Below are 288,358 nucleotides of genomic sequence, written 5' to 3' on the forward strand. Positions count from 1 at the left end.
AGCCATCCTGTCATTCTCCAATAGCTGTTGCTATTTTTCTCAACCAGCTAGGGACACAATAGAGTGGAATACCAATCTACAAACCGTGAAATTACAAAATTCTGGTAAAGTCTTTATGGACCTCTTCTGAGGTCGCAAATAGCTTCACTTCTAAAGGCTGGTCTATACTGCAATCTACCTTATGCAACTTCAGCTACACGAATAAAGGAACTGAAGTCAACATACTTACTGTGGTGTCTTCACTGCAGTCTGTTGGCTGAAGATGTTGTCCCTTTGACTCCCATTGCACTCCTTATAGAGGTGGAGTACCAAAGTTGATGGGAGAGCAATTGAAAGTCAATTTATTGTGTCAATACTAGACCCGATAAATCAACCTCCACTGAATTGCTTGCTGCGCCATCAATCTGGCCCATAGTGAACACATCGCCTAAGAACCTCTTGATTTATATAAGTTGCATATATCTTCAGAAACTTTTGTAAACCTGGGCATAGGGGTCTGATGTGTGACAAGTGTGCATCTTCGCATCCTCAGAATTTCCAGTAAGCATTTATAGACTGTGTTGAAAAGCTGTAATTGACCATGATGTATTCCTACTTTGTTATGATGAGAAAAGAGCTACATCATAAGCATAATGTAGTGGTTTTCAGACTATGGGTTATGACTCAGAACTGGTTTGTGGAATGTCAGGCACTGGGTCTCATTGCTGCAGGGTGACCAGTGATGGTGACCAGTGAGGGTGCTAAGGCAGATTAGCTGCCTGTCCTGGCACTGCAGACTGTGCTGCACCTCAGAAGCGGCTGCTTCTGAGGGTGGGGGAAGAGTGCACAAGACTCTGTGCACTGCCCCTGCCCTGAGCGCTAGCTCTACAATCCCATTGGCTGGGAACCTTCTGCTGGCTGCTTCTGGGGTGCAATATGGTCTGCAATGCTAGGAGAGGCTGGAAGCCTGCATTAGAATCCCTGCTGTACTGCTAACTGGAAGCCACTCAAAGTAGGCCCCTTCTGCCACAGTCCTGACACCCCTAAAGCCAGAGCCTGCTCCTATACCCCAGAGCTCTCATCCTCAGCCCCACTCTGGAGCCAAACGCTAGACCAAGGCTACTCAACACATGGCCCATGAGCTGCATGTGGCCTGTGGCCCCTTTGCAAGCAACCCACGGCACCTTGAGCTGCTTCCCAGGCTGCCTGTCTGCCTCATGGATGGGGCTTTGAGACAAACTGCCTTTGCAGGAGCTGCTGGCCGGTGGGGGGAAGGGAAGGCTGCACAAGGCGGCAGCAGAGCACACCTGCTGCGTCTGCCACAGCAGCAGCACCTCCCCAAGCCAGGACACATCAGTATGTGCACAGGAGCTGCTGGGGGCGGCAAGAGGCAGTGGGGAAGTTGGGCAGCAAGGCATGTGGCAAGGCAGTGGCAGAGCAGGGCAGCAAGAGAGCGAGGTGGCGGTGGAGCCAGGCATCGAGGCCAAGGTGAGAAACATCTGTGCTGGAGTTGAGGTAAGGTTACCATACGTCCGGTTTTTCCTAGACATGTCCTTGTTTTCACCTGTTAAATCACCATCTGGACAGGTTTTTTGAAAGGCAAAAAAATGTCTTGGATTTTTTGCCTTGCAAAGGGGATCGGGAAGAGCATGGTAGCACATGCCTTCAATGGAACGTTCAGAGCTGCACGCCTGGACCATTCACAGCTGTTCTGCGCACGGGCCCCAGTGCCTTGAGGGAAAAGGACATGGCTCCGTTGAGACCCAGGGTGTTACCCTCCACCCCACTAGATTTATGTACTCTGTTCTGAGGGAGGAAAAGGGCATTGAGTTAGAGTAGGGAGGCTAGGGGTGCCTGGCTCTGGGGGAGAGGAGGAGCATTGGATTGGAGCAGGAGGCTTGAGGGTGCCTGGTTCTGGGGAAGGGCTGGGGCACTGGGTTAGAGCAGGGAACTAGGTGTTAAAACTTCTGGCTTCTTTCCTTTTCTGTATTTGGGCAGTAGGTCTATTGGTTAGATTTGTGGGTTCCAGTCTCTGCTCTATGAGCAGTGTGGGAGCTGGTGCTTGGTAGGGTGGACAGGGGAAAGGAAGGGCTTCTGGGAATCAGGATTCCTGAGTTCCTTTTCTAGCTATGCCACTTCTCTGCTCAGTGCCTTCAACTTCACATTGATTGTACTTATATTTCAGTAAATATTGTATTGGCAGTTTTTGTTTGATTTGTTAAAATTGTGAAGCCAAAACAAAAAAGTAGTCAATAGAATTGTCTTCTGTTGATATGTGTTTTAGTAGTTAAATTCCTAGACTGTCATTGCTCATTAAAAGTGCTGTCATATGGGTGGAAATCGGGTAAATATTGCATTTTATTAATATCAGCAGAACTGATTTAAATGGGGCCTGCATATGTCTTACCTTAATCTTTGTATTCATGCCCGTCAGTATGAAAGAAGTTATTTGAATATATTTGCAACCACGCTTAAGTTGTGGCCCTCGGCATGTGCTGTGGTATCGTTGTGGCCCCTGGGGCTTCCAAAGTTGAGTAGCCCTGTGCTAGTCAAACTATATTGGGTTGCAGGCATCAACTATTTTCCTCAACTGGGTCATGAGAAAAAATGCTGTTTCTGAGTTAATATGACACAGCATGAGTAAGCTTTTGCATGGTGCATATGGTATAGATAAGTTTTACTTACTTGCTTAACTGACTACCTTCTTAGGAATGTATAATGTGACACATCTGTATTATTTTGGCTCAGAAATTTTCCACATGGATTAAACATGTTCAAACACACAGAAAAAGAGAATATTTAGTGTGTACTTCACTTGTAACAAAGGTTGAGAGGTTTTTTTTAATGCGGATGAAGAAAGGTATTTTTTCTATTTAAGACCATTTCAAAACAAGAATAAATTATTCTTGGATGAGAGATGACTTGTTTACCTGCAAAGCATATTAATTTTCAGTAGAATTGAATGAGATCTTAATGTAGGTAAACAAATCCCTTAGACTTGTTTGGGTAAGACAGAAAACTCACTGTTGGTTCACCCATTAATTTCCTGGTAAAGAGAGAACCTAAAAGATGAGAATACTGATATATTTGCCAATGGTGTTTAAATTATCTTATCTGAAGCCATGAAAATAAGTATGCATGGAGGAAGTGGTTCAATAAGTGTCAAACAGAAAAAGCACATTCCAGAAACAGACCCAAGATGCACTCTCACCATAGTCTCCAGAGGGCTCTGTCTGATTACATAGCGAAGCTCTCCAATAATGCAAGTATTAATAATTCAAACATTTTACTGCACACTACTTGTAAGTATGTAAGGCACACTGGATATGCTGGATATGCTGTAGTAAAAAAAGCAATTCAGGGAGCTTTTTTTTTTTTTTAACATGTGTTCACTTTTGTGTTTAAAAAAAGCTTGTCATTTTCTGGTGTGGCTCTATGGGTTTTTGAAGCAAATGTATCTTTCAGCTGACTGTTTTTGTTACACATAGTTACAGGTTTTAATAGGGTTGCTTTGCAGTTCAAAGGTATTTTTGTGCTGAAGGATGAAAATGATAAAATAGTACAACTTAGAGCTCATTCTACAGTATAGATGGAAATGTACAATTGTACCAGGAAAGGCACTGAATTTCTAGGAAAATTACTAGAGATATTATGAAGATTCTAAAAAATGTCTGAGTTAGTCTAGATTGAAGCTCAAAGGGATGCTGGCTTTATATAAGCATTCTGCTAAAAAACATAAACTACCTTTTAGAAAGACCTTTTTGTGAATGGTATTAAGTGCCCATAATTCCCATTAAGAATGATCCTTAAAATAGTAAAGAGAAAAACAGGAATTTGTAATTGTGGGGGGTTTGTTTTGATGCAGTAGATTTGGTCAGGAAATTTTGATGGAAGCAGTTTTTAATGGAAAATGTTGATTTGTCCAAACTGAAACTTCTCATAGCAATCATAGAATCATAGAATCATAGGACTGGAAGGGACCTCAAGAGGTCATCGAGTCCAGCCCCCCGCCCTCAAGGCAGGACCAAGCTCCACCTACACCATCCCTGACAGATGTCTATCTAACCTGTTCTTAAATATCTCCAGAGAGGGAGATTCCACCACCTCCCTTGGCAATTTATTCCAATATTTGACCACCCTGACAGTTAGGAATTTTTTCCTAATGTCCAATCTAAACCTCCCCTGCTGCACTTTAAGCCCATTACTCCTTGTCCTGTCCTCAGAAACCAAGAGGAACAAATTTTCTCCTTCCTCCTTGTGACACCCTTTTAGATATTTGAAAACCGCTATCACGTCCCCCCTTAATCTTCTTTTTTCCAAACTAAACAAGCCCAGTTCATGAAGCCTGGCTTCATAGGTCATGTTCTCTAGACCTTTAATCATTCTTGTCGCTCTTCTCTGTACCCTTTCCAATTTCTCCACATCTTTCTTGAAATGTGGCGCCCAGAACTGGACACAGTACTCCACCTGAGGCCTAACTAGTGCAGAGTAGAGAGGCAGAATGACTTCACGAGTTTTGCTTACAACACACCTGTTGATACAACCTAGAATCATATTTGCTTTTTTGGCAACAGCATCACACTGTTGACTCATATTCAACTTGTGGTCCACTATGACCCCTAGATCCCTTTCTGCCATGCTCCTTCCTAGACAGGTTAAACCTCTCTGGTCAGGGACTCTCTAGTCCTGCAACATCCATAGTCCAGCAGACAAAGAGCCTGGTGGCCACGGCTGGTCCTGGAGCTGAGAGCTTGGCAGAGCCAGAGACTGCGGAGCCTGGGGGTAGCAGAGTCTGCTGGCTATCTATGGTCTTCAAAAATGTTAAGTGATGTTATTAAAAGAGGACAGTGATCAACTGTTATCTCCGTCCGCTGAAGATAGAACAAGTAGTAACAGGCTTAATTTTCAGAGGCTGTTGGCTCCCCTGCTGGTGTACAAACTGTTAGAACTAAATTTACTGGCAATAAATATTGCAGTGACTGGTACGCTAGAGAGACAACCTCAGAAGTTTAATCAGGTTGTTCTCTGAGTCACTGTACTGGTAACTTGGCACCTGAAGCTGATCATATGTGCGTATCTCCTGCTCTTTTCCCATTCCAGTCACTGTGCTGGCACTGATTCCTTTGGCCAGTGTCCATGTGATGCCTCAGTACTTGCATCAGATTTAGCAGTAGTCTGGGGGTCATTGGCAATAGTGGGAGTATAAGCATCAGCCTGTGGATTTAGTGAGCTGGTTGGCATAGGTTGACTGTCCTCCATATATTGTTCACTAGTGCTAACAGGCATGGTTTTATTCTGGCTTTGAGGATTAAGGAACTAGCTGAATCTGTATGGAATCATCTGAACTGACAGAGGAGTCCTGTTCTTAGGAAATGCATATCTATTTATGCTTTTCCTTGTTTTCTTTTGTTGTCGTACTGTCAGTAGGCTAGTAATCATTGGGCAGTCGTAGATTATGATTTTATACTCTGGCTTTTCCCTGCTGACTGTTGGAAAGCACTTCATAAACTGCATTATACCTCCCATCATTTTTTTTTAATAATGTGAACCTGCTTTTCCCAATAGGTTTTTAGTTTTAAATGTTCTCTGTGACAAATTTTGGACAAGTTTGTAATCTCCTGATGAGGGAGAAGTACTGTGAACTGTGTGATCCCTTGTTACTGTTTGTTTTGTTTCTAAATTTTCATTGCCAAAATCAAAAGCTCTTCTCATCTGTGCTTTCTACTTTTGCACGTAATTACCACAGTTCTCCAGTAATTACTGATTCCTTGTTAAATCATATATAAGCTTGATTGGCAAGAAGGGTGTACAAAAAGGTAAAAAGGAGAAAATCCTGTTTCATTATGTGTTCATTGATAAGCATATGTGAGCTTGTTTAAAGACTCTTTCCAACTAGATTTCTGGTCTTCCAGGACAGTTCTTAACATGCCCAGTTTTTATTAAATCAGTCAGCTTTCCCATTTCCCTGGGGATAGATGGGTTTAATCTCTGCTCCACACGCTGGCAATATCGACATACTATGGATAGTGATTAATTTGTAATGAAAGATGTGCCAGGGCTCAAGCAATAAGATACCAGAGCTCAAAGATGTATTTAACTTCCATAACTGAGACAAAAAGTTCAGAGGTGCTGGGCTATGAATTGTCAAGCCTGGAGATGTCAGGATTCAATCCTGCCACAGATTAAGCATTGCTGATTGAGCAGCTGGTTTTCAAATTCAACACCTTGATCATAATGAATTCACTTAGGTAATCCAAATTTTAAAACAAAATAAGCAAAAATGTTGTCAGATACAGCTGTCTTAGATTTGTTCCTTGTGAGATTAGCCTTTGCATGCGGGGTAAAGTAGTCCATATATTCAGAACCTTGAATGCTTTTCTCAAGATGAAAAACATAAACTGAGATTTAATTCAAATGGGTTTGGTGTGTTGGGTCAGTCTCCTCCCTTTCTGGCACTGACGGAACTGAGTTACAGAGGTCTCACTATCCTCTTAATATTGAACAAATGGAAATTATCTCTAGCAAAGCCAATACCTATGCACCTATGTAATGAACATTTTTGTGTTACTCTGCATAGACTAACCATTGGCACTTTTCAGATACTATCAGTTGATTGCAAGATGTTGCTGTGTAGACGTACCCACAAGGGCCTTGTCACTTTTGAAAAATCTTCGATGCACTGTAATAATTTACATTAATTTAGCAAGCACAATATTTTTTACAATTTATTCATGCTGTAATGTGTGTTGTTTTTTTCTTTCAATGTTTTTACTGCAAACGTGTCAGTTGGGTCTATTTTATATTTCTTAGTTGTTACCATAGTACCCAGGAATCAGACCTACTTTTAAATAAGTCACAAGCTCCACATATTCTTTGAAAGTTCTACTATAGACCAGGGTATCATACAAATACTGGACACAACTTTTCTCTCTCAGAAACCTCAAAGCATGCTCCGTACTGCTGGCAGGAGCATTCATAAGCTCAAATGGGGTATGATATAATAAAAACTCTCATGAACCCTTGATGGTAGGCCTTGCCCTATCTAGAACTGAGAACCATGACTTCCCATCCAGGACATCTCATACTTCCTATATATAGGGAAGGGCTTGACAGTCTTGTAGAATTTTTGATACACCTCTTCATAGACATATGAGCCGTAAACTATCATTCTCCTTCTATAAAGATAACTGGTAGAGAGAGTAGGGAGAAATAGACATAGTGACTAACACATGATCCCAAACACCTTGTTAATATATTTTTACTTCGGGTAGGGGGAGTAGAGGACTGCTAGATAACCATTCTCCATGGAGTGGGAACCATGGAGCTTTATGTGCATTTCGAAACTCTCAGCCTGGCTTCTTTTATGACTTTTCTTTGAAAAAGGCCTAACTCTTTTCATAAGATCCATTGGATGGCTGTCTGCTTCTCTTTACTAATATGAGCAAGGTTAACTAGTAGTATCCAGTCTAACACTTTATGACAAGGATGTTAATTACCACCAAGAACAGGGTCACATCTAACTCTCTTCACTCTTTGACCCTCTTCTGGTTCAGGGATAGGCCTGTGGAATTGCTGTTTGGGTCATGTGTAACCATTCTGCTTTTGTGTGCAGTAAAGTGTAAAATCATGTTGGGTTGAACTACAAATGGGAATGTTGTCTTTGTGATAACCCCCGAATGTAAGTACTGATTCTTCAGATGATCCAGGGCCAGAGCATTGACAGGAAAACATTAGCAGGTGCTTATCACCTACTAGCAGCCATATCCCCTTCCCTCACAATGTCTCAATCAGCTGTTCTGTGGCATTTAGGAGTCTCTGGAGGGGAGAAACAGGGATGGGGAATGCTCAGGGGAAGGCTGTAGAATGGGTGGAATGAGTTCAGTTGGGGGTAGGGAGGAGGCAGGCCTGATACTGAATGGGAGTTGAACACCTTGGGCAAAGGAAAAAAGCTGGCACATATACCTCTGTGGAATTTTTAGAATGGTCTCCCCTATCTTAAAGCCTTTTGGCCATTGACCAAGGCTCAGAAATGGCTGATGTTCCAGAAGAAACAATTTGAGTCTAACATTTCAAATGTATCTTGTCCCCTTTAAAAAAAAAATGATTCCACATTTTCTTACTCACACTGTACTGAGGTCACCAAACTTAGTTTTTAGAAAGTGTACCAACACATTCATATCTCCCCTCCCCCACTCCCCATTGAACATAGAGAAAAGCCATAAACAAATGGCCGTGGTAGTTTATGGTTATCATCTGGCCATTCCTGACAATACTGTTTAATGAATGACCTCTGCAGTAGCATGATCACCAATGATAGAAAGTTCTGTCTCAAGAGTTTTGACCAACATGTGGATTGTCAATGATTTCCCACCATTTAACAGCTGAAACTATATTTCAGGCCACCATCATAGGGTATGTCTATGCTACAGTGTTATTTCAAAATATTTTATTTCGAAATAATGCATCTAGACACAAAATGCATTTTGAAATAGAGTTTTGCTATTTTGAAATAGCGCATCCACACTGATTGGACGCTGAATCGCATTTAAGGCTGGCTGGAACCGGTTCTGGCAGGGAAGCAGGTCAGGAGTTACCTTGGGTGGCTGCTGCCTGAGGCTATCTGAGACCTGTGCTTAAAGGGACCCTCCTGGACAGACAGTTCTCAGGTTTCCCTGCTTGCTTGCCTACCTCGCTGAGGGACAGCAAAACATTTTTTTCTCTGCGTGCTCTGGTTGCCCTCACTCAGGATATCACAGCACTCTGCAGCATGGAACAGAGTGTTTCCACCCTAACATCCTGGTGTGGCAGATGAGACCATAATGGGAGAATCTGAAAACAGTGTTTTCAAGAATCTCCTGACTTGCCTCCAAGGAACCACATCCAGTTTTGCTTTATATTTAATTTATTTTAGCTGAAGTTGGGATTTCATGGTAGCTGTCAATAAAAGAAAATGTTCACAGTAAAGGCAGCATTTTATAATTGCAAGTTGAAGATTATTAACCTGAACCTGGAAAGATTTACACATGTTCTTTAAAATTACACAAATTTGTAAGTCTTCGCAGGAATTCATCTTAGGACTTTGGCATGCATAAATTCTTATGCAAATATCATGACTGAAACACATTATAGTTCTAACAGTTGGTCTTCACCTCTAGGAAAAAGATCACCTCTTAATTCCTTGAAGATAAATTGGAACATATTACACCTCATATTATTTTACAAGTTCCCAGGTTCTGAAGAGTTTGGCTCACTTTATCTTTTTCTGTTTTTCCAAGCCAGGCTTATAAATCTTTGACTTCGTCCTTGAATCTTGTAGTTCCTAAATATTTGTATTTATTCTTAGTACCAAACCCTAGATGTGTTATATCTGGGTATGCAAATAAAGAGATTGGATATTGGGCAATTTTATTTTAAGAATTGGAGCTGAAATAAATTATAGACTTTGTAAAATTTGATATTTTGTCCTGATTCTCACCCACTTTCTCTCCATTATGAGCGTAAAAGATTCCTTTGACCTAAATTTTTATTAATTTATATATTGACAATGTGAGAAGCATTTCACCACTGAAGATGGGATAGCATTCTAAATTCTTCTGCAAATGGAAGCAATATGTTTCACCGTGGAGCTTAATGGCACTTAATGCACAATCAAAGAGAGCAAAATAGAATTAAACATTAAGAGTGGAGTTCAAAAATCATGAGTTGTACATCAGAGTCATGAGACTGGCTCCAAAATAATGATTTTTTAAAAGATTATATTCTGTTTTGTGTTTGTCTTTGGATTTGGAATCCTCTCTGTCCACCCCAATAAGTATTTTGGCAGGTAGTGTTGTCAGCTATCCAAATTTTAGACTAAGATGACTTTTGGCTCCCATTTCAGGAACAGGCTGGAACTAAGCTCCCAGTTTTTTCCCAGACCCAAATATTCTAATGAATTAATGATATGCCCTAGTAGCCTGATATCTCCCTATCTCCCAGCTCCACAATGAATGATATATTCCTCTAGCCCCACACCTGCCCATCCCACAACCCAACAATTATTTATGTATGAGCCTACTGAACTATATTATTATTGGCTGCTTTTCTCCAAGAGGTGAGGAAGTAGAAAAAGCCTCCAATCGGAATGTTGTTTTCCCAGGCCAGGCTTAACATTGTGTGAAGGCTGAGGCTTCTCAAAATGTTGTCATTACAAGCCAAAACTGCCTTATAGGTTGAGCCTCCCAATCTGAGACTCTCTGGTCCATCAACATCTATGGTCCACCAGGGCCACGGATGTTACTGGACCAAAGATCCTTGGAGGTGGAAGTAGGAGCCAGCCAGAGAACGCAGGGCTGGGGAGCCCTGGCTGGGCCTGAAGTGGCTGGGCCAGCTGGCAGTTGGGGAGCCCCAGCCCAGTTGGAGAAATCCCAGCATCAGTGGGGCCATGTGGAGGTGAGGAGACCCGCCTTGGCTGGAGAACCCCTGACATCAGTGGGACCAATTATCTGGGCCAGGCTTAGGGTTATCTGGGCCTGGGAACCCTCGGCATTAAAGGGGCTAGGTGGGTACCCCGGTGGCAGTCAGGCAGGGGTGACTGGATGCTCCCAACCAGAGAACCCCCGCTGGCAGCAGGGCCAGGAAGCAGCAGGGGACTGATCATTTAGTAGGGTCAGCTCCAATGGCAGAGGGATTGTGCAGCTTGTTGCCTGCCTGGACTGACACACATATAACCTGTACAGTGTTGTCTCTACTCCAGCTGCAGATCTTCAAGCATGCTCATGCAAGCATTGGGACTCTGAGATCCAGAGGAGGGCACACTCTGGGGTGGTATAAATCGTGGCAGTGTAAATGCCAGTTAGATAAGTTTCATTTATTTCTGTGTACCTTAAAATGGAATAAAATGAAGTAACAGTCTGTTAAACTCTGTTTCTTTAAGTTGTTAAGTAAAGATGTGTTAATTCTAATTTTATCATTAATCATCTAATTTTAGATTAATATGATTTATAATGGTTGTTTTGGAGTTAGAGCCATATAATTACTGAAATAAGTTGATTCCTGGAGGCTCGCATGGAACAACAATAAGTGTGTACCAGGGCCAGCCAGGTGGAGGCACTGTCATTGTATAGTTCTTTAGAAGCAAAGGCCTGCAGCAAAGGGGTAGATAGGAGATCCCCAACTATCCAATATCACCACTGGGGTACTCAGGATCTCTTTAATATTAAGAACATCAGACACCCAAGCACACAGGTGGGCACTATCTGCTCCCGAGTAACCTAGGGAGAGAAGAGGGGGTTACAGGGGTTTATCTAAACTATGTCTGGAAACACAGACTCCGGTTGAAGTATGCATGCTACCTGTATTTGAGCTAACACACTAAAAATAGCAGTGTCTTAGCAGCAGCTCAGGCTAGTCACCCATATACAATCCCATCTGAGATCCTAGATGCGAACTCAGATGGCTAACCTGAGCCTCTATCCATTCCACCACAGCTGAACAGCTATTTTTAGTGTACTGTCTGTGTCAAAAGTTGCACATGTATGTCTACTTGAGTTGGAAATTATCTCTAGGTGTACTATAGAGATACCATGAGTATCAGAAAGGAGGAAAGGCATGGGGGAGTGGGACAGGTATTTTTCTATATACTGAAATATAAGGCCAAAAATGTTGCTCAGAAAAATAGAAATTCAGGAAGTATAATGTTATCTATATTTTCCTGCTGATGCATGTGAAATATTCTGACCAGCTTCTGTGGGAATAGAATCAAACGTAAAGGAAGCACTGTATAGACCGTCAGGAAGGAAAAAGATATGATCTAAAAAGAAGCCTAGCTTACCATCTTCCTCTGCAACATTTGCTCAGCAGTGCAGGATAAAAGATGAGCAATTTGCAATGCTGAAGAAACAGTGAGCTGCAAAGGGAGCCAAAAGGGTAGTTTTATGTCCAGCTAAGGTCCGTGTGGCTCTGTATACCATGGTTTAGCTTTTCCATGCTGGGAGTCTAGGTCAACAAAAGCCTCCTGGGGTATGTCTAGACTGCAGGCTTCTTTTGAAAAAGCTTCTTTTGAAAGAGAGCATCCACACCTCAAAATTGGATCGAAAAAGCGATTTTTTTTCGAAAGAGAGTGTCCACATTGCATGGATGCTCTCTCGAAAGAAAGCCCTGATTGTTATTCATAGAAGGGCCACTAGGGCACTTGTGCTTTTTTCGATTGCCTTTTCTTTTGAAAAATGTCTTTGTTCTGCATCCACACACACCTTTTTTCGTAAGAGCTCTTTCGAAAAAGGCATTCTTCCTTGTAATTTGAGGTTTACCAATGTCGAAAACCCGCCTGCGTTCTTTTGATTTAATTTCGAAAGAACACAATTGCAGTGTGGACACGGGTGAAGTTTTTTTTTTTTTTTTAAAGGGCAGTTTTTTCAAAAAAACAATGTAGTCTAGACATGCCCCTGGAGAAAAGCGAAAGTGGACATCAATTTGAGCAACATACAAAAAGAAGCCACAGATCTGAAGAAGGATGGAACTTTTGAACTTTAATTTAGCTTATGTTTCACTACAAGAGAATCTTATTATTTAAGAGGACTAATGTTTACCTTATTTGGTCCTATGGAACAGTTGAAACAGTAAATGCTGTGGGTTAACAGTTATCATAAGGATAACATCATTTTACTTTCACTTTATACACAAAGCTGGATAGCAAAATAATGTAACATTTTAAGGCACTGATCTTCAATCTTTTTAAGCACAATATCACCCAGATAGCCTTGCCCTGCCTCCTTTTGTGCCTCTTCTTTGAGGCCTTCCCCAGCTCACTACATTTACCCTTCCCTCCCAAATCCTCACTCACTTTCACCAGGCTGGGATAGAGGGTTGAGGTGCAGTGGGGTGCAGGCTTTGGTCTTGGGACAAGAGATGGAGTGTGGGAGGGGCTCTGGGCTGAGTCTGGGATGGGGGATTTGGGTACAGTAGGGAATTTAGGATGCAGTCTCTGAGGTGGAGTTTGGGTGCAGGAGGGTGACAAGGCTCGGGCAGGGCTACAGGATGTAGGCTCAGTCTAGGCACTGCTTACCTGAGGTGGCTCCCAGGCAGTGGCACAGTGTGGCTTAGGCAAACTCACTTCCACTCTGGCCCTGCACCACTCCTGAAAGCTGCCTGTATGTCTAGCACTGGCTCCTGGGTGTGTGGGGCAGGTGGATCCTGGCACTGCTCCCCCATCTGCAGGCACCACCCCAACACCTCTCATTACCTGTGAGGTTCATTGGCTCATTGGCCCCATTCTTGGCCAATGGAAGCTGCAGGAGTGGTGTCTGTAGGCAAGGCAGCATGTGGAGACCCTCTAACCCATCTCTCCTGGATGTGCCAGCTGCTGCCACAAATGAGGAGCTTGTATATGGTCATAACGAAACTTATTCATTCAGGTTAAGATGTATGGAAGATAAATACCTGAGTGGGTTATGTAATTGCAGCTCCACCCACATAGCAGAGTTTAAGCAGGGAGTGGAATGAGGGAAATTGAGTTGGGTTTTTGCTTGCTTTTCTATACAGAGCTTGGAAGCTTTTTTTTTTTTTTTCCTTTTCAATGGGCTGTTTGATACAGAGCACTTGAAAGTCCTTCACACACTTGTGAGAAACATCCATACAGAAGCAAGGTGGAAAGGTCACTTACTGATACCAACTCCTATCTTTGGCTCTATATGAAATATAAACTAGTCTCCTTTGGGATTATGTATACAGAAAGCCAGTTTTGCTTTTAGTTTGTTTAACGTGTTCTGTTTCCCTATACGCAAATGGCAAAATGTGTATTTGTTACTTTAGAAGACAGTTATTTATCATGAAAGAAACACTCCCCCCAAAAAAACAAATATAAAGGTTTGTTTATAAAGGAATGCAATATAAATTAAATTAAATGGTTGTTTATAAAGTTTTAGAACACAGAAAGTCTCTCCTTTCAGTAACATAAGTAAATACAACAAAATGTATGGAAAAATGTAAAAAAGGATGACATTTTGTTTGAGAATATGTGTAACTAAATTACAGCAGGCAGGACAGATGAGAACACTTGAAGTGAGAGCATGCTTTTGGAAGTGCAAGGAAACCCTGAATCTAGATGCATTGCATGAGGCTAAAAATCTTCAGGGTTATTCATAACTGTTCTCTTTGTCACACTATCCATTTTCTGCAAAGTTGACAGTCTTGCCAGGCTCTGGTCTACACTAGGGAATTCATTTTGAAATAACCTCCCCTATTTTGAAATAATAAGCATAGAGTCCTCACTACCAAGCCCATTATTTTGAAATCTGGGCTGGTTATTTGGAAATTTGTCCTGGTTATTTTGAAATCTGTACTCCTGCTTTCCTTGGGATTAATGCTAATTATGAAATAGTTATTCTGAAATAGCTTTAGCATGGATTCTCCACTGCTGCTATTTTGAAATAACTACTCCTCAGAGTAATTTGAAGTAATTACTCCCCAGTGCTTCCAGGGGCTCTAAGTTGAGGTAGCGTGACCACAGTAATGGAGCCTGCCTCAGATGAATTTTGAGGCTCCCCCGTAATGGGTACATGCTATTTTGATTTTGTTATTTCAGGAGTTATTATTTTGAATTTAGGTATTTCAAAATAATGTCCTAGTGTAGACATGTTCTAGGAAAGGTCGGGGGGGGGGAGGGGTTCTGTTCCCTGTCCCCAGAAGGAGCAGGACCTTGAGCAGAAGAGGCAAGCTTTTCTCCTCAATTATGGGTACTAAAAAGTTACTTTATTTTTCATTTTTAATAAAACCTGATACTCTTTTAATCATACAGCTTCAGGATCTGAGACCAAGCAGTAAATACCATGAGGCTTGCAATATTACTGAGAGAGCTGACAATGCTGAGGCTACTCATGTAAGGGCCTTTAAGACTGTTTCTTTAATTAACTTGATATTAGCTCTCATAATAAGCAAATACAAGTTATTTCACTGACTTATATAAAAAGTAGAAAATTATTTAGTGAGAAGGGGTGTAAAATATAGGTCTTGTATTAATACTTTGGAGTAAAAAAGATGTAATGCAACTTTTTACCCAGAATCCATATCAAAATGGAAGTGTGGCGTCTGCAAAATATCTGGGCATGTTTCAGTCTGTATGATCCATTAGGTTTATTGAGTGTTACTATGCTTTGATGGTAACGTAAGTCTTTCATAGGTGACATTGGTCATCAGCAATCGCATTATATCTTCATAACCTGTGTTGTAAAGTAACAGAGCTCAAGTACTGAAGAGGCAATGTGCCACAGATAGAATGATGGAGATGTCAGATTTTGTCATTTGACTTTGCAGTCTGAGAAATATGAGAAGGTTATTTTTAGAATCCAGTTTCACTGATGCAGAGTTGGGAGAGTTCTGGACAAATTTTCCTTGGTGAGCAAGTTCTCTCTTTGTGTAGAATGATCTCCAAACTGACCCACTACAAAGCCAAATTAAACATGAGAGATGGAGGTGGAATTAAACACAATAAATGTGTTTTGATTTTATTTGATAATCTTTCTTTCCTTCTTCCCAGCTTGCTCTTCAACAACCTTATAGTCTCTATTCTTATACTCCTGCCACCAGCAGTTTTGGTGTTTGGAGGTGGGGTGGTGGAGGTGATGGTAGTGAAGACCTCCACCAAAAATACAATATTGGATGCTGTACGTCTGTTTTTTTCATCCCAAACTTAACAGCAATTAGTTTGCAAGATTCTCAGAATAAACTTGAAGGTTTAAACTGTTACTGTTTTAATCTGTAGTAAGTAATTTGCTGAATCTCTTTACTGAAGCTGAATTGCACAGAGAGAAAAGATAATTGACAGTAATATGAACCACTGCAGAAAAATATGCCATAATGGCAAAATGAGTGTCCTATAGCCATGAGATTTAATGTCTCCCCTTATCTCAACTGTGAACAGGGGCAGATGACCGTTTTGCGGGGCCCTGGGCAGCATAATTCCACGGGGCCCCCCTTTGCCACGGCGCATGCGCAGTGACACCATGCGCATGTGCAGCGGCGCCACGGCGCATGCGTGGGGCTTTCTGAAGCGCAGGGTCCGGGGCGGCCGCCCCGTTCGCCCTGCCGTATATCCGCCCCTGACTGTGAACAACTATTAATATTATTTTAAATAACAGAGTGTTGTTATACCTACTTCACACCATCCTTAAGAAATGAGGAGGCATTAGTATTTTTCTTATGTTTTTAGGAGAGTATCTTATATGAAACAAAGCAGGTCTTCACCATAGAGTTTTAGAAACCACCTTCAGGATACAGATTGAATTTTTGCTTTTGTGGACACTTTTTAGAGGCCATAGTGCTAGGCTTTATAGTATTTAAATCCCTTGGAATCAGAGACGTCATGTGACAAATTTGGCTTTTCATCCTTATAATGTAAGTTTGTTGGGAACACTTTTTTGTCAGTGTTTGTGTATTGCTTAACAAAATAAGATCCAGATTCAGGTCCATGACTGCAGCCCACACTCACTTCCACAATGTAAATAATAATAATCCTCCCAGAGTCCATAATTAAGCATCCATGAAGAGCAATCACAATCTCAGTTTGGAAGGTTGTAGCTTCCCAGCGGGGTGGGTTAGCGCTGTCTTTCTGATGAAGCCTAACAACTGAAATGGTTTTTGTTCTTCATGGAAAATTAAGTACTAAATTTTATGGAAATATACTTTTTCATAGAAATGTGACTGGTTTCATATATTAGAGAAATCTGTGTGGCTCTTCATGATGGAAGTTTTCAGAAGAGGAAAAATAGGTGATGGTCCAGTTGAAAAGAACTATTTAAAAAGAGATTAACATAATCTTTGAAAATTGAAGATTAGAGAGTAGGGCCTTTTAGTAAATGTTGGGGTGAACGTATTTTATATGTATACACTAGGACATTGTATGTTTATAAAATAAAATAACCTGTTGGAAATAAAAATGCTAACATCTTTGATATGGAATGTAGATGAATGAGCTGTAATGTCTTTGACGCCATGGGCACGTCTACAAAGCAGTGTTATTTCAAAATAACTAGCATTGTTTCGAAATAACTTAGTGAGCATATAAACAGCAAGCCCATTATTTCAAAATAATGGGGGTCTTATTTTGAGTTCTGTAACCCTCATTTTATGAGGAATAATACTTATTCTTAAATAGCTATTTCAGAACAGGGCATGTGTAGGTGGCGCAGTTGTGGTTATTTTGAAATAAGTGGCCTCCAGAGATTCTCACAGGTGTCCTTCTGGCCACACTCATCAGAACTCTACAGTTCCCCTTCTCCTGCAGCCCTTAAAGCTGCAGCCACAGGGGAAAAGGCTTGTGGCAAAACACAGACCTTGACAGCCCTGTGCCACATTGTAGCAGCCATCACAACTGTCCCTGCTGCCATGAGTGACCCCCATGCTCCATCCGAACCCTCCATGGCTGCAGCCGAGCAGGCAGCCAGCTCCCAGGATCCTGCCTGGCAACAAAAGAAGCATGTATCTTCCTGGTGTGGAGATCCTGGACCTCACTGAGGTCTGGGGAGATAAGGCAAACCTCCAGGATCTCTGCACCTAGTGCAGGAATGTGGATGTCTATGGCCAGATGCCTGACAGCCTGGGCCACTAAGGCCACTTGTGCTCCCAGGAGCAGGTGTGCACGAAGATCAAGGAGTTCAGGCAAGCCTATGCCAAGGCCAGGAGCATAGCTCTTGCTCCAGGACAGCACCACAGGCCTGCCCTTAGTATGACCAGCTCCACTGCATCCTGTGGGGGTCAACCACTTCTCGCCATCCCCAGTTGTGGACTCTGGACTGGAGATGCCCATCGGGGGGCAGAGTCAGTGCAGAGGAGGAGGAGCCAGACAAGGCCAGCGCCATCTCAATTCCTGCCAGCCAGGAGGTCATGCTTGCCCTGGAGCAAATAGCCCCCCACCCAGGATGTCTCCCAGGTTTCGACTGAAGCTGTGGAAGGCCCATCAGGTAGGTGCTAACTCCTGACACCAGGGCAGGGGGTGGGACACCCTGCCACCACAAGCCACCACTATAAGGAGGCTGGGGACATGGAGACAACCTCTTTCCTTCGCGCCCTCCACTTTCCCCCACAGCAGTGCCTCTAAAATCTGGGACACTCTACTTTGACAGCATCTTTCCGGACCATGATATTGCTGGACCAGAGAGTCCCAGCTGGCCAGGTCCAGGGGCTGGGCTGGTTGTGGGAAGCACTGCCCCTGAGGTAGCAGGATCACTGCATTGGGGTGCACAACCCCACCCTGGATCACAACTCCAGCAGCCCTAACTGACAAGAGTCAGGAGGGCTGGACGGAGCATAGCCCCGCCAGGCCATGGGCAGCAGGGTGCACACCCATGACACTGGAGCCTGGGAGTGAAGCCCTGGCCAGGAGTGAGAGCACATCACTAGTTGCAGTCAGCACACTGGGGAGTGTAGCCCTAGTTCTGGGCGGGAAGCACATCCCCATTTGGGCTTGGGGCAGCAGGCCTGTGGCAGGGAATAGGACCAATAGCCATGAGGGAAGCTTTGGCCTCCCCTGGTCTGGAAAACTCTGTTGTTCAGGACTGCTCAAGTCCCTAGGGCAATGGTCTCCAACCTTTTTAAACACAAGTTCACTTTTTGAATTTAAGTGCAATCCAGGATCTAGCTCAAACCCAAACACCCTTGCCCTGCCTCCTTCCCACCCCTTCTCTGAGACCCCGCCCCTCTCACCCCATCCTTCCTCCGTCCCCCATCCTCATTCACTTTTATCAGGCAGTGGCCAGAGTGCCTGATAAAAGTGGGGTGAAGGGAGGGGGATGCAAGCTCTGATCTTGGGCTAAAGGATTTGGAGTGTGGGAGGGACTCTGAGCTGAGCCTGGGGCAGGAAGTTGAGGTGCAGGAAGGGGGTTCAGGGTGCAGGCTCTGTGTGAGAGTTTGGGTGCAGGAGGACTCAGAGCTAGGACAGGGGTTTGAGGTGCAGGAGAGGTTCAGGACTGGTGCCAGTGTTCAGAACGCAGGCTGCAGCTGGTCACTGCTTACCACAGGTGGCTTCTGGATGGTGGTGCAGTGGTGCTAAGTCAGGCTCACCCCTATCCTAGCTCTTCACCAGTCCCAAAAGCAATCAGCAAACTCTCTTCATCCCTGTCCCCATTCTGCTCTGTGATGGGATACAGAGATAGCAGCATCCCCTGCTCTTCCCCATGTCCTGCACAGCGAGCAGGAGGCTCCCAGGGAGGTGGGAGGCAGCTCCAAGGCAAAGGTCAGGGCCAGCATTGCAGTGCTGAGAGTGGCAGATAAAGTGCCAGCCACCTGGCCAAACCTGTCAGGATCACCTGTCAAAGGCTCCAAGATCTACCAGTAGCTCTCGATCTACTGGTTGGTGACTACTGATCTAGGAGTACATCTACACTGCACACTTATTTTGAAATAAGCTATTCCAGAATAGTATTCTGAAGTAACTTATTTCAAAAATAGCATGTTTACACTGCAAGGAAGCCTCAAAATTCGTCTGAGGCAGGCTTCCCTAATGTAGATGTGCTATCTCCATTTAGAGCTCCAGGAGGCACTGGGGAGGAATAACTTAGGATGGCCTGGTGAGGGGCTATTTTGAAATAGCAGGAGTGGAGAGTCTGCACACGCCTTATTTTGAAATAGCTATTTCGGAATAGGCATTGTTCCTCATAGAATGAAGTTTACAAATTTCAGAATAAACTATCCATTATTTCAAAATTATTTTGAAATAATGAAATGGCTGTGTAGATGCTCACATTGTTATTTTGAAATAATACAAGTTCTCTTGAAATTACAGTGCAGTGTAGACGCACCCTAGGGTACCAGACCAGGGAGGTCCCACCTGCAGCACAATCACAAAGACAGCAATTTGTGCAAATCAAAAGTGCAAAGGGGCCTTAAAACAGCAATTTGACCCACAGTCTCCTTCCAGAAGTATGGGGAAATGATACTATTAGTGACAGAAGTAGAAAAGTTGAAAAGGAAATCAACTTTAGTTGTATTTTGCAAAATGAAATGCATACTAACCAATGGGTTGTAATTACTCCCCTAGCAGAGTTGCAGAGACTGTAAAGGCACATCCCCTAACACAATGTAAAGATAAATAAGTTTTTGTTCTTCTTTTGAAAGTTTTCTGAAGGTTCATTGGATGTCTGTTTGCATAGCCTACACAATTATTACGTTCAGACATCCCAACAAGCTGTCTCAGCCGCCTCAAAATAAAACTGGGCTACAAATTCCATAATATTCTTTCCACTTGAATATTTTACCCATTTGCTTTTTGTGTCCATGTAGAGCATGTTCCAGTTCCCCATCAAACCTCCTAAATTCAGCTCAATGGTACAAGGGAGAAATCTTTAACAGAGCTTAACTTTGAAATCAAACATGGTAAAAATGACAACAATTAAAATACAGGGAGCAGGCCACACAATGACTCCATATAAATTCTAGTCTAGGAGACTCAATCCTTTGGTTCTTCAGCCAAATATAAATAACAGACAACCGCTGTTGCTACTGCTGCTTCTCTGTTAACTGTCACCAGGGTTACATTAATCAAACTAACACCTCAGAAAAACATCAGCAGTGTGTCCATTCTAGCTGCCAACCTGAAAGAAACCAGCCACTCTATTGAACCACTCCCTTTACTTAACAAACCATTACAAACCCTAAGTTTGTTGCCGAGATAATATGTAGCAGGCTACTTGCAGTAAGGACAGAGAACATTACAAGATATGTGTGTATATAATTCAAACTAAAAAAACACTCCCTTGTCAGATTGTGAGGAACATAGGGAAGGCCATGATATTCCTGACCATAGGTCAGTAGAGAGAAGTATGGTAAGGATCTAAAATAGCAATATAAAATCCTGTTTAATCAGTTAATTGGTTAAATGTTATGTTTAATCAGCCCATGAGGGTGGGGTAACGGTAACTGGTAAGCATCACCTGGTAAGGATGATGCTTTCCGGTTAACTGCTTAGCCATTCACATCCCTAGATCTAATCAGTGAGCTGAGACGAGAGCAGTGGTAAAAATATATAATTAGGAAATGAGCTCTCTTTAGGTGTGGGGGTTGCTAATTATGCTAAAGGGACACAAGGTGTGACAAGAGCCAGTTACTGCAGACCAAGATCACTCCAAAAAGTCAGTGCAGACTTCTGCTTCCCTGGAATACAAAAGAGTGAAGCACCTAGCAGGCTTTTATTTTTTTTATTTTATTGTTGTGGTTTTTTTACTCTAATCCTATGAAAGATGCTTGTCTGACAAATATTAGGGTTCCTTCATTATTACACTGTGTAGCAGACCATTTGTAGCATTTGTGGCACAAGTGTCAATTGAAAGAAACAGAGACATTTTAATGAGGTGATTAGGAACACTGAGCAGAGTGAATGTGTGTATGACTCCTGAGCCTAGGAAGCTTATCTCATTTTCTTCCAGTGAGTTTCATAGCCTACACAATTATTAGCAAATGCACAGTTAAGGCTGGGAATTGAATCTTGACAGGACTGATCCTTGATTCCTTTTTGAGACAAACTCCCACTGAAGTCAAGAAGAGGTTTTTAGGAGTAAGAATTACAAAGTCTGGTCACAAAAAGTCAGGGATTCTCAATGAAGGTGCATGCAAAGTCATGACTTAATTATTCTGTGTTATGTGTGTGTGAGATGCTATAAGGTCATTATTTATATCCTCACAACATACCTACAAGAGAATGATACCAAAATATTGTGTGTCTGAACTTAAGAATGTGTTTTTATGTTGCTTTATAATTACTTTTTTTCTGTCATCTAGGGATGGGGGAGCTGTATTTTCTGCATATAAAGCTGATGGTTTAAAACTTGTCAGTTTAAATTAGCAAATATTATTTGGAGATTTGGTGTACTACACCAAATCTGTCCTAGCCAGATTTGCTCTTGTTTCAAGGCAGCAAGGGTCATAGTGCTTTTGCTAAGACTGCCATGACAAGGGAGTACTTCAGGAGCACAGGATTGGCTGGATATAGTTAACATCTTTTTTTTTTTAAAGCACCTTTTTGCTTCTCTCCTCTCCCCCAACATGACTCCCATTTTTGACTTTCACCACCCTTGTGTTGAAATAAAAGGACTGGTTGTTTAGGTGTGTTACGTGAACTGGGAATGTATGTTTGCTAATGTTGATGACACTTTATTTTCTGTATGGCGAAGTTGGTGATGTAAGATGTCTCTTATTATTTGTTCTAGTTTACAACTTAGTGTTTGTGGGATAGTTCCTACAAAGGAAATTTGCAAGCTCAATGAGCAATTAAATTTGGGTCAGGTATTTTTTTGAGGCAGATACTTTACTTGATGTCAGTGAAGCTATGATAATTCAAAATAGCCCTTTGTCCTTCTGGCATTTGGGAGATTGGAACTGTGTTGTCTTAGGACAGTGAAACCTATGAATGACTCCCTATTCTAGACTTTATCATAATTAATATGTTCTTGCTTGTGGTTTCAACTAGGGATGTGAATGGTTAACCAGAAAGACTCATCCTTAATGGGTGAGCCTTACTAGTTACGGTTAATTGATGGGAGCCTGCTATAGGCAGGGGGCACTCCAGCCCGGCTGGGACAGCCTCCACCTATCCCCATTTAAATCAGTTAATTAGTTAAGGCTGTAAAATCCTATTTAATTAGTTAACTGGTTAAATTTTGTGTTAGTCTGGACCAAGTTACTTTTTAGGCTACATGGCTAAGTTCATAAGTTCTTCTGCTGGAGGGAAAAAGCTTTGCAGTCTCGTTATTATCATGTGGTCCTGTGATCAGCTACAGTAACACCTGCCTGTCAAAATATTCTGCATTTTCCCATGTATATTATTATTGTGTTAAAAAATGTTATGACCTACTGGTCACTCTTTTTCAGTCTGTGTGAGAATTAGCCTTGTGGTATCTGTGGCAAATCTAGGGAATACTGTAAGTAGTAAGATAAATTTGTCAAGGCAAACTCGAAAAGATTTTAAGCCCAGTCAGTGAACATTATTTAACTTTAAAGTATTAAAATTATGCCATTTAAAGAGAGGCGGACATTTTGTGAAAAATTAGGTTGCTTATGTTCGTATTTTACCAGTGACTTTAAAGGTAGGAATATAATTAATGTGTATGTATTATGTAAGTCCACACAGCTGTGGTGATCAAAGATGCATTTCATTTCATTTTGTTTTTGCAGTTTGTCCCTATTTCTAATTTTGGGCTTCATACATTTTTGGTATTTAGAAGCAAATTTCTTGCAGTCCAATCAAATATTTATTTGCAAATCTGCTGTTGCTGTTTACATAGTCCAGAATATCAGGAGAACTTTTCTGTGTTATTGTTTATCACTACAGTCTTATTCTTCAGCTACAAATATATTGCATAACTAACACAATACAGTACATAGTGTGTCCATACCAAGCAATGAGTTAACTGAAATTAAGAAATGGGTTATTGTATTTGGGGGTACAAATAAGTGGATATTTTCATATTAGTCTATATTTATTTACAAATATACAGTTTATGTACATAGGCCTTGAAGAAAATTTGATCTAAGCAGGACAATATTTACAAGGCTTTTGACATATCACGAGATTCTTCAACTCTTTCCTTTTCTACAGTTTTACAGATCTCACTGTAGAGGTTCTGGTCAAAGTTTTCAAAGACTGATGCTTAAAGTACTGCTACTAAATCCATAAGGATGTCCTGCTTTTGAAATATACAAAGGAACCCCAGCTTCCAATTGAGTCAATGTGACTTGATCTGTGTTCAGCACTTTTAGAAAATCAGCCATTTAAACAATATAAATATGGTGCCCCAATTTTGGAAAATATGGTCCTAGAATCTTATTCTGTGTTCATCTCTGCAGTATTTGAGCACCTCCATGTAATAGCTAAGCCCTTGTTGTTAGGAGGGGTAACAAGGTGAGTGCAGTGATGGGAAGCCTGTTTACTAAATAGTGAAAGCAATGCGCCAAAGCAATGCGCCAAATCCTTTTCTCAATGGGCTATGATGAGCCATCTAAGCCATAGCCTACTTGGGCACTAGAGAGCAGATTGTATTATAAAGAGCAGTTTAATAAATGTTTCTTGGAAGAGAAGTTTGCAGAAAGACATTCATGTGCAATATACAATTGTTCCCAATCCTCTTCTTGAATGATTTCCCTGCATTTGCATCCATCACCAGGGATCCTGGAAATCCATTTCCCATTGAAAAACACAATATTTGCATTTTTATAGAGAGTCTTTTGTCTTTTACATTTTGTGAAAAAATAAAAATGGTTACAGTAGGACCCTGTTTATCTGAGCCTCCATTATCTGGCTTTCTATTTTAACCAGACAGAGGCTGTTGGCCTGGCATGGCACAGCTGACAGACAGAAATATTTGGTATAGATAAGAAATACAAATTGCAATTCTCTTATTTTTATTTTGTTACAATGATTAATGGCCTGGTAGGCTTCTAACTTGTTTAAAAGTGTAAATATATCAATAATATATATGCTGGGGCTAGAAAACATAAAAATAAGCATATTTTAATCACAGGAAAAAAACAGATTTTTATGTTTGTTTTTTAAAATCTTACACTTCTCTTTTTTTTTAATCACGGAAAACAAGAAACCTTGGTTATCTCATCAGCGAATCAAAAACCAGAGTTTCCTCTCTCTTTGAAATGTACCATAAGTATTTAATTTTACAGACTTTTCTTTGTGTATTCATTTAAAATAAGAGGAATGTTTTTCTCATCTTTTTTGTTCTGTTTTGTTTCCTAAAATATAAAAAGAACTGCAATCACTGCAACAAGATTTCAGTGATGTAAACTTTCTCCCCTGTGTATGGAGAAAACAGAAACTTAAATGAGTCATATGTGCTGTGCATTATCTGATAAACATATACCAATACCAAGGTAATATTTAGCTCAGACAGAAACATTCAGTCACTGCTTCTAGAGAGTGTTGATATTTTAAAATTCTCTATTCAATTTTATTTTTGTTCCTAATTTCCAGCAGAAAACTAAGTTTTGGGATATGCACTTCTGTATGCACACATGCGCACACACGCACGTGCACACACCCACACACACTCTAGTCAACTCCCAAAGTGTTAATGTTCTTCACACACAAATTATTTAAACTTTTTCAGCATTTTAAAACAAATAACTAATGTTTCAGAATTATTTGCCCAAGATCACGTGAAAATACAATAAAGGAACTGCTGTGTAATGTGGATGAAGGTTTTTAGTAATGGTCATAACAAGCCCAGCAACTCATTTCAACAGTTGCATTAAACTTCTTATCTAGAAATTACTTACAGTCTCTGGGCCAAACTTTGATCTGTTGCAGGAAATGCCATCTAAATAATCCTAACATTGATTTTTAATATACTCTCTATCATTAAAACCACATAAGCCAGGCAACTCAAAATTCTGAGTTTGGCTTTAAAATCATGAGATTTTAAAATAATAAATACAAATAACTCCTGGGGAGTTTAATTGTCTTCTCATTTTTTAGCTTTTAGCATTCATGTTTTCAAGCTTTTTCTCTGCAACCACAAGGTCTAGAAACTTTTTAACGAAAGCTGAGATTTTTCACATGACTCCACGGGTTGGGACTTTAAGAACAACACTAAATACCATAAAATTGCAAGAATTGATAACACTGTAACAACCTTGTTAAGCAATACTCACATCCTGTAGTTTGGAATATCAGTGTTCTTAATCCATATAAAACCTCTATTTGGACTAGGATGAAGAGTGTTGTTGGAAAATGAGCATTCTGCAGCTTACATAAGAATGGCCGTACTGGGTCAGACCAAAGGTCCATCTAGCCCAGTATCCTGTCTACCGACAGTGGCCAGCACCAGGTGCCCCAGAGAGGGTGGACCGAAGACAATGATCAAGCGATTTGTCTCCTGCCATCCCTCTCCAGCCTCTGACAAACAGAGGCCAAGGACACCATTTTATCCCCTGGCTAATAGCCTTTTATGGACCTAACCTCCATGAATTTATCCAGCTTCTATTTAAACTCTATTATAATCCTAGCCTTCACAGCCTCCTCTGGCAAGGAGTTCCACAGGTTGACTACACGCTGTGTGAAGAAGAACTTTCTTTTATTAGTTTTAAACCTGCTACCATTAATTTAATTTGGTGTCCTCTAGTTCTTCTATTATGGGAACTAATAAATAACTTTTCTTTATCAGCCCTCTTCACACCGCTCATGATTTTATAGACCTCTATCATATCCCCCCTCAGTCTCCTCTTTTCTAAACTGAAAAGTCCCAGTCGCTTTAACCTCTTGTCATATGGGACCCGTTCCAAACCCCTAATCATTTTAGTTGCCCTTTTCTGAACCCTTTCCAAGGCCAAAATATCTTTTTTGAGGTGAGGAAACCACATCTGTACACAGTATTCAAGATGTGGGCGTACCATAGTTTTATACAGGGGCAGTAAGATATTCTGGGTCTTATTTTCTATCCCTTTCCTAATAATTCCTAGCATCCTATTTGCCTTTTTGACCGCCGCTGCACTCTGTGTGGAAGTTTTCAGAGAACTGTCCACGATAACTCCAAGATCTCTTTCCTGATTTGTCGTAGCCAAATTAGCCCCCATCATACTGTATGTATAGTTGGGGTTATTTTTCCCGATGTGCATTACTTTACACTTATCCACATTAAATTTCATTTGCCATTTTGTTGCCCAATCACTCAGTTTGGTGAGATCTTCTTGGAGTCCCTCACAATCTGCTTATGTCTTGACTGTCCTAAACAGTTTGGTATCATCTGCAAACTTTACTACCTCACTGCTTACCCCTTTCTCCAGATCATTTATGAATAAGTTGAAAAGGATTGGTCCCAGGACTGACCCTTGGGGTACACCACTAGTTACCCCTCTCCAATCTGAAAATTTACCATTTATTCCTACCCTTTGTTTCCTGTCTTTTAACCAGTTCTCAATCCAAGAAAGACTTCCCTCTTATCCCATGGCCATGTAATTTACACAAGAGCCTTTGGTGAGGGACCTTGTCAAAGGCTTTCTGAAAATCCAAGTATACTATATCTACTGGACCCCCCTTGTCCGCATGTTTGTTAACCCCTTCAAAGAACTCTAACAGATTAGTAAGACAGGATTTCCCTTTACAGAAACCATGTTGACTTTTGTCCAACAAATTATGTTCTTCTACATGCTTCACAATTTTATTCTTTACTATTGTTTCGACTAATTTTCCCGGTACTGAAGTTAGTTAGCTTGATTTAAAAAAACTCTAATAATATCTTTAAAGTTCCCAGCTAGTGAACGTAATAGTACTCCAGAACTTTATTTTAGCAAGCTTAATTTTTACTGTTGGGCATACTACATAAATTATTTATTGAATACGGTACAGGTTGGAACTCCAGACCACGGATGTTCCCGGGCCAGGGAGTCCTGGCTGAGAGCCACAGTGGCAAGAAGGCTGGCAGCTCAGAGCCCAGAGTACTGGGGCTGGGACCGGAGCTTATAGATCATAAATTCATAGAAGATTAGGGATGGAAGAGACCTCCACAGGTCATCTAGTCCAACCCCCAGCTCAAAACAGGACCAACCTCAACTAAATCGTCCCAGCCAGGGCTTTGTCAAGCCTGGTCTCAAAAACTTCTTAAGAATGGAGATTTCCCCCCACCTTCCTACGTATCGCAATGCTTCACCATCCTCCTAGTGAAATAGTTTTTCATAATATCCAAACTAGACCTCTCCCACAGCAACTTGATTCCATTGTTCCTTGTTCTGTCATCTCCCACCACTTAGAATAGCGTAACTCCATCCTCTGTGGAGCCCATTTCCCTCAGCCTCCGTGAACAGTACTGCTCCTTTAGTATAAAAGGGCTGTAAATATACATCGTTATCACTAACACTAGATGTTAAATAGAGTAGTATGTTACCTTAGTTGAACCCCAAGAAGCACTGTTTATAAGTAGCATTGTGTTTTGCCAGAAGCCATGCGCATGTGACTGTGTGTAATGGATGAGTCTTTTAAGCTTGTTTGCTTCATGAATTCCTTTCAGAATGTGCCACATTTCTTCTCATCCTATGCTGTCTTCAGCAGTCATTTAACTACTTCAGGCTAATATGAAATTTGCTGTCTAGCCAAAATTTCAGGCCCCCTGTCCTGATTTTGTAACCTCATTATTAATCCTAAATTGTAACCTCATTATTAATCCTAAATTGTATCTGTTAGTTTTGTTTCCAGGCCCACTGAATTCACCATAAAGCCACATGCTTTATCCTTTAAGTTTTTCACATAACTTAAGGCATTTGGGAATGCAGGCTAATCTTGCGAGACGCCACCTCAAAAATTGTTAGACATAGCTATATTTAATGTTGATTTATTGTCAAGCCACATAGGTAGTGATTTCCTTCAGATTTTTCACACCAAAAGTATTGTTTTTATACTTATCCTATCTACTCATGTTTGCTGTCCTTTAATTGTCTCCATAATATTTTTAACTGTAATAGTAGTCTCATACCTAAATAGGCTCAGTATCATATTGGAAACCTATATATGTTTGCATAATATAATATCTGCCAGATTGCAGTGAGCCTATTTGTAAGTACAAGGCATATTGTTGTTTTTAGCAATTACACACATGTATATTTAAATATTTTAATGTTCTATAATGCTAAAATGGAATAAACTGAGATTTCATACTAAGCTTCAATGAGAATTACTTGAAGAAAATCCTTAGATTAATTTCAGCTTTCTGACTACAGTATTAATAACCAACTGGTACATATCTGTAAATAAACTGTTCAAAAGTGCAAACAAAATCTCTTAATTTGTCAAGCACTTTGTTGTTTTGTTTTGTTTTGTTTTGTTTTGTTTTGTTTTGTTTTGTTGTGATGCACAGAATAACTATGCTACTTACTAAACTACCTGCCTGTACTGTAACCAGTTGAAATTCTCCCCACAAGTTTAAAAATAGCAACTGGTAAATAATTGAAGAATTATTTGCATGCCTGTACCTCTTTTCTGGGTATTACAAATATATATATATATAATACAGGCAGTCGCCGGGTTACGTACAAGATAGGGACTGTAGGTTTGTTCTTAAGTTGAATCTGTATGTAAGTCGGAACTGGCATCAGCCACTCCTGAAACTGATCAGTTTCAACAGCCGCTGAATCTGGACACCAGTTCCACTTACATACAGATTCAAGGTAAGAACACCAGGCGTCCCCAAGTCAGCTGCTGTTGAAACTGATCAGCAGCTGATTCCAGGAAGCCCAGGGCAGAGCAACTCTGCCTCGGGCTTCCTGTAGTCAGCCGCTGGTCAGTTTCAGCAGCGGCTGACTTTGGGACGCCTGGGGCAGAGCAGCTCGGGTGCTGCTGGCTTGGTCCAGTAGCGCGGCCGCTCCTCGGAGCTACTGGACCAACCCAGCAGCACCCCAGCTTCTCTGCCCCAGGCATCCTGATTCAGCCACTGCTGAAACTGATCAGCAGCTGAATCAGGACGCCTGGGGCAGGGCAGCTGGGGTGCTGCCGGGTTGGTCCAGTAGCGCCAAGGAGCGGTGCTGCGGGACCAACCGGCAGTGCCCCACCTGCTCTACCACAGGCCCCCGGCTTTGCTCCACGTCTCCCTGGTCTGCTGGGGGGGCACTAGCTGCGTCCCCTCCTCCCCCAGCAGATCAGGGAGACGTGGAGCAGCTTTTCTCGCCCCGGAGAAGGCGGGTGGCGGGACCCGGCGTCCCGCTGCTCTAGTTCTCCGGGGCGAGAAATCCCCGTTCGTAACTGCGGATCCGACATAAGTCGGATCAGCGTAACTCGGGGACTGCCTGTATGTATGTATGTGTGTGTGTGTATATGTGTGTGTGTGTGTGTGTGTGTATATATATATATATATACTTTTTAAAAGTTCTAGATTGTACATCTGTAATTCAGTCTGTATAAAGGGCAGTAGTTTGCTGAGCTTTCCCAGCAAACAAGGCAGCAATTCAATTGTCATGTTTCTCTTTTGCTCCTAGTTAGTGTGTACTTCATCTGTCAGTCATTTTGGTGATGCAGATTGCATCTCCCTCAGCATCAGCTCCAGAACACTTGCAATGGGGGAATGGACTGGATCCAAGGGTCCACCCAGTTCCTCACCCATTGACGAGAAACTCCAGAAAAGCTTTATCATGGATCCATGAGTGGGAATAAAGTGGCTCCTTAAATTTTCATTCCTCAGCACAAGTGGATACCAGGTTTTACTCCTAAACTGTAGAGAAATACAGTGACACGAACCAATAGGTATTTGGGTTGCATTAGCCAAGGCATTTGCTCAGACACTAATTATATGGTAGTCTACAGAGAGTGCTCTTTAAAAGGTGGATCCTTGAAAAATGTATGTATATAAGCAGGAGGGGGTGCGTAGATCAGGAAACAGCAAATAATAATTGAGAGAATTGATCTATACAGAGAAATTAAATGGAAACAGCTTCATCTAAGATGTAAATGAAGCGATTAACAGTGTTGCATGTTTAAAGTATCAATGGCTGAACCCTAATTTCTTAATCTAGCAAGGTCAACCTAGGTACCTGCACAAAATAAATTTCAGGATCTAAATTTCCACAGCTTCATTAAACAACTACTGAGCAGGATTTGTTAATAATCTGGAAGTGTATGAAGTGCCAAACACTAAAGAGAGAAAAATGAGAGATGTTTCAGGTAGCTATAACTAGGGAAAGATGTCCTGTAGGGCTGTGGGGGGAAAGTGAGTGGCATGTGGGAAAGTACTTGTGTTCCACCAAACCTGGAAAACCTTTAAGATTCTGAATATGTAATTGCATTTCTCTCCTCTCTACCCTATTCCTGTGTTCTGTCTGTCACAGGAAACATTATAAATTCCTTCCGACCTTCGCAGACTATAGAGAATGAAATAGTGTGGGGATAATTTTCTCCAGATTGAACTCAAACATCAAAAGAGAAATATCATTAGCTCTTTTGTTTTGAATTACTTCGACTTTTCAAAGCCAATTAACAGGAAATGTTAGGTAGAATTTTTCACAAAGTGCGCTAATAGACTATGGAATTATCTTCCAAGGAATGTGGGACAAATCATATTTGTTAACTAATTTAAAACTAGACTAGCCAAAACACATAAACATACACTATAGGGAACAAATGTTCTCTGAGAGCTGGAAATTGTTACTGTTGCATTCAATATGAATAAGGACTTATACTTGGTATACAAAGATTATTTTGAATATTGTGGTAATGTTGTTTAGTTTTAACAAGGAACGTGAAACAACTTTAAAAATGTTTCCCTCTTCCCTTCTTTACTTCCCAGTATGTTCAACTAATAGCTTTATCAAACCACTCCAGGAGTGAGATGATTTCTGGCCTGCTTTGTATCTCCTAGGATGTTTGGGACCCAGAATTTTCATGCATTCTGTGGAAGAATGGACAACAAGATAGGCCTGCTGTTGAAAGATCCATTCAGCCTTACTGCAACTGTCTTTGTATTACATAGCAGTGCTATAGAGTATGGTAGTCCTACGGGGACTCTTTTTGCTCAGGATGAGACAAAGGTCAGACTTATTTCATTGGTTCTCCCAAAACCAAGATGAAATGAGAACAAAATAGTCAACTTTCCTTAAGCAGTGAAGTACAAGATAGAGTCAAACAGAATAAGATTGAAGTGATAAGGCCCTAGGAAATTATACAAGAGTGTGAATATAAAGTTGGTGGTTCTGATGAGAGTTTTGCTATCCTTCTCACTTGGGCTAGTGGAGGAAGAAGCAGTGTGTAACTAAGGGTGTGTCTACGCAGCAGGGCTTAACTCAAAATAAGCTACGCAAATTGAGCTACATCAATTGCGTAGCTTATTTTGAAATCGCTTATTTCGAAGTAGGGAGCATCTGCACAGCACTTATTTTGAAACAGAGCACTCTTAGGCTGTGTCTGGACTACATGGCTCCATCGACGGAGCCATGTAGATGAGGGTTGTAGGCAAAGGGAAATGAAGCGATGATTTAAATAATCGCCGCTTCATTTAAATTTACATGGCTGCCGCGCTGAGCCGGCAAACAGCTGATCAGCTGTTTGTCGGCTCAGCGCGCTAGTCTGGACACTCCCCTGCCGACATCAAAGCCCTTTGTCGGCAGCCCCGTTATTCCTCATGGGATGAGGTTTACCGGGGCTGCCGACAAAGGGTTTTGATGTCGGCAGGGGAGTGTCCAGACTAGCGCGCTGAGCCGACAAACAGCTGATCAGCTGTTTGTCGGCTCAGCGCAGCAGCCATGTAAATTTAAATGAAGCGACGATTATTTAAATCGTCGCTTCATTTCCCTTTGCCCAATAAACAAATCTACATGTCTCCGTCGACGGAGCCATGTAGTGTAGACATACCCACACTCTGACTTTCCTAATTCCTCATACAATGAGTCTTTCAGGATTCGGAGTAAGAAGTCCTCCAGCTTGGCAATTTTTTGACACTATTTTGAAATAACTGCCTGCTGTGTAGATGTGGACTAAGTTATTTCAGAATAGCACTAGTTATTTCAAAATAGTGTTGTAGTGTAGATGTACCCTTAAAGAGTGAAGTGAAGTTTTTGTTTTACACTCTTAACTCATCCCCTGTGGCTACTAGGTGGGCTTTTCCTTTACTTATTTGGCCCAGGGAAATGAATAAGGACTATATGTGGCTTGGATTTACCATCTTTGTATATGGTCATGTCCTCTTCTGCGCCACATGCATTCTGGTGATCAGAATACTAACAGGTGTTTTTCTTCTACCCTTCTGAGAGAGGGCTAATACTTGCAGTGTTGCAAAGCAGAGAGGAGAGTAGACAGCTGAATTGGAAAATGCTGCATATTCACTTAAATTATTATTATAATGTCAAAGATTATTAATAGCATATAAATGGCACAGTCTGAAAATGCATTCTTAATCTATTCTTAATAAACAGTATACCAGTTGGGTGAGTGCAATATTACTCTTGTGCTTACTAATTCATGCCTGAGGAGATGGACTCTATTAGTTATAGCCCTTACTTCAAATGCAAGTTCCAACAGTTACATACATATTAAATTAACTCACTCTCAGTGAAGGATGGTGCCCTTTAGAAAGGCATGCATGTTCAGAACACTGCAACATGATGAACATACTATTCAAATTTCATGTAGGATGTCAGGCTCTGTAGAATGTAAAATACTAGTGATTAATTAGATATTACTTTTTGGAGTGTTATGCTAGAGTCAACACAAGTGTATAATCTTTCACTGGAGAAATTTGCATTTGAATTTCATTTTCTTAAATCTCAATCTCCTCTAGTTGGAGTGCTTTTTCTCTTGTCCTGGAAGTGGACTTTTCATTACAACTTCTGAAGTAGAAAGTAAAATAGAATCATAGCAATCATGAACAGACTAACTGAAGTACACTGACTAGTCTGCCTATTTTTTTTCCCATTTCAAGTTCATTTGGTTAGCCTTATTTGCAGCTTTTGAATTTGTTTAAAAGTGTCAATATGTTCATAACACTTGCAGCTCTGTATTAAGACATAGACTATAATCAATTTTAACTCACATCCCTGGCTTCCCCCATTCCTTGTCTGTGTCCACTCCCTTTGACCAGTTAGCTCACAGGTAGGATAGAGGAAATGGACCCGCTGCACCAAAGATCTGGTTTGTCCTGATACAGTCAATGTAGTGGATTGGCTCAGATGGACGGGGCAAATCCTTATTCCCCACCACCCATTCTTGTGTGCCTGTGCTAGGGCTTGGGACAATCCTGTCCCTTGTCTCTACACTTCAGATGTTTGTTGTCCTGTGAAATGGCCAGTGCTTTGAGACAGGAATTGAGTCTTAATAAATGTCTGGAAAGCACCTGGCACACTGTTTGTACTATCCGTTGCCAAATTATAATATTCTGCAGTGATGGAAGCATTCTACCTGACTGAAAGACAGTTTTCTGGAGCCTAGCATAGTAACCAGTGGAAAAGTACCTGGAGAACAAAATGCAATAATTTACAGCCCAGTTGTTTTGTTTAATACTAGAATGTAAAGTGTAATTATTTTGGAAAGCAGTATATTGAGCTTAGAGTCAGAGAAATGTACTTACGGTTTTTGGTTTTAGTTGTGTCTAGCAGCTGGGTTTTGAATTGCTTGCAGTCCACTAATCAGCTTTTCTAATAGACCTGCTCAGAGAGCATTATAGCTATCCAGTGAAGACATGAGAGAGAAATGCATGGATTAGCTTTTTGAATCAATTTTGGATCTATGTTGTATGGTTCTACGAGCAACGTTTCTTACATGGTGACAAGCAGATTAAACAGTGCCAGTAATGAGTTACTGAAAAATGAGCTAAGTCAGAGTCATTTTCCCTTTTATTCTTTAAGATCTGCAGCTCAAAATTTCTAATTTTCATTGCATATGATGTGCAAATGGAATATTGTAACATTCTGTTCTCTGATATTGATATATTTAATCTGTATAGGTCTGAGCATTAATGTTTTTGAAAATTTAATCCCCATGCATATAAGTGACATAGGAACCTGAGTCCTACTATCAAAAGTTGACTTAGACCCTAAGTTTAATTGAAAGTTAATGGGAATTAGATCTTGTTCTGCACACTGGGGCGATGCAGAACCATGGATCACCCTTCTCTCTGTTTCTGTTGGGGCTTTAGAAACTTTAGGGGAGAATAGGGGACATATTATTTTGTTCCTTGAGTGTAAGGATGGCTGCTGTCACTGGTTTCATACAAGCCATGCAGGGAGAGGGACAGTTCCACCAACTCGTAGAGTTGCCAGGTGTCCGGTATTGACCTGGACAGTCAAGTATTTTCGTCTCCTGTCCAGTAAAAAAAAAAAAAATCAGAAAATACCAGACACCTAAAATGTCTGGTATATTCTGATTTTTTTTCCCCCCTGCCAGGAGGTAAAAATACCAGATACCTGGCAACCCTACAGAAACTCAGCAACTGGGCCTAGCCCCCTCCTGGATCTCCCGCTCTGCCCCCCCACCCTCCCAGATCCCTCCTCCACCCCGCTTACCTGGTTCCGCAGGGGAGCTCTCTTCGGCTGTGTCCAGACTCAGGGTTTTTTTTGAAAAAAGTAGCCTTTTTTCGAAAAAACTTCACCTACGTCTAGACTACAGCCGCGTTCTTTCGAAATTAAATCAAAAGAACACGGCTTTTCTTTCGACGGTGGTAAACCTCATTTCACGAGGAAGAATGCCTTTTTTCGAAAGTGCTCTTTCAAAAAAAGGCGTTCTTGAATGCCAACAGGGCTTTTTAGAAAGAGAGCATCCAGACTCACTCGCTGCTTTCTTTCGAAAAAGCGGCTTGCTTTTTCGAAAGTTCCGCTTGCAGTCTAGACGCTCTTTTTCGAAAGAGGCTTTCGAAAGTATCTTTCGAAAAAGCTTCTTTCGAAAGAGTCTTGCGGTCTAGACATAGCTTTTCTGCATGGAGTAAGAAAAGATGGCTGTCAGCAAAATAAAAGCTCCAGAGCTCTTAAAAGGGGCCATGCTGGGTGTGTGTGTGTGTGTGTGTGTGTGTGTGTGTGTGTGTGTGTGTGTGTGTGTGTGTGTGTGCTCAACAATTTTGGTCTCCCCCTTTTTTCCTCAACAGTATTTTTTTTTGGGGGGGGGGAGGGTGGAGAGTGTTCTGCATTTTTGGTTAAACAACCTGGCAACTCTACCAACCCGTTCTTCCCACTTTGTACTTGTGGACAGTCTGGCCCTCCGTGATGCTATCAATATTTAGCCAAAACCAGGTACTGTATTAGAATTTTCATTTTTGGCCTGTTTACAGAGGTAGTGTCAGAGTGTGGCCAAGGGAAACTTGCAAAAGTTCCAGTTAGGGGCAGCAGCTCAGTTCTTAAAGACGGAGATGCAGGACATGGGAAAAGAAACTGGAGAGCATCTGAGCCCAACCAACAGATAGTTCCCTAGTTCACATACCCTTACATCTCAGCAAGGTCCATGAGCCAGCAGGCATCTCCTGAGAGCATGTTCCAGGCCTAAGGTGTTCTCCATTGTTACTGATAGACAGCTTGACCCGTAGCTTGAAATGGCCTGGAGAAAGAATGGAGGAGGGATTGAATTTTTTCCCAAGCATGTATCCATCTAGGGATCAAGACTATTACTCTGGGATAAAATATGCTTGCTGCCACATGATTCTCCTTCTTAAAGCCATATCCAAATACTTGCATATTTCATTCCCTGTAGTTCACATTATAGCCCTCCAAACTCCATTTGATCCTTCCTCTCCAGATTCACACACATGGTTTGGTTTCATGTTGATCTGCAGGCTCCATGCATTAGTTTTGCTATGATCTCTGCCAGTTGTTAATTTCTACTGGATTTTCAACTCATGGGAAGTGACATGCAACAGCTTTTACATAGGAACAATCCAGAGTTTTTAACAAATTTTCCCTTTTGCCTATCTTTGCCATTTTGTCTTAAATGTTGTATATGATCACTGCCATAGGGACCTAATGAAAGGTGGTAATAAAAAGAGGTTGGTCAAGTAGTTAAGAGAAACAGGAGGCAGGAAAGTGGTAGTGGGGGTTGCAAGGATTAGTACAGGATTAGGGATGTTATTTTTAATCTTCATTAAAGCTCCGGAAAAAAGAGCGAACATCATATTAGTCAGATTCACACAGAATAGGATATTCAATTGAGAGCTGTTGCATATATGCCAACACAGGTCAGGAAATAATACATTGTCTTAATTTTTAAAATACGTTCAATAAGTAAAATGAAACTCTTTTTGGAAAATAGGGAAGCTAGGAAATCAACAGGAAAATAATTAGAAACTTGGATATTTGATGAGAGGGAGAAACCTGGAAAGAAATAATGTCAATAGAAATTGACTCATTTGGTTCAACAGGCCATTAGTGTTATTCACTCAGCTTAGCAAACCAGAATCCTATTGTGTGATCAAACACAGTGCTATTTGACATTTATTTGTGTGCATTTTTTGTATTTATGTTTTCAATAAATAGCACATCTCCCCCACTCCCCATTGCCCTATACATGAAAGAATATTGTAGAAGCACATAAAGCCTTATAAACTGCTGCAGTAAAAGATTAGGTGCATTTGAAATAAAATACAGCAATAAAACTACAAATACTTAGTTGGATTGCATCAAGTGGGTTTCACATCATGGAACAGCAAAATGATAGCTCCTCTTTTCATGACACTCTGTTGAGTTGACATTCAGAGAAGAGGAACAAAAATAATTAAGGGGTTGATTTATGACATAAGATTTAATGAGTTCTCCACTAGGATACAGCAGGGCCAGCTAATTCTCCTTCTGACATGTTAACCTGCATCTTAACAGATGTTGTGATGGCTTTTCAATCAAGTTAAGCTAACTCTCTTGACCTAACATTGAAAACTCCCCTTTTTTTTGCCATCAGGGTCAATAGGATTACATACATGCTTAAAATAAGGCACATGCTTAAGTGCTAACTTGAACTAGAACTGGAATAGTTAGTAGTTTGCAGGATTGGGCCCATATTCAGTATGTGAAAAATCCAATGTTGTTAGGATAGTCGTTTGACTAGGATGCTTTTTGTTTCTTAATGGGGTCCTGATTTATTGGATTTTACTGTAGCATGCTGATGCACTTGAGCACTTAATATATAATGAAGACTCCTGCAGATTGTTCCATAGTATGTTTATATTGACATTTGCACTTAAAACAGGACTAAATCCTTCTGCCTCACAGTTTAATGACTGTTATGCATATTTTAAGGTAAAATAATAGCTAACATTAAACATTTGCTGAATAGTTTGCTGAAGATAGCAGAACCCAATAAATGTGAGGATAATAGAGACTAACTAAACAAGTCTGCATAAACTCAGAGGGTATATATTTTGGGGGAAGGTGTGTTTAGATGGAAAGGAGGAAGTGGAGAGAGAGAAGGGTAATTGATATGTGGATTGAAGATACAGTGTTAATCAACTTACCTACTTATTTCCTTTTTAGTACACATTCCACTGATGGGCTATGAAGTCTTTAGGGTTGCCAGGTGTCCGTTACTAAACCGGATAGTCCGTTCTTTTCACCTCCTGTCTGGTTAAAAAAAAAAAAAAAAAAATCCCATCCCCGCCATCCTCCAAGCCAGCCCTGCTCTCCCCTTGCCTCGCCCCACCCCCCAGATCAAGTGTGTCTGGTATTTTTTCTGAAGCTACCTGGTAACCCTAGTAGCCAATCACACACTTGGAGTGAGGGATTAACCTGCATGTTCCCTCTCCTAGATAAGTTTTCATATCCCTTTTGACTAACATAAACCAACTCATAGATATTAGAAGAATTCAAACCTACAGTCCCAGTGCCACTAAATTGTATAGGAACCTTTCCATTTAAGTGATCATTAGCTGGACTGGCAGGACAAAAATGGTGAAAGTATGTGCATCTGAGGATTGGCTGGGAGTATAGAAGAGCCCTGATTGTAGCAGATCTGTTCTCAAAGTCAGCTGCTCTGTATGGACAAGATTCTGTGTTAAGAGTAGGAAAATCTGCTAGCAAACTACTATTGGGCTGTGTTTAGATTGGCAAGATTTTGCGCAAATTCTTTTAACGGAAAAGTTTTTCCGTTAAAAGTATTTGCGCAAGAGAGTGTCTACACTGGCACGGATGCTTTTGCGCGAAAGCATGCGTGCTAGTGTAGACGCTCTCTTGAACAAGAAAGCACCAATGGCCATTTTAGCCATCGGGATTTCTTGCGCAAGAAATTAATTTGTCTGTCTACACTGGCCCTCTTGCGCAAGTGTTCTTGCTCAAGAGGGCTTATCCCTGAGCGGGAGCGTTGGAGTATTTGCACAACAACCACTGATTTTGTACAGTACAAAGTCAGTGTTCTTGTGCAAATACTTGCGGCCAGTGTAGACAGGCGGCAAGATTTTGCACAAAAGTGGCCACTTTTGTGCAAAATCTTGCCAGTCTAGATGCAGCCTTGGTGTTTCAACATCTAATTTAAAGTGGATGTGCCACCACTTTTATGAAACAAGAAGTCTTCCAACATAATAAATCACTAGAAACGTAATTCAACCAAAGGAAGGGGTTTAAAACAAGATATCACACCACACATGTCCTATGAAAGTGAAAATTGTTAGATAAAAGTGTGTGAAAGTAGACATTAAAATTGGCTTACTTTGCAGTGATTATCAAGTTGATAAAGAATACATAAAACCTCAGTGGTTGTGGTTCCTGGAAATACCTGATTAGATTAATTTTCTTTGTTTTTCATTATTTCAGTGGGCTTGATTCCTCGTTATATATTTCTTTTGAATGTGTGCCAGTCATTTTGGGGATTTTCTGTATGTCTATATTTTAAAATGTATTGAGTAAAACTTGGCATTATTTTGTGCAATATTATTAGAGTAATAATATGGTGTTAAATAAATCTCCTCCAACATAGATTTGCTTCCTGAGATTATAGTTAAGAAAATCAAAAGTAATTCATAGTACTTGATCTCGCATTCCAAATTTACAAATTAGTGTGTACCCCTAGGTGGCACTATATACTTTTTTGTATAAAAATAAATTAAACAATGTATCTCAAAATAAAAGGGAATTCAGAACAACTTAATACACCTGATACACTCTTAAATGTCAACTGTAAAATACATTTTGCATTTTTCCCATTAAAAGATTCCATCGTGTCCTTTCCTTGTATATTAAACAAGACTGTTGATAGTCTTAATTCTATATGGCAGACCATTTTAGGACTCATAGCAAAAAGATTATGGTTGTTGTATATCCAGGGGTAATTGCTGGGCAAATATGAAATGCCACTATCTTTTAATATCTAGTTGTTATTCTTAGCTTAAGTGGAGAAAATAGTTAAGATTAAAAGATGCCTTTGAATTGCACTGATTTCTGTTTTACTTTTAAAAACGTCTTTTAAATAAAATATTTTAAACCTAATTCAAATGGTAGATAGATGTGACTATCTTTCTTTATTTTGTTAAAGTTACCGAAGAAATAATGTTTTTCTTGAATTAAAATGTCAAGTTATTTCTGTACCATTTATCTACATCAGGGGTCATGAACCTCCGTCTTATGGGCCACACACATTAGTCAGGGTTAGTCACTTCTGGGCTACCAGATGATGTGTTTGCCTGAGAATTTGCAGGTCCAGTGCTTGCAACTCCCAGTGGCCATGGTTCACCGTTCCTGGCCAATGAGAACTACGAGAAGCGGTGCAGGAAAAGCCACCAATTCCTGCAGCTCCCATTGGCTCGAACAGCAAACCGCAGCCAGTAGGAGCTGCGGTGCTCCATGCCTACAGACACTTAGGTAAACAAACCTGCACGTAAGCAGCTAATACTGACATACCACAGGTTCCCCACACCAACCTACATGCTTAATTTTACACTGTTTTAATATCTGTTTTTCAGTTTGAAGGTGACTGACGAGAACTGATACACATAGCAGTCTTACTAACTTCACAGTTCATTCATTTAATTCTTAAGTTCAGGTATAATCAATCAAAATGAAGGTAGGAGGTATTCAGTGTAAAGCTGACTTAGGAAAATTGACATATCAAAAGTGAAAGGAAGAGACATGTAAGAGTATGAAATAAAATGTGTACTTTTTTACACATACTGAAAATATTACCCTCCCTTTTTTATGCTCTGGAATAAACAAATATTGCTTTGTTATGAGGAAACACTCATGTAGTGTTCATTTGGACACTTTTCATAGTTTGTTTAAACAAAGTTCTATGTTTATAATGAAATTTTGAAATTGTTATAATGTAAACTTTAATTAAGCAAAGGATGGAGAATACACTGCAATTATTCTAAAACTCTTCTATAAGTTGATAGTACCCCTTCACTAGTGTCTAACTCTGTTCAGCCCATCTCACAAAGGAGAGCACAAATAGAGGTTCAGGAACTCCTACAAAAATTATTAGAAGCCTGAAAAACTTACATATGCAGAAAGATTAAAAATATTAGATGTAATCTGAGAGGAGAGAAATAAAAGCTGACAAGATAGAGATATGAAATATAACGAATGGGTTAAGGCAGGGGTCCTCAAACTTTGTGATACCGCGACCCCCCCCCCCAAGTTGCTACAACCTCCAGGGGGTCAGGACCCACAGTTTGAGAAACGCGGGGTTAAGGGTTAGTTTTACCCCTAAAAACAAGAAGTGGACAAAAAAATGAAATTTAAGTGTAACAAATGTAAAACTGTTACAAGAAATATTTTTGTTATAGAACACACAGGGGCTATAACTACACTCACTGCTTCTTGTGCAAGAACATCTTGCGCAAGGGTTCCTGTGCAATAAGTCTTGCGCAAGAAAATGTCCATACTGCCATGTGCGAGCTGTGCTTTTGCGCAAGAGCGCCCGTGGCAGTGTGGATGCTCTCTTGCGCAAGAAAGCTCTGGTGGCCATTTTAGCCACAGGGCTTTCTTGCGCAAGAAATCCTCGCCGAGTGTCCACACTGCCCGCTTGCTCAAGAGCTCCTGCGCAAGAGGGCTTATATCTGTTAAAAAAGAGCATAGCTCTTGTGCAAGAAGACCTCTCTTGCCATGCCGTTCTGTAAATTTCCTTGCGCAAGAGCAGGCAGGCAGTGTGGATGCTCTGCAGATTCTTGCGCAAGAATGGCCATACTTACGCAAGAAGCCGCGAGTGTAGACATAGCCAGGCTGTGGAACTCATGGCCATAAGATAGTAATGAGTCAGGGTATATCTACACAGAAACATTATTTTGAAATAACTAGCTTTATTTCAAAATAATTTAGTCCGTGTCCATACAGCAGGCAGTTATTTCAAAATAATGTTGAAATACTGTCAAGCTGGAGGAGTTCTTACTCCAACTGCTGTAACCCTCATTGTATGAGGAGTAAGAGTGCTCTGTTTCAAAATAAGTGCTGTGTTGGCGCTCCCAATTTCAAAATAAGTTATTTTGAAAAAAGTTATGCAATTGACATAGCTCAAATTGTGTAGCTTATTTCAAGTTAGTCTGCTGTGAAGAAGCACCCTCTAAAAGAAAACTGAAAGAAAGATTACATTAGTATAAATAATTATGGGACTATCTACAATTACACGAGATAAAGTAATTCATTAGAGGTAAAAAGCCTTGTTGTTTTTTAACTGAATAATTGTCCATTACAGAGGTTTTGAAACTTTCCTCTGAACCATCTGTCTAAGACAGAGCAGAAGAATAGAATTATTCTTCATTCTGATCAGAAATGCCAATTCCTACGTGTCTGCATTTAATATTTTGAGTCCATTGATTTTCAATGAGGAGTTATGTTCAGAAATCAATGGCACATTATGCCCCCTCTGTGTGAATGCCCTGCTCTGATCATCTGAACCAGATTACCCTATGGGGATTGCATGTAGAAGGATACCTCTCTGTCTGGGTCAGCCTCTGCTCCTGATTTGGGGGGGGGGGAGTGATCAAACTACCTCTGCTGTAAGGCAAAGGGTCTATGTGTTTGAAGAGACTCAATAGAGTGGTATGGTTCCTCCCTGCACCTTCCAGAGCCAATGGAAATGCTTTTGCAAGTTAGTAAAGTTTGAGCATCTATGTTTAAGTGGAATGAAACCCTTTGCAATACAGAACCTACACGTTAGGGTTCGGGAAGTGCCAGAGGCCTAGGGCACGCTGTTGAATTAGGAGAGGTGCCATGGTGTAATGGAGCTCTGTAATGCTGTAGTTTGTGTAGACTGGTTTTGTTTTGTTTTGTTTTTTGGAATGGGTAAAGAGGGCAAACCTAGCCGCCTTGTGGAAAAAACTGCAGGGCAATGTGACAAGGGAAACCTCCGAGACTTCCTTCCCCCAATGTACCTGCCAAACGTTGGGTAGCATCATATGATACTTTAAGCAAATGTGCAAATATATAAGCTAGCATATTAAATATGTAAATAATTCTGTGTAATTTTATAAAAATGTGAATTTCTTTCCCTGAGTCAGTATACTCTGACCTCATTATGAAAGACTATCTAGAAGTGAGTATCTAGGAATGGGACTCAGTTGCTGAGATATGGGGGAATGGGGCCAGTATTGGATCCCCTCACTTCTATCCTATTACCTGCTGCTGACACCCTTTCCTCAGCCCCGCTGCTTGGATGCTCAGATGTTCCTTCCTTTTTCGTCAGATCTAGCAGCAAGATAGTGACTCCTTTATTATTTGTGCAACCAGTTTCATAGCAGTTTCTCCTAGCTAAAGCAACAGCAGCCTAGGTAAATGCATGACACGCAGAATGGGCATGGATCAACATTCATATTGCACTTCCCATCAGTAACTGGCCTGGGCCAGGAAAGATAATGACTTGACCCGTGGAGCAAATTCAGTGATGAATCTTGGTGACATGCTAACTGAGGCATCTAGTGCATACTAAGTCTGGGTTACAGGAATGTGCAAGGGTTGGCTTGCATGTCACTCAAGATACACCACATTTAGTTCATTTACAAATTTGACACTATCAACTTAGTCTTAAATGAAGATATTAGTGCACCTTAAAGGCAATTTCTGTCACTTTTGATATTTGCATTTCCACAATAAAAACTATGAATGGGACACATCCAGCTTGACTTAATTAGCTTAATTAACACTGGTCCTACAATTGACAGGTAACTACTTTCGCTGTTATATATAACCCTGGATTTTGTGATTTCCACTTCTACGCCTCTGAAGTGGGATTTATCCACAAAAGCTCATGATTTAATATATTTGTTAGTCTCTAAAGTACCACAGGACTGCTAGTTGTTTGTAACGCTTAGTAGGTCTGTCCTGTCTATGGATGCTAGACAATAATCAATTAACTGTTAACTGATCAGAAGCAGCAGCGCAGGGGTAGGCGGAGGCAGACAGAAGCCAATATGTGCAGGGAGCACTCCCTGAACACGGGCTTCTGCCTCCCCCTTACTGCCTTTATGGGAAGCAGCGAGCACGGGCAGGCAGCTCTGTGGGAACCAGCACACGTGAGGAGCCAGCTTAAAAGCTGGCTTCCCACAGGCACTGTCTCCCATTTCCCCTTTCTCTCCTTGCTGCCTCTGATATAGATTAATCATTTAAACCAGGGATTTCCCCCCCCTGAATTTCCCCAACACCCCCCCGGTTTTGTGAACTATGGTGCCATACCGCCTCATCGGCCCTGACTCCCTCCCCCCCTGTAAATTCAAACACCCCTCCCCCCAACTTCAATTCCTGGGGAGGCTACTGATTTAAGCAACTATACGCTAACATCCCTAGTGTGAAGGAGGAAATAATCCTCCCTAAAGTTGCTCAGTAGGATTACGGTGGTTCCATTTACCAAGCAGGTTATCTGTTCCCATTTTCCTAAGCAGAAAGATACCAATTACGGAGAGACTGGGGATGTCATCGGGAAGAGTGGAATAGTCTGCAACTGGGCCTTTAGGAGGAAGTAGGGATTGTATGTACCTGAAGCATATACCATAGGGTCTTGTATACACACTTTAATAATGGTGGCTTATATGTATAGTGCCTTTTGTAGTTCAGAAGAAAGACAATAATTATTTAAAAGGGAAAACAAGGAAAGGTTAATAGTGAATATTCTTGTAAACTAGGAAACTGAAACCAGCTAATATCTTTAATGTGGATGAATGAAAATGTTATTGGCTGTCCTTTAAAAATATAGACATGCATATTTCAATTAGTGTGGAGGATCATCCAGGCATATTTTCTTTGGGGTTCTCATAATTTATGTTGTGTCTCAGAAAACCTCATTTTCTGTTTCTTCTGAAATATCTTTGGGGTCAAGTTATGGAGAAAGTGTTTCCAGCATCTGTGCACTAGCATTTAGTTTTTGCTAATCTTTAATTCTGTGACTGTCTGAGTGGAGAACACACCCTGCACAGGTCACTCAAGCCTCTTTGGCTACACATTAATAATACTGCAATAATACTTGGTTAGGAACCAAGATGAAAAGTTTATCTAACTCTTTCGCTTCTGTTGTTACCCTGAGCCACCTATTCAGGAATGTGCCGACTTTCCTTTTTTAGTCATGCCTGGGTTGGGTATGTGGGTACAAGCCTAAGAACTCTTTGTGGATGTTGTTAAGGTGCATTCAGATTACTGTCAGCCCCATGCAAAGATCACAGCCAGCATCCTCACCAACATTCTATGCATTTATCATAATATTAGAAGTTCTGTTCCTTATCCAGTATAAAATGCTTTCAAATCCTGGGTGTTTTATCTCTGGCCCTTTGCCATCCAGGGCTCTGGACAATATCATAGTTCCTCAAGCGCCACATTTTACTGAGAATGAGTTTTTTCATGTTGTCTGAAATGTGATTGGTGTTTCATATCAAGATACTGTTATCTGAACCTTTTCATGAATTGTCCTTTATTTGTATATCGTTTCTTGGCAGTGATCTTGTTCTGAACATTTCCGTACTTTTTAGTAGTGCTCTTTTTTACCACTTCAATTGATAATCTGAACACAACACCTCCTATAGGAGCCTTTCATGCTTAGCACTTTGCTGCTATAAAACTGGATTTCTCTACATAGGATAAACCGACAACATAACATCCTTTTATCTTATATTGATGTAATCATGTGAGGACTTAATTTAGGATCAGAGCATACATAAAGTCATATTAGTTATTATCTGAGTGGTCATGAGATGGAAGACATAGTAGAAACAATAATTAAAACAGTTTCTGCATGAAGAGAAAATGATTAAAAGTATTTGTATGTACACTAATCATACTATCTAAGAAGCAAAATCAAATGAATATTCCCTGAACTTGCTACTTTCTCTGAAAGTGACTACTCACTGACCTCATTCTTCAGCAAAGGATGGGAAACATTAGGTGAAATCTTGACCTCATTGAAGTTAATAGGAGTTTTGCCATTTCAGGAGTCTCAAGATTTCACCAATCACATCTTCATATCTTAGATATTTAAAGATATTCTTTTTTAAACAAGAAGAAAAGTATAAGTAGTCCTCAAAAATAACAATGTACATTCCTGTGTAACTACTTTTTTAAGAGGAGTAGCTCCTTGTGAGGTGTAGTCTCACAGAAATTTGGGCTTTTGGTAGATTTAGACTAGAGCTTTACACACTTAAAGGTCTGATATTGCATCCAGTAGATTAAATTGTCACACATATGCATTACCTAGTACATTATGTGCACTTTTGGAGCAGCACACAAATTATGGAATCATTTAAACTTTAGAAATTACTATTACACAATAAGTGAAGATCAAATAGATTACTAATGGAATGGCATTTATACACTTTTGTTGTTATTCTAAGGGAATACTTAAGGATACCAGATAATTGTTTTACAAATCTTCTTCCTACGGGAGAGAATCAATAAGTGCTAAAGAGAGAAATCAATTGAAGGGAAAATTAAGAAGTTTGAAAGGAGAACTTCAGAGAGATCACAATTGAACTTGAATGTTTAGATTGTATACAGGCAGTCCCCGGGTTACGTGGATCTGACACTTTGGATCCCTACTTACAAACGGGGCTTTTCTCACTGCGGAGGACGTGGGCGGCAGGACCGCCCACACACGCCGTGGTCCCGCTGCCCCCGTCCTCCGTGGCGAGAAAAGCCTGGTCTGCTGGGGGAGGGAGGAACTAGTGCGCGGACCAGGCTTTTCTCGCCGCTGGTCAGTTTCAGCAGCGGCTGAATCAGGATGCCTGGGGTAGAGCAGCTGGGGGGCTGCCAGGTTGGTCCCCGCAGCGCCGAGGTGCGATGCTGCGGGACCAACAGAGCAGCACCCCAGCTGCTCTGCCCCAGGTGTCCCCAAGTCAGCTGCTGCTGAAACTGATCAGCGGCTGATTCCAGGAAGCCCGGGGCAAAGCAGCTCTGCCTCGGGCTTCCTGTAGTCAGCCGCTAGTCAGTTTCAGCAGCGGCTGAATCGGGGACACCTGGGGTACATATGTACCAGTTCCGACTTACATACAAATTCAACTTAAGAACAAACCTACAGTCCCTATCTTGTACATAACCTGGGGACTGCCTGTATAGCAAATTAGGAGAGAGTTCCTTTCCATTACTTGAAAAATAACCAAATATTTAGTTGGTTCTTTATTTATTCATCTTAACCTCAGGATTTGCACTGCTTTTGTAGTTACCTTGATGCCATTAGTTATGTGTTGTTTCTGTCTGTCTGTCTGTCTCTTTATTTGAGGATGTAAGCAAGGGGCTATTTATTCCTTTTTAGTATAAATATTATTTTATTTTGTTTCTTTCTTAAGACCACCAATACTACTTGAGGATTGTAAAAAAATTGAGTGCTAATATTCCTTTTTTTTTTAATGATTAATGGGGTTGAGCATTTGATGCATTTATAGTACGGTTAGATTTTTAAAGGAATGAGTTCAGTCATAGCTTTGGCACAAGTCTAGTGTATGGAGTAGCTTAATCTCATACTGTCCCAGGCAGCAGATTGTGACTGAGCCCTACATCTGGAGCTGCATATGCCCCAGGCATATGCCCATACCAATGCAGGCTTGACGCATTCCCTGCCTGTTCCTGCTCTCTTATATCAATATGCCCAAGGAAGGACATAATGGCCTATTCTCTCCCCATCACACAGCTGTTTTTAGCATGAGTAGCTGAGGCAGGCACCCCTTTACTCCCCAGGCACAAGTCCACAATCATTGTTGAACTTTTGCCAGGAATATGCCCCTGGACCTCTAGAATTGCTATATCAGTTCTGAATCTGAAAAAATTGCACGAGGTCTGGCACCTCTTTCATTACAAATTAAGCATTGTCCATAATTTGGCCAAATATTATTTATTCAATGTCTTTTTATAGACTAATAATTAATACCAATTAATAATTTGAAAATGTAAAGTATAAGTGAGGGTCCAAAATTTCACTCTACCACTTTAAGAATAGCATTAACCTTTGAACTGAAGGTGTGAGAGACTCAACTTTAAAAAGTCTTTTAGGCAATCTCTGTGTGTATTTTTAAAGCTTTATTTCCTTAAAAAACAAGGAATACATGGAAGGGTTTGGTACAATATAAAGGTTTTATCCAACATAATTAGGGATGGTTTCATTACTAGAGAGCAGCAAAGTTTATAATCATGGCATTTTAATATCTAGAAAAACTCTGGCTGGTCTCGGACTGATTTTTTGCTTGCCCTGGGCGTCAGACAGGGAAAATTTAGGAGGAAGACTCTTTAGTAGCTTGTAGCTACTGAGGGCTTTGGAATGTTAGAACATGTCCCAAGGAGATGGAGTAGTAGACATAGGAGGGATCTAAGTATTTGATAAATTGTTCATGCAGCTTGTCTCCAGAGTCATTTCACCATTGCATTGCATGATGCTACTCCACATAGAGTGCAGCCTTGCAGAACTGGCTAGTTTCCACGAAAGCTCATGATACCATCTACATGTTTTGTTAGTCTATAAAGTGCTACCAGACTATTTACTGTTTTTAAGTTTATTCTGTACAGCCATGGTCACGAATCCGTCGATCGCAATCGGCTGGTCGATTGGGAGGGCTCAACCAGTCTATCGCGAGGCGTTCGCCCCCCCCCCCCATTTCTCCCCACCCACAGGAAGCCCCACTACCTACCTCCAGTGACAAAGGAAGTAGTGTCGGCTTCCTGCGGGGTGGATGGAAGTCCCACAGCTGCATGCCACTTCTGGGGTTTCAGGAAGTGCGCTGGCTGCTCCCCTCCCCCAAACAGCCAACGCGTTACCTAAAAGGCCAGGTGTGTGGCATGCTGGGGACCTCCTGGGGGTGGGGGGAAGAGTTAGGAGTCCCCAGAAGAGGCACGCTCCGGGGTTTGCTTTGCAGGGAGGAGGGTAGGAGTCTCCAGAGAGGCGCACGCCGGGGCGTCCCTCCTCTGTGGGGGTTGGGGAGAGGTTAGGAGTCCTCAGAGGAGGTGCGCTCCAGGGCTTCCTTCCTCTGTGGGGAGGAGTCCCCGGAGGAGGCGTGTACAGGGGATTCCCTGCCCCCACGCCCCCTCTGGCACCCTGCCCCCACCCTAGCACTCTGTCCCCTGCTCCCACTGGTACCCTGATCTCACCCCAGCACCCTGTCCCATGTCCCCTGCAGCAGCACCCACTGGCAACCTGTTCTCCCCCCAGCACCCACTAACACCTTTTGCCAGTACCACATCCCCTGCTTCCACCAGCGCAGTTGGGGCCACATTAGTGAGGCTTGTGTGGTTTTGGAGGAGTTATTTTTTTGCATCTCACTTGTGTGGCCCCAACTGACTTTTCTGTCGGTCAGTAACCCCTGTCTCAAAACATGTTCTCCGCCCTTCTCGTAAATAAAGACAATGCAGAAACTTTTTTGTGTTTGACATAGTATTTTATTTAAAAATGAAGCCTGGCCAACAAACCCCTAATTGGGGCCAGACCCCCATCTGGTACATAACACTCCTTTACTGCCCTCCCCCCCAACCACAAATCTGACCCTATCATACACTGGAACCACCTGTCCTGAGCCTCTCTCATCCCCAAACTCTTGCACCCACACATCCTCAGTCTTCTGCCACAACACTTCGACACCCTCTATACACTGCAAAACTGTGTCCTGAGCTCATCATACTCCCAACCTCCCTGTCCTGAGCCCCTCACAAGTCCCAACCCAAACTCCTGTACCCTCACATCCCCAAGCCTGTGGCTTGCTCGGCACTCCAACCCTCCACCTGACCCCAGTACTCCTCAGCCAGGAATCCCCTCCCCAACCCAGCATCCCCTTCTCTACCTTCTCCTGCACCCAAATTCCCTCCCAGAGCTTGCACCTCTCACCCCATCCCATACCAAAATCCCTCATTCCCACCCTAAAGCCTGCACCTCCTATGTCAACCCAGTGAGGGTCCAGGGATGCGTTTGTTCCTCCGCTTTTTTTAGCAGAAGAGCAAACATGCTCTTTCGGCAACCCCTGTATTCCTCGTTTCTAAGAAATAAGGGGGCTTCCAAAAGAAGAGATTTTACTAACATTTGGCCCAGTCTAGACAGGCCAAATGTTGGGAAGACCTCTTCCTATAGAAAAATCGAAAAAACAGCAGTGTAGCTGTACCCTGGAAGTGTATATGGGCTGTGGATAGCAAGTGATGGAGAGGAGGAGAACAGAGAGGGAAGGGGTGGGGTCTTGGGGGAAGGATGGGGCTGTAGATCTTGGCTTGTTCTGACGTTTAAAAAGTTATATTGGGCGTAAAAAGTTTGGAGACCACTGCTGTACAGACTAACTCGGCTACCCCCTGAAGCTTCCGTTCACAGCATGTGTGCATCAGACAAAGACTGTGGGAATTAGACAGGAATGGGTGTCAGTTCAGGGCAGCTTCACCACCTTCAGTGTTTTAGCAAAGGCACCATTCTCAGGCTCCCCAGCCATTGGATTTCTTAGGTTGAGACCCATGTTTTCTTCCTTTTCAAATGGGATATTTTCACATAGCAGAGTTCCCTGCTTTCATTGCTATTCCCAGGACAGACAGGCCTGCCAAAGCTTGTTTTCTGTTCAGAGACAGCTAATTGCAAGACTGCCCACAGTTGTAGCTACCACATAGTTCTTTTTGTACACACCTATTTTATTCTTTTAAGGTAAAAAACTACCAAGAGATTATATTAAAAACAATAAAAGAACCTTCCCTGCTTGCTAATAAGCTTAGCAGAGATCATCCCCTTCATTTTGATGAGGGTGTAGATTAGTGGTTAGTCCTTTAGTTCTTCCAATGTCTCCCTAGGGATTGGGGCCTGCCTTGGATCAGAGGTGATCTCAGTTGCTGCTTCAGATAGGTGGCACTAAGCCAGTTTAAAACAAGGCTATTGGTCCAAAGAATCCTCTCTTTGTCTGTTGGTGCCTGGAAAATACGGCTTGAACTAGTGTATGTGGATCTTTCCTTGGACATGTCCTTCATATTTTGGGATATTATCAGTCACAAATAGGTTTAACAAGACTCAAGGATCACTTCTCCCCACACTATAAGGTCAAAAAATCTATGAAATGGGGAGTAGTAAAATAATACTTCAGACTGAGAGATGGAGTAACTTCCAGGGTATAGCTGTGCTTCAAACAAAGCCCAGGTTCTAACTCAGGTTTGAGTCCAAACCTATCATCTACACACAAATCTGTCTCACTTGGGTAAATAGTAAGTATCAGAACCCTGACCCTAAGATCCTGCTATGATTGGTGGGTCAGAGCCCCTCGGATTCACAGAGCCCTGCAAATGTGGATGCAGATACAAATTTTTATATTCAGGAAGGGCTCTATGGATCCAAACCCCATCATTTTGCAGTCTGGATGTAGGTCAAGCTACAGAAGGTCTGTGCAGTGCAGTAGGGATGCGATACTGTGAGGCTACGTCTATACTGCAGAGTTTTTTTGCAAAAAACTTGTGGAGCGTCCACACTACAAGTGCGTTCTTGCTCAAGAAAAAATACAGTAAATAGTAAGAACACAAGGCTTTTTGCACAAGAGTTATCCCTCTTTCTATGAGGAATAAGCCTTTTTGAGCAAGAGCTCTTGTGCAAAAAGGCATGTGTGGTCAGGCAACAGGGTTTCTTGCACAAGAAACCCCTATGGCTAAAGTGGCCATCAGAGCTTTCTTGCGCAAGAGAGTGTTCACCCTGCCATGGATGCTCTTGTGCAAAAGCACATGGCAGTGTGGACACGCTTTTGCACAAGAACTTATTGTGCAAAAACTCCTGCAAAAAGTTCTAGCGCAAGAAGCCTGCAGTGTAGACGTAGCCACACTGTAAAATCCAGGTTCAGCAATGCAGAGTGGATAATGAAGTGCAGGCAAGTCCACAAGGTTCCACGGGCCCAGGTTTACAATACTGTGTAGATATACCCCCAGGGTGCATCTAGACTGGCAAGATTTTGTGCAAAAGCGGCCGCTTTAGACTCCTGAACTAAAATTTATGGTTTTCTTAGGTACACCATTCGTCGTGGTCTGGACGCCATTTTTGTGTGCAAACGGAATACAGCAGCAACCATTATCACGTACATTGGGAATTTTAAAAAGGCAGTGCTGATGATGGGGGCGGGGGGCAAAGGGGACAGTTGCCGCAGAACCCAGTGATGTAAAAGAGCCTGGGGCTCTGAGACCATAAAATCACTGCCAGAGCTCAGTGCAGCATTGTCCAGGCAGCTCTGAGAGCTGACGGGGAAGCACAGTCCATATGGGGTATGTCTACACTACCCCGCTAGTTCGAACTAGGAGGGTAATGTAGGCATACCGCACTTGCAAATGAAGCCCGGGATTTGAATTTCCCGGGCTTCATTTGCATAAGCGGGGAGCCGCCATTTTTAAAACCCCGCTGGTTCGAACCCCGTACAGCGCGGCTACAAGGGGCACGAACTAGGTAGTTCGAACTAGGCTTCCTAGTTCGAACTACCATTACTCCTCGTGAAATGAGGGGTAATGGTGGTTCGAACTAGGAAGCCTAGTTCGAACTGCCTAGTTCGTGCCCCGTGTAGCCGCGCTGCATGGGGTTCGAACCAGCGGGGTTTTAAAAATGGCGGCTCCCCGCTTATGCAAATGAAGCCCGGGAAATTCAAATCCCGGGCTTCATTTGCAAGTGCGGTATGCCTACATTACCCTCCTAGTTCGAACTTGGAGGGTAGTGTAGACATACCCTATAGCACCGAGAATGGCTTCCGCTAGCCCCGCCCATTCTGCCCTTTCCAGGGGGCCCACAACTAAATCCACTACCACATTGCCTAGGACTGGGTGAAGTCTGTCTCCATCCCTGTATAAGGGGCACTTTTTCAAAGCTTAACTGAATGTGAATATAATGTTAAGGTGAGAAATGTTATGTTTTTGTTTTATGTTGGCTGATAATAGCAGTTGTTGATAAATTTATAAAGGACAGGTCCATCACTGGCAATTGGTTTTGTCAGAAGCTGAGAGTGGCTGACAGAGGATGGATTGGTAGATATTCTTTTTCCTTTGGGGGCACTCAGCATTGTGCCACTGTCAGGAGACAGAATACTGGGCTAGATGGACCTTTGGTTTAATGCAATATTGCCATTCTCATGCTCATGCTCTTGTGTTCTGTATCAAACTTGTATTCTTGGATTTCACTTTCATACCCAGCTTTGTTTGGATTTTAAAACAAAGCAAAATACCCAGCTTGTGTTTATATGGAACTAATAGGCACAGATTAGATGGTTTAAAAACCTGTATCACTGTCAATCTCATAATTCAGTTGTTAATGTAACCATATTGATTAGTGGTGCTATTTAAACTAGCCTACAACTAGTTCAACACTATTAAATATTTTCATCAACAAAATTGATGATGTAAAATTGGTACTGGAAAAAAATTGCAGATGATACAAAGATAGTTGGGGTAGTAAATAATGAGGAGGACAGGCTGTGGTTAGAGTGATTTGAATTGGTTAAATGCCCCAAATCCAACAAAATGTGTTTTAATGTAACCCCATGCACAGTTATACATCAGTGAGCCAAGAATACACGTTACATTTACAGGATAGGACTCTGTCTTAGAAAGCACTGACTCAGAGAAGAATTCAGCAGTCACTGAATTGAATTGCCTCAACACGAGCTCTCAGTGAAATGCTATGTCAAAGGGGGCAAATGGGATCCTTTGTTGAAAAAGGAGAATATTAAGCAGAGGAAGGGAAGAGATCAGTTCTCTATACACAGCATTAGTAAGACAACTACTAGATGACTGTGTCCCGTTCTGGTATCTACACTTAAAGAAGGATGTGGAAATACTGAAGAGAATTCAAAGGTGACACACAAGAAAGATCCTGCCAACTCTGAGCGAAGCTGAGATTTTTTTTTTCCATCTTGATGTAATCTCATTTTCTTAAACTATCCTATTAAAATCGCTAGGATTGCTTTCAGTAGTTGCCGGGAGAGGCATGCCAATTCTAGGAGACTGAGATTCCAGGGTCAATCCTCAAAGGTTGGCAACCGTTTCCAGAGGGGAGCAGGGTCCAAGTGGAAGCCTCTGCAACCAACATCAAGGCCGAGCATTCAGGAGCACCATGGGCCAAGAGGGGTCACTGCTTCTCCTCACACCTTCCCCCCCATCACAGCGCAGAAGTCTGTGACCACAAGAAAAGCGCCTGGTGGCTGCATGCAGCCATGGTGGTCACAAGTGAGAAATACTGATCTAGAGAGTGTTTCTGTTTTAGTGCTATGGGGTTGTTTGTGTTTGCTGGATGTAAAACAGTATTTCTTATATCAGTGGTTTCAAAATTGTTAGACTTTGTGGAAGAAGTTAGTTAATTCACACGGCATTGATTAATTTGCTGCATAAAATATATATGGCATTAAGCTTGCTTTCTGAGCTCTACTAGACCTTTCCAACACCTGCCCAATTCCTTTTCTAGAAAATTAGTTGTGTTCTATTTTGCATGTTTAATCAAGACTTAGAGCCTTTCCCGCATTTATATGTGGTGGTGTAGTTCCTTTTGCTACTCACAAATTGGCTTCCATTTCTGTATGCCTTGAAGTGGAATAAATGTGGCCTGTGTAATAAAATTGAATGTCAGAGTGACGAGATCTAGAAAAGGATTTTAAAAGGTTACTTAAAAGATGCTGCCCTCAACTCTTTTTTTTCAGACATGTTTGATTAAAAATAGTTTGTTCTGTTTGTTAAAACTCTGGTGCTTTCCCTCTAGGGTTAGCTAAAATGAATGCAGATTGTTGTACTTGTCAGCATTTCAAAATTATAACTATAACTAGATGAAATAGTGTTGTATACCTTTCCCCGCTATGTAATTATTAGCTATAAAATATGTATGATAAAATTAACTACATATATCAAGATGCAGTTGACTACACAAAGCTACCATTTAGGCGTATCCAAGCATCCCAATCAGTAGGTGTTTACAGGATACTTTTCGAAACATACTTTAAGTTTAGCATTTTGTAATGTTAGAAAATATATAGACCTCTCAGGCCAGATTTGTCTTCCACTGAGGTCAACTGAAAAGACTGTTGTGACAGTTGGTTCGGGATTATCGGTGTCTCACTGATCTTTACAGAGAATTCTCTTGGTCATCAGTATCTGTGGGTATGTCTACGCTACAAAGTTAGTTCGAACTAACGGACGTTAGTTCGAACTAACTTTAATAGGCGCTACACTAGCGCTCCGCTAGTTCGAATTTAAATTGAACTAGCAGAGTGCTTAGTTCTAACTAGGAAAACCTCATTTTACGAGGATTAAGCCTAGTTCGAACTAGCTAGTTCTTATTAAGGGGTGTGTAGCCCCTTAATTCGAACTAGTGGGAGGCTAGCCCTCTCCAGGTTTCCCTGGTGGCCACTCTGGCCAACACCAGGGAAACTCGTCTGCCCCCCTCCCGGCCCCGGACCCCTTAAAGGGGCACGGGCTGGCTACGATGCCCGTGCCAGGTGCAAGCCTGCCAGCACCCAGCCAGCAGACCCTGCACCTGGCACGGATCGAGCCACCCACCCGATGCCCCCCAGCCCTCCCCCTCTTCCTGGGACCAGGCTGGCGGCTCTCGGGAGCTTGCCCGGGACCGCAAGAGGCGGGCACCCGCCTGGGCTAGTGCGGACATCGTGGACCTCGTCCACGACCTCCGCACTAGGCACAGGAAAGTGGCCGTCTAGGGCAGGAGAGCTGCCAGCCTGGCCACCCAGGAGCAGGTGTGCATGAAAATCAAGGTGGTCCACTGAGACCCCCGACCCTGAGTCATGAGCTTACAATGGCCATCCTGGGTCAGACCAAAGGTCCATCTAGCCCAGTAGCCTGTCTGCCGACAGCGGCCAACCCTAGGGACCCTGGAGGGGATGGACCGAAGACAGTGACCAAGCCATTTGTCTCGTGCCATCCCTCTCCAGACTGCCACAAATCTTGGTCAGGGACACCACTCCTACCCCTGGCTAATAGCACTCCATGGACCCAACCTCCATCACTTGATCTCACTTCCCTTTAAACTCTGTTCTAGTTCTAGCCTTCACAGCCTCCTGCAGCAAGGAGTTCCATAGGTTGACTCTTTGCTTTGTGAAGAACAACTTTCTGTTACTAGTTTGAAGCCTGCTACCCATTCCTTTCCTTTGGTGTCCTCTAGTCCTTCTATTATGGGAACTAATGAAGAACTTTTCTGTTTGCACCCTCTCCACCCAACTCCTGCTTTTAGAGACCTCTATCCTGTCCCCCCCCCCCCCCGTCTCCTCTTTTCTAAGCTGAAAAGTCCCAGTCTCTTTAGCCTCTCTTCATATGGGACCTGTTCCCAACCCCTGATCATTTTAGTTGCCCTCCCCTCTCCCAGCCTCTCTCTTCCCCTCTCTCACCTCCTTTTCCCAGTCTCTCCCAGTTTTGTTCAATAAAGACAGAATCCATTTTTGAACACAATTGTCCTTTATTTTGTACATCAAGAAAAGGGGCTAGGGAAGGGTAAGTGGAAGGAGCTGAGGGAGGAATGGGGTACGCACCCCCGATGGGGAGGACTGAGCTGGCTCTGCAGGCTTCTGGGGGTGGAAGCTCTCCTGTAGTCCCCCAATTGCCCCCTCTCCCCAGATGGCAGCCTGCGGCAAGTGCAGCCGGTCTGATGGCCGAGTGCTGTGATGTGCCCAGTGTGGGTACTCCGGGCAATCCAAGCCAGGACTGCTTTGCAAGTGGGACACCCTGAGAACTGTCTGTCCGGGGTGGGGGTCGGGACCCTTTAAGCACAGCCCTCGGCTAGCCTGAGACAGCATCTCCACGCTCTAAGTCCTCCTCTGATGCCCTGCCGGCACTGCTTCCGGCCATCCTTAAGCCCTGTTCAGGGTCCACTTAATGTGGACATGCTAGTTCGAATTAGCAAAACACTAATTCGAACTAGTTTTTAGTTCTAGATGCGTTAGTTCGAATTAGCTTAGTTCGAATTAACTAATTCGAACTAAGTTAGTTCGAATTAGCGCTGTAGTGTAGACGTACCCTGAATTACATATTGTAGAGGGTATGAAATATCAATGTAGAGAATGCCAAAGAGCTCTCACTGATTTGAATGGACCCCTTCAAGCCTGTATAAAGGATGTCCAAAAATGGTTTCAATCTCTCTCCCTCTTTAAATTATTTTATTTCTTGTGGAGCTTTCCCACTGAATATCATCTTGCTGGAGACCAAATAAAAACTAAGCTCAGACAAGAGATCTGGGTGTTATAACTTTTAGTCTGTCACCATTTGCTGCTCTAAATGGTAAAACCAGTAATTTCAGGTGGATACAGAGAAGGAAGCAGAAAGACTGTAATTTTTATTACCAATATTCATTCCATGGAGTCTGTTTTCATGTTCTATTGTTGAACTTGCAATTTGATTTCAGAAAAATCTCAGGAATTACTGTCCACAAGCAATTTGTGGGAGAAGTCTAGGTTGAATATTAAGAAAAACTATTTTACTAAGAGGGTGATGAAGCACCGAAATGGGTTAGCTCCAGAAGCTGTGGATTTAGTTGGGGTTGGTCCTGCTTTGGGCATGACCTCTTGAGGTCTCTTCCAAATCTGTGATTCTATGACCTTTTCTGATGTGCCCATAGTAGCTATTTAATATTTCAGGCTCTGTGCATAGTTTCCTTTAGTTTAAGTGTCATGTCATATTTTGCCTGCAACTTGAGGGATAAATCTTGATCTGAGGATTAAAAGAAAGATATAGTTGCCAATTGTACCAGCCTTTCAATATTGAGCACCTTTGGTACCAAGGTAGTTTTATAGAGTGGTGGTGGAGAAAAGAGATCTCTGCAGTGGAGCAAGTAAACAAACATTCTTACTTGTATGAGAGGAGAGGCCATGTGACCTCCCCATATGACCCTCTATATGACACTGTCCTACCTCCAGCCCAGGTCGTCCCTTCCCCTAGCTATCCCATATTATCTGGGAGGGTTGGGGGTGATCTGGCAGCCAGAGGAACTACTGGCTGTTCTGCTTCTTTTCCACTGACCCTCCCGATGGGGAAAGGAGCAAAACTCCCAGCCCACAGAGCTGCCACACCTGTGTACAGTGCTGGTGGGGAAGTCTGGGAGTATTGCTCCTTTCCCCATTGGGAGGGGCAGTGGAGAAAGGAGTAAAACTGTCTGCCCTCCCCACCCAGACCTATACACAGACATGGCAGCTTTCTGTTATGGGGTATCAGACTGGAACCAGTCTCCTTGTGCCACTGAGTAGGTGAACAAATTTCATGCCATCACAGTGTGTAACACATTTTCCAGTCACTCCTTGGATTTTTGCCTTTCCCTGAGAGTTAATGGACATTTACCCTAAACAACCTAAAAATCAACGTAGAGTAGCAGGGATTAACTGACTGCATTCCTTGACATGGAGTTCAGTAGAGTTTATAGTCTTTTAGTGAGAATATATACACACTATTAACTTAATATGACAGCTCTTCAGTGTCATTAAGGAAGTGAGCTGGTAGTTAGGATTGCAAAAGTTCTTTGTCTTATCTCAAAAATCAGAGCTTGCAGAATTTCTGTACTTTGAAGTATGCACTGCATTGTAAATATGGGAAGGCAGGAGTCTGCTTTCTCCTTCGCATGTGGGAGTGAAAAGAGTCATTAATAAAGTGTGAGTGAAAGCTGAGATAATCATGAAAGCTCTTTGACTCTTAGAGCAAATTTCTATTCTTAACAAGCAGGTGTTGGTAAAACATTCATAGTTGAACTCACCCAAGGGTTACATTTCAGCCATGTTAAATTAAAGGGTCCTTGTCTGTGTAGGTTAGGAAGAAAACTTCAGGTTTAAATGTTGCGGAAAGAAATTATAAAATTAATATAAAATTATTAGTTTTTCCAAACCATAAATGTTAACATTGGTAATTCATAAAGGCCAGATAGCAAAATTGACAAATTCTAGGAAGAAGTAATATCTTCATCTAATCAAAGATAAATACAGATTGTAATAAAAATAAAAAAGGACAGAAAAACAGTGTAAAATACACTTGACTTAGATTTTATTTCTCCCTTGATTTAGTAATTTGTTAGTGTTAGTAAAAATCCCAAATAAAAGTGGTCTGATTTTCAAAGGTGTTGATACCTGCAGCTCTGAGCGACTTAAACAGGATTTGTAGGTGCAGTGCACTTATGAAAATGAGGCCACTTATATTTAGATGTCCAAGCATGGATTTAGTAACCTAACTTTAGGCACAAATGTTTGAAGGTTTTAGCTATTACTTATATCTTGACAGTGTCTCTTTTACCATTAAAGGATCTGGCTTAAACTCTTGGTCCCACAGAATAAGAGTCAGGTTTCCCGAGTCCTATTTCTGGCTCTCTTATGGCTGCTTTGCTGCTGTTTGGCCATGTAACTAATGGTTAAAATCAGGAGGACTGTAGATTTCTCTTATCCTTTCGGTGCCTCTGTTACTATGTAGGTACATTTTATTGTCCCATTATAAACGCCTTATAGAGGACAGTTTTGATGAGGCTTAATTCATTGATTGTTTGTAAAGTACTTTCTGATACCTTGTATGTATACTAGTGCCAGTACATCTTCTAGTAAGTATTGTTATGGCTTTTAATTTACTTCCATATATGACAATTGTTCTACTATGCAATTGGAAAATATTACCTGATGGAGAGAATTGGATTTCCACGTTAGATTGCCTACCCTGTAAATGAAAAATATATCAACAGGATATTTATTAATGCTGTGACTGAATGTAGTGGAGTTCAAGCCAGTCGACACATTGGAATCAAATGGGCTCAACACATACATACATTTTTTTAATTTCATTTGTATCTGTAGTTTGTTTACAAGTTCAAACCATGGTTCTGGTGATGTTCTATAAAATTCTAAGTAGTTTGGGATCCTGGTATTTTGAGAATTCACATCTCACTACCTGCTATACTTTGATACTTGATATGCTTTGGGTTGCACAGGGTTATAATGCCAATGTATAGATGAGAAGGGCTTGGTAGAAAGTTGTTTGTAGTGATGATGTACAAATGTGAATTTTAGTGTTAAGATATGTTGTGAAACTTGTCTATTTAATTGGATCTTTTCAGGAAGTTTAACTTCTTTCCGGAAATCAAAATATAATGTTGGGGAGGAAAGTTTTGAAAACTTTTCTATTTAAACTTTTTCTTTAAACTTTCTAGGAAACCAATGTATTTTTCAACAAAAGACTGAAAACCAGGTTTTTTTCCTTCCACCTGCTTTTTTACTGCTGTCACCACCCCCCTTTTTTTTAACCTGTTTCCATATTGCCACTTAGAAATGGAGGGAAAAAGGAAAAGTAGAGGAGGGTTAGCTAAATCTCAACATATCTTAATTGCCAGCTTCTGACAAAAACCAAAACACAGAAAACTTCAAAAGAAACAAACATTGTTTATGATTGATTTTTTTGTAAATTAAAATTATTTTCATTGAATATGTATTCAAATATGTGCACTGGTTTATCGGAGTATTTTTATTATTTTTGTGTTATTCTTTAGATAATTCTGTACACTACAAAGATATTGTAATTAGCAATATAGAACATTACAATATGTAAACACTAAATGTATCAATAAGAGTGATAAAAATAGGATGGATAAAGAGTATAGGTGAAATGCTGATTTTAATATACCACAGTAAGCTACCTACATAACATTCAGAACCCAAAAAGCCATCTGTAATACTGATCCTGAATGCTAAGAAGCACAGAAGTCATTCCTTGAGTGAAAATTTTCACAAAGAATGAAACATTGCAGTGACTTACACTGACTATTCATTCCTCTTACGGAGTGTGTAGTCACTTAACATTTTCAATGCATGTTATTGCTTTTATAAATGTATGATCATTGCTGTAAAGGCACACCACTGATGAAGGGACAGACTCACTTGTATGGTGCCAAAAGGACACAACTTTATTTAGTCTGGCCATTGTTACAGGATAGACATTGGGATAGTCCTTGCCAAATCCAGCCAATCTAATGGTTTCTCAGTTTGCACACACATCTCAAGACCCAGGCACTACGGCCCAAAGATTTGAACACAGTGCCCCAACTAATAGGCTTAAATTTTAGCTTGCCTCTGTGATAACAGGATTATACTAATCTTTGTGATTTATAGCAGCCACATTAGGCTAACAAGCAGTTTAACCGGGCAACCAGGGTTTGATGCAGCCTTATGCTTCTTTTGTTATTGCATGCAGGCGCCATGTAAGTATCCCATAGGAGGGTTCATATAAATTTCCCTGGTAGTGCCATCACTCATTGGCTTTGTTATGCATCCTTCTATGCATTTCCCACATCATCTCAATGAGTAATATCTAGTTCAAAGGATCTAAAATAAAAATGAACCAAGCCTACACAAATTAACTTCTCCAAATTCTGGGAAAGCAAAAAGCCAAGATATGAGCTTTGCTTGTCAGGCCTTTCCCTAGCCCACAACTATGCCAAAGGTGGAACCTACAAGTGGAATGACTCTAATCATTTTTATGCACTCATGTCAGTTGGGTATCTGCACAACTGTTTTGGTGGCCTCAAATAGTGCTTGCAATAGAGCCATGGGAGTTGGAAGATCTGTGTTCTTGTCCTTGCTTCATCAATGTAATGCTGTGTGAAGGCCAGAGCTCCAAATACTCAGCACCATCAATGAGAACAATATTTTCAGAAGAGCTGTTCTCCCATTTAGGCACCTAAGAAAGAGGAAGATTTTAACCTTAATAATCAACACTCCTAACATCATGCTTCTGACCAAATTTTCAGAAAATGTATCATCTAGTGTATTGAATTTTTTAAATGAAAATCTTGCCTCTGATTTGCTGTCTAAATGAAAGCCATGCTCCTTTTAAAAACGTGTCCAAATTGTGGAAGCTGACAGAGCTCTTCTAAATATCTAACCTTTAATCTTTTGCTTTTGTGTCTCCAGCTGTAAAACAGCGATGTTACTGTGTATTTTAGTACAATAATTTAAGAATCTGGGTTACAAAGTCTGTAGAAATCATGTATTAATAACTAAATTTTCCAATTTTGTTCATCACAGCTCAAACAGGCACTCTGACTGAAATCATGGCTCCACTGGCATTAGTGGCCATCCTCCTACTTCAATTAGGCTGGGATTTCACCTTCAAGCGTATTTGATTGCTGTAAAAGTATCTTGATATCAATTCAGACAGTTGCCAATTGCAGCTTGGGGCATTCTGCAACAGTACAGCATTATTTGCTGTCAACTATTTTAAGTAAAGTTATTTCCTGACTAATCTTGAGTTGCATTCCATGCAATAAAAAACCCACAACTTTTTAATCAAAGCACAAGAATTATGGCTCTATTTAAAATTCCTGAAGAGCAAAATCTAGCAGCACTATTCATTTCCATTTGCAGTAGTTTCTCGTGAACTCTCAGTACCAGTTTGAGTTTTGACAGGAATAAAATGGTATTGGGGTAACACATGACATTTTGAATAATATTATTAAGGATGTGTCACACATTTCAAATCAAAATTGGGACTTGGAACAAATATTTTAACAAATACCTGGCTTGGGGAAAAAGTCTTTATATATAGTTTTAGTATCTAGAGAAGCAATTGAGTGTCCCATTTAGGTAATTTTTAATTTCAGATTGAAGAATACACTATCTTTTTTCAGTTTTAAAGTGGAACACACTCTATCTAACAGAAAATATCAGCAGTGTTTTGGAAGATGCCTCTGAAGGTGTTTTGGAAAATTTCATTTTCACTCTTTTACACCTGCAAATAATATAAACTATTTATTCAGTTTAGATATTTAATGGTTTACCAACACAAATTTCCATTTCCACATGTAAAACATGTAAAACTGCATGTGCAAGTATGAAGGTAGTTTTTGAAATAATAGTCTTTTGTTTCTAAATTTAATTGATTCACAGATTTTAAGGCCAGAAGGGATCAAGGAACCATTATGATCATGTAGTCTGCCCAGTTTCTATGCCAAGTAGGAGGTTCTTATTGCATCATGACAAAGAAGCTTATATTTGGAAGGCTACAGGGTCTTCCCTCTTCCTGTTTCCTCTCCAAGTCTTGACAGCAATTCAATCCTGTGTCTTTTTACTTCTTTTCCTTTGCTACCCTCTATCTCCATCTGCAGGAAAGTTCATTCTGTGAGGATGTGGAAAACTGTTTCCCATTTTCAGCAGCAATGTTTCCTACCTCAGTTTGAGATGGGATATATATTCTATTTACAAGTCCCATCAAATTTTGGTAGGATAATGCATTCTTCACCTTCTTTCCTGAAATGTTAGGTGATGTTGATGTACACTGTTAAATAGTGGCACATTTTACCCTTGAGTGAGCTGCATTTCACAAGCAATTAAATTCAAATAAAAGATTAATTGTTTGGAAAATGTTTAAAGATAGTTTTTATTGTATGTTTCTTTCTAAATATAAGACCTAATTCTTACTTTGTATGTGGTCAACAAAGTGTCTGCTTCTGAACATGCTAATTATATCCAGCAAAATTGCCCTAAAAAAGTTATTGAATATATGTGGTGTGTCAGTAGCTGCACATTCTCGCTTGTGTGTGTGTGTGTGTGTGTGTGTGTGTGTGTGTGTGTGTGTGTGTGTGTAGATTTTCTTCATTGTATGGACATTGCAGATGTTCGTCCAATGAAGGCATTAACAGAACACACTAATTAACAGGGCTTGTCAAACCGCTGTTTCTACTCACCCGTAGCTAGTAGATTTCAGCCGGTCGCTCCGTGTGCCCCATTCACCAACACTGCGCGCATGCGCAGTGTCGGTCTAGCACATGCACGGTGTGGGGCTGGCGAGTAGCTCTCACCACAGTTTGTTGAACCCTGCTAATTAAAATGTGGTGGCCCAAGTGTTTTGGAAATTGCAATACATTAGGAAATTAATAGTGTTTAACAGTCATGGCCAAGTCTACACTAGGAAAGTCTTTCAAAATTATTAAATTCAGCTTAATAACTCCTGATGTAACACATTCGAACTAATGTGTGTACACCATGGAAAAGCCTCAAAATTAGTCCAAGGCAGTCTCTGTTAATGTGGACACACTACCTCAGACTTGGAGCCCCAGGAAGCACTGGGGAATAATTAGTCTGAATTACTCTGGGGAGTAATTATTTCAAAATAGTGGCACCAAAGTGTCCACGATGCCATTATTTTGAAATACCTATTTTGGAATTAGCATTATTCCTGATGAAAAGTAGGAGCACAGATTTTGCATTTCATGGTCTGTTATTTTGAAATAATGGGCTTGGTAGTATGGACACTCCACTTAAAAATTAGACTTTGGGGGGTTATTTTGAAATCCTAGTGTCATAAAATCTACACTTCCATCTGTATGATTGTGGTATGGTGGATCAGGTGTTTTGTGTACTGAATTGGTAAATAAACAATGATTATTGAGAATGTGACTGCAATATGATTAAAGGCTATTTCTTACTCTTCATTTTCTTCATTTTAATATTTAGCACATTTTGAGAAAGGACAGAACACACACATATATTAACATAAAGCAACAATGAAAACTGAGGGGAAAATGTGAAAATTTCTCATTTGAAGATTCTTAAATATTACAGTGAGAGGTACCTTAATACAGATTAAATAATATGTTAAATTAAATAGACATAACAAAGATATAAAGCTAGTTTTTTAGATCTAGTCATCTCCTTCACTGCATAATGTACCATATAGGTAGGTTAACATTTTGGGAATTATGCTGTTGTAGTAGTCTATTGTCAGAAAAGAATAACAGAGCAGAACAGTGTCGTTGCTCATTTAGCATTTTGGGTGCCTTTGTCTGTCTATCTATAAGATGGAAATAGCAATTAACTACTTTCACTGGTAAGGAATAATTAATATTTGTTAAGCAATTTAAGATCTGCAGGTAAAGTCTTTAAATCATGATTTGAGGATTTCAGTAACTCAGCCAGAGGTTATGTGTTTGTTACAGGAATGTGCAGGAGATCAGAATAGATGATCATGATGGAACCTTCTGGTGCTAAAGTCTTTGAGTCTGTGAAAGGCACAAAATAATGACTTTGGGTGTGTCTAGACTACTGAGTTTTGTCGACAAAAGTGGACTTTTGTCGACAAAACTATACCAGCGTCTACACTACTGCTGAGTTCTGTCGACATAACGTCGACAGAACTCAGCAGTTTTGTCGACGCTGGTATACCTCATTTTACGAGGCATAACACCTTCTGTCGACAGAGTTCTGTCGACAGAAGGTGTTATTGCCTGTAGGGTTGCGTCTAGACTACAGGGTTCTGTCGACAAAGCAGCTTGCTTTGTCGACAGAACTCAATGTGTCTGGATGCTCTTTGTCGACAGAAGTTTTGTCGACAGATACTGTCGACAAAACTTCTGTCGACAAAACACGGTAGTCTAGACGTACCCATAGTGTCAAACATTGACGCTATATGGGAAATAGTGTTGTGGTTTTATATGATGAATTAAATCCAAGAAAATCTCAGTGTTGCTTGCTTCTCTTTAGTTTGCTTGGATGAAAGAAATCTCATGTTGTATTACCTGAATTTAATCACCCAAATAATCTGTCATTTTTATCTCCAGATTTTCCACATGACATATGATCTGGCCAGTGCTGTGGTGAGAATCTTTAATCTAATTGGAATGATGCTACTGCTTTGCCACTGGGATGGTTGTCTTCAGTTCTTAGTACCTTTACTTCAGGATTTCCCACCAGATTGCTGGGTGTCCCTAAATGGTATGGTTGTAAGTATTGTTCATTTTTCATTGTGTTTTTCAAACATTCTTTCTAAGTTATCTGTGAACTGCTAGTTTAAATTTGTAATGAAAAAGTATATAGTAATTACATTGCACTACAAGTTAACATGTAACCTTGCCTCTTTCTTTTTTTGGTTGACTAACTACATACTTCCTTGTAACCCGAGCTACCTAATCACAGCTAAAACTAGTTGTTTTCCATGACTGACCTAAATCATATGATACTTTGGTTTTAAGATAATTTTCAATCAATCACCTCTTTCTCAAGAAACAACCTAGAATAATATAGGATAAGATTTATTATTAACTTTAAAAAAGGATAATAGATAGGGCTGGCCAGAAAACTTTTCCAAATTTCACAAACATGAAAATTTGGTTTTGTTCCCATGCGACAAAAGAGAAGGTTAGAAACAGCATGTCTAATTCTGAGATAAGACTTGATTCTGGGTTTTCTATAGGGATGTGAAATATTAACTGGTTAACTGGTAACCCTTAATGGTGATCACCTTTCCTTCTCCCCTGAATCAATTAATTAGTTTAACATTATGTTTTACCAGTTAACCAATTAAGTGGGATTTTACATCCCTAGTGTTCTACTGACCTTAGATGTGGGAGACTCAAGCTCAGATTTCTGCTTGAATTAAGCATAGCAGGCATAGGATCTCTGACATCCCATCTAAGTGTCCAACCAACCAGATGTTCTAGGCTCTTCCATTCTATTTTTCACTGACCAGAAATGGCAACTTTGGCCTGAGAAATCTTAACTATCAACATTTTGTCAAAAAAGAATACATTTTTCAACAGGAAAAAGTTTTGGATTTGTTTCCACCAGGTTGATTCAAAAGGCATTTTATCTATGTGTTATTAGTCCAATTTTGCCTTCAGTTACATGATTGCAACATCCTGTGAGCCAAATCCTGAAGTTGTTGCCCAGCTTCTTCCAAACATTTACTCAGGCCAAATGTCCATGGGAATTTTTCCAAACAATGAGGTAAAATTTAGGGGGGGAGGAGGAGGGGGGAGGGAGAGAGAGAGGGAGAGAGACTCACACACACACTAGTTCAAGAGCAGAATTTGGCTGCATTTGTATAACTTCTCATCTGTTGTGAGAAAAATGGAACCACCGAGCTTTGGCAACTATCTTGAAGGCTGGCAGCTTCAAAGAGCAAGGTGGTATTGTATTGAAGACTTCAGATGATGAAGAATAGTTGATACACTAGGGAATTTGTTAAAAAGATAGTAAAATGAAATATTTCCACCGTGTACTATATTCCACCATTAGGCCGCCTTATTATATGGGATAACATAATACTGTGTATATGGAAGAAAATGTGATGAAGAAAAAAATAAAAGGAAAAATTAACCCCCTCCCCATTTAGAAACAGATAAGCCAAACATCACAGAAACTAGGGACATTATCAAGTGACTAAAAGAACAATTTTTGGCAATATCTGTATCAGGTTGTTATGGTACAGGCAACAGCAAGGAAGTTTTAAGCAAGGAATCTCTGTTAGGATTTAAACCAAGGAGCCTCTGATCTACTTAATGCAAAAAAAAAAACCCCACCTTTTGTTGTCAGCAGTGGCAGCACTTATATCATGTTTCATACTTTTTGTTAAAATACATCATTACAGGCAATCACAATAACAGTGAGTAATACTTGGCCTTATTTTCAACTAACAAAAGCCATGCACATTTGAAATGGGGCTGTTCTGAGACTGTTTTCAAGCTCATCTGTTCCTTGAGTTAAACATTATATGCATTTAAACGGCTTTCGTGAATCACCCCGTGTACTGAGCACTTTCTTCTATAAAAGGCAGAGAAAGACAGAACAGACAGGTAAACAATTGTGTAGGCATGAATATTTGTCTCATTCAGCAGCAGAAGTTGGTCCAATAAAAGATAGTATCTCACCTAATTTGTTGGACGCTACATGGGATCATCATGTCTACAACAACAACCTGTCCTATCAAAAGAAACCCTGTCATTTCTAGAATTTAAGAGCTACAGGAGACATTCTTAATCAAAGAAAAATATTTCATACAGGTATATTTGTGTTTGTATGAAGTATCCAAAGGGCCAAATCATCATTTTTCAAATCAGATAAATAATTTTTGACAGTCTTTTACTTAATGGTAAGTACAATTTTGGACCGCAAAAATAAATTGCAGTAATAAAGGGTGGAAATAATTTTGCTGAATAAAAGAATGGCAACAAAATATTTACAAAATTCCTGTAAGAAGTAGAGAGGTTAAAATGTGTTTAATCAGGTAAACATGTAACTACTGAGAATTTCAGTGGTTACATGGTTACTATACAAAAGGCTGGGGGACAAATGGCTCCCTAGGAGCCCATTGTGTGAAGGGAGCTGGCTTTTAAAGGAACAGGACTGCTCAAATCAAAATTGCAGTGTCATAATGACTTGTCATGAACTGGAAAAAAAATCCAAGAATAACACAACTACTATTGTCAGAAAGGGAATGCATTAAATAACCATTTCTGTTTTGCCAATATCAGGTCCCGGTTCTTCAAACTTGACTCATGTTAAGCCAGATCTAACACATATTGGAATCAATAGATCGATTCCCATCTTCATCAAAGGGCATGGGATCAGGTCAATTATGTGAATAATATGTATGTGCTTCACAATGTCCTAAAATTACATTTACTCGAAAGATTCTTTATTACCACTCAGTCCTTAAAGATGGCTTGAATTATGTGTATGCCCATTTTAAGAGTAGCAGTGTGTTGCAAAGAGTCCTTACTGTCAATGAGAATCAGATCCAGTATGACTGGGACCAAAGGATGGGAAATGCTGAGCTATTGGGTGTTTCAAAATTTAGGTGAAGCATTTTTTTGATCACACACTTTTGTTCATAGTTGGGAGATAGGAGATGAAGTCAGTGATAATGAAAGAATGAATAATAACACATTTGCAGGTTAATAGGCACGAAGAGTCCTGTAGCATGGCTGCTGGCTACGTGCAATGTTTGATGAACTCCCATTTTTAGCATGGACTAGTCTCTCTTAAGTCAGATTTGGATATAGGTGATATTTTTAGATGCGAAGCAATCCAGAATTGTTGGCTTCCCAGCTTTTTGGAACAGAGCAATTGCCATTTTGAACTCAGTCCTGGGCTTAAGCCAATTTTTAAGGACAAGCACAGATATTACTCCACCTCTCCCTTTTATGGGGTTTCTTGCACCTCCATCTGAATTATCTGGCCACTATCAAATGCAGAACCCTGGACTAGATGTACCAAAGGTATAATTTGGTATGTCAGTTTGTTTGTTCTTATCTTTGTTTATGACGAAGGTGTTATTCTTACTCAAACAAATATTTCCACATTTAATTTTAGCTATTTGTCTCAAAAATATTTCCTTAACCTCCTTGATAGCACTTGGAGAATGGTCACAGTTGTCTGGGAGAGAGACCACATCACTTCACTACAAGACCTTTGGAAGAGCACAGTTCTGGAGAGAATTAACACTGGGGCTTCCACTACTTAGCAAAGTAGAGTAGTCAAAAACCTCAGAGCCTAGGCCCTCAGGCAGAGCAGAGCACTAAACAGAGAATTCTGGACTGCAGTCATGGTAGAGCAGTAATGAGACTAGGCACCCAGGCTCTCTGACAGGATCAGAGAGAATCCATTCACCAAGTGCATGCCACTTCCCTTGCAGCTCCTGCCACCACAGGGAGTTTGGGGTAGGGGAGTGAAGGGGAAGAGAGGGCGCCGCTGCTGTTGTGCTGTACCAAGCCCCCCAGGAATCCCAGAAGCCATGTCCTCTGGGATGGGGTGCCATGGCGCAGGAGAGTGAAGCGATGGTGGGAAGGGGTGGGACTTGGGGACTAGTAATGTGCTTAAAGTAACCACCACCCCAGCCTGCCAGGAGTCCTGGGACAAATTGCACAATCACTCCGGATGGAGATGACCTGTGGGCCAGAAGTTTGAGACCCCTTCACTAGACATTTTGTCATACAATTAGTATTACACTGAAACCAAAGCAGCAATAAAATAACTGTTCAAAAGAAATCTGCCAGCCTTCCACCTGCGAAAAAGCATTCGTTCTACCCTTCCTCCTTCCGGAGAATATACCATATCAAACAAAGGGTTTTGTAGCCTGCTTAGTCCCAAATCAGTTTGATCAAATATATATTATTGCAGAAGTACAATATTTGTTGTTTTTGTGATAGGAATATTATACAGATTATTATTGTAAGAGTCTTTCACCTTAAGACAAATGTTTGCAGCTATCAAGTAATATCTTTAATGATAATCCGCACATTTGCTGACATTGCCTTTAGCAGCTTTCCTGACAAAATAGTGACATATCTTCAAATATGTAATTACTATAGTAAAAATAGGTCATCAGGATGCTGACGTGCATGTCTTTGCATTCTATATTCTGCTTGGTAACATCTTTTCCACATTTTCTACTTGTCTGCCAAAAAGGTAGCAGAGTGTATAGTGCGTGGGGGGAGGGGGAGGGGAGGGAAGGGGTGTTGTTTTAATGCTCACTTTTTTAACAATCAGCTAGCGAGAGGAAAAGAAAATATACCTCGTGCCATTCTTGCTTAAAGTGGGATGGGGTAACATATAATAACTAAGGCTTTTGACTTGAATCCATCCCTATTTCTTAGTTTGTAAAACAGAAAAGAGATTCCCCGTAGCCACACTTTTCTCAGAGGGCCATACACTCCCACTGGTATACACTCAACTCTGTAGTAAGCCAGTATTCCATCTGGTTGAAGAGAAACAGACACAACAAACTTGCTATGTATTGCTATGTAGTCAGCTGGTGTTATCGCTTCTGAAGGAAACATTTGGACAGGCTGAAGAATATTGTCTTTCTTCAAAAAATTCTCTACCCTAATACTATATAGCTTCCTATACCATGCTCATCCCTGTAGTATCTGCATGCCTTCCAATAGTGGCTAATGTCAGTCATGTGATTTTTGTTCACTTGTGATATCCCCAGAGGGAGAAGCATGTTCAATGTGTCTTGTTCTAATAACATTTTAAGGGGAAGTTATTTCATTTTTGTTTAAATGTTCTAGTCTTGGTCCTCCAGTATTTTAGTTTTACTATCTTAGAGCAGCTGGCATCTTTCCACATATGGTATGTAAATTTGTGTAATCTACAAGGATTCACGCCTATATATTCTGTTTCAGGGAAGTCAAATACTGTTCATATGCGCCATCTAAAGTCAATTTTTGAGAGACCTAAAAACAAAGGTCTTGTGCCCATCAAATAATCCCTGTTCTGACATGACAAAAGAAGTCATGTGAATTAAGCAATTTTCTCCTTGCATTCATATATTATAATGGGGCAGTAGCACCAGAGTTATGATGAAGACTAGCTTACTATTTAATAGCTAGTTTTTCCAAGCGTTCTAAAATCCACATGCTTACTTTCATTGTCTTGAAAAGTGCTGTGTCTCATGGAGGTTTGAGGTAGGATTAATAGTTCAAGTTTGTCATTATTTGAGAAATGGATTCCTAAGACAACCCCATTACAATAATGTGATATCAGCATTTCATTGCCAAGGGAAATAACATTAATTAAATAGCGGGAAAATGAAAAACTGTCACAAACATCAGCATTAGGGTAATGAAATCATTCTTTTCCTGAGCAATGGGATTTAGAGTGAACAAAGAAAAGCAAATAGTTGTGACTTTCATCAGTATTGCCAAGATCAGAGGGATTGCTGAGCACCAGGAAACACCGATATAGACATCCCCATTGTGAGGGCTGGTGTAAGTTCAGCATTGGTAAGGCAGTGCCTGAATACTATCATAAATGAGAATCATTTGTTTATTATGAAAAACAATTATAAATTTAATACAATAATGTATCCAATCCAGCTGAATGCAGGGTTAACACTTTTTGGTTTCACTCCTCAAAGTGCTGTAGTTTCTTTGAGAAAAGAGATCTGATGTGTAAATGTCAGACACTAGAAAAGGTATTTGGCCCTTTTTTAGAACAGTTATATCGAACCTCAAATTATATTTCCCTCCACAAATTGTTCAAGAAAAATCAAAGTGCCCAAGCTACAGTAAATATTTTTTTTTAAAAAATGAGTAGTCCTATGGCCCCTTAAAGACTACGAGATTTATTTGTGCATAAACTTTTGTGGGTAAAACCCATTTTATCAGCTGAATTGTGTTTTACTCATGAAAACTTGTGCCCAAATAAATCTGTTTTTAAGGTGCCACAGAACTTCTTGTTGTTTTTGCAGATACAAACTAACATGGCTACTCCTCTGTGACTAAACATTTAAAGAGATGCTCTTATAACAACAAATCACCTGTTAAAATGGTGCCCCTAATTTGCCCCACTAATTCTTCCATTCCTCTAATTTAACACAACATGCTTGTACAAATTAGACCAACTTGACTAAGGTGTTTCTCAGATACAGTCCTCATCCCTCTCAATAAAGATTTGATTGAAATAATTAAAGTGCTGTAACAATCATATTCATAGGGAAACTCTTCTGAAAGTTGGTATGCTCACACAGCTTCCCAGGGTGCAAATCTGAGGTCTTTTGTGTTACCAGATTTGCCCAATACTCTGGAGTATGCTCATTTATTAGGGTTACTCTTATGGGACTGGGGGAAGGTTAACAATTCTAACAGTGTGCTGCTTGTGCTTACTTGTGCTCTCATATGGAGCTGAATTATCCCTGCTGCCAATTCCCCCTCCCACTGGAGCTCTCCTGCAGGAACTAGGTTGCTCAGGATGGGGTCCTTACCACCTTAGCAACACACACAGACACACCCACTAACAGAGGACGTCTGAGTGGACTGGGTAATCAGCACTCACAAGCTGACCCCCTCATATGTCCCTGGACTCAGCTGGCTGGGTTTAACAGCAATGCCACACTGTACCCTTTGGACTCAATAGGCTGAATGAAACAGCACTTTAAGCTGCCATCATATGCCCCCAGGTTCAACACTTCCCTATCCCCACTTTCACAGCAGAATCATTTACTAGTAAACCACATGATGAGCAAACCCCACAGGGCACTACAGGGCTCTTTAGCTTGAGTACAAGAAGCATTGTTGCAGAGCGAATGGGGAAGCCAAAACAACACGCCTTGAGGAAGAGTGAGCAAAAGAGAAAGAAAGAGAGAGAGAAGCTACCAGCTTAATAATGAAAGTTATTTATTTCTGAGTAGTGAATAGATATCAAACAGTTACAATATTAAATCTAAATTGAAACTGATTACAAATGTTAGGTAACCATATAACAGTTTACATAGGGCAGGGTCAGGAGGCTATGCTTAGAGAGGTAGTTGATGGGGGGAGAGGAGGAAGAGAGAGAGAGAGAAAGACCGAAACCTCACCACTCCATGGAGCTTGAACTGATTGGGGTTCCCAGATGATGATGGTAGCCGGGGGTCCAGAGGGCAGGAGACAAGCAGAGCAGAGCCCCCAGCACAATCAGACAGGAGATGAAGAAGTCTCAGTGGAACAGGTGCAGTTTAAATCCAGGTATCAGAACAGTTTTTCTTGGGGCAAGGATAGGAGTTTTTATAGGGATAGGACAATAGTTCAAAGAGAAAGAGGTGAGACAATAGAGACTGATCACCCCTGGTTATGGGTGATGTTCCTTGAACGAGCTCACAATGCAACTAGGCAGTTTCAGTGTTTTAGATGTCAATAGGATTGTTACTAGAATTGGTCTGATAATGACTAATTTGGGTGTGAGCAGGCCTGGGTTCATTAGCATCTGGAGTAGAGATTTCCCATCAGGCAGTGCTTCTCTGCTTTCGGTATCCTATAGTTCACTGCCGTTCCTGCCTTGGAAGAGCTGGTCATTCTGTATGTTAATTAGTTCTAGCTTCAATGCAGGTGAGGCTGGGGTGTTTCCTTAATTAGTTTAGGTGTGCCTTCCCTGGCCTTTTCATTGCTTTTTGTCTGATTCTAGCAAAGGTTTAGGAGAAGGGCAGGAGGATGGTTTTCCATGAATGTCACTCCTTGGCTCCCAAGAGCACAGGGTTGGTAGAAGCGACGAAGAGTCCTGTGGCACCTTATAGACTAACTGAAGTGTGGAGCATAAGCTTTCGTGGGCAAGACCCACTTCGTCAGATGCATGTGACGGTAGGGTTGGTAGGTAACATTTGATCAAGAGAACCCAAATATTCAGTCTCCCACATTACAATGTTCCATATCTGGTATGCCGTGATAAGGTAGTGTCACATATTTTGGTGTGAAGTTGAAGCAATTTGGATAGCGGGTTCCTTGGACACAGCTCCAGCCAATAAGGAGTGATTTTTGTATTCCAACTAAAAATATAGCAAAATGGTTGCCTAGTACTGGTTTTGAAGATTGGGCTAGAGTAGACTTGGGAGACTTATGAGAGTGAGTCAACTGACACCTCGCAGAACTATTGTTATATTAGACTGTACTCATTTCTGGGCATGTTCTGTTTCATCTGAGAATATACCATTAAGATCAGAAGGCCAATTCATGATCCTCCTGCACTGCAGATGGTTGTTCAGTCACCTACATAGACTGGGATGCTTATCAAGTCTCACGTCTGATGTACTCACAACCTACCAGTTCCTTCCTCCCTACAGGCCTTCCATATTCCTGTTAAGTCTGAAAGGACTGGGGAGGGCCAGGAGAACTGGTGGCTGAGTGGGTGAGGTGTTCCATGAGAGCCTCCAATTGTGTTCTTTTCCTACCACTATTTCTCCCCAAAGAAGGGAAATTCACCACTCCAAATTGTCATTAATACAGAGTTATGGCTGACCAGAACCTCATACCTTCCAAAGTCCACCAATACCTAACTTCGAGTGCACTTGTACTTAAACCTCAGAAAACTAGGAAGTGCAAATTTAAGACACTCAAGTTCTGCCCCAGTTGGCAGATATCAGAGCCCTATATCTTTCCAGGTGACACGCAGTACTGATTCTATTAATTTTCTCTTTGATTGTTGGTTGGTAGCAGGTTACAGGGTAAAAGTAAAGGTCAAGTTTGTCAATGATATCTCAGGTTTTTTCCAAGGAGGTAGGTATTACATCACTCCCTAAAAATAGTAAGACTCTCGATTTGCCTGATCTCCCTTGAAATGTGTTCTATAATTGCATGCCCTCAGTTTGAGAGTGCTTTTTCTACAACGTCTCATGCACTTCATCCTGGCCTTATGTTTTGCATTGTCTGTGAGGAGCACAGATACACTGTGGTTCACAGGTCAAAATTTTGTCTTTAATATATCTTGGAATTTGATCCATACATTGCTTTGAAAATTAGAGTCAAAACTCTCAGCTGTCATTGGGAGCTGACTGGGAGCCAGTGGGGAAGGATTTCAACATAGACTTAATGAGTTTATAGCAGCCACATTCTGTCCCAGCTGGACCATGTGCACTTGCCTTCGCCTTCAGCTTCAGATACAGTGAATTACATTAATCCATAAGTTACTGTGGCCATCTCCCTGTCTGGGCTGCGTCTACACTACAGAGGTGTGGTGTGTACGAGATATTATACACTGCAGTGAAAAGCAGTGTGTGTTCACAATGCAGGGTGTGGTTACACAACAGTGAAAGGCTCTGGCAGAGGGGAAACAGCAGGGAAAGGATTTCGGCAATGACCTGCTGCCAGTCTTCTGTTGCAGGGGAGGGCTCCAACAGCAGGAAGCTGGCAAAGCCTTTCTCGGCTGCCTCCTCCTTGCCAGAGCCTTCCTCTCTAGGACGGGTTCCCAACCTCCTACGTACCCCAGGTTGGGAACCCCTGCTCTAGGAGGAGTCTTTACCTGTGTGGAGGAAAGGCTCCATCATCCAGGAGGCAGCAGGTTGCTACACTGCTACAAGCAACAGTGTTGATGGGGAGACATGGACTTGGGGGAGAAGAGAAAGTACTTGTATACATATTTGCACCTATCACTTGCTGTCTCACTATCTACGCTGTTTTATATACCATGCTCATGTGGCTATTGAGTATGTGCTCTAGGCACCACACACAAAAAAAAAAGCTTGCAGTGTCACTGTAGCCTGAGAGGAAAGAACAGCTTCCTAGCAAACTTGAGATGATCACTTGATGATCATCTGTTCTTTGCATTCCATCTGAAGAACCTGGCATTGACCACTGCTGGATGACAGGGTACTGGGATAGATGGCCAGATTCTGTATGGCAATTCCTATGTACCTATATTTTTAAGAAAACATTTTCAGACACTGTTGCTATCTGGTGATCCAAGCATTTGTGCTTCGAATATGCAGAAAGCATTTCCCCTTACAGCTGTCATTGCTGGATTTTGAAAGGTTTTACTTTTGCCTTTGATACTGTACCATGACAGCAAACTACCACAACACTACAAAGACAAGCCATCTCTTGAAGTGATGCCATCTGAAGATTAATAACCTATGTTTGCCAGTCAATTTGTTTGTAATGGCTGTCAATTATATGTTGATTGTATGATTGCATGGCTACCAAAAAAGTATGGTCTTTGAAGCAAATGCAGTTGTCTGTAATGAGCCATATCTCCCATGTTATTGGTCCAATAAAAGATATTGCCCCACCACTTGGATGCAATGTCCTGGGAACAACATGGCTGCTGCAACTTTGCATACCATACCTTCCATGTCTTTCACATATATTATTCTCTTGTTCAGATAAATCTCAAACAGGGAACTATGGAATTTAACCTGTAGCTTGAATTAGAAAAGCTAAAAGGGCTTATCAGGCATTTGGGTTTTGCAAGCTGAGGGTTGTTTTGCAAGTATGTTTGATGCCATTTGCTAAAATTCAGTGACTGCTGAAATATTGGTCCTTGTATATAACCTCTCCTCCCTCATCTCTGAAAATGCCTCCATTAGAATGGGGAAGGAGTTTGGTTGGGGATCACATACAGGTTTTCAAGAATGAATAGATGAATATAGTGATAGTGATATCTGAAAATGCACAAGATGGCTTATATAATACGGTGTTTCATTTATTGTCAAATGAAAAAACAAACAAACAAACCTATGTCAGATGAACATTATTAAGGGTGCAAAATCAGGCACTCAAAGTTAATTCACTTCCTTATGATTCACCAAAGGAATTTTTAAATACATGATCGCATGCTGTTTTTTTCTACAGGATCCCATGGCATTCTGTGTACAGGTTGCATACTGCTCACTTCAAAATGTTGTTTGTTTCAGTGTGGGTATGTCTGGACTACCTTTCTCCATTGACGGAGCCATGTAAACTAGTTTACCTGGCATAGGCAAAGAAACGGGGATTTAAATAATCCCTGCTTCATTAAAATAAACATAGCCTCCACGCTGTGCCGACGATCAGCTGATCTGGCACAGTGCGGAGGTCTAGACGTGGATCTGTCGGCTGGGGAAGCCTTTGCCGACCGATCCCTTATGCTTTGTGAAACGAGATTTACAGGATCAGTCAGCAAAGGCTTCCCCAGCCGACAGATCCACGTCTAGACTTCTGCGCTGTGCCGGATCAGCTGATCGTCAGCGGGGCTCGGTGGCAATGTTTATTTTAATGAAGCAGAGATTATTTAAATCCCCACTTCTTTGCCTATGCCAGGTAAACTAGTTTACATGGCTCCGTCAACGGAGCCATGTAGTCTAGACATACCCTGTGCAATCTTAACCCCTATTACTGCACGCAACTCAAACCCTGTCCTGAAGACAAAATTATTTATTTTCTCATGTTCCTCCTCTACCACCTCCTTTTGGTGCTCATCTTTGCAATATCTGAATGCTTCACAAACATTAAATTATTTTCTAAACAAAACTCTGAGGTATGTGGCTGTTATCATATCTGCTTTACAAATGAGAAACTGAACACAGAAAATTAAGGTCAAAAGTATCCTTAGTTTTAGAAGCCTGATTTGAGATTCCTAAAACCTGATTTTTCAGACCAGCTCATTTAATACTGCAGTTTGTATGTTCAAAGCACAGCTGCCACTGACTTTAGGAGTGCTCAGCAGCTTTGCAAATCAGACCCCAGGGTCTCAAGCTGGCCCACAGCACAATTAGTGTAGCTGTGAATGCTTAGTGTAACATCACATTCAGGGCATTGGACTAAGTCCCAATTCTAGTGGCCTGCAGCAAAGGACAGACAAACTTCTTGCTCTTAGCTCTGGTGTCCAATCCCAGCCTTGCCTTCAGTGAGTAAGAAGTGTAACTGCAGGGAACATCCTTCTCAGCTGGAGCATGCCACATGAAGATGCAGTATTTGGGGAAACTAGTCATGAAGCTCTGACAATTTTTCCAGAGCATGTGCGAACTCTTTATTTTTTAAAAATATTTATAAGTTGGCCAAATCTGGGCAGATTTTTATGGGGACAAGAAAAGGCACAATCCTGGCCAAAAGCCAGTCCTCTGTCAAATTTTCATGTCCTTGGTCCAAGCATGGAGGAGTTCCAGATTTTTAAAATAAAATTTTAACATGGACAAACAATAGCAAGTTTAAAACAAACAAAAGGAAATTTTTCTTCATGTAGCGCACAGTCAACCTGTGGAACTCCTTACCAGAGGATGTTGTGAAGAAGAAGACTTTAAGAGGGTTCAAAAAAGACCTAGATAAATTCATGGAGGTTAGGTCCATCAATACTTACTAGCCAGGATGGGTAGGATTGGTGTCCCTAGCCTTTGTCAGAGGCTAGAAATGGATGACAGGAGAGGAATCATATGATGAAGACCTATTCTGTTCACTCCCTCTTGGGAACCTGGCATTGGCCACTGTCAAAAGACAGGGTACTAGGCTAGATGGACCTTTTTTCTGACATGGCATAGCTGATCTTATGTAACATTGTATTTTTTCCCTAGCATTGTTTTTGGCTGAAATTGCCCACAACAATTTGGCATGAAGCATATATCTATTATGGAAATATTAGAGTTGAAATGGTGAATGTCTGAAAAGGTCAAACTGAAAACAGGACATGAAAATGAGAAGTGTTAGGAAATGTTAATGATAGGCTGAGTCACCTGTGCATCTATAATAGTAATAGGCCTGATGGCTTTTGTGCAATATAACATACCTGAGAAGTAGAAATATTTCCTGTAAATATTATTTTGGTACACTTTATGAATTTTCAGATCAAATACAAATGTAGTTACAGCAAGGATAGCTAGCAACAGACAAGTGATCGTGCTTCCTGTCTGAGATTATCTATTAGTAAAACAGAAATAGCACCTTTTTCATTCAAACAAACAGCACTAATGTAAAATCATACAATTGGGAAGATAATATATGAATGGCTTTGGAATGAGATTTTAAGGGTCGAAATATTTACATTTTGGGGACCTATACAAGATGACAGTATCCCTTTAATGATATACAACTACAGATATTGATTTGTTCAGTGTTCCTTTCTCTTCATATTACTAAGTCATGTGTCAACATCCAAATATATACAGCTTTTAAAGCAGTTGTGGTTTGCAATCTGACCTAAGGGATGAGGAATCAAGCTGTAGGCCTCGAAATATTATAGTGCAAGTATGCTAACACTTGTAGCATGCTACGTGAGCATGCTGTGGCACCGTGTGATTAGATACAGTATATGTTTGGCATGTTATGATTAAAGGAAGACACTGAAATCCTGAAGTTTTAGCTTGCAAGTACTGGTGGAATGGGGTGACTGAGGACACTGTTGATTTAACTTAATGTGTCATGATCAATGAAGAGGAAAACAAAACAAGTGCTCATTTTGCAACATTTGTTCAAGCTTTAGGAAGACCAAACAAGCCCTGGCTTATGTTTTTCCACTGTGTGGTAGGTTACAAGGCCATCTTCTTTTGAAAAACAAGAACACCCTGAATAGAGGAATTAATAATGTCCTCTAGCTTTACTTGGTTTGCCTTTCATGTGAGGTCATGTTTTCACTGTTGTGTCCTGTGAGCTTTCCAGCCTGTTTATTTTTTACTGGAAATTTGTGATGTACTTAGTTAACAGAAGGTATTACATTCACTGTGGTTTTTATTTAATGCAAATGTTTCCATTACTTATTTTGTATTATCTATTATTACTTACCAATAGGAAGTGGATTACAGACACCACGCATATGTCTGTTTGTGACAGGATTTAGCAAACAACTGATTTGCATTCCCTTCATAGTTATTCCTATCATATCCATTCTTTGTAATCTTGAAAATTATATTTAATTATTTTGGGGAAACTGCTTCTGTGATAAAGGTTTTATTGCCTTCTTCTTTCATTCCCAATTCACACACAATGCTCTGTGAAAGACATACTTTTCTGGAATAGAACAAAGTTCTGTTGATTTTACTATTTTTAGTGTATACGTAAACTAATTGTCAGAGTTTGATAACCTGATGCTATAAAACAGCTTGTATATCTATCCTCCTAATTTAGTACCATGGCTATATTTCCAAATCATTGTTTTATTATATATGGAACAAGTGGCTTTGTAATAAAAATATTATCTAGCTCTTCGAGCTTATCAGTATTCAGTACATCTCAAGATGGTGTGAATGGATAACCGTAGATGGTGTAAGATGCTCATAAGGAGCTAGAATCCAGATCGCTACAGGTTTGCCCCAATTGAAGGCAAAACTTAAGTAGGCAAAAACTTCTGGAGAGGACTGCATGAACTGGAAGAAAACTGGATAAGCAGTAGCCAGGATGCTACTGGAAAACATTAATGCATGTGTTTTAGAAGGAGCATGCAAGAGGAGACCCTGACTTTGAAGCCTGATCCAGCTCTTATTGCAAATAATGTCTGTTAGTTTCAATGAGAGATGAATCATGCCCTCTAAGAACTGTACAGCCTTTACCTTAAAATATTCAGTGAATACAGCTGGGCCTCCTGTGAATCCCTACTTCTTCCACTGCAAATCATCACAATTTTGTTTTCTTTTTATCTAAAAATGCAGTTTCTACAAAATCAAAATTTTCCACAGGAAAACTTCAGTGTTGCTAAAATGATTCAATTTTCCATCTGGAAAATAAGTGCAATGTAGTTTGCTTTGGATCATATTATTCTGAATTGAACTACTACAGTTTGTCAGACACTCAGGATATATATTTTGAGTCAGTTTAACATTAATTTGCATCCATCTGTGAGCTGCTGCAGTGCTTCAAAGGCATTGTAGTTTGGATGCTTGTGCCTTCATTCTTTTGTATGAGCCAGGCTTACAGGCTGGACTACATCTCCTCCCAAGACGCACTAATCTCCCTTCTGCTTGGAATTATGGGTTTCCAGGCCAGGCAACTAGTGGATAATGTAGGGATAAACCACCCAAATTACAACTCACTTCAGGCACCACAAGTACATTACAGTTCAATATGTAACCAGTATTTCTCAATTCAGTGTATTTTGTTCTATTAAAAATGGTTTTGCCCTTATTCAGTACAAAAGCAAATGTCAAAATTTGCTGTGGGACCAACATTTTAATTTTCCACCAGCTCTAGTCACAAGAATGACACATAAGGGAGAAACTATGGTTCTTTTAATCTCCTGTTCCCCAAACGTCTGAACTGTCTCTGCTTGAGTGCTCTCTCTTTCAACTCAAATAGAAAATCACCTGTGGGAGAGGTCAAACCTAGCATAATTCTGATGGAAAGGTGAACATTTATAAAAGTGATGTAATTGAAAACAAAGGTTAAAATGGAAACACACAATACAGCCTTAGCTATAAAGGTTATTGCAACTATTTTTATTTTTAAAGTTGATTTGCTTTAAGAGAAATATTCTGCAGGGGACACCAAGCACAGTTAGAATTGGCTCCTGGAATTTTCAGCCTCTCAGTTGTGTTAACATTATTACCTATGTCACTGCTTTTGAAGTGTGTGTGAAGAACCCTGTGGCATGTACCTTGAACTCTGACTAGACTGCCATGTGCATAGTAGCCCCCGTATCCTATAAACTCTGTAAAATAAGGATCCCTTTTTAAATGTTTTCTTTCTTCTCTTAATGCTTCTATTAGTAACATTTTCTTTATTCATATAGCTGCTAGCTAGAAACCCAAATATCCTATGAAGATGATCCTCACTGGTTCACGCATCTCTTAAAACTCTGTAATGATTACTTATTATGCAGATTCTGGGTTTAGCATTGGGAATTCAGCCAGGTGGTCTTTAAAATAAGCTGTTATGTAGCATAGTTACTGAAATCTACTTGATCAATTCTGTAAGTACTGACGCATTTACTGTGCAGAAACATGATGCGTTAATCTTAAAATCACCTTTCACTTTGTTTTGTCCTTGCCTTGCAACAAAGGGATTTATTTATTGGTAACAAATTTCTGATCCTGAACTTATATATCTTAAGAGATATACCTTGACAAATCTACTATACGAACATACTTTTCAAAATTATGTACTAAGGCAGTGCTGCCAAAGAAGTCCTAGAAGATGAAATAATCTCTTTGATGTTCCACTAGTTCTGATAGCCTGTGTCATCTGAATGAGCCAAGAAAATAGTTCTCATCTGTACAGATGAGTAATGCACTTTTATTCAATCCATCTCATATTTTAGTCCATGACACCTTTCATTTTCATAAAAGGTGAGAATGTAAATTTCTGAATCATATTTGCATTAAGTATTCTAACATCTTTAATTAAACATATTAGATATTTTATTTTAATATTACAAGACTTACTTGGCATTTCTTCCCGGGGCCAGGCTGGGGCAAGAGGAAGTCACAGGCTGTCTGCCAGCTTCTCCTTGAGGCTGGCTAAGTGCAAAGGAGTGCCCCACAATCCACCTATAGGCTTTTTTGGGGGGGTGGATAGGGGCTGCATAGCAGCCACCTGCCAGCTTCTTCCCAGGACTGGGGTGCTTGCTACCCTCTTCAGGCCATTTGTGTGTATAACTGTCCATGCTTTCACAACCCTCCCTTTCCTTTTCATGTGAAACAATCCTACTCTGCGCACATCCCATTGCCATACCCTGACCGTGCTTTAAGTTATGGTAAGAGGAAGTTTCATACCAAATTTAGTGGTCCTGCCTCTTACCATTTAGGAGGAGTTCTTGAACAAATGGACTCAGACAGATGACAGATTCCTGGATGAAAGCAAAATAGTATATTGTGATTGATCAATGTACTTTGTTATTTAATACTCTTATAAGTTGATGTTAGTGCTAATATTGCAGGAGAACTGTTCTAAGCTCCAAGTGTATTGCTGATAGAGAAGAAATATAAGATGCTGGATTTGAACAGCCTCTTCTTCAGTAGTTTATTTAATATGGATGTTGAGTTAAATGTGTGTGTATATAGGGCCAAAGAAAATACTTCTTGAGCATAATGGTTCCTGTTTACATTCCAAGGACAAATACTACAATTCAATAATATATTCTAAGGACAAACAATACATATTCAACCATTTTCTTCACTATGCACATCTTTTATGGGTGCTGAAAAACCTGTTTTTATCCCTTAAGAATATAAGTCCTGATCTGTACAGAAATTTTACATGATTTGGGCTTAAATCTCAGAATTACAGTTGGAAAATATATTCAAATGTTTACTTTTGTGTTTTGTCAGGGATTTCAGTGTTTCTAATATTAAGGAAAACTTGACACTGTTTTATTTGTGATGTGTTCAGAAATACATCACCATAGAATTTTCTAAAATGAAAAAGCGGCTGTTCTTGTGATATTCTGTTTACTTGTATATATGTTGTTGACTTTCATTATATAGGAACAAGATTTCAATTATTTCCTTTAAAAAACAAGGAAAGGAACTTCCTTTTTAAAGATCAGCAGGACGTAACGTGTGTTTGTATTTGAATATAATAATACAGAATACAAAATAACTTTTAGTACCAAATTCAAGTTTTAATATGAATTAATTAATATTCATAAAATAAACATAAATAATTCTTTTACTGTGAATATATACTTGGATTCCAAAAATGCCCTGAAAATTCCTTTTCAGTCTCTTGTAAAAAAAAAAAAAACACCTTTGGTTACAGTAAAAATAAAATATTTCCCTTAGAGCATGTGTATATTTTGTGTCTTAATATTTTTCTCTTACTGGAGGGGGTGAAAAGGACTATATTTAATCATGTAATTAAATAACATAAACATTATGCTAATTAGCTTCAGGGGGTAGCAGAGTCTGTACAGTATAAACTTAAAAAATAACAAATAGTCTGGTAGAACTTTAAAGACTAAGAAAACATGTAGATGGTATCATGAGCTTTTATGGGCACAACCCACTATCTTCAAATCTTCCAAAGCAGGATGCCAGTCTTTTTAATACATTAGAGAGGCAAAGTGGGTGAGATAGTATCTTATATTGGAACAATTTCAGGAGTGAAGAGAGAGACAAGCTTTGAAACTTACACACTGCTCTTTCTCAGTTCTGGAAAACCTACTCAGTATCACAGCTAAATTGCAAGCATGTTATTAGCATAGGCAGTTAACACATATTACAAGGAACCATTCAAAATGAAGTGGCCTGTTAACACTTCTGCAGTCATGGACATGAAAAAACACTGGGGAGGAGGGAGGTTAAAGGGGTTATACAATAAATTGTTGAAGTAAGTAAACCATAAATCCAGTGTCCCTATTTAGTCCATGATGTTTAGTTTCTAGCAAAGTTAAGAATTTAAGCTCCCAGGCTCATCTTCTCAAAGCGTGTGCAGGTTTCCTTTGAGGGTGAGGACTAAGAGGTCAAATATAGAGATATTGCTTTGTGAACATGTTCACCCACAGGTAATATGGTATTTTCCTTATATCACTTATCTGTGTGAGTTCATTTGAGAACATAGTGATTATCTCAGTGCACCCACATAATGAAGCAAAATGCAGGACAATGTAGCACTTTAAAGACTAACAAGATGGTTTATTAGATGATGAGCTTTTGTGGGCCAGACCCACTTTCTCAGATCAAACAGTGGAAGAAAATAGTCACAACCATATAGTGTAGCACCTCTAGTGATAGGCATATGTAGGACCCATGGATCTTGAAAGGTGTGTTGTTGTTGTTGTTGTTAGGGGTTTTCATTATCATAGTAGAGCAGATATGTCTACTGGTTTTTCATCTGTTCTGGCAAGATCTGGTGGCATTTTGAGTTAGTGTGTCCTGATCTGTGCGAAGCTTGCCTCTGATGATGAAGTTGAAAGGCTGGGGGATTGTTTGGAGCCCAGAAGAAAGAGTTCTGGAATCATTTCTTTCTTGATATGGTCCCAACTGAATAGAAGTTGTCATTGTTTGATACTTCTCCTGGGTTCCATTGTTGGGTGATCTCATGGAGTGATCTAGTTGTCCTGCCCCCCCGCCCTCCACCCACCCCAAAGGCAGTTTTTAGTTAAGGTGTATATCACGGACTTTTCTCTCATAGCATATTATGTGATGTCTGAATGCCTGACTATAAATCATAGATTTCCTAGTGTGTTTGGAGTGGTCCCTGGATATTGAAAGGTAGGTAATTCATGTATTTCTTGTTTAGAGTTGTCTTGTTTAGGGTTCCACTGCTTAAGCTGATCAAGTTGTCCAGAAAGTTCATGCTGGTTTGGGAGTATTCTAGAGAGGGTTTAATGCATTAGTGCTAGTGATGAAGTTGTGGTGGAAATCAATAAGGCAGAGAATGAAAATATCACTGATATAACTCAGGTATATAATTGATTTTATGGTTAATTTTTCCAGAATTTTTTTCTTCAAGGTTACCCAGTGGAGAGCATGGCACAGTGGGGGGCTGTCCTAATACTTCTAGATGTTCCCATGGTTTGGGCAAAATGTTTATTGTTGAAGATAAAATTATCAGTGAGTATGAAATAGATGAGTTTGGGAATGTTTCTAATACACTGTAATTTCAGCATGTTCTCTCTTTTTCTTGCTTTTTTTTTTTTTTTGAGTTAGCTTCAAGTATCCAAACATTTGCCCGAAAATTGAAATGCTCACTGTCAGTACTCTGTACTATGTTACATTCACAAAAATAGAAAAGAAGGACTGAAATGTTCTTGGGTCTGTACTGGGAACGCTTTTAACTTCATTGCTGGAAGCCTTGTCCTGTCTCTTCATACTCCGACTGTATTGTTTATTGAATCATAGAATCCCAGGGCTGAAAGAGACGTCAGGAGATCATCAAGTCCAGCCCCCTTCCCAAAGCATGGCCAATCCCAACTAAATCATCCCAGCCAGGGCTTTCTCAAGTTGGGACTTAAAAACCTCTACGGGTGGAGATTCCACAGACAAAGACAACCCATTCCAATATTTCTCCCACCCTCTTAGTGAAATAGACCTCCCACACTGCAACTTGCGACCTTTTCTCCTTGTTCTGCCACCATTCCATCTTCTCTGGAACCTCCCTTCAGGAAGTTGAAGGCTGCTATCAAATCCCCCCTCACTCTTTTTTTTTTTTCTGTAGACAAAATTAACCCAAATCCCTCAGTCTCTCTTCATAGGTCATGTGCTCCAGTCCTCTAATCATTTTGGTTGCCCTCTGTTGGACCCTCTCCAATGTGTGCACATCCTTTCTGTAGTGAGGGACTCAAAATTGGACACACTACTCCAGATGTGGCCTTACCAGTGCCGAATAAAGAGGAACAATAACTCCACTAGATCTGCTGCCAATGCTCCTCCTAATGCACCCTAATATGCCATTAGCCTTCTTGGCTACAAGGGCACACTGTTAACTCATATCCAGCTTCTCATCCACTATAACCCCCAGGTCCTTTTCTGCTAAACTGCTACTTAGCCAGTCAGTCCCCAGCCTGTAACAATGCTTGGGATTCTTCTGTCCCAAGTGCAAAACTTTGCACTTGTCCTTGTTGAACCTCATCAGATTTCTTTTGTCCCAATCCTTTAATTTGTCTAGGTCACTGTGGACCCTAACCCTATTCTCCCACATATCTACCTCTCCTCCTAGCTTAGTGTCATCCGCAAACTTGCTGTGGTTGCAATCCATCCTCTCATCCAGGTCATTAATAAAGATGTTGAACAAAACTGGTCCTAGAACCAATCCTTGGTGCACTCCACTTGAAACCGACCACCAATCTGACATCAAGCCATTGATCATTACTCAGTGGACCCGACAATCTAGTCAGCTTTCTATCCAACCTTACAGTCCATCTTTCTTAACTTGCTGGCAAGAATATTGCTTCCCACTCATCATACTGTGTCTGAAATAAGGCCACAGAACATCAGTTAAATCCATGAGGGGAAGCTATTTGCACTCAGGTGGAAACCCACTTACTTCAGTGGGAAGTTACACTGGCATAAATATCTGCTTACACAGATGCTGCTGCAGAATTGCAATCATAGATTATAAAAACTGTCGGGGATAGAATGATGTGTGTGTTTCTCTCTCTCTCTGTTTACTCTTCAAGGTGGTATACAGAATTAGCGAATTAAAGGCCATTAAAATATATATATATATATATATAAACATTAAATAAAATGTTGTAACACTCAGTCACTTTGTCCGCCATCACTCCCCTCTTTCTGGCATCCAGGAAACTCTCTCCCCTCTCCTGAGGGCCTTAAAAAAGTTTTAGTTTGTTTGTTTTTTTAACTAGTCTCATGACATTAAATTACAGAATTTGAATATTCAATTTCAAAACTGATTTCCTTTAATCTATCCAGCAGGTGGCTGCTATAGCTGCTGTGCAGGCTAATTTTGCAGCTCCTGTAATCAGAGGACTGTGGCTTAATTTTTTAGATTTACATAGATACTTTTATGTTACAGGGCTGGAGGCACCCCATATGCTTTCCAAACATTACTGCAGTTAAATGGCAGTACCATTGTTCCATGAATAGAACAGCTGTCTCATGAATAATTATTACTGAGTTCTAGGAAGCTCAGATATGCACAAGCAATTAAAGAAAAGTTAGACCTGCAGAAAGTTTATTACTTATTATTGAACATTTTGCTGTATTCACTAAACTATGAAAACCTAAAAATGGGAGGAAGTAATTCATTTTTAGATTGGCACAGATCTGTACAAATTTTGATTTTTGTTGCTGGAAATGTATTTTTTATCCTTTGGTTTTAGCTGAATAATTCAGGGGAGCTGACAGCTTCCATGGGCCCCTGAGCGTGTGTATGTGGGGGAACCAGAAGGGGCAGGGCATTGGGTGAAAGGGCAAGGGCAGGGGACAGCCAGCCTTGTATGCCCCATAGAATGTGGTGTGCTCCCTGAGCCCTGACTGCCACCTGGCAGTAGCACAGCCTGGCACTTTGGCAGTGATTAAAATGGCTCAGGGCTCCAGAGTCTACACGGCAGCAGTAGCCGCAGCAGTGGCTGGGAGCTCCGGGCCCAGAGGCAGCTGCCCTGTTTGTGGGCCCCCTTATTGGTGTGCCTCTTGTAAGCAGATAACTTAGCTGCCTACTTAAATTTTTAACAATCCTGCTCCCCCCAAAAAAATTCATTTTGAGTAAAGTTAAGGTTACAGGCACTCAATCTGCTGAAATGTCACCTTTCAAGAGTGTTAGATTTTTTTTAAAAAAAAGAATGCACAAAAACACCTCGGAAATTCAGGCTGCATTTCCTAGCTTTTAAGCTCCTAAGACAAGACATCAAAATGCCAAACTGTCTCAAATGTTCCCCCAAACCACAGCAATGTCCTGAAAATCACCTTCTCTGCTCATAAGTTCTATTTTATCAGCCACAAAACCTAGAATGGCTTATTTTAACTAGTCATCATGATGCTTTAAAACCATTTTTACTCAATATGAACACTGTTTGAAGCTGCTGATTTGACCAATAGCATAATAAGGCAATTTTTGCTTATTCTTCATTAAGGGTGTGGTAGTGTGAGGTGCCGTGATGTATGTTTTCTCAGGGCCAGCAGTTCATGGTACCATTTGAGAATGAACGCGAGTTTGGCGGTATGTTTTGAAATATATCTTGGCAAGGAAAAGGACCTGAAACCTGAGCTTTCCAATACATTACCAGCAATCATCTGATATTCTATATTCAGCAGGTGTGGGGGTAAAGTTCCTGGCTCTCAGAAGGGGTGGTGCTGGGGACAGCCAGCCTTGTATGCCCCATAGAACGTGGTGTGCTCCCCCAGCCCTCACTGCCACCTAGCAGTAGCATGGCCTGGCACTCCGGCAGTGATTTAAATGGCTCAGGGCTCCACAGGTCAACACTGCAACAGTAGCAGCAGCAGCTGGGAAATCTGGGCCCAGGGGCAGCTTGTAGTTTGTATCTTTTGAAAGTTAGAATTTATTGGTGCTATGCAAAGGAAGTGCAATTAACTATTTTATTAATTTCCTGCATTATTTGATTGTTTTAGAGGATATATTCCTACAAATAACAAAGTTAACAGTAAAATTTTTGAAAGTGCTTAAGTTATTTGGAAGTGTACATCACATTGAATTTTAGTGAGCCTTAGACTAAGTGGGAGTTAAGTACTTTTACAACATTTGCCCTTGATAACTTTTTGCATCCTATTGGGTACCTCTCTTTATGGGATATCCCAATTCAAGTTCCCATCTACCAATTAAACTGCAGTATAGTAGGGGAAAAAATTGTGCTGAAACCTGATCCATTCTGAGGACAAAACATTTTCTCTTTGCAGTGCCAAAATAGGATTTAACATGGAAATGCAGTTGCTTCCTGTTATCAATTCATAATGCAATGGTGTACAGAATATAGGGCACAATGTTTGATCAAAATTATCAAAAAGTCAGGAAAGCTTCAAGAGGGCTCAAATGTTTAGCAAGCTAATTTACACAAGGCGCTGAAAAGGGATAAAGGCATGGACTCAATGGCATCTGATTAGAACATAAAGTTGACAAGAGTTTTACATTTTAAAAGAGTCTGCACTAACAGGACTGTCTAGAATGTAAACTAGTGGAGAAGGGGATCTTACATCCTTTAACAAGGGGATTATATTTGTGACCATAACAACTATGCACCCCTCAGTCAAAAGATATGTTTAAGTTTTACAAGCCTTAAGAACAATTGCTACCGTGAATTAGCGTATATAACCTGCACTCGAGTATAACCTGCACTCGTATATAACCCGTGACTTTTCCTGATTGTGTAGAAAAAGTCTTAGATAACCTTAGATGAGTATAACCTACGGATTCTATACGCTAATTCACAGTGATTGCGCATACCAGCTGCCAGTGGGGGGAACAAAGAGCACAGCGCAGGCTCACTGGCCAGCCTATGGGACGGGAGCCGCACTCGCCCCCAGGCCCTGCACAGCTGCAGCCAAGCACAACCCGCCCTCCTCCAGATGGGGGAATGGAGAGCACAGCGCAGGCTTGTAAGTAAAAATAAACGTGTATACCCTGTGGGGGGGGGGGGGGAGAGGCGGGGCAGGGTTTGTAAAAATGTGTATAACCCCCCGGGTTATATATGCTAATTTACAGTATACAATTTAAACCTTAAATACTATAAATTCTAAAACAATTAATACAGCGCAAAGCAATGCAAAAGCAATTACTAAAAGATCTACTATATACAATAATAAAGCCTAATTCACTTTCACTTCATCCGTATGCTACCTGCAGTGCCAGGCAAGAGTTCATAGTTCAGTTTCTTTCCATTCAATGGAACGCCATGCACTGGGCTGCTGGTGTGAAGGGCTTAGTTACTTCTAGTTACATCAAGTAGGACATGTGGGTCATTCCTGCCATTCCCTCCCACCGATTGTTCTTACTAAACCCAATTTATAGCAAAGCGAGACTTGGTCGTTCTCATAATATTTACCAATTGATTACATATTGTGTGGGATTCATAAAATGCCCAATGTCCCTCTTTGGGTTACATCCTGCTACTCAGGATGTTGTTGCTAAGTGCGCAGTTGACAGTTTCATGGCTGCAGCTGTACTTTTTGCTTATTAGAAACAAGTACCAGTACAAGGCTGCTTGTCCTGTGTGTTCTTGACATAGACTTGCATACCATGCTTAATCTGCATTGTTATGCAAAACATCCTGGCTCTCGGGCCCTGCCTGCATGCTTTGTCGCACCAGACTTGAAACAGGCTAGAAATCCTCACTTTGGACAAAGCAGACATCATCATTTATTGCCAAGGCAGGGTAGTCCAGGATTCCAGGGTTCCAAATAAGTGGTTTGCACCGGTTTAACTAATCTGGCTTAAATTCTTATCTAAAGTCCAACCAGTGCAGCTGCTTTGTATAGACAGTCCTTTGTTTCATTGTATTTTAAGTGAGAAGAGTACATACGTATTCCCGCTTTATTGTTAAAGACTATAGTCTGTAATCATCTAGTTCCTTTACTGAATTTCTTAGTAAGGGCCTGACCCTGCAACCCATAGAGAGCTACTCATTGGAACTACTTACGTGAGTAAAGTAATTTGAGTGTATGGGGACCAAATCCTAAAACTGAAAATTATCCCAAAGAAGTCAAACACTAGTCCCTGATTAATATTTGGAGGTGAATTAATCTTCTTTGGCAGACTTACAACTAGTGATTTGTTGTACATGACTTCTACTGGTCACCAGTAATTCTGAGACTAATGATGATACCTCACAAAACCAAAGGTCCAAAGCCAAATACTGTTTTCTATGTTATCTTTAAGGTGCCATTCTCTAGCTTTGCTGCTGCACTCTTCTTTAAGCCTTTTTGTAGAATGTTTGTAAATATCATTGCAAACTGGAGGTTCCATTTACACTTTGTAGTAAGTGCTGTGGAATTGCTAGTCAGTTTTTTATCACTTTGCTCCTTGAAACATCTCCAAGAGTTGTGCTATATAAAGCTCTGAATTTTCCTTGACTATCAACCAGAGTACATTCAAAGATTTTCTTGATGGCTGTATTGTAATATTACTTCATAAATGGATTGATTCATTACTCCAGACTTGTCAAATAACAAACCCTATAACATCGTGTCTTATCAACTTTTAACTGTAATATTTAACTGAAAAATAAAGTTATTTTTGTCACTTTAGTCCACATAAAATTTTAAAATGTCTGTCATTCCCTAATCTTTAAAATCCTCATTCAAAAGATTTCTTTAAGGAAAGTTTTTTACTCTTCCTCTGTGTTGTATATTTAGGTTACAAATTCAGTCACTCTTAAGAATTTCTCAAACAATGTATAGTCATCTTGTGGAACTCTATCAGGATGTTGCAAAGGCCTAAACTATAATTGGGTTCATGGAGTTCCATCAATGATTGTTAGCCAAGATGATCAGGGATGCAGCCCCATTCTTTGTATGTCCGCAAATCTCCAACTGCTAGAAGTTGGGATCAGATAACATACTTTCTAACTTCATAATTCCTCTGTTTGTTAATTCCTTCTGAAGCACCTGGCACTGGCCACTGTTGGAAGATGGAGGACTGGGTTGGATAGACCATTATGGCCATTTTTAATGTTCTTACTATAATAGTCCTCCTGATCATTGAAAAAAACATGGCAGGCTATAGAGGGAAGACCTCCTTTGAAAACTGGCCAAAAGTAATATTAAAGGGACAATGTTTTAATGGATAAGGGACTTTTTAAGTGTTAGGACTATACATGTGAAAGGGGAAACAGCTTTATCAAACACCTGCAAAATTAAAAACTCAAGGAACTTATTGTGAGCTGTACTTTATCCTCCATTATGATAAATAACTTCCCAGAAAGTGCACAAATGGGAGTAGGTATTTCCTTTTTCACAGATAACTGTGCTATATGGACTAAGCATAAAAGATTTAAAATAAAAGATAAATGAGACACTCCAGAGAATTTCCAATGAAGGAAATAGTTAGGGATTTAAATTCTCATTTGAGAAAATCAAGGAAATGCTTTTAACAAGAAGAAAATTAGGGAAGAATTGAACTTATTTCTTTTATGAAAAAAAAGTAGATAGTTCAAAAGTTTATGTTCCTAGGAGTGGTTTTTGATAAATTAAATTGCAAGATATTATCAATATGACTTCTTCAAAAGGGAAAAGGTAGGATGAACTTACTTAAGATTCAGCTGGAAACAAATAGAGTGTAGATAAGAAAGTATTGATTGTGATGGTATAGAGCATTGATAAGAGCAGTTTATGAAAGCCAAACTTGTGGGTCAGCCTCAGAAACAACCCTGAGAAACTTAGAATTGCCACAGGCCTCAGTTTTGGTATGTAGTGAAATAATAGCATCACTGTATATGCTGCAAATAGCTACTGGAGAAGCATGCATAAGTCTAAGGATGAAACTGTTATATCTAACTATCTAACTTTCTGAGAAAAGGTAAATAAAATCATGAAAATAGATTTACACAACCAGTTTGAGAATTCCTAGAAGCTGAGTAGACAAAAAGTATTTGGGATGACACAGAATTTTTTTTATGCATTTCTTTTTGCATTTTTTTTTTACTCAAATAGCACGAGGAACTGTGAAAGAACTAAAAATTAATAGTCATGGGAGATCAATTTACAGCTGGTTAGTTATTCTCTTCTTTGTGGATTTGGAAACGTATGAAAAAATGGAGGGAAGGAATAAAAGCACACATTATGACCAATGCCATTTCTGAATTTATTTAGGATTTATTTATTATTTATTTATTTATTTATGAAAATTGTATCTAGATGGACCAATATATGACAGCACAGGCAGAGTAGCAACTGCCTTCTGGATCCTAGTCTTGGAATCTGTAAATCTCAAAGGCTATCAAATTATGTGACCATTCTGATGGATGAATTAATGGGGATATTGGTGGCACTAACCTAGGTAAGAGATGTGCAGCTGTAATTTTATATGCCAGGCATAGTGACAACCAGAACAAGGACTTGGACAGCAGAAATGACAAAATAAGTGAAATAATGTTCCTAAGTACAAAAATAATGCAACCAGGTAACTGTGTAACAGTAGCATGGATTCCAGTGCATATTGAAATGCCTGGAAATGAAGTGGCTGACAAAGTATCAAAACAAGCTTTAAAAAATGAGAAGGTAGATATTAAGATTCCCTTAAGTAGAGAAGAATTTAAAAGTGTAGTAAAAAAGGAGCTTGTGAAGAAATGGAAAAAACTATGTGCAAAAGAGACAAAAAGTCAAAGTCTTTATGTTATATACTTGAAAATGAAGTTTATAATTCTGTCACAACAGAAAAAGTAAAGTCATGCCATAGCGTGAATAGGTTATTATGCCCTAATTGATAAATTAAATATATTAAAAAGACATGAAGATGGGTCGTGTAATGTGTACAAAAGCAAAAGAAACTGTTAATCATGGTCTGTAGTGTTCTGGGAAATATTCTATAGAAAGAAAATTGGGTTGGTTTGTAATCAAAGATTTTTCCCTAGAGGAATTAGTGAGAATGTCAGGAAAATGGAATAGTGGAAAAACACCCTTGCTGCATTTCCTTAAGGATACTAGTTTGAGTAAAAGGATATAAAAAACAAACAAGATACAAATCCTCCCCGTGCTTGGGTAAAAATAAATTAAGAAAGTGTCAGTCATATCTTGTAAGATGGGTCTGCTGCACCAAAGAACAAAGACAAAGATTTGTGATTCTGCTTTGTTTTTGTTTAATTTCTGGCATGTCTGACAAAACATGAATAAACTGTGGCGACAGCAAAGTTATAGAGCAACTCTGAACAAAGTACATAAATGATGGTTTTTGTGTATGTATTTATTTTCTCACGTTGTGAATATGTATACCCACACTGTGCACTTGTATAGATAGATAGATATGGATAATACACTCATTGCTTCTCTCAAGAAGGCCCCCCCCCCTTTTTTTTTTGCTATGAAATGCAATTCCAGTTTCTCCCCTATGCTGGGAAGTATAGGAAGATGGTAGATTATGATCATAAATATGGGTACTAACAGTCAAATTGCAGATTACAGTTTAAGGGCCTGATTCTGATTTCATTTTACACCAGTTTTATACCAGTGTAACTTGAAAGACTCAGTGGAGTTATTCTGATTTACACATGCGCAAATGAGAGAAGAACCATACTTTGGTTGTTCAGCTATTTGAAATCAAGTTGGATCTCCGGCACCCTCGGGATCTGATTGGTCCCGAACAAGGGACTTGCTGAATGAGGGGAGGTTACAGAGAGAAATGTTATCATACTTAGAGGGCTCTAATACAGGTTGCACCTCCCTTAACCAGGACTCTGGTCTGGCAACATCTGTGGTCCTGGACCACAGAGTCTAGGTATAAGGAGATAAGGAGCACAACTCAGCCAGGAGGCCTGTGTTAAGGAGGGGGCGGGCACAGCAGAGAGATCTGGCCCTGCTGCTGGGCGGTAGCAGGGGGCTGGCAGGGGCTGCAGAGTCCCAGTAGCTGGGGCAGCTGGAGCCCTCAGCTAGGACTCCAGCCAAGCCCTGTTGCTGCCTTGCTAGCCATGGATATGCAGGCTGGAGCTCTGTGACTGCCGGGTCTCTGTAGCTGCCATCAGTTCTGGGGCTGCTGGGATTCTGCGGCTGCTCTGGCTATTGGGACTCTGCAGCCACTGCTAGCCCCCTGCTACTGCCCAGCAGCAGGGCGAGATCTCTCTGCTGCACCCCTCACCCCCTTCCTTAGCACCCCCCTGATCTCCTTATTCCTGGACCCTGTGGTCCAGGACCACAGATGTTGCCAGACCAGAGAGTCCTGGTTAAGAGAGGTACAACTTATATTAGAACCCTCTAAGTATGATAACATTTCTCTCTGTAACCAAGTGTAACAGGGGGAAGAAAAGTTGGACGTGCAGGATGAGTGGCACAGGGATTGATAATGAATGCATGGAATTCTTATTCAAAACCTCTTTCTCCTTCTCCCTGTTTTGGGTGTTAATTACCAGTGTTGTTGTAAACATACAGATACAGTCCTCTCTCAACTCTCAGTTTTGTAAGAGCATTTAATATATTATGCAAATGCTTGTGCTATGCATGCTTGATTAGTTTCTTAATTGTATTTTAATTTTAAGAACTCTTGTTCAAAGTTAAAATAAAGTCATATTTAGAGTATTAGGGCTTAATCCAATGTCCACTGAAGTTTCTGGAAAGACTACAGTTGACTTCCTGGGACATTGGCTCATGTCCTCAAGATTTTGGTAGGGCACTTCTCTAGAACAGTGGTTTTCAAGCTATGGGTCACCACCCAGTATTGGGTTGTGGAATATCAGGCATTGGGTCTCCTTGCTTCACGGTGGCCAGTGGAAGTGCTAAGGCAGTCTACCTCCCAGTCCTGCCACCACAGACTGTGTAGCAGGCCAGGCTCCTTAGGTGGTGATGGGGGAAGTGAGCGCACAGGGCCCTGTGCACTGCCCTTGCTCCAAGCATTAGCTCCGCACTACTATTACCTGGGAACCTGATGGTGGCTGCTTCTGGAGCGCAGCATAGTCTGAGGTGCCAGGAGAAGCAGGAATCCTGCCTTATCCCCCTTACTGCACCACTAATCGGGAGCTGCTCTAGGTTAGCCCTTCCTGCCCTGGCCCTGACCCCCCCGCGCGCACAAAGCCAGAGCCCCCTTAAGTACCCCATCAGCACCACCCCCAAGCCCACACTCTAGTCAAATTATGTTGGGTTGTGGGCATCAGCAATTTTCTTCAATTGGGTCATGAGAAAAATGGTTTGAAAACCACTGCTCTAGAGCCACTGCTGAACCACACTGCAGCTGCCTCTTTATGCTTTCTTTCATCTCAACAACAATACAATTTAATTTCTCCTGAGTAGCAAAAAATATGTTTGGTCCACAGCGAGTAAAGCATGCCCTTGAAAACTCACCTGCACCTTCCTGTGACATCTGTAGCTAATATAATTTGAGGGGGTGGAATGGAATCAAAATGTGGGAAAACCCCACTCCCACCTGCAAAATAACGTGCTTGCTATAAGATTTCTCAGTCAATTTATATCTGAATGAAAGGGCATGACCAGCTGATAAAAGGAAAGTACTTCAATCTGGGAATAGAAATGATTTGTCTGATCACAGAAGAATCTCCTAGTAATAACCTTTTCAGATTTAATTAAAACAAACTCTTATTCTACTGAGCAAATTAGTTTAGTTTACCTTTTTGTCCCCTAAATATGCCCTATAAACTTTCTGTGAAATTGAGCTTATGAGCTGGGAAGTTAACACATTATAAAACAGTTATTTATAACAGGCTTATGTGGAGTTATGAGGGAGAGGATAATATCCTTCGATCAGAGGAAACAAGTGTACCCTTGATGTATAATATCCTTAAACATCAAGAGTGCACTGTGCTGAATGCAGTCTGTGGGATAACAACTCTAAATCAATGCTTATACTTACAAAAGTAATTGCAAATCATCAGTGATCACTGCTTTTACACGTCTGAGGATTTCCGAGTGTCATCAAGCTAGATTATGCAATCAATCCTTGGATAAACAGCTTTGGTATTCCTCACAAATACTGTCTTTAATAGTTTTTCCAAATTAATGTCATTCCATTTAAAATAGTTTAAACCGATTATTGCTAATCTGGAACCAGTGATCAACTCACTGTCAAATAAGAAATTAAATGCCCTTTTTTACCTTTTAGTTGGAAAAACTGAGTAGCGATTTTTTTTCCACAGCAGGAGGAAATGTGGGTCATTTCAGGAAGCATTTAAAATGACAATAATTATGTTAAATTATAACGTAGTGTGAATGTGTAAACAAAACAAGGTTAACTATATATTATGAATTTTGAGTAATTCAGCAGTATTCAGAATACATCAAATAAAATTTGCTTTATGAAGCTGATGGAGAAATGCTGGATGTGGAGAATTCTATACTCTGGTATCAGAGGGATGATTCATTCTGCACTTTTGTCTATAGCAAAGACTAGCACTTTGGCATTTAGTTGTGGAAAATTCCAGCCTTGAACACTGACAAATCTGAGGCTGATGCTGACAAACGTTAGGCTTAGACAACATGTATTGAAAATACTGAGATCATTATTATACTTGTTTCTGTAGATTAAGCTTAGTATTAGAATGATGTATGTAACTTGAAAAATGTGAAATAAAACACATTTTAAGGATATGCTATATTTGGGGACAGATCAATGAACAAAGAAAACAAGCTTCTTGAATTCTATTGAGACTCAAGCTTCCCTTCCAAAAATAGTATTGACTCAGCATCTCCCTTTTACACTCTCTCTCTCTCTCTCACACACACACACTGTCCAGAATTTTCCAGGTAATTTCTTATAAATTAATTGATTATTCAGAAAAAAGTAAGAGGGTGAGTAGATGAGTGGTTTGAGCAACAAAATCTGTGAATTAATGTATTTACATCCATATTTAAATCTCTGCTAAAGATTCAGTCCTGCTATGCTGGCTCCAGTGAATGTATCTGATTTGTGTTTGTATGTTCGCCCCCTCAAATTTCATTTAAAGAAATTTTGTTTTGTTTTGTTTGTATCCTGCGGTGCACTGGCCTTTGCTGACTAACACTGAATTTTGTTGATGTCATCACTGTTTTTCCTCTCTCTCCCCCTCATTGTGTCATGTCTGACGTTATACAGGAAGCTATCTGTCTGTGGCAAAGCGTTTTTTTCATTTGTACTGTAAGATTAATAACACAATAAAAGCAACAGACTGTTAACTGGTTTAAACAGCATTAGTTTTATTTCTCTGCTGAAGAAAATAGAAAAAATCTAAGATGAATCCAATGGCTTCTTTGTCAGCTATACAATGTCTGTAGCACTTTTAAGCCTATACAAGGCTAAAGCAGCACTTTGCAAACACCTACACAGCATTAAAATCTTGTGAAGGAGCTGTGGGGACTTTAGTCATGAGTTCAGATTAAATGTAGATAGATTCTTTGTGAATTGTGATGGTTTTGATGAATATGAGAGAGAAAAGAATTAAAGCTGATCTTAGTGAAAAGACGAATAGCTGAAAACAATGTATTAATTTGTTAAAATTATCATAAATCAGTCTTGATGCATTGTATACTTATTAAATGCAAATGTGTGCTGCAAATGGCATTTATTTATTTAAACTAGTTAAAAGAAAATACATGATTCCTACAATAACTATGGGTATGTCTACACTAGCTTGTTAATTCGAGCTAGGTAGGCAAATGAGGCAACCGGAGTTGCAAATGAAGCCCGGGATTTAAATATCCCAGGCTTTATTTGCATGTTCCCATCCAGTTGCCATTTTGAAATTTCACTATTCCGAACTCACTGCCGCGCAGCTATACGTGGCAGTGAAACATTAATTTGAACTAAGTCTTTAGTTCGAATTAACTGTTACTCCTCATGGAATTATGGAATGAGGAGTAACAGTTAATTTAAACTAAGGACTTAATTCGAATTAACGTTTCACTGCCGTGTGTAGCTGCACGGCAGTGAGTTCAGGCTAGTGAAATTTCAAAATGGCAACCGGACGGCAACATGCAAATAAAGCCTGGGACATTTAAATCCTGGGCTTCATTTGCAGCTCCGGTCGCCTCATTTGCCTACCTAGCATACATACCCTATGAGTGAGAGCATCCATACATATTATACTGAAACCTCATTGCAGGCAGAATTCAGGATATATGTGCTATGTGGGAAACAAATAACTCTTAGGGTAGAAACAGTGTGGGATTTATTTCCAGAGAGATTTTATTGTGCTTGTTCAAACTGAACCTGTAAGTTCTATATAGTTGAAGTTTTTACCTGAAGAAATTGTGGCTTGCCAAGTGGGGAGCAAAACCTCTTTTCAACAAACAATTTTGCACAAAATTTGAGAAAATGAAAGTCCAAATGAGAGTGGTAAAATACAACAACAAAAAACATAACATACACACACCAAAAAAACCCAAGCAACTTTATATTCTAACCTATCACATCACAGGTGGCAAGATAAACAATTAGTATACATGGACACAGCAAGGCTAGAGTCAGAATAAACTATGCAACTTCAGCTACGTCAACTGAGCAGCTTAAGTCAAAATAGCTTAATTTGGCCTTTGGTGCTGTCTACGCAGCAGGAGGTCGAAGAACGAACACTCTTCTTCTGACTTCCCTTAGTCCTCACAAAATGAGGGTTACCATGAATCAGAGCAAGAAGTCCTCCAGCTCAACAGTTTTTCGAAATAAAGGCTTGTAGTGTAGACAGACACTATGTTACTTTGGAATAACATCAATTATTCCGAAATAACACTACTGTGTAGAAGAAACCTTAGTTATTAGAGGAGGGAAGGGAAGGGAAGGGAAGGGAAGGGAAGGGAAGGGAAGGGAAGGGAAGGGAAGGAAGGGAAGGGAAGGGAAAGGTTCTATCTTATTGGACATCAAACCACAATACCAGCTTTGTGTATGTGGAAGATTTGGATGACTGGGCTTTAAATCAAAATTGACATTTATCCTTAACTTAATTAGGTTAACATGCAAGTATGGGGAAAAATATTTGCTTTTAAAATAGTCCACTTATTTTCTGTCACTATGTTAAGCAATATTTGACAGGCTCCACAATGCTTTTTCTTAAAGTAGATTTAATAAGAAGAATGTCTCGTTCCTATACAGAAAGGATACGTTACCAGGATGTTCCTTCAAAATCAGTGATCTATAATTTTCCTGCTACATAGATCAAAATACTTTGTCCTCCATCTTCTTGCTGGCTCAGTCACTTTTTTCTTTTCTTGCAGAATGATTCCTGGGGAAAGCAGTATTCGTATGCACTCTTCAAAGCCATGAGCCATATGCTTTGTATTGGTTATGGAGCCCGGGCCCCTGTCAGCATGTCCGATCTCTGGATTACTATGCTGAGTATGATTGTGGGGGCTACATGTTATGCCATGTTTGTTGGTCATGCCACTGCCCTAATTCAGTCTTTAGATTCCTCACGACGACAATATCAAGAAAAGGTAATTCTTTTAAAATGCATCTCCTATTTCAAGAATGATTGCCAAGTTGTGTTCAATGTGAAATCAGGAACAAACCCATATGCTGTAGCCTAATAGTATTGAAAACTACAGTGAACTCTACTGAGCATGCAGAAATAGAGAAGAGTGGGCCAAATCCATCCTCGGTGCAACTCCATGGTAGTCAATGCAAATACATATCTTTTTTTCCCCCCTAGAATAACGACCAGGATGTTCCATGTCTCAGGCTGACAAGATTAATGAGCTTTATCTGGGGCTAACTCTGAAAATCCCTCAGAGGGTCAGGCACTGAGTTCCTTATTCACTTTAAATTAATAATATGTATTAGTTTACAATAACATCTACCAACTGCTGGGTGCTTTTCAAATTTTCAAGAAGGGATGCCCCAAGAAGTTCTCAGTCCAAAGATGGAAAGGTAGACGAAGCTTAGGGGAAAGGGACTATCAAATTTTGTGTGTGTGTGTGTTTGGTTTGATTTGACTTATTTAATATTAGCACATTGACCCAGCATTTGCTTGGGTCTTTAAGGAGTGGGTTCACGGCCGGGGGCTGGGAGTAGGGGAGTTCAGGAGTCAAGGCTTTTTTGGGGGATGAGGAGGGCCTCAGAGCAGGAGGGTCAGGATTGCAAGAATCAGAGCAGAGGTTTGGCTGTGTGGGGGGTCTCAGGGCAGGGCCAAGGTAGCGAGAGACAGGCTGCATGGTAGAAATTGGTGTTTAAAAGGGACTTAAATGTGGATGAGTTGTGGGCTTTTTGGACTAACTCAGGGATGCGGTAATAACCATAGTGTTCTGAATGAAGATACAGAAACAAATGTGTGAGACTTGTCAAATGGGCAGATGAGGGTGTGAATGTTGGCAGAGGAAAGGAAATAAGAGTACAGTGTGAACTATTGCAAGGGAGAGGAAAAAGGTGCACAGTTCCAAGTGTTTTGAAGGTAATGACAAGAAGCTCAGATTTGATGTGATAACACTCGGGGAGCCAATGTGAAGAAGGGAAAGCTATAATCAAAGTGACAAGCAAGGAAGACCTGCATTTTATGTGTGTGTGCTGGCATGGCCAGAGAGAAGGATATTGCAGTAGTCCAGACTGAATATAATAAGACCCTGAGATTATGGAAAAGAAAAGATGGTCTTACTGCTATTTAGGAGGAAGAATCTATGGCCTGAGAATACTACTCAAAGGAGAGGGAGGAATCAGAAAGCTCTGTGATATATGGAGGATGGCAATTTTTTTTACTACTGAAAAGGAAAGGGAAATTGTGGAGAGAATTTGTGAGGAAATACAAGTTTGTATTTGGACATGATATGTTTAAATTCACAACAAGACAACTAGAGGAGATATCATAGAGACAGGTAAAAATGTAGGATTGGATGGACGGTGATGGTTTACTTATTATTGGCATATAAATGATACCGAAAGCTGAGTAAGTATAGAAAATTATCCAAAAACAAGGTGCAAAGTAAGTAAAAAAATACTTGAGGACAAAGGCTGAGCAAACACCTCCAGAGGTATCTCAAAAGCTGAGTGAGAATAAGAGGTCAAGAAGGAGAGGATGATTGACAAGGTCAAAAGCACCAGAGAAGATGAGGACTATGAAGGGGAGTAGCAGTCCTTAATTTTGTCAAGAACTTAGTGAGCATGGTATCAATGGAGAGGAAATATCTCTTACATTTGTGGGAATTTATACCAGACTCATCATCTGACCATCTTACCACCAGTATTCCCACAAAAACTGAACCATTCCATCAGAGCTCACCCAGGGCAAGTCTACACAGCAGGGCTAAAGCTGAAATAAGCTCTGCAACTTGAGCTACATCAATTGCTTATCTTAAGTGGAAATAGCTTATTTCGGCTTTTGGCGCTTTCTACACAGCAGGAAGTCTGAGAAAGAGCACTCTTCCTTCGACTTCCCTTGCTCCTTGTAAAATGAGGGTTACAGGAGTCAGAGTAAGAAGTCCTCCAGCTCACCATTATTTTGACATTATGTTGAAATAACTGCTTGTAGAATAGATGCAGACTGTTATTTTGGAATAACTGACATTATTCCAAAATAACACTGCTGTGTAGACATAGCCCCAGAGAGACAAATTGTCTCACAGTGATCGGAGTGCAAGGAGACAGAACCATGACCCTGGTGCTAGTGCCTGACCTCTGGCCAGTACAGCTGTCAAAGCAATCTGGGCTCTGTGCATGTATGATCCATCTTTGTGCCAAAGAGCATGGTGCAGAATTGTGCCTTCTGATGTGCACTCTTTCTCCGCAATGCCTAACTTGCAATATCTGGCCATTAATAGAGATGCTTACCTGGAAACCAGTCTGGATGTTAATGAATGGCAATAATTGCTGTCTAAGTAAGTCAGGGTTAGCTTTGACTAGACACAGAAGTTCTTCCATTTTACACTGGTAATGTTAAGTGGTATCCCGCTCTTAAGTGCGGATACAGTTATTTAACTCAGAAATATAATAGCCCTCCAGCCATTCTCTGAAGAATAAGTGTGATCGCAGGGCTTAGTAAATCATTCTCAAGAATAAACAAATCCATTGGGATTTGGATAAATTAGACTAGACCAGGAGTGGGTAAATACCGGCCCAGGGGCAGACCCAGTCCACTAAGGTTAGCCCCTGGTGGTTTGCCAATGCTAAATTTACCTGTGCATCCTCAGGTTTAGGCGATTACAGATCCTGATGTCTATGGCAAGTGGGAGCTGCAGGAAGTGGTATTCCACTCTGCACTGCTTCCCGCAGCTTCCATTGATCGGGAATGGTGATCCGTGGCCCACGGAAACTGCAATCTCTGATACCTGCAGAGATACAAGTAAATATAGTGGCGGTGATCTGCCAAGTGCTGCCACCATTTTATTGCTACTCCTGGTATAGACAATGGTACGACTACATATTGAAGATAAAGCAAACCTGAAAAATGGTTCCACTGCTCAAGCAATCTGAGCATGTTTTACTGATAGAATTATGCTGCATAAGGGAAATTCTACTATTGTCAATAAAGTAACATAAAAAAGAGCCGTGACAAGTAATTGAATAGTTTTTGTATTGTGCTACTTTTAGACTTTCAAAAACAGCAAAAACCAAACCAAACCAAACCCAACCAACAAAAAATGCCTGGAGCTTTCACAGAACTAAGAGTGTCAGATCTTTCCTGTGTAATGCCATACAAACCATTTATGCATATTGCATACAACACTATTCATAAGTATGTGTTAATCATATCCTATTCAATAATTACAAATTAAATTGCCCAAACTATAAATTCAGATTCAAATTTCAAGGAATATTCTTTCTGCCAATCACATCACTACTAAGTTAAAAATATACATAGCACTAAGAATTTAAATCACATTATTTTATGGATAATGCATGAAGAGGACAGAATATAGTTCATTTTTTTCTTTTGCAGGTCTGGCAATACCTTTATTAAATAATAAACAGAATATAAGAAGGGACATGCACACAGCCAGTAAGATTGACAATGTATGTGCATAAATAAAAAATAGTCGGGCTCTTATCCTTACTAATGTCGAATAGAACTTTATCTCACAAATAGTTCTGTAGAATTGAGATGTAGAAAAAAGGGATCCGAATTTGCTACAGTCAGATAATGTGTCCAAATATCTGACACATAATTTTGGTATTCTATTTTATTTCATTACTTGTATCTCCAGGCTTATTTGTGTCTAAGCTGTTATTCACATACAGTATTTGTCTGAGTGAGACTCTACAGTTGTTATGAATGCTCCTTCTAATAAACTGTTTTATGCTCTAGTAATAATAACCATTTCCAGAGAGATAAGATGTGCACATTCATTTTACGATATATCACATATGTAATAAATTCTTCTGATATTTTGGTTAGTTAATTACCTATCTATCATCTTATTTCTCATTCAGACTCTAATCACCTCTGACTAATGCAATCCACTTTGCTTCAGTCTTAACAGTAAATCATCTTCATTCAGTGTATCCAAAATTATTTTAAGCCTTCTTACCGATGACTTTCAAAGGAGAAATATTATGCAGAATCCGTTTGCTAATGCTTATTTGTATTTATCTGTGAATTCATCCCCAAGTAGAGAGAGAGCTGGTGCGGGGAAGTCATAAATGCTTAAAGGACTTGTGGCTGGGACACTTTTTTTTTTTTAATTCTGTCAGGTGGTGATGCTGACAACTAATCACTCTTTTGAGACAAGTTCTGATACCTTTGCTCACTCTGAATAGCTTTACTCTACAAATAATTCCTTTGAAGTGAGTGAAACTACTCATAGAGAAACATGCTACTTTGTGTGAACAAAGCTATCAGAAACTGACACTTAGTATTGATTCTTTTTTTGCACAATTTTGGCATGCTCTGTATGCATTATGTGGCTAAAGAGAACTGTTGTTTGCTTCTGATAAATCAAAACTTTAGACCAGAAGAGTGTATCCAATGCATGAGAATGGAAAAAATTGTTTTTCTTACTAGAATTCTGATTTTTTTTCAAAGTATACATAGTTGCTATTTGGTATATTCAATATAACAAGGGACTCTTTCTTGTCTTCATGTGTTTGTGTTAACTTTCTCAATTTCAAGTTGCAATGTTTGTTCTAGTTTTGTGTGTCTTGAGCTTTGGAAGTGTTTGTCTGGGGGGAATAAATGGCAATTTCAGCAAATATACCACTTTGAACACCTTTCAATTCTAAGTGGTAAAGGAACTTTAATTCAATTGGGATTCTACAGAAATATCCATTCATTATTATTTAATTCAAAGCAGTGGAACCAATATAGGAAAAAAGCTGCAAAAATCTTGTCAACAGCAACCTAATCCAGATCAGAAACTAAGCATAATCTCCCTTCTCATCACTCATTTCTAATTTAATCTCATATTATTAAAAATGTTCTTAATTTAACCCCATTTTGTGCAAAATCTGCTCTTTTAGATACAGTGGAGCCAACAAGTCCATGATGTTACATGTAAGACTGACATCAGCATGAAGATGCTAATAAATAAATCCAAGAAATCTAAAAAGGCGCTCTACATATCAATTTTCTAAAAGTATCTTGAATGCCAAGTATAGCAACTACAACAAAATCTTATCTCACTCTATATTTTAGAGTGTGTCTGTGTGTCTTTCTGTGAGTCTGTTTGTGAAAGAACTCCTAATTGGTAAGAGCTAGAGCCACCAAATTTGATATATAGCTTTCTCTTCTCCTAACTTCTCCTAATTTAAAACAAGGTCAGGGTTTGTTATGCCAGGACCACCAGAAACCCAGGAAAGGGACTGTTTTCCTAAACATGGAAAGGGAGGGACATAATACAGTAAAACTCCATTGGTCCGGCATCCAATGCTCCGGCATTCCTGATGGTCCCGGCACCATCAGGAACCCGGAAGTGCTCCGGGCAGCCAGACAATTGGAGCTGCTCTGCACCGGGCTTCTCCGATTCAGCCGCTGCTGAAACTGACCAGCGGCTGAATCGGGGAAGCCGGGGGCAGAGCAGCGGGGGTGCTGCCAGGTTGGTCCTGTAGCACTGCCCCTCGGGGCTGCGGGACCAACCCAGCAGTACCCCAGCTGCGCTTGGGGTCGCCTGGGGCAGAGCAGCTGGGGTGCTGCCAGGTTGATCCCGCAGCGCCGAGGGGCAGTGCTACGGGACCAACCCGGCAGCACCCCTGCTGCTCTGCCGCAGGCATCCCTGATTCGGCTGCTGCTGAAACTGACCAGCAGCAGCTGAATCGGGGATGCCTGGGGCAGAGCCAGACGATTGGAAGGGGGGGCTATGAGGGGTCGGGGATGGCATCCCCTCCACCCCACTCCAGACCCCTCATAGCCCCCCCTTCCGAGATAGTCCAGCATATCTGATAATCCGGCACCCCCTGGGTCCTAAAGGTGCCGGATTATCGGACATTTACTGTATTAAGAGTGTCTACCAAGGGAGTGGCCAGCAGGGCTGGGGCTCCTCCATATTGACTGCTAGCACACCAAGCAAGTAGTTTCCCTTCCTCAAAACCTTTCCCTGCCTTCTGGCCCTTGACCACAGTGCTGGGGGTGGGGGTGAGAAAAAAAGCCTTGGCCAGGGAGGCTGAGGAGAGAGAAAATGCTCTTGGAAGTGGTGGTGGGCTAGGAGGAGAGAAAACATCCCTGGTGGCTGCAGGAGGGCTGGAGCCGGGGGAGAGAAAACACCCCTGGCGGTGGGGGGAACAGGGGAGAGAGCAAAGGCCCATGTCAAATGGCATCCCCTGCCCTGAACTCTTCCTTACCCCACAACCCGCACTCTTGCATCTCCCTTCCCCACCCTCAGCCTCCTGCACTGCCCCCCCCCAACATCACCAAGGCCCTGCCCTGACCCCTGCACCTCCCACGCCTCCATCCCCTTGCCCTGAAGTACCCTAGCAATGCCAGGTAATTCTGTTAGTTAATATAAAGTCAGGTCTGTCACGTTTTATATTACATAATCCTAATAATGTGGCTGCAGATTTGATTTACTTTTTCAACTTACTCATAAAGGGGAATATAAGACTACTTTTAATATTCAGAAACTTTAGCAAATATGCTGATAAAATGCACAGAAAAACTGGTCTTTGAAACATCCATTTATCCAATTTGCAGGCTAAAGGAACAATCCTTATCAGAGGCATACACAATACTCATTAACTGAATATGCCAGTACTTAATTTTTCATTATAATCCATTTTGAAATGTATGATAAGTTAACAGACTAAGCTGATGAACAATACAGAATCAAACAACATTTCTAAGCTAAAGAAATAAGTTACCTAGAACCTGATCTTAAGCCCAGTTAATTCACTGGATAGTTGCCCTTTGACTTCAGTGGTCTTTTGGCTCTCATCCATAGCGAAAGGCACTCAAGAAACAAATAGATTAGCCTGACAGATGTTCTTCCAGTAGAAATATACATTTTAAATGCTTATTGTCAGAACTTGGTTATGCTATTGCTTGATAAAATGTATGAGAATTTTCAGTATTTTTTTAATGAACCCTTGTCAATTTGCAGAATGTTAACATTCTCTTTTTCTATTGCTAGCCGTGTATAAATTTTAGAACATATTGGATTTTTCTGTTGTAAGTGAAATTCCATTTTGTTAACTTCATATTAAATTTTCAAAATCTGAAAACTTTTGAAGTTTACACTAAGGAAACATCCATTTGTTTACTAGAAACATGAATTAACTATTCTATTGAGATTAGGAATATAGAACAGCTTTCATATAAGTAGAGATTAATAAAACTGGACTTTTCAGCTTGGGAAAGAGACGATTAAGGGAGGATATAATAGAAGTCTTTAAAATCATGACTGGCATGGGGAAAGTAAATAAGCAAGTGTATTTTCTCATAGGGGTCACCAAATGAAATTAGTAGGCCGTAGGTTTAAAAAAGAACAAAACAAAGTATTTCTTCACACAATGCACAGGCAACCTGTGGAACTCTTTGCTAGAGGATGTTGTGAATAGAAGAGGGTTTAAAAAATAACTAGATAAGTTCATAGAAGGTCCCTCAATAACTATTAAGCAGCATGGACAGGGATGCAAATTCATGCTCAGAAGTATTCCTAGCCTGTGTTTGCCAGAAGTTCGAAATGGGTGAGAGGTAATCACTTAATGTTTACCTGTTCTGTTAATACCTTCTGAAGTACCTGGCATTGGCTACTGTCAGAAGACAGGATACTGGGCTAGATGGAGCATTTACCTGACCCAGTATGGCCATTCTTATGCTCTTTGGTACAGAAAAGATCAGCGTAGTCACCAGAGAGGGTAGAAACATTATAGGTTTTGTTGAAATAAATAATGTTTAAGCCATAATTAAGAGGCATTCTACAGGTGCAAACATTAGTACCTTACAATGTCTTAAGATGATGTAAAATAAAAAGGTTTAAAATATCTTTAAGAACTGGAAAAGATTACAAATGTTCACAACTAAAGCAAAAAAAGAAAATGGAGATATTTCTCCCTCCGTTTCTGTGTTCAAGAAATTATTTAAATAAAGGGTTGAATGAAAAATTCAATTTCATGCCTTTGTGCTGTTATGTTTAAACTTGAGCTGTGAAATGCTATCTGATTTTGAGCATGTGGATGTTAACTTAGAAGCCAAGCATTGTTTGCAAAGACTGTGCTTAGCATTTTTTAAAATTAATTATTAATGTTTTCACAAATGTATATTTTAATTTAAACAATATCTCCAGGCCTCAATATTTCACACAACTTAAGCTATACTACACATACCATTTTAATATATTAACTAGCATTTAAAAATAATTTGATTTATGATATGAGGGCAAAGAAAAATATAAATGAAAAATTATCGATTCTCTTTTCCAGTGGTTATAGATTCCTTTTTTCTTTAATTCTTCTATTCATACAAAATACATGATTTTGAGTTTTGGTGCCCCTGCCAATAAAGCTCTGAGAATTTTTAAAAAAGTATTAGTAAAAATGTACTTATAATAAACAGAGCTACATGCTCAAATATATTTAACAATGGAACCAAATACTCAATATCTAAGTCACCATGTATCATGCAAAAGAACCCTCGTAATGGGAACACATCGGTGGGCAGCCTCAAGATGAAGCTGCTGTCCCAATTAAAGGGAAGACATACAAAATAAAACAGACTAAAATACTCAAAATGAAATAAAGGATTCATAAAAGTAAATTAGAGATTATATTTACTGTATTTCCTCTTTTTTACTTCTTGTATACATCATCAGGCAACTTCTGTGTTAAAATAAACACCAGAACTTTGAACATTACTCCTACTAACACTTGGTTAAACATCTTTGGCACTGGTGAATATTCCATTAAGTGGAATTTTTTCTAAAGTCTAACATACAGTTTTTGTATGCTCTTATAACTGTTTTGATTAGGAATGTGATTTTTTACTTGTAGAGTTATGCCAGGAAAAACACTAGTGTGAACTGTTGTTCTTGCATAAAGTTGTTTTGTTCTGATATAGCTTATTCCCTTTCTTTGTGTATTAAATTCCCATTAGCCTGCATGGATTTCATTTCCTGCTTAGCTACAGGGCAGTGTAATATTTCATGCTAAAAACAACTTGTCAAAAATCCCATGAGTGATCATCTGATCATTACAGTAAATACAGATGTAGTCAAAGCTATCTGTTGTCTCATGCCTTCAATGACTAAATTAACTATGATTTTGGTGCCAAAAAAATTCAAAGTAACTATTAAATATTTTAAAAGAATAGTAATTGAGGAAAGTTGAGCTCTGGTCCACTCGCTTTGCTTTGTTTTAGGTATGTGAAGATTGTTTTTCAATTTTATGATCGTATTTGGATCACCATATGCTGAACTGGTTAGAAGATGACCTTGGAAATCTTGATTCCTGACTTTTTTTTGCAGTTTAATACCAACTAACTGTGTCATCTTTTGTGAGCTTTAGCTGATGGCCTGCATATAACCTTCTTGCCTTTAATTAATCTTTGTAAAATGCTTGAAGACCCATAATATAAAGGTGCAATGTGAGTTTAGAGTATTTATTTGAAAACATGTCTAGTAGCTGTAACATTTACAAATTGCTCTAGAAAGAAAAAAAGTCTGGATTTCAGAGAAAAGACCTTTTCAAATTTCTATTTTAAAAAGCATAAACAGTATTGGTATTCAATAAGTCTGTATTTCTGATTGACTTGTAATCGCTTTTATGAGTAGGCATTCTGTAAATATTTTCAGAGCACAATTAGGACCAAATGATCTATTTAAGCAATTGTGAAGTCAGAACTCTGATATATTAATTAATTTTAATGACCATTGTGGGGCTACAGCCATAGACTTTGTCAGCTATAGCTCTTTAACAGTAAGGTCTTGCTTTGAAAAAGCATGCATGCTGATTTGATTCTAAATGTGTCACCCAGCATAAGAAGTGTGCACTGGCACATTCACTACAAGTAAAAATTCTGAATATTGTGGGAATATGTGAATGGACAATAGGTGCTGGAACTATGGGTCCTAGGTGTATGCCCCGGTCTTGAAGTGGTTTCCATTATATATATATAAAGGGATAACATCTTGGTTCAATGGCTGCCAGTACATTCACTCTAAAAGTTCTTCTGGCACCCCTGAAATGGACTGGCCATTAAAGTCACTCAGGCTTGCTCGTTTTTCCAGTTCTGTCACTTCTGCATGTCCGATTTTCATTCATTATAATTGCCTTCTGAGGTTTTTTAAGGTGTATATAGTATGTATTTTAACCCTAGTTCTTTTCTGAGAAACACCAGGATTTGAAATGAGGAAAGGCATTAAATATTTTTATGTGGTGGGGATGTAATACGATAACTGTTTGCATGGTTAACCAATAATTCTGGGCTTATTAGCTACCATGAACCGTTACATGCAGGCTCTCACCTCACTCCTGGGAAGCTGTCTGCTACTCCATGCTGCTGATACGGGGCAGCATTCTGGGGTGGTCACTGGGTCCGCAGGAGCGGGATTAGCAGGCAGGAGTCAGTACACACTGGCACCTAGGGAGCTGGCTGCCACCCCGCTGTGCAGATGTGTGTAATTGTGTAACCAGGGAAGATTTTCAGTGGTTATACGGTTACCCAATTACCTGCTTTCTAACATTCTGATTAGGGATTTAATTGTTTCCCAAAATGCTTTAAAATCAGAGAAGTTATTCATCTTCATTTTAAACATCAAATATATAAAACAATGGGCATTTGTTTCTTTTCAAATGTCTTCACTCATTGTCTAGAAAATAAATTGTGTAGTCTTGTAAAATGGGAGATAAATAAATGAGAACATTCTGATTAGAATAGTCACTTGTTATTTTTTATCTTGTCATAATACAATAATTGCAGCCATATTCATAATTATGTTGTTATATCTGAAAGAACCAAGTGATATTGGGATCAGATTTTACAAATAAACCACTTTCTTTGTTTTTCTCTGTGTGTTATTTCATGGGCTATGTCTAGATATTGGGACAAAAAATATGCAAATGAGCAGAGCTTGCCAAACGGCGGCGAGCTCCGCTGCGCATGCACTGACCACGCTGCGCAACCGCACCGACTAAAATCTACTCGCCACGGGTGAGCAGATTGCCTGATTTGTCGAACTCTGTAAATGAGGCAAAGCATGGAATATTGCCGCACCCCATTTCCATAATTAATGAGGCTCCATTTTTGCACTAGAGGTTTTTGCGCAAAAAGGAGCCATCTACATGATTCTTTTTTGTGCAAAACCCCTCTCTTGTGCAAGAGCTGTTCTTCCTCTTTTTTCAGGAAGAACGGCTCTTGCGCAAAAGCCTCTTGCGCAAAAACTGAGCCTCATTAATTATGCAAACGAGGCATGGCAATATTCCACGCTTTGCCTCATGTGCTTATTTTTTGTGCAAGAGGGGTCTAGACATAGCCATGCAGTAATGACGATAGTATAGCTTACTGTTCCAAATGAGAAAGTTACATCTAGCTGCTTGTTTCTGAATGTGTATCTTAGAATATGGGAGACAAATGTATGATTCAAGCCAGATGGAGATAGTAGCTAGAATTATCTCGTTTCTACCAGTGATCCTGATCGTATCATCAATGTGGAAGGAAAGAAGTCTCAGTATTTTTCTAATATATTATGACTGATAAAATATTTCTCACTGTGCAGATTCTAGGATTGTCAATTTTCTCCACACTTCCTCTGCTTTCATGAGCTTTGAGTAATTAAGGGTACATGTGCACCTTTAGCTTCAGAACATAATAGTATATGTAACCAGGACATACAGTATAGATCCATAACAAGTATACAGGAAACTAATGGAATTTTGACCTTCCTTTAACAGTGCAAAGCTCTTTGTTCACTGGCTCTTACTATTACAGTATTATTTTACATCAAGGGTTCTTTTAATAGCTGCAGAAATATATTTTAATTTATGTATTAATATAAAATAGATTGTCAGTGCTAAATTTAAAGTGGAACACATTTAGCTGAATATTTACATGATGGTCAGTATACATACCTTTTTATACGAAATGTCCTTTCATTTCAGATACTGAAAAAAGTTTTAAAACTCTTTTTGTGCACATTGTATCTATTCTAACACCATAAAGAAAGCATGCAGTTAGATAAGAAGTGCATTAAAGCTAGCCATTATCAATATGCTTCTAGAAAAATATAATGTAATTTTTACCTTTTTATGTATATAATCTGTTTTTAGTGAAAAGAAAACCCCTATCAATTATAATTTTACATGATAGGCAGAGCAGATAAAAAATAGGGTTTTCTTCCAGTTCAGATATTGACAAAAAATCATTTATGTAGAATTTTTTTCATGTAAAAATCTGACTTTTCATTTTAAAAAGATGTCTGGAAACATATTTTCTGCAGAGGGAAAACTTTTTTTCTTTTTTTTTTAATGAAAAACTTTGTTTAGTTGAGAACTCAATGTTTCCTGAATAGACTGGGCCAAAGAGATGAATTCAGATGATATCATCACTTCAACTTGCTCTAACTAAATCATAAATACCATCTGGGATGTGAGATTATGTTGTTCCCTCTACCATTCATGTGTCCTTTTCCTTCCCCCACCTTATTTTTTCTGTTTCCTTTTCTTTATATTTTTTGTCTTCTGTTAGTCTGTCTTAGCCAGCCAGAGCAAATTGATTCCACAGTTAGGGCCCTCCATACAAATGATATCCTGGTATCCTCTCACACTTAGGATACCTCTCCTGAGGAGAGAACTCCAGTATGGGGAAGAGACATGTAATAATGATGGGGGCTTTCATTATTAGAAACATAGTTTTCTGGGTTTGTGATGACTGGGAGAAATTACATGGTGACTTGCCTTCAATCTATGAAGATTACAGATCTATTGAAATATCAGGCTTATTTGTGGTGGTGGGGAAAAGCTGGTTGTCATGGTACCAATGACTTAAGCAGAACTAATTATTGAAATCGTATGATACCTGTGTTTGCAAAAATGTATTTGCACATGTTTTTTGCAAGTTAATATGCACAATTGTCATAATTGTTTCAGGGGACTATTGAAACTTTTTGATTGAAAGACCAGTTCATGAGTAGTCTGAATATCTCTGTTGGTTGCAAGTGCCTTTTTAAATCTGTTGTGTTTAGTAAAAATAAAACAAAATAAAATACATTGAAAAATTCTTGCTGGAAAAAAAAATACAGGCCATAGACGACGATGACTCCTTTGTTTTCCTGAAGAGATGTATCATGTGTCTTTCCATCAGCTCTTTGTTGCTGATTAAAATTGATTTTTAAGCCTAAAATCTATCATCTGTTGGTGATATCTGTTTTTCTCTAGTTCCCTTCTCCCCCCAAAAGAGTTATCTTGCTTGTAAAAATGCTTTCCTGCTGTTATTTAACTTACAGGGAATAATCAAACATTTCCTCTCTATTGCCAACAAATATACAACCTCTCATTATTGTTTTTTTAATTACAGTGACTGAGAAATTAATTAAGTTACAGTGAATTTCCTGAATTCCTGTTCTTGGCTGATTCTCATATAAATCAGCCTTTAAACTAAAAATTAAAGACTCAGTACTGCTCCCAGGGAAGGCAATGACAAAACTCTCATTGACTTGAATGGGACAAGGATGCAGGTGCCATGAATCTAAAGGTCAAATTATCCCTCTCATGCTACTACAGATAAAGCCTTCCCAGATCTCAGCTTCACAATATACCGGGAACATAGACTTTACAAAATAAAGGAACTCTATAGTGGAATGAAACTGCCATCAGTCTGGGTCCTATACACATAAGAACATAAGAACGGCCGTACTGGGTCAGACCAAAGGTCCATCTAGCCCAGTATCCTGTCTGCCGACAGTGGCCAGCACTAGGTGCCCCAGAGAGGGTGGACCGAAGACAATGATCAAGCAATTTGTCTCCTGCCATCCCTGTCCAGCCTCTGACAAACAGAGGCCAAGGACACCATTTTATCCCCCGGCTAATAGCCTTTTATGGACCTAACCTCCATGAAATTATCTAGAGAGATAGAATGTAACCCTAAAATGTGTTGTGCTTAAAGAATTGCACAGGATCTCTTTCAGAGGGATAAGGCCACATTTATTGGTAATGCCTTGTCATATGCATATGATATATTACACTCATACTCTCTCTGTCTCTCTCTTTATCTTATTGCTGTTACCAACTAGTTGCTCCCCCTAGCTTCACAAGAAATAGGATTTGAGTAATCAGGGTTTGTGCCTTCTGGATTTTTTTTCTCTGGAGTTCAGCTCTGAAGGGGATTCCCATGTGACACCATATAGTAGGATATTGGTGGGGGGGGGGTCGAATCCGTGGGTCCACACTTATGCAGATATAGCAGCCATTCTCACCCTGAATAGGAGGGAAGACATTCTCACCCTGCAAGGAGGTTTACAGGATCTGTCAAAAAAGTCTTTCTTTCTCAACAGATCCTCCTCTAGACTGCCTCTTTTTGCCGACAAAGTGCTGAGTTGGCAAAACGCAGTGGCCATTTTAATGCAAATAAGGCACGGGATATTTAAATCCCTGCCTCATTTGCGATGTCGACCTGCCTAATCTGCATCCCTCTGCTGACAGAGGGATGCAGTCTAGACGTACCAAGAGTGTAACATTTTTGAAGTGAAGAGAAAATCAGTGGAACTCGCATAGCTTCATTGCTTTTTAAATTATATTTTTTAGAATGTTGCTTATCTTGTAAAAAAGGTACATGCTAAGAACTTTTATTCTGGGCATTATCATATATTAATTTGAATACGGAGTCTTTTTTTGCCACTTAAGCACATTTCAGAATTTTATCCAGAATCTTTTGTAGCATGGGAAGATAGATTTCTGCCCTTTACCCCATCCTTTTTCCAGAAATGCTTTTACTAACTGCTCTGGCAGAGCACTGAATACACAATCTGAGAATAAATTGTTTTGTCTTATATCGTCATATATTATATACCTATCTCATAGAGCTGTAAGGGACCTTAAGAAGTCATTAAATCTAGTCCTCACGAAAGGGCCAAGTACCATCCCTGACTGATTTGCCCCAGATCTCTAAATGGCCCTCTCAAGGATTGAGCTCACAATTCTGGGTTTAGTAGGCCAATGCTCAAGCCACTGAACCATCCCTCCCTCCTTTTATATACTTTTAATAACAAGAAGTCCAATTCTGCACTAATTAGTCAGGTGAGACATCCTTTGTTGATGAAAGGTGCCCTTCATCAGTGAACATTTTCTTTGGTATTTCACTGCATTTATAATTCTATGTCAGGTTCTGCACTAGGAGGCCTAGCACAAACATAGCTATTCCAGTGAGATTTAAAAAAATGTCTTCTTTTGTAACCAGGACTCAAGATGCACGCATGGTTACTAAACTGACTGTGATTGACAGCGATCTCAGTGAGGTGATGGAAACCGTGGTGGCCTGTATACCAAGCAGTTGACAGATATCTTAAGTAGAGCTGGGTGCATTATGAAATGGAGCACTTAACCAGATCCAACAGTTTCACAGTCCTGGCAGTCAAATTAGAGAGACAAGAATAGGAGAGGCATCTTCATCCCTTTGTAAATAGCAGTTCATGTGTATATGCACATGTGCCAGGGCCTGTTTCTTCTCTCACAGTTGTGTAAGTGTCTTTAAAAGAATCATTCACTTCCACAGCTGTGAGAGAAGAAGCAGACCCTTGTAAATGAGAGGAGAATCTGGTCCTTTGAGTGAATGTAACAGGAAAAATTGAATGCAGAGTCAGTTGTCTTTTTATCAAATGCTGCTTCATCATCTCTCTGAGAATCAAGTCTCAATGATTTGTGCAAATACTGCCTTTGGTTATACAAATTAGATTATGAAGTCAAGCCACAGTAATAGTATATAGTATCATAGAAAAGGAAATCAGTAAAGAATCTTGAGAGGTTATCTAGTCCTTCAACCTTACGATGAGACAGGATCAAGGAAATCTAGACCATCCCTAATAAGTGTTTGTCTAAGCTATTCTTAAAAAAAACCTCCACAACTTCCCCTGATAAATACTGAAACAGGTTAACAATCTTTACAGTTAGAAAATTTTTCCTAATGCCTGACCTAAATCTCTGTTGCTTCAGGTTAAGCCAATTACTTATTGTCCTAGTTTTAGTGGACATGCAAAACAATTGACAACCATTCCCTACTATAAAACACGCCTCAGCATATTTGAAGACCTCTCTCAGAGGCCAATTTTTAAATAACTTTTATTACTTTTTCTGCTCTCCTATTCTTTCTCCAGTTTGTCCACCTCCTTCTTACAGTGAGACACCCAGAATTGGACACAGTCCTCCAGACAAGGCCTCAACAGTGCCAAGTAGAACAGAATTATTACCTCTTGTTAATATTCTCTAGAAGTATATTAGCCTTTTTTGTGTTTGCATCACATGTTCATATTCAATAACTGATGCACTATAACCCTCAGATGCTTTTCTGAAGTAATATTGCTCAGTCCGTTATTCCTCATTGCATTCATGCATTTGATTTTTTTTTTCTTCCTCAGTAGTTTGTATTTGTCTTTATTGAATTTCATCTTGTTGATTTCAGACCCGTTCTCCAAACTTCTCATGGTGGTTTTGAATCTTTATTGTATCCTCCTAAGTGCTAGGACCAGTAATCCTATCAAAGAAGGAAATTAGGTTGGTTTCTGTTACATCATTAGAGTTACAGAGTTTAGGAAGAAATCATTTGAAAACACAGGATGCTGCAGCAGTTGCAGGTTTTCCATTTTACTGAACCAACCAAAACCGTCTGGGCTAACCCTTAATGATCTAACTCAGTTATTATACCAATAAAATCTATCACTGATAACCCAATACACAACAGTTTCAGGTAATTTGATTGTTTAATAACTTGTTCCAGGAATTGAAGTCAAGATAACTAGCCTATAATTCCTCAGGTCCTGTATGTTAACCCTTTCTAAAAACAGATTCTGCATTTATCATCTCCCCTGGTAGTTGAAGAGTTAAAGTCCCCAATTATTATCAAATCATGTGACCTTACCCAGCTGACCACTCCACTCCGCTACTGAAACTTGATTATTGAATACTAGCATTAATAGTCCAATTTAATAGTCCATTTAATATTCTGTAATCAGCCCATGGGCAGAAATTTATATTCACCGTAATTATGTTGGACAAGTGAAAACAGCAAACATTAGTATAAATCAATGTTTGTTTATAGTTAATGCACACATACACACGCACACACACACACACAGGGAAATTTGCCTAGGAGATTACTCATTATGATAGTTTTATCAGCTCTAGTCTGAACATACTGGTTGTGTGGTTGTACATACAAGATGGGAAGCGACTGTCTAGGGAGGAGCATGGCGGAAAGGGATCTAGGGGTCATAGTGGACCACAAGTTGAATGAGAGTCAACAGTGTGATGCTGTTGCAAAAAAAGCAAATATGATTCTAGGTTGTATCAACAGGTGTGTTGTAAGCAAAACTCGTGAAGTCATTCTGCCGCTCTACTCTGCACTAGTTAGGCCTCAGCTGGAGTACTGTGTCCAGTTCTGGGCGCCACATTTCCAGAAAGATGTGGAGAAATTGGAAAGGGTACAGAGAAGAGCAACAAGAATGATTAAAGGTCTAGAGAACATGACCTATGAAGCCAGGCTTCATGAACTGGGCTTGTTTAGTTTGGAAAAAAGAAGATTAAGGGGGGACATGATAGCGGTTTTCAAATATCTAAAAGGGTGTCACAAGGAGGAAGGAGAAAATTTGTTCCTCTTGGTTTCTGAGGACAGGACAAGGAGTAATGGGCTTAAAGTGCAGCAGGGGAGGTTTAGATTGGACATCAGGAAAAAATTCCTAACTGTCAGGGTGGTCAAATATTGGAATAAATTGCCAAGGGAGGTGGTGGAATCTCCCTCTCTGGAGATATTTAAGAACAGGTTAGATAGACATCTGTCAGGGATGGTGTAGCTGGATCCTGCCTTGAGGGCGGGGAGATGGATCTCTCAAGGTTCCTTCCAGTCCTATGATTCTATGAAGGGAAAAGGTCTGAGTCTCGGAGACTAGAGATGGAAGGAAAGGGAAGAAGGGCTTTGATGAGTCTTTAGCCATTAGACTCCGGTCTGATATCTTGGGCCAGGTGGGCAAAGAAAGGGGTGAAAGGTAAGGACACAATGTAATAAACAAATTCAAGCCAATTCAATTGCTCACAATATTCCATGGTGAAGATGGGGAAGAGAATGGGATTAGATGGGGGATACATGACTCACTGGTGGAGGAGTCTTTGGAAAATGTTGGAAGCAGAAATGAAGACTTAGCAGATGAGGATACATGTTTGGCAGATTTCGGAATGTTCTGTGTGTCATTAATTCTCAAGATCTGAATGCAAGAGATATGCTGACACACTGCTGCAAAGTTAAAAATCCACAAAATAAAAAAAAAGTTTTGTTTTTGTTTTTATTTTAAAGTACCAACCTATCCCAATCCCTTCAGGGTTCTTTAACATTCTCTGAGGGGACATTACTATGTCTAAATTAGTTCAGGCTTCTAAGCTCTTTCTAACGTTATTGTATAAACGTCCTGATTTCTACCTAGCTTTAAACTTCAAATGGATCTTTAGAAATTCCTGGAGAACTTTCTCTTCTGAAAAAACACTTTGAGACCACTTCCCAAATACATTCTTTGTTCAAAATGTCTGCTTTGGAACCACCGGCAATTTACCTACTGCCATCTAACAAAGGCAGATGGTAAGTCAGTAAGCTATCATCTAAGAGAGAAATGACATTCTCCTTCCTTAATTTCGGAATAACAGTCCATTCTTTGTTTTCTAAGAGCTAAACAGTACAAACAAGTAAACTGAACTACCTCCAGCTATCTTAAGACCATTATCAGCATTAGAACCCAAGCACCTTCAGGAACTTTCAAGTCAGTCTTGTAACGCACGCACGCATACACACACACACACACACACACACACACACACACACACACACACACACACACACACAAGGTTCACCTCAAAACCCTTCTCAATGGGACCTTTTTAATATACCACCAAATTCTTTTGAGGACGTACATACTCACTGTATGCAACTGCACCAAAAGGAGAGAATCACTCGTTATTAGTCTGGGGAAGGAGAGAACACAAATCTAAATTGCATAACCATAAGCTTCTGATGCAAAAAACATTGAATTTATGTACTATGACTTGTATGCAGAGGAGGGTTCCAATTGGTTTGCATCCATGGGAGTTGTTCAAAAAGCTGTGAAGATGGGAAAGAAGCAGAGAGCAAGACCTGGAGAAGAAGGGAATGTGCAGCTCAAAGAGTAGCCCCTGGGAAAACAGAGAAGTCCCACAAGGCAAGGTGGCATAAAGAATTAGAGGGAAGCTGAGAGAGAGCATCACAACTACAAAAAGTAGTCCAAATAGACCCGTTGCTTCTTGCCAACTCTTCTGACCCATGCAAGGTGTGCAGATTCATTATCAGATTTTACATTTTGTAAATCTATGATTTTGCATTTTGCAGTCTCCAAAACAAATCCCAACCCACACAAACAACTAGATCCAGGTGAGTTTGCAACAGAAATTCAGTGTCTTTCCTTTAAAACAAAACCATCACATTTTGTTGTGCACAGGGCACCCCAAAACTACAATTAAGTGGTGCAAGTTTCAAGATTAATGCATTGATCTACTGTATACCTTTTGTTACACATTCACTTATAAAACAAGCACTGCTTTTAGCTTTAAACAAAAATACGGAATAAGTACTGAATGCCTTAACTGTCCTGTATTTCTCTTAATCAAATAAGCTGGAAGGCTGTACTTCCTGGAGGAGGGGAGAGAGAGGAACACCCAAAAACTTCAATTTTAAAAAGTCACAACTGTCAAGGTAGCACAGAACTGTATATAAAATTAAGCAGATTCTATCTCAATACATGATATTGGCTGGGGAGCTATTTTCTAGGAGAAACGAGAGAACATATAAACGTTTTGCAATAAACAAAACATTTCCTTTTATAAAAACCTCAGCTGCCTTTAAAATTGAAAACCTCCAACTAACCCCCTCCTCCTGTTGCCATTCTGCTGAGACAGATGTAGGGAAAGAGAAGGATAAGTTTGCCAAATTAGCTATTCTGGCTACCTGTGGGTGGGATATGAAAAAAAATGGCTTGAGCCACTCAATAGTCACGTGGGGGCAAGTGGTTGGTTTGGTTTTTGAACAGGCAGGTAAATGTCATATCCGCTGTTTCAAACTGCTTTGTTGAAAGGATCCATTCAAGTTTTAATTAAATACAAAACAAATTTAATAGAGGTTGAAAATGTTTCACTGAGCTATAACTAAGAATATGATTTTGATGCCAGTTTCATTTTTTAATAAGGATTGATGTTTCAGAATACTTATTTATCCTTTACAAGAAATTCTCCTACTTCCATTGGTATTTATTTACTAAGCTCAATTATTCATTTGCAAACACTGTGCTAATTACAATGTTCTTCACCAAAACATTCTATCATGTATGGAATCAAAACATTCCAACTCTTAGAAAGAGATGTTGTTAGAAAGATAGTAATTAAGAGTTGGGAGCTTTAATAGTATATAGTTTTATTACTCAGGATAATGATAACAGGGCATAGAGTCTTTCTCTGGGTTGTCAGTTCAACTTTAGTCCAAAGCAATAATGAACATTGCTTATCATCTGATGGCACTTTGAAAGCAGGTAGTGATAGTACAGTTCCTGAATTATCTATATAGTGGTTGGTATTAACCTGCAGCTTACATTATGTAGGTGAGTATGAAATTGCCATCAAAATGTTTTTGTCAGAAAATGGAATTTTGCAAAATTGAAATTTTCCACTTGAAAAGTTTGATTTCCACCCACCCCATGTTTTAAAATTTACCTGAAGAAAAATAAAACATTTTTGGGGGGTTTCTTGAATTGAATTGAAATGTTTTATCTTGGATCAGCTCATTGTTAAACTGTGTTCTTGAGCTGCCACAGTACTTCATGGGGCTACAGTTCAAATGTCCCCATTCTCTCTCTGCTGGGCTGTTTGGTAAAATTGCATCTCCCACAATGGTTTGTGGTCTGCTCTCTGGTTGAACTGCTGTGGTGCATCTTTGAGGATGTAGTCAAGCTGAAGAGCCTCTCTCCGAGGGTATGTCTACACTACCCTCCTAATTCAAACTAGGAGGGAAATGTAGGCATACCGCACTTGCAAATGAAGCCCGGGATTTGAATTTCCCGGGTTTCATTTGCATGAAGCCGGCCGGCGCCATTTTTAAATGCCGGCAGTTCGAACCCCGTGCCGCGCGGCTACACGCGGCACGGAGTAGCTAGTTCGGATTAGGCTTCCTAATCCAAACTAGCTGTACTCCTCATTCCACGAGGAAATATCAGACAAGACTGAAAGTTGAAATGCAGTTCAGCACAGTCATATCAGTCTGGGTTATAGCAGTGGGCAGATCAGGCAAAAGGAGAAAAGGCTTTATTTGTCATGTTTTATTAAAAATAAATCTGCACTTCTCTAAGTAGTTCTGTGAATCCTAGCAGTCCTCATTCAATTGAGTTTCACCAGACTAACTATGATTGACTTTCTGAAATCCTGAGGTGAGCCCACTTACTGCACCTCTGTGGTTAAAACAGTTGTCTACAATTCCAGTAAAAGCTACTTTTCTTGAAACATTAAAACAGAAGCTACTTGCAACTGATACCTGACATACAAAGGCCTTGAAAGGAGTGTTCCCTCTATTTTTTATATATGTGCATGCAAAATTAATTTTGTTCTTTGCGGCAATATGGAGGTGATGTCTGACACATAACATCCATATTAATGCACATCACAATACTCAATTCTCAAATGCATGGTGTGTGGTGGGGGGAGCTGAAGGATTAAAAGTATGAGGGGAGCTCAGGGCCAAAGAAGAGAGTTGGAGTGTGTGTGAGGGCTCTAACTAGATTGCGGGGTGAAGGGGGGTAGAATCTGGGGTGGAGCCTGGAATACAGGTTTTGGAGTATAGGAGGCAAGCCCAGGGCAGCTCTGCAGTAGGGCCAACAGCCAGAGGCTGGTGGTCAGAGGCACCTCTCCCTGGCCATGGCAGGTGTGTGTTGGGGCCTCTCTCAGTCCATGGAAGCTCCATTCTGGGGCTGGTGGGAAGAGGCCCCTCTCCCCAGCCACAGCAGTCCTGCACTAGGGTTGGCGGAAAGAGGCATCTCTCACCACTACAGCTCTGAGCCTCTGTGCAGAGCTTCATAGGTAGCTGTACAGCTTCTGGGAAACATAGCTTGAGAGTCTTCCCCATTTCTCTCATTGTCTTTGTTTTATAACCAAATTTTCTTTAAATCCATTTAGTCTCTATAACATCCTTTTGGTTTCAAAAAACATAATTAGGACAAATTATTGAATTTTGAAGTGATCACAGAGGATGCAATGCTATTATGTACATGCTGCAGTTGCATAGCAGTATCTTTTCCACTGGATTATTTATTACTAAAAGACTTACCTGGCAGTGCTGGTGATGTGGGGGGTGAAGAAGTCAGAACAGTGTCTTTGGGATGTAGAGATCATAGCACATGGGAGGGTGCTGGGGTGAGGGGTGAGGACGGATTCAGGGCAAGATGTGAGGAGTGTAGGAATCAGGACAGAGGGTGAGGAGGGGCTCATGGCAGGGTGTGGGAGTGGCCACTAGCTTCTCCCTGGGTGGAGCCAGGGCAGTGGGGACTGTGCACCCTGCCTGCTGGCTTGTCTCCAGGAGCCAGCAAGGGCTCTCTCCCTCCCCAGTGGCCCCTCGTGGGCCAGCGGGGCCTCTCTCCCTCCCCCCCAGTCCAGCTCAGGGTGGAAGAGGCTCTCTACCTCCCCACTTTCCTTCTGGCAGGCTTGGGGAAAGGAGGCTCTCTCCCTCTTCTCTGGCTCTTCCCAGTTCTCCTAGCACAACCAAACGGTGACCTTGCTTTAAGTTAGGAGAAGAGGTAGCTGCATAATAAATCTGGAAGGTAGGTTAGTTATCTTTAAGATCCGTGGCTCTAGATCCAAGCATAGTTTCCTATTCCAAGTTACCCTATTCCTCTAAGTCCAGATCCCGTTCCACAGGAAAGTCCTTTTTTATGTTTACTTATATTTTTAATCATCCCCAATAAAACACATCTACCTCCTCAATTTGCATAACTTTAACTCCAACCTCAGAAGTGAAGAGCAATAACAGAATGTACATTTTTCCTGTGAAATGTTGTTGGTAAAATGAAGCTATCTTACTGAGATAGAAGTTAAGATAATTCAATTTAGTGAAACTTGAGGAGTTCTATGTGTGAGGTTGGATATTAAGAGGAAGTTTAGGGTAGGAGTGAAGGTTTTGAAAGTGCATTTGGGTTTTGTAATGTTAAAACTGCAAGGCTTTGAGGTTGCTGTAGATATTAATATCTTAACTAATGATTTCTTTGATTTTTAATGTTTGCATTACCACCAGTATAACCTTAACAGTATAAGTTATTTAAATTGTTGGGTGTTTATATGATATATTCAAAATTCTCTTAATAAAAAGTATATATAACACTTCTTACAAACCATAGTTCATGTGTATAAATCATGAACATAAAGTTATCCATCTCCATAAATTAGTGCAACAGTGGACACCGTATCAGCATACATGCTCTTTACTTTACATCTGCTATCAAGGACTAACAATGGCCTTCATTGAAATGACCTTAATTTTAATCCCCGTTTGAAAATGGACATTATTATAGATGAATGACCCAATGGTTACACCACACTTGCTAATTAGAATATTCATTTGTTAAACTGTTGTAAATCAGATTTTTTTAACCTGGTCATTTTAAAGGGTAATTTCTTTGTTTTGTGACAGTTTTTACAGCTGTCAACTCTTTGTTAATTGTTCATTTTTCTGACTTGCCTTTTTTGAATATAGTCTTTGTTAACCCACAGATCTTATCAATAACATATCAATTGTCAGTGTTTGGAATCAACAACTTTATATGTGCTGTCCACTCTTTTTCATGGATATATTGCATTTCTTAGTATGTTAGAAGCATTTCAACACTTGCATTTCTTATTTTTTAAGCAATTGAGTGAATTAGGTTTCATTTTACATGCACTTTAAATAGCCTTAGATTGTAAAAGATTAATAGACTGAATCTTTTTTTGACTTTCTTCTTCATTTTCTATTGTTTTCTTAGTACAAACAAGTGGAACAATACATGTCATTTCACAAGTTACCCGCTGACATGCGCCAAAAAATCCATGATTACTACGAACACCGTTACCAAGGCAAGATCTTTGATGAGGAAAACATTCTCAATGAGCTCAATGATCCCCTTAGGGAGGTAAGACAACAACAGACAAAAACAGTCCTGCTTGATTTGGAAAGGCTTTTCTTCTTTAATGTGGGATATTTCTATACTAAGAAAAAACTTTCTTCTTTAGCCATTTTGTATTATTTTAATGTCTCTAGTCTACTACACTTGTCACCAGGATATCTGAACACCTATCCCTGAATAGCAATCTATGAACAGGAACAGAAATCCTATACTAGACTGCTGCATAGATCATAAATGCAAAGAAGTGGACAATTACTTGTGTTCATTGTTTACTCCATATATTGTCATAGCCCTTATTTGACTATGCAAGAATGTTATGATAAATAAAACCTATTTATGCTTCTGTTCAGTGAAGAGGACATGGGTTATTTACCAGGTACCCTCCTCTGCAAGCATGTTGGTAGAATGGGGCAAAATGGGATATCAAGGGAAAAGCCTTGATAACACCATTTCTACATGCTATAGATTAGCTGACTGGAGGAAGAAACTGTTTTAGAAAAATAGCCAGGGGAGCAGTTTACTAGCTAATAATAATAATAAATTACTTCGCATTTTTCCATCAATAGATCTCAAAGAGCTTCACAAAAATTATCAGTATCATTATCCCCATTTTACAAATTGGGAAAGTGAGACACGTAATTGTGAAGTCACTTGCCCAAAGTCACACTCAAAGCCAATGGTAGAGATGGGAATAAAAGTCAACTCTCTATTCACGAAACCACACTGTGTAAACAGGCCTCCCCTTGGGGAAGTGTAGCTGTGCTACACAAACACACAATCAAATCCACTGTGGCTGCAAAAAAGAATCCAATAGGAAAAAAAAAAGACAGTCCTTTTTTGGAAGAAATAGTCTGCTGTATTTTATTTTACATGGGGCGGGGGAATTTCTGTAGACTGGGTATTGAGTGAGGAGAGAGAAATGGCTAACTGGTATTAACAAAGCCATATATGTAGCAATTATATACATAAGTCCCTGAGTCATGCACTCTTTTGCTGGATGGTAAGTCATTGTCAACCTATCAAGTGTGTGTATGTAATCCTAACAACCTCTCCTGGCTTCAGTCTGCAGAGATACCTTCTAAGGAGAAAGAACTAGGAAGGGGTATGTCTACACTACAAAGTTAATTCAAACTAACGGACGTTAGTTCGAATTAACTTTAATAGGCGCTACACTAGCGCTCCGCTAGTTCGAATTTAAATCGAACTAGCGGAGCGCTTAGTTCGAACTAGGAAAACCTCATTTTACGAGGATTAAGCCTAGTTCGAACTAGCTAGTTCGAATTAAGGGGTGTGTAGCCCCTTAATTCGAACTAGTGGGAGGCTAGCCCTCCCCAGGTTTCCCTGGTGGCCACTCTGGCCAATACCAGGGAAACTCGTCTGCCCCCCTCCCGGCCCCGGACCCCTTAAAGGGGCACGGGCTGGCTACAGTGCCCGTGCCAGGTGCAAGCTTGCCAGCACCCAGCCAGCAGACCCTGCACCTGGCACAGATCGAGCCACCCACCCGATGTCCCTCAGCCCTCCCCCTCTTCCCGGGACCAGGCTGGCAGCTCCCGGGAGCTTGCCCAGGACCGCAAGAGGTGGGCACCCACCTGGGCTAGTGCAGACATCGTGGACCTCGTCAATGATCTCTGCACTGGGCACAGGAAAGTGGCCGTCTAGGGCAGGAGAGCTGCCAGCCTGGCCACCCAGGATCAGGTGTGCAAGAGAATCAGACCAAAGGTCCATCTAGCCCAGTAGCCTGTCTGCCGACAGCGGCCAACCCTAGGGACCCTGGAGGGGATGGACCGAAGACAGTGACCAAGCCATTTGTCTCATGCCATCCCTCTCCAGCCTTCCACAAACCTTGGGCAGGGACACCACTCCTACCCCCTGGCTAATACCACTCCATGGACCTAACCTCCATGACTTGATCTCACTTCCCTTTAAACTCTGTTCTAGTTCTAGCCATCATAGCCTCCTGCAGCAAGGAGTTCCACAGGTTGACTCTTTGCTTTGTGAAGAACAACTTTCTGTTACTAGTTTGAAGCCTGCTACCCATTCCTTTCCTTTGGTGTCCTCTAGTCCTTCTTTATGGGAACTAATGAAGAACTTTTCTGTATGCACCCTCTCCACCCCACTCATGCTTTTATAGACCTCTATCCTGTCCCCCCTCCATCTTCTCTTTTCTAAGCTGAAAAGTCCCAGTCTTTTTAGCCTCTCTTCATATGGGACCTGTTCCCAACCCCTGATCATTTTAGTTGCCCTCCCCTCTCCCAGCCTCTCTCTTCCCCTCTCCCACCTCCTTTTCCCAGTCTCCACCAGTTTTGTTCAATAAAGACAGATTCCATTTTGGAAGACACGTTATCTTTATTTTGTACATCAAGAAGAGGGGCTAGGGAAGGGTAAATGGAAGGAGGTGAGGGAGGAATGGAGCACGAGCCCCTGATGGGGAGGACTGGACTGGCTCTGCGGGCTTCTGGGGGTGGAAGCTCTCCTGCAGCCCCCCAGTTGCCCCCTCTCCCCAGATGGCAGCCTGCGGCAAGTGCAGCCGGGCTGATGGCTGAGTGGTGTGATGTGCCCAGTGTGGGTAGTCCGGGCAATCCAAGCCAGGACTGCTTTGCAAGCGGGGCACCCCTGAGAACTGTCTGTCCGGGGTGGGGGTCGGGACCCTTTAAGCACAGCCCTCGGCTAGCCTGAGACAGCATCTCCACGCTCTAAGTCCTCCTCTGATGCCCTGCCAGCACTGCTTCCGGCCATCCTTAAGCCTGGTTCAGGGTCCACTTAATGTGGACATGCTGGTTCGAATTAGCAAAATGCTAATTCGAACTAGTTTTTTAGTCTGGATCCGTTAGTTCGAATTAGCTTAGTTCTAATTAACTAATTCGAACTAAGTTAGTTCGAATTAACGTTGTAGTGTCGACATACCCAAGGATACCAGGGAAGATAGAAAAAAGGGAAGGTGAAGGAAAGATAGGATACATCTACACACCAGTGTTATTTCAGAATAACTGATGTTATTCTGGAATAACATAGTCTGCATAGTCTACAAGCAGTTATTTCAATATAATGTCAAAATAATATCAAGCTGGAGGCCTTCTTACTCCAACTCCTGTAACCCTTGTTTTACAAGGAGCAAGGGAAGTCGGAGGAAGAGTGTTCTTTCTTGGACTTCCCGTTGTGTAGACAGAGCCAAAAGCCGAAATAAGCTATTTTGACTTAAGCTATACATTTGACATAGCTCAAGTTGGATACTTTATTTTGGCTTTAGCTCTGCTGTATAGTCGTGCACATAGAAAGCAGAAGATGAATAGGGATAGTAGAGAAAATAAGAGACATGAGAAGCAAGAAAGGGAGAGAGACTCACTTTGGCTACGTCTACACTGGCCACAATTTCCGGAAAAAGGATGCAAATCAGGTAAGTCAGGATAGGGAAATCCGCGGGGGATTTAAATATCCCTCGCGGATTTAAATAAACATGTCCGCCGCTTTTTTTCCGGCTTGGGGAAAAGCCGGAAAAAAAAAGCATCTAGACTCGCGCGATCCTCCAGAATAAAGCCCTTTTCCGGAGGATCTCTTATTCCTACTTCAAAATCCCCCGCGGATTTCCCTATCCTGACTTACCTGATTTGCATCCGTTTTCCAGAAATTGTGGCCAGTGTAGACGTAGTCATCCTGTTGTTATCCCACCATCTTGTGAAATTGTCACAGGTGCCTGTGGGTACCTTTTAGTATTCCTTCCATGGGAGGTATAATGTTGAATGTCACACATCATAACTCCCTACAGTGCTTCATGCCTGGGCTACAATTTGAAAGATGTGTAAGGGGTTGTGTTTAGCAAAGTCTCAGTAAACAAGACACTTCATCTTTCAAAGTAAAAAAAAAAAAATCCAGTGGTATTTTCTCCTGACATTTTGGGTAACATATAAATCAGTAAAGTAATTCAGTCTGTCATCCTGCTAGCTTAGCATTTTTCTCTCGCATACATATTAAAGTGATTCACAGATAGTTAACTAAAATGCAGGTAGGTATTTCAAATCTGGCACATCTTTAGAGAAGAAGCTCCCAGCTCCCAGCATTTACCCAAAATTTCCAATAAAAATTTCATTGTAATTCCAGGCTCTCATTACCAAAGTATGACAACTGCTAGCACAGCAACTTATTTGAAATTTATGGTGCACTCTGATATGTCAGATCGCTAAACTACTTGCAGAGAAGCACGCTTGTATTGGGAATGCATAATGAAATCTTGTGCAATTTCCCCAGGAGAATTCAAAATGGCTGCAAGGCATTCTTTCAACTGAAAACCATGTCAAATTTTAGGAAGATGCACAAATATCATTATTTTAATACCTTATAATATAGTTGCTTATTTGTATCATCACATTGATTCCCCTGTTCTCATTATGGTGCCCAGTTCACACAAGCAATGTTAAACTAAATTCTTAAGCTCTTTAATACATTCTTCCTTATTTACTTTCTCCTGGAAGCAACACAAAACACACTTCCTTATCTCACAGTAGCCCAAATTCTGTACCAAGTTATAAATCTAAAGTTACTCTGGTATGATACCATGGAAATAAAAAATTATTGTCTGACTGAGAGGAAAATTGGTCCCTATAATCCTTTGTGGATGACAACTACATAACACCTATGTTGGGATCTTTATCATTTGTTTCAGTTATACTTTATTCAAAATGAACTCAAGCATATTCAAATTTATCTATTATGTTGTAGATCTGATTTTTTGCACTTTTCCTCATATTATGTGAAGTGCTATTTGTTATAGTAAGAGCAGATTGTACTGTGAAAGTACACATATTCTCTATTCTGTGCATGAACGGAAGGAGAATTTTTTTTCTTTCTAATCATAGTAATGCGTAAGGTTCCTAACACCTAGAGCCCTCAAAGTCTGCTGATATCCACTTTATATCTGCAGGTATCTTCATTCATAGATATGAATGTGGATATCCGTAGCTCATATTTGTGGATATGGATGCGGATGCAGATACAGGTTGGACCTCCAAAAAACAGAACTCCCTTGTCCAGCAACATCTGTGATGTACCTGGACCAGGGAGTCCTAGCAGGGAGCCTCAAGAGGGCAAGAGGGCTGGCGTGGCGGGTTCGAGTCCCAGGTCTCCCCCCCCCCCCCCCCCCACACACACACAGACACACACCACGCCACCCCAGCGAGAGGCGGGATAAAGGGCACCCTGTGAGCAAGGCAGTAGGGCGGGTTACGGCGTGGCTTAGGGGATAGGGCGTTCACCTGGGGAGGGCAGCCTGCTGGAGCTGGGACCAGAGCCGGAGCCCCGGTAGTGGGGCCAGGGCCATGGCAGCCCTGGAAGCGGGGCTGGGGTCAGGGCCACGGCATCTTCAGTAGCTGAGTCAGCCTTGGTAGCGGAGGTGGGATGGGGACATGGTAGTTGTGGCATTCTCAGCAGCCCCAGTAGTGGGGCCAGGGCTGGGGACGCAGCAGTCTGGGCTGCTAGAGCTGCAGCAGTATGGCATCCTCGCTGGGGAGGAGGTGGGGGAGGAGGCTGGGCAGCCAGTAGCAGAGGACTTCCCCTGGTAGTTATGTAAAATTTCAATTATTTGTCTAATTCAAAGGTGAAAGTGCTGTGGAGAGCACAGGGTTAATGGGGGACACAAGAAGTCCCCTGCTGGCCCCATGTTCCCCGTGGCATTTCAAAGCGGCAGCGCCACCTGGAGCCCCCAGCTGACCCCCAAGCTCCATGCAGTGCTGCCTCTTTGAAATGCCATAAGGAGCCTGGCATCAGGCTCCACGTGGTGTTTCAAAGTGGCAGTGCCATGTGGAGTCCGGGGTAAGCAGAGGATTCCCAAGCTGACTTTGGGCTCCACATGGCACTACCACTTTGAAATACTGCATGCGGCCCAGAGCCAGCTGGAAACCCCAGGCTACACGCAGCTTGGAGACCAGGGTATGTCTCCAGGCTCCGTGCGGTGCTGCTGCTTTGAAGCACCCTATCTTTCTGACAGAGGAAGCAATGGGATGGGGGGGGGGGGAGGAAACTTGTCAAAAAGCCTGTTGACTACTTGATAAGTATTTGCTTATCAGATGGTCGACTAGTCGTTCACATCTCTATCCCCTGGTCTGGCAAATTCCCTCGTTCAGGACCAGTTAGGTCCCAAGGGTACCAGACCAGGGATGTCCAACCTATATAAATTTTGTTTTCATGAAGCACCCCACATATAAGTTCCAAACAAACTTATGAAGTAATAAGAGAGTTCAGAAACCTCTGCTTCCAGAGTTGCATGCAGCCTTTCTTTGGTTTAAAAAAAAAACCAGCAAGTTTATATTGTTTTCACCATCACATACTTCAGTACAGCACAATCAAGTTCATTCAAGCTTCAGAAATAACTTTTGGAGAGAGTCCAAGCATTGAGAATGTGAGAGTTATGAGCAATTGTAAACATGGTGGAAGAGTTCAAACAGTTGTGCAAACTGTTTCGAGTTAGCTATGAAAATCACTGACTCTACAGTATATGTTGTGATTTCTTTTCTTCTATGTATTGTATTTGGGGAAAATATCAGTTCAGCTGAATACTTCTATCAGGAGCTACAACAGTCTTTCAGGCTTGCATGATGTCCTACTGAAAATGTAGCAGGTATTGAAAAAATGTCAGTATAGAATTAAAGGCTAGAGACCTAAAGGAACACACACATAATGAGTGTGACTGACAAAAACAGGTTTCTCAAAACTGAGGACAGCATTCTGGTGGCAGCTCTGTCACAAAAAATTGTTCAGATTTAATTGGTTTAGATCTTTCAAATAATATATTCTATGTTGTTATATTCCAGATATTTTTGCACTCCAGGTATTGTTCTTTTTGTGTGATTCTTTGACTATTCAACCATAAATTGGCTCTTTAGCAGTTAAAGCAGGGGTGGGGAACCTTTTTTGGGTCAGGGGCCATGGACCCATTCCACGAGGAGTAACGGTAGTTCGAACTAGGAAGCCTAGTTCGAACTACCTAGTTCGTGCCGCGTGTAGCCGCGCGGCACAGGGTTCGAACGAGCGGGGATTTAAAAATGGCGGAGCCCCGCTTATGCAAATGAAGCCCGGGAAATTCAAATTCCGGGCTTCATTTGCAAGTGCGGTATGCCTACATTACCCCACTAGTTCGAACTAGCGGGGTAGTGTAGACATACCCAGATAGATTTAAGGTTGTATACAAAGGGTAGGTAGGATATATCACAAAATGGGATTTAAAAATCATAGCTTTAGACTAAATAATTCCCATAACGACGTTAAATAATGATCCATCATCAGACCCAGGTGCCTGAACTGGACCTCAACATGTGTCCCATTCTTCTATCTGGGCAGCATTGCTTGAAAGGAGCATGTAAAGTGAAAATTAAAAAATAAATTTATTGCATTAAAAATCAAGATCTTTAGAAATGTTAGTCACAGAAGGGAAAAACGTATCAGGTTTTTTTAATTGATTTTGATCATCCTCCTAGCATCAATAAGAGCCAAATATGTATTTTTATTTGTATTACAATAGTGCATAAGAATATAAGTCATGGACCACCATCCAGTTGTTCTAGGCACTATCCAAGCACAGAACAGAAAGACAAGATCTCTGCTCCAGGGGAGTTTACAATCGAAGCCAAAAGATTGTTGGCAGCTGTTTGTTACACACAGATGGCAGGATTTAAACTGGGTCACACAAATGACCTTTTAGCAATTACATATTTTCCCCTTGAAAAAAGTTTCTTTAATGCATCAGCTATGTTTCTTTCATGTGGTACCAGGAATCAGGGCCTGCTGTAGAGGCAGTCTCCAGGAAACTTAATAGGTTCAGGTAGCTTGCAGCAGGCTGCCTGATTGGCTATACCACCTGACTGGTTGGAAATGTCAGCAAACCAGCTCTTAGGCCCAGCAGTGACAGCAGTTTGCATGCTACTCAAAGCATTCGCTCTTGACTGCAATAGCTCCTGCACCAGCTTGTTCTCAGCCTTGAACCTGCCTTGTTCCAACCCTGATCTTGTCTTGGATCCCAGTCTGCTCCTGCGTTGCCTCACTCCGGGTAACCTGGCTCTGATCCTAGGCACTGATTCCTGACTATTAACTCCTGCTCTGACCACTAAGCATGACCTCCCCCATCCCACTCACTGACAGAAATTGAAAGGTCTCTGATTCCTAGATTTTAGGAAAAAATAAGACTCTTTTTTAGACACAGGGATCCTCTCGTCTAAGCACAACGGGGCCCTAATATTAATTAAGGCCTCTAACACTACCATAACACAGATAATCATGATGAAAAAATATTCTTTTAGCTAAGCCATCTCTTCACAAAAATAACAGTTCAAATTTTCAGAATTATATGCAATACATTTTGCATAAGAAACTATTATGACTACCCTTGCAACTGAAGCAATTCCCTGTGAAAATGACCAGACAAATACATACATGATTATATATATGCAGGCAACAACTGTAAGTGTCTACAAAAGCACAGAAATAGTGTGCAAATTTTGCACATTTCACAACAAAAAAGAACTAAAATATCCACCATCACTTCTGTTTATTTAAGACAAATTTAAAGAATTTTAACAGTGATACTGTATGCAGCATGTGTTTTTAACTATCTGAGGCTACGTCTAGACTGCAAGCTTCCTTCAGAACAAGCTTTTCCAGAAGAGATCTTCCAGAAAAACTTTTTTCGAAAGAGAGCGTCTACAGAGCAAAAGCGCAACAAAATAACTCTCTGCTTTTTCAAAAGATTGCATCCACATTGATTGGACACTATCTCGCATTTCAGTTTGATTATTGTGGATGGAGTAGCCACCAGGCACCTGTGCTTTTTCCTGGAGGCCTCTTCTTTAAAAAAAAAAAAAAAAAAAAAAACCAACGCTCTCTTCCACGACCCCATACCCCTTTTTCCGAAAAAGGCTTCTTCCTCATAGAAAGAAGTTTATTGCTGTCAGAAAAAACCCTCTCTTTTTTCAGTTTTCTGTCGAAAGAATGCAAAAGCAGTGTGGAAATAAGTGTAGTTTTTTCCAGAATAATGGTTGTTTTTCTGGAAAAACTCTGCAGTGTTTTGTAGCATAATCCTTACATGGTATTGCTATAGTCCATAAAGCATTAAAGCAATAACAGAAGAACTAATGAGTGTCATAGAATCACAGAATACTACAACTACAAAGGACCTCAAGAGATCATCAAGTCCAGTCCACTGCCCGCATGGCAGGACCATGCACCATCTGGATCAGTCATGGCCAACCCGCGGCTCGTGAGCTGCATGAGGCTCTTCCCCCCCATTGGTGTGGCTTGCGAAGCCCCCCCCCATGGCTTGTAAAGCCACCCCCGTGCCCCCCAAAATGTCTCTCTCCTCCCAGCTCCCTGTGCTAACCTGGGTAGTGGAGCTGTCTGGCATAGCCATTAAAGATGGAGAATTAAAGATGGCATCGGCCAGCGGGATCCTGATGTGGCCAAAAAGCCTCTAAACGCATTTTCTTAAAGGTGGCAGAGCTTTTATTTTGCTCAACAACTTTGCCCCGGCTCTTCGTGCTGGATCCACTGATATCTTGGCTCTTTGCCCAGAATGGGTTGGTCACCCCGATCTAGATCATCCCTGATAGATGTCTATCCAACCTACTCTTAAGTATCTCCAGTGATGGAGATTCCACAACCTCCTTAGCAATTTATTGAAACATTTAGGGTATGTCTACACTACCCCGCTAGTTCGAACTAGCGGGGGTAATGTAGTCATCCGCAATTGCAAATGAAGCCCGGGATTTGAATTTCCCGGGCTTCATTTGCATGAAGCCGGCCGGCGCCATTTTTAAATGCCGGCTAGTTCGAACCCCGTGCCGCGCGGCTACACGCGGCACGGAGTAGCTAGTTCGGATTAGGCTTCCTAATCCGAACTAGCTACTCCGTGCCGCGTGTAGCCGCGCGGCACGGGGTTCGAACTAGCCGGCATTTAAAAATGGCGCCGGCCGGCTTCATGCAAATGAAGCCCGGGAAATTCAAATCCCGGGCTTCATTTGCAATTGCGGATGACTACATTACCCCGCTAGTTCGAACTAGCGGGGTAGTGTAGACATACCCTTAGCAACCCTGACAGTTAGGAAATTTTTCTTAATGTCCAAGCTAAAGTTCCCTTGTTGCAATTTAAGCCCATTGCTTCTCGTCCTATCATCAGAGGCCAAGGAGAAAGACTTTTCTCCCTCCTCCTTGTAACATACTTTTAGATACTTGAAAACTGCTATCATGTCCACTCTAAGTCTTCTCTTTTCTAAACTAAACAAACCCAATTCTTTCAGTCTTCCCTCATAACTCATGATTTCTAGGTCTTCAGTCATTTTTGTTGATCTTCTCTGGACCATCTCCAGGTTTTGCACATTTTTCTTAAAATGTGGTGCCCAGAACTGGACACAGGACTCCAACTGAAGCCTACTCAGTGCAGAGGAGAGCAGAAGAATTAATTCTCATGTCTTGCTCACAACACTCCTGTTACGGCATCCCAGAATCATGTTTGCTTTTTTTTTTTCAACCGTGCCACATTCATATTTAGCATGTGGTCCACTATGACCCCTAAATTCCTTTCTGCAGTATTCCTTCCTAGACAGTCACTTCCCATTCTATATGTGTGAAAATGATTGTTCCTTCCTAAGCGAAGTAGGTTGCATTTATCCTTATTAAGTTTCATCCTACTTACTTCAGACCATTTCTCTAGTTTGTCCGGATCATTTTAAATTATGACTCTATCCTCAAAAACACTTGCAATCCCTCCCAGCTTTGTAGAGGATGTTGTGAAGACTAGGACTTTAACGGGTTTCTAAAAAAAGTGAGATAAATTCATGAAGGTTAGGTCCATCAATGGCTTTTAGCCAGGATGGGTATATAAAATCATGAGTGGTGTGGAGAGGGCCGATAAAGAAAAGTTATTTATTAGTTCCCTAAATAGAAGATCTAGAGGACACCAAATGAAATTAATGGGGAGCAGGTTTAAAACTAATAAAAGAAAGTTCTTCACACAGCGTGTAGTCAACCTGTGGAGCTCCTTGCCAGAGGAGGCTGTGAAGGCTAGGACTATAATAGAGTTTAAAGAGAAGCTAGATAATTTCATGGAGGTTAGGTCCATAAAAGGCTATTAGCCAGGGGATAAAATGGTGTCCTTGGCCTCGTTTGTCAGAGGCTGGAGAGGGATGGCAGGAGACAAATCGCTTGATCATTGTCTTCGGTCCACCCTCTCTGGGGCACCTGGTGCTGGCCACTGTTGGTAGACAGGATACTGGGCTAGATGGACCTTTGGTCTGATCCAGTACGGCCGTTCTTATGTTCTTATGTAATGATGTTGTCCTTAGCCTCTGTTTGTCTGGAAATGGATGACTGGATGGGGATCACATGAGGATTACCTGTTGTGTTCACTTCCTCTGTGGTATCTGACATTAGCTGCTGTCGGATACTGGCTAGATGGACCTTTGGTCTGTCCCAGTATGACCATTCATATGTTCTTATGTTGGTATCATCTGCAAACTTAATAACGGACAGTGTATGCCATAATCTAAATTGTTGATGAAGATATTGAACAGAAATGGTCCCAAAACAGACCCTTGTGGAATCCCACTTGTTAGCCCTTCCAACCAAAGCTTTTTTTGCTTTTCTGTCATGTAAATTACACCAACTTTGTGCACTGCATAAATGCTAAATTGTTGCTAGTTACATTGATTTGCCACTTGTATCCATTTATATCTATTTCTGACTAATTTACACTCAACATTTTGATTATCCCAACCACTTTTATCACCACTGCTTTTGTCCCAGAAATTTCCATGTGAGTCCCTTCCACTTACTCTCGGCTCCATTAATGAATGATTGCTTCCTAACTCTGTTTGCAGTAACTTTGATGGCTGTGACAGGCTTAGGATATAAATCTCTCACTTTCCTCCTCCTCAAAGTCTGGCAGTTACTGGCATGGCCATATAGGCTGGTTGATCTAACCAGCAGCAAATGTGTGAAGCCCAAAATAGAAACAATGCCTTATTCCAACAATACTAGTGAAATCCATAAAACTAAATAGAGAGGGAGTTGTCAGGTGCCAGTAATAGTAGGGTATGTTCAACCCATATCTTGTATTTTGTGATCTGTTAAAGCATTTGGAGGAGTGGAATTAGAATAAATCATAACATTCAAAGGAGCTTTCTTAGGAAACCATTTTTGCTTCTTTCAGCGAATAACAGAAACTGCAAGGGGTGCTGTCCATCAAAGAAGTATTCCTCGTTGTTACCTGACTCAGTTCATTTTCACACTTCCAAGTTCCTTTCAACTTCAAATGAAGTGAAACAATATTCTCCCTGGCTCCTATCCAGAGTATGATTGGTGTCATCAATTTATTTCATGTACCTTTTGTAGCTTCTGCTAAAAAGCCAGGAGAAATTAACATATTATAGACTATACTTTTCTATTAAATTTGGAACAGCATTCTTGCTTTTTGTGGGTGGCAGTCTCTTTTTCTATATGAGGATATTTAAAAGATATACAGAATCACCTTATTTCTATCTTACAAGTTTGATTCTTTGAAAAACCTCTTCATTTGATGTATGTAAACCATCCAGGTGTCTAATTATAGGATGAGTTATTAATGTTTTACTATGTGCTGCAGAGATATAATAAAGACTTTCAATGTAAAGTGCTAACAGCATATGTCAGGAGTCTCTGTTTCTCCCCCAATATATGCTGGTTTTGAAATACAGAATTTTACTGTAGTCTGAGATTTTGCCTGTGATAATGAAAAAAATTAATTATCTACCAAGTATAAAAGAGCGATGTAGTAATGGACCTATTGTGAGATTTCTATGTTTCAAAATGTGCATCCTCTTTTAGTTCATGGAATTTAGACGCCTATTTCATTATGGAAAAATACAGGTTAAACCTGTACTACAAAGACAGTGTGTCCTTTATTCTACACTGATTTAAAACTACTTTTGGGTTCACTTGAAATAAGAAATGTTGCTGAGTAGACATACTTCATTCAACCCAATAAGAAAATAGATTTTGCCAGACCCAGAAACATTCCCTCTCAAACTAGAATTTATGAGCTCTACCATAGCTCTTTGAAGTTAGTGAGATTCTTTCCATTAACTTTAGTGAGCTATGGATCAGGTCCTGTAAGTTTGTTCGCTGTAAGTGCAAGTTGTTAATGTTGTTTATCACAGTTAAGAAGAGGAATGCCTTGACTGGTATTGAAGAAAATTGGTGTACTTACTTTGCACTTGAAGCCATGGTAACTGTATGTTTAAAGTAAGAAAAAACTTTCAGCTTTCCTCTTTGAAAATATGGCCCTAAATAACCAATGCATAAATAGGGTAAGTAAGCCAGGCAAGAAGTATCTGACTGCTTTTTTATAGATGAATTCTCCAGTTGATTCATTGGTGGTTTAAGAGGGTAAATCCTTTTAAAGCTGTGGAAATTATCCAAGTTAATCCTTTCCAAAGCAGGGTAAGAATAGATTTCTTATTGTACATTTATTTTTTTCCAGTGCCACTTTTGTACAAGAAAGATCTCAGAATTCTAAAGTAATAGCCCAAAATACAATAGTAACTTTACCATCAATTTTGTATTTTAGACCACTATTGAGACCAGTTGTATAATAATAAGCAAAACCTTGGAACTTAAAAAATAGTTTTGACAAAATCACTTTCAGTTAAACTGGATTTAATACACCAATCTCTTATTATGCCCATTCATTATTTACTGCTTCCTAAAAAGTGTGGGGCTTGTCTTCAGTACCAAAACATAACCTATGCATAAACATCTCCTTTGCTGGCAAGTTCTTTCATAAAAGATTAAAATGTAATAGGGACAAGAGTGATGTCTTTTCTTTGTCCATAATATGATCAGAGCACATTTACATCTTTTCAATATGCTTTTTTTCCCTAGTATGTCTTCCAGTACTTCTAGAGGTAACTTACATGTGGGCATATATCCAAATGAATGGGGACAGTGATCTAACAAGATGGTGAATTGGACTGATTCACCATGAGAAGTATTTGTGGGAGGTTAGTGCTTGGGAGTGCTAAGGGTTATCAAGAATCACTCTACTATATATCTTCATCATCTGAAGGCTAGACTAGTGCAATGCACAATACAGAGAAGCCGTCTGAGAAGGGAAACAGCTTCAGAATACGGGTGTTTACTCATATTGCTCTTCATATTGAGAGCACGTGGACATTATGAATTGGAACCTGCTTTATCTGAGATTCCACCTCTCTCATATCGGTGATCAGTAAAGATGCTGAGTCATACCTCCTGCTTTTTAAATATGAAGGGGTTGTTGTTTGCAATTTTTCCTCACAAGGTCCTTGTTCTCCATTAGGATTTGCAGAGCCTGTAGTTGTTAACTTTTCATCAATGCCATGAGGCCCATATTCTCAGGCATTGTCTAGGGCAGGGCTATTCAAGTTTGGAAGCCCTGGAGGCCACAATGATACTCACAGTATATGGCGACGGCTACAACTTAAGTGTGGTTGCATATACATGCAAATATATGCAAATATATTCTTTCACACTGACAGGTATGAATACAAAGATTAAGGCAAGACTACACAACACACAGGCCTTATTTAAGTCAGTTCTGCTGATATTAATAAAAGGCAATATTTACCCGATTTCCACCCAGATGGCAGCACTTTTAATGAGCAATGACAGTCCAGGAATTTAATTGCTAAAACTCATACCAACAGAAAACGATTATATTGACTGCTTTTTTATTTTTGCTCCCACCCATGGGCCACGTATTGAGCCCCACATAAACCCAAACTTTTTGTGGGCCACTAACAAATGGGCCGCATGCAGCCCATGGCCCATGTGTTGAGTAGCCCTGGTCTAGGGGTTGAGTTGCAGGTTCTTTCTGGTTAGATGATGAGATATTATTATTATTATCATAATGAGTAAAGTAAATACAGTTTGAAGTTTTATGGGGTAGTGTTTATAAAATGATATTTTAGAACCATACTTTAATCTATTGCTGATCACAGAACCATACTTTAATCTATTGCTGAAGTATTACTTGTACATTAGGCAATGTGAATATTTTCTACCAAGTGTAAAAAGTCTCCCATCAATGGTTAGTAGAATTAAAGTATGTTGTGTTCACTGGCATCTGTCACAAAATAAGTCTCTGCAGAGAGAGATGCAGTTTAATAGTATGCCTAACTGCACTAAAAACATGACAAACAAGTCATGAAAGAATATAAAAGACTAAGATATCTACTAAGACATCTTCCTAGCTATTGAGGAGTACTTGACTGCTATACAGTGTGCCTTGTCATTCTCTAAGCACAGATTCAGTCTTGTTTTATTAATACTTCTAGCAATGTGACAAACTTAGCATGTGAGAAAGAGGTTAAAACCCTTCCCGAGCCACTATTTAAAGTTCCCAGCTGGCTTATTTTTAGGCCACAGTGCAAGATGTTGGCTGAATATAGAAACGGATCATGTGTCCTTCCAGAATATAGAACACTGGGATATTTCATTTCCAGAGAACATTATTAGGACTCAGAGAAGAATCTTCTCACCTCTACCCTTTTTGTAGATAGATTATATATTTTAGTTATACAAGAATACACCATGCCATTAATTGTATTAGACTCCTCTGACATTTAGTGAAATTAATTGCAAATGTAGTTCTGATGTATCATATTATGTTTAAAACTTAATTTGGATTTGTAAATTTAAAAAATATATTCAAAAGCCCTTACGCAAAATTATTGGCAGATAATTCAAAGAATTCAGTTGGTCAAATATACATCGTAGCCAAAAACTACAAAGGTAGCCCATATTCAACAGTACAGTAGCTGCACTTCTCACCTTTAAATATATTAGTGATATGCATTATCTATGCCACCAGCCTGTAGTTATAATATATTGTGTTACACCATACTGCAATAGCAGGGCTTTTAAGTGATTTCCTGTGCTATAAAATCAATAGAATTTAATGTGTTCAGAGAAATAAAGATTAAGGTGTAGCCTTGTTTAACATCATTTGAAATTTTCTGAATAAGTCATGGGACCATATTTCTTACGGAAATAATCCTCGGTCCATATTTAATTCATAAGGTAGGTAATGGGCACATAACTTAAAAACTATTAACAGTTAAATAAATGTAATGTTCCAGGGCTGCATATGAACAGAGATTGTTTTTGCCTCACTTAAATAGTATTTTTTAAATGTTTACCATATTGCACTGACCCCTTTCCTGAGGTCACTGATGGTGTCATGGTGGAGCAGTCCGTTTCAGATATTTAGTACTCCTATAGTTGCTAGGATCTACAGGTTCTAGCAGGAGTGGCAGGTATCATAGACAGAGGTAGGCAGTACCTTACCAAACTGCCTCCCCTGGCACTGCCCATGCTCCATTGGAGTCCCCCAGGCTCCCTCCCCCAGCATACTCTTGTGTTGGCAGAGGCTGGAGCAGGAAGGCTGGGGGCTGCACCGCACCACCTGTCCTCACAGTGCTGGGACTGGTGGCTTGACTGTGTGGGAGGAATCCAGCAGGTACAGCATAGGGAGCTGGGGCTATGCCTCCCTGCTCTCATCTCTGGTGGTCCAGGGACAGCGGAAGCTAGGACGGTGCTGCCTACTGGAGCTCTGGTGCTGGTGCTGGCTGCGGCCGCGTGGTCCATGATGTCCCAGACGGGGCAGAAAGAAAAGATCTGGGCAAAGGCCAGCAGTGGCCACACTGGGTGACAGGGCCTCAGGCAGAAGAGGCAGAGCTGGGGACTTGCCTCTCCAAGCCGTAGGTTCACCACTCACCCATAGGTTCTAGATATGGTTGGATAACAATACACAATAAGAGACATATCCAGTACAAAAAGAGCCTTACCTTCTAGTTTGCCAAGAAAGAAAGGATGCAAATACTAAACTTAGTGTTTAGATATTGAGAAAAAAGTACAGCAGGATTCCCGAATAAGCCCTTAAGAGGTATTCTAGTACAGCTATCTTTATCTCCCAGGGGTTCTTGGATCCACGATTAATATGGCCACTGTGAATTAGAGATGTATCTCAAGGTTCAAATATTCAAGTTTTGCCCCTTTAAGGTTGGCTGGCTACTGGACAATTAAAGAGCCCCAGTGTCACATTTTGTAACCCCAAAGTAGTGTAGTCAGCCACTGGGGAGTGGGGAATGTGGTGAAGCCCTTATCCCAAATTGAAACTAGCTATTGCTGTCATCACAATTAGGCTATGTCTAGACTACATTCCTCTTTCCAAAGAGGAATGTAATGAGGCAAATCAAAAGTGCAAATGATGCGTGGATTTAAATATCCTGCTCTTCATTTGCATATTTGCATCTAGACTGTGCTTTCACTTTTGAAAAACCCTTTTTCGAAAAAGCGCTCGGATGCGAATATGTAAATGAAGCACAGGATATTTAAATCCGTGCTTCATTTACACTTTCAATTTGCCTCATTTACATTCCTCTTTCGAAAGAGGAATGTAGTTTAGAAGCGCCCTTAGTGTTTCAGCTCTAGTGTTCTGGTTTGCTTCTATTTGTCCAGGTTATGATAGTCAGTCTTCTCTTCCCTTCTCCCCATTAACTGCTTCTGATCCAACATCCTTCATTCTCTGTTCCTTTAGCCAGCTGTTGTTTCTTGTGCTCCCAACAATTTCCAATGCTCTTCATAATTCTTGTCCTCCTTGTACATCTGTCTTGTCCTAAAACTACCCACCCTCAGCAGCACCCTAGCCCAATGTATGTCTTTCCATTAGGCTACTCTAGGCCAGCTTGTAGTCACTTTTATCAGCTCTTCACAGGGTCTTCTGTAGTCCCAACTCACTTGGCTTCCTCTGTCAGCTGACTACCACTTTCCTGGATGACATCCCACACACATCTTGCAGCAAATCTTTACTCCAAAATTTGTTTTTGTAATTATTCTAGTTGTGCAAGCTTATGGAGATATGGTTGTGTCATAATGTCAGGATTAACAGATGTGCGAGATAGTGTTCCTGAGACTTCACGCAACACTAATTGTGATAACAGCAATAGCTAGCTGCAGTTTGGGACAAGGGCTCTACCACATCACCCCACTCTTCCCCCCCCTTGACCACATTGCTTTGGGACTATAGAACGCTAGTGACATTGTTAGCTAGATCACCTATCACCAGCACCATCCCTAGTGCCCATACCTGCTCCTGCTCCAGAGCCCTTCCCAAATTGCACAGTCATGCAAGGCAAATCAGAATTTGTCTTAAGTGACTTGCCCCAGTTCATACAGGAAACCAGTGAGAAAGATGATGATAAAATCTAGTTACAAATGCTCTTCCCTTCTTCCTGTTCATCTTTCCTTTAGATCCTTATGAGATACATAGAGCCATGTTTTTATCTGAAAAAATCTTATTGTAATAAATTAGATTATCATTTATGCTCATTTCTCTTACTTAAACAATGAATTAATCTCTGAAATGTTTTTAAATGTCTCTTCTTACCCAGCTTAGAGATGCTGCTTTTACCTAATGTTGGACTATGTTCACAGCATGTACAAGTATGTCAATGCAGGAAGATTATACATTAAAAAATTAATTCCTAACTTCATCTCCATTCATAATATTAAATTTGAACTTGATTGAATGGCTGGAAATGATATTAGCTGCAAATAGAAATGTAACTGTGAAAACTCTAAACATCATTTCAGTGTTGCTATTTCAAATCTCAACTAACTATGATTTATCCAGTATAATCAGTTAAATTTAATTTAAGCCATTACATCATTTTAGACAGAGAGATTATGGGCTTTCAAGTTGTAATATGAAAGGACGGTTAACCTACCGATTAATGACAGAGCAGTATTTCTGAACCAAAAATCTTTGGGCAGTTTTTAAAATATCAGTGCACAAATCACCACTGGTTTTTAGAAAGTTTTTACTCTTATTGAGTCTGTTGTACTATATATCCTGGAAAAGCATGCCTCCTTCAGAGCCTTCTCATTTGCTGGCTTATTTCATTTCACTAAACAGCACTGAAGTATGCAGATGGTGTTAGGAGAAGGGCAAAGCAGAGAAGAGGGAAGAGTGCAGAGGAGTTCAAAGAGGCAGAGGTGGAAACAGAAGAGCAGAGGTCAGAGTGACTTAACAATCTTGACTCAGATCCACCACTCACTAGTGAGCGCATGGACAGCAGCAGACACACTGTAAAATTGTGTTCTCATGTGCACCAGTGTCAAACAATAAGTGAGACTGGAATTTGACCTGAAGACTGTGCCCTGAACACATCTTCCTCCCTGTTCCTAGTCCTTGGTGAGTCTTTTCTGTCACTCATTTCTTTGGTTTAGTATTTTCTTTCAGGCCCAGCCAACCCCACAATGCCATCCTAAACACAGATTCTTCCTCCCAACCCTTGGCTCCCTGGTGATTTGTTTTCTTCTGTCTGCAGCTGAGTCCTCTCTTCCTCCCTCGTGAGGCAGCCCAGGTAGCTCAGCCTTGTGCTAACCTATCACCTGAAACTCTACCTCAGTCTTGCTTATTGCCTTCTGACTTAGACACTGCTGCCTTAATGTGACTCTGAAAGCAGAGGAAAATACTTAGGTGAGGAAAGAAATGAGAAAATAAGTGGAGATGAGTATGAGTTACTTTTAATGGAGGTCACAATCCCACTACTCAGTACAGAATTGTTCAAAGTCAGCTTGAAAAGAGGAAAGAATAGAAGAGGAGGAATAGGAGCTATATCTATTAGAATTGTCCAGTACTAGATGAAAATGACATTTATATTCTGATTTAGTTTACTGAAACCAATAAATTCATCTACAAATGATAAGTCAAACTTCAGTTTATTGTGTATTGTACCAGTTACAGACATGGACTCAAATAATAAACTTCTGATCAAGAACTGGGGTCAAAGTTATCAAAAGTTTTGGGATGTTCAGATCCAGTGGTGAAATATGGCTCTATTGAAATCAATGACCATTTTTCATTAATTTTAACTGGGCCAGGATTTCATCCCAGGGCTGATATTTAAATGTGTTCAGTATGTCAGTCAGATCCGGTTTATAGAGTAGTCATAAATATGTCAGTCCCAGGATATTAGAAATATGAGATGTCTCTCTCCCTAACAGAAGCTGATCCAATAAAGAAATATTACCTCACCCACCCAGTGACTCATTCAGATCCTGAGTCAGATTCCCCAAAGTCCAAGATGCTCATGTATAAGGTTTTGCTTTAAGTACACCATTAGTTGAAGCTAGAAACTTGGGATATAATGATACAGATCTGTGCATGCAGAGCTGGAAAGGACCTTGAGAGGTTAAGTCCAGCACCCGGTGCTGAGTGGGACCAAATAAAACTAGATTATTCCTCATGGGTGTTTGACAAAACTTTTCTTTGAAACTTCCAATGATGGGGATTCCACAGCTTCCCTTGGTAAACTGTCCTTATAGTTAGAAAATTTCAAATAATATCTGACCTAAATCCCCATTGCTATAGGTTAAGCCAATGACTTCTTGTTTTACAAGCAGTGGACATCTTTGAAAACAATACTCAGGTCCTTCCTCAGTTTCTTGTCTGAAAACCAAACATACCCAGTATTATTAACTTTTTCTCATAAGTCAGGTTTCCAACTCATCATTAGAGCAGAAAGATTTTCTCCCATTTCTTACATATGACAACTATAATGTACCATAGTATGATATCAGCCCTTTTGCTACTGCACCACATTGATTCCATTGTTCCATTTTTGATGTACTATAATCCTCTGATCCTTTTCTGCTGTACTAATGTCCTTCCAGTTATTCTCTGTTTTGATTTGTACTTGATTTTTTCTTCTTCTTAAGTGTTCAGTGCATTTCACTTTACTGAATTGTAACTTTTTTTCTTTCTGACCAATTATCCAATTTATCAAGATCATTTTGAATTTTAACCTGTCCTCCAAAGTGCTAGTAACCTCACTCATAGATTTTATAAGCACACTCTTCTCATTATGCAAGTTGTTAATCAAAATACAAAAGGGCCCAATTAGATACATCTTTTGAGTCTGACAGTGAACTATTAAAAACTACACTTTGAGAACAGTTTTCAATTACTTATACATACCTTCTACTAACTTCAGCTAGACCACATTTATCTGTTTTACTGATGAGAATGGTTCCATGATAATTTGTTCCAGGATCTTTCCAGTTTAGCTTGATTTAGCTGTAATGCCCTGTATTATGCTTTCCCCCTTTTTAAAAATAGTTACTATGTTTGCCCTTCTCTAATCCTCTGGGACTTCACATGACCTTCATGAGTTCTCATAGATAATCATTACTGGTTCTGAGATTGCTTCAGCTAGTTCCTTAAGTGCCCCAGGATGAATTTTGTCAAGCTTATCTAAATATTCTTTAACTTTTTCTTTCCATATTCTGGCTTGCATTCCTGGCCCCTAATAGTTAATATTAATTGTGTTAACTGGTCACAAATAATATTTTTTTGTGAAAATTGCTGTAAAATAGTCATAAAATGTCTCTTACTTTCTTGATCTTTTCCGTTATTAGCTCATTTTCCCCTCTAAATAGTGGACCAACATTTTTGGTCATGTTTCTCATGCCTCTAATATATTTATATAACCTCTTCTTTTTGTCTTTATGTCCCTTGGTACATGTAACTCATTTTGTGCTGTATTCTTTATGATTTTGTCTCTAGTAGTTTGTTTTGTCACCAAACATATGTAAGCTTAAAATACACAATACTTGAAGAAGTGTTTTAATAAGGTAAATAATTTAATTAACCAAACAGCATTATGGTAAAAGTACTGGATATATAGAACACATAATTGATACTTTTGAAGTCCTGAAATATTCTATATGTATTCAAAACTAAGAAAAAATCCTCAATTAAAGATGTTATTGTTATATGGAGATATACCTATCTCATAGAGCTGGAAGGGACCTTGAGAGGTCCTTCAGTCCAGTCCCCTGCCCTCATAGCAGGACCAAGTACCATCCCTGACAGATTTGCCCCAGCTCCCTAGGTGGCCCCCTCAAGGATTGAGCTCACAACCCTGGGTTTAGCAGGCCAATATTCAAGCCACTGAGCTATCCCCCCCCCCCCAAAAAAAAGTCAGTGTAACCGCTAAAAATCTGAGTGGCTACATGATTACACATGCTATGTGCTCTGCAGTATAAAGCCACAATAACCTCCTGGAGAGTCAGCAGCTGCAGGCTCCACTCCCAAAAAGGCGGCTTCAGTGCCACAGCAAAGCCACTTCTCTGGGAGTGATCTATTCCAAAACCTAAGATACTAGGACCAGATGGCATTTACCCAAAAGTAATGGAAAAATTCAAGTATGAAACTGCAGAACTACTAACTGTGGTACATAACCCATCAATTAAACCAATTTTTGTATTTGGTGATATCAAGTTTTCAAAGAGGGTCCAGAGGTAATCCTAATAATTACAGGCCAGTGAGCCTAACTTCGTAACTGGGCAAATTGGTTATGATTTGTTGGGGAAGAATCAACATGACTTTAATGATCATGCTTTACCAATGTGCTAGAATTCTTTGAGGTTATCAGCATGTATGTGGACAGTGGTGTTCCAGTGTGAGATGGGATGAGGTCACAGATGACCCCTTGCTGGGGCTTCCCAGAGTGCTGACATGGCCACTGCCACTTTCCTTTCTGGGGTTTCTCATCACTCAGTCCTGCTTGGCCAGCTCCGCTGGTTTCCCCCGACCAAGGCACCAAGCTGAGATCTCTGCCGTCCCTCCCCAAGAAGTGGTACAGATACTGAACCTCTTCAGGTCCAAGGACAAAGCAGATTTGGGTCCAGGTTCTGGGATATCACTCCTCAAATGGTATCACAACCCCCAATGAATTATTTGTGTAAGCCCTCTTTAGCAATGAAAGGGGGAATGTACATGCTGATTACCCCCTCCCCCGGTAATAATTATTTACATTGGGCCTGATAGTAAGTAAAAGTGATTTTATTAAATTCAAGTAGTAGGATTTAGTCATAAGTGAGAACTGGCAGAGCAAAGTAGCTAACTCTAACACTAAATCTTCATAAGAACATAACAACGACCGTACTGGATCAGACCAAAGGTCCATCTAGCCCAGTAGCCTGTCTGCCGACAGTGGCCAGCACCAGGTGCCCCAGAGAGGGTGAACCAAAGATGATGATCAAGCGATTTGTCTCCTGCCATCCTTCTCCAGCCTCTGACAAACAGAGGCCAGGGACACCATTTTTATCCCCTGGCTAGTAGCCTTTTATGGACCTAACCTCCATGAAATTATCTAGCTTCTCTTTAAACTCTATTATAGTCCTAGCCTTCACAGCCTCCTCTGGCAAGGAGTTCCACAGATTGACTACACACTGTGTGAAGAAGAACTTTCTTTTATTAGTTTTAAACCTGCTACTCATTAATTTCATTTGGTGTCCTCTAGTTCTTGTATTATGGGAATTAATAAATAACTTTTCTTTATCAGCCCTCTCCACACCACTCATGATTTTATATACTTCTATCATATCCCCCCCTCAGTCTCCTCTTTTCTAAACTGAAAAATCCCAGTCGCTCTAACCTCTCTTCATATGGGACCCGTTCCAAACCCCTAATCATTTTAGTTGCCCTTTTCTGAACCCTTTCCAAGGCCAAAATAACTTTTTTGAGGTGAAAAGACCACATCTGTACATAGTATTCAAGATGTGGGCGTACCATAGTTTTATACAGGGGCAGTAAGATATTCTGTGTCTTATTTTCTATCCCTTTCTTAATATTTCCTAGCATCCTATTTGCCTTTTTGACCTCCACTGCACACTGTGTGGAAGTTTTCAGAGAACTATCCACGATAACTCCAAGATCTCTTTCCTGATTTGTCATAACCAAATTAGCCCCCATCATACTTTACGTATAGTTGGGGTTATTTTTCCCGATGTGCGTTACTATACACTTATCCACATTAAATTTAATTTGCCATTTTGTTGCCCAATCGCTCAGTTTGGTGAGATCTTTTTGGAGTCCCTCACAGTCTGCTTCTGTCTTGACTATCCTATACAGTTGGGTATCATCCGCAAACCTTACCACCTCACTGCTTACCCCTTTCTCCAGATCATTTATGAATAAGTTGAAAAGGATTGGTCCCAGGATTGACCCTTGGGGGACACCACTAGTTACCCCTCTCCATTCTGAAAATTTACCATTTATTCCTACCCTTTGTTTCCTGTCTTTCAACCAGTTCTCAATCCAAGAAAGGACCTTCCCTCTTATCCCATGGCAATGTAATTTATACAAGAGCCTTTGGTGAGGGACCTTGTCAAAAGCTTTCTGAAATTCTAAGTATACTATATCTACTGGATCCCCCTTGTCTGCATGTTTGTTAACCCCTTCAAGGAACTCTAATAGATTAGTAAGACATGATTTCCCTTTACAGAAACCATGCTGACTTTTGTCCAACAAATTATATTCTTCTATATGCTTCACAATTTTATTCTTTACTATTGTTTCGACTAATTTGCCCGGTACTGAAGTTAGACTTACCAGTCTGTAATTGCCAGGATCACCTCTAGAGTCCTTTTTAAATATTGGTGTCACGTAGGCTACCTTCCAGTCACTACGTACGGAAGCTGATTTAAAGGATAGGTTACAAACCACACATAATAGTTCAGCAATTTCCCATTTGAGTTCTTTTAGAACCCTTGGATGAATGCCATCCGGTCCCGGAGATTTGTTAACATTAAGTTTTTCTATTTGTTCCAAAACCTCCTCTAATGACACTTCAATCTGGGACAGTTCCTCAGATTCATGACCCACAAGGGACGGTGCAGATTTGGGAATCTCCCTAACGTCCTCAGCCGTGAAGACTGAAGCAAATAAATCATTTAGTTTATCCGCAATGGCTTTATCGTCCTTGATTGCTCCTTTTATGTCTCGATCGTCTAGGAGACCCACAGGTTTTTTAGCAGGCTTCCTGCTTCTAATGTACTTAAAAAACATTTTGTTATTTCTTTTTGAGTTTTTGGCTAGCTGTTCCTCAAAATCTTTTTTTGCTTTTCTTATTACATTTTTACACTTGATTTGACAGTGTTTATGTTCCTTTCTATTTATCTCACTAGGATTGGACTTCCACTTCTTAAAAGATGCCTTTTTGTCCCTCACTGCTCCTTTTACATGGTGGTTAAGCCATGGTGACTCTTTTTTAGGTCTCTTGCTATGTTTTTTAATTTGAGGTATACATTTAAGTTGGGCTTCTATTATGGTGTCTTTAAAAAGTTTCCATGAAGCTTGCAGGGATTTGGCTCTAGTCATTGTACCTTTTAATTTCCGTTTAACTAACCTCCTCATTTTTGTGTAATTCCCCATTTTGAAATTAAATGCCAGAGTGCTGGACTGCTGAGGTGTTTTTCCCACCACAGGAATGTTAAATATTATTATATTATGGTTACTATTCCAAGCGGTCCTGTAACGGTTATCTTGTGGACCAGATCCTGCACTCCACTCAGGACTAAATTGAGAATTGCCTCTCCCCTTGTGGGTTCCTGTACCAGCTGCCCCAAGAAGCAGTCATGTAAGCCATCGAGAAATTTTATCTCTGCTTCTCTTCTTGAGGTGACATGTATCCAGTCAATATGGGGATAATTAAAATCCCCCATTATTATAGAGTTCTTTATTTTGGTAGCCTCTCTAATCTTCCTCAGCATTTCAATGTCAATATCATTGTCCTAGTCAGGTGGTTGGTAATATATTCCTACTGCTAATTTCTTATTATTGGAGCATGGAATTACTATCCATAGCAATTCTATTGAACATGTTGATTCATTTAATATTTTTATTTCATTTGATTCTACATTATCTTTCATATACAGTGCCACTCCACCACCCACCTTCAGTACGAACCTACTATAACCTCACTCTAAACTGTTTCCGGTCCAGCTGCACCTTGAAACCAGGGAAACTCCTCTTCCCCTGGGGTCTCTAGTTTACTCTCCTGGGTGTTCTAGCCAAAGACAAAAGACTCCTACTTTCCTCTTGTTTTTAAATATTCCCTTATTGCATGAGGAGTCACCTGGCCCGTCCCTACCAACCACAGCTAAGACTTAAGGACGGAAGGCTATTTTCATATGATTGCCCACACACTGATGTCTCCCTTGATTATTTACATTCGCCCATTTAAAAAGCATGAAATAGTTCCTTCTCCATATGTCTAATTTTACACATAAGAATGCTACATACACAAAAATAAGATAAAGAGATCCAGCAGATTACGGTTACATGAAGTAATTTGCTTAAAACACCTTTCATTTATGTACATTTATGTTCATAAGTCCATTTCATAAAGCATGGGGCTAGGGGTGAACCATCATACCTTCTCCCTGAAATTACTGCCAGAGGGTTGGACAATGTCCAGTGCAAAGGCAGCATATCCAGAAGTTCACCTGGGCTTTGTCTACACAATCATGCATTCTCACCAAGCCCTGAGCTGGCAGTTTTGGGAAAGCTGTTAGCAGGCCTGCACCACTTTGTTTATCTAAAAGGTAAGTCAGCAAGGCCCTGTCTTGACATAAGGCGTAAGAAAAGCAATGTCTGTCTTGTCCAAAGTACAGACACCCAAAAATTCCAAAGGCTGGGGGGAGCTTTGAAAGGCAGGAATATTTTTGCACAATCATGCATAGTCAGCATAGTACAGTAAAACATGCCCGCCCCCCCCAAAAAAACCAACCAAGAGTAAATTGGTACTGCTACGTTTCATTTCTATTAAGCGAAAAAGCACATACAGCCATAAAACTGTTAATCAAGCAAATATTTTTTACAACATCTTGAGTAGCAGAATGTACTCCAAATATGGGCATAATAGATAATTTATACAATATGTAGTTAATTGGTAAATATTATTAGAGTGACCAAGTTGAGTATAAATACAGGTGTAGAAAAAAATAGTCATTGGGAGGGATTGGGTAAGGGACCTTACTCATGGCAACTAGAAGTTGAACCTGTTCCTGCCGGCAAATGCACTGCGGAGGCTTCTATATGTGGGGAAACAAAGAGACTGCAACCTCCTGTCTAACAATTATGAGCTTACTCATGGTGAATTTGCGCGTGACCTGGGCCACTGTTTCCTACTGCTCCCCTTGGCTGAAAACAGTCAACCAGAGACAATAAGAGCCATGAGGCTCTGTGGCTATAGACCCTTTAAGTAAACAATGTAGTGTGTGGCCTCTAGCAACATTTCCAAGGTGGTCCTGTGAAACACTTTGAGAAACACTGAATTAGAACATTAGACACGTAGGCCCAATAATGTTCTCTCGCAAAGGTTAAGTTAGGAGATTAAGAAGCAGTGAGGGAAGTTGGAATATACTTTATCAAACTGACTTTACTGAAAATGTGGTTGAACCACATAGCCATAAAAGGATTAAAGTTGTAGTTGAAGTTAATAAAATGATAATTCCAATATATAAAAATGTATACAAAGAGTTGAACAGAAAACAACAATCAGGTAGGCTAGGAAAGGAAAAGTATTCAAAGTCCAGCATTTAATACAGATTCCCAAGAATAGACTGAATTAACTCTATATCCCATTGGTTGCAGATAAACAATTACCTTATCTAAGTGACTCTCCATTATCTTATGCATTTATGGAAGCTGACTTACACTAATATAAGTCATAAATAACTACTGTGAAGTCCATGGAATTGCCCTAGTATAAAACTGGTATGGACGAAATCAAACTGGAGCATGAGTTTTGTTAAGTGTTAATTACTCTAATACGCAAAGAGTGGAAGAAGAAGATTGTTATTAACCACTGGACAAGTAAACCTAGCACCATACCAGTTTTTTACCACAGACAAGAGAGGGAAAAAGTCAGTACACTTTAAAACAAAAGAAAGAGAGATGAAAATGTATTGATCTAATAGGTCAATGTATAACTATACAGTTTTGAGGTGTAAGAGATTTTTAAGAGCAGTGTTAATGAATTACTAATCATTAAAGCCGAGCCATTTAAAAATATACTTAAGCTTCCAGAGTCCCTGGACATAATGTTCTGTAGGTTTTCCTGTAATTATCTCTTCACTTGCCAACAAAAATTATTTTCTTAGTACTGCTCCTTTTGTGCTAATCTCTTCCTGGAATAATTTGTTTGCTCTCAAGATGAATATTGACCATACTCTATGTGGTCTAGTCTGTCAAAGGACAAGGAAATAGAGATAAAGATCACAAGTTATTTTTAGTATCCTGAAACAGTTGTTTCTCCCATTAAGCAGTAGCAGAGTTTCAGAAAGGTATAAATCAGTGGCACTCTGAATTAAATTACACATTGTTTGGTTTAGCTACTCCTGTTCTACATGCCACTGCAAGTGTAGACAAAGGCTATGTGTGATCAGCAGTCTTCACTGGTGATGAATTTTTGTTTTTTTCTTTCATGTTAAGTACTGTGAAGCCAAAAACCCATCTCTAAGGTACTCCACTATGAAAAACACCTGCTCACTGTTGATTCTCCACTTTAATGACATTGTGAGACCTACCAGCATATGATTTAATGTATACTATGTTAATTTTGTATTATTCTAGGTTTTTAATCAAAATATCATGTTATATTAAGTTGAATGCCTTTCAGAAGTCAAAATATCAATCACACTTGAATCCTTTCCCCAAATAAATTTCAAATTAGGTTGACAGGTTTTATTTATCCATGTTGATTGGCATGAATTATTCTACACTCCTTCAATTCTTTATCCATATGGCTCAATATCAGCTGTTTCATTATTTTTATTGGGAGTGATGTATATAATGACCCAGATGGTGTAAATTTTTAAATATTGGCATAAAATTAGCATCTGGAAGTTCCCCAATTTCTAAGTTTCGTTGAATATTAATTCTCCAGACCGCTGGCATAATTTAAGAGAGCATACTGCTTGTTGTAAATTCCACCAGATAAAGCATTTTCCTAAGTACCATTGCAAGCACAAGTAATCTAGATCCTTCCTCTCACATCTACTCAAGCACATTGCAGTCTAGATCCTTTCTTTCACACCTCTGTCACACTGTCTCCCTGCTCCAACAAGCCCTCCTCACTCCCAGCAACAGGTGTATAAAGAGACCTATGTAAGTTCTATGCACCACATGGAACAACTCCTTATGTCCCCCATCTCTTCTCAGGGAAGTTTTCCATCTTTTTTGTACAACTGAGCATTGGTCTACACCTCCTTCTCTCCCCCCCATCCCTCCAAACCACAACCAAGATTCGGAGTATGACCAGCTTCATGTGCTAAGCTCAAACCAGATCATAGTTCCATGGTTATTTTAGCAACCACAACCCATTGTAAAAGTCATCCATCTTCTTCATGCATATTGAAGTCATGTAGAACAAAAAGATATGATGATTTTGAATAGAACTGTCATGGAATCTAAGGTATAATAGGGCAGCCTCTAAATCAGTGCTCATTCCAGTTAAATCTTACCCAAAGAATCTCTCTACTGATTTCTCTTTAACCACTTTTCCATATAAATATTTACTCCCCAAGATTTTGCTCATTGCTTGGGTAATGTTTTGGTATTGAGGGGAGGAGTAAGAAGCCTGCTCCTGATGTTACCATATCATGGAGCACAGTCTGGGTTCTATCCTGAAGAATCTACTTGGGAAAAACTTTAGAGAGATAATTCTGTGTACAGAATTCAGGTCAGAGTATTTGTTCCTGCAGTTTGTCCTTGTTACCATATCTTGAAATATTAAGTTATTTCTTATAGTGTTTTCCAGTTACATAGCACGTATCCCCATAATCTTTATTCCTTTCTTTCTGACAAGTACTACAAGATGTAATATGTGTAATATGATACACAAGGACTTCAGGTACTGCATGACTTACGATTAAGACCAATAAAATATCTATATTAGTCACCTTCATGTAAAAGAACCACTTATGGAAAAACAAAGCACTTAAAAATGTCATTTAGCTACTCAGTCTTTATGTATTTCTGTCTCACTTTTGGAAATTTCCACCTTCTCACATTTTAGGTAAAGGAATTCTGAGTTTTAGCTTAAACTCCTATTGAAATGAAAAGACATGAAATGAATGCACTCACTAGCACAATAATAGCTGAAATTATCACAGCAGTGGTTGTATAAATCAAAGCAGCCATGAGACAGATAAACTGTGTGTGGTTTGTATACAGGTATATGTATAGATTGTACATAGCAAGAGAGAAAGGCATATATAGAGAGATGAGGTTTCAGGAGGAATTATATATTTTCAAAGAAGGAGAAAGATTTATAATTATGTTTTAATGTATTTTCCAAGTTTTCATGATCATCAGGGATGGCCAGCAGCCTGGGGATTAAGGGGTTAACTATGTCCTTTACCTAACCAGGTAGCAGGCAGCCAATAGACATGTAGGTAGGAATTTCAAACTGGGACAAAGGAATTTTTGGTTTTCCCCTCCTTTGTCTCTGGGAGTTTCTCTCCAGATACTGAGGGAGACAGACATGTCTCTCTCTCTCTCTCTCTCTCTCTCTCTCTGAGAAAAGACTCTTTACTATCTGTAAGTAGGGTAAAGTTTAGGTAAATCCCTTACGTTTTATTGTTTTATGGTTTGGGATTGGGTATCTGATGTCTGTGCATTTAAAAATGGGTTTTTCTCTCCTTTTTACCTAAGCTTTTGGCCCCTTGGGGTCCCCCATGGGTATATTTATTGGTGACTTTTCTATCTAGTGATTATGCTTGTCACAGGAGTATTGTGGTGATAATAAAAGTTCTTTCTCTCTTTTTTTTATTAACCTGGTATTGGTTAATTTTTTTGTGTCCTGGTTTTACTTTAAGGCTAAGATTTCCCAAGTGATCTCTTCCCTGGTTTTCTTATCATTACTTGGGTGGTAGCAGTGGATTTTTATCCCCAAAATCTAGGTTTTTAAGATTTTGGGGAGAAGTTTTATACCAAAGCCTGGAAAGATAAGGTTTTGGGTACTTTTGCAGGCCCCCACTTCTGCATTCATTGTTCCAGAGTGGGGATTAGGCCTTGAAGTGGAGTTGGATGCTCTGTATATTTTGGATGGGCTCCCACCTTTATCCGTTAGTCTTGCTGTGAAATCATTTCCATATTTCACCCAACACTTCCACTGTCTCTTTCTCACCACCCCATTTTCTATATTCTTATTGTCCCATTTCCCCCTGTAATTTCTTATTAATTCTTTCTCTTTTCAACCCCATCCTACTTTTTTTCAAGGTTTTCCCTCTTCTTTCCTGAGTCTGTCTGAAGAATTCACTTTTCAGTTTCTTTCTCACGGTATACCTTTGTTTCTCTCCTGTACGCTCTCCTCTTAACCCTTCTTCTTTCTGACTTTCTCCTTCTTTCTGTCCCATTTCTCATCCCTTATTTCTCTCTCTCTCTGAGTTTCGTATTTGTTCTTTCTCCTTGCTATTCTGTCCATTTCTTTCCCTTCCCTTCCTGTCTGCCAGCCCTCTCTCATCTTCTCAATATCCTTGTCTTCCAATTCCCACACCTCCTCTAGATCTCTTACAAAGTCGACCCCACTTTCTGTGGTGGCTTCCTTTCTCTTCCTCCCTGCATTTATATAAGAGATCAGTGTTGCTACCAAAACAGAAAACAGGCTGGGGTCAGATGACTGGATGAGAGGCTGGTTGATGTCATTGGGGGCAGGCTAACAAGCTACCAGCAAGACAAACTGCCAGTTATTGTCTTCTCCCTGCCTTCAGACAAATTAAGGCAATCTGGTGTCCCAGGCACACTTGTAACATGAGTCATAGGTCCACCCTCAACTGTGAATGGAGATGTCATGTGGCTCCCTTCCCAGAGAAACAGTCTATCAGAGGTTTATCACTGATTTCAGTTGTCAGGATTTCACCACCTGCCTTTTTGCACCCATTCAATCCATTTCTCTTACTTTTTTTCAACTTTATCTCTTGCATAAGTTGATGCATGTCTTATTCTTCACTCACTGTCTCTAATGCAACACTTCTTATTCGAGAGAGTGCTCCACTGTAGGTGTTCTGGCATCGCAGTGCACTTGGCTGGAAGATTTTACAAGCAATGGCTTTGACAGCTATCTTGCATATGCTCAGAAGCACTACACGTGCTAGGTGGCTAATGCGCATGCACGAGATACAGTCTCCTCGGTTTTTTCTCTGCCACCACTGGCATCGGTCAGAACCCACAGTGTGCTCTGCAGATTTTTCCTCAGCTACAGCCTGGGATCTCAATTTGGTTCTGAGGGCCTTAACTCGTAAACCGTTTGAGCCTTTGGCGACCTGCTCCAGGCTTCATCTTTCCACGATGGATGGCTCTTCTAGTGGCAATAACTTCTGCCAGGAGAGTCAGTGAAATTGTGGCTCTCATGGCAGACCCACTTTTCACCACCTTCCATAAGGACAAGATCGTCCTCTGACCTCACCCTACGTTCCTGCCAAAGGTGCCCTTTCCTTTCCTTTCCTTTCCTTTCCACTGTAATGAACCTATTAACTTACCAATCTTTTTTCCCAAACTGCACAACAACCAGATGGAGGCGACACACCGCACACTTGATTTATGGAGGGCCATTGCATTCTACCTGAAAAGAACCAAGCAAATTTGGAAAACCAATAGTTTATTCATATCAATCACCGAATGATCCAAGGGACTCCACATCTCCTCCCAGAGGAGCTCAAAATGGATAGTTGAATGTATAAGAATGGCATATTCAACCTTTCGTAAAGAGCCACCTGCACAGCTTTGTGCACATTCGACCAGGACCGTGGCAGCATCAACAGCCTATGTACAGGGCATCTCCCTGTCCGATAAATGAAAATCAGCCACCTGGTTGTCTACTCCTACATTCACTGCTCACTGTGCTCTAGGCTCCTACATGTACAGAGAAACTGCATTTGAACATACAATCTTTATCATGGTCCAAAAAGACACTATACTATCAGAAGCTCCCACCCCCAGTGGATAAACTGTTTTCACCTAAGGTGACTCCTCAAAAAGAAGAGAGGGTTACTCACCCTCTTCAGTAACTGACGTTCTTTGAGATGGATGTCCCTGAGGGTGCTCCACCACCCACCTTTCCTCCCCTCTACTTTGGTATTATTTTCATACTTTTCATACTTTTTGTGCATTAACCACCTAACGCATGTAGCACATCTGCGCATCTGCAAGCTAGCTGTCAAAGCCACTGCTAGTGAAATCTTCTGGCCAGGCGCGCTGTGGCACCAAAACACCTAAGGTGTTCTGACTGCAGAATGTCAGTTACTGCAAAGGGAGAGTAACCCTCTCTTCCTGAGCCAAAGCTACAGGATCCATGCATTCTTCATGTTATTGTGTAATTTCTGTTTCCCCCTCACCAAAAGAAGGAAGTGTTGAAAGAATGGCACAAAGTACAAAGCTAAATATAGAGCTACTGAATTGTTGAGACCAAGGTCAAAGGGACTGACTATAGTTCTTTTGAAGAGACAATGTCCTTAGAGACCCTGCTGTTTTCACCTTGTTATTACATAGTGACATTCCCTTGAGGGAGTGTCTTAAAATGTCATAACTCTGTCCTGTAGCAGGAGAAAGAAATATATTTGCTGAGGCCTTTTTAGTGGGAAACAGGAAATTGGTGAGAATAATAACTTCCTGCCACTAGGATACTGGTTTTGCCTTATGCTTTTCTTCCACGGTGGTCATTTTGTTTTTTGTTTTTTTGTTTTTGTTATTGGGGTTTTTTCATTTTGGAGACTCCATTCTTTAGTTTGGATTTTCTCTCTTCCTTCTTGTGCCATACCTGTGCTTCCTTGGTCAGCAAGAATCTGGTAAATATTAAGGCAATCTTTGTGTATTTCGCCATCTAGTGGTCACCCTTAAAATCTTGATAGTTGACATTAAATCAGTATTTGCTGCATTACCTAAAATCTCTTATACTTTCTGTAGTGAATGCCTGAGAGACTGCTGTTACTGAAGTGAAATTTAGCTTTCTAAGGCTTCGTCTATATTGCAGCACTATTTTGGGATACCTGAGGTATCCTAAAATAGCTATTCTGCATCTTTTGAGTATGCCCACTATTTCAAAATATAACGGGTTCACTATTTTGATGTCTCTAACACCTCATTCCATTTCAGAATAGCAATTTATCTTGAAATAAGTGCTGTGTAGACAGCACCATATTTCGAACTAGAGCGCTATTCTGAAACATTCCTTAATCCTCATGGAATGAGGTTTACAGGGATGTCGGAATAGCACACTCGTTATTTTGAAAGCTATTTTGAAATAATGAGTGCACTGCCGAGACATGGAAAACACTATTTTGGGATTTCTGAAGTATCCTGAAAAAGCACAGCTATTCACATCCTCACGCAATTAGAATGACATAAGTAATACACTGCATGTTTTTGTGTTTTAATGTGATTGTGCATTTATATACAGATGTCATATATTTCCTTTTGTTGTACCTTTAATAACTGGTTACTAACTGTACTCTGTGGGTTGTCTCCTGTCAAAATCCATCTTTATGCCCAATACCAATCAATCTTTGAAACATTCTTTAGAGTAGTAGCTTTTAAATGGTATGCATGGAATTGAATATACTTTACAAGGGAGTTTTTCTAAGATAAATTAGGGCCTGAAAGATTTGTCTTCTATCTCACTTCCAAGAATGGCACATATTTGTATTTAAAACAAGTAGCAGATTTAATCTTGTAGTGTTTTCCTTCCAGTGGTCTTGATAATAAATATTGGTTTGCTAGCTTGGGACATTAAAACCTTCAAGGAGTCCCATGAAGTCAATAGGATAATTTGTGCATACAAAGGTCCACTTGTAGGGATTTCTTTGCAGGATTATTGCCTATGACTGTGTTTAGTTATGATAAGTTCAGCTCTGACCATTCCTAATACAAAGGAATCTTTTTGTTGACTTCAGTGAGCTTTAGATGAAGTCCATAATGGTTGTGTCTAGACTGCATCCCTTTTTCATAAAAGGGATGCAAATTAGACATATCATGATTGCAAATGAAGCGGGGATTTAAATCTCCCCCGCTTCATTAGCATAAAAATGGCTGTCGCTTTTTTCTGGCGCAGAACTTTGCCGGAAAAAAGCGCCAGTCTAGACACGGATCTTTCGGAAAATAATGTCTTTTCCGAAAGATACCTTATCCCCGAGAGAGAGTTGGCAGATTGAGTTTGTCAGGTTGTTTGGAATTTTTGTTAGTTTGATCTGGGTGGGGTTTTTTTTGTTTTTTGTTTTGTTTTGTTTTGTTTTGTTTTTTTTGTCGTGGGGGGTACAAATAGAAATAAAAATGATGAGAAAATGAGGCAAAAATGAAAAAGTTATTTCTAATAAGCTCACAGGGAATTTCTCTTGCAAAAAAAAATTGTGTCCTATTGGATACACTCATTTTGTTTTTTTTCCTTTCCTTTACATCTATTTGCTGACTATTACGATCATTGTGTTTCCCTCCCATTTAGGAGATAGTGAATTTCAACTGTCGCAAGCTGGTTGCCACAATGCCTCTTTTCGCTAATGCAGACCCCAATTTTGTGACTGCCATGCTAAGCAAGCTTCGGTTTGAAGTGTTCCAACCTGGCGATTATATTATCCGAGAGGGTGCTGTGGGTAAAAAGATGTATTTCATTCAACATGGGGTTGCTGGTGTCATCACTAAATCCAGTAAGGAGATGAAGCTGACAGATGGCTCTTACTTTGGAGGTGAGTAATAAGGAAATACATGATAACATATGGGATGAAAATGCTAGAATAAAACATGTTCAAATGTCAGACATGTAAGAGATATTAGAGTGTGTTTGGTGAGCATTTGTTGCCTAGAGAATTCTGATGGAAGCAAATAGTACTTTCAGTACAGTATTTTTGATAAATACATTTAGAGACACCTTACCATTTCAGTGATAGGTTATCTTCCACAGCAGGGATTCTCAAACTGGGGGCATAATCCTTCTGGGGGGGTGTCATAGTTATTTTGTCTGTAGGGGAATTATGAGCTGTCAGCCTCCACCCCAACACTGCTTTGCATCCCACATTTATAATGGCGCTTATTATTAAAAACATTGATAAAGGGGGTTGCGCTTGGAGTCTTGCTGAGTAAATCAATCTTTAACAGGCTGAAGTATTTCTAAGATAAAATAAAGATAATTTATATTCTTTAAAAGAGGTTGTGAATTTTTGCACACCAATTTGAAGATATATTTACCTGATGGACTCCATTGTACAAAACAGAGAGTTATAAAGTACCAATTAATATGTTGGATTTTTCTGATATGCTCCCTGGAGCTTTCAGACTAGTATTAGTGCTCTTTCACTAATTTTTAACATGCAGCAGTGATTAGAGTTGTGCTGTTATAGATTGGTATCTCTAGTGGACTAGATAGCTCTGTTAGATGTAAGTTAATAAGAACAAAACAAATATTTTGATTCAGTTTTATTCAGCTGGTAACACTAGTGAAAAGCAGATTTGTGTTTAACTGAAGGTATATGAAATATTTACATATGGATAAGGAACATCTTTTATATATAATATCTGACTCATTCAAATATAGGAGTTGTGATTATATGATAGTCTAGTGCCATAGAATAGGCATCTAATACTAAAATTAGCAATAGGCTTGATTTTTAGATGCACTGAGAACCTGGAGCTACTATTAGCTCCAACTGGAGTTGCAGGTCTGGCTCATAGTTGGTTAGCTTTGCATTAATTTTAGCTGAATCCAATGAAGTGTTGAAAAATTATGTCAAAAGCCTTTCAGAAATGTTTAGTTGAGTTTAAAGGCTAATGAGTGACATTAGATGTTGTAGAGAAATGTAAAGCTCAGAGCTGTGAACATCGCTGAATTCTTGTTTGAACCAGACCACATAGTTCTTTAACCAATTTCACCCTATAGAAGTATACTGAAACTTCTTCTACTGTCCTGGCCAGCAGGCCTTGTCACTCCACAGTAGCCCTTTCCAGGTGATGTGTACCAGTGCTTACAGCAGCAGCACTAAAGGAATCAGGTACTTAATTGTATTTGCTACAGAATGGAGATTAAGGAGAAAGAAAAGGTTGAAAGATGAAGAAGCTAAGTATTAGGTTTAAGCAGTGCACCAGGAATTTCCTGATTCCAAGATTGAGTGGGCAAGAAGCTGTATTCTGAAAATATCAATAATACCTTTTCTAGACTAGCAAAGGATCGGCTATATCAAAAGAGCAAAAATGCATGTCTATATGCTGTGTTGACTAATCGCAGCGGCATTCCTGAGGACAATACAATATTATATTGTGGTAAAATGTATATCTCATCCTTCTCATGTTGACTGGTCCTCAGAGATAACAGCTTTTTATTACTGCCAATTTCTATGTTAGCTCAAGTCGTAAAGGTCTTTGCTGTGGATCTAAAGTTTCTAACCCTACTGATGTTATATGGAGTTTAATATAGCACCAAATGATAGTACAGGCAGTCCCCGGGTTACGTACAAGATAGGGACTGTAGGTTTGTTCTTAAGTTGAATCTGTATGTAAGTTGGAACGGGCATCGAGATTCAGCCACTGCTGAAACTGATCAGTTTCAACAGCGGCTGAATCTGGACACCAGTTCCGACTTACATGCAGACTCAACTTAAGAACCCCAGGCATCCCCAAGTCAGCTGCTGCTGAAACTGATCAGCAGCTGATTCCAGGAAGCCCGGGGCAGAGCAACTCTGCCTCGGGCTTCCTGTAGTCAGCCGCTGGTCAGTTTCAGCAGCAGCTGACTTGGGGACGCCTGGGGCAGAGCAGCTCGGGTGCTGCTGGGTTGGTCCAGTAGCGCGGCCGCTCCTTGGCGCTACTGGACCAACCCAGCAGCACCCCAGATGCTCTGCCCCAGGCGTCCTGATTCAGCTGCTGCTGAAACTGATCAGCAGCGGCTGAATCAGGACTCCTGGGGCAGAGCAGCTGGGGTGCTGCCGGGTTGGTCCAGTAGCGCCAAGGAGCGGTGTTGTGGGACCAACCGGCAGTGCCCCACTTGCTCTACCACAGGCCCCGGGCTTTGCTTCACGTCTCCCTGGTCTTCTGGGGGGGCACTAGCTGCGTCCCCCCCCCCAGCAGACCAGGGAGACGCTGAGCAAAGCAGCGGAGGACCCGGGCCGGGCCGGGCCGGGCCGCGGCGCTTCCAAATCAGCGCCGTGGGTCCGGCCCGGGTCCTCCGCCGCTTTGCTCCCCGTCTCCCTGGTCTGCTGGCTCCCCCAGCAGACCAGGGAGACGGGGAGCAGCTTTTCTCGCCCCGGAGGAGGCGGGCGGCGGGACCAGGCGTCCCGCCACTCCAGTCCTCCGGGGCGAGAAAATCCCCGTTCGTAACTGCGGATCCGACATAAGTCGGATCCGCGTAACTCGGGGACTGCCTGTATTTCTGATCATACTTAGTTAGTTCCCTTTTTTTAAAAATGAATACATTACATACAATAAAGGGGATTATGGTGGATAATATATACTTACTGGAAAGAATCTGAGTATATAGCCCTGATCCAGGACACCACGTAAGCATAATGTTAGTCATGTGCTTACATGCCATTCTGGATCAGGGCTAACACTTAAGCACGTGCCTAACTTTAACTCTATTCTTAAACTAGATCATAGATTGGGATAGGTGTTTCTGGATAAGAAAAGAGAGAGTTAAAGAAGCTCGATCATACAGAATCCTAATTAATAGCTGCTAAAACAGATACTTCCAGGAGTGCTTGGTTGTTTTATTTGCTTTCTTACTTGTGGAAATGGCTGCTTTGTCACCATTCTCCATGTACTGAAATCACTGGCAAAATTCACACTGAAGCAGGGTGAGGCCTTATGACCTAAACAAAACCTTATCAGGCCAAAACAACTGCCTTTAGCTGGTGTTTTCTCCATCTGGTTCCCTACCTGTGTTTATATTAGTCTGTGCTTTATCAGCTCCCAGGAGACACATTCCAAGCAGGCTACGGTCCCTTTTACAGATATGTTGTAGAATCCAATGGATTCAGTATCGTCCAATTACCATGAAACGCCAAACCAAGGTCACTTAGTCTTTATTTTATATGTAATGATTCCTTTATGAAATGTTTTGTAGCTATCAGTATATAAACTAATGTAGTTTTATAAATAACTATACATCATTTCACAGGGTACATTATTAATAATTTTAACCCTTTAGGCGCCCATACTGATGTTTGATATGTCTGCCACTGCAAAGGATCTTAACTTTCAAATGTTCAAGTGTCCCCTGACAGTGTCCAGATTAAGATTTTGCCATCCCTGTAAACCTCATTCTACAAGGCATAAGGGATGTGTTGAAAGAGCAGGTTTTTCCAAAATTTGGTGTCATGCAGATGCACTAAATTTCAGAAAAGCCTCTTTTGAAAGAACATCAGAAAAAGGTACACAATTTGAATACTGCAAATTGTGTATCTTTTTCCGATTTAACTCTGCAGTCTAGATGTAGCCAGAGAGATTCATATCTGATTTTCATGATGAGCTGGCTCAAAGTTTAAGTATCCACTGAACAAGTTCTTAGGTTTGTGATATGAGGCAAAATACATTTTGTACAATTATTCAAAGCCAGAGAGATTCCAACAGCTCTGATGGGCAACTTAATCAGGGTAGCACCAGTATAAATAAAGCAGAATTTTTGGCCTTGCTGAGTTTTTAATTTTCTTAAGACTATTCAATAACTTATTTATGGCATCTTACTTTTTCCTGGTTATTTAGAGTAGTACTGTTGTCCATGTATCTTACGGTACACTCTGGGAGGTTTATATTTTATATTTCTTAAGTTATTGACTGACTTTCTAACAATAATCTGTCCATGCTTGAAACTTATAGTAAATTGAATCTTCTATTCACTTCAGCTTGGTGAAAGACAATTAGGCAAAACTACTTTGACCTACCTGTTATTTATAAACTTCTTCCCCATTTCCAAAGCATAACTGTCAGTATATTTTAGGTCAGTGCCATGGAAAATAATACCACGAGATATCTTCAGTCACTTTGAATTATATTTTGTCACTCCTGTTTTTCTGGGTGGTAGAGGTAACATATTTTTACTGGGGTACTTTTAAGTAATCATAGTATAATGTTCCTATAAACTCAGGAAGAAATTGCCATATAAGGGCCTGCTTTGCACCTTGTCTTTTCCCCCATGCAGAGTGATGTGGTAGGGTTTCACATCAACTTTACACAAAGGCAAATGATTATATAAATTGCAAGGCATTGGAGAATTAAAGCTTTAGGGTTTATGCCCCAACTCAGTATAGTATTTAAGCACATGATTCACTTTAAGTAAATAAGTAGATCCAGTTTAAGTGAGCAGGACTATTTACATATTTAAAGATAAACTCATGCTTACATTCTTTTTTTTGATCAAAGAGTTATAGAATCATAGACGATCAGAGTTGGAAGAGATCTCAGGTGGCCATCTAGTCCAACCCCCTGCTCAAAGCGTAGTCAATGCCAAATAAATCATTCTAGCAAGGCTTTGTTAAGCCTTGATGTAAAAAACTTTAAGCATGGAGATTCCACCACCTTCTGAAGCAAGCCATTCCAATGCTTCACCACCCTCCTAGTGAAATATTTTTTCCTAATTTCCAACCTAGACTTCCCCACTGAAACTTGAGTGCATTGATTCTTGTTCTGCCATCTGCCACCAAAGAGAATAGTCTGTCTCCATAGTCTTCAGGAAGTTGAAGGCTGCTATCAAATCCCCCTTCTCATTCTTCTCTTTGCAGACTAAATAAATCCACTTCCGTCAGCCTCTCCTCCTAAGTTATCTGCCCCAGTCCCCTCATTATTTTCATTGCCCTCCACTGGACTCTCTCCAGTTTATCTACATACTTTCTGAGTGGGAGGGGGGTACTGGATGCAGTAATCAAGATGTGGCCTCACAATTGCATAATAGAGAGGAATAATCACTTCCCTGGATATGCTGGCAATGTTCCTACAGTTGCAAACCAATATGCTATTAACCTTTTTGGCAATAGGTGCTCACTGTTGGCTTCTCATCTACCAGAATCCCCAGGTCCTTTTCTGCTTAGCTAGCCAGTTCCCAGCCTATAGTATGCATGGGATTCTCCATCCTAAGTACAGGACACTGCATTTTTCCTCATTGAACCTCATCAGAATTCTTTTGGCCAATCTTCTAATTTGTCTAGGTCACTCTGCACTCTGTGCTCTACTCCAGCATATCTACCTCTGCCCCCAACTTAGTGTCATCTGCAGACCTGATGAGGGTGCAAACCAACCTATCATCCAGATCATTAATGAAAATGTTGAACAAAACCAGCCCTAGGACCGACCCCTAGCGTACTTCACTTGATATCAGCTGCCATCTAGACATTAAGAGGTTGATCACAACTCACTGAGCCTGAAGATCTAGTCAGCTTTCTATCTACCTTATAATTCATTCATCAAGCCATTGTTTTGTAACTTGCTGGCAAGTATACTGTGAACTATCAAAAACTTTGTTATGTCAAGGTATATCATGTCCACTGCTTTCCTCATATCCACAGAGTCAGTTATCTCATCAGAGAAGGAAATTAGGTTGGCCAGAGAAGGAAATTAGGTTTGACTTCATGAATTTGAGTTCATTACTTCATATAGTAATAAACAGAATTGTTAGCATATAAATAAACATAATTTGGTGGAAAAACTTGCTTTATGTAATAAAACTTGCTTTATGTGATAAATTATGCTTCAACAGTCTACTAGAATTCTTGAGGGGGGTCAACAAGCACGTGGACAAGGGGGATCCAGTGGAACTAGTGTATTTAGTTTTCCAGAAAACCTTTAACAAGGTTCCTCACCAAAGGTTCTTAAGCAAAGTTAACTATCATGGGATATGAAGCAATGTCCTCTCATGGACTGATAATCGATTAAAAGATAGGAAACAAAAGGTAGGAATAAATGGTCAGTATTCAGAATGGAAAGAGGTTACTAGTGGGGTTTGTCCTGGTGCCAATGCTTTTTCAACATATAATAAATGATCTGGAGAAAGGAATAAAGAGTACGGTGGCAAAATCTGCTGATGATACAAAACTTCTCAAGATAGCTAAGTTCAAACAGCCTGTAAAGCACTTCAAAAGGATCTCACAAGGTGATTGAGCAAGAAAATGGCAGATGAAATTCATTGCAAATGTATTCATTTTGGAAAACGTAATCCCAACTATACATATAAAATGAGGGGGACTAAATTATCTATTACAAAAAAAGCAAACAATGTTAGAATTCATTGATAAAGAGATGGAGAAAAAGACAGATAATATTTTATTTACTGTGTATAAATCTATAGTATGTTCACTTCTTGAATACTGGTTGTAGATCTTGTTGCCTTAACTCAAAAAAGATATATTGGCATTGGAAAAAGTTCAGAAAAGGGCAACAAAATGACATAGCAGAGCTGCCATATGAGGAGAGAGAAATAAGACCGGGACTTCTTAGCTTAGAAAAGAGACAACCAACGGAGAATAATGATAGAGATCTGTAAAATCATGACTGGGTGTGGGGAAAGTAAATAAGGAAAAGTCATTTACTTGTTCCCATAACTCAAGAAGTAGGGGTCACAAAATGAAATTAATAGTTAGGTACCAGGTATAAAGAAACAAAAGGAAATATTTCTTCACACAACACACAGTCAATCTGTAGAACTTCTTGCCGGAAGATGTTGTGAAGGCCAGAATTTTAGCAGAGTTCAAAAAAGAGCTAGATAAATTAATGGAGGATAGTTCTATCAATGGCTATTGGCCAGGATGGGTACAAAAGGTGTCCCTAGCCTCTGTTTGTCAGAGGGTGGAAATGGATGACAGAAGAGATATCACTTGATGATAACCGTAAATTAGCGTATATAACCCATGCATGAGTGTTACCCGCACCCGTGTATTACCTGCGGTTTTTCCTGATTGAGTAAAAAACATCTTACATACCCTGTGCATGTGTATAGCCCGTGGGAGGTGAACCACGGGTACTGTTAATGAAAGATAATGAGGGTAATTAACTCAGGCGTCAGGGTCTGAGTCTGTCATGAAGAAGCATCTGAGCTCCCAGATACACAACTGCCAAAGAGCAGAGTAGATGGCCGCAGCTCAACAGGCAGACAGGCTGGCTCCCCCGGGGTGAGCTGTCTGCCCCAGACTGCATGGGAAGAGAAGGTGACTGGGTTTACCCCTCCCACCATCTCCAACCTTCCCCAGCTGCTTTCCGCCCTTGCTGTGCACTCCCTCGGGGTGAGCTGTCTGCCCTAGGCAGCCAGAGCCAGGAGCTGAGCAAAGGAGCTGAGTCCTTAAACAGAGCACCTCCCTCCTCCCCCCCCACCCCCAACAGAGAGCCAGCCACGTTCGGACAGATGCAACAGAGGGAAGAAAGGTCGCTGGGCATTCCCATAGCAGGAGAATCTCCTCTCCCTCCCCACACCTGATTACCTCTTCCCTGAATTCTCATTCCCCTCTGCTCTGCCTCCTTGGTCCCTCCCTGTGACAGCTGCTCAGACTATGACAGCAATTCTGATTCAGCATCGAAGTAAAAAAAAACCTGTATTACATGCAGACGAGTATAGCCTGCGGGGGGAGGAAGGAGGATTTGTAAAGCTTTGCATAACCCGCGGGTTATCTACGCTAAAACACAGTACCTGTTCTGTTCGCTCCCTTTGAGGCACGTGACTTTGGCCACTCTCGGAGGACAGAATACTGGGCTAGATGGACCTTTGGTCTGATCTGGTATGGCCATTCTTCTGAATCCATGTTTACTGTTCCTGATCACCTTCCTCCCCTTCAATGGTTTCGAAATGTATTCCTTGATGACCTCCTCCATTATTTTTGCAGGGACAGGGATGAGCCTGACCCATTCTGTATGTAGTTCCCCAAATTCTCCTTGTTCCCTGCTGTAAAGATAGCCTCTACATTTACCTTTTTCCAATAGTCTGGGTCCTCTGTCAATCATCACAATTTTTCAAAGATAATATCTAATGGCTCTGCAGTCACATCAGCCAATTCTCTCAACACCCTCAGAGGCATAAGATCCAGCCCCATGTTCTTGTATATTACCAGCATTTCACATTATTTGTCCTACTGCCAACTTATGTAGCTAAATCTAATTTTCAGTTGAGTTACATTGGGCTGGATTTCTGAAGGTGGCATCGGTGCACAGTTGCTGATCATATACTTCCAGTGATTGTGTTGACATGACTGACTCGGCCTAGTCACTGTATCGCATGTAATATTTTATACTGTATTTTGTTGTTATTTTTTTTAAATAGTACCCATTTCATGTGTGACCAGGAGCAACTCAGTGTGGTTTTTCAGAGAGCCTCTTTATGTAATTGGAAGAGAATTTGGAAGTTAGGCCATTGTCAGAAACATGCAGTTGATTTTTTTTAAAGAATATTTTTTCACACTCAAAAATCAATAGGCTATAAACATCGTTTTCCCTTTAGCTAAAGTTTAGCCCAAATTATGGCCTTCACTTCTATGTAGAACTGCTGTACAAATCATGCTAGACTTGGTATTTAAAAGTAGTTGTTAGTAGTGGACACAAATGAAGATCAGAATACCTTTACAGTTTGGAGATGTGAAAGAGCTCAGAATCAGATTTTACAAGAAACTCCATCTTTATAATGGGCGGGGGGGGGGGGGGGGGGGGGGGAGAGGAGAGGAGGAAAAACACCTCAGAGCCAAATTTTTGCTTGTTCAGTCAAGATCCAGATCTGAATTCTCAAATTTGAATCTAGCTGAGTGAGGGTGATATTGTATGGAAGAAGAATTTAAAAAAACTGAATACAAACAGAAATGTTTTCATGAGATGTTTGAGTACAATTAGAATAATTTTACTTATAATTAAATATGATTTATTAGTAGTATTTTAATATTTGTGCTCAGGCTTGTACACAATGCAACAAAACAAAGTTAGTATTCCTGACAAAGCATCTGCTTTTTAAAGATGGCAGTAACGTATTCCCTTCCTTTTTTAATTTTTTCTTTTCTGTAAAAATATATCTTCTCTTTGAGATATGTTTGCATTTTAAATTTTGTTCCTGGTACAATGATACATCCTATCAGGTGTCATATGATCCTTCCATCCCAATTCACTCTTATATTGGGAAAGATGGCTTTCATGAATCACAAATCCAAACAGCTGCATAGTTACTTTAGTAGAGGATGGAAACCGGTACCCATTTATTCTGCCTCAGCTACATTCATGGATATTCGTGGCTAATACTAGAGAGTGTAGTCTCTACAAAAAGACATAAAGCAAATTACATAATTTTCCATGGTTTTACACTTTATGCCCTGGTAAGGAATTGATGACATAAGGTAGCTCCTTCTCGAGGTTTGCAGGAAATTAAAAATAAATAGAGGAAGAAATACTGAATCTCAATATTAAAAAACCCCCAATCTTATAATATAAAACATTTTCTCTTCCCTTTCTGTTTTGGAAATGGCTGGGTAAAAATCTAATTCCCATTGACTTCTGAACTACAACAATAATACATGTTGAACCTCTCTTAACCGGGACTCTCTGCTCTGGCAGGACCACAGATGTCACAGGACCAGAGAGTCCCAGTGGAGGGCTGGTGGGTAGGACCCCTGCAGTGGGGCAAGAGCCCAGTTGTGGGGTGCCCTGCGACAGCGAAACCAGGAGCCCAGCAGTAGGGCTGCTGCCTGGTGCCAACACTGTGGAGGTGGGATACAGGAGCCACACAGTGAAACTGCCTCACAAGGTTTGGAGGCAGCAGGGCTGCCTGGCAGCACAACCAGGAGCCCAGCAGCCTCACTAATGCCAAGTGGCACAGCTGCCCAGTGGGACTGGAAGGTGGTGTGGTTGCCCACTGGGACTAGGAGCCTGACCACGGGGCTGCCTGGAAGTGGCACTAGAAAGTGAGGCTGCCCAGCAGCACAGCAAAAAGCCTGCCAACTGGCAGAGTCACCTAGTGAGGCTGGGAGGCAGCAGGAATGCCCAGTGAGGCTGAAGCTGCCCTGTGGCTCAACTGGACACCAGCGGGGGGGGCTGTCCCACATGGATGGAGCTCGGCAGTGGGGCTGTGCGTGCCGATGATGGGGCTGCCATGGTGGGGCCAGGAGCCCTGTGTGCGAAGGGGCTGGTGGCAGGGGAAAACCAGCTGGGAGACTGGCAGCAAGACCATGGGTGAGGGGGCAGTGACTGGGGTGGGCCTAGAAATGACCTTCTCTCGTCCGGCAAAATCCCTCATCCAGGACCAGTGAGGTCCTGAGTGTACCAGACCAAGGAGGTCCAACCTGTAGTGGATACAATTTATAATGGACCCAGGAGTCCATTGTATTTCCAATTAGCTGGAGAATAGTTCATTAGGAAAGTTGATATCTGAGTCCTTTATCCAGTCTTCTATGATTATGGGGGAGGGGGAGGAGGAATCCTTGTCCTGTTGTCTGCCACAAAGTTGAGGAGCAGAAAATCCCTTCATTAAGCATAAAAATCCTATTGGTAATAGTTTAATAATTTCTTAAAGCATTTGGAATATAAAAAATAACAGTATGATAAGGTCCTATCTATTTTATCTAACAAAGAATGAAAAAAAAATTAAATTGCTTGTCCAGAACATTTATATTGCCGTGATTCTCTTTCCTCCTTGAGCTGATAAAAACTGCCATATGGTCTAAATAGTGACTTGCCTATTTAGACAACAGTATAATATGTCTAGTGCATGATGAAACACTAACTCCCTGCTGAGAAATTGGAACAGTAGTCAGCTATCCTCAGCTGGAAGGACACTGTTCATTATATCCTGCAATCTGGATTCTGTTCTGTAACAAAACATTGAACAGGACTTTATTTAAAGTTCTTTAGCTCACAAATATGTAGCAGATTTGAAAATTAACTATGGCCATGATCCTCTTTTCACTAAAATCAATATTAAAACTCCCACTGATTTCAGTGGTGCAGTCAAGGCCCAGATGTGTACCTCTGTGTACCCAGATGGAGCAGGCTCCCTAGCATTAGGACTGCAGTGGCAGACAGGTAGGGTGGGCTGCAAGGCTGAACTACATGCCGATGAGTAGTGCTGACCAAATTCACAGTCCATTTTGGTCAATTTCACAATGATAGGATTTAAAAAATGGCAAATTTCATTATTTCAGATATTTAAATCTGAAATTTCATAGTGTTGTAATTGTAGGGGTTCTGACCAAAAAAAGAGCTGAGTGAGGGTCCCAACCTTATTGTGGGAGGATGCAGCACTGCTATCCTTACTTCTGCACTGCTGTTAGAGGCCTGGGCAGCTGAAGAGTGATGACTGTTGTCTGAGAGTCCAGCTCTGAAGGCAAAGCCACTGGTAGTGTAACCACCACTGGGTGGATTTGAATCTGGGACCTCTGGAGCTTAGTGTAGGAGTTGCTATAGCTTGAGCTATAAAGGCAACTGGCTCCTACCTTAGGCTGGAGAGCTCCCTTGTTCTTATTTCTTGCTGTACATGGTCTAGGTGCCACTATATGGGACAGTGAACCATACTAGGTGTGTGGGTTATATACTTCCCCCTAGCTGAGGAAATGCAGCTAGAGCTTCAGAGACCCAGTTGAGATCCCAGACAAGCCCCCATTTGTAACCACCACCCAACAGATTTGAACTTGGGACTTCTGGAGCTTAGTGTAGGAGCCTCCATAGCTTGAGTTAGAAAACCAACCTGTTTTCAGTTTAGACTGTAGAGCTCTCTTGTGCTTATCTCTTGCTGTAAGTGATCTAAGTGCCATTACATGGGACAGTGAGCCATACTAGTTGTATGGGTGGGTTACATCAGCAGCACAGAAGTAGGGATGGCACAGTGTGGTTTTGCCAGCCTTAATTATGCACTGCTGCCCATAGAGCTGAGACCTTAGTCAGCAGCTGCCACTTTCCGGGTGCCCAAGTCTGGAAGCAGCAGCACAGAATTAAGGGTTACAGGATATGGTATTGTCACGCTTACTTCTGCACTTCTGCAGGTAGGGTGCTGCCTTCATAGCTGCGCACACAGCCAACAGTACAGCCATCACTCTCCAGTTACCCAGTGCTGAAGGCTGCACAGAAATAAGGGTGGCAATACCATGGCCCTCCCAAAGAAACCTTGTGATCCCCCTTCAACTTCTTTTTGGGTCAGGACCCCCAATTTGAGAAACTCTGATCATCCCCCCACACCACCATGAAATCTGGATAGTACAGAGTAAAAGCACACAAAAGGCCAGATTTCATGGGAGGACAGTACAAGATGCATTCTGCATGGCTGTGAATTTGGTAAGGCCCTACTGATGAGATAGGAGACCAGCAGGTGTAGGGAAGGAGTACAAGGAGCTAGGGATGTAGGGAGGAGCATGTAGCTGGTGCATGGGACACAGATGGGAAAAGACAAGTCGCTGGAGGGCAGTCCTTGGATGGTAAACTAGATTCAGGAAAAGTCCCTGGATTGGGGATTGAGTGTTGGGGGCAGTCCATGGGTTGGCAGCTGGATCCTGGAGAGGGCAGTCCCTATGGGGTTGTATTACACTGGAGTATCTGTCTCTACAGGGCAGGTATGTGTGCTAGCCCAGTGTTGGGGGTATCTGGATGCTGAAGGCACAGTTCCAGGTAGGCTGGGTGATGGGGAGACATTACCTGAGGCGGGGGAAGGCAGTGTAAGGGAGAGGCTGGGGAATAGTCCCTTGCTAAGGTGCTGAGTGAATCAGGGTAGACAGGGCTGCTCCCATCTTTGTAGGCAGGCTTCACAGCTGTGCAGCACACAAGTGAGGGTGGCAATATACCATGCCATCCTTACCGTTATTTAATTTGAACACATTTTGACATATTTTGCTAATTTAAAATGCTCTAGGTAGACATTTGCCCATATTGAAATGAAAGGTACTATATTGATTTGATTTATATTGCTGACATATAACAAACACTAAACCTTATTTGTTTTAGATTGATAAGTAGTATGTATAGTATGTGGATGCGGCCCACATTACACACAGCTTTATACGCAGACCATAATGGTGAATAGGTCAGGAACCACTGACCTAAAGAATCTCCAAATGAATCTCTGGCTGCATTCTACCTGCTATCAGCTATCGAACCTCCTACCCTTCCAGTGGGGAAATTGTGCCACCAGAGCACAGACTACAACTATGGTATCACTTCAGGATATTTCCCTTTTTGACATCTGTAAGACAGCCATGTGGGGCTTGATTCTCATGTTTGCATAACATGACCCAGTCAAGGAATCCTTTGCTGATGCCTCCTTTGGGATGGCAGTCCTCTGCTCAGGTCTACCATCTACACCCTAGTACCCTCCTCCTACTTATGGTGATCATGCAAAAACCATAGTAGGATCACACATCTCAAAGAACCTTCAGTTATAGGTCAATAATTGCCCTTTTATCCACTGCTGGCTAGTACTGGTTATTTCTAGGAGCCAATTTGCCCCTTACACTCATTATTTTTCTTCTCTTTGCTCCTTGAAAAGGTCTTCCTTGTGCTACTCTGAACTACTAAAGAGCAAAGTCATTTATTTCTTCTCTATTTAATTGTTCTTAGTTACATCATTCAGGCATCTAGAGATGCCCATCAAGAAAGTCTCCTATGTGTTGTTACAGGAAATTCTGCTTGCTGACTTAGATTTGTAACTCCACATATTTTACACTCAGTTTTACATGGTGCAGCTATAGATGTACCTTTGTTTGGTCAGGTGTCTTTGGAAATGTATATTGTGTATGTGTGGAAATTGACCTACTTATTTAAATACTGACATTTAGGAAGATAACTGGTGAGCATCACTCATTTAGCCTCTTAGTTTCGATTGTTGCTCATATGCTTTAGCATTACAGATCATCAGTATGAATGCGCATAATCCTTAAAACATCTGTAACTTAAAATTTTTACTGCATATGTTACTTTGACTTTTTTTAAAAGTACATGTGCATTGTAATTGATCCACTTTCCATATATTTTGAGGTGTATTGTGCCATCTGTGAAGCACTCCCATGACATCTAAATACAAAATGATTCCCATTTAATTAAACTGTTGAGTTAATCACGGTTATGTAAAAGGTGGACTATAAAAACAAATGGTCGTCGCTTGTATTTTTTAGTGCTTTCAAATAGCGATTTCTCATTAGGACTGTGCTTAGCATTTGTTTTATAGTGTTCCAGGGACCAATTGTCCGAAAAGATTGTGTAATTACAGTAAACCTACATAAGAATTGAAGTACAGATTCATTGCTGCCTAACACCTAAAATCATTAATTGGAACTGAAGAAATAGTTAAGAATTGAGGAAGAAAAATAAAAGTGTTTGACACTTTCAGTGTCAAAGGGATGGTGATGTCTCGTGTCAGCCTCAGATGAGAATATCAGTGTGTGCTGGATCACAGCCCTTTGCCTTTTATACTAAAGGACACTTCTGCTTCTTCAAGCTATTTACAAATATTTTCTCCATTATTGTTTATATAGTATAGTCTTGTTAAACCAGTTAAATATTGAGAAGTATTGTGACAACTAGGCACCAGACATGGTATATATTTGTTATTCTATTTGACACCTATGAGACTCATTTAAGTTATGACCACCAGCCTCCTGTCCCACAGCATTGTAGGCCCTGGCAGGCTTGTTGCCAGGCTTGTTGCCCTGGCAGGACCAACTCTTCTGGCCTCCAGTTCCCCAGCCACAGGATGAGGTACATTCCCTCCTGTCCCCACACCAGCTCCACCCCCAGGCTCCTGACCAGGGCGACAGTTCCCTGACTGTGGGACTGGTTCCACTCCAGCCCCCTCGCCGGGCATTTGGACACCAGTTCCCCAGCTGCAGGACTGGCTCTGCTTCTAGGCCCCAGCCGGGCACTGGGGCCACTGGTTCCAAGCCACTGAACCGGCTCCACTCCTGGCCCCTGCTTGGGCTCCATACCTGTTCCCCAGCTGCAGGACTGACTCCACTCCTGGCCATGGGCAGGGATCCACCCATTGCCCCCTTCAACCACTGGTCTCCCAGCCACCCAGCAACATCTTTGGTCCTGACAGATCACGGATGTTGCCGGGTGATAGAGTCCTGGATCAGTGAGGTTCTACCTGTAGTAAACTTAATTAATAGCCCACATTTTCTCCATATTAATATTCAAAAGTTGTAACTCTTATAACCATTATTAAATGTTTGTATTATATGTATTGTAAGCATTAAATTGTGCTAGCAAACTTGTTGGAATATTAACCCAGTCCCTCCACGCACATGAATCTTTCTACTGAAATCAGCAGAACTACTTGGGCAAGTCAGATCAGCAAGATACATTTGAAACTGGGTAGATTATTTTAAACATATTGAGAAGCATCATGTAAAAGATTAATTGTTATGTACATGGTTGGAAAAAATAAGCAAAAACTGTTGCCTTTCAGTCACACTGATTTCCTTCAATTTAGAGAAGAGAACCTTCAGAATTACTCTTGGAACGCTGATAAGCAGCAGCAATGAAATTGGTGCTGTGTACTGAATTTTTATTTGTTATCACCAAGTTGCTTTCTAATTGTGAAGTTTCACATGGTTCACTGACCTTTTCATTTCCTCTGTGTGTGTCTTTGTGTTTTGTCCTCTTTAGAGATTTGCCTTTTGACTAAGGGCCGTCGTACTGCCAGTGTAAGAGCTGACACATACTGCCGACTCTATTCCCTCTCTGTGGACAATTTCAATGAGGTTCTGGAGGAGTACCCCATGATGAGGAGGGCCTTTGAAACAGTAGCCATTGACAGACTGGACAGAATAGGTATTATTTTATTTAATATTTGACTTTATTCTTAAAACATTATCTTTTTTTCTGAGTGGAAATGTAATATTCCAAAATTAAATCCTTTTTTTTTTAATTACTATATTGTTCGACTGCAGGAAATGTTCTGTTGACTTATGAATAAGAAATGTGGTAAAACAAGAAGCTCTGCAAGGTTGTTATTAAATAATAAAAAACACTCTTTAGAAAGCTCTTGCAAACTCCCCTGAATTTTTTCTGTACCTTAATTATCATGATGATTATAATTGTTAATTATGTGTTGTGCTGTTAATATATACTCCATTGTCAGTGCTATATGTTAGTGAAAATAGATAATATGCCCCTGCCTCGTATAGTTTATACTCAGAAAAAACAATGCTGAGATGAAGTGAGTGTTTTCAGCCCCCACAGAAGCTAATGGGAAATGAAGCCTTTCTATGCTTTGCTTGAAGGTCTCATTTACCTCACAAGTGGAGTGCTATGCATTTGACTTCCAAAGATGCTGAGAACCGACAATTTGAATCGAAATGTTTGTAGTCTGCAGATATTCAGAAAATCAGTTCCAAGATATCAAGTAAAAAACAAAATGATAAGGTAGAGTCTCTACTACTTGAAGTCTTTAAATCACAATTAGATTTGTTCCTCAGAATTATGTTCTAGTTCAACTGTGGTTGAGGGCTTAAAATAGAAGTCATTTGACCTTTGTTATGCAGGAGATTAGACAAGATTAACACAGCGGTTCCTTTTTGTTTTAAAATCTGTGACTCCCACAGGGTGCTGGGCACCTTGAACTCTTACAAGCATCTTCTGTGATCAGATCCTCACAGAATTTATATTCAGAAGGGTATTGCAACTGGAGCTTAAACACTTCACAAAAGGAGTTTAGGTTTAGCAATCTCTTCAAGTGGAGATTATAGGGAGCTTGAAGTATACTACTGGTTGGAGTGCAAGAATCACCATGGAAGAAAGTGTGTACTACTTAAAATATGCTATGAGAAACAGGCAAAGTATTCAATATTTATAACATATCTTTGCTAATAATTAATCAGTCTATACTGCAAAGTTAATTTGAAATAACAGCCGTTATTTCGAATTAACTTTAATAGCGTCTATACATGCAAACCGCTATTTTGAAATTAATTTGAAATAGCAGAGCGCTTAATTCAGATTTGGTAAACTTCATTCTACGAGGAGTAACACCAAATTCGAAATAGCTATTTCAAATTAAGTGCTGTGTAGACACTTAATTCAAAATAGGGGGCCTCCAGCCCTTCCCAGGGAGCCCTGGTGGCCACTCTGGGCACAACCAAGAAAACTTACTCTCCTCTCCCCCAACCCCAGACCCATTAAAGGGGTAGACCCTGGCCACAGTGCTTGTGCCAGTTCCAAGCCTGCCAGCCCAGAGCCAGCACTGGCCACCGGGGCCCCTGACCCAGTGGCCCCAAAACATGAGCCAGCAAGCCACTGGCAGCCAGCCTTCCACCGCTCCCCAGGAGCAGTCTGCCAGCTCCCAGGAGCCTGACAGGGGCTGGAGAAGGTGGGTGCCTTCCTGGTCCAGGGTGGAGATCATGGACCTCATTCAGGTTTGGGGGAGATGCCCCCAATGTCCATGATCTCCACACTAGATGGAGGAATGCGGCCGTCTATGGCAGAATAGCTGCCAGCCTGGCCACCAAAGGCCGCATGCGAACCCAAGAGCAGGTTTGCATGAAAATCAAGTTGATCCAGCGAGACCCCCCAACCCTGGGTCCTGAGCTTCCCCTCCCCCTTCTTCACCTTGCTTTCCCCTTCCACTTCCCTCCTCCCAGGTTTTCCCCTCCCCTCTCCCACCCTCTCTCTTCCCCTCTCCCACCTCCTTTTCCCAATCTCCCCAGAGGTTCATCCCCCCTCCAGTTTTGTTCTATAAACCCAGTTTCTATTTTTGAACATACATGTCTTTTGTTTGACATCAGGAAGAGGGGCTAGGGAGGGGTACATGGAAGGACATGAGGGAGGAATGGGGCAAGAGCCCCGAGGGGGAAGGATCCCGGTGGGATGGCTCTGAGGGCTCTGAGGGGTGGACGCTCTACCTCAGGGTCTCCTGAATCCTGACAGCCCCTTGATGGAACCCCTGGATGGCAGCCTGCAGCAAGTGCAGCCGGGCTGATGGCAACAACTCCACGAGACACACCGGCATGCCCAGAGGCAGCTCTGGCTCCATATGGCTGAGTGCTGTGGTGTCCCGAGTGTGGGCACTCAGGGCACTCCAAGCCAGGACTGCTTTGCTGTCCCTCATCAAGGTAGACAGGCAAGCGAGGAACCCTGAGAACTGTCTGTCCAGGGTGGGGGTAGGATCCCTTTAAGCATGGAGCTCAGTTAGCCTCAGGCAGCATTCCCACACACTGAGTTCTAACCTGATGCCCTGCCAGCACTAGTTCTGGCCAGCCTTAACTTCAGTTCAGGATCCACTCAGTATGGACGCGCTATTTCAAAATAGCAAAACGCTATTTCAAAATAGTTTTTGTATATAGATGCGTTATTTCGAATTAGTTTAATTCGAATTAACTATTTCGAATTAAGTTAACTCGAATTAACACTGTAGTGTAGACATACCCTAAGGGCATGCCAACACAGCAGGACTAAATCTGAAATAAGCTACCCAACTTGAGCGGCATCATTTGTGTAGCTTAAGTCTAAATAGCTGAATTCAGCTTTTTTGGTGCCATCTACACAGCAGGAAGTCTGAGAAAAAGCTCTCTTCCTTTGACTCCCTAACTCCTTATAAAATGAGGGTTATGGGAGCTGGAGTAAGAAGTCCTGCAGCTCGCCATTATTTTGAAATTATATCAAAATAACTGCTTGTAGTGTACATGTGGACTATATTATTTCAGAATAATGTCAGCTATTCCTAAACAACACTGCTGTGTAGACGTACCCTTAATGTGCAGGCCTTCCTCGCTATAAGTCTAAGATACATTCCAAAAAACTTGGACTTATAATGAAACAACTTAAAGTGGGGAATTTTTTCCCACAACTGACTTCCATTTGCACAAATTGGGGGGGAGGGGGGGGCGTGACTTAAAAGTGAAGAATGGGAGGACTTATAACTCATCAGTTCCTACAAGCATTAATGACATTAATGTGGAACAGATTTTACTGGGGCGACTTATAGCGGGGACACCCTGTATTTAAAAATATTTGTGCCAACATTTTTCAGGCGTAAAAAGGGTGACAAGCTTTTGAGAATGTGCTGCACTGAGTTTGCAAAGCAAGATTTTCAAGCTCTTTTATTCTGGGATCATATCTTTATTTGTGTCTTGCACAGAATTAAGCATGTGATCAATGCTTAACAAATAATAAATATGGTTAATGGTAGTATTAAATAGTTTCTATTAATGTAAGATCAGCGATGATAAAAATAATATAAATTCTCATATAAAAATAATAACAATTGAGTTGGACTTGTTATTTCTGTATGGCTTATTCAATTGCTACCGTCTGCACCTTCACAGATGGGCAGAACACTTTCACAGATGGGCAGGACAGTCATTAGGCAAACCATAAGCTTTGGGAGAGCCCAGGTGTTCAATTTACAGCTATCTTGTTACACAGCCAGGTACCAGTGAGTTTATAAGCAGTAAGTTATAAGGTCACAGGTATTTAGAGAGATTACTTCTCTCAGTCTGGTAGTCACTAGTTACAAATGTCTACTAATTATTTCCTGGAAATGTGCTAAATGTAAAATGTATTTATAATTTATGTAACAGTACAATGTTCAGGAAGTTAGGACAGCTTGATAATGAGAGAGATTATTTTTGTATATTTAGTCTAGTTGTGTTTTCCACCCTCAATTGATAAATTGTCATGGTTACATGTTCAAAATAATTTTAATGATGATGGTACATTATCAGTAAAAGAGGTACCCTTCTGGCACAGAAAGTTCACATCTCAATGCACACTGTGGTTAGGGCAGGCAGTTCAGCTGCAGAGCATCTGAGTGTGTAGCAGCGTCAGTTGATCTTGGTTGTGTGCGCATTATGAGTGTTACTTCAGAAATACCCCTACCGTGTTTCAGCACTACTCCACAGCTAGGAAAGAAGAACACTTTCATCCTTCACCCTTTAGCCCACCCTGTATGCTGTGGGCTGATGCCAAGAACATGAGTTGTGCTGCATGACTGATAATAGACTTTGTGTTCTATCACAGTTTTAAGACACTTTGCATTCTCTCATTCACTGAGGCTATGTCTAGACTACACTGATCTATCGGAGAAAGGTACGCAAATTGTGCTCCGCAATTTGCATACTTTTTTCCGATAGTTTTTTCAGAAGAGGCTTTTCTAAAATTTGGCCCATCTACACTGGGCCAAATTTCAGGAAAGCCGCCTCTTTCAGAAGAGCCCTTCTCTGTGGAATGAGGAAGACAGGGCTTCCAAAAGAGCGCATCTGCCCTTCCACAAAAAAAAAGCAGAAGAGCAGACATGTTTCCTGGACACAGCAGAGTTTTTCCGGGATACCCCTGGTATCCCAGAAAAAGCCTGTAGTGTAGACATAGCCTGAGTGCAAGAATCTGTTGCTGGTCTCCAGACCTGCTAACCCATCTGCGGTTAAAAGTTTCATAGGAATAGCTGAGTTAGACTGTAACTTAAAAAACAAAACAAAAAAAATAAAAATAAAAACTTAAAAAATGAGTGGTCCTGTAGCACCTTAAAGACTAACAAAAATATAGATAGTATATGAGATTTCGTGGGCACAACCCTCTTCCTCAGGTGAATGGATCAAGAGGCACAAGGGGACAAATATAAAGCAGAAAAAGAGGGGAGAAGGGGAGGGGGATAAAAACCCTGTCAATGGGTGTCCAATGCTAAATGAGCCTAACAGATTGGGTGGTAAGTGTCCAATACTTAGCTTCTGACGGTATTTGTGTGTTGAATATAGTGGCCCATCCAGGAAATGTCTTTGTTTGGTCCTTGAGTAAAAGTGTCAAATTTGCATACGAAGGCCAGTTCTGCAGTTTCTCTTAATAGTTGGTCTCTGAAATTATTCTGCATGAGAAGGGCCACTTTTAGATCCATTAATGAGTGTCTGGGCAAGTTTAAATGTTTCCCAACAGGTTTCTCTATGTTACCATTTCAAATATCTGATTTATGTCCATTGATCCTTTTTTCTAAAGGAAAGAAGAATTCACTTCTCCTGCAGAAGTTCCAAAAAGATCTCAATACTGGTGTTTTCAACAATCAGGAGAATGAGATCTTGAAGCAGATAGTAAAACATGACAGAGAGATGGTGCAGGCTGTTGCTACAGTTAGTCTACAGCAAATGCCAGCACTGAATTCTAGCTCTTCAACTACTGCATCATCATCCCGAGTCAGGACACAATCTCCACCTGTGTATACTGCAACCAGCCTGTCTCATGGAAACTTGCATTCTCCAACACCAAGCACCCAGATGCCCCAGCAGGCTGTCATTCTTTCTCCTTGCTCTTATACTACTGCAGTCTGTAGTCCACCAGTACAGAGCCCTCTGGCAGGTCGAACTTTTCAGTATGCATCCCCAACTGCTTCACAGTTGTCACTGATGCAGCAGCAGCAGCAGCAGCAGACACCTAGTTCATCACAGAAAAATGAAGTTCACAAGAGTACACAAGCCCTTCACAACACTAACCTGACAAAAGAGGTGAGGCCTCTCTCTGCCTCCCAGCCTTCATTGCCCCATGAGATTTCCACTTTGATTTGTAGACCTCATCCAACAGTGGGAGAGTCTCTAGCTTCGATTCCACAACCTCTCTCTAGTGTCCAAGGTGCAGGTATGCAGGTTGGGAGCAGAGGCTCTGTCCCTCAGAGAGTTGCTCTCTTCCGTCAGATGTCTTCAGGAGCAATTCCTCCTAACCGAGGCGCCCCACCACCACCAGCTGTTCTACAAAGAGATTCTTCCACAGTCTTAACCACAGATCAAGAAGGAGACAAACCACGATTTGCTTCAAACTTATGATCCTTGTTCACGGACGTTGTCATAAACTGAGAATCATCCCAGAAACTATTTTAGACTGTTTCCTGATAGACCCTGAGAACCTACTATGAAACAAAATATTTTAGACAACTTTGCCCTTCATAATGAATAAAAAGTATAGGTCAAAAATAAATTTAAAAGACTTGGTTAGAATTTTTTTCTTACAATCTTAAAAGGAGTCTAAATTTTGTTGTAATATTTATTTTTAATGTGTGTTGATATTAAGTATCTAGTGTATTTCTTAACTTCTGAAGAGATGTCCTATTTCAGTGGGGGGAATGGACAAAAACAAAACAATGATAATACACTTTATAAGCTAAATGACAGTATTATTTATTCCAAAAAACAAACTTAAAAAACCTCTCAAGCTAGCTAGGAAATAGCACCTATTGGATAATAACTTTTAACTTCCATTAATTGCATTTGTGTATAAAAATTGTAAATAATTTATCATGGAAAATCAGTCAGTCAATCTCCCATTTTATGGGTCTGGATTTCACTTCTAGTCAAGAGTAGATTGAAGAAGAAATATACTCCAGTCATCTGCAGTAGAAGAACTAGCATTGCCATTGCTTTGGATAATTCTCATATCAAAACATGTAAATCATTCTGTTTCAGAAAACTGGGTGGACTGCAAACTTCACAATGCAGAAGACTTTTATGAAAATTATAAATATTGTCATTGTAAATAACTTTTTAGATCCAAACAAAATAGCTGCTGTGTGGTGTATCATTGCAAGGTCTTTGTTTAGGAATTTAGTTTCAGCTCTTCACTTCATAACTTACAATTTTAATATTTATTAAGTCTAAGAGCAAGACAACTGTTCAATTGTAATGCAGTGGCTTGAAACCTACAATGTTACTTTTACATGCACTGTTTTTCTGCAAAATTGTACGCTTGATCCTGCAAACTGCTTGTATTTCACCAATATCATCACTTTTCTCCTTTCTTTCCCTAAATAGCATCTGAAAATATTCCATGCATGCTTTAAAAAAATAACAACAAGAAACACAGGTTCAGTCAGCCACTGTAGGAAAAGACTTACAGTATGTCCTTGACTTTAGAAAATGATAACATTCATTAATTGTCTACCTTAACATTTCCTATAATGCTGACTTTGAATCATTCTTTTTAAAATTAGAAATGAGGTTTTTCATTTAAAGGATTATTTGTAAGCCACAGCTTGATTTAGACTTTCAGGGGCTTTCTATGTCTTCACTGTAGTTTTGTAGTTGACTGTGGTGTTAATTTAAAAGAAATAAATAGAATATAGCAACAAATCTGTCTGGAATTGCACGATTTGCTCTGTGTATATTGTAATTAAATGGATAGTATATCCTATGGCATGTATTGTCAAACATAGCCCATAGATATGAGGTTTATTTTTTTAAAGTCTTTAAAATAGAAGGAAAAGGTGACAGGAAGCAGGGTTAAAGCATACTGTTTTGTGAGTGTTTTCTTTCGTTTGCTCAGATAGTCACATTATCTTGTGATTAGACAGACTCTCCACAAAAAAATTTATGTAATTATCATTTGTGCCTGATGTGTTACAGTAAAATAGAAGTTGAAACCGAATGTCATAATTAAACTATTATTGATAGGCCAGCACTATGAAATATAATACAAAACATATAACATATTCCTTAGGAAAATTCAAGTTAACTATATGAAAGGAATGAATTCAGAGGAGGAGTTTTTGCCATTAATGATGATTATTAAAGATCAGAGATAGAATTAAATAGCATCACAAACTGCACAGTGACATGCATTCAAATTAATGCGAAAGCCAAATAAATGGCCTGAGGCTAACAGAGTTTGAATCCATGTTGCCTGTTATGCCTTTTTACTTAAACTGGGTCCATAAAAATTAAAAACAAGCAAACAACTCTTTACAGTTTTTGCCAACTCATACTCACCAGTACAAAGCAATGTAATTATCCCATTAATATGCTGCTGACATTAATTGGCATGATCAGGAATAGCGTACAAGGAAGCAATTCTTAAAAATGTTTGAAGCATTATGGATACGCTGCAAGACCATTTATTTATCAGTACAATGTCTCTTATTTTATTTTAATACTTATAATGAATTATATCCAGTTTGTTAAAATCATATTCTGATCCTTGAAACTATTTAAGGTTTACATTTGATAGGCATAATGGGGTTAGTAGTGAAATATTTTTATATATATATATATATATATAAAATTTTATTTTAAGCACTATGAAGAAACATTAACTTACATGGTCTTTCAGTGAAACCATAAAAAAAACTTTTTAATGACTTTGTAATAGAGTGGACAAAATCTAGGGTTTGTATGTTAATTCAATAACAATGGTACAGGGTATACAATTATATACATTATATATATGTATGAATGTATATATACTTAGGTTAAGAAACAAATGACTCACATTCCTGTAATATAAATGTTCATTGCTAGTTCCAGAATTGACCTATTTTCTCTGTACATAAATAAGCCCATATGTATGGAATCTCACATCTGTACAGGATGAAATGTATTAATGAAAAGGTTGGATCTCACTTTGCTGGGAAGACAATAGTTTAACTGATTCTTACAATGACTGTATGATCAGGGATGAGGTAGATTTTTTTCTTTTGTCTTTGCTCAAAGCCATAAATATATATACAAAGATTATTAATAAATTGAACAAAATATATACAATGAATATTTGATTTGATCTGATATGTTTATAGCCAAGCATGTCTTGTTCTACCATGAAATAGAGGGTGTATGCTTTATTCCTTTTGTAGCCCTAACTTCTGAATTAATATGCAGCTGATATAGGAAAACATGAGTAATTATGGAGAAAAGATGGGGGAGGTAATATCTTTTATTTGACCAACTTCTTCTGGTGAAAGACACAAGTGTTAAAGTTTGCACAGAGCTTTTCTTCAGTTCTGGGCTGTGGAAGCTTGAAAACTTGCCTCTTTCACCAATTTTTAGATCATTACATAAATCAGTGTTTCAATATAGAAACAAAAAACATTTTTATCATAAATCAGGCATCTGTGCCGTAAGCATTGTCTGATAAATTCCAGCAGATGTTATTAAAGCTGATGGCACTCTTTGTTGTGAGCTGCATATTTGTTGGATTTTGCTTTTGGTTAACAAATTGTCCAAAAGTAGATCATATGCATTTGGTAAGATACAAACCTATGTGAAGCCCGTGGGTTTTCACAAGCCACATCAAGTGCTACTTTGCATATTTAATATTCTGAATCTTTGTGGTGGGTCAGGTTTCTGGACCATGATTAGATGACAAAATCATTGTAGCATTGAAACTATCACAATAAGGTTGGATAGTATTGTACAGGAAAACAAGGTAGCAGTTGGATAATTGGATAGTTGTCTGCATTTTTTTTATAAAAGAAATAGCTGGCTATATATGAACCACCAGGCATAAAAATATATGGATTCCTTCCTTACTGAGGAAGAAAGGCACAACAGATTTATGGACCATTATATACTTTATATTTAATTTCCTCTTCACACAAACATCAAGGTCTGATGGTTAATAGGATGGGGGATGATGAGGAGGAAATGCCAAAGGATATCATCTAGGAACTTTCTCCAGATCATTCTGTATACAGAGAGGGAAGAGGGGCATCTGCACCCATCCACTGACAGAAGCACACATCCATCCTCAAAGCCTATGATTTCTGTAGAGTCTGTGCCCCTCCGTTGATTCAGGGCACTACTTCAATTTTTTTACAGCACAGCCCTTGATTATGGCTGTTCATGGACCCGTCTTATATAGCTGTTTGTTTTTCATGAGGAAAAGGGGATGTTGAAATGTTAATACAGCCACAGGTGCTAGTGTCCATGGGGCTGATGAGGATCTCATTCCAGGTGTGAGGAGCATTGTCAAGTACTCAAGTCCAGGCCTACCAATAATCTGGGGGCTAAGGAGTAATGGCCTTCGGCACTTTAAATTGCTGCCAGGGCTACTCAGGGCAGCTTTGAGGACTGATCAGGTGTGTGCTGGGCAGTGCTGACTGCCCCCAGCCCCACTCCTCCTTGGAGTGTGTAGCTGCCCCTCACCTTGCCCAAGGGGCCAGTGAGGCTGTTGGCTCCCCTGCTCATGTCCCTCTTACATTTAATGTCTTAATTCCAACTCGCAGACGTACTTCATGAACTTGGGGTGGGGTGGAGATTTACTGTTAAATGTTCCATCATTTCCCATATATAGTTTTACAGCAATATTGCCTAAACTGAATGAAGTATAGTTACAAATTGATTTCTAGTTTTCTGATCTCTATTAATATACCTGGAGGAGAGTGTGAGAAAGGTCCATGAACTGTGTCCACCATGTTCACTTTGATCATGTTTGCTATTCATCACACATGTATTTTTCAGTTCAAACAATATCCTTCAGCAGCCTCCATTCAGTTTGAGCAGCTCAGAGTGACATGAATTACTGCTGAAGATGTGGCCCATGTCTCAGGAGTTTTGGGCCGAAAAACAAGCATTTATCTTCCCCACCCACAAAGTAGATACAACCCCCACAGAAGATATTGAATTGAATTTGAGTGATGTTATGCACACAAAAAATGGGACTCGCCTGCTGATCACGTCTCCACAGGGGTTGTGGTTATGCTTCCTGAACAGCTATGGCATGGGATCCACTTCAGAGAGAATCTTTGGATCTGTAATCAGTTCTCTTCTATGTCTTTATTTGCAGGTCCTCTGAATCACCTGTTGGCCTGTGAGAATGACACCGAGGAGCCACTGTATGGTAGAGCACAACATATTATAATAACACCATTGAACCATTAATCATTAATTTGTTAGCAAGGAAGTATTTTTCCTCAGAGTCCTTGGCACCTTACACTGCAAACCGGTTATATATTCACTTTACACGTCTTTGCTATCTGGTACTCCTGACAACACTGTGGAGTAAATTCAGCTGTGGCAGATGCAGTTGCACTTTCTTCTGACTCACTTCAATCCCCCTCCCCATCCCCTCCCACAAAAAACCCAAGAAAACTATAAACTAACTGTTGATTTCAAAATCAAAACTACCTTCACTCATGGTATCAGGTGTATCTCTAAGGGGCCAAATTCTTAATACTGTTCTATGTAGGCTCTTTTGCACTACTCTTCATCACAGAACCTCCACATCTATGTTATGTTTCCCCAGGAAGGTGGCTTTAAACAAGACCCCTCATGGTTTCATTAGCATATCTGGGGAAGAATGTGTACCAGGTCCCAAAGAAACTGAACAATGATGGGAAGTTGGGAATCCTCCCTAGGATCTTAGGGTTGAGTCCATTTCTCTATTGACTGCTTAAATAAAAGTCTGCTTCAAGGATCTGAGTAATCTTTTTACCCACTAATCTTTACATCTGCCTTTGCTATTGAGTCTGCTGCCTCTGCCTTGCCTTAAATACTGTATCACTAATAGACTGCTGGCCAAGGAGGAAATAAATTTGAATCTGAAATTCAGGAAAAAAGCAATCTCATTAATTGATGATGCATAGGAACCAATTTTTCCTAAAATATGTAGAAAGAGCTTCCTCAGCATTTTAGACATGTACATTCAGCTGTTATCTGATGTTTTAAAAGCCACTGTTGCCAAATTCACAGCTGCTGGGTTTTGGAACATGGAGGTCCTGATCTTGACATAATAAGACAATAATCGCTGTCAGTGCCCAAAAGTGAGGGGCTGATGTGGTATATATGAATAATACCATGGCCTTCCACACCAGAAATGTGAGTAGCTTATATTGGGGAAGTCATATCTGATAGCAATTCAGCCATTAAATACAATTCCCCTGAAAGATGCTCATCAGCAGAACCTTACTTGAGCTAATTTATAAATTGAACTTGTTGTGCATTGCTTGTCCTCAGGGAAAAAAAATCCATGTGATTTCTTCTTTTGAGTTTTTGCTAAAGCAACAATCCACGGACAAAATAGAAATGTATGATCTAAACCAAACTGAAGGTGGTGAAGAAGGTTGTGTTCATATCACATCTAGGTGGAATAGAAGTCAAACAATGAATTAATTATGTACCAGGCACAGCTTATATCAGCGAAAGAATAGTTCAGTGCTGAAAAGGCAATCGGTGAGCACCTGTTGATGTAATGGAAACTGAGTCTTTAGGTGTGACTGCCTTTCACAAAAATTGCTGTCCCTTATCCTAACTCCCTCATGCAAGTTGTAAATAGGTCTTATCTTCACTGTTGTTTGTAGTATTATTAAAGTGCAGTTTAAGCACTGGGATGTAGCGACAGCTTTAGGTAGGCTATATTAGGGTTTCCTAAAAGGAAAAATGAAAACACGTAACCCATATCTAATCCCATTTTATTTATAACCAAAGTTCTGGGTGGTGGATTAGTTTTCTGTCTTATAATATGCATACCATGTTGATCTGTTTTCATTAGACCTAAAGAAGCAGTAGTTCTGACTAGCTCCATGTTATCTGATCCAAGAAAGCTTATAACAAGATTAAATGTACTAATTTTGTTTGGTTCTAGTTATAACATGTTTATTTGTCATGGTTTTTTAAAAATGATATTTTGAGGGAGCCAGTAATGATCCACAATATCATGAACTCTGGTCTTTGAATGGCATTTCAATTTCTGATGGAACAATCATAGTAAAAGGAAATTATACATATTCAAGATATGTAAATGGCTTCCTTGAGACAAAAAAAACAGAAAAAACTTTCAAAAACAATGTAGAAATAGAAAGATATTTGGCTTTCCTTTAATGGAATACTGAATTATTTGGATTTAATATAATTTAAACAGATCAAAAACATCCTGTCAATTTTCTATATAGAGATGCATTTTCATATTTGCTAAGTTTTACTCCTTGTCCCCTAGTTACATATGAAAGAATGAGTAGGAGACACTAACAACTAAATATAGAAGCAATTCATTCTTTCTCTGAACTAACTGGATGATCTCCTGGTAAGATTAGGCTGCTAGCCTGTTAGGACTAATTGGTATGATGCCTGTTAGGGCTTTTTCCTTCACCTTCCCTCCCCCTAATTCTTGTCTTACAGACCAAAAACAAAAGCCTAAAGTGCTGGCGATATCATATTTACTGGGGTTAATCAGGCAAGCATATTCATAGCTGTCTTGGGAATCCCTTACCTAGGCAGTGTCTTGAGTGTGCTGGTTTCTTTAATTTCCATTAATTTAATTTCCAGGTCAATACCCTTTGAGGTACATCTACACTGCAACAAAAGAACTGGCCCAGGTCAGCTGACTTTGGACTCGCAGGGCTTAGGCTGTAAAGCTAAAAATGTCAGTGTAGATATTTGGGTTGAGGCCAGAGCTGGGTTTCTGAAGCCAATGAGAGAGTTGGTTCTCAGAACCTGAGATTTATCCTGAATCAAATGTCTACCCTGCAAGTTTGAGTCCCAGTGCCTGAGACCCTTGAGTCCTGCTCTACACTATAGACTTAAGTTGACATAAGGCAGTTTATATTGACTGAATTCAGTAAGTGTCTGCTAAAATGCAGCTCCCATCAACAGGGCCGTCCTTAGCATTTATAGGGCCCTACACGGTACTATTAAACTGATGCCCCTATGCCCACCAGCAGCCCGGGTGGTGATTTTTTGGAGATGTGATTTTACAATCTTCAGTAGTTCTAAAGAAAATTTTAAACAAAGGTACTGTTGACTAACACAGCAAATTCAGAAACGCACTGTACATACCTGGGGTTGTCAAATGCCTGTTAAACGGCTTCATTAGCACCTGAATGGCTCTTTCATAAGCTGAATGTTCTGGCAATAGGTCTGGCAAGCATTTTCACTTTTAAGTTCACTAGATCCGGAGGAAGCAGAAGCCACAGAATGGGATTAGAAAGAGGAGGGAGGGTAGACATTAAGACCCAGTGACGCCCTTCATTTTTACGTGCCCTCTGCAGCCACATATGCTGCCTACTGGTAAGAATGGCCCTGTCCATCAATGTAATTTGCCCACTACTCTGACTTAATAAATAAGATGTAGGACTTAAGTTGATGCAGTTAGGTTGACATAGTGTCAATGTAGACATTGTGTTGCTTACATCGACCATTGCTGCCTTTCAGAAGCCTTCCCACATTGCTCCACATTGATAGTTCAATCGGTACAAGCACTCTTGGTGAGGACACACACCACCGACACAAGGATTGTAGTGTGAACGTATACAAGCAATTTAATTACTACAGTGACTGTAAATTAATGTAACTTAGATCAACTTAATTGTCCAGTGTAGACATTACCTGGAACTCAGTCTGTCAGTGCAGAGAGGAAGAACTTCTAGAGCAATGATACTCAGACTGAGATTCAGAAGCCACAAGTGGTTCTTTAATATGTCTCTTGTGGCTCTCTACAGCACATGATCCTAAAACAACACGAGATTTAATTATTAGTACTACAAGTTATACCTCTCTTAACCAGGACTCCCTGGTTCGGCAACATCCATGGTCCAGCATGGACCACAGATGTTCCTGGACCTCTGAGCCAGGAAAAGGAAGGCCTGGCTGCAGGGCAAGAGAACTGTAGCAGGCACAGGTCAGAGAGTCCAGTGTCATGGATGGGGAGTGGATGGCACAGCGGGGAGTCTGTCCCCAGCAGTGGCCAGGGTGCTCCAGCCCCAGCCACAGAACTCTGGCTCCAGCCCCACTCTGGCTCCAGAAGCTGGGGAGCTCCAACTCCAGCTGCAGAGACAGGCAGGAAGCTCTGCCACAGCTCCAGTGACAGCTGCGGAGCTGCAGCCCTAACCCTCTGTCCCAGCCCTGGCTGCAGAGCTCCAGCCCCAGCCACAGAGCCAGTTGGCTGCGGAGCTCTGCCCCAGCTGTGGAGCTCTAGACATGCTGCTCCAGCCCCAGTAGCAGCGGGGCCAGCAGCATCTAGAGAGCTCCAGGGAGTCTGGGGCAGCAACAGGACAGTCTGGAGCGCTAACCCAGTGGCAGCACTAGCCAGGAGGGGAGGACCCCCCCGGTCCAGCAAATGCCCTCATTCGGTCGGGTTCTGTGGGTTGGAGCCCCAAAGTGGGCCATAATTCCATTTTAATGAGGTTGCCAGGGCTGGAGTTTCACTTGCTGTGTCTCAGGGCTGGGGTCCAGGGCTGAAGTCCGACCCTCCCACTGGCTCTGAAGCCCACTGCTGGGGCCAAAGCCCAAGAGCATCAGCCCTGGGTGGCGGGGTAGTTACAGGGCCCTCCATCGTGAAGTACCTGGGCTTTGACTTTGGCGCCCTGCACATAGGGCTTGGGCAGGCTCAGGCTTGGGACTCCACTCTTAGGGTCCTGCAGTAATTTTTGTTGTGAGAAGGGGGTCACAATACAGTGAAATTTAAGAATCCCAGTACTATAATAAATGAAACAATGAATTCACATATTTGTCTCTTTTGGGTAATATTCACTAGTTTGGCTGCTGACCCACCGAGGTATTAGTATCACTGCTGTAGAGCCTTCCAAATATTGTATTAGTACCAGCTTCAGACTACAACTATCTCCACACGTACAGTTTTTTCACTGATAGTTGTGTTGGTGATAGGAAAGCGCTAAAAGAAAAATGCTCTTCTTTATTTACATGCTATAATCACATGGCATGGCTGAGAGAAGAAAAGGTTTTACCTTTATCACATAGTGGAGGTTAGGCCACATCTATGCTAAACAGAGGACGGATGCTGCAGAGGTCAATCTTGCGATTGTTAGATTTAGCATGTCTAGTAGGGATGCAAAACATGAGTGTGAATAGCAAATATAGCTTAAATGGAATAGGGAGCATTCACACTTCTTCTTCTGGCAGGTGAAAGGCAGAGAGCCTCTGGCCACTTACTTGACGCTATCTTTTACATTGTCATGTCAAAGGATCCTTTAGTAATTCAAGCATAATGGGCAACATTTTTAAGTTCCTATTGCAGAATCTTTATTGTCAGTGATGTGCAACCCAACCCACTTTGATTTTCAGATCCCAGGGTGAAAATCCAAAGCTTAATCTTTTCCATCCATGTGTGGACTTTTGCCTATCCATGTGAGGAATAAATTTTATTATGTGCACTGAGGCATGTGCAAATGCATGTGCAAACCACCAGGAGAAACACAAATGTGGGTGTCAATGCTCTGCTAATCAGCTGGGCGGCATTGGAATCATCTGAGGGCCGCACAAGTGCAGAGTTTACAGGGAATGCTGCTTGCAGTAGTGAGGAAGATTCCCTTACTGTACTTGTACACCGTGCGGGTGCATGTAGCCAGACAGACCAACCCCCCCATATCATCCATCTTATTTGCCTCTCTGAAGCATACAGGGCAGAGAAGGAGCAGTAAAATCAACATAGTCTATACTGGCTCATCTGATCCTGAGAAGCTGAAAAAACAGATATATGGAGAGAGAGCGATTAAGTCAATAAGCTGGCCTCGAGGCTGCGAGAACTGCCCCGGCTGGCACCCATGTTGATTGAACACACACACAGTCCCTGGGAGAGGAATTTCCCACTGAGAAAAGAATCCCCAGTAATTCCAATTTAGTTATCTCTCTTACAAGTGTAAATTAAGTTCACAACTCCCTTGTAAGAACTGGTCTCACAAAAGACAGACCAGCCCCATTTGGCATGACAGATAAGAAAGAGAAATACGTGACCCCATGAGTATAAAGGTGGTACAGCAGCACACTCTCTTTTGGGTGTCATTCTACCCTCTACCTGCTGGTCGGGTTAGGTGTTTGACCTCCCGAGGTTCTATGGGGACGCCCACCTCGTATTTTCGTCTTTTCTAGGAATTGAGGGACCGGCCCTGGCCTGACATGCTGGAGTTGAGAGGCACAGAAGGGGGTAAAAATTGTACCTGGATGTGGTCCTCTGTCTTAAGTGTACACATAGAAAGAGTAAGCTGTTACTTGGTACCATTATTTCTATTTTTCTATCTTTATCTTCTTTGTAATCATTTTTAAGATCTATATTTTGCTAGTAGTTAAGAAATAGAGCAATAGCCATTGTAACCATATGATTTATAAGCTTCCTCAATAAACCTGTAACTGTTTAAGTTTTAACCTGACTCCTTCAGTTGCTGTAACAGAACCAGGCACAATTTAAAAAGAACTTCAGCCGGTCATTAGGGACAGTATAGGAAGAGCTTGGGTGTTTGGATTTGTGTCACACCCAGGTGGCAAAATCCGTTGGGGCACTTCTCAGCCTCCCCGAGGCTGCCCACTGCGAAGGAATTACGAATTCTAGCAGCTGAAATCTGAAGTGTAATAAGCTCTTCCTGTACACTTATTGGGGGTGCCCGTCAACCTCTTCCAGGTTGCCCACTGCAAGGGACCCCGGTCTCAGCAGTTGAAGTCTCGGGTGTATAGCACGTACACACTACCCTGACCGTCGGCTGACAGTGCAGTGGAAAAATCACAGGGAGACTATCAACTTGAAACTCCACAGTACCATTTTTACAGTCCCTTTTCTGGTGAGAATCACATTTTTCAATTGCAAGCAGTGGGCAGCTTAATCTGTGTTTAGGTGCCTGTTTCTTTAAATTCTCCCTGCTGTACACAGAGGCTAACTGAATATGTGCAACTTTCTCCAGCTCAGTGGAGCTGAAAGGGACAGCAGGAAGAGCTGCTCTCAACCTGGCTTGCTGCCCAACTGTGGAGATGAGAGAGAGCTGGTATTATTGAGCTACCCCTTCAGGAAAGAAAAATAAAAACAAAAGCTTGATAAAGTGCTTATAATCTCTACAGAAGGACCAAGCAGCCACCACAGTGTCATTGTCATTGTCATTGTCTGATAGATAGTAAAGGCCTGTACAGAATTCAGACACTGGTTTTCTAATTCCTTTCACTTGCTTGCTGATGGTAAAAGCACCTAAAATTTCTCGCTGTGTGTAAAGCTGCCTGCTAGGATATGAGCTGCTGCAGGAATATCATAGGCTTATTAACATACAGCTTGATCCTGCAAGGTGCCTCTGGAACAGTTTTTACCACAGCACCTCACAGGATCAGGCCCAAAGATTTCTCATAGATGCAGTGATATGCTAGTGGCCTGACTTTCAGAGGTACTGAGCAGCTGCTGCTCCAACTGACTCCTAAAAAGCAAATAATTTGCATTAATTTAAATAATAACTAGATCATCAATGACTGGTGCCTAATTTTTGCTTGGAGATATTTTTTACTGTTGTTCAGGCTGAACTCTAACACCTGAGTCATCGCCAGGTTACATATGCACCAGGAATTGTCTGAGTCTATTTATTTTTGTGACTAGCATTCAGTGCTACTTCCAAAGCATGGATTAAACAAACAAACAAGAACCCCAAAGCACCCTGAAATATAAGACCAAATTCTACAGAGCAGGTGCTAAGAAGGGTGTAAATTAAATCCACATATGTAAATTGTTTATGTTCTATGAAATAAATCCAAGCTAAGATTCTATAGTACAAACTGCACATCTGTGACAGGTAGAAAGCCATGGTAGGTGGGATAAAATGGATTAGACTGTTCTTAATTGACGGTCTAAGAATCTTGCCCCATCTGCTTTATGCAGGCCAATAAGAAGGCTATTCACCACACACTACTTGTCACAGGCAGTTTGCAGAAGATTTTTTTTCTTTCTCTTTCTACATTGTTTTCTCTGTGGCAGAGCTGCACACAAAGTTGTAGCAATTTCACTAACCATGTGATTTTTATACCAATTTATTTGAGCAGGTTTGGCTTCACATGAGGACTCTCATACTATTTGAAACTTGTCTTATTGTTGAATAACTTGCATTACTACATTTATGGGTTCAAGCTAAACTACAACCAGTTTTACATCTATAAGGCTGTGTCTAGACTGGCCAGTTTTTCCAGAAAATCAGCCGCTTTTCCGGAAAAACTTGACAGCTGTCTACACTGGCCGCTTGAATTTCCACAAAAGCACTGACTTCCTACTGTAAGAAATCAGTGCTTCTTGCGGAAATACTGTTCTGCTCCCGTTCAGGCAAGTCCCTTTTGCACAAAGCTTTTGCGCAAAAGGGCCAGTGCAGACAGCTCAGATTTGTTTTCAAAAATGGCGATCGGGGCTTTTTGCAGAAAAGCGCCTCTAGATTGGCACGGACGCTTTTCCGCAAAAAGTGCTTTTGCGGAAAAGCCTCCGTGCCAATCTAGATGCTCTGTTCCGAAAATGCTTTTAACGGAAAACTTTTCCGTTAAAAGTATTTCTGGAAAATCATTCCAATACAGACACAGCCTAAGAGTGTCCACACAGAGATGTGTATCAATTTAAGCAAAATAAGTTCTTAAATCAATCAAACTCCCAGAAGTTAAAAACCATCTCTCTCAGCTGTTCAATCCACAAGACAAAGCAACACTTTGTAACACCACATACTACAGTTGCCACCAGTTAGAAGAATATATACTGGGTTGACATTTACAGAAACATACACTATAACTGCATGTCAGCAAACATGCAAAACATATTTTAATTTTCAAGTGATATTTTAAATTTTAGCAAACCAAATATTTTTGTAATATGTAAAATATAAACCAAGGTTTTCAGAAGTGAGTAATGATTTTGAGGTATTTACAAATTTAACTGCAGTAATTTGTAAAATATAAGGCTCATGTATCAGTGAGATTTGTGAATTTTAAAATACATACATTGTAAAATGCATAATTATCAATGTATTAAAATATAAATAATTATCATATTTACTGATGATTAAAGGGAATATTATCCATTATATCCAGATAATGCCATATTTTCTATACAGCATCTAAATGGAAGCTGAGTTCCTTTGAAAATCGGATCCCAGTTGTGAGTAGAGAACACTTGAAATTCTGTTCCATAAAGAGATGTAAATGGATCTATATGTGCTTTAGACAGATTAAGTTACTTCCACAAAGTGAGCAAATCTAAAGGAGGATCCTGCAATCACTGTCATGCAATCAGGGAATACAACAAGGCATATAATGGTTTGCGTAGTATATAACTTGGTGACTGGCAGGTGAACTGCAAAGCAGATGTTCATTTTCCATTGCAATAGCAATGGATTTACCATTGGTGTTCAGGATACCAACATTCTTGAATATAAAGGTAGAAATAAGCTGCATTCATTTAATGGAGAGCATATTGGTTAAGATCAGTTGACAGGAAACAGTTGGTAGCAATGTGAACTGTTGGGGATGAGATTAGCCAGCTAATGAATACAACAGACTTAATCAAGATGCTTATGGTTGGATTGCCATCTGGCCAGTTTTTAAACTTGCCTGCCTGCTTCTTTTGTACTCTCCTGCTGGTAAAAAAATGTAATCTTCTAGGTTTTCTTTTTTGTGTTCATGAATGTCTTGCCCTCTTTTGCCTATAGTTACATCATGATGTGAGGCTCCACACATCTAGAAGCCATACCTGTACAGTTACCAGATAACTGGTTGCTCCAGCCTGCCAGCCAGTAGCCACTATTGTATAATAATTTTGTGCTCCTCTTTTCATGATCTGCTATGGACACAGTCCATGGCAGTTGTGCCTCAAGTGTTTGACTGAGATGCAGCCTCATGGCTCCTGATTGGCTCCTTGCTCTATATAAACCCCAGAGACATTCCAGGAAGTGTCTAGGCAAAAGTGTGGCTTTTCTGTAGGTATCATGACTATTCTCGCACCTTGTTCCTGAATTCCCAGCTTTGAACTTAGCTTGATTTGGACTTCACTTGCTGATTTGAACCCTGAAACCTGATTTAGACTCTGACCTTTGATATTGACTGTGGTCTGGATCAGACTACAAACTCCTCTACCAATCCCACCCTTAAGTTTGCCCCTGCTCTGACACTTGGCCCTGACTGCCTTTGTTAGCATCTTAATACACAGGTGGAAGCAGGGCTGATACCTGGTTCCTGCTCATGTCCGGTCTACACCTGCAGAAACTTTGTAGACTCCTCTCAGCGCTGTGGAAGTACTGAGGAAGAACTGCTCCTTACCAGGAGAGGTAAGGAGCAGTGTGGGGAGACAGGAGCTTCTGGAAGGGACAGCAGAGAGGTATCTTGAAAGGTCTCTAGAAAGCAGAAGGATCTGTTTTGTTGGGATGGGGGACCGGGGTCTGCCTCAGAAGTAGAAACTCTAAACGTGTAGGAGTGATCATATGGCAACGATCTGAAGCAAAGCAAGCTGGTGGGGAACATTATGAAGAAGGTGAAACCATGAATATAACATGAAAGCAGAAAATGATTCTTACTAATAATGAGATAAAAATGATCATCTGGATATGGCACTGGGAGTTAAATAGTGGGAGGAAGCTAGAGGATAGATATTTTTTAAGCTTAACATCCAAATCCTCAGTGAGACACACATCTGGCATAACAAATCAGAGAAAGAAAGGATGTTGTCTGACTTGTGTGAATGTATGTAAAGGAAGCAATTAACAAAAGCAGCTTTGCAGGCTAGGTGGCACCTACCTCCTATTACGCTTTAACAGAGGTTAATCACCTAATCTGCATGTTGCTTTTGTATCGGCATCATGTCTTTGTAAATCTGATTTGGTTTGAAGCCAATTTGATAATCTGACTTCTCTGAGGAACAAGTTTGAGTCTATTCTATATATGATCAAGGTAATTTTGGAAATACCTCTAATAGTTTTGAAATACTTTAAGGACTGTGGCTAAATCACAAAGACAGATAACTCTTCTGTGCAAAGCCTTATTTGAACCCACAATGAAAAGAAGATTCCTGTCAACAATGATAGCAAGCATTTCACATTCCTGTACTGAAGTCCCATAGTAGATACTGAGGGTTTAAAGAAGTTGAAAGTTAATTTGAACTGACTAGATTAATTTTAGCAAAATTACATTTTAAATACTGCGGAGAATGAACTGGAACCACACCTGCATCTAAGTCAGACAGATTTATTGAAACATAAGCTTTTGTGGGCAAAGACCCACTTTGGCAGATGTTGACACCTCCATCAGTGAGTCTTTGCCCATGAAAGCTTATGCTCCAATATATCTATTAGTCTATAAGGTGCCACAGAACTCCTCGTCGCTTTTGAAGATTCAGACTAACACGGCTACCCTCTGATACTTGACACCTGCATCTAAGACTCCCTTATTTGGTGAGCGTCTCCTACCCCTGAAGAAAGTTTGGATTTTTTTCTAATTCATGGTATGATATTTGGAGCACAGGCTCATCCCTGTTTTCACACATTTTTATTGGTCCTTTGTCTCTATAAATCATTAGTGTGTGGCAAGCTGCACACTAAGGCTATGTCTACACTCATGGCTTCTTGTGTGAGAAATATGCAAATGAGGCTAAGCGTGGAATATCACCGAGCCTCATTTGAATACCTAATGAGCTGCCATTTTTGCAGAAGAGGCTCTTGTGCCAGAAGGAGCTGTCTACACTGCTCCTTCTTCCACAACAAAAACCCTCTTGCTCAATGCCGTTATTCCTGAAAATAATCAGAGTAGTGGCGTTGCGCAAGAGGGGCAGTGTAGGCAGCTCATTCAGGAGCAAGAGCCTCTTCTGCAAAAATGGCAACTCATTAGGTATGCAAATGAGACTGAGATATTCCACACTTAGCATCATTTGCATATTTCTCCTGCAAGAAGCTGCGAGTGTAGACATAGCCTAACTGTCCATGCGCAGCCTGCTCTGAGCACATTAAAGGATCTCTTATTGTACAATAGGAGAGTTAACTCCGTGCATGGCAGGCTAGTACTAAATAGACTTATAACCCAGATTGCTGTGCACTAAAAGTTGGTTATGGACAAGCCCTGTATTCACTGGAGCCTGATCCATAGCCTACTTAAGTCTAAAGGAAATTTCCATTGACTGCAATAAATTCTGTCTTCCATCCTGTTTGAAAAAGCCAGTGTTTTGTGTATTCACTGAGGAGCTTTCAAAAACCAGGCCTCTGCTCAAATTTTCTATTATGAATTGAACTGTGAAATTAGATGTAACCTGTTATGTTGAAAATAGAACAACTATTAACAAGACATTATTGAGGAGAAAACACACGATTTCAAGATCACAGGCTCTTTCATTTCCTTTATTGTATCCTGTGGAAAACAGTTATGAACAATATAAGGTCTGTGGCCTGGTACAGTAGCTATAATTACTTTAGTCCAACTGTCATTGTGCTTTTCTAAATCAATAGACAGCTGAGATCCAGTCCCAAGAGCAAGTCTTTTCAATGAATGAACAGACTGTATATGTCTGTTTAGTGTAGTGAGATGTAACAGCCTCTACATATGTGAATGTATATAGACTGGGTGAAATCTTAGCCCGATACTCAGTGGGTCTTTGGCCATTGACTGCAATGGGGCCAGATTTCAGCAATTGAAAAGAAAGACAGAATGATGTAGAATGATGTTGTAGAAAGATAGAATGATGCCCAAAATTCAAAATGACTAAAACTGATAGTATAAATGGCAGAAATTAAGTTAATTATGAAAGTTCCATTTGGTTGCTTTGTATTTCACATAATCTGATCAATGAAAACAGATTAGCTGGCTTCACTCATTTACTTGCAGAGGACAAAAATATTTGGATTGCAACACCTGTTTTCACTTTTTTAATATCCATGCAAGTTTTTTCTATATCTGAGCATCAAATTTAAAGGGGTGGTGAACACAGCCCTTATTTTAGGAGATGTCTCTGGTTTGGTACCTAATATTTTATATCTAGCTAATGCAACTCTTTATTTCAGCAAGATCAGACATTGTGGGGAAAGTGCATTCTTTTGTACCAAGTATGATTATATGAGACAAATACAATATGTTCAGTCTGTCACAGTCTAGTGAATGCCTCCTCCTGGCCATCCGCTTGCACTCTTGTGAAGAGAAGACTAGCCTGTGCTCTGGATTCCCTTGTATATTAACTTCCGGTACCTCCTAGATTTCATCACCACTTCCTCCTTTCACCTTTCTGGTATTTTTGGGGGTCATCGATTCTCGGTCTGTTAGCTTCTTAGAAATGGAGCTCCTCAGTCCACCTGCCCTAGGCCCACAGGACAAACAACTCTGAGGGTAGGTCTAGACTACAGGCTTTTGTCGACAGAAGTTTTGTCGACAGATACTGTCAACAAAGCTTCTGTTGACAAAGAGCGTCTAGACTACATTCAGTTCTGTCGACAAAGCAAGCTGCTTTGTCGACATGACAGTGTTGTTGTTCGTCCATCGTATTCGAAGAGGACCTTGACATCTAACGGGTTGTGGACTGTCCACAGTGTGTCCGCAAATGGCTGATAAGGCTGATACGGGCACGGAATGTTCTGCCACATGTCGGGCAGACATGTGTGGGCACCACTGTTGCAGCTTTTGCAACTCTAGCTTTACGGAGTGCTCGCTTCTCTTGTGCTATGGTTGTCCTTCTGGCTTCAGATGTTTGACAGCCTTGGTAGATCAGCGTGTGCCATGTTGATTGGTCTTGTGCCAGGGTCTCCCAGGAGGTGGTGTCAATATCCAGGGACTTGAGAGAGGCTTTAAGCGTATCTTTGTATCGCTTCTTTTGTCCCCCGTGCGATCGCTTCCCTTGAAACAGCTCACCATAGAAGAGCTGTTTAGGGATGCGATGATCTGGCATCCTTGCAACATGGCCTGCCCAGCGTGTCTGAGCTTTCATCAGCAGGGTGTAAACTGATGGCAGACCTGCTCTAGAAAGGACTTCTGTGTCTAGCACCTTATCCTGCCACCGGATCCTCAGAAGTCTACGGAGGCAAATCGTGTGGAAGTGGTTCAGTTGCCTAGCGTGCCTCCTGTATACAGTCCAAGTCTCACTGGCGTACATCAGGGTAGTTAACACTACTGCTCGATAGACTTTAAGCTTTGTAGCAAAGCTTATTCCACACCGGTCCCACACTTTGGTCAGCAGTCTGCCGAATGCAGAGCTTGCCTTGGCGACTCTGCAGTTGACCTCGATGTCAATTGTCACTGAGCGGGAGAGGGTGCTGCCAAGATATGTAAATTGGTCCACTGCTTGCAGCTTTTGTCCCTTCACTGTGATGGTGGGCACTTGATGTTGAGCTTTCGGAGCTGGCTGGTGCATCACTTCGGTTTTCTTTGTGTTGATGAGAAGGCCGAAGTTGTTGCATATTTTCTGCGAATTTGTCCATCCTGGCTTGCATTTCCTGCTCTGATCCAGCATTCAGGGCGCAGTCATCAGCAAAAGGAGATCTCGTAGCACAGTCTCCTTTATCTTGGTGACAGCCTGGAGTCTTCGCAGGTTAAACAGTTTCTCATCGGTCCTGTATCTCAGTCTGATTCCCAAGGAACTGTTCTGAAAGGCATCTGACAGCATGGCTGAAAACATTATGCTGAACAGGGTCGGTGCCAGTACACACCCTTGCTTGACGCCATTTGTGACTGGAAAGGCCTCTGAATCTTCTCCATCATCCAGAACACGAGCCGTCATGCCGTCATGGAACTGACATACCATCAAGAACTCTGTCGACAAAAGGCGTTATTCCTCGTAAAATGAGGTTTACAGCCGTCGACAAAACTGCTGAGTTCTGTCGACGTTATGTCGACAGAACTCAGCAGTAGTGTAGACACAGGTATAGTTTTGTCGACAAAAGTCCACTTTTGTAGACAAAACCCTGCAGTCTAGACACACCCTGAGATACTCTAATTACTCAGATACTGTCTCCCCCCAGAACTCAGTGCCAAATATGTGAAGTTTATGGTTTACAATATAACTTTCTCAGGTGTATGCAGCAGTGGGAAAGCAGTCGACATGCACGCTTTGCAAAGACTAACACTTTTATGCTCTTTTAGACTTAATTAGGAATATCTCAGAAGAGTACAGATCACACAAAAAACCATGACCCTTTTTATCTCATCCTTCCCTGGTGAGTCCATAGATGCTATCCATGTCCAGGAATCAAGTAGGATGCCACCTGTCTCATCCAGGTTTTTACACGCTGTGTGATCACTGGCATGGGAAGAAATTATTGGGTATTATCGGCCTCTTTCATTTAGTAGTGGAAGAACAAATGGCTGGAAGCTGAAGCTAGATAAATATGGATTAGAAAAGTGTAGCCAATGATAAACCACATCAATTGCATTTCATCTCTATCTTAAATATAAGTTGTACTACAGGCTCCAGGCTTGTAATATATGTATTTAATCAAATTAGGCCTTAGGATAAATTAGCCATATAACAAAGTTGCTGAGTTTGTCTATTTGTGATGTCAGTGGTTCTCAAACTTCATTGCATCAACATCCCCTTCTGACAATAAAAATCACACCTGAACCTCTTGAATCTGGCAAATATTTCCCTGCGAAATAGGGAAGGAATGAGGAGGATGGGTATAGGGCACATACTTTGCACTCCGTGGCCCCTGCTACTCCCAGGCATCCTCCCATGCTGCTATGGGCATTGTGAGGAAAATCCTCTGGCAGAATGCATCCCTGCGTTGCTGTTCCTTCAACTGGAGGGAGGGAGGGCAAATAGCAGTACTCAGAGCTGCTTCCACCTTTGCCTGCCAGGGTCTGTACCACAGATGTTCTTGAAGTAGGAATACCCAGAGTGTGGAGGTTGTCATGTACTACATGACCTCAGGAGGGAGAACGAAGCCTGATCCTGCCCAACACCCAGATGTGATGTTATCTGATTAAAATGTGGCCATACTGATCATTTGCTGCAACCACTGTTACATAACTTCAACAAAACCTGTGCCAAGTATGACATCTAGCCAGAAAGGGTGAAACAACCCCAGGCCAAATGACCCAGCGTTAACCTGTAGAGGCATATAAGGAAAACGTATATGAATGGTAATTATGACCATTCTAAGCTTGTTAGGATGTTTGGAACCTTCTTTTCAGGCATATTATGCAATAAACAAGAACTTCACAGTTTGCTTTTTCTCTGCCTCTCATATCTCCACGGTACATATAATAGACTATAATAATCTAAATTCTGGTTGTGCTGAAAATGGAATGAGGATAGAGAGAAATTCATGCAGTATTAACTAGTTTGTTATTCTGTGTTGTAAGTTCAAGAAGTTTACAATCTGAGTAAAACTAAATCACATGACATGGAGTTAATAGAGGGGAAAACTCTCCTGATCTTTTGGCATATATAGTTCTTGTATTGTTGTGAGTACTCCTATTTGTACAGTGGACTAAATGCTGCTCTTTTTCTCCAGTGCAACCTGAAATAATTTGACCTTAGTTTTTACACATCAGTAGAGATACAATTATTATTTGTTCCAACAGTTTATCCAGTATTACAGTCAGAGCAACTGGCTAACAAATGCTGATCTTCCCCGTTCTTATTGTCATTTTTCAACAATTTATCTGTTTCATAATTTAAAAAAAAATAACAAGTTATCTTTTGTGATTCTGTGATTTCTTTTTCTGTGCCAGCGTGCATCTCATCTGATCTTGATATTCATATTTTATTTATTTTCCCTCCTCTTCCCTTCGCCAAATAATATTCATACCTATATCAGCTTTTTGCTTAGAGGTACATTTCACATTTTGAATATTTCCCTGCAGATATTTATTAACTGGATTCTGCTTTTTCCTGTTTCTTGCTGGCAGACTGCTGAAAGAACATTTCAATTTCTTCAAAACAGTAAGTGTATACAATAGCTGTGACATATAATACATTATACATGCCCAAAGTACTTGTGTTCTGAAGGTACAGGTGGGGCCAATAAAAAATAATGCAATACAGAATAAACAGAATGCGGGATGATCATTATAGATGGAATGTCCTGAACAAGTCTTGACTGATGTGTAAAGTCAAGAAGATATCATTACTGTTCACTAGGTAAAATGCTATAGATACAAGCAAATTAGACCCTGAAATCTTTTTTTTGCTAGAGTTCAGTAGAGTCTGAATAGTTTGCTACAGTTCTAATTCCAAATGACATTCTCTTCTGTCTGTTTTTGTTTTGTCACTTCCTTTTTGTGACCTTGCAAAGCTTTGAGGCTTTAATCTTATAAAAGAATTAAGGTGAACCTGAGCCAAATTTTGTTTTGAGGTGGGAAAAAAAAGCAACGGCAACAAGCTTCCCCAAGGGCTATATAAAACAGTGAACTTTATTTTGATTTGGTCTCCTCCTTACATTTATAATGGGTGAACAAATCCGTTTTCTGACTGAAGTCATCAAACTTGTTGAAGAATTGCCATGCTGTTGCAGAAAGCTAGATCTAAGCTATAGCTGCCCTCTCTCTACCATGTTCAATACAGATGCACATATTTTAGATGTGTAAAGAATGGGGCTTTTTATCTGTGATGATATACTGTAATTGGTTAGTAGACTGGCCTTTCTAGACATCCAGAATCAGACTGTCAGCTGCTAAAAATTAGTGTAGTATCACTGAAGTCAGTGGAGCGTTAAATGTGCCATTTAAAGCTATTTCTGGCCATACCGCACTATAGGTCAGAAACAAAAAGTAGATTGTTACTCCAGATACTGATCCAAGAATGCGTTCAAGCAAATGAGTAACTTCAGTGGTACTATGCAAGTGCATAAGTTCACATTGTCCAACTCTGGCCTGTTCTGACCATCTCTGTTCAAGATAAAGCTTGGGCTGGAAGTGCAAGGATATTGCAGTCCAGAACTGGTTTGGTTAGTGCCATCTAGATAATTACATGGTTCTTGCCACCCTAATATCAGCACTCCATTACTAGAGCAATTGGCACTAATAAAACATCCTAAAATAGAAATTACAGGGCAATTTTTACCACACATATACAAGACTCAGTAAGAACTCTCAGTCTGAAGTTGTCCCTAGCATCAACTCCCCGTTAAGCTGAAATAATAATAAAAAAAATGTTAAATGAATGTGCCCTAGTTAAAGCAAATCTATTTAGAGCTATAGTTTCAGGCAAAGAAAATTGAATTTTGACTTTCAAAACTCTAGCTCACTTGTCTTTAAATTATCAAAAAGTTTGCTTTTTTTTTAAAGGCATTTTTTTAATGACAGGAAAGTGGTATACAGTAGCTAATAACTCTTACCTAACTTTTGCATGCACCTGCCTTTGATGTTGTAGCAATAGTCAGCAGTACAAACTGCAAAACTGCAAATATATTATAGCACAGAAAAGAAGACACATCTGGGACAGTGCACACCAGCCTACTGTATCAAATGCTGTGAGATTCCCAAATAGCAGAACTTGCAAAACTAGAAATAGCTTGTGATATCTAAAGTTAAGAAAACACTCTTAAAATAGTTACACGGGCAGGGAAATGTTACCTTTTTTTGTTCACTAAGCACTTATTGAGTAGTTTATCATGCTTGTTAAGCAGGTTCATTAAGCTTTCACCTGCATTTCTGGAAATGAACTGGTCTTTTGTCACTAAACTAAGGGATATGATCAGCAGGATACAATTAATCAAAGTGTGGTTGCTTTTGCAATTCATAAATCATTCCCCTTAAGTCACACCGAGTGCTCATCTCAAAGATGAACCTTAGGATTCGGACCCCCCCAGACATCCACAAGGCATCATGGTCCCAAAGTGCCTAAGCGTCTCCAGACTGAAAGACAGTGGCGTCCAACAATCACTTGCTGACGCCCTGGCATTTAAGCTGGAAGCCACTGGAACTGACACTGATATAGAGCCCAGCCGGGCAGCTTTCAAACAGCTGGTGTACTCCACTCCCTCCGAGTTAATTGGCGTCACCACAAGAAAGCACCAGGACTGGTTTGACCAAAACTGTGGAGAAATCAAGGCATTGCTGGATGAAAAACATCGTCTCCATCGTGCCTACAGCAGTGACCCTAAGTCTATAGCAAAAAAAGTTGCCTTCACCAAGATACATCAGACTGTACAGATGAAGCTACGTGAGATGCAGGACACATGGCTGAGCCAGAAAGCTGTTGAGATCCAGGCCCTTGCCGACAGACACGATATGAGGAACTTCTACAATGCTCTTCAGGCTGTGTATGGCCCAGTCACATCTGGTTCAGCCCCTCTCTTGAGTGCAGATGGTAGTACTTTGCTCACTGATAAGGAGAAGATCCTTAATCACTGGGCAGAGCACTTTGCTGATGTCCTTAACAGGGCCCTCTTCTATCAATGAGGAGGCAATAAACCGCCTACCTCAGTTGGAGATCGACGAAAGCCTGGCTGATCCTCCAACAGTACTGGAAACTCAGAAGGCCACTGAATTGCTCTCCAATAGTAAAGTTCCTGGAGCTGATTCTATTCCAGCTGAAATTTACAAATCTGGTGGACCCAAATTAATTAAGAGGCTTACTGAAATGTTCTGTGAGATGTGGAAACAGAAACGCATTTTGCAAGACTTCAAAGATGCGTCTATTATTCATCTATACACGTGCAAGGGAAATCGCTACTCTTGTGACAACTACAGAGGAATCACTCTGCTCTGTGTTGCAGGAAAGATCCTCGCCAGAATACTTTTAAGCAGACTCACACATCACCTTGACCAAGGTCTCTTGCCAGAAAGTCAGTGTGGCTTCAGGAAGGGATGAGGTACTACTGACATGATATTTGTCGCCAGACAACTACAAGAAAAGCATCAAAAACAGAATGTCCAGCTCTACACTGTCTTTGTGGATCTACCTAAAGCATTTGACTTTGTCAGTCATGAGGGCCTCTGGAAGATTATGGCCAAATTTGGATGCCCAGATACCTTCACTGAAATGGTGAAGCCGTTCCATGACGGCATGCTTGTCAGAGTCCAAGATCGTGGCAATTATTCAGAGCCATTCGCAGTCACAAACGGTGTGAAACAGGGATGTGTCCTGGCCCCCAGTCTCTTCAGCCTTATGTTCTCTGCTGTGCTGATTGTTGCCTGTAGAGAAAATAATGTCGGGATCGACTTGCGCTACCGTTTTAATGGAAGGCTATTTAACTTGAGGAGACTTCAGACCAGAACCAAGGTCCAGGTCGAGACCATTCGTGACATTCTATTTGTGGATGACTGCGCCCTCAACTCAGTTATGCAAGCAGGCATGCAACACTGCATGAATCTATTTTCCGCAACGTGCATGAGCTTCGGCCTCACAATTTCCACCAAAAAAACCAAGGTTCCACATCAGCCCACTCCTGGCTGTGATTACACTGAGCCATCCATCTCTGTCAATGGCCAGAAGCTTGACAACGTGGACAGGTTTACATATCTTGGCAGCACTCTATCGAAGGCAGCCAACATCGACGAGGAGGTGAGTACTAGAATCGCCAGAGCCAGTGAAGCTTTTGGAAGGCTTCAACTTAATGTTTGGAATCGAAGAGGCATTAAGACTGAGACCAAGCTAAAAGTCTACTCGGCGGTCATCTTGCCTACCCTCCTCTATGCTTGTGAGACCTGGACTATAGTCGTCATGCGAAAAAGCTGAATAACTTCCACCTGAACTGTCTATGGAAACTGCTGAAGATAAGATGGCAGTATAAAGTTCCATATACTGATGTTCTTCTACAGGCTAATATGACAAGCATCCACACCATGCTTTGCAAGGAACAACTCAGATGGGCTGGCCATGTTGTGCGCATGTCTGATAATCGATTGCCCAAGAAGATGCTCTATGGCGAATTACAACATGGCAAGCGATCTCTTGGAGGTCAAAAGAAGAGATTCAAAGACACCCTTAAGGCCTCCCTTAAGAACTGTAACATAGATCCTGGAAACTGGGAGAGTATTGCTGATGATCATTCCGCCTGATGTAGATGAATACATGATGGTGCAATAGCCCACAAACAAAAGAGACTGCGTTATGCTGCAGAGAAACGACTTCTTCGCAAGTCCAGGGCTGGTAACTTCTCTTCCTCTGGTCAGCAGTCTGATCTTCCATGTCCTCACTGTAACCGTCAATTTCGGGCTCGGATTGGACTAATCAGCCATCTCTGAACCCACCCTCAACTAAACTGATGATACTGGGTGGTCCTCATCGACCTCGATGGACGAACAGCAGCATGTGGTCCATGATCTCTGCACCAGTTCAGGCAGGCACGTGCCATCTACAGCCTCTGGCTGGCCCCTGGGTGCTAGGGGACTGGGCAGGGGATGGCTGGCTGGCATTGGCTGCCTGACTCATCTTGGGGCCACTGGATCAGGGGCAGAGACTACTGGCAGGTCTGGCTCTGGCACGTGCTGTCTAGCCAGAGTCTACCCCTTTAAGTGCTCTGGGGCTGGGGGAGAGGAGAGGAGTTTTCCTGGTTTGGCCCAGAGTGGCAACCAGGAGAAACTGGGAAGGGCTCGAGGCCAGCTAATTCGAATTAAGTGTCTACACAGCACTTATTTTGAATTAGCTATTTAGAACTTGGCATTACTCCTCATAGAATGAGGTTTACCAAATTCAAAACAAGCACTCCGCTATTTCGAAATAGCGGTTTGCATGTATAGATGCTATTGATGTTAATTTGAAATAACAGCTGTTATTTTGAATTAACTTTGCAGTGTAGACATACCCAAAAGACTCTATTTTGCCTACCATTGCGCCAAACAAGTTGCTAACATCACTGTAACAGAGTAATGGATTCCATAAGAGCTGGAATTTGCCATCCTGGGTTACAGAATAAGCCATACCTGGGAGAGATTAGGGTGACTGCCATGTGAACAGTAGAGGCTAGAATGAAGGGGTGGGAAGCTCAGAAAGAGATTGAGTGAGCAAGTTCTAGAAGAGAGTCCTGGGAGTTAGAACTGAAATTCCAGCCAGGTAGGATCTGAGAGGGGCCTGACAAAGCAGGAGGGATCCCAGGCAGGAAGACAAGTGTTTTTGTTACACCTAACATACCATGTCAGCTCCCAAATTAATCTTGTTTTGAGTAAATCCAGACCCAATGGAGGGGTATTTTGACCATAGAAAAGTATATAGTGTTTAAAGGATCCTAAGGAGAGGAAAACAGGGTGGGTGAAAAGAGGGCCGGCTCTAGGTTTTTTGCTGCCACAAGCAAAACATTTTTGGCCACCCCCCCCCCATTCCCTCCTTTTTTTTGTCCAGGGAGGGTATGCATGCAAATGCAGCTTGAACACCTTGCTGAGGATGCATGCACAAATGCAGCTTGTGCAGCTTCCTGGAGGGGGGGGGGGCGGTGCTTGCTTCAGGGGGAGCCCAAACCCCAGGGCATTTTCATCTCCTAGGAGAGTGCCAGGGATTCCCCACATGAGGAAAATGGGAGGGCAAGTTCATCCATAGCAAGTCAGTTGAAGACTTCCAAAGTGTGCAGCTGTTCACATCACTTAGTGCTGGAGTCCTGGTCCCACTCCTCACTCTGCAAAGGGATTGTATTATTAGAAGCCTTATAATCACTCAAACTCCAACTCCAACACATAAGCTGTCCAACTCTTGGTGTCCATGGGCAAGAATCATCCTCACTATGGAAAGTAGGACAAATTACAAAGGATGAATATAGGCAAACAACACAGGAATGCAGGGGCAAGATTAGAAAGGCAAAGGCACAAAATGAACTCAAACTAGCTATGGAAATAAAGCGAAACAAGAAGACTTTTTATAAATACATTAGAAGCAAGAGGAAGACCAACGATAGGGTAGGCCCACTGGTCAGTGAGGAGGGAGAAACAGTAACAGGAAACTTGGAAATGGCAGAGATGCTTAATGACTTCTTTGTTTCAGTCTTCACTGAGAAGTCTGAAGGAATGCCTAACATAGTGAATGCTGATGGGAAGGGCATTAGAAGATAAGATTAAAAAAAGAACAAGTTAAAAATCACCTAGAAAAGTTAGATACCTGCAAGATGTGTTGTGGGCAAGACAGGAGAAGTCATTCTTCCGCTCTATTCTGCGCTGGGTAGGCCTCAGTTGGAGTACTGTGTCCAATTCTGGGCATCGCATTTCAAGAAAGATGTGGAGAAATTGGAGAGGGTCCAGAGAAGAGCAACAAGAATGATCAAAGGGCTAGAGAACATGACCTATGAAGGAAGGCTGAAAGAATTGGGTTTGTTTAGTTTAGAAAAGAGAAGATTGAGGAGGGACATAACAGCAGTTTTCAGGTATCTATGTCATAAGGAGGAGGGAGAGAACTTGTTCATCTTGACCTCTGAGGATAGAACAAGATTCAATGGGTTTAAACTGCAGCAAGGGAGGTTTAGGTTGGACATTAGGAAAAAATTGCTCACTGTCAGGGTAGTCAAACACTGGAATAAATTGTCCAGGGAGGTTGTGGAATCTCCATCTCTGGAGATATTTGAGAGTAGGTTAGATAAATGTCTATCAGGGATGGTCTAGACAATATTTGATCCTGCTATGAGGGCAGGAGACTGGACTCAATGACCTCTCGAGGTCCTTTCCAGTCCTAGTATTTTATGATTCTATACAATAAGACAGTTCAAAGGGATTAAGAGAACTTTTGTTTCAACTCCCCAGCTCAACTGTCCAGAACAAGACAGGCACCAGACAACAAAACCCCACTAGCCTAGGACCTATTCCATGAGTGCAGCCCTGTGCTTCCTCCTTCAGGGATGGACCAAACAGCCTCTGAAGCCGGGTGGATTGATTTAAAAAACTTCGATTTAAATCTCTAATTTTAATCATGATTTAAACCGGCAAACAGAAAACCTAGGTTTAAATGAGCAATGAATCATTTAAATTATACTTTTAAAATATTTTCCTAAAGGATGGTTGAGTCTTATTGATTAGCAACCTTTAAAACATGTTGATTTACAACTAAATATAATCTTTATGCCAAATTTGGTGCTTCTATTTACTAACCAGGAGAATACACTCAGTACAGCTACCAACTACATAAATTCTCAAATAATTGTATAACTTACATGTAATCAGATTCTTAATTTTTACATTTTTATTCTATAACAAAATGGTGTGTAATAGGAACTCTTAAGAGGCAGGTTTTAACCCATTTATTATTTGCTAAGTAGTGGCTACTTTTTTAAAACATATGATTTGCATCTACTTCTGTCTGGATGGAAATTCTATTTAAAATAAACAAAACCAGCATTTAATTTTTGTATGAAATAAAACTACCTTAAATGTGAAGGACACATAACAATAAAGTATCCAAACACATTTTGCATCTAAAATTAATTTATTAAACAAAGGAAATATCCATAGTGAATTTAACAGATCGAATCTAGTCATCATGTTCTTCAAGACGTTAGAACGCTCTCATAACCAGTTTTTTACTGAGAGAAGAGGAAAACAAGTTTTTCTGGTTCATCAACTCTGAGTTTTGCAACAGTGATTGAATTAATCATTGAATTGAACTAGCTGAATAAACCAAAGTGATAAAAACAATCTCTCTTCACCTGCAGAAGAAGCTACTTCTGATGTAAACACTGGTTCTGGGTACTTACACTAGTGAACTGATAGAATTACTTAAACGTTAACAGGAGACATGTTCTATTTAATTTTTAAATTTAATTCATAAGTTATTTAATTAGGTTATGATAAATTTAGGCCATAACAATTTTTTAAATTTAATTTTAAATGTATATTATTTAAAACAAAACCTATTTAAATGGGATCACAATTCCAATTTTAATAAAGCTCTCCTGCCCCAGACAGGAAGGGACTTGGGGACACAAGCACTGGGAACACCAGAGTTCCCCTTCCTCAAACAAAGGGAGACAAAGAATCACCTGGGTCTGAGGCAGGGGTGAGGTTGTCAGGACACAGCACAAGGGGGCTGGGTTCCTGGGCAGGTGGGGGAGGGGGGGAGAGGGTTCAGGGCCTAGAGAGTTGGGGGAGGAGGGATTGTTTGGAGAGCCAGACAGGAGATGGAGATCCAGGTGGGAGGCAGGGGGAGGGGAGGTAGAAGAGGAGACGAGGTCCCAGCAGGGTTGCAGTGGGCCAGGAGGTGGGGTTGCTGGGCATAGGCTGAGCCGGGGGAGGAGAAGAGAGGGGGGAAGTAGCGGGGGGCATCCTGGGACAGTGGGCAGGGGCATCCTGTCTTTTACTAATAACTGCTCATCATTAGACTGCAAACACAAGCATCAACTGCCAGGTGTGCACCATCAGACAGTAAATTCATCACATCAGCATCTTCATCAACCTATGGACAATTTTATGTGGACAGAAGACAACACAGAGAGAGATGAGTATCAGAGAAATTTTTCGAACACTGAGCAGAAAAAAAGTGGATTCTGCATTACATTTGAGCCACAGGATTATGTCACTCCCCCATCAGGATAGCCCATATGACTTCAACACTTACAGAAAAATGGCTATTTACATCTTAATAACCAAAGATATCTATCACACACTGAACACAGTTCATACAATATGAATATTCATGGACATTTAACAATCTAATTCTATTTATTACCTAGATAATTAAAATTCCATTTTTCCATTGTTTAGTATTGATTTGTAAGCATCTGCAATGAAAGATAAGGCATGCATTCTTCATTACCTTCTTTCCTAGATTTGTTGCTGTTTCTTGGCTTTAGTATGCTCATAGTTTGAGAATGATTGTCAGATACAGCTTTTTTCATCCTGCCTTGTTCTAACTTTTTCCATTTTGTTTTCAGATTTTAGATGTTTTTTGCCTTAAACACATTTCTGTACATTTGTGTACAAGATGTGACTGGAACAAAGAACTTGTTTAACTTCTCCTTTAAATGACTGTATCTCATATCCTTGGTATTTGATTTCATCCTTCCTAGAGATACCTAGTTAACAGGAATGATGCCATCTTTCCACATTAGCCAGTAGTTGTTGCATGGAGCTTTCTGCAGTTTGTTCTGAATTGTGGTGCTTTCTATTAGACACACTTGAGCCTTTACTTTGCAAGCACTTCAGGACAGGGAGAATGTGTTATATACCACAAATCACCTGTCGTGTTGTGCACTCCTAAAGCTTTATATAAATTATTTCTAGTAAGGGATGAATATATCCTTTCAGTAATCAGCCAGCACAATACAGGAGAGGCAGACTTCACTTTAACAAACTATATGCTCAATTCCACTCTCAGATATGTGGTGCAACTACCATGAACATCAGTAATTGCACAGTAAGTACTAAATTATACTTTCTTCCTCATGACTGGGCTAGCGTAAAGAGGACTGGCATAATCTATCTCAGTGCTCTGGTGCTCAAGGGAGGAGAACTAGTTAATGCAAACATAGTGCTCTCTGTTGCCAAAGGGTGCATTTCTGGGTTGGGCATTGGATGAAATCATTGCTCAACTCTCTGCGCCAAAGGATGGCCTTGGCAAGTGAAGAACGTGCTACACCTTTTTTTAAGACTGTAGCAAGGGATGTCTCTAGCTATGCTTTCTCTAACACCTGGGTGGCTAATCTCATTTCTAGTGTATGATAGACCCTGGTGTTACAGCAGCATTCTATCTCCCTTTCCCAAGTGCAATGTAGCTGAAAAGAGTCCTAACTCATCTTGAAGTTGGGCACTAAAACTTAAGCCGAGATCTTTTTTTTGTTCCCAAAATCAAAGTGGTATATTGCAATAGGAAGGCTTTATGTATATATTCTTATTTGAACATCTCTGAGCTTCAGAAGTTTTAGTCAGAGAGCGATCAAGAATTGTCCTTACAGTGACCTTGATTTTTCTAGTAGAATCTGGATTGTTCTCTACTGAATTGAAATTGGAGAGTGGAATTCTCACTAGAATGGACTAGAAAACAAACATTCTGACCTTTTCAAAATGCACTATAAATACAAAGGTCAAAGGCAAAATTCCACAGTAATACCCATTCATGCACCCCTCTCTTTGTATCCCAGATGAATGTATTCTCTCTCTCTCTCTCTCTCTCTCTCTCTCTCTCTCTCTAATAGCTTATTTAATTTTGCATGTCTAGTGATTTGCAGGAAGTAATAGAAAGAGCCTGCCAAACAAACAGCCACCCTTCAGTACAATATGTGAGGAGCTTGAAGACAATAAAACATTATACCACAGATGAGATGCTTGTCACTTCAGTTCTGAGTCAGCACAAGTATGACAAGAAAGTTAATTGTTAAAAAAATTCAGAGATTCTGGTTCACAACTCAAAGAACTTATCTTTTCTATTTTGGTCACTGCAATCTTTTTATAATTCATAGGTCAAGCACTCAGCATTCAGCCAAAAGTTCTTGTTATTGATCTCAGAAAAATCATGCCAATTAGCTAGAAACTTTGTGGAAGAACATTTTATTACATTTTAACATTAGCACCCAGGCCCATGGGCGGGAAGGAAAATCTGAGAATGGCCAGAAGTAAGGGTAGATCAAGGTCAGCATTCATTCCTTTTAAAAATGAATTTTGGGACTTGTATCCAGAAATCCTTAGCTAAAGGACAATCATATATAAGGACTTATAATACAACCAAAAGATAGCTCTGTAGGGAACATAAAGAATGTTGTCTGTCACAGAATGACGGATTTAGATTTTTAAAAAGCTTCTTCGTATGTATTCATCACCTACTCTTTATTACACAGATGTATCTGGGACTTCTATCATAACAGTATTACTATACAGATTGAACCTTTGTATTCTAGCACCCCCCGGGACCTGATGCGTGCCGAAGCAGAGAATTTGCTGGACCACAGGAGGTCAATGTTGTAGTGAGCAGGTCTCTTTTTATTTTGCTGAGGCGAATAAATGGAATAATGCTTGCCATGATGCTTAATAATGTAAGACTGTATTCATACACCCTGTATAAGCCTACGCCTAGCCAAGGCTTATCAGCTCTCTTTATAACAAAGTCTCAGGGTGTGTCCATGTTAATCTGTAACTAAAAAACTTAAAACAACAATAGTCCTGTAACACCTCAGGGTACGACTAGACTGAGGGGGAGTGGGGAGTTGGGATACCAGAGGTATCCTAGAAAAACGCCGCCGCATCCAGGGAATGCATTTGCTCTTCCGCTTTTTTTGGTGGAAGGGATCTTCCGAAGGGGGAGGGGAGGGCTCAGAAATTTGGCCCAGTGTAGATGGGCTAAATTTCTGAAAAGCCTCTTCTGAAAAAAAAAAGTGGAAAAAGGTATAGTCTGGACTTATCCTAAGGGCTCATCTAGACTGCAGGGAATGGTCAAAAGAAGATATGCAAATTCTGTGGGAGCTTTTGAAAGTGAAAGTAATTAAGAAGTGGCTTTTTCTGCAAACCGCCCCCTTCATTGAAAAGCCGTTCTTCCTCAAAAAAGGAGGTTTATGCTGATTTTCGACAAGGGGAGAATCACCGAAAAAGATGCATCTTAATTACTTTCACTTTTGAAAGTGCAATCAAAAGAAGATATGCAAATTCCTGTGGAATTTTCATATCTTCTTTCGACTATTCCCTGTAGTCTAGATGTACCCTAAGGGGAATCTAGTACTCTAGATGAGCCCTAAGAGACTAACAAATACATAAATGGTATCATGAACTTTCGTGGGCACATCTGAAGAAGTGGGTTGAGGGCTGTGCCCACGGAAGCTCATGACACTATTTATATATTTTTGTTAGTTTCTAAGGATATGTCTACACGAGCTCATTAATTCGAGCCAGGTAGGCAAATCAGGCAACCGGAGTTGCAAATGAAGCCCGGGATTTAAATATCCCAGACTTTATTTGTATGTTCCCATCTGGCCGCCACTTTTAAATTCCCTTAATTCAAACGAACTGCCCGTGGCTACATGTGGCAGTTTAAAGTTAATCCGAACTAAGTCCTAAGGACTTAGTTCGGATTAACTGTTACTCCTCGTGGAATGAGGTGTAAAAGTTAATCCAAACTAAGGACTTAGTTTGGATTAACTTTAAACTGCCGTGTGTAGCCACGGGCAGTTCATTCGCACTAAGGGGATTTAAAAATGGAGGCTGGATGGGAACATGAAAATAAAGCCTGGGATATTTAAATCCCGGGCTTCATTTGCAACTCCGGTTGCTTGATTTGCCTACCTAGCTCGAATTAAAGAGCTAGTGTAGACATACCCTAAGGTGCTACAGGACCATTGTTGTTTCTTAACAAAGTGTTAGTGTTGTTACACAATTTTACTATATTGGCACAAGGAAATGAGCTCTCTTCCAGCTCTATGATTCTATGATTCTATAAATTTGTAGAAAAAGCATAAAAACCACGCTTCTGCTTACCAACACCTGCATTGCTTACTGGACTCTTAGGGTACGTCTTAGACTACAAGCTTCTTTCGAAAGAGATCGTCTAGACCTGTGGTCACCAACAGGTTGATCATGATCTACTGGTCGATCGCGAGGCCTCGACCAGTCGCTTGCGAGGCATCCTGTCTGCCCTGCCCCCATTTCCCTCCCACCCCCGAGAAGCCCCACTACTTACCTCAAGTGAAAATGGAGATAGTGTCAGCTTCCCAGGGATGGACAGAAGTCCCGCAGCTTAGCGCCACTTCCGGCGATTCCAGAAGTGTGCTAGCTGCTCTGTCGGGTGTACTGCAGGAGGGAGCATCGGCTCCCTGCACTATACAGGAGGGGTGAGTCAGCCCCGCGGGAGGCGCGCAGGGGGTTTCCCGGCACGCGCGGGAGGGTTGGCCCTGGGGCAGGCGTGCGCGTGGGGCTTCCCGATGCGGGGGCGCGGGGGGGTTGGTGTCGGGGCAGGTGCGCGCTCGCGGGGTTTCCCTGCGTGGGTGGGCGGGTTGTCCCCCTGGGCAGGCGCTCGCATGCGGAGCTTCCCTGCGTAGGGGGGGGTCAGCCCCGGGGCAGGCTCATGCAGGGCTACCCTGCGCCACGTGGGGTCGGCCCCAGGGCAGGCACGCGCTGGTTTCCCTGGGGGAGGGGGAAGAATCCTGGGAGGAGGGAGATGCAGGGGACTCTGCCTCCTCTGGCTACCTAGCCCCCACTTCCCAGCCACAGAACTCTGTCCCCAGCTACAGAATGCTCTCCCCACTCCCATCCCCACTCCCCTGTCCCTAGCCACAGAACGCTGTCCCCGCTCCCCTGGCCCCAGCCACAGAACTCTGGCCCCAGCTACAGAATGCTCTCCCCACTCCCATCCCCACTTCCCTGTCCCTAGCCACAGAACGCTGTCCCCACTCCCCTGGCCCCAGCCACAGAACTCTGTCCCCACTCTCCTGTCCCCAGCTACAGAACTCCATCCCCATTCCCGTCCCCACTCCTTGAACTCTGTCCCCACTGGCACCCTGTCCCCAGCTGCAGAAACCTGTTCCCACTGGCACTTTGTCCCCTGCTGCAGAACCCTGTCCTCTGCCCTCCCAGCACCCTGTTCCCTCTCCCCTGCCCTGAGCTGCAGAACTCAGTCCCCACAAAATGTATAATTATAAATGCTTCATTTTAGATTTAAATAGAATGAATAAAAAACAGACCATTTATTTCATAACTATAAACACGTGATTTTAATTGTATATATTGCATAATTTAAAAATAAACTGTTGATCAGAGTGTGTAAGTAAGGGCTGGGGATAGCAGTGATGGACAGGAGGAGAATAGAGAGGGTGGGGCTTCTAGGAAGGGGCGGGGCTTCAAGGAAGGGGCGGGGTGGTAGATCTTCCCCTGTTCTGAGATTTAAAAAGTGATCTTGAGTGTAAAAAGGTTGGAGACCACTGGTCTAGACAGTAACCAGTATTTTCGAAAAAAAGAGCCGCTTTTTTGAAAGAGAGCAGCCAGGCAGTCTGGATGCTCTCTTTTGAAAAAGCCCTGTTTGTGTTCAATAACGCCTTTTTTTGAAAGAGCACTTTAAAAAAAAGGCATTATTCTTCATAAATGAGGTTTTCCGTGGTCAAAAAAACTGCTGCATTCTTTCAATTTAATTTCGGCAGCAGTCTAGTCGCAGGTGATGTTTTTTGAAAAAAGGACACTTTAAAAAAAAAAAAACCCTGTAGTCTAGACACATCCTTAGAAAACATTTAGGCAATAACAGCACGGAACACTGAGAGCCAGGACTGATGGCGGTAAACAAACTTTACAGGACTGTAGGAAACTTGGCCATACCTATGATAAGTAGACATCTGGATAACTAACATCATGCCAGATTACAGATGTTGCTGGACCAGAGAGTGAAGGACTAGAGAGATTTAACCTGTAGTAGTAAACTAGTGCATCTCTTCAGGCCTCAAGTATGGTAAACTAGTATAAAAATGAAGCAACATCAAGCCCACTGACTGGGGCAGAGAGTGGGGGCAAAGTGAATCACCATGCCCCAGGGGAGTAGATACAAGAGATCTGGGGCTCCCAGCCACCACTACTGTGATAGTGGCAGCAGCTGTGGCCAGAGTCCTGGGCCTTTTAAACTGCTGCTGGAGCCTCATGCAGCATGCTCTGGGCAGCACTGAGGACTGAGTCCAGATGGCAAAACAAGCTGGCTGCCCTGACCCCACCCTTTCCATCCAAGGCCTCACCTCTTCCAAGAGTAAAGAGCCACCCCTGTCCCTGCACCTTGCCCAGGGGTTGGGTGAGTCTGTCGGCTTACCTGAGCAATACACTGGTGAATCAGGTATTTGAATCTCTCTTCTGGATTTCTCTCTGACGGCCTTCTTAGCTTCAATTACTAAACAGTCAATGACAATATTATCTTTATTAATCATCCACGAACTTGTATTTAGTTAAAAGAAGCAGGCACAAACGTGTATGCTTATGTCATATTATCTGAAACTTTCTTTAGGTTAGATAACCTGAGAACACACAAGATATTCTATTGCCGCTGCAAAAGGCCCTGATCTTTAAATACCGTCTTATAGCGAATATACCCCTCACCCGAATATACCCCGCAGTTTTTGCTTTTTGAGTTAAAAATCTGGTATACCCTATTCACGAGTATAACCCGCGGGGTATACAAGGCTGTGCCAGGGGTATATTTATGGTGTGGGGTGGGGGAGGAAATTAGCCAGCTACTCACCGCCAGCTTCCTGTGCAGCTGCCAGCCTCCAGGCAGGGTAGTGCTCACTTCCCGGTTCCTGCACAGCTGGATGAGCGCTCCCCTTGCCCCTTCCTGCAGCTGTGGAGGAACTGGGCGGTGAGCCAGTATGTAAAAAAAATGTTGTATACCCCGCACCCGAGTATACCCCGCGGGGGGTGTGTGTGTGTGTGTGTGCGGGGTTTGTAAAAACAAATATAACCCGTGGGTTATATTCACTAAATTATGGAAACTATCAGAGTTTCTCAAAGTGGTCCATGAAACCATTTTGAAAAACATGCCAACTGGCCATGCCAGTTTGTTTACCTACCGGTGCCGCAACCATGAAGCCTCATGGCTCCCACTGGCTCCGGTTCACCTTTTGGCGCCAAGGGGAGCCACAGGATATTCAATCTGTATTTAAAGACTTCCAGTGGTGAAGAAGCTACCATATCCCTTGTAAATCTGTTTGAATGTTTAATCAGTAGATCTTCTTTAAAAATGATTCAAGAAGAAATTTGAAGTTTTTGCCATTTTAAAAGGCCTGAAACCTCCCCATTAATTGCTCTTTTTCACAATTTTCTGGAGGTTTTTAATAAAAATTTCCATTACTGATACAGTTCATTTGCCACAACTCTTGTTGTTAGGAGCTGTTATATTGATTCAATAAAAAATCATGAACAAAATTTGAAAAAATCAGTTTTTGATGTTTTCATTTTTTAATTAAAAAAACCCTTTCATTCCAAAATCTCATCCCACTGTGTATATTCTTTCTAATTAGAGCACTGCTGTCTTCATCTTCCAGTCATTGGATCCTGTTAGCTTATATTTATTTGATTAAAAAGATTTCTAGTGTCCGATATCATATCCCTTTTGGGTTCTAAAATATCATGATCAAGTTGCCTCTTAAACTGTGCTTTGAAAAGCTGAATGGCATAAACTCCTTTAGAATCTCATAATTAATGTATATATTAAATTGCCCTCAAAGGACAATATTAAAAGAACATTGTTAAGTTTGCAAAGTCAAGCCGTCAAAAAGACAGGAAGATCACTTGCTTTTTTCCTCTATTAGAGAAAAATCTATTTCTCTCTCTGGTCACAGACCATAAAGCACAATCAGAGAAAATCCATAATTCCTTTTATATATATATATATTTCTTAATACATATATTTCATAATTATATCAACTGCCAATGTGTTAGTATCTTTCATATTAAAGGTATAACTAGATACAATTTTATGGTATAAAGTATACAATCAATGGATTCTGTTGCTAATTCTTTGGGATTTAGACATCCTGTTTTCCCGCTGGCATGTTTGTCAAAACACAAATAATTAATAATGGGTGACTTTAACTACTCAGACATTTGTTGCAAAAGTAATGTTTCAAAATATAAAATTTCCAGAGAGTTATCAGAATGCATGGGCACTACTTATTTCTGAAAGGAAATAACCAGGAGTATGGCCATGCTAGCCTGAATTCTGACCAACAGGGAGGAAGAAGTTGCAAATCTAGAAGTGGAAAGAATTTTGAGTGAAAGATCACAAAATGATGGGTTTCATTATTCTCAGGAAAGGAAGAAGTATGAGCAACACAATAAGGTCAAACTTTACAGGACTGTAGGAAACTTGGCCATACCTATGATAAGTAGACATCTGGATAACTAACATCATGCCAGATTACAGATGTTGCTGGACCAGAGAGTGAAGGACTAGAGAGATTTAACCTGTAGTAGTAAACTAGTGCATCTCTTCAGGCCTCAAGTATGGTAAACTAGTATAAAAATGAAGCAACATCAAGCCCACTGACTGGGGCAGAGAGTGGGGGCAAAGTGAATCACCATGCCCCAGGGGAGTAGATACAAGAGATCTGGGGCTCCCAGCCACCACTACTGTGATAGTGGCAGCAGCTGTGGCCAGAGTCCTGGGCCTTTTAAACTGCTGCTGGAGCCTCATGCAGCATGCTCTGGGCAGCACTGAGGACTGAGTCCAGATGGCAAAACAAGCTGGCTGCCCTGACCCCACCCTTTCCATCCAAGGCCTCACCTCTTCCAAGAGTAAAGAGCCACCCCTGTCCCTGCACCTTGCCCAGGGGTTGGGTGAGTCTGTCGGCTTACCTGAGCAATACACTGGTGAATCAGGTATTTGAATCTCTCTTCTGGATTTCTCTCTGACGGCCTTCTTAGCTTCAATTACTAAACAGTCAATGACAATATTATCTTTATTAATCATCCACGAACTTGTATTTAGTTAAAAGAAGCAGGCACAAACGTGTATGCTTATGTCATATTATCTGAAACTTTCTTTAGGTTAGATAACCTGAGAACACACAAGATATTCTATTGCCGCTGCAAAAGGCCCTGATCTTTAAATACCGTCTTATAGCGAATATACCCCTCACCCGAATATACCCCGCAGTTTTTGCTTTTTGAGTTAAAAATCTGGTATACCCTATTCACGAGTATAACCCGCGGGGTATACAAGGCTGTGCCAGGGGTATATTTATGGTGTGGGGTGGGGGAGGAAATTAGCCAGCTACTCACCGCCAGCTTCCTGTGCAGCTGCCAGCCTCCAGGCAGGGTAGTGCTCACTTCCCGGTTCCTGCACAGCTGGATGAGCGCTCCCCTTGCCCCTTCCTGCAGCTGTGGAGGAACTGGGCGGTGAGCCAGTATGTAAAAAAAATGTTGTATACCCCGCACCCGAGTATACCCCGCGGGGGGTGTGTGTGTGTGTGTGTGCGGGGTTTGTAAAAACAAATATAACCCGTGGGTTATATTCACTAAATTATGGAAACTATCAGAGTTTCTCAAAGTGGTCCATGAAACCATTTTGAAAAACATGCCAACTGGCCATGCCAGTTTGTTTACCTACCGGTGCCGCAACCATGAAGCCTCATGGCTCCCACTGGCTCCGGTTCACCTTTTGGCGCCAAGGGGAGCCACAGGATATTCAATCTGTATTTAAAGACTTCCAGTGGTGAAGAAGCTACCATATCCCTTGTAAATCTGTTTGAATGTTTAATCAGTAGATCTTCTTTAAAAATGATTCAAGAAGAAATTTGAAGTTTTTGCCATTTTAAAAGGCCTGAAACCTCCCCATTAATTGCTCTTTTTCACAATTTTCTGGAGGTTTTTAATAAAAATTTCCATTACTGATACAGTTCATTTGCCACAACTCTTGTTGTTAGGAGCTGTTATATTGATTCAATAAAAAATCATGAACAAAATTTGAAAAAATCAGTTTTTGATGTTTTCATTTTTTAATTAAAAAAACCCTTTCATTCCAAAATCTCATCCCACTGTGTATATTCTTTCTAATTAGAGCACTGCTGTCTTCATCTTCCAGTCATTGGATCCTGTTAGCTTATATTTATTTGATTAAAAAGATTTCTAGTGTCCGATATCATATCCCTTTTGGGTTCTAAAATATCATGATCAAGTTGCCTCTTAAACTGTGCTTTGAAAAGCTGAATGGCATAAACTCCTTTAGAATCTCATAATTAATGTATATATTAAATTGCCCTCAAAGGACAATATTAAAAGAACATTGTTAAGTTTGCAAAGTCAAGCCGTCAAAAAGACAGGAAGATCACTTGCTTTTTTCCTCTATTAGAGAAAAATCTATTTCTCTCTCTGGTCACAGACCATAAAGCACAATCAGAGAAAATCCATAATTCCTTTTATATATATATATATTTCTTAATACATATATTTCATAATTATATCAACTGCCAATGTGTTAGTATCTTTCATATTAAAGGTATAACTAGATACAATTTTATGGTATAAAGTATACAATCAATGGATTCTGTTGCTAATTCTTTGGGATTTAGACATCCTGTTTTCCCGCTGGCATGTTTGTCAAAACACAAATAATTAATAATGGGTGACTTTAACTACTCAGACATTTGTTGCAAAAGTAATGTTTCAAAATATAAAATTTCCAGAGAGTTATCAGAATGCATGGGCACTACTTATTTCTGAAAGGAAATAACCAGGAGTATGGCCATGCTAGCCTGAATTCTGACCAACAGGGAGGAAGAAGTTGCAAATCTAGAAGTGGAAAGAATTTTGAGTGAAAGATCACAAAATGATGGGTTTCATTATTCTCAGGAAAGGAAGAAGTATGAGCAACACAATAAGGTCAAAGGAGTTCCAAAAAGCAGATATTAAGAAATTCAGAGAACAATTAGGTAAGATCCTGTAGGGAATAAAATTGCAGGATAAAGGAGTTCAGGAAAGTCTGTAGTTTTTCTGAGACAATATTACAGGCATAGCTATAAACTATCCTTCAAGATAGTTCAAGGCTCCTTCAAGAAACCTTTACCAACCTGAAAGTAAAAAAAGGAATACCCCCCCTCAAATAAACTTGGGTGAATTGCTAAGGAGGAGCAGACAAGAAGGCCACAACCTTGGGGGGGGGGTCACAATCAGAAAGGCATAAAATGAGTTCTGCCTAAGGCAAGAGACATAACAAGATAATAAGAGGTGGTTGGATAAATACATTAGTAGGAGAAAGACAAAGGAAAGTGCAGGTGCTCTTTTAGAGGGGAGGGAAAGATAACTGACTTCAAGAAAGCTGAAGTTTCTAATGCTTGTTTTGCTTGAGTCTTAATTAAAAACATTAATGATGACCAGATATTCAACAAAATTTATAGTCACAACAAAGTGAAAGAAGTAGAATCCAACTAGGAAAAGAATAGATTTCAGAGCATTTACATAAGTTGGAAGTACTCAAATTGGAAGGGCCTGATGAAATTCGTCCTAGGGTATTTAAAGAATTAGTGGAAGCAATTTCAGAACTGTTAGCAATTATTTTTGAGAACACATGGAGGATGGGTGAAGTCCCAGATGATTAGAAAGGGGCAAATATAGTATCTATCTTTAGAAAAGGGAACAGAGAGGATGCAGAAAAATATAGGCTAGTCAGCCTAACTTCAAGATATGGAAAGATAGTGAAACAAATTATTTAACAATCCGTTCAGAACCATTTAGGGGGAAATAGGGTTAAAAGGACAAAACCATGTGTTGCATATTCAAGAAGATATCATATCAAACCAACTTAATTTCTTTCCCTGACAGGTTTACTAGACTAGTAGGTGGGACTAAGCAGTAGGATCATGGATGTTGCTGGACCAGAGAGCCCCTGGATCAGGGAGCCGTGGCAGTTGGGTGGCAGTTGGGTGTGGAGGCAAGCTGGGAGTCTGACGTTCAGCTGGGAGCTGAGAGTGGAGCTGATCCAGCAGCTGGGTGAGGGGGGAGGCAGGGAACCTGGCCAGAGCCGGCAGTAGAGCCCAGTGTCCAGGGCCTGCAGTGGGGCTGGCAGCCATGAGGGAGTCTTGCCATGTGGAAGGCAACCCCTGGGATGAGCCTGGAGACTGGCAATAGTGGGACAGGAATTGACTAGCCCTGGTTCAGTAAACCTTATGATGTATGAGAGGGGTGCTGCCCTTTTCTAAACATTCCAGCATTCAGTAACTAAAGAGTTAAACCCAGAGTAGAGATTTGAATTGAAAGGGAATCTGCCTGGCGCAATTCTTCTGTGGGCATTCAAACCAGAAACTGGGGAATGAATTGAACCAGTCAGAAATACTCATGCCTAGAAAATGAATATCCTAGAAAGGGACTGGACCTTAAAGTTATGGATAGGTAAGTGATAGGGAGTGTTTAATTAGATGCAATCAGGTTATTTTATTTGTTTTGTAGTTTGGTTAAATTCCTCTGTGACGAGTCTATGTGGCCCCTAATATGCCCTAACTAAAACTGAATCCCAGGGAAGCAATTCTCGGTGCTTTAATATGTTTTTCTCGGTTGCTCTATAACACCTAGCAAGCAAATATGCTATACCAAGTATATCTTTTTGTTTTATTAATAAAATCACCTTTTTAAGATTATGATCTGATTCTTGTGAACTAGAAGGCAATAGGAGATCTGTTTGTGCATACAGAAGACTGGGAGGTCAGCTATCAGAGACTGCAGGTTTTTTCCCCAAGCTCTCTCATGGTAAAAGAGCTTGGGCACCCCTCTGAAGTTCCCAAGGGAATTTTCAAGGGTTCGAAAAGCATTTTTTTTCACCTGGGTGGTGGCAACATACCACCCAAAATCAAGAATCTGTGGCCCTGGGGAGTTTTTAAGCAGAGGCCTATAGAGGCATGGTACTTTTAAAGTCTCTTTTGCCCTCCCCCCCCCCCCTTCAGCATTCGAAGTGCCAGTGTGCGGAACAGCCTTGATGTCCCTTGTTTGGGACTGGTCAGGTCCTGGGGATGCCTATATTCAACTTGTATCTTATTAAAAACGGCTTTTTAAAAAAAGAATAGTTCTGAAGAGGTGGGTTTTGCCCACAAAAGCTCATGATACTATACATATATTTTCAAGTCTCTACGGTGCCACATGACTACTCATTGTTTTTTTTAAAGTTGTTTTTAAAGTTACAGACTAACACAGCTACCACTCTCGGGCTCTTGAATATTTATAACACTTTCAAAACAGTCCCGAATGTAATTCTCATAAGAAGACTAAGGGAATGCAGTTTAGAAATTACTGGAAAGGGGGTGCATAACTGGCTGAAAAACTATACTCAAAACAGTATTTATTAATGTTTTTGCTGTCAAACTGGGAGGTCATTTCTAATGGGATCCCGTAGGAGTCAGTCCTGAGTGTGATACTATTCAATGTTTTTATTAATGTCTCGGATAACTGAGTGTATAATATGCTAATAAAATGTTGTGGATGTCACTAAGCTAGGAGGGAAGTTTCAAGCATTCTGGAAGGCATAATTAGAATTCAAAATGACCTTGACAAATTGAAGAAATCAACAAGATGAAATTCAATAAAGACAAATGCAAAGTACTGCACTGAGGAAGAAAAAATTATATGTGCAAGTACAAAAATGAGAAATAATTTCCAGCAGTTTGAATGAATCAGCAATGTGATGCAGTTGTGAAAAAGGTTGCTATTATCCCAATGTACTCAGCACTGTTGAGGCTGCAGCTGCAGTACTGTGTCCAATGGTGAATGGCACGCTTTAGGAAAGATGTGGAAAAAATTGACAGAGATCAGAGGACAGCAACAAAAATTATGAAAAGTTTAGAAGACCTGATGTATAAGGAATGGTTAAAAAACTGGCATGTTTAGCTTTTGACTGAGGGAGGATGTAGTAACAGCCTTCAGATATGTTAAGGGCTGTTACAAAGAAGATTGTGATCAACTGTTCCCCATGCCTATTGAAAATGGCAGAAGAAGTAAAGGTCTCAATCTATAGGAAAGGAGAGTTATTGGATATTAGGATATCTGATATTAGGGGATATTTTCTAAATATAAAGATCTGAAATGGGCTTCCAAAGGAAGTTTTGGAATTCCCATCAAAGGAGGATATTTTAAGAACAGATTGGACAAACACCCATCAGGGATAGTGGATGTTTACTTAGTCCTGCCTTATTAAAGGCAGATGGACTTGATGACCTCTTGTGGTACCTTCCAGGCCTATATTTCTATGATTCTCTTCTACTGTTTTCCTCACAAGGCTCCTGCCTCATTCAGAGTAGAGAGCAGGCGGAGCTCTGGAGATGAATCATGGTTGCATAACAAAAGGAGGCTATTGTCTGCAGAACCCTCATCCCATTTATTGCAGAGGTTAGAATGGTGTAATGAATATGGCAGGAGACCACAGGAAAATAAAGAATAGCTGTGTGGAACCATGCTTGCACCCACATGGTTCACCAGCAGGGTTAAAACCTTTAGAATTGCAGTATAGGCACCTCTGAATTGTAGCAGTCCTCATCTGCAGCATTAGCCTCCTTGAGACATTGGCAACTGGCAGAGTTTAGAGCCATGGTGTCCAACTGTAGTGGCTACTGCTATAGCAAACTAGCTACACTCAGCTGGCCAAATAGCCACATGTGGCTAGTGTGGTTGACACCATGGAGTCATTAGCCTGCTCTAACCTGTGCCAAAAAGCTGGGTAAGAGCAGCCCCTGCATTGGAGGAGCATAAAATGTACAAATATGAACATCCCTCCTTGACAGTGCTGAGAGCTAAGGATTTGGCTATATGTTCTATATGTACCTATTTCTATGTGACTCCTTGATGTAAAATTGTTACTTTCTTGAATCATACCTCCAGACCTCAACCCACTCTTCCTCCAGTATAGATGTAATTTCTGCCCTACTTGGATGCATAGTTTCCTTGGTGTTATTAACATCCCTGGCATATGACTGCCTCAGATATTCTCTAGCACCTGTCAGATTTTCCCATTTTCTGATTGTAATAATTCTATAGCAGTCTTGTTCCACGTTAGTAACACATCCCTTCTCTTCTAAGATTCTAAGATTTCTGTTTCCCTAAATGTTCTCCAGTGACTAATGAATTTAAACTCATATTCCATGTGGCATCTTCTCATTCGTGCAGCCAGACCCCATAAATCTTCCTGTCTAGACAGATTTATGCAGTGATATTTATTAGTGTAATGAATCAATAAGAGTCACTGTTAGGTTCCATGTATTAACTACCAAGAAAAGCATTTGAGCAATTTTCTCTGAGACTCCTGCTGTGAGACAAAGTTAACAATGAATCAGAAACCAAAGCTTTGCCAAAGCATATTCTGAAGCTACATCATTACAGAATGGTGATAAAGCATTTAGGGGATGGGGTTTAAATGCTGATGATCATCCTTGTCTACTTTGTTCAACACAGTCATTAGAATCATTATTCATCCATTAACTAGTGCGGTCTCTGAGACAAAAAAAGATAAAGATTCATTTAAGCATTAAAATATTGGAAAGATGCCATGATGACAGAATTGGAAGCAAAATCCCATACCTACTGATAACATGTTGATAAGAAGTATTTGAAGGGGATTATTAAAACATCTAATTTTTTTTCTACTGATGTTTGAGTAGCTTTTAAATTTGTGTGTATTAATGTAGATACACCAAGTTTTATTTTAATTTAAGAAATTCAGGGGCAATATTTAAAAGGAGGTTTGGTTGGTTGGTTGTTTTTTATTTTGTTTTGTTTTGTTTTGTTTTTCTCCTTGGATTGTTCTCTGAAAGTTAAGTAAATGGAATTTAGCATAACAATACACATTGCCTTCAATTTCCTGCTACCACTACCATCAACATATACTGGGGACAATAATTAAAGCTAATGATTGTTCAAATAGTTTCTCATAATTGAAATTCTGTAAACCTTGCCAGTTTACTCATCAGTATTAAGCAGGCACTCGACTCTTGGTTATCTTAATGGTCAACTGTCATTTTGCAGCTGGCAACGCCCCTCTGTGAGCCCAGGTTTTTCTGAGTGTATTACTCTAAATGATTGAGCGGCATTCTTTTTTTATGCATTTAGCATTCTGACCATTGTGAGAGACTGAACTGTTCCCCCAAAACACAACCTGTTAGCATACTAAGGTGAAGAACTAGAAGAAATGTTCCACTAGCTCAGCTTCAAAAAAATTTTTCACAACAATGATGACATCACCATAAGTATCACAGCCCCACTGTTAATCATAAGAAAACAGTCAGCTAACTGGACACAACAGGGCAGTCAAACCCACACTCTTGACCATTACACTGATCACTGCACCGAGGAAGTCTTCAGAAGTGGAGAGGCAGTGGAACACTATACCCCCTTAAAAAAAGCACCCTAGACTAGAGTCATGGCTTGGAAAATAGAAAGCTGGTTTAGGGTATGTACTGTACTGCCATAGACACACTCTCCAAGTGTATCTGTACTCTGTTTTCCTAACCTGTGCCTCACCATCTACACAGCTACTTACATCCATGCTGGAGAGGAACTACCCAAGTACATAGTCTGCACACATCTGCTGCTAAAAGAAGCATCCATGGTAGACATAGCTTAAATGCACTGCCATATGAAAGCTTGGAAATTGCTTGTTTTGCTCTGGAATACACTGAACAAAATACATTTCAATTGTATGCTGCCACTCCCCTACGCTCCCAACGGGTGGAACAGCTGCACAACGATGCACTTCTCCAGTGTTATTTCCCCACCGCTTCCTTAGTGGCAAGCGGCAGTGCCTCAGAGTGTCATGGGGTGCAGAGCCACGCATGTCTCTGGGAACAGGGCACCAGATAAGCACCCAACATCCACCCACTCATGCCCAAACCCTGTAGCATCCTCAGCATCCTCCCTGGTCCGGCACAATTTTTAATCTGGCATCCCTGTTCCCTAGAGTTGCTGGATTAAAGAAGTTCAAATGTATATAATACCTTGAGATGGCCCAACTCCAGAAAGTTGGCTGACTGTCCAATGATTTGGCTGTCCATTTTTTTCACATAGCTGTAATGTAAAACTGTCACTGTCACTTTCCAGTTTGATTGATGTGCGAGCTATAATAAGCCTTGAATATTTATTTGTTCTTTGATGTGATTCTTTTTCTGTGAAACATCCATGGAACTCCTGTGTGCTCTAAGAGTCAGGGGATGCTTCTGTGCTTTGCATTCTTAACTTGATGCTCCCTGTCAGTTTTCTGAAATGTAAACAAGGCATTAACTTGAAAAACATCACTAAAATATTTGGGAGCAATCATTTTACTTAAGGTTTACTTTAAAATTAAAGGTAAAGAGTATTTTTGTTGTTTTTTCTGTTTTGCCACTATTTTGCTTCACTTTTTTAATCTTCATTTCTATGCCCATTTTTTGGAATCAATTAGAGATGACACTTCAGCATGTGTGACTGTGACTGCCAGGCATTTTTGCTTCTAGTATAAATCAGGGTGTCAAATGTATGGTCCACACACTGTATGCAGCCCACAGAATGGTTTGATCTGGCCTGTGCATTTCTCATGACTCTTTGGCTTGTTTATGCAAGCCCAGAGTCCATATTACAGGAGTATGATCTGTAAAGTGCATGAGTGTTTTGTATTTAATTGTGCAGACACTGCTAATGTGCTTTGATGTAGTCCTGTTTCAAGCACTAAGGTACATTCAATGAGTGTCAGCATCATCCACAAGGGGAGTTACGTATCACACATCTAGGATGCATCTAGACAGCGGTGCTATTTTGGGACACTTCTGGTATCCTGAAATAGTATTTTCCATGTCTTGACAGCAAGTCCATAATTTCAAAAAAGCTTTTAAAATAATGGGCACACTATTCCAACATCCCTATAAACCTCATTCCATGAGGATTAAGGGACATTTCAGATTAGCTCCCTATTTCAAAATAAACTTGAAATAAGCTATGCAATTTATGTAGCTCAAATTGCTAGTTTATTTTGAACTAAGGGTGCACACACACACACGAAGTCCAGACTCCAGGGCAGTAATCCAGCAAAGCCTCACCTGCCGGTCATGTTTAAGAGGCACTGGAAAGGCAATGCGTAAGTCTGGTAGAAGATGGTAAATGTCTGGAAGAGTGGAATTGTCACTCAATCTGGTAAGTCAAAGAAAAGGACATTTTAAATATGTAAAAAAGCGAATGCCTGTTGTGGCTGGTAGATTGGTAGACTCCTCTTGAATTTGAATTGTTAAAAAAAAAAAGAGGAAAAATTTTCTTTAGTTAACATGTGCCAAGAGGTCATTGTGTCTAAGAAAACAGTAGATCAAGAGTGTTGTGCTTTTCAAGACAAATGGAGATTTCATATTTATTTGTGGACATGAATGGAAATCCTATCTGCTTGATATGTAAATACCTGGTAGCCATACAAAAACAATACAACTTTCAAAGACAACGTGAAACAAACCATGGTTGGAAATACAAATATATAGGAAAGCTATATGAAAAAAATAGCACAGACATTGGAAGAGCTGCAACCAGTGTTTACTAATGATTACCTCCTAAGTGATTCTCTTGTTAAAGCAAGCTCTGTGATTGCCCATGAAATACTTAGTGCCATCTAAATCATTTTTGGAGGGAAAATTATTGAGGCAGCACAGAACTCAGCAAGGCTCAAAGCAGCAAAGAACTCAGCAAAATCAGTGATTCCCTCTGCAATTGTGTTTCTTGAGAGGCTATTTACAATAATTTTTCATTTACTTGGGCATGCTAAAAGCTGCAGAAATAATGTGCCCAAGTAAATGAAAAAATATTGTAAATAGTCTCTCAAGAAACACAACTGCAGAGGAAATCATTGATTCTGCTGTGAATTTGAAGAGTCTAAACCAGGATAAAGCAAATCTTTGCTGCTTTTTCATTTGCAATTGAGGAAAACAAAAGATGTGATATATCTCAGTTGGCAGGTTTTGTTTGTGGAGTTGACAAGAACATGTGCATATCATAGAAATATGTAGAATTGGTGCCAAAGAAAAGCAACCACTTCCAATGACCTCTTAAATTTGGTGGAAACTCTAAACAAAATGGATGTGGACTTGACAAGAGCTCTGGATCTGGCCACAGATGGGTCATTCTCAAGGGTGGACCTGGAGAAAGCAGGAGTGATGTTAGTCTGCAATTGGGCCTTCAGTTCTGTCAACCGTAACTAGCAATTTAGCAGTTCACTGAATTTGACTTCAAGAAGCTCATTGCAACATTGGAAATGAATCATGTGGTACATCTGGCTGTTAAAAGTGTAAATATTATTTCAGATAGAGGTCTCAACCACCAGCAATAAAGCCACTGTTAGAGGAATGTGACCTTCATCCTGGACCACTTTATCACATGGAAGTTCAGTGGCTACCTTGGAGCTATGTTGGATAGGTATTTTTTGTTTTTAGTTGTGCGATGAGATCCAGGTTTTTCATGGATGAGAAAGGAAGAGAGATCATTGAATTATAGGACAATAAATAGCTTCACGATGCTTAATTTCATGGTGGATATTACAGAGCACTTGAACTGACTCTGCATTAGAATGTAGGGGCCACAACAAAGTCGTAACAGAATACGATGCTGTTTGTGCCTCTGAAATGAATCTGGTCCTGGTGATTATTACAGTTTGTTTAATCAATGTGTTCCCTAAACATTTGTTGTTGACGCCCCAATCGGATGCAATTCCTCAGGTTTGCCACTTAAAAGAATAGCTAGCTCCTGAGTGCAACTGAGAATAGGAAACAGCAAGGAAACCTTTTGCAGGTGGCTGGTCCTGTTGCCAGTTCTGTGCTCACCCCAGCATAGATTAGAGCAACCTGGGGCCTGAGCTCATTCTAAAAGCATGTCTGTGGTGCCATAGGGCTCTCAGTCCCCTGGAGATATCTACAGCTGTCACACTCTGCAACAGAAGGGGTTCCTATAAGCCAGCTGTGTTGGCTTTAAAACTGCTGGGAGTTGGAGGAATCCCTAGCAGATTTTCAGATGAGTGGAGCATATTATCTAGCCATATGTGTAGCGATAGGAGGAGAAAAGTGCAATTACTCCCTGATTATAAATGTCACCACTCTCGATTCTGTATTCCCACATTGTTTTCAGATTTACTATTGTGCCACTGATTTAATTTCTTTCATCATTATTCCAGGTGAATGGTTCTGCCTTTTTTGTTATGGGGAGACAGAAGTCAGGGGGGAACTTACTGCGTATTTTCCTCATCTTAAATCTCAGCAGAGGGCTTAAGAATTAGATGGGATACAAACCTCCCAGAAAAAAAAACCTCATTATTGTGGAAAAAGATAATCACATTAGAGAAGATTCATAACAATTAAAATTAATTATTTGGAAGCCTTTAGGGAGATTATTATTGTAAACAGAGATGCTGGATAAACAAAGCAATGAATTTGAAAGAATCAGAACATTTTGCCCTCACATTGAAAAGTTATAAAATATGTGCAAGATCTAAACAGTAATTTCTACAATGCGATTTAAAATGTCCCAATGCCTTAGTTATGCCCCAGAGCAGCTGTTGGTGAAGTGAAGATGATAAAATAAAGAAGTACCTATAAGAATTAAAATTTTATTTGTGATTTTTACAGAAATAGTATATGTATATATAATACAAAACCTAATCATAGCAAAGGAGAATAATTGTCCTGACTTGGTGGAATTCATTTTGGTAGACTGTTAGGCCCCTCCTGGTGCTGCTTCATTCAGTTTATTTTATACCACTTGCAATTTTCACGTCTGACAGCTGACACATCTTGCATTTCAAGAATTATTATCTCCCTTTCCTCTTCTCTGCTCTTTTGCTCTAGTGAAGGGGGAGGGGTGAAGAGAAAGCTCCTCTACCCAGACTTCCTACAACTGTTTTGACTGAGCGTGAAGAAATGCCCTTCTGTGCACAGCTGATACCGATTCTTGCAGGAGACTCTGCTGCTATTTTTGAATTGAAGAGAAATCAATCACTTATCCTGTTGTAATATTGAATATAGACAAACATATACGCTACCCGCCCCGGAGTCATCCAGAGTGTGCCACGTGGCACTCCAGTGGCAATTTAAAGGGCCTGGGGCTCCAGGTGCTACCATTGCTACAGTGATGGTGGTCAGGAGCCTCAGGCCCTTTAGAAATGCTCCAGGGCAACTGCCCCATTTCCTCCTCCACCTGCTGTTGGTGGGCCTGGATGCATCTGTGTTTCTCCTCAGCTGTCCAACAAGGGCACCTATTCCTTAGCTACCCTGATCATCTCCTCTCTTGAGTAGAGATACAGATCTTACTCCCAAATGACCAGACTAAATACTTCACTGAAGTCATTGCAAAAGACTATCTGCCTGTGAAGATCTGTTTGTCTTCTCTTCAGAGACTTGTGATAGCGTAATGGCCCACAATTAAGCTAGTACACTGCTCTTTCTATGAAAACTTATTTATTCTTAGGGTATGTCTAGACTACATGCCCCTGGCAACAGAGGCATGTAGATTAGTTTACTAGACATACCCAAATGAAGCGGCGATTAAAATAATCGCCGCTTCGTTTAAATTTAAATGGCTGCTGCGCTGAGCCGATCAGCTGTTTGTCAGTTCAGCGCTGTAGTCTGGACGCTCCGCGGTCGACATCAAAGACATTTGTCGACCTCCCTGGTATGCCTTGTGGGATGAAGTTTACCGGGGAGGTCGACAAATGCCTTTGATGTCGACCGCGGTGTGTCCAGACCACTGCGTTGAGCCAACAAACAGCTGATCGGCTCAGCACGGCAACCATTTAAATTTAAATGAAGCGGCGATTATTTAAATTGCCACTTCATTTGGGTATGTCTAGTAAACTAATCTACATGGCTCTGGCGACAGAGCCATGTAGTCTAGACATACCCTTAGAGTAAAAGCATTACAGAAAAAATATATTAAAGTGCGTTGTAAGACGCTTTAAAGAGATTACACCAGCTAATCAGGTGATTAGCTTCCATTCCCATGAAAAGGTCTCTTTTGTGGTTTCAAATTCATAACAGCTTCTGCTCAGAAATAACAGCCTTATGATTCTGAGCGTTACTCTTTTGTCCCACTTGGGCAAATGAAGTGACTCTGAATTAGGGCCACCAACAAGGGGGGCAAAGGGAGCAGCTGCCCTGGGGCCCAGTGATTTAAAAGGAACCGAGGTTTCTGGCCACCACCGCTTCTACCCTGGCAGCAGACATGGCAGTGGCCAGAGCCCCAGGCCCTTTACATTACTGCTGAAGCCTCTGGCAGCACGCATCTTGTAGCCCCAGCAGCAATGAAGGATTGGTTAGAGGCTGGCTCCCACCAAGGCTCAGTGAAGTCTCTTGTCAGCTCTGCTGTGAACAGATACAGAGCTGGACTGAGGCAAATATGCAAAAGAGGGGAAGGGTCATTTGCATTTCCCTCACCCTACGTATTTTGTAGGAAATCCACTTTACAAGTAATATCCCTCATTGTGTAGTGTACAATTCTACACAAACACATCATTAATTGCAGTTTTAAAACTATCAGTTCCCAAAGTTATTAAATTTAGATCAATAACATTTAGGCAGGAGATTTCCTGATTTGTTACAAACCTCAATGCTATTTTACCCTCGGCATTTGAAGTTCTCATACAATCAATTGCTATAAGCAAGATTTCTGAATAACCATGAAAATGTTACAAGTGCAGTGTATTTTGGCCCAATCCATAAGGTCAGATGTTTTGAGGATGAAAAAAAGTTTGGTATTTCCTGAACTGCTTCCAAATCGGATCATCCCACTAAGGCAGTAGTTTTCAAACTTTTTTCCTCATGACCCAGTTGAAGAAAATAGTTGATGCCCAAGATCAAACATAATTTGAATGGCGTGTGGGCTCCAGGCTGGGGCTGAGGATGAGATCTTTGAGATGTAAGAGAAAGCTCTGGCTTTGGGGAGAGGTCAGGGCTGGGCCAGGTGGGGCTTACTTTGTGTGGCTCCTGGTCAGAAGTGCAGCAGGGATGCTAAGGCAGGCATCCTGCCTCTCCTGGCACTGCAGACCATGCTATGCCCCAGAAGCAGCCACCCACAGATTTCCGGACAATAGGCATGCAGAACTAGTGCTCAGAGCAGAGGTAGTGCATGGAGCCCTGTGCGCTCTCCTCTTCCACACAGCTAGGAGCCGGGCCTGTTGCCGTCTGTTTCTGGTGCACTGCACGGTTTGCCATGCCAAGACTGATAGGTAGCCTGCCTTAGCACCCCCTCTGGTCACCAGATCACACTGTAGCAATGAGACCCAGTGCCTGACATTACACAGCCCAGTCCTGGGTCAGAACCCATAGTTTGGAAACCACTGCACTAAGGGATAATATGTGATTTGAACAATACAAGCACGTTTATCAATTAGCTGATGTCCATTTAGTTTCCTAACAAAGCGACGGTATAAATGGTGGCATGTGTAACTTTATTTGGTCATTCTGTAAAATATGTTCTTCTAACTGGTTCCTTTGACCCCAGTTTGCCCTCTGCATTAGGTGGTGGTAAACAGAAAGCTCTTCAGGCAGGCATTTGTTTCACCGAGGTCTGACAAGTGGAATTTTGAACAAGCAAGCTATAAATCTGCTGAAAAGCTATGACACCAGCTTTCTGTTCTTTCTCTCTCTGTCTCTCTCTCTTTCTCTCTCTTTTTTTAAAGAGAACAGCCATCACACCTTCCAGAAGAGCTGAAACAGCAGGTTTTTTGACCATGACATGGTGCAGTGTTCAAAAGCACAAGATGTGTTAAAATAAAGTTATCCAATTTCAATATAAATGGAAAGAACTGAGATAGAGGCAGATTCTCAGGCGGTATAAATCACAAAAAGCTACAGAGTGGCTGTACCAATTTATATGATCCTACAATCTGACCCTTAATGACAGAAATTAATTTAGAAAGTGTGATGGGATGTACTAGAGTCCTGCTGCCTTGGTTATACGGCCCCAAGAAGTGGCCCTATAAGAAGAGAGAGGCTGCAAGTTTTGAACATCCAGGGTTGCCTAATAAGACCTTACCAGTGTCATCATATGGTGGAAACAGAAAGACTTGATCTCCCAGTGACTATCAGGGGTGGGAGCAGGCAGCAACCACTTAGGGCCCAGTAGGGCAAATAAAAAGGACTGGCTGTATCTATCAAATTTCAGGTCCTGGGTGAACCTGTCTGATGTGTCATCCAAGGTATCAATAAGCAACTCATAACTCACTGGTTATTAGTATCGCATAAGTACAAAAACTGAGGAAGTTATGGGCATAAACTGAAATTATAATTTTAACCGTGTTTGACAATCAATCAGCAGCTACTCCAACTTAGACAAAGGGATGTATTTCCCAATCCTGTAAACAGATCCATCAAGCTAACCAGCAACAGAGGCAAACTTCACACTGTCATGTCAGGAGAGGAGACTGATGGTCATACAATTAATGTTCATTCATTTGTTCTGTATGGTACGGGGACTAAATTTTCATTGTTTCAGGTAACCCCAGAGGAAAATGAAGGAGCAGGACACTTCTTTCAAGACAGACTCCATGTTGCCTCCCTCACTGCTGAACAAAATCTTTTATCCAGAAGTCTCCTTCAGAAGAATCCATTTCAAACGTTCAGGAACTACAAAGGAGAGGAGGTTAGAAATCCAAGTTATTTATATGGCAAAAGTACCAGCCCTTTGATTTTGGGGGTTAAAGCTTGACCCAGTAGTTCAGTCAACCAACTTGATGGAAACATGGTGGGGATTTTACCTTGAACCAAGTCTAGCTTATTAAGCTTTATTTGCTAGAAAGTGTTTTATCTTCATTTCTCTTATGACCATTTCTGGCTTAAATCCCAAGTATAAACTTGTCTTAAAACCTCTCTCTTTAAATTCAATACATTTATTTTATTTTTAATTTAAACAAATCAAATGCTGTGTTTGAATTGAACTGTTTGGTAATCAGTTAAAGTAACAAGCTGTTGGACATTGACTCTTTAAAGGAGCAATGAACCTTAACATGCCTCTAGGACAGGGCTGGACATTTCAGAACATATATTTTTGAGGACATTTGGGGTCAGGGAGAATGTGGAGTCACCTAACAGTGATTAACCAAGGCTAGTAGAAACCAGTGGAAGTCTGTGTTATAGCAGACAGGCTCCTGAAGCCTATACATAGACATAGAGTCCATTCTGGGACATCCCAGCCCTATACCTACAATAGCAAAGATTTAAGGCACTTCAGTGTTACAGGGTAAGAGCTAACACTACACTTCACCAGTCTGGATTGCAACCCAAAATATAACACCAACGAAGGAAGAAAAAATTTAAAATCCTTTAGCATGCACTGACTTTACTGCTGAAGAATTAAAAATTGCTTAGAGTTGAGAAAAGAGCAGCTGTGGTGCAAACCAGTGTCCTGACAAGACTGAGCTAGTTTTGAGAGTAACGAAGAGGCTCTCCACAGTGAGAAGAATATTGCACACGTCTTTGCTAAAAGATATGTTTATTGCCACAATGGCTCTAATTCCAGACCTTGTGAAAATAGAAATGAAGTTGTGTTCATTTAAACCAGGCCTGAATCTGACTCATCATTCCCAAGGACTCTTTCACAGCAAAACAATGGTAAAGGATGATTATATATTTCACAAAGTTTTGTATTCTATAGCCATTCTCACTGCCTACCTCTCCAGAAGCTTTTTTAAAATTACCCCTTACCCTTTGGAGTGGCTCACTTGTATGACCAGAAGAGTAGTTAGACAATATCGCAGTGGCCTTTCTCTATCCAAATAGAAAAAGGAGTCTGGTCTAGTGACCACTTTTTAATAGGATGGGGGTATCTTCTAATTAGTCATTATGGAGTTGGCATTTTCCCACCCAGATTTTTAGGACAATAGACCTATGTTATTTGGCAAACAAGCCACCTCTAAGGCCAGGACTTGAGCCAGGATAACAAAGCTTGTTCTGTCCATCATTTAGCTTGCTTTAAAATCAGCCTTGTGCCAGTAGCCAATAATTTCCAGAATCCTGGGTATATTCCAACAGTTACCAGAGCTCCTTGCCCTGCAGCAACTATTATTTAACATAAGAATTCCCACTTGTGAACAGAAAATATTTATAGCCAGCACAAGTGTTCCTTCTTCTTGTTAACAATTTATATCCCCAGATAAGTCATGGGAACCAGAACTCTTCCCAGGGGCCAAAAGAGGTACGAGTCTTGATTCTTGTATTCCTGTAAGCAAGAAGCTCTTTGTCTTGGTGTCTGGTGAGTAAAGTCAACCCATATTTGGGCTGTAAACTGCTTTGAGCTTGCTGGCTATCTGCCTAGTCACAGCATACTAATCAGACTTCCTCTTACACACACACACACACACACACACACACACACACACACACACACACACGTAATGGTGACAGATCCTTTTAAAGAATTGGCTCTTTTCATAAATTGCATAGGGAGCCTGAATCTCTAACTCCCAGGTGAGGATTCCACTGAATAGCAAAGTGCATAAAAGTTGAGTAATGTGATGCTTAAGCCCATTTGTAGAACTAGCCCTGAACTTCTATGTAGATGTCACTTAAAAATAAAAATGTAATATTAACAGAAGTGTCTCCCAGGAGTCCATGCAGATTTGTAAACTAGAAGATGTTCTACCATTTTCCCCCACAGGATCACCAAACAACCTGGACTGAATCAAAGAGAATATGTTAAAAAATCCCATGACAGCTATCTTTCTGATGAGAATTTCTTTGTCACATTAAAATGGGTGACATTTAAGAATCACTGAAAGAAGTGGAAAGGATGTGGAAAGGTCTAGAAGCCATCTCAAATTATGCTAAGATAGACAATTCGCAATACATAAACTATAATTCTCTAGTTTATTGCCCTGCTCCAGAAGGCCAGGAGATAGTCTACTTAGTCTACTGCTAGCCAACTGACAGTTTTGGATCACCCAGCTCAACCTTTTCTCAAGGAAAACAAACAAACAAACAAACAAACAAGCAAGCAAACAAACAAACAAACAAAAAACAGGGTTTCTAGAAGAGTGAGACCCCCACCACATTATATCCAGTAGCCCAGTGGTTGGGACACTCTACCTTAAATGCCTGATTTAATAAGGAACTCGAGTCTCCCATCTATCAAGTGAGTTCCATAGCCACTCAGCTGTAGAGTTAATTTCTCTCTTTCTCTTTCACCTAATGAATATTTAATTATTTCTACAAAGTAGAGCAGCTTAATCTGGACACTCTGACTCCAGAATGCATAATAGCTTGAGGGTTAGGCACCTATCTAGGGCAAGGAGATTTACGTTCAAGTAGTTGTTTCAAATCAGGCTTAATAGAGATTTAAAAACAGGTCTTGTACCTCCTAAGTGAGGGCTTTAACCATCAAGCTATTGGATGTTCTGGGTCACATTCACTGCCCCAAAAATTACTCATCTGTCTTTTGTGGGAGTAGCATGCTCTGAGCATGCCTACTGGATTGGGCCCTGTAGGTGAGATTGGCAGAAAAATGCCAAATTTCATTGAGATTTTGGTTCAGGTGAAGACTCCAAGCAGTTTGGTGGTATCAGACTTAGGTTGTTTTGTGCATGCTCAACAACAAGAACTAAGGCACTCACAAGGTTAGGCTGCAGCTCAGTGGAAATTTTGAGCAGCATCCAAGTGTCAGATTAGGTGCCTAGCTGCTGGTTTAGATTCCAAAATCCTTCTGTGGATATAGTCCCTAGTTCAGAGGCTCACATTGGTTCATGACAGAGATGCCAACAAATTAAACTATACCTAAAGAAAATAGCTAAAATATTATACACATGAAATTGTGTCACGGGATTATATTTGGGGAATATAATCATTAAAATATTTTAGTAATTTTCTATAAGAACATAAGAATGGTCATACTGGGTCAGACCAAAGGTCCATCTAGCCCAGTATCCTGTCTGCCGACAGTGGCCTATACCAGATGCCCCAGAGGGAAGGATCACCACAGGTAATCCTCACGTGATCCCTCCCTTGTCACCCGCCTCCAGAGAAACTGAGGCTAGGAATACCATTTCTACCTATCCTGTCTAATAGCCATCGATGGACCTAACCTCCATGAATCTATCTAGCTCTTTTTTGAACCCTGTTAAAGTTCTAGTCTTCACCGCATCCTCTGGCAAAGAGTTCCACAGGTTGAATGTGCCTTTTGTTTGTTTTAAACTTGCTGCCTATTAATTTTTATTTGGTGACCCCTAGTTCTTTTAATGTGGGAATAAGTAGATAATTTTTCCTTATTCACTTTTTCTATACCAGTCATGATTTTACAGACATCTATCATATACCCCCTTAGTCTCCTCTTTTCTAAGCTGAGAAGTCCAAGTCTTTTTAATCTCTCTTCATATGGAACCTGTTCCAAACCCCTAATAATTTTTGTTGCCATATATCCCAATACATGTAAACTTATAGTTGCATTTAATGTCAGAATTTTAATTGTGGAGTAAAGGAGGGAAGTGAAGTGCTAGTTAACATCTATCATACATGATAGGCTGAAGCTGGGAAAGAAAATACTGATGTAGAAATATTGATATTACATATAATAGTGATAATGGGAATATTGTACATATTCCAAATAAGTATCCAGAATCAGTGTCAAATGATGAGGTATTTTGCAGAAAATATTAGAAAGAAAGAAAGAGGTAGCAGGAATGAGAAACAAGAAGATTCAAGATGGAAAGAAATGTTATGGAAACGGAAGGATGTAGAAACCAGTTTCCTTGCCTTTATTCCCTATCTGGCCTGAACCCAGGTGACAGAAGTCTTGTAATCTAGGGGAATTATATTACAACCCTGTAAATAGATTGAGAGATGTCTAGTGGTGCTCTATGTGTTCTGTTTACAAACCTACCAAAGCAGCGGTGTGCATATATAGCTAGCCTTTTTATGTTGTGCACAGAGAAAAAAGGTGGGTGAGGGAGTATCTTCAACTGGACCTACTTTGGCAGATGAAAGAGGCTTTCAAGCTACAGAAAGCTTTTCTCCACCAAAGAGTGTTAAGTGCAAAGAGCCACACTGGAGTGTATGAAATATGGGCACACAAGCACACTCTCGTGTTAGTGGGCATAAGGATCTATGTGTTCTGAATATGGGCCTGTGGGCTGCTGTTGTGACTGATGGATCTGCTAGAAAGTGGAGAACTGAGAGCCCTGAGGCCTTACACTACATCAAAGGTACTGTCCACACCTGCTTGGGAAAGTTCCAGAGTCCCTAACTGGACCAGGTACACTATTTAAGCCAGAAAGACACAGAAAGTTGTTCATGCAACTGGGTAAATTCTTGGTTGGCTCTACAAATAGCCTTACCTTTTCACCTGACCTCCTTAGCCCTGCCTTCCCAACTGATACCTATGTCCTTGTATTCCTCCTGATCCTTCCCCCTCCAGGTCTCCGAGTCCAACTCCAGCTCTGACCCTTGGATTGACGCTGGACTCCAAGGCTGTGTCTATACTGGGCCACTTATTCTGGAAAATCAGCCGCTTTTCCGGAATAAGCTGCGAGCTGTCTACACTGGCCCTTGAATTTCCGGAAAAACAATGACACTCTACTGTACAAAATCAGCCGCTATTCCAGAAAAGCTACGCTGCTCCCACTCGGGCATAAGTCCTTATTCTGGAACACTGTTCCAGAAAAGGGCCAGTGTAGACAGCCCAGTAGTCTTTTCCGGAAAAAAGCCCCGATCGCGAAAATGACGATCGGGGCTCTTTTCCGGAAAAGCACGTCTACATTGGCCACAGATGCTTCTCCGGAAAAAGGGCTTTTCCGGAAAAGCAGCCTGCCAATGTAGATGCTCTTTTTCCGGAAATACTTATAACGAAAAGTATTCTGTTTTAAGCATTTCTGGAAATTCATTCCAGTGTAGACACAGCCCAACTGCTTCCAGACACTCGTTCTGATCACCCATGCCACAGTCAAGATGGGGCTGGTGGTGAGTCAAGGACACTGTGACGTAATATTTGAAAAGTAATCTTCAGTATAACAATTACATTAACAATCAATAGTGCTGAGCAGCTGTGTGTTTTTAAAGTATGCTTGAGTACCACTGGGTACTCCCAATTATTCCACAAATATAATAGAGGTGTATAACTAATTTTATAAACAGTAAGCTATTGGGGGCTAGACCCGATGACTGCCTTCTACCCCAATCTTCTATGATTCTATGATTAGAGTCCAAAATAGCTCTTACCAAGAAATATTTCTGTGCAACATTTAAGGAAAATCAAACATAACTAATTTTAATTTTGCTGTGGGATTTCTTCTGTGGAGTACAAGATCCTTCATTTTATCGAAAAATATTTCCCCATATAGTGGCTGCTTTCTTCTGAAACAAGTGATGGAGGTAGACTAAGGAATGAGATGGCCCTTGGGTCTCCTACCATATGAAAATTCCTGTAGGTTCCTGTGGTCCTGTGCTTGGAATAATCATAGTACTACCCCATATTATTCAGGAGGCTAGCAATCCTTCTCCTCAATGTAACCCAATTTCCACAAGTACTTTTGTAAAATTAAACAAAAAATATCAACTAACATCTGTCCTTGTATGAATTCATAAATACAGGATTTGTCAATAGCCAGCAATAGAGAGTTCCGAATGTCATGGTTTTACATTCACAGTGTTCAAACATGTAATTGAGGAACTTGCAAAGAGCAATCTTTTCTTGCTCAGAATAACTAGACTTATACCATATGCATCACCAAGAATATTTAACAAGCATTTCCAAGGCTTCTGCTTGAGGATAGTTGATTTTTTTAAAGCACTATCCATGGTGAATAAACAAGATTATCAGATCTTAAACAAATGTAACATCCTTTCTCTGGAAAGTCTACTCAAGGGCAGTAGTATATTTTTGGTTTGGGGTTTTTTTGGGGGGGAGGGTGGGGAAGATTCTGATTTATCAAGTTTTCTAGCTAGGACAGGGAAGTCAAGGCAGTCAGTCTCTTTTGCAAATCATGCTCCATCTTCTGCCCTTCCTCACTCCCCACTACAAACTCACATCTCCATATGAAGGATTTGGCTCTTTCTGCACACCAGGTGGGAAGAGGGCAGTCTGTCTTTCTAGCTCCCAGACATCCATCCATCCAGCAAAATTGTTGTTAGACCAAACAATGAATGAGTCTGACCTCAGTAAAATTTTCTCTGCCCCGCAGGAAAAAAAAGTCTAGAAACTCTAGCAACAAAAGAGAAAAAATCACATTAAGGAAAAGCTCTTTGGTAATTAAAAAACAATCACAAGGTGTATTCTACCTTTGGATGCAATGATATTTTATGCTCTACTACTATATATCTCTCTGATCTGGCCACTTATTGTACATTTATCACTTAAACGAATTCTATGCAAGTACCAAGAAAGTGGTGTAGAAAAGAAATATACATCCATATTTTGAATTAATGCCTGTATAAATCTTTACCATGGCAACTTGATATTTGTAATAATATTTTTGCTGGTGTGCTGACATCCAGGATCTAACTCCAGATAGACTTTATGTATATAGCCACCATATAATCAGAACAATCCTTAGCAAGAAAATCTTCTCCAAACTATATATTCCTGATCTTTATTTCAAAACTATATTCTTTGCCTTGAGACTGACAAAGATGGGGTCTCCTGACGTGCTCTCAACTCCAGCTTTAAATGAACATTTTCCCATTATAAAACTGCATTTAAGACCATTTGTACGACATCACAAACACATCATTTAGCTAAATAAAGTGGACTGAATATTTAATGAGGGAGGTTGATTTTTAACACCCAAATATTGAGTATAGCAGTGATGTTAATGGTATGAACTATATGCTGGGTGCTCATTTGGTCAATAAATCATTTTAAATGGCAAAGCAGTATAACTTTCACTATGCTGGCATTCAGTCCTGTGTTAAAAGGGTTTCATTTACATGGAAATGATAATTTCTAAGAGCCAAAGCGTAAGCAAGCTCATTTCCCATTTTGTGTAAGCAGAACTGTGCTCACTTATGTCAGCTTGACTTCATCCTGAAGCATTGAAATAGTGAAAAGGAAAAATCAAATTAATCTGGTCAGCTGAGATTTCCACAGCCAGCTAGGGATTTGGATGCCTAGCTTTTATTAAATTTAATAGCAACTGGACATCCACATCCTGTGGTGGCTTTGAAAATTTCTGCGTAAATGAATATTAGTCCTCTAGCCTTATCTCTGCTAGACCCTTTTCCTTAAGTACGTGGCCCTATTAGATGGACTTCAATGCCATTGCACAGGTGTAACTGACAGCAGCATATTCCACTGAGCCAATAAATAATGGCTTCTATCCCTTAGTCCTTTTCTTTATATTTGTTCCACAAAGGTGCTACTTCTTGCTGGGTATTGTTGGAAAAAGTGAAGAAAGGTATTTCCAAGGTGAATTTTAGCTAATAATCCTGGAAATTATGATGGGAAGGTTACATAGTGTAATTTAGATGTACAAAAATCTACAGGTGGGGTTGACTAATAGGTGCTATTGGAGGAGAATTCTTGGTGGAGTTGTTGCTGGGGAAAGAGATACTAGGCTGAGGCCACTGCTGTGTGGACTGGCTGAGGGAAGTATAGTGGTTGGGCCAGGATGAAGGAGCTTTTGAGTGGGAATATGGATACTGCTGAGTGAGGGAATATAGAGGGGCGGTCATCATGCTCCACAATAAAAAGGGTTAAAACAGCCCTAAGAGAGGGCTGTGGGTAGGAGCCAATCAAGAGAGGGCTTGTGGCAGCCAATCAGTGCCCATATAAAGGAGATGGCTGGCCAGGCTGAAGACACTCTCACTCCAAGCTCTGGAAGGAGAAGAACCTAGCTGCCTGCTATAGGTACCATGGATAGAGCAGTGATGGGAAAAGGCAGGGTGAGTCAGGGGATTCCAGGTCTGAGGCACAGTGACAGGGATCTGAGGGGTACTAGGGCTGCACGGAGGCAGCCAAGGCAGGACAAGGCAGCAGATCCACATCTCCTTGCCTATCATGAGTGGCCATTTAAGATGGCAGTTTTCCCCTGAGGTAAGGAGCTAGATGAAAACTGGCAGTAGGGTCACTGAGGCAATGTGAGTTTAGGGGGTTGGAGGTTCCCTGAGAGGGAGGATCCCAGAGTGGGAAGTGGGGACTGCGGCAGGGCAGTACCATGAGGAAAGGGTGCTATAGTCTGTGAAGGATGCAAATCCAAACATAAGGTGCCATTAATACACAGCTAGGTAATAAAAGGTGAGACACTGGCTGGGTGCTCCAGTGCTGAGTGGAGCTAATTCCCACGTGATCAGCAGGAGGTGCTGTGATGGTGAGATGCACAATGTTATGGGAGAGTTGGGTGGGGAAGTGGGAAGGGGGCTGTTTAATGGAGAGATTTTGGATCAAGGCTGTTGGGTGGAAGAATGTTTGTTATTGGCTGCTCATGCACAGATTAAAATTTAGCTCCCAAACTTTCTCCCTGATATCTAGGATGATCACAGAGACTGTCTTGCTCATGGTACTCAAGTAGCTCCCAACCATTTGTGAGTTATGCCCATTCTTCAGTCTAGTGGGTGAGGGAGGAAAACCAAGAAATTTCAGTGGAGATTATACAGTAGGTATCCAAAGAAGAAGCTTGCTCCTTCTTCCATCTCTTTTCTCTGCTAGATCTTTGCAACCATCTCTAGCAAGTAAATGACCTTTTAAAAAAACATTTCATATATGTGACAGTGCTCACCTTAGAGTCACAAGCCCCAGGTTGTGAGACCATCTAATAAGTGATTACAATGGTTTTTGACTTTTCTGCATAACAAAAATCCTGATCTTGATTTGCCTGCCAAATTCTGCATAGGGAGAGTGAGTATTTGGAAGAGAGCCATGTGACCTAGGATAGGGCTTTCCATCTCCATCATCAGTGTTTCTGTTTTACTAGCTTATTTATTGGTATGAAAGTCGTTGCTTTCTTTGCACATGATATATTTGCAAATTAAATTCATACTCAAAGGCTCAGAGCATCATCTATAGGCTAAACCAAGAAAAAATGTTTTAAAAAATATATATTTAAAAATTTTTCATGCTGCAAGCCATTTAGATCACCCTGAGCCAACAATAAATGTTGCAGATCCATGTGACTTTCAGTGATTGTGAATGCTTTCCCCCAGTGGCACATATGCAAACACAATGCCAGGACTCCTAACGAATGAAAATTCTAGGAGTCTCAAAGGAGCCTATTATATATAATTTACAATAACGTATAATGCCCATTTTAAATGGAGTGGCATGAGTCACTACCGGATGGTGTGTTTCTCAGACTATGAGAACCATAAGTTTCCACTTCTGAGACAAAAATTGACTGGGCTCTCTGTAACCTCACTTACACTGTACTCATTATAGCAGTTAAAACTTCATCGCACAGGTTACCCAGTAACACCAGTAATGAGACAAGCTTTCAAATGGTACTGAATATAAGTGACTAATGACATTTTTTAAATACTTCACTCATGTAACTGAATTTATTGCTTTCCTTCCCCGTTGGACCTCATAACCTTGCAGCTTGTGTTGAGGTAAGTCCCTGTGCATAAAGTGGGTACAAAGTGCTGTCCAAACAGAATTTGTCACTCCTCTAAAATGGCAGTCATCATGCCTTGGGCCTCTGTTCCTACAATCATTAGAATCTCCATTAGTAACCACCTGATTGAGAAGGAAAGCTGACAGACATGACCCAACTGTCACCGGTGCTCTTGTTGCTTCCTGAATCTGCAGGCAACTTGAAACCCAGACATATGAATTGCCTCATACACTCAGGGGAGTGTGGACTCCATGATCAACTGCTCTGGGGAGCTTCGCCAACTATCCCAGCAGAAAAATCTGTTGGTGGCAGGAGGATGAGAATCTGACACATCCAACCAAGCAGATACACTCTAGCTGCTATGTGCTGGAGCACCTCCTGAAAGAGAAAGGGACAATGATGCCCCCTCACTGCTCCTAAAGGGAGGGGAACCCTGCTGATATTTCTGGTGGGGAGGGGGAGAAAGGGTGGTGGATATCCACCCTCTATCTCCTAACATGCTGAGAGGGAAGAGATACTCTCCCATACCACCACTCCAAGTAATAGAGAAAGCAATGGTATGGGGACAGGGCCATGACAGGTCACAGGAGGCCAGATGTCAAGGTGAACCTAAAGTCCTAGATTCCCTTCATTGAGCCTTGTTAGTGGTAGCATTTATCCTTCCCAAATGGAAATTATCAAAATGCAGAGGCAATACTGAAAATGTTTCAGTTTTGTAAACAGAAGAAGCCATAACCTTTTTTACTGACTATTCTGATTATGCTACGGTATCTCCAGATGTTCACAACCTCCCAAACCTGGAAATTATAAAATGAATGTACTGCATAGGTAATGGTAATGTATTGGTACTGACAGTTGTTTGGGGCTAAATTCAAAACAGCATTGCAATCCTCAACATTTCAGCACTTAACTTCTAGGCACCTTAGAAACCAGAGGAATCCTCAGGTATAAATTAGGAACGCAGGCTCCCTATACATGAATGGAATAAAATGGATGGTGCCTAAGAAAGTACTCCAGAAAAGCCACTATATTGAGCAGGAAACTGACTCAGCTAATCAATAGGAAATGCTGTGGGATACTAAGTCCTACCTCTCTTAGGAACTTAGGTGTGTAAACTGTTTTTGCTGTGTGGGTTTTCTTTCAAGAAATCAGGTTGGGGTAGGAAGAAGACAGCAGCCTTCCTTATGACTTTTAGCCCAGGCCCCTCAGCATGTGAGAGATCTTCCTTGTTCATTGTGAAGAAGGGATTTGAACTTGGGTTTCCTACCTTACAGGAGAGTGCCCAAACCAGTGGGTTAAAGATAGTGGAAGAGACTGTTTCCACTAACTCCCATTCATGAGTGAAGTTAGAAAACTCATCACATTGAGTTCTACATGCAAGGTGGGTGAAATCTGAGTGTGAGGCCAGGCCTTGGGCAACTAGATAAGGTAGCTGTGCATATGCTCAGAAAGCGAGACACATCAGGGTCTTTAACGGAGGGAATTTTAGGCACCTCCAGAATTAGGCGGTAGCTGAGAAGGGGTTTTAAGGATCTTTGTGGCACACAAATGTTTGGCTTTGGCATCTTCTCCTGGGGGGACTGCCAAAAGAGAACAATGTTCCTTGTCTATAACACATGAAAAATATTTGAAGGGAAAATTAGTAGAAATTTCTAAACTTCAAATATGCTGGTTTGGGCTTCGAGCTGTTTTTTCCATCCCTATATGTCAGGCCAAATCTTTCTGCCTTTGAAGTCCCTGTGAATTTTGGAGTCGTATTCAGCAGCACTAAGACTTACTGCATTTAATCAAATGGCACTGTATCCCCTAAAGGCAGCAATGTGCTTGCATTAGACAAATATTCAACATTTTCCACCTCAGTGGGCTATGCATGTGATATTCCCTGGGCAAAATGCTCATTTTGCCCCACCCACACAAAACTTCACGTACACTAGTTATATCACTTTTTTTCTTCCTCAGTGTGGTCCCCCTCCTGTTCCACCAGTGGTCGTGATAGGTAAAGCTTAAGTATCTGCTGTTCTCTGTAGTAGAAGCTGAATAGTCAGCTGGGACTGGACAGGTAGACACCAGGGAAGAAAGAGGACCTCAGCCTAGTGAAGCAGCATCTTAACTCTCCTTTTCCTGTTTCTTGTGCACTGTAGGAACAGCTGCCCATGTGTTTTGGACTGTATTGCAATTCTGATGGAGAACACTAACTTTGAATTCATGTTGCACTCACAGCCATGGCAGTGGTTGGATAGGGTACATGACCATAGCAGCTGTCTGAAAGTGCAGCATCCAGTTCTGTCCCCAAAAATGTTAAAAACTGTAACCAAAAGAACCAGCCTTAGCAAATACCATGGCAATTTTAAGGGGCCTTTTCTGACCTTCAACTCTAAGATTCAATGAGTTTTGGAGTAAATCCATGAAGCATTTTTTATGTCCACCTCTCACACTCAATCCTAAAAAAAAAAGAACAGCCTCCCTCTTGAAAACCAAAAAACCCCTACTATCACTCAGCAATCACATTGTTATGTGTGGACTGGAAGGAGGGCATGCAAGATGGTTTCTAGTGATTTCTATCTGTTTGCATAAGTTCATATTTTCACAGCTATCTTCTCAAATAATCAGCAGTGACCTTCAGCAATCTGAACACAACATAGAAAAAATGTGACAAGCTGTCATTAAAAGTGCAGTGGTGACAAATATATGTAAAATAAAAATGAGCATCATTTTCTATGTTGCTTGTTAACTTTAAATTGTACAAGGCTGTGCTGTAGCTGAAAGGAGAAAGGATATTTGCAATACCAAACTTTGGAAACCTGGACCAACGTGTACATGGAATAATTAACACTTTTAAATTCAGGTCCATAATCAGAACTGAGGGATGATTAAAGTATATAAAAGGACTGGCAATATCTATGTGTTTACATTGTGTTAATCATAGAGGTAGTTTGACACATGCAACATCACAAAAAATAAGACATAAATGTTGCTAACAGTTGGCATAGATCAACCCCACATATACATAGGCCACAGTTCCAAGTGAGAGGGAACAAATACATCTTACACTGCATTCTAAAAATCCTGAAACGCTTGTATGGGTAGAAACAGAAAACAGAATGACTCCCAAACCTAGGTTTCTCCAGCAGGCAAGACATTCTTAGTGTTGTTTAAATTAGGAAAGAGACAGAAAGTGAATATTGGTGGAATAACAGTTCAGTAAATACGATAAATGAAGGCTGACCAGAGCTGGTAAAAATCATCTATTTTTGAAAAAAAAATACTTTTGATTAAAGGATTTTTTGGGGATGGGGAGAGGGAGAGATTTCCTGGTGTTTTGCCTCTCCCTTCTGCCTCCACCCCTCCAAAAAGTTTTTAAGGGAGGTGATTTCCTATTGAAAGCCCCCAAATATTTTTTTTGTTTCCCAAACATCCACAAATTTTAAATAGAATTTTTTTCTTTGTCTTTGATTTTTTTTTTAGAAAAAAAATACAGGTTTGATCAGTTCTTTTGCACCAGGTCTACAGTAGGGAGTTATTTCGAAATAACTCCCCTTATTTCAAAATAACAAAGTGGAGCGTCCAATCGACAGAACCCATTATTTCAAAATGGGGCTGGTTATTCTGAAATAGTAACTCCTGCTTTCCATGAGGAATAATGCTTGTTTTGAAATAGTTATTTCTAAATAGCAGTAGAGTGGATGTTCCACTACTGCTATTTCGAAACAACTACTCCCCAGTGCTTCCTGGGGCTGTAAGTCGAAATAGTATGTTTACATTAAAGGAGCCTGACTTGGACTAATGTCAAGGCTTCCCTGTAGTGCGGACACTCTATTTCAGAATTGTTATTTCAGGAGTTATTATTTTGAAATAAGTTATAAAAAATAATTTCCTAGTGTAGCCATGCCCTTGCTGAGCTAACTGGGAGACTTTCTAGATTGTAGCCAATTGATCAACTTACAGATAATAGTAAAGCACCAACAACATCCACAAACACATAGTTTTAAGGCTAAGGACATTACCAACATGGATGAATGCACAGCTATGATTTGAAAAGTGGGTACTGACTTTAGGCATATGCTGTACACTGTGTAAAAATAAGAGACCTGAGCTGAACAGAGTAGCCTCCCAAGAATAGCACTTTATGCTTTCATTACATTCATTGACTTTTAAAATATATATATTTAATTTTGTGGACTAGTCCAACTTACTTTTGAGTCCTTAAAATATATCTCAGTAAAAACCCTTTGAATAAATACTGAGGGTTTTAGAGACAGGTCACTAAAATATGTTCAGTACTATAGTTGTTCAACAGTTCTTATTTTCATTACATAATTAAGCTAATTGATTTAAAAACAAGATTGCCATAAGTCTAGTAGTTAGGGGGAAAATTCTCAAAAATTTGATGAGGCTCCTGCTCTTATACTTGCCAATGGTTAATAATTTTTCAGTTCACAGCTGCTTCTAAACTACAGAAATACATTATAAATAGAGGAATTCCTCATGATCAGGTAATGCAAAATATGGTAATCTAACTCTTAAACTCCTCCAAAAATACAATATCAATAACATTGGTCAGAAAAGTTTTACTTCCATTGAAAATTTCAGCAGATATTTTCATTTTTCAGCGAAGATATTTCCATTTTCAGCCAATAAAAATGTATTTTCTAATAAAATTTTTTTTAAAAATGGAACAAGGGAAATGCATTTCATAGAACTGTTTCTTTAGTTAAAAGCCAAACTTAAAGTTTTGAGCAGACCTATGGTTGTTGCTCTGCATAGGGCTCATTCAAACTTAAATAGATACAACTATGAAGAAGAGAGGCTGGACCAACATAATTGAAGCTGGTGGGGGAGGGGAAGGGAAGGTCTCATGAAGTCCCAAGAACTAAAGCCATGGAGATTTGCAGCTCTATTTTTGCAGCTCTTAACTGGGGACCCAATTACAAATGTTTTAGAAGTACAATATCTGGTAGAAATCACTGTGGAAATCTCAACAAACCTGTGAACTCTGAGGTTGTTTCTTCCAAGACCCCCCACTTCATACTGAAATAATAGTCTCTGCTGCTATGAAAGATGATGACAAAATGTTTAAGGCTTCAGTGGGTTCAGGGTGTCATCCTGAAAGGTGCTGAGCATCCCCAGCTTGCCCCTCAGGCAACTGGAGTTGCAGATGCTCAAATAGTTTAAGGCTTATGCCCCGTGAATTGTCCATTCTAGTTCAGAAAGGTCACAATACTGGGCCTAGCATAGTAACAATTTCCATTTCTCTAAATATTGGAAGAATGTCTGTTCTTCAGATATACAATGTGTCCTAAAATTTAGGGATTTGTTAGTTTACTATTTATTATGTCATTTTTCAGAGGACTGGATTGAGATATAGTAGGTGGTTTTCAATGTAAATAGTAAATGTTGCCTTTGAAACTTATAGGGATATTATGAGGTTTCACAAGTTAACGTTTGTGCTGCATTTTGAAATGTAAACTGTTATATAAATGCTACGTATACAGTATTACTACTGTCTCAGGCTTCAGCTGATTAAGGCATTTATTTCAGACCCCCATATAAACTGAACTCCTGCACCTCTTCCTTACTCTTAATTGTTATTACCTTGATGCAAATGTATCAAGAGGTTATATACTTTACTATAAACATAGGATGAATCATGGATTAGACGTGGGAAAAGATCTAATACATCTATATCTGGGACTACTCATAGTTTTTATTGGATGCCCCCTTGTCCCTGCTATTATTTAATTTAGCCTTGAGCTTTTTTCTGACTGAAAACTGCACATTTGAAAATGGATTTTAGTGAGTTCATAGTGCTAGCATTCAGAAGACAATTTTTCCTGCTAATTAGCAGTTCTACCTATGTTAAAATGAGCTACTATACCTAGCAACTTTGTCTTCATATCAACTGCTAATGCATAACAAAAACAAACCTATTTCTGAATACTTAATACACTACAAAATCAGCCCTTATAAAAAATGACACAATCAAAACATAATACACATTTAAAGGGCTTTCCCTTTCATTTACTAAAAATGCTTCCCTGGAAGCTTCTTACAACTGAAAAAGGTTTGTAATTTGAATGTCTCTATTCACATGCTGCATAGCTGTTTCTCTATTAACTAGCCAATTAGCTCGTCTTAAAATGGGATTTTTAGGTCTCTCCTCCACGTCTTATTCCCTTTCTATCTTGGTCTTCTCTCCTGAGCCTTGGGTCTCTCGCTCTCTCTCTCACCTCCTTCTACTGCCTCCCCCTCTCTCTCTCTCTGCTCTCCTCTGACTCCTGCCTCTCTTCTCCATCTCTCTTTCTCTTCTCCCCCAGCTGCCTCTCACTCTCTTTCTCTTCTCCTCCCCCTCCTGCAGGGGGAGTGCGGAGCCCAAACAGCTGTTTGCACCGCTTGCTCCCATGTGGCAGCCCGGCTGAGCATCTGCCTATGAGCTCTAGCTTCCCCCTGCACCATTTCCCTTCACCCCAGCATTGATCCTGCAGCCTCCCAATTGTCTTCTCCCTCCCCGTCAGTTCCCCCCCCCCCCTCTGGCCAGGGTCTGTTCACGGCCAGGGGACGGGGCCTGGCCGTGTATGTCACCGCCCCATCCCCCTTCCCCTCCGGCCGTGGCACTCAGCTGAGTTCTGCCGAGCCGGGCCGCCTCAGGGGAACTCAAATGGCCACTTGCTCCGCTAGCTCCCACGCAGCGGTCCAGCTGAGCGGTGCAGAAGTCAGCTGAGCACCATGGTGAGAGGCAACAGCGCCCCTCAGAGGCAACACATATTACAACATTACAAAGTCACAGACATTGGGCTACTATATATATGATACTCTGTAGACATTGAAAGATATCTTAAATAACCGTTTAAGAAACTAGTAAAAATCGGCAGCATAGTGGATTTCAATTAAAAGCCATCCAAACTTATATTGGAAACTGATTAGGAACACTTCAAAATATTTTTAAGGAAATATCCTGTTGATGTCACTTTTTAAAGTTTAATTTTATGGTAATGCTGATCTCTGAATAATTAAGGCCAAAACTGTCATAAGTCTGATAAAAAATATATTTTTTCTTTAATATTTATGTAGCAATGTGAAATGAAATAGTACTTTCTGTATATTAATGTGTGTACATTACTTTACAATGTCAAAGTGATATATAGTATTGTAATTACATCCAATGGTCCTTACTGAAAAAGACAGCATTTATTAATATGTTGTTTCTGCTTCATGATTCATGTTTTTCCCTTTTCCATTACGATTCTTAACAAAGAATATCAGTCTCATTTAAAAAGAAAATGAGAAGGGAACTGGGTCCTCTGCTCATAGTCTCCTCCTAACCTTTTCATTTTTCTCATTGTGTTTTTGAGTGACACCTTTCTACCTGAAGTCTGTAATCCATCCCCTTTATAACTGCATGGTCAAACTGCTATCACTCATGCTTAATACTGCTAGGCAGTTTCACTATACTGCGTGTGCACCTTGTGCTATTTCTGGTTTGACTCTCACTTATGTATCCAGATTTTGTTGTATTCCAGAAACGAGGACTGATAAAAAGCATTCTTTAAAAGACCAGCATATCTGCTTAATAAGGGTCATAGCTATTTCTTCTATAAAGATATTGTGATATCATTTATTTTGTTAAGTAAATTCCTTACGCAAGGTGTTTTCTGATTCTCTCAGTCAAATGCTCTGTGACATTTCAGGCAGATAGACTCTCAAGCCCTGTAAGAACTTTATCTTACAAGGATAATGTTTGTGATATTGCTTATATTTTAGTGTACCTGCTGGTGCATGCACCAGAGGTATTTTCAGAGGAATTACTGACATCTATTTAATTTATTTTTAAAACAAAACTTTCAATAACTTGAAATCATTTATTGTGTATTTACTCTGTGCAATGGTGTTTCTACTCATAGCTTCCATCCCGCTTCCCCGGATCACTAGTTTTCCCTATTTGTTACTTAGTATATTAGTTTAGAGTTTGAGTCCTACCATGTGGTGGTACAGTGTTCTGCTCAGTAAGGTCCTAATGCTGCTTGGGAGGATGGCTGCTCCTTTGATTTGATAGTGATGATGACTATGTAGGGTGTGCTGGTGAAGATTCTGTTGAATCCTGAGTACAATTTAACCTGCTCCTTTCCTGTGAAATGTCAAGAGTGTACCAGATAAATTAGCTCCATTTGCCTTCCTTTGATTGGCTCTCTCCTGTGGTTTAGAGGTGTAGGCTGATGTGAGAGGTGTTAACTTCATCTTCATATGTCTGCAAGAATGACCTGGACCCTGTATTGATGACACAATATTAAAGCAACAGATAAAGGTTAGATGACTGGAATTTGAATCTGTGACTCACGGGATTATTTTGTGCTATTTCTAACTAAGGCTATTAATATTTAATCCCATTTTTAAAAGGCATTCTTCTCATAGACTGAGATCTCTGAATGTACCTGGAAAACATCTGGTGATATCTTAGAGATTAGTGGGTTTTTGTTTGTTTGTTTGTTTGTTTGTTTGTTTGGGGGTGAGAAAAAACTGCACTATTTATTGGGCCTACACATGTCTATTATGTACTGATTACACCAAAGAGAACCCAGGTAAGATCTCCTACAGGTCACTGTTCTTCATTTTTAATGATGACACTTACAATTCATAATTCTTTTCCACTCCTGTAGTCCTAAATTGATACCTAGACCCCATCTTATAGGTATCTTCTGTTCATACAAAAAAGGGTATATTTTAAAATACAGTTAGATCTAGATTTTCATGAGTGACTAGTGATTCTGTGTGCTTCAATTTCTGCATGCTGAATTCCAGACTTTAAAGCAGCCTGATTTTTCAGAAAGCTATGAGACCTGAAATGCAGGACCCTTTAAGTAATTTCAAGTTGCACAATCACTAGTGACCTTTGGAAATTTGACCTTATACAAATTGGGTATAACAGCTTTCAGTATGGAGTGTAAATATCTTCCCATAAAAACAAGGAGGAGTCATGTGGCACCTTGGAGGCTAACAGATTTATTAGGTTTTATTAAATTTGTTGGTCTCCAAGGTGCCACAGGACTCCTCGTTTTTGCAGATACAGACTAACATGCCTACCCCTCTGAGAATCTTCCCATAAGTAATTCAACTGGCATACATGGTGACGACTGGTAAGATAGCAGGCAAAATATTTTCTTCATAAATGATTTTGATCACAGTTTAAAAAGTTTTAGCAAATAATTCCATTTTCCCCCATTAGATTTTGGATGGAAGGGATCATATAAAATATCTTGAATAGTATTAACCTAGAAACTCTTGGTATGCTAACTTGGTTTCTTATTTGATTTAATTATTTGAGTTATACAAGAGGGCTGTGCCTAGACTGGCAAGTTTATCTGCAAAATCAGATGATTTTGCGGAACAACTTGCCAGCTGTCTACACTGACCATTTGAATTTCTGCAAGAACACTGACGATCTCATGTAAGATCGTCAGTGTTCTTGCAGAAATACTGTGCTGCTCCCATTCGGGCAAAAGCCCTCTTGTGCAAATCATTTTCACAGTAATGTTTTCCGCAAAAAAGCCCCGTCTAGATTGGCCACGGACATTTTTCCTCAAAAAGTGCTTTTGTGGAAAAGCATCCTGCCAATCTAGACGTGCTTTTCCGAAAATGCTTTTAATGGAAAAGTTTTCTGTTAAAAGCATTTTCGGAAAATCATGCCAGTGTAGACGTAGCCGAGTTGTTTAAAATGAATTGTAAAGCTACCTTAATGGATTCTACTGCCAAGAACTGAGGATATATTCTTCATGTGATGGAAATCCCTTGTTAACATTCTTCCCAAGAAAACCACCCCAACCGGTATGATTTCTGTTTCTCGATCACTGTTGGCTAAATAAGTTCTTATATCCTATTACTTGTGGCTCATAAAAAAAACTTCTAAAGGAGCAAATTCTTGCTTTTGGAATGTCTTATACTACAGTAAATGTTAAGTGTTTTAAAAATGGAGTATGGAATATGTCTAGATTTTCATCACCTACCTTGCTTCATATTACACATAATTCAATACTACCAGTACACCTAGATAGCCTACTTCTCCTCTCACTTAGGGCCTGATCCAAAATTTATTTAAATCAGCAAGAGTCCTTCCACTGGTTTAATTGGATTTGGCTCAGGCTGTTGGACCATAAACCTGCACCCACTGATATCAATGATCCTACTGACTTCAGTAGTACAGATATTGATTTCAATAGACAGGTTTTACATCATGTGACTCTACTGATTTTAATTCAGATGTGATGAGGTGTCCCCACATGTACTTGCCACTAGGGAGAATGACGTCTGGGAAGGATGCTTATTAATCTGATAGGCCACAATTAATCTGAGGGGAATCAGGTGAGCAAGTAATCCCTGCAGTGAGCAGGGGAGCACAATGGTGAAGGAATGAATTAGATGGGCCATATACAGACATGAAATTGGGTGTGGTGAAGGATGTTGGGAAAGGACAGATACTTCCAGGAGAAAGGGAAAGTGTGTTGGCTACAATCAGGAGACTTTTTGGAAATGATGGGCCAAGAAAGAGAAGGGGAACCAATGGCAGAAAATAGCCCGGAGAAAGAGCAGTGAAGGTAGAGCGAGAAAGCCCAGACTACTCAGTCCTGTGACCAAGGTGGGCCCAGATTCTCCTACCAGCCCCTGAGGTAGTGAAAGGGGGAAGGCTGCCTAGGGCTGCTAAGGAAATGCACTCCAGAAGGGGGGAATTTCAAGTGACCTAACTGGAGACTGAATCCTAGAGAGGATGCTGCGGTTCCTGAGATGGAGGACAGGCTGCAGACAGGGAGTTGGAGCCATGCAAACTGCAGGAAAGGGAATTGACTGAATGAGCTAATCCCAAAGTGAACCAGAGGAAGTGTTGCAAGATGTGGGCATTGCACCCTGTGATAGAAGATAATCCCAGTTTACATCAAGATGACAAACAGTCTCATACTGCAATAGTTGTGATATTAACGTGAGTGACTAACTGGCAGATCTTCTCTGTGAGAATCTGACAACTCTTGGAGTCACTTTTCATTTTGGTCCATCAGAGTCCAGCTATGCTAACTTTCTGGGCATGCTGCAAAGGACTTACTTTCTTTCAGATATTTGGGGAAGAGGTAGGGTGAAGTTTTTCAGGATAAGAGAGTACTGGGATACCTAGGTGTGGTAGTGGGCATTTTATTGCAATGTCGATTTTTGTTCAGGAATGTTGGGGAGAACTAATTAAACAGTGCGCCAATGTTAATTCAAATACAGTAGATTTCTGATAATCCAGCACTTCTGGGACGTCGGTGGTACCAGATTATCAGGTATGCTGGAGTATGGAGAGGTCCTGGTACAGCTGCACAGCTTAACAGATGGCCGGGACACAGTCTCCCTCTTCCCTTCTACTCCGTGCTATAACCTGATCCTCCTCTCCCTCCACTCTCCTTTCCTCTTCCCTTCTCCTTCTCCATGCTGTAACCCGATCCCTCCACCTCCCCTCTCTTTTCCCCTTTGCTGAAGCAAAACGTTCTTCTCCATTCTGTACCACGATCCCACTCCCCCCAATCTTATGCTTGGTCTGGGTACAGCCAGCTTATGTGCTGAGCAGCTGGCTTTTTAATCAGCTGGACAGGAGCGCTTGACATTGTCGAACAATTGGGTGCCGGAATATTGGAGTTTTATTGTGATAGTGTGGAGTGATTTAAACTGATTCAAAGATATGTGATGTACAATTTTAAATGAAATGAATAACTAGCTTCATTGTTTGGTCCCAAGCAATATACCGCATAAGTAACTGCACTAACTTGACTGTTGAGTCCTGGGTTAGTGGGGACTCAGTTCTCATTCAGACTTCTTAGAATGTGTTCACATGGTGCAAAGGGATCGGGATCAGAACCAGGGAAGGGTTTCTGTCCTTTCTTTTATGCCATGAAAAATGTTGACCTGGGATTTTAAAAGGGGCCTCAGGGAGTCGGAGCCAGATTAGCAAAAATATTTAGGCATCTAAACAAGCAGCTAAGCACCTCGTGGGATTTTTAAATCTCAATACCTAGGGTTTTCAAAAGCTCCTATTAGGTTCCTATCTTTAGGCACCACATTCAAAGGCCTTTAAAAATCAGGCCCTTAGTTACTCGTCTGACCCTGAAATCTAATTGGAGATGGATGCCTCGCACCTTCGGCTCCTTTGAAAACCTCAGGCTTATTTTCTGTTGCAAAGAAAACCTGAAGTGCCATTAAAAGAGGAATATTTTACTATTATTGATTCTGCCAAATCCTGGAGAACTTCTGGTCTCTTACAGCTGATTAACTCTACCCATCACTAGTTCCATCTTGTAGACACTATTATTGAAGCTTAGTTAAAGTTCCCTGGGCAGCCCACATTTTAGCACTGAGGATTAGAAACTTATCTTTTTATGGGCTGAAAAAGTAATTTAGCGCATAATCACTTCCCTGGCCAGATTAGGGCACATTATGGGAAGAGCTTGTTAAAGCAAGCTCCATGTGGTACAAACAAAAACAAATATGATAGTGATTTCCAATAAGGGCAGTCTGCCAGGGAGAATAAAAGAAAAATGAATCAAATACATTTTGCTGGGGTGGAATCATTACATACCCATTTATGTCACTGTCCCTATTGGGCATGAGTCTCTACTCAGTATAAAGTAGGAGTACAAACAGATTACTATCATGTTATGACGGAAGGCACAGCGCCTAAGAGACACAGCCACTTCCCATAAACATGGCTCAAGCCAACCCACCCATTCTGGCACTTTAATACTTGCCATTAATTGGTAAAATACCTAGGAATAGTACATCTCTGCAAATATAATCTTCAGATGCATCTTGGATTACATCTTTGCACTATGTCCTACTGGATTGTTTCAAAGATATTTATTCCAATATTATTCTAGGAATTGCTATAGTGTCCATCCTAGAAGTATCCATCATAATCTCAAGGTATGTAAGAGATGCTGTCAGGCAGCAGCACAGTTTAGTTTACAGAATGGTTAGTTTCAATTACCAGGTATGTCTGACACTAGTTTCCAGGCAAATGCAAGATCTTTTCATTATTCAGGAATTAATGCTGATATTGATTATAATGTGCTCAGAGATGTGTACATGCAGTACATGCCACAGGTTCTCCTTTTGGAGCAGGGCATCTGTGAAGCTAATTACATTAAAAAGGATCTAGCATAGTTTAGATTTAAGTGCAGTTTATTGCCTAATCAGTATTACTTTCATTGTATGTTCCTCACTCCATTTGACATTTATTAACATTTAAAAATTGCTAAAATATAATAATGTCTTGTCATTTTCACAGGTCATTCAGGTTTGTTTGTGTTTTGCATTAATGTGTCAATTCAGTATTTTTCCTAGATATAATAAACCATATTACTCTAGGCATAAATGGTATTGAAACTGTCAGATCATGCAGCACAAGTCTGGCCCACGAAAGCTCGTCACCTAATAAACCATCTTGTTAGTGCTACATAGTTCTGTCTTTTGTATGTTGTGAGGTATCTGTAAATGCAAAGCTCATTTACAGACTAGTTCAGCCATAAAACACTAATTTTATTAGTGGGCACAAAGCTAAGAATATCAGACATCTTAAGCATGTAATACATTGCACTAATTTTAACTATCTACATTCAAAATGTATTTTTGGACAACTTCTGATAGAGGTTGCTACTCAGTAGGTGCATTGGAATCTGGCCCTAAATAGAATTCTGTATGTAGCACTATAAATGTTATTCTCTGAACAGCACAATCTTTTTAAAAGGTGCTCCCAACATTTTGTTAGTCCCCCCAGGAAAATAAATCCACTCCTTTTCTACATTCTGGATCTCTTTTGTTATTGGGATTTTTGCTAAATTCGTTGCTCCATCGTCTGTGCTTTAAAGGACCAGTTTTTGTCTTCATTATTGTTGTCTTCACTGTCTCTTCTGTGCCTTTTCTAAAAGCGATCATCTGCCCTTCTTTTCAGATTCCTTTAAATACTATAGCAGCTTTGGTGAAATAGGTGAAAACTGGAGGGTTTTGACTGGGGATCACACAAGCATGAAGTTTCTTTCATTTGACTGATAAATGGAGGGTTCTCTGTCTCTAAGAAACATCTGATTCTGCTTGTTACCACCAGCAATTATATACTTAAGAGTATGATCTTATGATCATCCTGTTCTCTGAATTATAACACGGTCTTTGTCAAGTTGGAGACAACACAGTGAGTTTTTCAAACCTTTGAGACTTATTCCCACATCTGTATTCATCACATGAGCTCTGTCCAGGTTTATGAACCATGCTGCAGGTATCCCCACTGGGTGCCTCGTCCCCTAGGATTCTTACGTCCTCTAGAGAATCTAGGTTCTTTCCTCTTACAAGTCCACATGTGAACAGCAATTTCAGTTGAGACTGCAGTCAGGGGAAAAAAATAGCAAAGTTTGAAATAACATTTCTAGTTCAGCGTGGGAATGTATTACAGACATTTTGCAATCAAGCATTTTAGGAGTATCTTGAAACCAGCAAGGTCATTCAATGATAATAGTGATTTACTTTGCTATTTAAGTATATTCAAAATTAAGATGTTCAAATTATTTGGGTGAGGAGCAAAGTAACACCCTCAACATATTTTAGCAACCATTCACATATTGGAACAAACCTTTTGTAATTAGCAATGTAAAAGATGCCTTGCCACCCTATTTCCAAATTGTCAGGGGAAGCTATCTGAATAATAAAGGGAACTATGGCAGGTATTCTGTGGTAAGAAAATACCTATTTTATAACTATTAACATGCATGATACATTGTAATCCATTGTGTTTCCTGCTACGGCACTTTTACATTGCACCAACAGCACACACGGGGTATGTCTAGACTGCATCCCTCTGTTGGCAGACGGATGCAGATTAGGCAGGTTGACATTGCAAACAAGGCAGGGATTTAAATATCCCGTGTCTAATTTGCATAAAAATGGCCACCACATTTTGCCGACTCGGCACCTTGTCGGCAAAAAGTGGCCATCTAGAGGGGGATCTGTCAAGAAAGAAAGTCTTTTTCAACAGATCCCTTATGCCTCCTGCAAGGAGGTTTACATGATCTGTCGAAAAAGGCTTTCTTTCTTGACAGATCCCCCTCTAGACTGCCACTTTTTGCCGACAAAGTGCTGTCGGCATAACGCAACGGCCATTTTTATGCAAATTAGGCATGGAATATTTAAATCCCTGACTCATTTGCAATGTTAACCTGCCTAATCTGCATCCCTCTGCTGACAGAGGGATGCAGTCTAGACATACCCAGGGACTGTAAAGGGGATGAAGCATTTTCACCTCCCTTTAGCATCTATTTTAAGTGCAGGGTATGGATTGGCCTGGGAATCTAAGTGTGGGAGGAGCATACTGTGAGCAGGAGAGGGAGTAATCAGAACATAGAATTCATAAAGATCTAGCTGCAACAATCCTTGGAATAATCCAGAATATAAAAAATGCAAAGGCCACTTAAAGTATGTTCTGAGCTGTGTCAGATGTAGCACAGATTCTGTCCCCATAGTTTTAAAAACAGTACCAGGGTGGCATGAGTGGCCCTCATTGTTTACAATTAATTATGAAGTTGTGACTAAAGAACCCATCTAGCAGTTAGCCAGAGGGTGGGTGGGCTGGTTGGGGTAAAGTTTATTGGCATCAGCTGTTTGTAATTTATTCCTGTTGGGGACAGAGTTAGTTGTTGTGGATTGCTGATCAGAGAACACACAATGAACAGGTAAGTAACCATATATAATTTATCATTTGCTACAGGTTAGCTAGTCTCCATATGTAGACCACACCCAGCTCCTCTTGGTCATTACAGGTGGGCCACACCAAGCTAAGTAAAGACAGTCAGACAGGGAGACAAAGGGGAGTGATTAGGGCAGAGGAGCAGAGCTAACTGCTGTGGTGGAACCCTGGAGTAAAGGGCCAGATGCTCAGGAACATAGCCCTGGGGCTGGCGCCCTAGGAAAATTGAACTGTTTGTTTTTCATTTTCTTTGCTTATACTTGAAAAATAGACATGTAAGGGAAGCTGGATGCGGAAATACATTCAGAAGCTAGGGAGATGCTCTGCCCAGAGACATGGTTCAAATAGTGTTGATAAAAACATAAAATTGCTATCTTTGGATTAGTGTGAATGCAGTAGGACTGGAATGCCATCATTGTATGTGAGTGAGAATCTGAATAAAATAATATAACACCTAACTCAATATTCACCCTTAAATAACCATTTGCCTTCCAGAAAGTGTGCAGCCTGGAAAACCCATGGTCAGGGAAGGTGAGAGTTGTGGATGTCTGCCCAAAAAAGGGGAAGGCTCAGGATATGGGAGCTTAGTGGTTTCCCTGATGGACTACACAATTAAAATACAGGTATAGATGAACTGAACTGTGCATGTAGGGTCAGGGGTTGAAATAGTAAAGTAAGTCTCCATGTTATAGCTTATATATTAGTACTTCACCTGGGGTTTTATGTTTATTCAAATTTCTTTGTTGCTTTTAAAGTAGTTCCATAAACTTCAACCACATGAATTAATCAGGGCTAGTGTCTTGCCATAATAGAACTAACTTAGATGTTTTCAGGCATGTGAGATTCAGCTCAAACCAGGTGTGTTTTGCCTGGCTATCTAAGCAATTATTCTGTGTTATGCACTGTAACATAGTGCACTCATCTCTCACAAGCACCCTTTGGCTAAGTGCATATGACTGCTCTGACACTCTACTCATGGTGCTACTCAGCAACTCAGCCCTCCAGCCAAGTCACATACAATATAAATTTGAAATAATGAGGAAACCCCTTCCAGGGTACAAGTCCATACGGGGCCTGTCCTCGGTAATGTATCTCTGCTTGCCCCCCTCCCTGCCATCTGGAATAGAGCAGTGTCCTATCGCTCCTTCCCTGGAGGCAATATCTTAACCCTCTCAGGGCCTTTCCAGCCCTAGTCTTTTACTATAGCTCGTATATCTGCTCTGGGGTGCCTCATTCTTTACCTGCATACCCCCTGTGGCTAGTGGATTGTAGGAGGGAACCTATGCCCAACCTCTGCTCCAGGTCCCAGCTCAGGGACCCTATAGATAGAAGCTTTCTGAAGTGTTTCTTTAAATAACTGCATTGGTGCCATCATTTCCTTGGCCACTTTCCCATGGCCCCAGCACCTTCTTCACTCTTACCTGAGGGCCTTGTCCCAGTCAAGTCCCAGCAACCAGCCCAGGGCATCATCTGTTTTTCTCCAGCTCCAGCAAAGAGCTGAACAAGCTCTAGCCCACCAGCTCGCCTCATACTAGCTTGCTGGACCCTGATTGGCTGCTTCGCAAACAACTTTGCACTTTAGTAGGTCATAGTTTATCACAACATCTGAAAGCTGCAGAAGTAAAACACCTTGAAGTAAAGCAGATTGCTCGGGACTAACCAGGTGGTATTGACCAGATGGATGAAGAGTAGAAAAATTTGGCCTTCAGTGTTTACATATGGTGCATGAATTGTTCAGAAGAGTCCAGTTTCAGATGTACAGTTTAATAGATTTGTGTGATATTTCTGCCAAAAGAAGGGGATCATACTCTAACCTGGCTTTCCCTGAAAATCTTCAGAGCTTCTTATGGAAATTAAACTGAAAGAAAAGAAAAGAAGCTTCTCCAGTAATAACACAGAGTAAATTGAAAGAGCAGAACTGAAAAATATTTATTCTCTAAGATGGGAAAATGACTTCCCACATCATTGCACTTTTCTCAACGAGCACCTACTGTTTCACATTCATATGTCTAGACTACATGCCTCTGGCAACAGAGGCATGTAGATTAGACTACCCAGCATAGGAAAATGAAGCGGCGATTTAAATAATCGCCACTTCATTTAAATTTACCTGGCTGCTGTGCTGAGCCGATCAGCTGTTTGTTGGCTCAGCGTGGTAGTCTGGACGCTCCGCGGTCAACATCAAAGGCATTTGTCGACCTCCCAGGTATGCCTCATCCTAGGTATGCCTTAGTCTAGATGTACCCTCACATAATCTTGATCAAATGGCCTCCCCTTCATACAATCAAGGTGTCAGAATATGGAATAAAGAATTTTCTGTCACCATGCCCTTTTGTTTCCTATCAGAAATAATCAGCTTGTGAACTCTAACTGCTGGCCCAAGAAGAGTTGCTGAAGAGATTGTTCATCATGAAATGGAATCCCTCGCCCAGCTTTTTGGAAAATAGGAAGTGTGCACTGTCATTTTGGGTGATGCAGTCTACCCTGCTGGCACAGCTTGCAACCTCCATAATCATTATGGATATAGAATGGGCAGAATTTTAAAAATGATTAATTTTATATTTTATTGCATAGTGATTTCCTTTAGTTGATAACTTTTTATATTGTTTTATTGTATTTAATATATGCCAGTAAATGTTTTCAAAAAGACAGTGATAGTCTTTGGATTTCTATCCCTTCCTTCATTTTATGTTGGGATTTGATTTTTTAAAGTCTTTTATTAAAGAACAAAGACTTCTACCAGGTTGCATTAAAAAAAGTTGCCTAACATCACACATTACTCTCACTTTGATTTCACTGAGAAGGATTTAAAAGAACAGGAGCAGAACTACAGCAAAGTAGAGATGAAAAGATTAAAGGAAACCAGAAATTGGAGAATATTATCACATAGAGGTTTGGAGTTCTTTCTGGATTTTCATCATAATAGTCTCTGCTCAAACAGGACCTCCTTTTGCTTTTAACTAGTCAACTCCTGAACTCCTGATCACTTCACAGCCTTTTGCTGGCAAACTCCCACTGACTTAGTGTTCAGCAGTCAGATAAAACAACAAGACTGTAGAGAAAATATCCCAAATACCGCATGATTCAGAATGATCAAGATCGTTCAAATATAATGTATTGGACATAGTGCCAGAACTCAGTCAATATATGCTAAATCATAATTTATTCTACTATATATCTGAGAGAGTTTGCCTGTTTGTCTGTCCCCCATGTGGGGGACATGAACTCCTCCCTGGTTATGCTCGCTGCAGTTGCAGTGGTCATAGGCGGGCGTTTCTGACCTGGCCCCAACCTACTGCGCTGTGAGAGGGCTGTGGTTCTCTTCTGTCTCAGTGGCAGTCTGCATACTGAATCCCTCATCCCCAGTCCAGAGTAATGATTTAAATGAAGAAAAACAAAAATAATTGGAGTTAAGGACCCAAGCAATGCTGGGTAAGTCTTCTAGTTATGCATAAATACACAATCATACATGCACATGATTAAATGTACAGTATTTACTATAATGCCCTCTGTCATAAAATCTGACCACCAGCTATCAAGATAGAGTCAACACAACATTAGACCTTACCTTACAAAAAACATATCTTACTTCACGATAATTATTTATAAAGAGAATGGACTTCATTCTGTATTAAGTAAAATGGTGTGCAAAGGTTTTCACAGGACAAAAGAAGGTGCAAATGAGGTGTAAACACCATTCCTGTAGCTTCACTCTTCTAGTACTGTAGTGTATGGGCATGGCTAACAAGTTATTTTTAGGCTTGGCAGAGTTAGACTTTTTATCATATTCATGGATAATATCTGTTTTTAATCAGTTTAAATATTCACAGCAGGGGAAACTATGGGGAGTTAGAAAATAATATTGAATGATACTAGACATTCTGAGCCTTGGAGCTGACTGAGAGTGAAACAGAACAGCTCAGGGAATCTCTTATTAATTTGCTCTCCTTGCATAGGGAGTCTTTTAACTGATATGGGATGTAGTGCTTTGGTCAGGCAGATTCAGTAGCCAAATGGGTGGAAATCTGACTTGTTTCTGGCTTCTGTGTAGCACTACAGAACAGTGAGCCAGGAGAGGACCCTGCACTACAAAGGGGCAAGGGCATGATAAAAGGACTCTGTAAAAAAGAAAATAAACTGGCCCAGTGGCCAGCATTCACAATGCTTAAGCACTTGTACACTAAGAGTATGTCTAAACTACATCCTTCTGTCACCAGAGGGATGTAAATTAGACATACCAAAATTGATAATGAAATGGGGATTTAAATATTCCGCACTTCATAAAAATGGCCACCACTTTTTGCCACCGTGGCAATTTGCCAGCAAAAAGCAGCAGTCTAGACAGGGATCGGTCAACAAGGAAAGCCTTTTCCAACTGATCCTGTATATGTCGTTGAACGAGGCAGCAAAAAGTGGTGGCCATTTTTATTCTAATGAAGCACGAGATATTTAAATCCCCGCTTCATTAGCAATTTCGGTATGTCTAATTTACATCCCTCTGGTGACAGAAGGATGTAGTCTAGACATACCCTAAGAATCAGACTGGAGACAATCTGGTTGGTGGAAAGCCCAAGAGAGTGTGGGGAAGCCTTATGAGTACTGGGAGGTAAGGGATTGGTTGATTTGTTAATGTTTAGTACTTATTAGGTAACGCTTACCCTTTCCTTCCCCAGCTCCAATTTCCTGCTTCCAATAAATGTCTTGTTGTCAAGTTGGATAAGTCATTCCCTTGCTGTGGAGAATGGCTTGATGTACTTGATTGTTTTTCTTGTAGTGGGTTTTATACTCCTTGCCTACTTGTAACATTACTTGCTTTCTCAAGGAGCAGCATCCCTTGTATCACAGGCACAGCCAGGGTACAACAAAAAGAACATAGAACCCACCCATGCAAGAAGAAAGAAGACATCCAAGTAGCAAGCCCTAGGGACAAGGCTTTAGCCCTGCCTTAGGGCAGGGTCTGTTATATATTACTTACATAAGCACGCTTCCCATGTCATCTGCTGCCTTTCCTATTTATGTCTTTTCCTAGGAGTCTTAACTGTGTGCCTACCATAGGCTTTTGCAACATACCTGACTGAGAGGGTTCACTGCTGTGCATGCACTTTTGATCCAGTCTAAGAGTGGCTGTTTAGGCTTTAGACTTTCTTTTTGCCTTCTTTAACTCTCCTTAGAGACTGAAGTACTTTGATCTCTTCATAGGTGGTGTGTATGAAACACACAGCAGTAGCTTCTTTGAAAATAAAGCTTACTGAGCACAGAGAAATAATCTTGTTAAGCTAAAAGAAATAGGGGATACAGAGTACTGTCGTGAAGGCTTTACAGAGCCTGTTGATGTTATCTTTCTTAGGTCAATGTCAGAGAAGAAAGGCATATCTTATAGCTCTTGTTCAGACTCTGAGGCTGTGTCTACATTGGCCCCTATTCCGTAATAGGGATGCAAATGTAGCACTTTGGAATAGGCAAATCCACAGGGGATTTAAATATCCCCCGCGGCATTTGCATTAACATGGCTGCCGCTTTTTTCCGGCTTGTAGATAAGCCGGAGAAAAGCGCCAGTCTGGACGCGATCCTCCGGAAAATAAGCTCTTTTCCGGAGGATCTCTTATTCCTTTCAAGTAGGAAAGCTAGTGCTTTTCTCCGGCTTATCTACAAGCCAGAAAAAAGCGGCAGCCATGTTAATGCAAATGCCGTGGGGGATATTTAAATCCCCTGCGGATTTGCCTATTCCAAAGTGCTACATTTGCATCCCTATTACGGAATAGGGGCCAATGTAGACACAGCCTTAGACTATGTCTATACTTTTAGCCACATCTTGAGTATGGGTGCTACATGACAGTCAATGCATCCCACAGAAGGGAGGCAATGGGGCACAATACTTCATTGGTAAAAATACCAGTGTAGATGTGAAAGGTACAATTTGTGCAGTATAGGTCATGTAACCAGGGAATTAAAGCATATAATTTATTCTACCATGCTTCACAGTCTATATGGAAATTTATACATAGGTAGCTGGGAGTGCAGCATTTGTACCCCACAGGCAACTTTAAACATAGGTTCTCCCACAAATGTGTGCTTCTGTATCAAGTGTGTTCATTTATTATAATACTCTCTGATACAGGGTAGCTAACAACTCCTTGTTTTCCAAACCTTCCCTCCCTAGCTACATGCACAGAACAGAAGATTTGAAGAACTGCTGTATTCTCTATGAGAGAGACTATTTAGGCCACTAAGACACTTTAATGTCACTTAATGACCAGCTTTCTAAGTCATAACTATAGAACATATGTGCCGCTCTTGCTAGTTTGTGTGGTTTGGCTGGGTTCACTAGTCATCTTTTTAAAAAATCTTTTTTTTCTTAATTTCACTTGTCATACAATATAAATTAATAGATTCTGAGTCCTCTGTTACACACTAGATCTACATTTTAAAACAAAATGTTCAATAATATGTTATATATGTAGGTGATAGCAAGCAAATGTTTGCTTCTTGATAAATATTATAATTTCATATTGCTACAAAAGAAATGCTTAGATAGCAATAATAGTTCTGATATATTCTGCAGAGCAGTTCTTAGTAGAGAAGATACATTAGGAAGATTAGGTCTGTAAGATCACCATAGTTTGGGGAAAGAGTGACAGTAGTAGAGGAAAGTCTCTTACTTTGGTAATTTTTAAAATACCTTACTGAGCACAATCAAGGCAATAACTATCAGCTACTAATATGCAGTCAATTTACTACTGTGTAGGCAACAGAAAATGGTTTCATTTGATTCTCTTCAAAATAAAAGCAAGTTCTGGCCCTGCATTTTTTTATAAGTTGGTGCAATAAACATTTCCTTTTTTTCTGTTGCATATATATTTTTTAAATGAGAAAATTTGCAGGGACATAACATGCATACATTGTGGGATCAACATGGATACAGTAACACTAGAAATAACTAAGAAATGTATTGGAATATAGTAGAAGCTTCCATTGCTTGTTTCATTTAAATCAGGATAGACAAATTTACATATAACTATTCTGAAAGAAACAATTATGTATAAGCTTCCACAGATAGACAAGCTAACTATTTTAATTTGATTGTATAAAATAGTCAGTCTTGACTGTTACATTACTGTCCTAATGTTTTCACTTGATTTTTTTACTGAGAGACCTATACAAGCCTAAACTGAGTATGGCTTTGCCTTGCAGATGGTGAATGCTCCAGCCCTGATCTAGAAAAGTACATGAACAAAGACTTAACTTCAAACACTTGAATGCTCCTGTTGAATTAAGTTGAAAAAACTCATTTAGGATGAAAATGTAAACTTTTTCAGGAAAAATATGAAAACTCAAATATTCTTCTATAAAAATGTTTGATTTTCAGTAAGACATTTTGGATTTTGTTTTTTGCAAACTAAATATTTTACCAAAATGTTTTGGAACAGAGAAACACAGAGACATTACCACAATGATTTAAAAAAAAACAAATTCTGTTTTTTTATTTAATTCTTTTGAGTAAAGAAGTAAAGAAAGTTTGAATACATATTTTTTAAAATATTCTGCAAAATAATTGATATTTTTTACCAGCTCAGATAGGCCCCATTTAGTCATAATAATGTAGAGAAATCTAAAATGTGTGGTGTCATTGATATAAATATAGTGGGATATAAAATGTAGGTATTCAATATTTTTTCAAACTCCATTTCAGTGGTCTTGAGGTGGAGTATCTGCATCATTAAAGTATATCTTTTTGTTTTGCTAATAAAATCACCTTTTTTAAGGTGATAATTTGATTCTTGAATCCTGGAAGGTAATAGGAGGTCTGTGTGTCTGCCTAGCCTTGGAGGTCAGCTATCAGACATACAGTTTGTTTTTCTGTGCTTTTTTGCTTCTTTTTTCAATCTCTCTTGGGGCAAAAGAGCTTGGGGTACCTATGAGGAAGGAATTAAACTGTTCTTTCCTGTTTTTCAGGGTTAAATCATGTGGTGGTGGTGGCAGCTGCCCTCCAAAGTCAATAAATCTGTGACTCTGGGGAATTTTTGTAAGCAGAGCCTAGAGAGGCAAGGTATTTAAGGTCTCTTGAGAACCCCTATTTTCTGCACTTGGAATTCTGGGTGGGTGGGGGAGGGGAAGAAACAGCCCTGTCAGAGGTGGGATCTTCCCCAGAGCAGGCCAAGAATCATCCACACTCCATCTCCTTGTGGTAGCGAAATACCAGGTTTGTTAAAGAGATGATGTGGGCATCATGCTAGATGCTTCTTTCTACAGGAGACGAGGCTGAATCGAGACTGCAGCACTTTTCTGGGATACTGGAGGTATCCCGGAAAAGCAATCCTGAGCCCAAGGAATGCATCCACTTTTCTGAAAAAAAAAAAATCCAAAAAGCGGACGCACTCTTTTGCCATCCCTGTAAACCTCATTCTACGAGGCAGAAGGGATGTGTTGAAAGAGCACTTTTTTCCAAAATGTGACACTGAATAGACGTGCCAAATTTCAGAAAAGCCTCTTTCGAAAGTAAACTGGAAAAAAATACCCAATTTGCATCCCACAAATTGCGTATCTTTTTCCAATTTAACTCTGCAGTCTAGACGTAGCTTAGGAAGGATTTTTTTCCTCGGCACTGAACTGGACTAGGTGGAGTGGGGGAGTTTTTCCTGTTTTAGCACAAAGATCAAGGAGTGATTTGTTATGGTGAGTAGGGAAGGGACTTTGGTTATGATGTCACAACTCCTTTTGAAAGGGTGGGGCAGATGTCTAGTGCCAAGTTCCAGAAGGGAGGGAAAAATGCCTTGGTAAAGAATTATAAAGGTGATGTAGATTAAAGGTGCATTACTGAGGGAGGTGGGGATGGCAGGTCCCAGCAATGGGTTGACTGGGGAATCTGGGTGGAAAAAGAAAGGGTTTGGAGGAAGCCTCCCAGGTAATTACTGTATGAACATGGGTTAACTGCACTGTATCATTAGTAGTAGTATCAGACCTCTAACAATAATGTTGCAGTCTAATTAAAACTTATCAAGTATCCTCTGTCCTTTTAGTAGAGCCAGTCCATGTTGTGCTTTGAGGAGCAGTTCTAAACTTAAGGTGGATTGCAATTAGTTGTTAGCAAAACGATTAGTCGTGCTGGTAGCAAGTTTAATATCATCGGACTTACACATGCAAGTTAAAGTCACTGCAGGATTTATGTAATTTAGCAGAAAAGCTGAACTGAATCAAGCATTTAATGCTTATTTTTGGATCTGCTTTCTGCACCATCTGGGACGGGAACATTCTGATCTAAAGCTCTGATCTGCGCTGACCCCTATTAGTTACTGTCTTTGCAGCTCAGAGTACTGACACTGGTTTGTGCTACTGTACCATCTCATGCGCAAGAGGCCTGCAGAACCATCAGTGACCTTTGTCTACTTAATAGCTACAACTATAATATTGCTAGCAAGAACCTGGACTAACCAGTGTCTGAGCACAGTAAGATCCTAAAGGGCACCTTAACCATATTGATTTGATTTGCTACCTTGGAAAATAAGAGTACAACCATCATTTGGCTTCTAAATGATTATGTTTCTTTCTGTCTTTTCTGAAGATTTCTCAACTTAAATTATGCTGCTTTTAACATTTAGATTTTAAAAGTTAAAATAAAGATTACATTTTAATTACTCAGCTTCTGGCTCAAAGTTAGCTATGGAAGACTCAGTAACCAGCATGCAATTATATAAATGCTTCACCGTTGTGTTAGAACCATTGCCATTACTAAGTTACACCCACCTGTGCCAGCTAAGACTCTAGTAGGTAGTCATCCCTGCAGAGGTCAGGTGATATTATTGCCACCAAGATCCTTTTGCGATATCCCCCAGGGAAGAAGAATTTCAGGTTCATTATAGCTTAACTTCTTAAGAACTTCTGATTCAAATCACAGGAAAACCTCTGATGGTAGGATTATATGACAGCTGTAGGATGTGCCACAGACATGCACACAAAGGTAAAATGAAATAAGGGGCATTGTCACAGTGAGCTTGCACTCTAGATATAATGTATTCATAATAGCTCTTTTGGTAAAGCCGTCATACTGTTAGATGTTCTCTTTCCTTCTGCACAAACACCCACTTTAGCAATTCTTCCAGTGAGAGCTGACATGCAATTACTCTGGTGATGTCTTTTTGAACCCTATTCTTCTGTGACTCAGTCAACACTAATAGACGAATGCAAGAAAAATGCTCAAAGAGAAAGAAAAAAGAAAATGTCACCCTTCTGGGATCATAGGATTCTTCACACTGAATCAGAAAGTTGGCACTATACAGTAAGCGTAGGATCTAGATTCTGGCAGTAGCTGTTCCTTAGTGCATCCAAGGAAGGATAACACAACTAAATCATATAACACACATCACAAATACCAAAATTAACTATTTTGCAATTCATTTATAACTGAGTAAAGAATGAATAAAAAAGAAAAGAAAAAATACATTTAATATTTTTGTTGTCATAATGTCCATTTCCTATTTACATTTAAAAAAGTGGGTTGCCGGATTCTTCCTGGAGTTATATGTGAGCATAGACTAAAAATCCAGAACCTCCATGGTAGCATTCTCTGAAAGGCTTTCAGTTCCATGTACAGGGCCAGTTAGACAGAGAGAGCTGATACCGGATCTCAAATATGATTGAGACGATGGTGTTTGGAGGAAATATTAGGCTTATTAGGAACTAGGAAACTTTTGGGGAAAGGAGATACTTATACAAGAAGGATGGACAGCATCTAAGCCAAAATTAAACCATTGTTGCTATGTAAAATTAAAATGGTCATAGAAGAGTTTTTAAACTAAAGGAAGAAGAAAAGCTTTCAGATATAGAGTAGCACATGGTTCGGACAGACCTCTCCCTTAGGGTATGATTTATTAAATGATAAAATCTGTATCCTAATAAAGAGGAGAGGATATGAGTTGATAAAATACAGGTAGGAACTAAAGAGAAATAAGTGAATAAGAAATGAAAAAGTGTTCTATTAAATTGTTTCACATGAAGTAGACAACTAAATATTGACACATTTTGTAACTCTCAGAGGGGCAGCTGTGTTAGTCTGTAACTTTAAAAACAAAGAGTAGTCCTGTGGCATCTTACAGACTAACAAAAATATATAGTATCATGAGCTTTTGTGGGAAAAACCCACTTCATCAGATGAACTGGATTGGAAATAACAGAAACCAAGATATATTTAAGAGCCAAAAAACCCAACCCTGTTAATTGTTGGACCGGTGCTAATGAAGTTAATTAAGTGGGCTGGAAGTGTCCCATTCTTAGCTTTTGATGTAAAAATGCAGTTGTAAGTGTATGTATACGAAATATCTAAATACTAAGATGGGTGGTCTCTTGTTCTTAGTATTAAATGAAGATATTAATATAAGAGGCATCACTGATAATCAGTTGGACCCAGTAATACCAAAGAAACCTTTCACAATAGCATTTAATTTCAAAGAAGGAGAACTGCTCAAAAATGAGAAACGTTATGTGGAAATTAAAAAGAACTGTCACCAAAGTGAAACACTTGCAAGCTGCATGAAAATGTTTTAAAAACAACATAGAAGAAGCTTTAACTAACTTAATTAATTAACTAACCAATTAACTAAAAGTGAGGTGTCACCATGGCTAAACAACAGATTAGAAGAGATAGTTAAGACACAAAGGCATCCTTTACAAATTGAAAGTCAAATCCTAGTAAGGAAAATAGAAAGGAGCATAAACTGTGACATGTTAAATGTAATAGTATAATTAAACAGGCCAAAAAAGGTCATCTAGCAAAAGGCACAGAAACTAACAGCAATGTTTTAAAATGTATCAGAAGCAAGAACCCTGCCAAACAATCAATTAGGCCATTTGACAATCTAGGCGCTAAAGGAGGTGTCATGGGAGATAAGTCCTTTGCAGAGAATCTAAATAAGTTCTTTGTATCAGTCTTCATTACAGAAGATGTGAAGGAGATCCCAACAACTGAGCCATTCTTTGTAGGAGATTTTCCTATATTGAGGTGTTCATTAAGAAGGTTTGGAACAACTGATAAGGTAAGTCAATGTGACATCGATAGCTAATGTGACACAATTTTTTGGAAAAGGCTCCAGCGGTGATCTTAGCAGTTACGAGCCAATAAATCTAACTTCAGTTGCAAGCAAATTGTTTGATTCTGTATAGGAAACAACAGAATTATCAAACATACAGATTCACCTATGTTTGGATGGGGAACCGGGACATGGAGAAATTAAGTAATTTGCCCAAATTCAGATAAGAACTCTGAGTTGCAGAGCCATTAACTTAATTCAGCTGTCCTGAGTCCCACATAGGGTCTTAACTCTATGATCGTGTGTCTTATCAAAAGTTGTTTTGTGCATGCATTTCTGAAAGCAGAATTTAGCCACTTATTTTTTACTGGGAAAAGAATGAAGCACTGCAGCATGCTTTACTTTATACTCTTGTGTGGCAAATTCATTGCGCATGCAGAAATAGACACTGTGGTGATTAGATATAAAAGGATTAGAGTTCCCTGATGCCTTGCTTGTACAGTCATTGTTCAAGTTCTAATAGAAGTAGAGTTTTAATTTCATTGCATTCTAAAACTCAAACTCAGTTTTATCTCAGACTTACTTATGACTTAATTTATCACATTATTAAGTTTTTCTTCTAAAAATATGCCTTTTCTTCACCTTTTTAATATGTGATATTTCTCAACATACAGTAACTCCATGGGGTTCTCTATAATGGACTCAGTGTAATACAGCACTTAGTGTTTCTGCAGTCTCAGCTCCATCGTTAGTCCTTTTCACCAAATTACATATTTTTCTTTGTATTTGTGTTACCAGGTGCCTTCTTCTATCTGCGGTACAAACAAGGCAATGTCCAAGTTCTCCTAATTCCTGGGACATGGCTTTATTATTAAAGAAAAAAACTGTAAGCTAGTAGAGATCAGATTTCCCCAGGTTTAGCTGCTTCAAGGGTTCTTCCCTCTTAATTATTCCTCCTCTATACTATACCATCTCTTTCTAGGAGCCCATTTCCACCTCCAGATGGATTAATGAATCTACTGCTATAACAAGCCATCAGAACTCCCCTTGTCCTTTCTAAGTAGGATCAGAACTTGCTAGCATTCCTGGTAAATGCTTCCAGACTGTTACAATATTTATATATACATAGAGAGCCAAATCTACATTAGGACATGTTCAGTGTGCATTAATAACTCAAAGTTGTGTGACAAATTATTACATTTTATGAATAAGCATATATTGATAAATAGATTACCTGTGTTGCATGGAAGATTACTGTGTACTGTGCAATGCTAAGTTCCCTGTTGGCATTTAATGAGTAATAAAAGTAAATTATAACGGGATATTGCATCACAAAATACACTGCTCATTTATTTGAAAAATGGGCAGTGTGCTTTATTTGCAATGTTTTATGATGGTGTCAAAGATCTGAATCCTATTATTGTAATAATAAAATCTCAGTAAAATGAGACATCACCACTGTCACATATTGAGATTTTTATGGGAAGTGAGATGTGACTCCATGTGCAGATGTTATGGAGTATTCATATTGGTCATGTGAAAATCTTAAGTCTTCTCTGTGCCTTTGTTTTATGAAGTCTTAAGGTAAGCGGGGGAGGGGGCGTGTAGCGCTGCATGACCTTGCTCATTCGTTTTGCAAGGTGACGTGCTTGCTGCACACTGGTTTGTGCTGACGACATCACTCTCAATTAAGACTTCCACAGAGCCACTGGCAAAGAGATTGAAAGGTTGCAAGGAAGAAAAGGAATTGCTTACTGTAGCCTGAAGGGGTATAACGATGCATAGTGTGTTGAAACTGAGCAAACTGACATCTTCAAATGAATGCAGTGAAGTTAGTTCTCAATAATGAGTTTTACTAGGCTATGGATTGGAGTCACAATGGAAATGGTAGAGATCCCATCAGGCAACACATTTACAACAAGTCAAGAAAGAGCAACATTAAGATAATATAAAGATAATAACCAAGTGTGGGGAGATATGGGAGGGGCAGAAGACAGATTATTTCAATTGAATTAATAGTAAAGCTTCCATTGCCTTCAGAGGAAGCAGGATTGAGCCTGAGTTACCATGATCCAGTATTTGTCAGCTTTTTCCTTTTCACAGCCAGCAGTAGGGCAATAGGGTAATCTCATTCCTATATGTCACCTGACCCTCCATCTCATATAATGGATACAAAACTATCTGGTCTTGGTGGAGGGATGTTCTCTATAACCTAGATGGTTTGTACCACTATGTTGCCATTTTTAATATATTCTCCAGGGCACAGAGATTGCAGTTCTGCTTGGCACTTATGTGGTCTTCATAAGTGGTGGGGTAGTAGTTCCCTTCCTCCACACAAACCACATGGGAGCCAGGCAGAATCTGCCTATCTGTGAGAAAAGACGATACAGTACACCCAAAATATATTACCTATATTACAGTATATAGTGATTTTATCTCTTTTACTGTACAACGGTGGTTCTAATTCTCAGTAACACAGAGCCCCATTATACAGTGTAAGGGGCCTTAAAATAGATATAAATTTAATTTTCACCCACTTAAAGGCCCCTTGATGTTGTTACAATGGTACAAAGGAGTCTTCATTTAGCTCAGAATGTATATTGTAATGCGGTTTAACCAGAGGGATGCTTTTAATAAAACACCATTTACTGTTCACTGATATATTATAACTTATCAAAGCTACAGTGATTTAGAGGTGGTATTTAAGTCTACAATGAAATAATTATAACAACATTAAGTAAGTAACCTTCTGAAAGTAACTTTTTCTTCATCAAGCCATAGACAGAGAAGAAAACAGAATAAAAGTCCTAATGTCATGATGCTGATTCAGATGCTGTAATTTAACAAGCAGTACTCTAGAGAAAATCAAAGAAGGACCATCAAAATATCAAGGTAGTGTGGAATTCCTCTACTTAATTATTCTGGCTGAATTTACAATTAGAGCAGACCCAGGTGTTCAAAAATTAAATAAAGGGTAACTATAACATTACTATCTTCAACCTCTCTACCTTGAGAATAGACTGTAGCTAATTAGTTAGATAATAGCAGGGTCTGTTTGTACTACTGTACCCTGAAAAATAAAAGCTGGGAGGAAAGGTGTAACAAATACAGATCTTGAGTCTCATGGCTCTGCTCTATGCTAGGGGATAAGTTCAAATTAAGATATGCAGCTCCAGTACATTAGTTGCAAAGCTTAAGTCAGTTTCTTCACTGGAATTTTGGTGCCGTCCACACTGCAGGAAGTCAAAGGGAGCACATTCTCCCTTCAACTTTCCTTACTCCTTCTAGAAGTAGGACTACTGACATAGACAGGAGTGCCCTCTCAGTTCAAATTAGTGTGTCTTTGTTAGACCCACTAAGTCGAACCCCAGAAGATTGACTGCAGCTTTTTCGATTTCATCTGTAGTGTAGACTTGGCCATCTTGAGTAGTTCTTGCTCATGGGAAGAGTGCTATCTATGAATAAGGATTTGAACCTGAATTTAGAATTCAGTCCCAAAGTGAATGAGAAGCCATTAAATGGGAAGCCAGTGGAGTGTTCATAAACTGGAAATATGCTTTGCATTTGCCTTAGTTGTTTAAAGTTTAAAATAATGGGAATGTGTTTGCTTCTTCACCATATACAAAGAAAGCATGAAAAGTGGGGGACTTTTGTTTGTTTGCATTTTAATTGAGTGTATTAATTATTATGCAGTTAACACTTCTGCAGTCAGAGCACAAAGGAAGGTTAGTTGGTTACCAACTGTTGTAATGAATCATAAAACCAGTGTCTCTTTTGAGATCATGATTCTTAATGTCTTTCAGAGTTACGAATTAAAGTTCTCAGGCTCACCTTTCTAAGGTATTGTGCAGGTTCCCTTTGAGGACAAGGACTGACAAAGACAAAGTCAGATATAGAATGATTGTTTTGTGTGATTTCTTGCAATGTGATAAATTATTATTCTCAGCAATTTGTCACACCTTGTATTTAGCTGTCAATCACTGGGTAATCATTTCTAGTCCAAAAGAAGTGCCTGGGAAGGTGGTGGTCTTGTTTCTTCTATCAACTGAAGTTAGTTAAATAAGATATTACCTCATCCACTTTGTCTCTCTCGTAATGATAGACATTTGAGTGGTAAGTAAATGTAAAAAACAACAATTGATGAATATCATATTATAAGATTCTTGTACAAATGAATAAATGGTATCAATAAAAAACATGGGCAGGCATTAATCATTATGGGAACATAATGCTTTTCACACACTCTGATTTAAAGTTACTTAATGTAATTTTTAATTATTTTGACATCCTGCGAAACCTTATGCAGACAACATTGCTTCATGAAGACTCTCAATCTTATTTTTTTCTCAGACTTGGATCTAACCATAATCACTTTAGTTACAGTTCTTTAAAATATAATCAAATTGTATAAAAATGTTCTTATCTGAGTAGTATCTCAGATTCAGCATTGCTGTTGCATTACATTTTGGAAATTATGCAAATTAAAATTTCTTATACGGCTATTATTGGCACTATATAGGCTGAATTTATGTAAACTGTTCCTTCCTTCTTGGAAAATTATTAAACTATTAAAGATCAAAGGCTTCTGGGTATGTCATTATAAAACTGGAATGATAAATGGATGCCATCGCAACTGTCTGGTTAACATGTGACTCTGCTCCTTGAAGGGAGGTAGAATAGTCTAATGAATGCAGCACTGGACAAAGGGTCAGGAGGTTCCATTCCTGGTTCAGACAATGACTTTCTGTATAACCTTTTGCCAGTCATGTCACACCTCAGATTATGTTTCCTTTCCTTGCCTATTTTTGTTCAGATTGTAAACTCTTCAGGGCAGAGACTCTGAGAGAACCCAAATAGGGTTGGGCCTCATTGAGCAAATAGCAACAGAGTTACTGTACAACAAATATTAAAGGGTAATTAGTAATGAGACAAGAACTAAATGAGACAAGGCTATAGGGTCTGAGCATGCACAAAACTTGCTCCCTGAGTCAAGAGGTATCACTTGAAAGACATGGGTATCACTTGAAACATTTCTGGGCCTATCCCTGCAAAAGATAGTAGTAAGTTAGGTCAGGAGGATGCACTTGTTTTCCATTTGTGGATTCTTATGGAGTTTCCTCACAATTTGAAGACCAAGCCCCTTCTCCTCTTCCCATGGCTGCAAACACCTCCATGTGTAGGAAAGATGCTTTTGAAACTCCTTTCTTGACTCAATTTTCAGAATACTTTTTCTGCTTCCTGTACAATTTTGCTTGAACAAGGAGAAAATACATTTATGGGACAGCTAAATCACTTTTCATTGAAAAGCAACCCAGCGCATTTCTGAAGTTGCTTGTCACTGCTCTTGAATTATAAAACATCTTGGGACTCTCAGCAAGGTGTCATTTACATGCTACTTGAAACTCAACACTGCTTTATTTCTCAGTTTGATCACTTCTAAATAAAGGTGCTTTGTAATCTGAGCATAGATTGTTTCATTCGGGCTGAACTTTTTTAACCTGATATCTTTGCATAAAAATAAAACATCAAGAGGATCTGTTTTTAAAAATGTTATTGAAACAGTGAAACAGGATCCATTGTAACACCTTAAGAAAGAAGGGATTGGCAGGATATTGGAATTTAAGAGTATGTTGTTTTATTTTCAAATTATATTTTTTAAAGTATATTACACTCTTATTTCAGAATCACCTTCTTTGCTTCCTTTCTTGAGGTTCAGACACCAATATAACTTTTTTTTAAATGTCTTTATGGTCAAGTTGCCCCAATATCAGAACAACTCCTAACAGTCCTTTTCATTCAAATACAGGGAGTGTTGAGGGGGGCTTACAAACTTAGGAGGTAGCATCATTGGTGCTGCTGTGCAATTTCATTACCAGTCCTGTTATTCAGACTATTAGCTTTCAGCTACGAAAAATCAGCCCAGGCTGAAACTCGAGGAGATAATAGGCTTTTTTACCCTATTAACCAACAGTTCATGAATTTCTTCCTCATGACTAAGGTATCTATCCTCAGGTTTTCCTAGAATATTCATCAACATAACATCTGGGGTGAAATTCTGACCTCACTGAAGTCGCTGGCAACATTCACATTGACTTCAAAAGGGACAGGATTTCACCCCAATAAAAATAAAAACGGCACCACTACAAACTACCCAGTAAATTTTACTTACCTAATTATTTACAATGATTATTCTCAGATAGTCAGAATTGAACCTCTCTAGTCTAGGACTCTCTCGTCATGTTGCTAGACCTGAGAGATCGCTACCAGAGAGCCCTGGTAGCCCGAAGGCTGGGAGCAGAGCTGTGGAGCCATGGTGTCTCCGGTGTCCCAGAGCAGAGCTGCAGAGCCCTGGCGGTCCCAGGGCAGTGGAGCCATCAAATCCTGGAGGCCCAGGGCTGGCTGCAGAGCTGCAGAGCTCTGGGCCTGGTAGCAGGGAAGCCCAGAGGCTGTGAGGGAAGGCCTGCTAGGTCTGCTGATGGATTCCCGGAGAAGTCCATCAGTGGAGGGATGGAATTGACCTCCCCTGGTCCAGCAAACTCCCTCTTTTTGGGATGAGTCAGGTCCCAATAGTGCCAAACCAGAGAGGTCCAACCTGCATCTAAGTGGGTTTTTTAATGTGTGCCTCACCATGGTATTTAAGTGCACAATTGCTAAAATAACCTCTTTGTCACAGAGGTAGCCACTGACCTGGGCTGGATTCATACCAGCAACAGAGATGCAGAAGACTGAACCTATAACTGATCCATCTAGGCCACTTGGATTAATTCGAACTATTTCTCCTTCCATAAGGAGTTGTCATGATAGTTTTAGTAAATTAAACAATTTATAACTTTTTAAATCTGGAATTCGTTCTCTTATTTCACAGCATCTTCATTAACAGTATTCCATTTAAAAGAGAAAAACAATAAAACCATTAAAAACAGTCCCTCTTGATATTTTCTACCAAAGAATAAGGTTTTATGATTGCAATAAGCTCCATTAGTGCAAAATATTTATATTAAAGTGGGTAGCCTAGATATTGAAAGGCTACATTTAGACAGTGTGATGAGGATTCATCCGTTTTTCATTATTCAGAATGGCTTTCAGTCACCACTGCAGGAAGTGTTGTCTTTCCATGTTTTCAAACTAGTGTAATTAAAGCCATATATGCCAATGGTGGGCTCTCTATCCCATTCTGAAGGTTGACATTTTGTATCATGAAGGCTATTGTAACTAAACTGTCTGAGGGTATGTCTACACTACAGCACTAATTCGAACTGACTTAATTCGAATTAGTTAATTCGAACTAAGCTCATTTGAATTAGCGCATCCAGACTTAAAAACTAGTATGAATTAGCATTTTGCTAATTTGAACTAGCGCGTCCACACTGATTGGACACAGGGGTGCATTTAAGGGCGGCTGAAACTGGTTCTGGCAGGGCATCAGGTCAGTAGTTGCTTTGTGTGGCTGCTGTCTGAGGCTATCTGAGGCTCGGGCTTTCTGGTGCAGTTTGTGGACTTGCTGCTGCAAGCTTTCCAGCAATGGCTGGAGGCTGCCTGGCACCACCTGTTGCACATCAGCCCCCTGCCTCTCCGCCTGGCCGCCCTGGGGGCTATGGAGGAGCCGCAACGGTGCCCGGACGCTGGCGTGCCCCACCGCATCTGGCGTCTGGACACCAGCAGCGACTGGTGGGACCGCATCATCCTGGAGCGCTGAGGAGACAGACAGTGGGCCCAGAACTTCAGGATGAAGAGAGACACCTTTCTGGAGCTCTGCGAGTGGCTGGCCCCTGCTCTGCGGTGACGGGACACTCGCATGAGGCCCGCCATACCCCTCCAGAAACGTGTGGCCATCGCCCTCTGGAAGCTCTCCACGCCGGACAGCTACCGATCCGTCGGGAACCAGTTCGGCGTTGGGAGATCCACTGTTGGAGCAGTTCTCATGCAGGTATGGCACTCACCAGCCACTGGGCTGGGGGGGAAGAGGGCTGTAAGGAGGGGATGGGCCGCCCCAGGGAAAACGGGGGGAGGGGAGGGAGGAGGCAAAAGTGCCCCACACCGGAGGGGTCGATCTGTCCTGGCTGTACTACACACCGCCCGGGGGGGGGGTTGCTTCCGGGAGTGGGGCGCGGGGCACTGCCAGGGCACGAACACTCCCATCACCCGGGTACCCCAGTGATTCGTGCTTTACTGTGTCTCTCTGCAGGTGGTCAAGGCCATCAACCGGGTGTTGCTCCGCAAGTTTGTTCACCTCGCCGACTCGGACGCTGTCATCCAGGGATTCGGTGCCCTCAGCTTCCCCAACTGCAGGGGGGCCATCGACGGGATGCACATCCCCATCCGTGCCCCGGAACACCAGGCCTCCCAGAACGTGAACCAAAAGGGGTACTTCTCCGTCCTCCTGCAGGCCATGTGTGACCACCAGGGACAGTTCACGGACATTAATGTGGGCTGGTCTGGCAAGGCACATGACGCACGGGTGTACTGGAACTCCTCCGTGTGCTAGAGGCTGCAGGCCGGGACCTTCTTCCCCGACCGCCACATCAGGGTCAGGGACGTGGACATGCCCGTGTGCCTGGTGGAGGATGCGGCCTATCCCCTACAGCCCTGGTTCATGAAGCCGTACACGGGGCACCTCAACTCCTCCCGCCAGGCCTTCAATGCCAGGCTCACCAGGGCCCGCATCGTGATTGAGGGGGCCTTCGGCCGACTGAAAGCCAGATTTCAATGCCTCCTAACCTGCCTTGACCTCGCAGAGCACAATATCCCTCCCACGGTGGCAGCATGTTGTGTGCTGCACAATTTGTGTGAGAAGAAGGGGGAGGCTTTCCTGCAAGCCTGGATGGCTGAGGCTGAGTGCATGGCTGGCCACTACGCTCAGCCCTGCACCACCACCGTCCAGGAATCCCAGCAGGGGGACGTCAGGATCCGGGAAGCCCTGCGGGAGAACTGCCAGGTGGAAGAGGAGGACTGAACTCACCCTGCATGCCCCACTGGGGCCTTCTTCCACCCTCCCCCCCTTTCCCTCCCTAGCCTCCCTTCCTAATGTCAAATAAAGACACCTGTTTTGCAAACAAAAACCTCTTTTTATTTTACATAACTGGGGTGGGGGGAGGGAGGAATGAGGGTGGGAGAGAGTAGGGGGAAACCTGAGAGGAGGGAGCTAAAAGGGGAGAAAAGGGAGGAAGGGAAAGCTCAGGGTTGGGGGTCCGGCTGGCTCTCCCATCTCGCAGCACTGTGGGTGCAGGGACGTCGGGGGGGAATGGGTGTGGAGGGTGGGGCAGGAGGGACAGGGGGTGCGGAGGAAGCGGGAAGGGGAGCAGGGGCAGGAGGAGCAGGGGCAGGAGGAGGAGCGAGAGCTGGGGCAGCCGCAGGAGCCGGAGCAGGAGGAGGCAGGAACCAGTCAACCAGGGTCTGGAGGTGACCTCTGAGGGAATGGCCCTGCTCCTCCAGCGCCTCCAAGCTCTGCTGGCACAGCTGAAGGTCCTCCTGAACCCAGTGGTCCTGGATACGGAGCTGTTGCTCCAGGAACCAGAGGTGCCACCTCTGGTATTCCTCCTGGTTCCTGGCTCTCCTGCTGGCCCAGGCGCGGATGGCTGCTGCAGGCGGGGTGGTGCGCCCTGCAGTCCCAGGTGCTGCAGCTGTGGTGAAACAAGAGCAGCGGTCAATTCTCCCTGGGGACAAGGTGGGTGAAACCCAGCCCCCATCTGCAAGGCCAGGGCCCCTGCATGACACCCAGCTGCTGCTCCATGGTGGGAAAGGCCCAGGTGCACGGTCCCTGGGCTCCCTCTCCTCCCACCCCCCTGTACACATAAGGGTAGCATGATGGTACTCACATGTGGAGCCCTCCCCAGCCTCGGACGACACAGGCGAGCGGCTCTGTGGGGTGCCTCGGGGGTCCAGGGTCCTGGGCAGGCTCCCGGCAGGCTCCTGTTCTCTTGGCATCCTCCTGCTCCTCCTCCTCCTCCTCCATGTACGGGACAGGGCCCTCTGCCCCGGGGTCGATCACCACCTGGGGGGCATGGACAGCATGAGCCCCCCGGGATGCGGTCCAGGGCCTCAAAGTAGGGGCAGGCCTCCCGGTCAGCCCCTGGCTGGCAGGCCCGGGAGTAGGACTGCTGCAGGTCCTTGATCTTACAGCGGACCTGCTCCCGGGTCCGCTGGTGGCCTCTGGCGGCCAGGCTGTCAGCCATGCGGCTGTAGACTGCCGCATTCCTGTGGCTAGTGCGGTGATCATGGACTTTAGAGGCTTCCCCCCAAACCTCGATCAGGTCCACGATCTCTGCACTTGACCATGCGGGCGCCCGCCTCTTGCGGCCCCGGGCAGGCTCCTGGGAGCCGCCAGCCTGGTCCCGGAAAGAGGGAGAGGGATCGGTGGCAGCGGGTGGCTGGCTCATCTTATGCCAGGTGCAGGGTCTGCTGCCTGGGTGCTGGCAGGCTTGCAACTGGCACAAACACTGTAGCTGGACCATGGCCCTATAAGGGCTCCGGGGCCAGGAGGGGGGCAGAAGAGTTTCCCTGGTGTTGGCCAGAGTGGCCACCAGGGCAAGCTGGGAAGGGGTAGCCTCCCACTAGTTCGAATTAAGTGGCTACACACCCCTTAATTGTGAACTAGTTAATTCGAACTAGGCATTAGTCCTCGTGGAATGAGGTTTACCTAGTTCGAATTAAGCGCACCGCTATTTTGAATTAAATTTGAACTAGCGGTTCGCGTGTGTAGTGCCTATCAAAGTTAATTCGAACTAGTAGTATAGACATACCCTGAGAAACAACAATGTGGAGTGTTTTAGAGTCTGCTGTTGCAGAAGATCCTGCTGTGTCTTTTATGTATGACTGATATGAAATAAAACTGAACTTTTGCTCTGTCCTTCATCTACCAGTCACCACATGCAAAAAGAATGAGACAATATACAATATAGCCCATATGTGTACGGTGAAAAACTGCCATCTCTGCATGCTTTCAAAATGTTATGAACATATTTGAACTGATATTCCAGAAAGAATGTTGCGGTTGTTTTTGTTTAAACAATACATTTTGCAAGAACTCTTCAAAATAATTTCAGCCACTGGAATTATGCTTCTCATGTGAATATAGTTAATCACATGCAAAATTGTTTGCAGGGTGAGGTAAAACAAGAAACGCCAAACCAGCATTGTGAGACAAAGAGCCAGGCAGTGTTAGGAACAAGTTTAGACTAGCAATAAGCACAACTTAGAGTCAACAATCCCTCTCCCTGCCCCAGTTTTAAGATAAATAACCAAACACAAATAGTGATGTGATATATATGATATTGAATTTGCAAAACTTGTTCTGAGACTTAAGGAAAACAAACTCCTTTGCAAAATACTGGTACTTCCAGCTTTAGATCATCATAAAATGCCACATGAATATCTAGTCTCTTTGGCTGTGTCTACATTTGCATGAACATGGTTGCCGCTTTTTTCCAGCTCGGGGTTTTGCCACAGAAAAGCGCCAGTCTAGACCTTATTCCTTGAAAGTAGGAATAAGGGATCTTCCAGAAAAGGGCTTATTTTCCACAAGATCCTGTCTAGACTGGCACTTTTCTCCGGCAAAAGCCCGAGCCAGAAAAAAGCGGCAGCCATGTTCATGCAAATGCCGCGGGGGATATTTAAATCCCCCGCGGCATTTGCAGTTCCGAATGGTCTCATTAGCATCCCTTTTCCGGAAAGGGGTGCCAATGTAGACACAGCCATGGTGTATTGGCCCTTCTTTTCCCAACCTCAATCAAAATTAGGAACTGTAGAAGAACAGTCACAGAAGTAATATGTAACAGATTTTTGTGTGATGTGGTGGTAGTATAGCAGGTGATGCTCATGACCAGCTTCTGTTAGGAGAGGCTGAGTGTCTCCATTTTGACCATGTACATAATTTGTAAGCCACTTTGGGATGAGGATGCAAGCAATACTATTTAAACAGCATCAAGTTTTGCTTGTTCTTAATCTAATCAGTTCATTCATCCCTAATCCAAGCATACCTTGAAAAGGAGAAACAAAGGTATTTTAAATGTTTTAAAATCTAGTATAAATGCATTATAAGTTTGAAACCCTACCAGAAGTGTAATGCTTTTGGCTATCTGCAGGCCAATTATTGAAGCATGACTTTGGAAGAAGCAAATGTCTTCACAAAAGATAATGTTTCACTACAGCTTTGTCTCTTTATTGTTGAACTGTTATTATAAAATTGGCACGGATGATCCAACCATTCCCTTCTCACCTCCCCAAAACACACATTTTTACTTTCAGCGCCCATTTCTGTGACTTGTAGGAATGTGAGACTATATATCAATGGAGTCTTGTCCAGTGGAAAGGAGACTTTATTTTTCATGAAAGCTACAGCAAATTCTAGGATTCCAAAGGTTCTAAACCCTTTTAGGCCCCAATTCTAAGAACGAGTAAGGATTTTTGCTCAGTTAGTAGAAAGCAAAATCTTTAACCAATAAATTCAGAGATGTCATGAGCTTAGAATATTAACATCTGTCAAGCAAAATATTAACATTCATATAAATACCTGTATATTATGGTGAAAGTCAATGGAGGGAACCCAAAGTAGTTCTGTCATGGTAGACAGATAAGTGTGGCTAGACATTAGTTACCTTCTGGCTTCTAGCAGGGAAACAAGGTCTTTCCTGCAGTAATGAAGATAATTATTACAGGTAACCAAAGGTGCATAGTAGTATTTTCTAACTCTGATCCATAAAATACCTGCAGATATCTCCAAAATTTACTTGCTGACTTCTATTTTTAGAATAGCAGCATTCAAATCTACAATAAAGCTATAGTGATTCACACCAGTTGAGTATATTGGTCCATATCCACAATGGGACATGGGTGTTGCAAAACTGATGTCTTATCCAGATAGCCTTGTTGGTAATGTCTGAAGTCACTCTCTTCTCTTCACAACCTCTATTCCAGTGACTGAACCAGAAATATTTGCATTTTTGTAAATAGGGTGGAGTCACAGGAATAGATTGCAGGGCAGCTAAAAGCACCCAGGAAAGGATCCTGATACCAATATAGGGTGCAACTACAAAATCATTGGGAAATGCCCTTTCAGTGGCTTCAACAGAGCATATTGTAGAGTTAGATTAGGGATTGCAAACATAACAGTTCTAAACTTTTCCACAAAGGCTAGCCAACCTTTGAGATTCTAAAACAGTCCAAATAATTTCAGAAATAAAACTTCAACTGCCCTTGAACTTGTTGGTGCAACCATAGCTGGGAGTGCCAACATGAAATAAAATGGTCTGCTCTTTCAAAAGCAGAACTCAATTGATATATCACAAGATACATTTTTTTTTTTTACAAAATAAAAAGGTCTGGATTAATCAACTCTGAACTATTTCACTTTCACCAAGATATATGTTAAACATTATGAAATGCCTTTTGCCTACACATACTTCCCTTACATGTCAGTTGGAGACATTTGAGGATACATTGATGTCTGAGCATCATGCCACTGACTTGATATGTGGCTCCTGGATAGTCAAAAGTTGCCAAACGTTCAGAAATATTCACTTGGTTTGTGGCTTACTTTTTGATTACTCATTTTGATACACCAACTTAATTTTCAGGGATGCAGAGCAAATCACTCCTCCATGCAGTTGAAAAAATTGAAATCTTACAAGCTGAAAAAACAAGCTCTTCTTCAAGGAGAAAAAGACTGGAAACATTCATCCTCTCTGGACCTGTGAACTTTGTGAGTTCTGACAACTCAAGTTGTGAAGGTTTTTTTTTTTTGGCTCCACTTGATTTGTGTAACTCAAAAAGCTTCCAGCTGCTCTGAGCACACACAGGGACATCTTCTATTGTCAGTTCTGAGCTAGTCAGATCTGAAAAAAAATGTTATTGGATAAGTTAGGCATAATCAATAAAAGCGCACATCTCTCCTCCTTTTACATCTCGTAATAAATGTACTAATTGGGGAAAATTTCATTACAGATTTCTCCCCCACATCTCAAGTGCAATGTTAGTTTAGCATCGGGATAATATTATTTGGCCAGACCATATATGTGCTATTTGCATAGGACATACATTATCTTATCTGAAGTATATATCTCTCTGGCTATGTCTAGACTGCAGAGCTAGATTCCGAAAAAGCGGACATGTTCTTTCGCCATTCCTGTATTCCTCTCAGTGAGAGGAATAAGGGATGTTCCGAAAGAGGAGTTTTTTTCCAAAATGTGGCCCCTTGTAGATGGGCCAAATTTCAGAAAAGCCTCTTTCAGGAAAAAAAGCAGAAAAAGATACGCAAATGGAGGTTTGCTATTTGTGCATCTTTTTCCGACTTTTCCTGGTAGTGTAGGCATAGCCTCAGATTGCTACACAGTTTTTTCATGGCTTTGTTTTTGAATATATATTGGCTCCTTCAGT

At 40.7% G+C, this 288,358-nt stretch overlaps 1 protein-coding gene across 1 annotated transcript; it reads left to right on the forward strand.

The window, feature by feature from the left end:
- The first annotated feature begins 21,005 nt into the window (after window positions 1–21,005).
- On the forward strand, window positions 21,006–184,567 carry LOC102461934 (potassium/sodium hyperpolarization-activated cyclic nucleotide-gated channel 1). Its single transcript, XM_089779398.1, has 7 exons — window positions 21,006–21,080; window positions 65,261–65,422; window positions 99,817–100,035; window positions 124,165–124,311; window positions 159,648–159,888; window positions 175,724–175,888; window positions 181,040–184,567. The coding sequence occupies exons 2-7, from the start codon at window positions 65,270–65,272 to the stop codon at window positions 181,855–181,857; spliced, it is 1,743 nt and encodes a 580-aa protein (XP_089635524.1). The 5' UTR covers window positions 21,006–21,080; window positions 65,261–65,269; the 3' UTR covers window positions 181,858–184,567.
- The last annotated feature ends 103,791 nt before the right edge of the window (window positions 184,568–288,358 follow it).

Source organism: Pelodiscus sinensis, chromosome 6 (assembly GCF_052426305.1).
Source record: "Pelodiscus sinensis isolate ZL-2025 chromosome 6, ASM5242630v1, whole genome shotgun sequence".
Classification (NCBI taxonomy): domain Eukaryota; kingdom Metazoa; phylum Chordata; order Testudines; family Trionychidae; genus Pelodiscus; species Pelodiscus sinensis.

What these genes read in the sequence shown, in the direction of transcription:
- LOC102461934 (XM_089779398.1), top strand. Translation starts at nt 65,270, where the DNA reads ATGACATATGATCTGGCCAGTGCTGTGGTGAGAATCTTTAATCTAATT. An exon ending in TGTCCCTAAATGGTATGGTT is followed by an intron (nt 65,423 to 99,816) that starts GTAAGTATTGTT and finishes CTTTTCTTGCAG; the next exon opens with AATGATTCCTGGGGAAAGCA. An exon ending in GACGACAATATCAAGAAAAG is followed by an intron (nt 100,036 to 124,164) that starts GTAATTCTTTTA and finishes TTGTTTTCTTAG; the next exon opens with TACAAACAAGTGGAACAATA.